The sequence below is a fragment of the Trifolium pratense genome, linkage group LG1 (genome assembly GCF_020283565.1).
Source record: "Trifolium pratense cultivar HEN17-A07 linkage group LG1, ARS_RC_1.1, whole genome shotgun sequence".
Taxonomy (NCBI): Eukaryota; Viridiplantae; Streptophyta; class Magnoliopsida; order Fabales; family Fabaceae; genus Trifolium; species Trifolium pratense.
Window position 1 is genome coordinate 6,305,052 of NC_060059.1, and position 276,333 is coordinate 6,581,384.

General features: G+C 32.7%; 31 protein-coding genes, 2 long non-coding RNA genes and 4 other non-coding genes across 47 annotated transcripts; 18 read left to right on the plus strand and 19 right to left on the minus strand.

The window, feature by feature from the left end:
- Positions 1-8,965: 8,965 nt before the first annotated feature.
- Positions 8,966-12,492, minus strand: LOC123899340 (receptor-like protein EIX2). Of its 2 annotated transcripts, XM_045950461.1 has the most exons (2): positions 10,914-12,455; positions 8,966-10,769 (listed from the first exon to the last, which is right to left on the minus strand). In XM_045950461.1, exons 1-2 carry the CDS (start codon positions 12,430-12,432, stop codon positions 9,115-9,117), a joined length of 3,174 nt encoding a protein of 1,057 aa, XP_045806417.1. In that variant the 5' UTR covers positions 12,433-12,455; the 3' UTR covers positions 8,966-9,114. The 2 variants fall into 2 exon arrangements, with proteins under 2 accessions (XP_045806417.1, XP_045806410.1); XM_045950454.1 differs by having other exon boundaries at positions 8,966-12,492.
- A 4,996-nt stretch (positions 12,493-17,488) lies between these two features.
- On the plus strand, positions 17,489-19,137 carry LOC123903025. 4 transcript variants are annotated; one of them, XM_045952883.1, is made up of 4 exons: positions 17,489-17,731; positions 18,117-18,275; positions 18,509-18,549; positions 18,885-19,137. In XM_045952883.1, the coding sequence occupies exons 1-4, from the start codon at positions 17,621-17,623 to the stop codon at positions 18,892-18,894; spliced, it is 321 nt and encodes a 106-aa protein (XP_045808839.1). In that variant the 5' UTR covers positions 17,489-17,620; the 3' UTR covers positions 18,895-19,137. The 4 variants fall into 4 exon arrangements, with proteins under 4 accessions (XP_045808839.1, XP_045808841.1, XP_045808837.1 ...); XM_045952885.1 differs by having other exon boundaries at positions 18,189-18,275; XM_045952881.1 differs by lacking the exon at positions 18,509-18,549.
- A 4,529-nt stretch (positions 19,138-23,666) lies between these two features.
- Positions 23,667-26,601, minus strand: LOC123902362 (protein phosphatase 1 regulatory subunit INH3). Its single transcript, XM_045952065.1, has 2 exons — positions 26,405-26,601; positions 23,667-24,396 (listed from the first exon to the last, which is right to left on the minus strand). Exon 2 carries the CDS (start codon positions 24,291-24,293, stop codon positions 23,934-23,936), a length of 360 nt encoding a protein of 119 aa, XP_045808021.1. The 5' UTR covers positions 24,294-24,396; positions 26,405-26,601; the 3' UTR covers positions 23,667-23,933.
- Positions 26,602-29,812: 3,211 nt separating this feature from the next.
- On the minus strand, positions 29,813-44,376 carry LOC123911604 (ATP-dependent RNA helicase glh-2-like). The gene is made up of 4 exons (XM_045963063.1): positions 43,775-44,376; positions 43,075-43,173; positions 30,720-30,979; positions 29,813-29,963 (listed from the first exon to the last, which is right to left on the minus strand). Exons 1-4 carry the CDS (start codon positions 44,270-44,272, stop codon positions 29,813-29,815), a joined length of 1,008 nt encoding a protein of 335 aa, XP_045819019.1. The 5' UTR covers positions 44,273-44,376.
- On the minus strand, positions 33,481-40,118 carry LOC123911596 (titin homolog). The gene is made up of 5 exons (XM_045963057.1): positions 37,150-40,118; positions 36,971-37,086; positions 36,652-36,790; positions 34,784-34,867; positions 33,481-33,837 (listed from the first exon to the last, which is right to left on the minus strand). Exons 1-5 carry the CDS (start codon positions 40,010-40,012, stop codon positions 33,815-33,817), a joined length of 3,225 nt encoding a protein of 1,074 aa, XP_045819013.1. The 5' UTR covers positions 40,013-40,118; the 3' UTR covers positions 33,481-33,814.
- Positions 44,377-49,012: 4,636 nt separating the features above from the next.
- LOC123922430 (tubulin beta-1 chain) lies at positions 49,013-51,771 on the plus strand. Its single transcript, XM_045975150.1, has 3 exons — positions 49,013-49,532; positions 50,196-50,465; positions 50,830-51,771. The coding sequence occupies exons 1-3, from the start codon at positions 49,139-49,141 to the stop codon at positions 51,513-51,515; spliced, it is 1,350 nt and encodes a 449-aa protein (XP_045831106.1). The 5' UTR covers positions 49,013-49,138; the 3' UTR covers positions 51,516-51,771.
- Positions 51,772-52,008: 237 nt separating this feature from the next.
- Positions 52,009-53,222, minus strand: LOC123922438. The gene is made up of 2 exons (XM_045975155.1): positions 53,044-53,222; positions 52,009-52,805 (listed from the first exon to the last, which is right to left on the minus strand). The coding sequence occupies exons 1-2, from the start codon at positions 53,117-53,119 to the stop codon at positions 52,291-52,293; spliced, it is 591 nt and encodes a 196-aa protein (XP_045831111.1). The 5' UTR covers positions 53,120-53,222; the 3' UTR covers positions 52,009-52,290.
- A 1,988-nt stretch (positions 53,223-55,210) lies between these two features.
- LOC123902553 (DNA-directed RNA polymerase III subunit RPC3) lies at positions 55,211-62,546 on the plus strand. Its single transcript, XM_045952314.1, has 14 exons — positions 55,211-55,482; positions 55,566-55,707; positions 56,150-56,268; positions 56,351-56,426; positions 56,565-56,707; positions 57,432-57,579; positions 57,694-57,758; positions 59,087-59,198; positions 59,787-59,921; positions 60,100-60,137; positions 60,303-60,395; positions 61,405-61,488; positions 61,569-61,733; positions 62,215-62,546. Exons 1-14 carry the CDS (start codon positions 55,414-55,416, stop codon positions 62,353-62,355), a joined length of 1,530 nt encoding a protein of 509 aa, XP_045808270.1. The 5' UTR covers positions 55,211-55,413; the 3' UTR covers positions 62,356-62,546.
- Positions 62,547-72,260: 9,714 nt separating this feature from the next.
- Positions 72,261-75,744, plus strand: LOC123907393 (cytokinin hydroxylase-like). The gene is made up of 4 exons (XM_045957654.1): positions 72,261-72,584; positions 72,817-73,046; positions 73,802-74,410; positions 75,204-75,744. The coding sequence occupies exons 1-4, from the start codon at positions 72,299-72,301 to the stop codon at positions 75,630-75,632; spliced, it is 1,554 nt and encodes a 517-aa protein (XP_045813610.1). The 5' UTR covers positions 72,261-72,298; the 3' UTR covers positions 75,633-75,744.
- Positions 75,745-75,838: 94 nt separating this feature from the next.
- LOC123907386 (tripeptidyl-peptidase 2-like) lies at positions 75,839-94,036 on the minus strand. 2 transcript variants are annotated; one of them, XM_045957642.1, is made up of 34 exons: positions 93,207-94,036; positions 92,129-92,207; positions 91,962-92,035; positions 90,996-91,105; positions 90,816-90,896; positions 89,968-90,054; positions 88,927-89,069; positions 88,056-88,206; positions 87,857-87,979; positions 87,615-87,698; positions 87,319-87,506; positions 87,027-87,201; positions 86,810-86,931; positions 86,636-86,715; positions 85,737-85,795; positions 84,486-84,640; positions 83,433-83,611; positions 82,688-82,800; positions 82,449-82,619; positions 82,156-82,284; positions 81,950-82,050; positions 81,751-81,868; positions 81,530-81,609; positions 80,918-80,990; positions 80,386-80,471; positions 80,249-80,300; positions 80,031-80,165; positions 79,790-79,861; positions 79,111-79,203; positions 78,803-78,898; positions 78,135-78,233; positions 77,384-77,476; positions 76,530-76,730; positions 75,839-76,344 (listed from the first exon to the last, which is right to left on the minus strand). In XM_045957642.1, exons 1-34 carry the CDS (start codon positions 93,562-93,564, stop codon positions 76,186-76,188), a joined length of 4,119 nt encoding a protein of 1,372 aa, XP_045813598.1. In that variant the 5' UTR covers positions 93,565-94,036; the 3' UTR covers positions 75,839-76,185. The 2 variants fall into 2 exon arrangements, with proteins under 2 accessions (XP_045813598.1, XP_045813587.1); XM_045957631.1 differs by having other exon boundaries at positions 81,950-82,284.
- A 2,303-nt stretch (positions 94,037-96,339) lies between these two features.
- Positions 96,340-100,569, minus strand: LOC123884305 (pectin acetylesterase 9-like). The gene is made up of 13 exons (XM_045933381.1): positions 100,253-100,569; positions 100,031-100,113; positions 99,175-99,304; positions 99,001-99,080; positions 98,828-98,914; positions 98,315-98,439; positions 98,164-98,224; positions 97,536-97,595; positions 97,382-97,459; positions 97,173-97,278; positions 96,929-97,074; positions 96,700-96,810; positions 96,340-96,605 (listed from the first exon to the last, which is right to left on the minus strand). Exons 1-12 carry the CDS (start codon positions 100,392-100,394, stop codon positions 96,706-96,708), a joined length of 1,203 nt encoding a protein of 400 aa, XP_045789337.1. The 5' UTR covers positions 100,395-100,569; the 3' UTR covers positions 96,340-96,605; positions 96,700-96,705.
- Positions 100,570-102,902: 2,333 nt separating this feature from the next.
- Positions 102,903-110,311, minus strand: LOC123922513 (pectin acetylesterase 9-like). Its single transcript, XM_045975227.1, has 13 exons — positions 109,468-110,311; positions 109,083-109,165; positions 107,220-107,349; positions 105,860-105,939; positions 105,264-105,350; positions 105,039-105,163; positions 104,897-104,957; positions 104,487-104,543; positions 104,333-104,410; positions 104,124-104,229; positions 103,773-103,921; positions 103,306-103,420; positions 102,903-103,224 (listed from the first exon to the last, which is right to left on the minus strand). The coding sequence occupies exons 1-13, from the start codon at positions 109,622-109,624 to the stop codon at positions 103,145-103,147; spliced, it is 1,308 nt and encodes a 435-aa protein (XP_045831183.1). The 5' UTR covers positions 109,625-110,311; the 3' UTR covers positions 102,903-103,144.
- Positions 110,312-114,658: 4,347 nt separating this feature from the next.
- Positions 114,659-118,864, plus strand: LOC123923090 (signal peptide peptidase-like 1). Its single transcript, XM_045975736.1, has 4 exons — positions 114,659-114,894; positions 115,378-116,301; positions 117,170-117,370; positions 118,583-118,864. The coding sequence occupies exons 2-4, from the start codon at positions 115,504-115,506 to the stop codon at positions 118,697-118,699; spliced, it is 1,116 nt and encodes a 371-aa protein (XP_045831692.1). The 5' UTR covers positions 114,659-114,894; positions 115,378-115,503; the 3' UTR covers positions 118,700-118,864.
- A 2,061-nt stretch (positions 118,865-120,925) lies between these two features.
- On the plus strand, positions 120,926-121,979 carry LOC123913046 (probable polygalacturonase). Its single transcript, XM_045963649.1, has 4 exons — positions 120,926-120,936; positions 121,112-121,409; positions 121,536-121,656; positions 121,759-121,979. The coding sequence occupies exons 1-4, from the start codon at positions 120,926-120,928 to the stop codon at positions 121,977-121,979; spliced, it is 651 nt and encodes a 216-aa protein (XP_045819605.1).
- Positions 121,980-124,190: 2,211 nt separating this feature from the next.
- Positions 124,191-129,539, plus strand: LOC123911112 (protein NLP6-like). Its single transcript, XM_045962468.1, has 5 exons — positions 124,191-125,398; positions 125,838-126,403; positions 126,585-126,632; positions 126,874-127,771; positions 128,203-129,539. The coding sequence occupies exons 1-5, from the start codon at positions 125,125-125,127 to the stop codon at positions 129,357-129,359; spliced, it is 2,943 nt and encodes a 980-aa protein (XP_045818424.1). The 5' UTR covers positions 124,191-125,124; the 3' UTR covers positions 129,360-129,539.
- Positions 129,540-131,390: 1,851 nt separating this feature from the next.
- Positions 131,391-133,028, minus strand: LOC123903021 (60S ribosomal protein L36-3-like). Its single transcript, XM_045952875.1, has 4 exons — positions 132,923-133,028; positions 132,679-132,787; positions 131,711-131,910; positions 131,391-131,612 (listed from the first exon to the last, which is right to left on the minus strand). Exons 2-4 carry the CDS (start codon positions 132,778-132,780, stop codon positions 131,579-131,581), a joined length of 336 nt encoding a protein of 111 aa, XP_045808831.1. The 5' UTR covers positions 132,781-132,787; positions 132,923-133,028; the 3' UTR covers positions 131,391-131,578.
- Positions 133,029-134,631: 1,603 nt separating this feature from the next.
- Positions 134,632-139,049, plus strand: LOC123922371. The gene is made up of 5 exons (XM_045975095.1): positions 134,632-136,408; positions 137,132-137,190; positions 137,366-137,494; positions 137,707-137,842; positions 138,505-139,049. Exons 1-5 carry the CDS (start codon positions 135,704-135,706, stop codon positions 138,814-138,816), a joined length of 1,341 nt encoding a protein of 446 aa, XP_045831051.1. The 5' UTR covers positions 134,632-135,703; the 3' UTR covers positions 138,817-139,049.
- Positions 139,050-139,422: 373 nt separating this feature from the next.
- Positions 139,423-142,151, plus strand: LOC123922375. The gene is made up of 3 exons (XR_006814233.1): positions 139,423-139,512; positions 140,551-141,675; positions 141,805-142,151. It is a non-coding gene; the product is annotated as an uncharacterized LOC123922375 (long non-coding RNA).
- Positions 142,152-147,961: 5,810 nt separating this feature from the next.
- On the minus strand, positions 147,962-148,773 carry LOC123887367. The gene is made up of 2 exons (XR_006801450.1): positions 148,662-148,773; positions 147,962-148,469 (listed from the first exon to the last, which is right to left on the minus strand). It is a non-coding gene; the product is annotated as an uncharacterized LOC123887367 (long non-coding RNA).
- Positions 148,774-149,594: 821 nt separating this feature from the next.
- LOC123894040 (uncharacterized protein At3g49055) lies at positions 149,595-151,857 on the minus strand. Its single transcript, XM_045943913.1, has 5 exons — positions 151,147-151,857; positions 150,697-150,773; positions 150,472-150,583; positions 150,251-150,367; positions 149,595-150,138 (listed from the first exon to the last, which is right to left on the minus strand). The coding sequence occupies exons 1-5, from the start codon at positions 151,849-151,851 to the stop codon at positions 149,794-149,796; spliced, it is 1,356 nt and encodes a 451-aa protein (XP_045799869.1). The 5' UTR covers positions 151,852-151,857; the 3' UTR covers positions 149,595-149,793.
- A 1,952-nt stretch (positions 151,858-153,809) lies between these two features.
- Positions 153,810-160,652, plus strand: LOC123914055 (U-box domain-containing protein 32-like). Of its 2 annotated transcripts, none has more exons than XM_045965032.1 (8): positions 153,810-154,148; positions 154,886-155,004; positions 155,704-155,825; positions 156,674-156,801; positions 156,950-157,020; positions 157,857-158,387; positions 158,804-159,556; positions 159,999-160,652. In XM_045965032.1, the coding sequence occupies exons 1-8, from the start codon at positions 153,956-153,958 to the stop codon at positions 160,176-160,178; spliced, it is 2,097 nt and encodes a 698-aa protein (XP_045820988.1). In that variant the 5' UTR covers positions 153,810-153,955; the 3' UTR covers positions 160,179-160,652. The 2 variants fall into 2 exon arrangements, with proteins under 2 accessions (XP_045820988.1, XP_045820996.1); XM_045965040.1 differs by having other exon boundaries at positions 155,710-155,825.
- A 1,108-nt stretch (positions 160,653-161,760) lies between these two features.
- Positions 161,761-168,636, plus strand: LOC123914071. Of its 2 annotated transcripts, none has more exons than XM_045965059.1 (10): positions 161,761-161,956; positions 162,448-162,673; positions 162,856-162,992; positions 163,135-163,179; positions 163,264-163,317; positions 163,807-163,911; positions 164,012-164,215; positions 165,469-165,554; positions 166,737-167,749; positions 167,865-168,625. In XM_045965059.1, the coding sequence occupies exons 2-10, from the start codon at positions 162,490-162,492 to the stop codon at positions 168,116-168,118; spliced, it is 2,082 nt and encodes a 693-aa protein (XP_045821015.1). In that variant the 5' UTR covers positions 161,761-161,956; positions 162,448-162,489; the 3' UTR covers positions 168,119-168,625. The 2 variants fall into 2 exon arrangements, with proteins under 2 accessions (XP_045821015.1, XP_045821008.1); XM_045965052.1 differs by having other exon boundaries at positions 161,775-161,952; positions 167,865-168,636.
- Positions 168,637-169,705: 1,069 nt separating this feature from the next.
- Positions 169,706-170,898, plus strand: LOC123914095. Its single transcript, XM_045965092.1, has one exon. The coding sequence runs from the start codon at positions 170,014-170,016 to the stop codon at positions 170,779-170,781; it is 768 nt and encodes a 255-aa protein (XP_045821048.1). The 5' UTR covers positions 169,706-170,013; the 3' UTR covers positions 170,782-170,898.
- Positions 170,899-172,532: 1,634 nt separating this feature from the next.
- LOC123914083 (short-chain dehydrogenase TIC 32, chloroplastic-like) lies at positions 172,533-178,154 on the plus strand. 2 transcript variants are annotated; one of them, XM_045965075.1, is made up of 8 exons: positions 172,533-172,804; positions 173,411-173,642; positions 174,336-174,415; positions 174,616-174,769; positions 176,122-176,200; positions 176,623-176,707; positions 177,377-177,423; positions 177,805-178,154. In XM_045965075.1, exons 1-8 carry the CDS (start codon positions 172,699-172,701, stop codon positions 177,967-177,969), a joined length of 948 nt encoding a protein of 315 aa, XP_045821031.1. In that variant the 5' UTR covers positions 172,533-172,698; the 3' UTR covers positions 177,970-178,154. The 2 variants fall into 2 exon arrangements, with proteins under 2 accessions (XP_045821031.1, XP_045821039.1); XM_045965083.1 differs by having other exon boundaries at positions 172,687-172,812.
- Positions 178,155-179,149: 995 nt separating this feature from the next.
- On the plus strand, positions 179,150-183,174 carry LOC123914101 (short-chain dehydrogenase TIC 32, chloroplastic). Of its 2 annotated transcripts, none has more exons than XM_045965106.1 (8): positions 179,150-179,430; positions 179,815-180,046; positions 180,208-180,287; positions 180,760-180,913; positions 181,025-181,103; positions 181,794-181,878; positions 182,213-182,259; positions 182,827-183,174. In XM_045965106.1, the coding sequence occupies exons 1-8, from the start codon at positions 179,325-179,327 to the stop codon at positions 182,989-182,991; spliced, it is 948 nt and encodes a 315-aa protein (XP_045821062.1). In that variant the 5' UTR covers positions 179,150-179,324; the 3' UTR covers positions 182,992-183,174. The 2 variants fall into 2 exon arrangements, with proteins under 2 accessions (XP_045821062.1, XP_045821070.1); XM_045965114.1 differs by having other exon boundaries at positions 179,198-179,430; positions 181,794-181,882.
- A 754-nt stretch (positions 183,175-183,928) lies between these two features.
- LOC123914116 (mitogen-activated protein kinase kinase kinase YODA-like) lies at positions 183,929-190,619 on the minus strand. Its single transcript, XM_045965126.1, has 12 exons — positions 190,333-190,619; positions 188,552-189,301; positions 187,679-188,416; positions 187,479-187,566; positions 187,287-187,349; positions 186,840-187,000; positions 186,625-186,700; positions 186,031-186,090; positions 185,832-185,939; positions 185,460-185,699; positions 185,220-185,311; positions 183,929-185,100 (listed from the first exon to the last, which is right to left on the minus strand). Exons 2-12 carry the CDS (start codon positions 189,103-189,105, stop codon positions 184,584-184,586), a joined length of 2,697 nt encoding a protein of 898 aa, XP_045821082.1. The 5' UTR covers positions 189,106-189,301; positions 190,333-190,619; the 3' UTR covers positions 183,929-184,583.
- Positions 190,620-196,589: 5,970 nt separating this feature from the next.
- On the plus strand, positions 196,590-199,898 carry LOC123914125 (GPN-loop GTPase QQT2). Its single transcript, XM_045965137.1, has 6 exons — positions 196,590-196,870; positions 197,138-197,249; positions 197,524-197,750; positions 197,949-198,239; positions 199,036-199,241; positions 199,369-199,898. The coding sequence occupies exons 1-6, from the start codon at positions 196,796-196,798 to the stop codon at positions 199,640-199,642; spliced, it is 1,185 nt and encodes a 394-aa protein (XP_045821093.1). The 5' UTR covers positions 196,590-196,795; the 3' UTR covers positions 199,643-199,898.
- A 5,013-nt stretch (positions 199,899-204,911) lies between these two features.
- On the plus strand, positions 204,912-208,944 carry LOC123914133 (sec-independent protein translocase protein TATB, chloroplastic). The gene is made up of 6 exons (XM_045965147.1): positions 204,912-205,348; positions 205,428-205,549; positions 207,178-207,237; positions 207,343-207,502; positions 208,468-208,614; positions 208,697-208,944. The coding sequence occupies exons 1-6, from the start codon at positions 205,087-205,089 to the stop codon at positions 208,765-208,767; spliced, it is 822 nt and encodes a 273-aa protein (XP_045821103.1). The 5' UTR covers positions 204,912-205,086; the 3' UTR covers positions 208,768-208,944.
- Positions 208,945-210,312: 1,368 nt separating this feature from the next.
- On the minus strand, positions 210,313-216,542 carry LOC123914141 (N6-adenosine-methyltransferase non-catalytic subunit MTB-like). Of its 2 annotated transcripts, XM_045965167.1 has the most exons (7): positions 216,436-216,539; positions 213,940-216,290; positions 213,761-213,844; positions 213,515-213,619; positions 213,281-213,389; positions 211,561-211,712; positions 210,313-211,007 (listed from the first exon to the last, which is right to left on the minus strand). In XM_045965167.1, the coding sequence occupies exons 2-7, from the start codon at positions 216,274-216,276 to the stop codon at positions 210,561-210,563; spliced, it is 3,234 nt and encodes a 1,077-aa protein (XP_045821123.1). In that variant the 5' UTR covers positions 216,277-216,290; positions 216,436-216,539; the 3' UTR covers positions 210,313-210,560. The 2 variants fall into 2 exon arrangements, with proteins under 2 accessions (XP_045821123.1, XP_045821115.1); XM_045965159.1 differs by having other exon boundaries at positions 213,940-216,542.
- Positions 216,543-217,265: 723 nt separating this feature from the next.
- Positions 217,266-218,838, minus strand: LOC123914157 (UPF0496 protein At3g49070-like). The gene is made up of 2 exons (XM_045965178.1): positions 218,711-218,838; positions 217,266-218,403 (listed from the first exon to the last, which is right to left on the minus strand). Exons 1-2 carry the CDS (start codon positions 218,769-218,771, stop codon positions 217,418-217,420), a joined length of 1,047 nt encoding a protein of 348 aa, XP_045821134.1. The 5' UTR covers positions 218,772-218,838; the 3' UTR covers positions 217,266-217,417.
- Positions 218,839-230,024: 11,186 nt separating this feature from the next.
- Positions 230,025-230,141, minus strand: LOC123903334. The gene has a single exon (XR_006807916.1). It is a non-coding gene; the product is annotated as a U5 spliceosomal RNA (small nuclear RNA).
- A 1,615-nt stretch (positions 230,142-231,756) lies between these two features.
- LOC123903337 lies at positions 231,757-231,873 on the minus strand. The gene has a single exon (XR_006807919.1). It is a non-coding gene; the product is annotated as a U5 spliceosomal RNA (small nuclear RNA).
- Positions 231,874-235,798: 3,925 nt separating this feature from the next.
- On the minus strand, positions 235,799-235,915 carry LOC123903338. Its single transcript, XR_006807920.1, has one exon. It is a non-coding gene; the product is annotated as a U5 spliceosomal RNA (small nuclear RNA).
- Positions 235,916-237,610: 1,695 nt separating this feature from the next.
- LOC123903333 lies at positions 237,611-237,727 on the minus strand. The gene has a single exon (XR_006807915.1). It is a non-coding gene; the product is annotated as a U5 spliceosomal RNA (small nuclear RNA).
- Positions 237,728-238,716: 989 nt separating this feature from the next.
- On the minus strand, positions 238,717-242,338 carry LOC123914162 (protein DETOXIFICATION 35-like). The gene is made up of 7 exons (XM_045965191.1): positions 241,900-242,338; positions 240,606-241,231; positions 240,300-240,356; positions 239,875-240,113; positions 239,657-239,775; positions 239,308-239,394; positions 238,717-239,173 (listed from the first exon to the last, which is right to left on the minus strand). The coding sequence occupies exons 1-7, from the start codon at positions 242,182-242,184 to the stop codon at positions 239,096-239,098; spliced, it is 1,491 nt and encodes a 496-aa protein (XP_045821147.1). The 5' UTR covers positions 242,185-242,338; the 3' UTR covers positions 238,717-239,095.
- Positions 242,339-256,636: 14,298 nt separating this feature from the next.
- Positions 256,637-259,299, plus strand: LOC123914170 (scarecrow-like protein 8). Its single transcript, XM_045965204.1, has one exon. It carries the CDS (start codon positions 256,968-256,970, stop codon positions 259,059-259,061), a length of 2,094 nt encoding a protein of 697 aa, XP_045821160.1. The 5' UTR covers positions 256,637-256,967; the 3' UTR covers positions 259,062-259,299.
- Positions 259,300-263,891: 4,592 nt separating this feature from the next.
- LOC123914180 (protein PATRONUS 1-like) lies at positions 263,892-266,183 on the plus strand. Its single transcript, XM_045965215.1, has 5 exons — positions 263,892-264,069; positions 264,985-265,076; positions 265,168-265,653; positions 265,747-265,799; positions 265,885-266,183. The coding sequence occupies exons 2-5, from the start codon at positions 265,019-265,021 to the stop codon at positions 266,047-266,049; spliced, it is 762 nt and encodes a 253-aa protein (XP_045821171.1). The 5' UTR covers positions 263,892-264,069; positions 264,985-265,018; the 3' UTR covers positions 266,050-266,183.
- Positions 266,184-276,333: the final 10,150 nt, after the last annotated feature.

Sequence of the window (276,333 nt, forward strand, 5' to 3'; positions counted from 1 at the left end):
AAAAAACAAAATATGGGTTGAGACAAAAGTTGCAACAAATATGAGGCGGAGTCTTCAAAGGGTGGGGGATAGAATCATGTCCCCATCTCCAAACCTCCATTAGGGGGACTTTCTCCCCCATTCCCGCGAGAGAAAAATTCCCGTCTTTGGAACCGCAAATAGAAAAATCTCCACGGGATAAAAACGTGAATAATAAAATTAGAAACACAATTAATAATTGAATATAAAACAAATATATTTTAGAATTGATCTTGAAATTTGACTTCTCTAATGTGAATAATATTAATCATGGTAAACTCACTTTATTTAAGTATATAATTTAGAAGGACAACATCAACATAAAAATATTACACAATAAATAGAAGCAACTAACACAATTTTAAATGCATGACATTTTTAGTGAAGATTTTGTTTTGAAAGTTTGAACCGAATAAAAATAGACCCCCCCGTATAAATTAGCAACGAAAAGGTCATCATATTAATATATATATATATATATTAATGAGTTAGAAATATAAGTCATGTATTAATCTATGAGTAAAAATAATATATGCTCTCATATAAATTACAAACAAAAATGAGTAAAACTATAGCCACCCGTATAATTTTTTAAAAAAAAAGCCTCCAAACAAACAAAAAAGTTAAATTAGTCTTATAATATCTATAGTAAAATAAACATGAAACATAAATAAATTAAAGAAATTTCCCGAATATAGCTTATATTATTTAATTGTACACATAAATACCCTCCAAATAAAATAAAAGTAGATCATCACATAAATTATTAAAAAATTCAATGTATTAATATATGAGTAAAAATAGAGGCCCCGTATAAATTAAAAAAAAATCTATATAAATATTACAGGGGTAAATCAAAACTCGTCCAAATTGCAAGGGGGTAAACACCTATTATCCCTAAAAAAAAACCTCAATTCTAGCAATTTTTTAAGCAAAATTGTTGATCAAGTCTTCATATTATATATTTTTCAAATGATAATCATTGTCAATTGCTATCAATACTAAGTCATTAACTCTTTTTTGTAACATAATAGAGCAGCAGTAAAACTTCATGTTAAAATCTACTACTATTTTTTTTTTTTTTAAATCAATCTCTTTATTTTGTTAGAGACCTATTACCATGTAAATTTTTTTTGAGGCCCCCAAAAATTGGAGGCCCGGCTGCGTAGCTCACCCTGCACTTGTGCAGGGCCGACCTTGATATGACTATAAGTATCGGTCTCATATAAATTACAATAAAATAAAATAAGCCTTGCATTAATATATGACTAAAAAAAATAGGATAAAAAAAAATATAAGTCATCATAGTAATATATGAGTATAAATATATGTTTTGTTTAATTTTTTTAAAAAAAGGGTGTCGTATTAATATGAGTATAAATATAGATCATATATAAATTCATTCATTTTATTTCCTTAATATAATTTATAATAATTTTTTGTTTAAAATAAAAACTTAAACTTGTTTTTTGTTAAAAAAAAAGATATCCTGCAAGTAAAAATAATTTATTCGAGTTTTCAAATTATTTGAATTTGTAATAATAATGATTTGAATTTGAATTATTTCCTTTTTAAATATGCAACTTAAATGAAATATTATATTTGTCTTTTTAGTGAAAGTCATGTGTACATGATCATTAATTGAGACTTAAAATTGTCCTAAAATATATAGCATGTATGTAGCTATAGATTAATATACACAATTTTCTCAAAAAAAGAAAATACTCTCATAAAATCTTAATCAATTGTCCACAAATCCTAGCTCAACTGGCAGAAATGTCGAAATTGCTAGTGTCGGACGTCTGGACCGGGGTTCGAACCCCGGTCACTCCACTTTGTGTGTGTGTGTGTGAGTTTTCAATGACTTTATCATTTCGTCTATCAACCAAAAAAAAAATCTTAATCAATTAAATGTTAATTATTAATGTTTATCTGAAAATCTGATTTTATTAATTATTAATATTATATCTTTCAATTCAATATTCAATCTATTAAAGGAAGCCAAAAAATCTTGACCAAAAAAAAGGAGCCAAAAATTTCTTAAAAATGGAATCAATTTAATGTTATTTATGTATGACAAAAATAAAAACAAAGAAAATCAACAAAAAATATAAAAAAAAATATTTAATCTTTTAATTAAAAACAATGAATCTCATAAAAATTCATTCAATTATAAAAAATAACAAAGAAAATATTTAATCTTTTATATTTTTATAAATAAATTCGTTTATTTATTTAATTTTATTAAAAAAAATTAGTTTGTTACGCACTACACAAAAATTCGAAGAAAATATTTTATAATTTATTTATTTTATAAATTAGTGAGGTACCATTATTTATACTTGAAGTTAAATATATTTATAAACAAATTTGTTTATTTATTTGAATTCATTAAAAAAAATTAACATTGTTACATCCTGTATGAGAATTCATATAAAATATTTTATATGTAACCAAAAAAATATAAAATATTTTATAATTTATTATATATATATATATATATATGGAAAATGCTATTTAGCAAGAATTTTTTGATGCAAGAAAGAGAAGAATTTTATGTGGCAATATTTGATTGGTCAATTTATAATCACTCTCTCTCCCATGTATGGTTAGCCAATTTTTGATTGGTCAAATTCCCTAATTTTGTGGATTCTTCTCTTTCTTGTATAAATATTTCTTACTAAATAGCAATACTATATATATATATATACAACACATTTTCATTGAAAACACCTTTCTATAAATTCGTTATGATATATTATATGTATAAGAAAGATTCTTAAGAAAATCAAAATAAATGGATGAAAGTTAGTATTGAAAAAGTAAATTATATTAAAGCAATAACATAATCTTTCAATCAAAGCAACATCATTTCTTAAGCTGTGAAATAGTATTAACAATATATTACACCTTTTCTATAAAATAAAAAATACACATTACATCTTTAAAATTAATTTACACTCAAAATACTTGTGAGGTAGATTAAACATCACTTAAAACTCATACATTATGATCAAAATGTATCTGGTCCAATTTCTTTAGAGTTCGCATATCATTTATATTCTTCTTTTGAGTTCCACATCTGCAAAAATTGAAATGAATGATGAGTATAGATTAAGATTAAGATGAAAATAAGATAAATTGAAAATAATACAAAGAAAATAACTAAAGAGAAAAGAGATGGAAAATGTGTGATTTGAATGTTCAACCAAAGACCATTTATATAGGAAAAAAAGGGGTATATAAGTAATTTTATCCATAATATGCAATTAAACGGATTAATAACAAATATATTGATTCTTTTTTCAGTCAATGTCATCTTATGACTTTTTGTAGGAAATTTAATATTTAACACACAAACTTTACTAAAATAAACTTTGAAAACTTTATTAACTTTTAAATAATTTCGTGAATTATTATTACTATTATAAAAATAATTTTACAAATATTTTATTTATATAAAATATATAAACTAACTACAATTTTTAGAATTTGTTTTTAATTATTTTCTCTATTATTTAAATTGAAAAAGGAAATAAAAAAAAATTGAAAAAGGAAATGGTAGAAAATAAATTTATAAAAGATAGTATCAAGAATTACGTAAAGAAAAATTTGTGATTGACTAATCATGATTCAAGCATTCTAAAAATGACCTCACAAAAAAAAAGTTTTTAATTCTTTCCTTTTTTAATAAACAAAATAATTGCAAATGCATATATTCTTTTTTCAGTCAATGTCATCTTATGACTTTTTGTAGGAAATTTAATATTTAACACACAAACTTTACTAAAATAAACTTTGAAAACTTTATTAACTTTTAAATAATTTCGTGAATTATTATTACTATTATAAAAATAATTTTACAAATATTTTATTTATATAAAATATATAAACTAACTACAATTTTTAGAATTTGTTTTTAATTATTTTCTCTATTATTTAAATTGAAAAAGGAAATAAAAAAAAATTGAAAAAGGAAATGGTAGAAAATAAATTTATAAAAGATAGTATCAAGAATTACGTAAAGAAAAATTTGTGATTGACTAATCATGATTCAAGCATTCTAAAAATGACCTCACAAAAAAAAAGTTTTTAATTCTTTCCTTTTTTAATAAACAAAATAATTGCAATTGCATATATTCTTTGTGGGAAGTGTCATGTGTACGTGACAATTAAATGAGGACTTATAAAATAAGCCTCAAATGTATAGTATTAAGATTAAGATTAAGATTAAGATTAAGATTAACATTAAGATTAAGATTAAGATTATTTTCTCTATTATTTAAATTGAAAAAGGAAATAAAAAAAAAATGAAAAAGGAAATGGTAGAAAATAAATTTATAAAAGATAGTATCAAGAATTACGTAAAGAAAAATTTGTGATTGACTAATCATGATTCAAGCATTCTAAAATGACCTCACAAAAAAAAAGTTTTTAATTCTTTCCTTTTTTAATAAACAAAATAATTGCAATTGCATATATTCTTTGTGGGAAGTGCCATGTGTACGTGACAATTAAATGAGGACTTATAAAATAAGCCTCAAATGTATAGTATTAAGATTAAGATTAAGATTATAATCAACTATGAAATTACAAAACAAATTAATAATTTTAATTAGAAATACTCCCTCGGGACACTATAAGAAAAAATAACCGTTTACGCGGTGTGAAATTTAGTTAAGTGTAGTTAATTTTTTTTATTTAATGCAAAACATGAATTAAGTTTACTATATTACCCTTTGAAAAGTGATTTATGCCTTGTAAATCACATAAACTTTTGAAAAGTGAAATGATTAAATAAGGATATATTAAGAATAGTAGTATTAATTAGTTTAAAAATATTTGACTTTTGCTTATATTTGTGTCCAAAATTTAAACTGCTTTTTTTCTTCTTATTTTTGTGTCTGGAGAGAATATATTTTAAGAAATGTATTTTGTATTTAAAAAATAATGCATGTTTAGTGAAACGTACATTTTTTTCCCAAAAGATATTTATATGTAGAGATATAGTAGTAGTGAATTACTAGTGACCATAGGATTTTACAACATTCTTCATTTTTCTTTGATTGGTTCTTGATCATGAGTCTCTGTAATGCTTATATAAGTTTATGCATACACACGGTATTACATGAACCACACAATAACAATGCTACCAACAAATTAATAGAATGTGGCTAATAGTTTTAACATTGATGCATGTTCAAGTAATGTATTAAACTCAGAACTTTGATTAAGCTAAATGATAAAATATGTCATTTAACCACCGGTTAGATCAGACTCTTGAAATTATATTATTTAATCTCAACTTTTTAATAATTTAATTTCAACATAATTATGTCTAACTACACTTATCTTAATCTTATTTTAGTATTAATCTCAATAATGTGCACTCGAGAAACACTTGTATAAGAAGTTTCAATCAACAAATGCATTGTTTTCATATTACCTTAAAATATCAACAAATTAAAAACCTTAAATATTCTTTCGTGCAATTTCATAGTAATTGCCTAAACATTTTGAAATACTTCACAATATACAATATTTTTTTGTCTCATTTGATACTTCATTTTCATCTCTTATGCTTGATTTTTTTCTTTGCTAATTCACATATATGCCAATTGTATTCCAAAGATGATGACCGAGTCCTTAATTAAGTTACATACACAAACATTCCCATCATACTACTATACTAGATTAGATCGAACTCCGGAAGTAAATGACAAGTCAAGCTTTAAAATTGAGCGTTTGAATTTTCAACTATCAAATTGTGGACACAAATTTAAGTTGTGCTGTTTTATTGGAAAATTAATTATATTTTTAGTGCCACGAAATATTTTTAAGGTCTTGATAGGTTAAGAAACTCAAAAACTGGAAAATCTTAGAAATGAGTATTAGGCCTAACTCAACCTTACAAAATCGGCTTGTAAGGTGAGGATTGCCTCTAGTATATAAACACTTAGTCAAACCATCTCTCAACCGATGTGTGACTCTTAACACACCCCCTCACGCCCAGCACTATTGGGCTTGGTGCGTGGATATAAACGGTAGGTGGCCCGATAGCGGAAACCTGATAACAGGTGGCCCAACGGATCGTGGAGAGGCTCTGATACCATCTTAGAAATGAGTATTGGGTCTAACTCAACCTTACAAAACCGACTTGTAAGGTGAGGATTGCCTCTAGTATATAAACACTTAGTCAGACCATCTCTTAACAACTTTCATGTTAAATTTATCTTATTTTTAATAGTTATATACACAAAGTGGAGTAATTAGGGTTCGAACTCCGGTCACGATGTCCAACCTAACAATGACATTTCTACCAGTTAAACTAGAATTTATGGAACATAAATACTTATATTCGAAGACTGTGCAAATAGCAAACTAGTAAACGTAAAGTCAAACATTAAAGTTAAAATTCCAACCCCCTACATACATAATATATACTCCCTCCGTCCCAAATTATAAGGAAAAAAAACCTTTTTTTTGTCCCAAATTATAAGGGAGAAAGTCATTTTCAAGAATGTTTTTCCCTTATTCTCATAAAATTAAATGCAAATTGCATTTAATTTTCTCTCTCTACCCTTTTCTCAATAAACAACAACCAATAAAAATTGTTTTTACATCTTTCTATACAACGTATTCTAAGGAAAACACACAAAAACATATTTCAAATTTTCATGTTTTACTTTTTCTTAATAAGTGTGATTTTTTTATTTTCTCTTATAATTCGGGACGGAGAGAGTAATGTTCGAGCTAAATTCACGAGACAACTTATATCCCATTTTAAATACGTGAAATGCACGTAGAGTTGCGTGTTTTTTGGATTTCAAAGTGCCCATATTATTATCATGTGTTGAGTCAAGGTCCCACACACACAAACTTTTCTTTTTCTTTTTTAAATATGTTTGGTTCATTTATTTTTAAAATATTGAAGTTTCAGGCCCGTTTTCAAAATAAAAAAAATATCTCTAAGAATTTCCACTTCTATTACATCAAAAACATGGGTTCGAGTACCCCTTGTACTCCATTATAATATACTTTGCTTATAAAAAAAAAAAACATCAAAAACATGGGTAAGATTAGCTCGAAGCGTCGATTCTTTTATCAGAATTTGCGGCCAAAAAAATGTTCGAAAAATACTCCATACTCAACGTGCATAACCCATCCCGTGAGTTCAACTCATAATGCAGAATTGAATCAAAAATACATAATAATGAATTAAAAGCAATCTCAAACCCTTGATATATGACTCATAGTCTTTCTTGAGATCAACACTATGTTTAAAGTTTAAACTAAACACTCCTCTAGTTCTGATTTTGTGATTTTATACTTGCAACAAAAATTAAATAAATTCCTTTTACTAAATCATAATCTTGGGAAGTGTACAACTCATATTCCGGCTAATAAAGAAAGATATCAGAAACTAGTTGGCAAGTTGATTTACTTATCTCATAATCGTCCAGATATTGCTTATGCAGTGAGCATAGTAAGTCAATTTATGCATTGTCCTAGTGAAGAACACATGGATGCAGTTATCCGGATTCTTCGTTACTTAAAGTCCTCTCCTGGGAAAGGGCTTATATTCTCCAAGAATAATCATTTAAATATTGATGGCTACACTGATGCAGATTGGGCAGGTGATGCTCATGATCGGAGATCCACATCAGGTTACTTTACTTTTGTAGGAGGTAATTTGGTCTCATGGAAGAGCAAGAAGCAAAAAGTAGTGGCATTATCAAGTGCCGAGGCTGAGTTTAGAGGAATGTCTAAGGGTCTTTGTGAACTACTTTGGCTTAGAAGATTACTAACTGAAATTGGCTTCCCTCCTAGTGCTGAAATGAGTTTGTTTTGTGATAATAAGGCTGCTATTGCTATTTCCCAAAACCCAGTGCAACACGATCGTACTAAACATGTGGAGGTGGATAGGCATTTCATCAAAGAAAACCTTGAAGGCAAAATAGTTAAATTTCCTTTTGTCAAGTCTGAAAATCAGTTGGCAGACATGCTTACAAAAGCAGTCTCTAGCAAAGTTTTTCATAGCTCACTTGACAAGTTGTGCATAAGTGATATCTATGCACCAACTTGAGGGGGAGTGTTGGTGTGAGCTGTCAATTATAAAGAAATATCAGATACACTTTATTGTCAATATCTCCCTTTAAATGTCAACCAAAGTCAACCGTGATATTAGCCTTAGAATAAGCATCTAGTCTTACTCTTTGTACATATATATATATATGTAGTGTATCAGCAGTTGTTCTACACACAATAATACAATAATAAAAATCATATTATTCCTTTTTGACATGTTTATCATCCAATATTTAGGGATTAATTGTTTGCATGTAATTTGCTTTAATGTGTTAGCTAATCCTATTGAGCTTTTTTGAAGACTTATAATATGAAAAAGCAACAAGAATACTTGAAACTTAGATTTTATTTTCTCACATGCAAGAAAACAGACTTTGAAGTGCTGAAATGAGATAGCAAATGAGTATACAGATTTTAATTCTCAAATTATATTTTATGTACTTTGAATTAACAATACAATTATAATAAAAGCTTGTATTTAATTGCTACTATTGTTTTTATGCCAGAATCATTGCATTTCAGTATCAACATTCTTCAGATTCACACTTATCATAGCATCCAGTGTATCATGATTGGAAGGAGCTGAGGCCAATCATGCAGAAGAGAATTTTGTTCACACACTGAAATAACCAAGTGCACTTATGTTGAAAAAGGGAGCTGAAGCCGTTATACTTTGATTTCGTGTTCAGGGTAATCCAGCACTTTTACTTAGAAATTAATGGACTTCAGAGATTTATGTCAACTCCAATATAATTTCATCAGCAAGTGTTCAATTTGGTCTATAAAAATTGTAGGACCGTATAAGCACAGTCTCACATACTAACAACATTCTTAAATGATTGATGAAATTGTAAAATGCTATTCGAGTACTTATAAATGTCTGATCTATTATCAAATATATCACAAGAAAGCAAATACAAAGAGTGGTATGAACCTTATTATTCCCATCTAAAATGGAACATTGAGGAAAACATAAATAAACAAACAAGAAACATAAACATATAATCACTAGTGGACATGGTTTCTCATCATTTTCTTCTTTATCTTTGGCACTTTAATTACAAATGCCACATAAATCTTGTCAGCAACATCTTCCACCCATCTGAAGTAAGCATGTCTCCAATTCTTCTTCAACCACAAAGTGCCAATAAATCCCCATAAGCCAGTTGCAAAACCGACTGCTATCACAAAGTAGAACAATACTTTTTCTTTCTCATCTTCATCTCCATCACCTTTGGTTTCAGAACTTCCATGTGAAATACCACCGGGACACATATTTGGGAGTGGAGATCCACAAAGGTATGGATTGTAAGCATAAATAGATGGGTCATCAAGAGTCAAAAACTGATTATCTTTGGGAATTGGTCCTGAAAGGTTATTGTGCGACAAGTTTAAATGACTCAATGAAGTTAAAGCAGACATGGTGTTTGGAATTGTTCCTGAAAGTTGGTTTTGAGACATGTCCAAAGATTCTAGTGATTTCATGTCTCCTATCAATTGAGGAATCTCTCCTTTCAATTGATTTTTTGACAAGTTCATGAAATGTAGTCCTGTGAGCCAAGTAATTTCATTAGGAATAAATCCAATCAAATTGTTTTGTGACAAGTCCATATTGACTACAAGCTTCAATATTTTTGTATACTCGAGTTCCACTCCTTTCACAACTTCTGTGACAACTTGATCAGACCATTCAGATCCAGGAGCCAAAGCAAAAGCTTGTATGGGAGCTGATGATGATATTGATTTTTCCATTGTCATTCCTTTAAGGTTTCCTATGCATTGAGGTATTGAACCTTGTAATTTGTTTCTGGAAAGGTCCAAAATTTTGAGTGATTTAAGTTGGCATAGTTGTGAAGGAATACTACCATTCAACATGTTTTGTCGCAGTCTAAGAATTTGCAGGGAAGGGAAAGTGTTTGCTTCCCATGATAATGGTATACTACCAGAGAGTTGATTCTCACCAAGATCTAAAATCAACAATTGCGTCAAATTTATGAAAGACGCTGGAAACTCTCCTTGAAGGTTATTATCGTTCAAATGCAACCAAACCAACGATGAAAGATTCCCGAATGAGCTTGGAAATGCTCCAGTTAGTTTGTTGGATGACAATTTTATCTCGGACCATTTTTGATTATCCTTCCAACAATTTGGAATTTCACCGGACAAATGGTTGTTTGAAAGGTCAAGGTTGTTCAGTTGACATTGGCACAAAGAGGTTGGTATTGAACCATTTAAGTGGTTATTTTGTAGAAACAAGTTTTCCAAAGACAACATTACATGACCAATGTTTTTTGGAAGTGAATCAGTGATTTGATTATGGGAGAGATTCAAATGCCTCAAATTTAAATGCCAACCATCTTTCATAGACATTATTCCATCCAACTTGTTTGAAGAAATATCCAAATAATTCAAATTGACAAGTTGACCAAGACTTTCAGGAATGGATCCATTAAAAGAGTTGTTTGAAAGATCAAGATAATAAAGATTTTCAAGTTTCCCTAGGATTTTAGGGATTGAACCATGAAATTTATTAGAAGAAAGATCAATGTAAGTTAAATTGACAAGTTGTCCAAGATTTTCAGGAATGAGTCCATTAAAGGAATTATTTGAAAAAATAAGATATTGTAGATTTTCAAGTTTCCCTAAGCTTTGAGGAATAGAACCATCCAATTTATTAGAAGAAAGATCAATGCAAGTTAAATTGACAAGTTGTCCAAGATTTTCAGGAATGAGTCCATTAAAGGAATTATTTGAAAAAATAAGATATTGTAGATTTTCAAGTTTCCCTAAGCTTTGAGGAATAGAACCATCCAATTTATTAGAAGAAAGATCAATGTAAGTTAAATTGACAAGTTGTCCAATATTACTTGAAATGACCCCTTCCAATGCATTATTGAATAGATATATCTCTTGCAACTTTGACAATTTTTCTATAGACAAGGGGATAGGTCCATGGAAAAAGTTTGAACCAAAATTAAGGCGCTTTAGATTTTCAAGTTGTCCCAACCATGTTGGCATGCGATCACTAATATCATTATCCTCTAAATCCAGTACCTCCAAATCATATGTATTGCAACCAGATAATTCAAAGTGTCCCATTAATTCCCCTTGAAGCTTGTTTAATGATAAATCTAATTGTTTTAGGTGGCACATGTTTGTTATGATTGATGATAGAAAACATTCTTTAAGAGTGAGTTGATTCAACTTAAGGTTAAGGTGCACAAGTCTCTTCAACTCAGCAAGCCATGGTGGAATTGAAGTTAAACTATTTGCTAAAAGATAGAGTGATTCGATGGAAGTCATGTTTCGAAACACCTCTGGAATTGGACCATGAAGCCCATTGAAAGAAAGCTCAAGAAGGGTAAGTTTTTCAAAGCCAGTGAACCATGATGGAATAGAAGTGAAATTGTTGTCAGAAAGATAAAGTGATTCCATAGAAGTCATGTTTTGAAAAGACTCGGGAATTGGACCATGAAGCTCATTGAATGAGAGATCAAGATAGAAAAGAGACGTCATGTTTTGTAAAGCATAACGAGGAATGAGTGAATTGTCAATTTCACATTCAAACAAGGAAAGATATAACAAGGAAGGAAGTGTATTGAGTACCTGGAACAAGTTGTGTGTTTCATTGAGGCGAATATAACTCAAGTCAAGGTGTTTGAGTGAATGGAGTTTCGATATCCAACTGATGTCACCATTCATTTGTAATTCTCTCTCTACTAAAATAGCACTCGGAGAGGGAGAGTAATAGTCAAAGTAATTGAAGCTGAGATCAAGAAATTGTAGGTTCTTGAGATTGCCGAGATTGTTGGGAATCCTCCCGCTAAAACTAGCTCCAGAAAGAGAGAGATACTCAAGGCGTCCCATGGAACCGATGAACACGGGAATTGGACTCCCACTGAAATAATTTCCAGTCAAGTCCAAATAAGTCAAGTGTTCCAATTGCAACAAAGATGAGCTCACATTTGAAGCAACTACGTGTTTCCAACTGGAACAGGGCATATCATCTCCCAAATTGTACATGTATTCGTCAGAATGTTCTCGTTGTTGCCTCCAAGAGAATGGGTGGTAACAAGGATTTTTGAGATTAAGCTTGACAACATGTCCAGTAACATTGTCACAACCAATGCCTTCCCATTGACAACAGTGAGTGCCTTTCCATGATGAAAGATTGTTTGGTGAATCATATGAAATAGATGCTTTGAAATCGAGAAGAGCTTGCCTCTCTTGTTCAATGCAAGGGAAGTTTGAATTTGCACACAAACATATTTGTGCAATTTGAATCAACACCAAAAAAAGTACTACAAATTTGTAATATCTTTCCATCTTTTCTGTCTCTGTTTCAATTGGAATTGGATGATGCCTTTCATTTCACTCAAACAACTATTATATAATAGGCTTAGTAAAATGGTCCCTTAAAAGGCATTTTTGGTTTCACGGACATTTTTGGTTCAGTTTGGTCCTATTCGGATTTTTTTTAGGGACCAAACTGATTAATGGAAATGACTTTAAGGGACATATTCGGATCTTTTTTTTTTTAAGGAACCTATTCGAACTTTTTTTTTCTTTAAGGGACCAATTTAAAACCAAAAATGTTTTTAATGGACCATTTTACCAACCTATCATTTTCACTTATAACAAGTATATCAACTTCCTTGAAGCATCAAACTATAAACAAATGTCAATGCTAGCTTTTATTTCTAGTTCATAATGTCAAAGCAGCTTTAAAGCCTTTGAATTTTCAACAACTTATCAGATTGATTATTGGTTTGATTGTGTAATCGTATTTTTGTCAAAATTATGCATCGAAATTTATGCGGTGGGAAAAAATTATAGTACTGTTGAATATAAATTTGGTATTTATCAATTAAAGATAATTGGTGGGTCCAATGTACTTAAAAAGGAATGGAGGTACATCGCATTATATATGCAGGAGTCGGGGATCGAACCCCGGACACTTCACTTATCTATCTTTGAGATGAAATTTCTAGCCATTAGACTACTTCACAAAAAAAAGGAATGGAGGTACTATTAATTAAATAATTAATTAATCTCAACTTTGTAATAAATTAATTACAACAATTTTTTTTACAAGAAATTTAATTACAACATAATTATGTCTAACTACACTTATCTAAATCTTATTTTAGTATTAATCTCAATTATACACTTTTAGAAGTTTCAATCAACATATGCATTATTTTCATATTACCTTAAAATATCAACAAATTAGAAATCTTAAATATCCTTTCGTGCAGTTTCATACTAGTTGTCTAAACAAATTGAAATACTTCACAATATACTATATTTTTTTGTTTCATTTAATACCTCATTTTCATCTCTTTTACTTGATTTTTTTCTTTGCTAATTCACATATACCAATTGTATTCCAAAGATGTTGACCGAGTACATGCATAAACATTACCGTCATACTACTATACTAGAACTATTGAAGTAAAGCTTTAAAATTTGAGCCTTTAAATTTTCAACACTATCAAATTGTGGACACAAATTAAAAAGTTGTGCTGTTTTATTAGAAAATTAATTTTAGTGCCACAATAAACTTTTTTTTTTGGTATAAAATGCCACAATAAACTTTTTAATAGTCACATATAGTGAAGTGACCATATTTATGGATTTTAAATTCAACTTTAAATTTCAGCAAAACTTTTTTTTTTTTCATTTGTAACTGTTGAAAAAAAAAAAGAGTTTAAAGACTACACATCGTCAGTGTAAATTAATTTTACACCGACAATCAATAAGAATGAAACATTATTTCACATCATATTAAGAAAGTGAGATTTAGTGGAATGATGTGGCGAAAAATATGGTTGGTGTTGATTGACAGCGTAAAATTAGTGAATATTCTTTTTTTCTAAACAAGAAACCGATTTCGAATGAAATTTCTACATTAAGCTTTTGTGTTAAATTGTAAGTACGTGAACGCCCATATAATTAAGTATTATTTTATTCTAAAGTGACCATTATTATCAAGTGTTGAGTAAAGGTTCTGCATACACAAATTAGAAGTAGCTCAAAAACATAAGCAACTATTTAAATTAAATTAAATTAAAATAAAATATAAACTAATCATTTGACCAAAGCATTATTGATGTATTTGGTTAAAAATTTGGACTAAATACATTAACTTTATTTGATCAATTTTACCTTATATTTTGAGCCACCTGTTATTTTTTCACTCTTATTAAGAAAAACTAATTGGGTAGTTAACATGTTCATTTTATAAATAGATGTGCATAAAATACACTTTGAATTTGAATATGTATATAGTCAATTTTGACTTTCCAGACATGTAGTTGTATTAATCAGAGGTTTATTTAAAAAGAAATAATAAATATATCTAATAATTTCAAAAGAGACTTATATATCTAAAGATAAACTTTTTAATCAAATAAATACTTATATTTGAAGACAGAAGGAATAGTAGATTAGAAGTATAAGTAAAGTACTCCGTTCAATCTTATATATAATAAACATTTTACTTTTTAGATTTATGGTTAAATTTATGTATTTAGACTATAATATTGTCTAGATATATCAATTCTATAATCAATCTAAAAAGTTAAATATTTCTTATATATAAGACCGAAGGGATAATATTTTAAAGTTTAAATGACTTTGAATTTTCTACACTATCAAATTGTGGACACAAATATAGTTGTTTTTCTAATTCCACATGATGATTATCATAATACTCCTCTAATTTTTATTATAAGAAGGAAAAAAAACTTTTTAGATTTATGAAGTAACTAATATATTTGCACTATATTTTGGACCGAATATATAGTTATCCAATAAAGCTAAAAAATAATTTTATTTTTCTTATATTAAGAAAGAGTAGTCACATACAATGAAAAGTTGAAAAAAAAAAATGGAAATGAAATTTCCACATTAAGCTTTTAGGATTATCTTAATTAGTGTCCACACGACACTAAATTAAGAAAACAAAAGAAATAAAACTTTTATTGAAAATATCACTTTTTGTGATTTTGAGCGTTTTACTACTAGAGTTGGGAATAGGCTAGATTGAGCTAGGCTTTGCTAAGTCTGAGCCTCACTTGTCAAAAAATTGAAGGCTTGAGCCTGGCCTATGGCCTATTATAGGCCTAATTTTTAGGCTTGAGTCTGGTCTTTTGAAAGTCTTATGTGACATGTTGGCCTGTTTAAAAGCCTATTTCATATGAACATATTTAAATAAATAATTATATTTATTTTTAAATATACTTATGAACGAATAAACCAATATTCCTTTTGATATTTAACATGCTATTTTAGAAAATTTGACTATATATGTCATCATATTTCAATTCTAGTTTATAATAATACATTTATATATGTTAAAAACAAATGTAGATTAATAAATTTAAACTACTTAAAAAGTTAATAGATTTATAATTTAACCAAAGTACAAATTTTAATATATAAATTATAATCATAGTAAAAATATTATTCATATTAAGTTAAATAGGTCGGCCTAATAGGTCTCAAAGGCTTTTTTAATGGTCTGCGGCATGGTCTTTTTAACTAAATAGGCTTATAAAAAAGTTTTAACCTGCTTTATTTAAAGAAATAGGTTGGCCTAGGCCTATGTAGACGCTAGGCCTTAAGGCCCGATAGGCCGGTGTTCCCACCTCTATCAACACAAATTTTAAGAAAATTTTCCTACATTTGATTTCTTAATTAATGTCTCAGAAATATTAATTAGCATTTCTCAAACTTTTGGTCCTTTGTTTTTTACATTTCACCACTAGTTTAATTTAGTTCGAGAGTTAGTATTAAGTGGTTTCAGTCCACTCCCGATTATAGTTGTAGTGGATCGAACCGCAGTCATTCCTATCAAATTCAGCATCAATTATCACTGAACCCACTAACAATTAGTTAATTTTAATCCATTTTAAGTACGTGAAATGCACGTCGAGTTGAGTGTTTTTTGGATTTCAAAGTACCCATTATTATCATGTGTTAAGTCATGGGTCCCTCGTACACAAACTTTTCTTCTTAAAAATTAAAGTTTCAGCCTTTCAGCCCCGTTTTAAAAAGTTTGTTTTTTTTTCTCTAGAATTTCCACGTCTATTCCATCAAAGACTTGTGCCTGAATACGGAGTAGCTTGCAGTATCGATCCTTTATCAGAATTTGTGGCCCAAAAAAAGTTTGAAAAATTACTCCATACTCAATGCAGATTTGAATAGCAAAAATACATAAATGAATTACAAGTAATTTAAATCCCTTAATGGCTCAGAACATTTCAGCTATCTTTGTTTTGTAAATTTTAAATATTGGTCGAAAATTGCATTTTAGGAATTATAATCCACTGCAAAATAATAAAACTAACAATGTTATTATTCTTCTAAGAAAATGTTTCAAATGAAAACATTTTGGCATTAGCAATTTGTAGAAGCTACCACTTATACACAGGGACGGATCCAGAAACTTATTGCACGGGAGGCCGGAAACAAGAACAATTATTTTGAGCCTTAAACATATTTTTTGTTAGTCATTTTGATTTTCAAATTTATCTTTTATTTGTTAGTTTTTGGTCCTCAAATATGTTTTATGTTAATCAGTTTATCCAAAAATTACTAATAATAGACATATTTGAGAATATTTTGTAATTTCAATACACTTTATTTGACAATTAATATCTTAATATCTTAATAATATACAAACCCAAACCCATGTTAGGGAAATTTTGCTTATTTGTCCACCTCTAACCACATTCTTGCCAAATCATCATTAAATAATATTATTTCCATTCCATCTTTAGTTTTATTGCCATGTTGGATGCATGAGTTGGATGCAAATTCAAACTTTGAAGAAAATAAAAGAGTGACTTTTGTCGAATAATAAATTTTTACCATGGGCCTTTGACTAAAGATGCAAACATGGGCCTTCCACTTAACATGGAAAGGTCCAAAATTTCAATCAACAAATGCATTGTTTTCATATTACCTTAAAATATCAACAAATTAAAAACCTTAAATATTCTTTCGTGCAATTTCATAGTAATTGCCTAAACATTTTGAAATACTTCACAATATACAATATTTTTTTGTCTCATTTGATACTTCATTTTCATCTCTTATGCTTGATTTTTCTTTGCTAATTCACATATATGCCAATTGTATTCCAAAGATGATGACCGAGTCCTTATCTTCAAACAGTCACAAAGATGAACATTTGAATTCACATGGTTCAAGAAAACTCATTGATTGAAATGCTATATTGTTTTTGATATGTTGAATTAGAATTTTTATAATCTGGTTTTCTTGCTTTGTCCATGTATGAATGAAATTGTCTATGAAAACGATTAGAAATAATACATGGACAAAGCAGATTGTTTCAAATTTTATAATCTTTGTTATTCCCAACAGTAAGCTGAAGTAGGTTATTCATTAGAACTACATTGATGATTTTGGTTTTCAGGTCCTAAAATCTGAAGAAAAGAGGAAAGTATTGCTGGCAGTGGCTGATGCATTGGAGAAAAAACAAAATATGATAAGGCTTGAGAATGGGGCTGATGTTGCTGTGGCAACAAGATATTACAAGTCTGTGATATCACGTTTAAGTTTAACCCTCCGACCTGTTTCAAGACCCATCCCTCAGGTAATTTCAGTTTCGTTCCTTTTTCAAATCCCTAATTTATGATTATACTCCCTCCGGCCTTATTTATAAGCAAAAGTTACTTTTTAGATTCATTGAAAAACCAATGTATCTAGCCTTATTTATAGGCTAGATACATTGATTTTCCAATGAATCTAAAACGCAACTTTTGCTTATAAATAAGGCCGGAGGGAGTATTTGTTTATGATTAAAAATAGGATCCGTTCTGTGTTTTTGTGTTGATTAAAAATTTGTAAGAATAGGACTATCTTATCAGCAAAGCATTCAAATTTTCTATTCATTTATTATTAATGCATCAGTGGAAGCCAATTATTAGGTTCCACTTTTTTGTTTAAGCTTAGATAACTCATTTATCAAATTTGCTTAGATGGTTTATCTTTGCTTAAATGGTTTCCTGCTCTGCATTGATCAAATTATGAGACTTAGATGCAGCATGCAGCCGCCTCAATCCATCGGCACATCCGCCCCACTTAGCCGCATTGTTCATCTTGAAAGGGAGCAACAAGTGTTGCATGTCAAGCCCAAGGTTTGTTCTACTTCTGTCAAATTTATACCATTTACACGGCTTGCAACGATATACTATGTTTGGTTTTATTTGTTTGCTAATACTACAATTAGTTACATACATAGTCTTTTAAACAATTTCTGTGTGGTTTTCCTCCAATGAACGTTTGTATATGTCTTTGGTGATGTATTAATTTGTATGGTATTCTATTATAGTTTATTTAACATTATGTCTTTTGTTTTCATGGTTTGCAGGCTTTTCCTATCTCCAAATCAAATAATTACAATAGTTTTGGGTTAGTTTATCTGAAGGCTGATTTCAATTACTTTTACAGGGGCTCTTAGCAATATGTCTTTTAAACATTAGTTTTGAAACAAAATTGAAAACTATACTTATTTTTCTTCAAACCCATCAATTCAATATTTGATATGATCCACTATAATTGTAACTTTTAAATGGATTTGCTGTTATTATACATATGCCATATCCATTATGGTTTAATTGAAAAATCCATTTTTCTGTGATGTTTACTTAAAATATAAAAACATAAATATGTTTTTCTCACAGCTATTTTCTCATTAGAATGACTCAAGTGTTCAAAATACATGATTCGGTTATCTTTTGTTGTAGCATTCTCTAAATTTCAACTATCTTGCAACGATCTCGACGACTCAAGTATTCAAACTACATGAAGAAAACAAAACAGAATGTCATTGATACAAATGTTGTAACTACATTTCCTACCACAATATTGTGTATTTTTTTTTTTGTTCAATTTGAAATGGGAGAACATTTTAGGCAGAAAACTAATATTTGACTTTTTAATGTGAAGCCTTAATTTTTTTGTTCCATTATAAATGGCAAAATTTCGTTTGCAACACAACAAAATGGAAAATACTATTAATTTACTCATTATTGTTGCTTTCACAATTATTCTTTATTTACTCATTTCTATTAATTTGTTTGGTGGTTTATTAGCTCATATAAAGGAACTTAATGGAGATTATCCATATAAATATATGGGTTTTGTAACATAAACTTATAAAATATTCTCTCAGTTGATTTTAGATTAAGAACTATAAACTTATAATATATATCACCTTATCTTTAAATTCATATACTTTTTCATTAAATTGAGTGAAAAAAACAAACATCAATTTGTTATTTGATCGAATATAGTAATATTGTCAAATGCATAATTTCAGTATTTCAGTTAGTCTTAAGGATAACTAAGAAATATGTCATCAAAATTGAATTAGAATTTTTATAATCTGGTTTCATCATTGCCTAAAATGTTCTCCCATTTCTCCCATATGAATGTTGAAGGGAATGAATTTCAAGTTATCTCAATCTATGAAAACGATTTTGTATAGAAGAAATTGTAGGTTTTAAAAGTGACAGTTTATTGACACAAAACACGGGGAGTGTACCATATGGATGCTGAAGGGAAGGAATTTCAAGTTATCTCAATCTATGAAAATAATTTTATATAGAAGAAATTGTAGGTTTTAAAAGTGAAAATTTATTGACACAAAACACGGGGAGTGTCCTATATGGATGCTGAAGGGAAGAAATTTCAAGTTATCCCAATCTATGGAAACAATTTTGTATAGAAGAAATTGTAGGTTTTAAAAGTGAAAATTTATTGACACGAAACACGGGGAGTCTCTCATATGGATGCTGAAGGGAAGAAATTTAAAGTTATCCTAATCTATGTAAACAATTTGTATAGAAGAAATTGTAGGTTTTAAAAGTAAAAGTTTATTGACACAAAATACGGGGAGTGTCTCATATGGATGCTGAAGGGAATGAATTTCAAGTTATCTCAATCTATGAAAACAATTTTGTATAGAAAAAATTGTAGGTTTTAAAAGTGACAGTTTATTGACACAAAACACGGTGAGTGTCCCATATGGATGCTGAAGGGAAGGAATTTCAAGTTATCTCAATCTATGGAAACAACTTTGTATAAAAGAAATTGTAGGTTTTAAAAGTGGAAATTGTTTGTTGGTTGGTTTATGTTCTAAGTATAACAACAATTATATTATTATGTCTTTTTTATATGGTTGTGTTATATTAACAACCAATTGTCTATCCTGTCAAAAAAAAGAAAAAAAAAACAATTATCTAAGTGATATATTTAATCGTCCTCGCCCGTGCGTTGCACGGGTTCCTAACTAGTTAAGTTACATACACAAACATTCCCATCATACTACTATACTAGATTAGATCGAACTCCGGAAGTAAATGACAAGTCAAGCTTTAAAATTGAGCGTTTGAATTTTCAACTATCAAATTGTGGACACAAATTTAAGTTGTGCTTTTTTATTGGAAAATTAATTATATTTTTAGTGCCACGAAATATTTTTAAGGGTCTTGATAGGTTAAGAAACTCAAAAACTGGAAAACTTGCGTGTTAAATTTATCTTATTTTTAATAGTTATATACACAAAGTGGAGTAATTAGGGTTCGAACTCCAATCACAACGTTCAACCTAACAATAACATTTCTACCAGTTAAACTAAAAATTTATGCATAAATTCTTATATTCGAAAACTGTGCAAATAGTAAACTAGTAAACATAAAGTCAAACATTAAAGTTAAAATTCCAACCCCCTACATACACATATAATGTTCGAGCTAAATTCACAAGACAATTTATATCCCATTTTAAATACGTGAAATGCACGTAGAGTTGCGTGTTTTTTGGATTTCAAAGTGCCCATATTATTATCATGTGTTGAGTCAAGGTCCCCCACACACAAACTTTTCTTTTTTAAATGTGTTTGGTCCATTTATTTTTAAATATTGAAGTTTCAGGCCCGTTTTTAAAAAAAAAAAAAAAACTCTAAGAATTTCCACCTCTGTTCCATCAAAAACATGGCTAAGATTAGCTTGAAGCGTCGATTCTTTATCAGAATTTGTGGCCAAAAAAATGTTCGAAAAATACTCCATACTCAACGTGCATAACCCCTCCTGTGAGTTCAACTCATTAGAGCTGTCAAAATGGGCTAGTCAGAATGGGCCGGCCCGCCAAGCCCGATTTTTTTCTGGGTTCGGGTCTTGAAAATCCTAGCCCGGATTATTTTCGGACTTTTTAGCCCAGCCCGATAAAAGCCCGATTAAAATATGTGCTAGCCCGAATGGGCCGCGGGCGACCCGCAAGTCCGAAAAAATTAAAATTAAAAAAATAAAATATAAATATAAATAATTTGTTTTGGATGATTTGAAATTAGTTTGTAACATAAATTATAAAACACCGTCCGCTACTTAAGTAGCAGATGAGTAAAAATAGGGCACCCAAAAAATCTGTACGTAGTGGATGAGTAAAAATAGGGCGCGCGAGAGAGTCGTAGGTAGCGGATGAGTAAAAATATGACGCGCGAGAAACTCGTACGTAGCGGATAAGTAAAAATAGGGCGCGTGAGAAAGTTGTAGGTAGCGGATGAGTAAAAATATGACGCACGAGAAACTCGTAAGTAGCGAATGCGTAAAAATAGGGCACGAGAAACTCGTAGGTAGTGGATGAGTAAAAATAGGGCGCACAAGAAACTCGTACGTAGTGGATGAATAAAAATAGGGCGTGCGAGAAACTCGTACGTAGTGGATGAATAAAAATAGGGCGTGCGAGAAACTCGTACGTAGCGCATGAGTAAAAATAGGGCGCGCGAGAAAGTTGTATGTAGCGGATGAGTAAAAATATGACGCGTGAGAATTATTAATGCTATTTATATGGTTGAGTTTGAGCAGTGAGCACTAGAAGTAAAAAACAAAGTTTTAAAAAATAAACCGGGCCGGCCTGAAAGCCCGACTACCCGTACCGGGCCGGACTCGAGCACTAATTTTAGTAGCCCGTTTTTTATCCGGGTTTTTTAGCCCAGCCCGAAGCCCGACCTTATTATTCCCATTTTAAATGGGAATAATAAGGTTCATACCACTCTTTGTATTTGCTTTCTTGTGTTATATTTGATAATAGATTAGACAGATATAAGAACTAAAGACCAATGCTACCAACAAATTAATAGAATGTGCCTAATAGTTTTAACGATGCATGTTCAAGTAATGTATTAAACTCAGAAGTTTGATTAAGTTAAAAGATAAAATATGTTATTTAACCACTGGTTAGATCAAACTCTTGAAATTATATTATTTAATCTCAACTTTGTAATAATTTAATTTCAACATAATTGCGGAAATTACATGGAGACCTGAACTGAAGAGGAAAAAAAAAAAAAAATTCAACATAATTATGTCTAACTACACTTATCTTAATCTTATTTTAGTATTAATCTCAATAATGTGCACTCGAGAAACACTTGTATAAGAAGTTTCAATCAACAAATGCATTGTTTTCATATTACCTTAAAATATCAACAAATTAAAAACCTTATATATTCTTTCATGCAATTTCATAGTAATTGCCTAAACATTTTGAAATACTTCACAATATACAATATTATTTTGTCTCATTTGATACTTCATTTTCATCTCTTATGCTTGATTTTTTTCTTTGCTAATTCACATATATGCCAATTGTATTCCAAAGATGATGACCGAGTCCTTAATTAAGTTACATACACAAACATTCCCATCATACTACTATACTAGATTAGATCGAACTCCGGAAGTATATGACAAGTCAAGCTTTAAAATTGAGCGTTTGAATTTTCAACTATCAAATTGTGGACACAAATTTAAGTTGTGCTTTTTTATTGGAAAATTAATTATATTTTTAGTGCCACGAAATATTTTTAAGGGTCTTGATATAGGTTAAGAAACTCGAAAACTGGAAAACTTGCGTGTTAAATTTATCTTATTTTTAATAGTTATATACACAAAGTGGAGTAATTAGGGTTCGAACTCCGATCACGACGTCCAACCTAACAATAACATTTCTACCAGTTAAACTATAATTTATGGGACATAAATTCTTATATTCGAAGACTGTGCAAATAGTAAACTAGTAAACATAAAGTCAAACATTAAAGTTAAAATTCCAACCCCTTACATACATATATAATGTTCGAGTCGAGCTAAATTCACGAGACAATTTATATCCCATTTTAAATACGTGAAATGCACGTAGAGTTGCGTGTTTTTTGGATTTCAAAGTGCCCATATTATTATCATGTGTCGAGTCAAGGTCCCCCACACACAAACTTTTCTTTTTCTTTTTTAAATGTGTTTGGTCCATTTATTTTTAAATATTGAAGTTTCAGGCCCCTTTTTTTTAAAAAAAAAAAAAAAAAAACTCTAAGAATTTCCACCTCTATTCCATCAAAAACATGGCTGGCTAAGATTAGCTTGAAGCGTCGATTCTTTTATCAGAATTTGTGGCCAAAAAAATGTTCGAAAAATACTCCATACTCAACGTGCATAACCCCTCCTGTGAGTTCAACTCATAATGCAGAATTGAATCAAAAATACATAATAATGAATTAAAAGTAATCTCAAACCCTTGATATATGACTCATAGTCTTTCTTGAGATCAACACTATGTTTAAAGTTTAAACTAAACACTCCTCTAGTTCTGATTTTGTGATTTTATACTTGCAACAAAAATTAAATAAATTCCTTTTACTAATCAACTTAAGTTGAATCAATTCTAGAAACATTTACAAAATATAAAGGCTTTTGAGGTTCAGTAATCACCACTCTGATCAATCAGAAGTAAGAACCCTAACTGCTTGGGCCAGCTTCATCGTGATTCTTGCAACAATGATCATGGGGATGTTTATCAGAGTCATGTGGTACATCATCTTCATCGCTATCATCTTCATCAAAGGGCTTCTCTTTATGAAAGATACAACACTTCTTTGAACTCTTTTTCTGCATGAACTCATTGTCCACAGTGCCGTCTTTCCACGATACCTTCTTCTTCTTGCGATTGAGAGGGAGAAAAAGGACTTCAGGTTGCTGTTGTTCCTGCTGAGATGAAGAGGATGATGGAACTGAGCTTTGAATTGTTATGGTGGTGGTCCCAGTAACAGAAGAGGAAGACAATGCTACTGGCCTGGTGGTGCCCCTGCGCCTGTCCATGATTGGCAAAACAGAACTAGGATCTTTTACGGTCCAAGATATTGGAGATCTTAACTGAGTAATTTCCAAGCCTGCTCTGTGTCCTCTTTTACTTCCCTTGAATCTAATTTCAAGAAATAAAAAGAAGCAATATTCTTAATAAACAATGTTTGGTTCGACAAACTTAGATAAAGCTCACTGATGATCAAATTTTCATTCATACTATGTCAACAAAACAACATTCATAAAAATAAATAATAGTGAAGAGAAATATCATGAGTGGATAGAAAGCAGAAGATGCAAAAGCAGCTTGTGAATGTGATCAGAAACCTAATAACATGCAAAACAAATTACAATAATATAAGAACCTAAAAACATAATTGTATCTTATTAAGCTAGAATCTTACTGAACATGGACATACAACAATTACTAAATGAACACAAAACAGGAACACAGGGCTGCAAGGGCATCATTATTCAGATCCACTAACCACAATCAGCAACCCAAGTTTATATCCTTCCAAGGGAGTTCCACGTGCATACCCAACCTAGATCCGCAAATACTATTTGAAATTCATCAAGGGAAATGACAAAGTAGCTATCCAACAAACAGTACCCACTTCAACAACTTAGTTTAAAGGGTAATCATCAATAACTAAAAGAATGATCATCTGCCACACTATACCACATATTTGTGGATCATTCATCAAATACAACCTAAACAAGAATTGGTACTTCCACTATGAAGTTCAATTGAAAAGAAAGAATCTTGTACTAAACACCTGAGACCTTACAAACCAAATGCCCAAAAATAGAACTATTAATAGTAGAAATAAATTCATAAAAACATGTAACTGCTAAGACATAAATGTGACCCACCCCTCACCCCCAAAAAAAATCTTTATACATAACTCAAATTGTCACAAAAACCAAGGCTTTCAATTTGACATTTATATAAAAGACACATAGTTTACTTGCAGTGCTGGTATTTAGCTAAGTTGTTATAGTGGGTCTAACCCATCCTTATAAAACCAGTTAAAGGTGGTAAGATGAGGTGCAACATAAGGACTTCCCAAAGATCACCCATCCTATAGTACTACTCTTGCCCAAACACACTTAACTACGGAGATCTTATGGGATCCGGTGCAATAGCTAATGCAAGAGATAAGTACAGAATTGTGGGATTGTCATACATTGTTACTAATATATAATCAGACTATCTAGCAAAAGCTCGTCATATAAGCTACTCAAAGTTTGATAAAAGAAGTTAAAAATTACTCAAAACAAAATACATTTGTGGTTTGAACTTGGCCCCCAGAAGGCCAAAACTCATAAGTTCCAATACATTTGACCCAAAAGAATACAAGTTCACTCTACCTATCACGGGCTTGTTGAGTCCAAATTCACATCTCAGTCAAATGTATGATAAATCTTCTACAAAAATCCAAAGCATAATAAACTAGCTAATGAATTATTATTGAACCTAAAAACAATGTTCAATAATAAAGGAAAATTAGTTCTAAGAAACTGAGCCTGATCAATTCAGGAAAGTGGCCTTCTATTTTCTATGACAACATATTGCTAAGCAGATGAACAAAATTCTAAATGCCCAAAACAATTAACATAACCAAATTAATCCAACAAAAAATATCAAAACAAAACAAGCAAGCACTGAATCCATTCAGCTACAGAAAACAACAATCCTCTAAATGACTAAATCCGTTCAGCTAAATAAACACAAGAAAGAAGAAGAAAAAATTCAATAAAAATGAACCCATATTTAAACCTAATTTACATTTTCTCCTAACAGATTTCATCAATTTAGTAAATCCACACTTGAAAGAGGAACAAAAAGCATATCAAAACCTAAAACAACAACGAATCCTTCATTTTTTCAACAAACCATACGTTACCCACAGAAACCCTTAATCAAAAATCAATCATCAGACAACATTTCCCATCCTAATATTTCGTCGTCAACAAATTTGAATAAAATATCCACAAACAAAAATTATGCATCTACATGAATCAAACAGAAGAAACCCTATAACAAATTGAATCAATTTTCCGGAACTTGAAAAACTAATTTCGAAAAATTGAATGATGAAAAGAGGTATGAGGCAGGGGAAAACCTTCGATTGTAAAGGCGGAAGAGATTGAGGTGTTGCCTTGCGACGGAGAAGGAGATTAACAATGCGAAGATCGAAACGACAGCGTTTTGAGGTCGATGATCAACGTCGAGAGGAAAGAAGAAGAAATGCACTCTCGCTTTGTGAAACACAAACTTTTATGCAGAGAACAAAAATAAGGGAATGAAATTTTTTTAACTGTTTTTAATTTAGAAAAAATACGAACCTTTTCAAGAATAAAATGAAGTAAGGGTAAAAGATGTAAAATAAAAAATGAAGTAAGGGTAATATTATTTTCATTGTGGACTAATTGTAGCATCTAGGAGCATGAAAAAATAAATTATTAATAAGCATAGGATATACCACAATTATGTGAGTTTATTTTCGGTGTATTTACATTTCATCTAAGATTAAAAATAAATAAATAAATAAATTTTTTTGAAAAATTTATATTATTGATTTTTTATTTTTAAAATTTTATTTAAATTTATATAAATAAATTTCTTTGAAATATATCACCAAAAAAAAAAAAAATCTTTGAAATAATTTATATCATTGCAAAAAATTAAGAATTACAAAAAAAATTAAATAAAAAGCTTATTTTGAATAGATAAATACAAAGCAATATTTGGTATTGCGTTGAATTTGACAAAATTACAATGGCAATATGATTATGTTAATCTCATAGCCGTCTCAAAAGTCATGCAAGTTGAGTTACTGCACAGGCCTCAACAGTGTCGACCCAATAATTTTTAAAAGTAAATGAGGTCTAAAGCAAATTTGACTATACGAGTCATTTATGTTTATTTATGTTTATACTATATATAAAGAAAATAAATGAGTTTTTGTGTGGACTTTTCATAATACCAACAATACCCTTGATTTTTTTTAGTAGCAACAAAAATCTTTTATTAACAAACTCACCATAACATAAGACACTTTTTTTTTCGACATAAGTTAAACACAGGCAGGCGCGGAATGTGCCTGCCTGGACCGCTAGTGTTTAATAAAAAATATATTTTTTTGTTGGAGGTTTAGTAGCCTTGCTCATGGATGGATGTAGATTCACCGTTGTATTGATTAACACGCAGTTTCATATTGTAATTAATCCTAATCATTGATTTGTGATCGGATGGTCAAATTTAAATCTCAACTTTATATAGTAAAAAGGGTAAATAGTGTCATACCCCCCTGCAAAATAGGCGAGTTTTGCGTTACCCCCCTGCAAAATATTTTTTTGAGATTACCCCCCTGCAATGTCAAGATTCCTTGCGTTACCCCCCTGGCTCAACAAGTGGGCATATGACATGGACGAATCTTGACGTGGCATGACACGTGGAAATTAATTTATTTTTTATTTATTTTTAATTGTCAACTCAGTAATTATTTATTTTTTAATTAAAAAAAATGAAAAAAACTTTTTTTTTTAAAGAAATTTTTTTTTACGGTAACTTTTTTTTTAAAGAAATCTTTTTTTTTTTTTAAAGAAACTTTTTTTTAAAGAAACTTTTTTTTTTCGTTCCGTTCATATGCAGCGATTGTTCTTCGTTTTCAATTTCAATTTGGGGGTTAGGGCAAAGCGATTGTTCTTGCGTTACTATGTGATTGCAGTTTTTTTTTTGGGTTACTCTATTATTATTAGTTATTATTATTATTATTATTATTAGTTTTTTGGTTACTATTATTATTATTAGTTTTTTTTTCATCTTCATTTTTTTTTGGTTACTCTATTATTAGTTATTATATATATATATAAGAATTTTTTTATATATATATAATAACAACTTTTAGTAAAAAAAAAAAAACTTTCTTTTAAGTAAGTTCATAAAAATATAACAACTTTTAAGTTTTTTTTTCATTTTTTTAATTAAAAACCCACATTAATTAATGAGTTGGCAATTAAAAATAAATAAAAAATAAATTAATTTCCATGTGTCATGCCACGTCAAGATTCTTCCATGTCATATGCCCACTTGTTGAGCCAGGGGGTAACGCAAATAATCTTGACATTGCAGGGGGGTAATCTCAAAAAAATATTTTGCAGGGGGTAACGCAAAACTCGCCTATTTTGCAGGGGGTATAACACTATTTACCCTAGTAAAAATTATCTCCGCCGTCAATTATAAATCGAACGGTCTAGATCTGTTACAGTGCCTACTGTTACTGCATGCATATAATTTGCTTCCCTCATGAACATGCCCTAGGCTCCAAAATATTGTCATGGTCAACCATGATTAAATAAGGGTCATTTACATACTCTTTGTCAAAGTTCAACTGTGGCTAGATTAAGCCACTCTGTTTAGGGTCTCTAAATATTTAAGATGACATTGATTAAACTTATCGCGAAATCAAACAAGCATAAAAGTGGTTCTTTTTTTCAAGTTATCGGATATTAAAATCAACTTTTTTTAATAATCTATAACAAAGAGATTCTAAAATATTAAAAAGAGTGACAAATAGTAATAGGTGACAGATTTGACTCTAGCGTATCCATAATCTTTGATTTAGAGAGTTCAAACTTTAGAGAGTTCAAACTTTGATTACCGGTCTCTTAATCAAGTGGTGAAAAAAAAATTAGGATTTCAAAATATGTAAAAATATGTAAAATGTGTATATACAAGAACTATATTTTTTTTTTAAGGTTCAAGGTTTTCATTGAACCCTCAAATGGGGCTCTTTCAAGTGAAGGACCTCAAACTCTATTGGAATGGCTTGTAGCAGTGCTCTTTTGACCCTTATTGAACCTCTAGGTGGTCTCCAAAATGGTCCAATTAATGGCCATTGGTAATCTCTGCTGCCACACAGATTCCAATCATCACAACAGTCTATAGTATTCTTTGAACGAAGAAAAATTTCATCAACATCTCCTAATGATCATAGTGATCATCCAATTTGGAAATAGCAGATTTGTTTTATGGAACACTGTCCATAGACATATTTATACGTGCATTAGATTGCAATCCATACCAACAAAATAAGGCACACGTGGTAGATACTTGAATTCTTTAACTATTTGGTTCAGTTGCACGCGAAAAATACTTTGAGCTTCAATCTATTAGCTCACATGTGAAAAAACATAATAAGTTCATGTTTCCATTTATTCACATTAACTTGAACCTTTGATTAATATAAGTTATTCATTATATTTGTGGGAATGAATTGAATTTGCAGCCAAGTACAATTGCACTTTAAGAAGCCAAAATAATGTAATGTATACAATAAATAAAACTATCTAATGTAATCATAAATGCATTGTAGTGTGCTTTTTTTCTCTTCTGGTATTGTATTAAACCATATACCATTGAGACACAGAACAAAAATATCACAGCAAAAAAATAAATAAATTGTTCTGCAAAAAATAAATAATTGGATGACACGTTTTATTTTATTTTTTGAATGAGATGACACATTTTATACTGCACGTGCTTTTATGATATCCAAGCTCATTTCACCAGCATCTGTTGCTTGCAACTCAACTTGAATGCCATCAAGTTCCCTCTTGAATCTGTCCTTGGTGCTAGCATATACCATCTTATGCCTCACCTTTGATACCTCAGGAGACCTAATTAATATGAGAAACAACAAGGTCAAGATTTTAAGTATAATATATGATGATAGCCAGGGCCGGTCCCGACAATTTGGAGGCCCGGCTCCGAATATTAAGAATAGAAGCCTTAATAAAAAAAATGCAAAAATTTTAGAAAGAATAATTTTTATTTAAATTGTAAATAACATTAATGACATAAAAAATTGTCATCTTTATAACTAACATACAAAATATTCATATTTTAATCAATCACAACAATACATTTTAACTACGTAAACGCAACACTTAACTTCTATAGCAGTTTTTTAAGTAAATTCATCGAAACAAATCTTCATATTGTATTTTTTTTTTTTTCACTTTATGTTTTTTCCGGAAGCTTAGCCATTTTAGTTGGACCTTTGAAACTATTTTTTAACAAAGACAGGTTAAAAAAAAATATTGAGTTCTTATTTTATTTTTGTAAATCAATTTTTTTCATATTTTTGCAGAGATCTACTACCATATAAATTTTTGTTGAGACCCCAATAAAATTGAGGCCCGGCTGCGTAGCACACCTGCACATGCTAATAGTCGGCCCTGATGATAGCAAAATAAACAGCTTTTTTCACAACTAAGTTTGGAGCTTACTTAACCAAGACATTAAACTCAAGTGGTTAATGAGCTCCCCTTAAGATGGATCGTTCGGGAGAATCCATTAGATTCAAATTGGTGCATCATAGGAAAGAGAAAATGCATGGAAGAAAGAAGTAAAAGGAATTAATAAAAAATTACCATGCAATGAAGACAATCTTGCTTTTCTGGCAGTTTTCAGCAGTGGTGAAATCAAAATCAAAGACAGCATAACGACACTCATCAGCAGGAAGAGATGCACTAAAGTCTTCATAGGTTTGTTCTGGACCTCCAAGTTTCTCCAATACCACTTCTTGGTTCTCAATCTTAAACACAATATAACGATAGTTTCTCTTTGCCTTTAATTCTAGAAACTTCAATTTACATTCATCATTAACAGCCATTCCAGATGATGCGTTAGCCTAAACACATTTTTCAAAATTAAAATAAAACAACCATGTAATTAAGCATTAGTTGTGACATTAAACAAGACCAAATATTCATGCCCATTTAGATCAAACTCTACAATTGTGCTAAAATTCTATATAAATAAATGAAATCTCAAAACAAGAAAAATATGAAATTAGATCCATCCAATTGTATTATAAACACACAAATAACACCATTTACGCCCGCTATATATAAAGAATTCGATGTTTCTGATTCGAATCAACAATGTTAAATAAAATGGAACTCAAATTTCATGTAATTTTTAATTACTCTATCTCACCTGCCATGTCTAGTGACATTGCAAAACATGATAATTGAAAAATAGTAATAAAACATGGCCTAAGAACACAAATATTCATTTTGTTTTATTCGGTGGAATCTGAATTCCACCGAGTAAAGAATGAAACTGGCATGATTTGTGTTGAAGAATGTCTTCTTAGCATTGTTGAAGATAATAAGGACACGGAGAACTTACCATGTTGTCGGAGATGATAGAGAAAGCCAACAGAAAGATGAGAAAGAAAACAATTGAGAAAGAAACAGAGAAATGAGAGAGACAAAGGAATAGATCCTTATTTTTGGGAGAGGGAATGAGAACTTAGAGACAAAAACGGAGAGCAAGAGAATTTGGAGGAAAGAAACAAAGGTGGAAATCACTTAAAACTTCAATAGGTTCCATATAGATTGCATGTGCATGAGCTAATTAGAAAATAATTTGCATAATTATTTTAGGCACTAATTTGCTTGCTTGTAGGAATCAATTTTATTTTTATTTCACCATGTAATTTATGATTTTTAATTAGCAAATTACATCTGCCCATTGTTTGTAATCCTTATTTTCTCTAGTCATGCTACTTGCTAATAGTACCACGTATACCAAATTATTATGTTTATAACAATAATATTCTTGCATGAATCATCTCTTTATTTGTTTATTCTTTGAGAGACTCGACAGCAAAAAAAACGTACAAGAACCAAGAAACAATAATCTTGAAACCCATAAGCCATAAGATTAAAAAAGCTTACAATTATATGAATATTGGCACCACCCATTGTCTTTGCAAAAAGTGAAAACTATATATTTCAACATTAAACTTTGATGTAAGAATACCAGTTCAGGCATTATAAGTTTATAAATATTTTATGATTCAATTATAGAGATTTTCTAATGATTTTTTAAAAGTTATAGCGATATTTTATTACTCTTCAACTTATAATACTCCCTTGAGTCCTATATATAAAGAACACTTTGAAGAAATAAAAATTGGTTCTTTTTATAAGAAACACTATTTAAATTTATTATTTATTAAATAGATAATCCCTTATATACCCTTATTAAAGGCATAAGTTATGGTGCATAAGCCTTCCTTATGCACACCATGCAAAAATACCCCAGATTGCTTAGTGCCCCCCCAGTTTGCTTAATGCACCCCCCCAGTTTATTTAGCGCACCCCCCAGATTGCTTATCGCCCCCCTTGTTACTCAGCGCGCCCCCAAATTGCTTTGCGCGCCCCCCAAATTGTTTTGCACGCCGCCCCCCCCCCCCCCCCCCCCCCATTGCTAAGCGCGCCCCCCACCCCCAACATAAATAACACACAAAACCATTCCACAAGCAGAATGGTTTTGGATTACAACCCTCTAAAATCATTCGACAGTAAAAATGGTTTTGACATTATAAGTACATCTAATGTGAAATCATTTCACAACAAAAATGGTTTGGGGGGCGCACGAGAAAATTTGGGGGGTGCGAGAGAAAAAATTGGGGGCGCGTGAGAAAATTTAGGGGGTACGCTAAGTATATGGGGGGCGCTAAGCAATTTGGGGGTGTGTTAAGCAATTTTCATTATTTATGCATGGTGCATAAGGAAAAAGCTTATGCACCATAACCACCCCCCTTATTAAATTGTATAAAATGCAACTAATTTCAATGTTATGCATTAATTACACGAACACATTCCCAATGTTAGTTTTGAAATAACACATATATTTTAGAATTTTTAATTAAAAAAATAAGCTTCCTTAGTATATGTGTTTTTCTCAATGTATTCCTTATATATAGTATCATATGGGTAAACATGTGGCTAGTGAACGTGAATACAAGTAATTTATCCAACAAATGTGGTCAATGGTCAATTGGTCATAGAGTAAATCCTCTCCGGTAAACATTTTCTCATGCAAAATCCTGTCTTTTTATTGAGTAAGAAAAAATGTAAAACAATAAAGTGTGAATGGTGGGGATGTTCGCTGCTTTGTCTCCGATGAATGTAACAATTTATAAGGATCTGTCTCCAGTGAATGTAACAATTGAGAGATCTGCTCTCAGAGTTAACCATACATATAGAGGTCCTTATACAAGTATTTTTTCCAACTACGGATACGAAGATAGGTATTTTAGTATCCTTATATATACCCTACCCATTTTCATCCATATACATTCATAATATTGTGAAGAAACATATCTCTCAAAAATCATTACAAACTAATATAACATTTTTAGCATTTAAGTAATCAAAGAAAAGTCCACTAAAGTAGCTCAGTTGGTAGTAATTACTAGAGACATTATTGAAGGGTCGGGGTTTGAATCTCATATTCTCCACAATTATAGTGAATCTAGCTACTAGGCTAATGGACCCAAAAAATTAACCACAAAGAAAAATGCAAAAAAATAAAATAAATAAATAAATAAAACAATTTTATAACAGAAAAAAGTATTTAAAACAAAGTTATGAAATTATTTTTTGTCAAAAAAGTTACTAAGTTATTTAAAACAGACAATTGCATCCCTTCTCAGCACTGGATTTTCATTTCAGCTTCCACCGGCCACCGCTCCTACAAAAATGGAACAAGCAATTGTCAGACATAGTTGTGTTTACCACCCTTCAGATCTACTTGATCCTTACAACGAAATATATATGATCAATTGAAACTAATGGCCACAGGCACTTAATTAAATATGAGAATCACGATTTCATCACTCAGAACTCAGAATTGAAGACCTTAGAGACATTTGTTAGCAACTTGTAATTATTTCATTTGACCAGTTTCTGATATAAAATTTGTAGCCCATTATCTAATAGTAGATTATAGTAGACAAACTAAAACATTACTCAAAAGTCAAAACTTCAACGACTCCCGATGGTGTCTGTCCGAAGTAGAATCTCACTCCACCTTGTCCTAAAAATAAAGGGAACAAATCCAAATATCTCGAAATTTCAACTCAAAATTGTTTCCCTTTGTTTTTCTCGAAGCGACACCGATAAGGTCACCGTCTCAATTCATATGACGGCATCAATCGTTGTTGGTATTCCAAGTAAGTTTTAAACCAGTCCACTTATGTGTGTATCTATTAAGGTGGTCCATGTAGAACCTGCCTCGAACATGTGTCCAGAGTTCAAACATTTAACAATCATGGACTAGGTCCCGAGTTATAATTATAGCTACATCGTACTACACTTCTTTGGTACGGAGTTTAAAACATAGTTACCAAGTATGCAATAATACTCTTTGGAATAGGTATAGGTACAGTACAGGAATGCAGTACAAATACTTGGTTAGATACATAGGAAGTTGGGGATATACTCTGTGGTGAGCTTTAAAATATTAATTGGAATGTTTTTTTTTTATATTATAAGGAGGGCCTAAGCCCAAGGAATGTTTTGAATATAAATTAAACATTTTAATCCTTTTTCCTTCCCATCCCAACTATCAAAGAGACTGCAAACTGCAAAATAATTTGACTGAAGTGGTCTGAAATCCAAATAATAGATTATAATACCTTGGAAATGACCATGTCCTGGGCAGTTAAAGCTGAAGTGCCCATGTAAATTACAGAATAAGCACCTAGCAAGCCTTCCTCCACCTGCAACACAAATGAACAATTTTCAATCGTTAGATAACAGAACTAACTGAAGCCTGTTACCGTTGCAGATTTATGAAGTTTACATTGTAGCAACAAACAAACTTACATATGGTAGAATTGATTTTATAAAAAGAAAAAATCTGAGAATTGATTTAAGCAAGGTACATGAATTGTTTATGAGAAACTGAACAGATTATGTTATGAGTTTTGTGAGTTGGGACTTGGGACAATACAACAGAAGCCCATGACTTGTAACAAACCACAAAAACATTTCATTGTCATAAGGTCCTATCCAATCATAGGCAGAAATGTAAACAAGTAGTACACAAAGTATAGAGATGAATTGATGCTTGTAAACGAAAAGCTTCAACGTAAAGCAGTTATCAATTCAGGATGGTGGTGCATGGCTGCTGTCATAAATAATGCTACAGCACAATAGCAGGATGATTTGCTTCGGAAAAAGAAAAAAAAAAACAATAGCAGGATGACCGCTCTTCTGAAATTTTTTATACATATAATATAAATAATAACACCTAAAATATATATAAATGCAGAAAAATTTTATCTAATACTAAAAATTCATGAAGTATTCATCAAAAACAATAAAAACTCACAGACCGTAAGGAAAACATAGAAAAAAATACCAATTTATGCATCTGAAGCTTGTGATTGGATCTGAAGCTTATCACAGACCTTAAGGAAAAGCGAGGAAAACAAACAAAACTAGTTTATGCATCTGAGGCTTAAAGTAACTATAGCTTAAAATTCATTAGCAGCCGTTGCAGCCACAAACAGCTACAATTTTGGCCGCTATATACAAGCACTTAGCCTCTAGAGAAAACCGTTCCACTAGAGACTTTCAACAGGGGCCACAAACAGCTCTGATATGCTATGGACTATATAGATATAAAGAATCATCAACAATTTAGACATATATGATGACTGGAAACTGGAAAGAAATTTTTCCTACATCAATGAAAGTGTAAAAGTATATCTCGATGTTAGGAGAGAATATGGTAGATTAGTATATTGCAATATTTTCTTTGAAAACAGTGCATTCCAATACGCATGCACACATGCATCTCTTATTCTATATATTGTATATGATTTATTTTTTTGGCGTAAACCGGGTGTCCTCTAGGCACAAGACTAAATTCAATAGAAATTCAGTGCAAGATTATTTGTAGAAAAAATGTAGGAGAATCAGATGAGATCTGTTTTTATTCTCCCTGGTATTATTTCATCTTAATAAGTCCTATTTGATTTGATTTGCATTTATTTCAGACCATTTGTAGTCTTGAATAATGAGACAACACTATTTGTATTTTCTCCTATATAAACAGTCCAATACTGCAGTAATAAAGCATGAAAGAATTTTTTCCCTACAAAAGAACTTGGCAAGATCACCTTCACCTCTTTCATACAAATCAAGAACAGAACAAGTAGATTATGAGTAACATAAAATATTAAAATGTATATTCCCTATCCACAACAAATCCAAAAAAGGCATGGCTAAAAATCTTAGTTAATGGTGCAAAATAAATAAATTTTATTTTTCAGATATGATCTCATCGGTTACTATTACTAACAATATAAAGTAACAATAAATTAAGGCAAGCATACAGACTCATGAGTCATAACTTGGTTGCTGCTATATAAATTAGAATGAAAAATGGTAAAATCAACAATTTTCACGCAACATATGGATTTATATTTTTCTCACATTAAAAAATATATATATTATATGAAACTTGAGAGAAAAAATCATAAAATATTTAGCGCACCTGCTATATATACTGAGCATTTTCCAAGTGAGTGCCCGATTTCCCCGCAAAAGAAGCAAATTTCCTCATCCTTGGAGAGAGATTTAAGCTTTCGGCATTGTTTAATTGAGTGATTGGGCTCTCGGCATGCCCAACATATCTGCAAAAGCCAAATTTCCCCCTTTATGTACTACAACGGGATAATACTAATTTTCTAATTGAATAAACTTCAAACCTGGGTGGGATCATTCTTTGTGAACTGTTTTTTATTATTCTAAGCTATACTAAAGCAACACAAAATACAAATACTTAAACTAAATCCATGAATCGTATAACGTACCCCAGAATTGGTTTTTTCCTCCCCTCTACTTCTGAGTTCATACTTCCTTTTCACTTGCATCTTATCCTTATTTATCTCATCCATGACACTTATCTTCTTCAACCTTTTTCTCTCATCTTTTGCTATCTTATGCATCTTCATTAGCTCCAAGTCCTTCTCTTGCCTTATTTTTCTCTCATCCTTTTGCTCTACTAAGTTTGCAGGTTGATTGTTCAATCGGATTGTTGGGTCCACCGGAGACAATTCCCTATCAACCACAGACATCTGAACCGCAGTTTCAGCCGGTTCAACATTGTCCTCATTGGATTGTGCCCCCTCTTGCACACTCTTTTGCCTCTTCCTCCTATCTATTTCGTTTACTTGCTCCGAATCATGACTGAGTACATTCTCCACAACCACCACCTCACCCATTTTCCCTGTTTCACTTTTTGATTTTCTCCTCCTCTTCTTAGCTGATTGAGTTTTCCCAAATTCTGCATATACTTCACTTTTTCCCCCTTCTTTTTTATTTTCAAACTCTGTAGTAACCGTCGCGTCTAACGAGGGTTTGGGTTCATTTGATTCTTCCCCATTGATCACACTCTTCTTTTTCTTCTTCTTCTTCTTAATCTCACCTGTTTGAGTTTTCACAAATTCTGCATATACTTCACTTTTTCCCCCTTCTTTTTTATTTTCAAACTCTGTAGTAACCGTCGCGTCTAACGAGGGTTTGGGTTCATTTGATTCTTCCCCATTGATCACACTCTTCTTTTTCTTCTTCTTCTTCTTAATCTCACCTGTTTGAGTTTTTACAAATTCTGCATATACTTCACTTTTTTCCACTTCTTTTTTATTTTCAAACTCTGTAGAAACCGTCGCGTCAAACGAGGATTTGGGTTCATTTGATTCTTCCCCATTGATCACACTCTTCTTTTTCTTCTTCTTCTTCTTAATCTCACCTGTTTGAGTTTTCGCAAATTCTGCATATACTTCACTTTTTTCCACTTCTTTTTTATTTTCAAACTCTGTAGAAACCGTCACGTCTAACGAGGATTTGGGTTCATTTGATTCTTCCCCATTGATCGCACTCTTCTTCTTTTTGTTCTTCTTCTTAATATCACCTGTTTGAGTATTCGCAAATTCTGCACATGCTTCTTCATTTGATTTGAATTCTGAGATTGGTGTAACTACTAAAGGTTCAGAGTTTACCTGAGACGCTTCTCTATCGAGTACAGATATCTGAACCGAAGTTTCAGCCGGTTCAACACTGTGCTCATTGTTTGGTTGATTGTTCAATCGCATTGTTGGGTCCACCAAAGAGACTTCTCTATCAACCACAGATATCTGAACCGCGGTTTTAGCCGGTTCAGCATTGTGTTCTTTGGATTGGTCCCCTGTACTTTTGAGTTCATACTTACTTTCCGCTTGCATCTTATTGCTCTCATCGCTAACTCTTTTCTTCGTCAACCTTTTTCTCTCTTCCTTTGCTATCTTACGCATCTTCATTAGCTCCAAGTGCTTCTCTTGCCTTATTTTTCTCTTTTCCTTTGCTATCTTCGTTATCTCTAAGTGCTTCTCTTGCCTTTTTTTCCTCTCATCTTTTGCTATTATACTTTGCATCTTCATTAGCTCCAAGTGCTTCTCTTGCCTTGTTTTTCTCACATCCTTTTGCTCTACTAAATTTGCAGGTTGATTGTTCAATCGGATTGTTGGGTCCACCGAAGACAATTCTCTATCAACCACAGATATCTGAACCGCAATTTCAGCCGGTTCAACATTGTCCTCATTGGATTGTGCCCCATCTTGCACACTCTTTTGCCTCTTCCTCCTATCTATTTCGTTTACTTGTTCCGAATCATGATTGAGTACATTCTCCAAAACCACCACCTCACTCATTTTCCCTGTTTCACTTTTTGATTTTCTCTTCCCCTTCTCACCTGTTTGAGTTTTCGCAAATTCAGCATATACTTCACTTTTTTCCACTTCTTTTTTATTTTCAAACTCTGTAGAACCCATAGACTCTAACGAGGGTTTGGGTTCATTTGATTCTTCCCCATTGATCACACTCTTCTTCTTTTTCTTTTTCTTCTTAATCTCACCTGTTTGAGTTTTCGCAAATTCTGCATATACTTCACTTTTTTCCACTTCTTTTTTAATTTCAAACTCAGTAGAAAGTGTCACGTCTAACGAGGGTTTGGGTTCATTTGATTCTTCCCCATTGATCACACTCTTCTTATTTTTCTTCTTTTTCTTCTTAATCTCACCTGTTTGAGTTCTCGCAAATTCTGCATGTGCTTCTTCGTTTGATTTGAATTCTGAGATTGGTGTAACAACTAAGGATTCAGAGTTTACCTGAGACACTTCTCTATCAACCACAGATACCTGAATCGCAGTTTCAGCCGGTTCAACATTGTGCTCATTGTTTGCTTGATTGTTCAATCGGATTGTTGAATCCACCGAAGACAGTTCTCTATCAACCACAGATATTGGAACAGCAGTTTCAGCAGGTTCAACATTGTGCTCATTGGATTGTCCCCCATCTTGCACACTATTTTGCCTCTTCCTCCTATCTATTTCATTTACTTGTTCCGAATCATGATTGAGTAAATTCTCCACAACCACCACCTCACCCATTTTCCCTGTTTCACTTTTTGATTTTCTCTTCCTCTTCTCACTTGTTTGAGTTTTCGCAAATTCAGCATATACTTCACTTTTTTCCACTTCTTTTTTATTTTCAAACTCTGTAGGACCCAACGCGTCTAACGAGGGTTTGGGATCATTTGATTCTTCCCCGTTAATCACATTTTTCTTTTTCTTCTTCTTCTTCTTAATCTCAGCCGTTTGAGTATTCGCAAATTCTTCACATGCTTTTTCATTTGATTTGAATTCTGAGATTGGTGTAACTACTAAGGGATCAGATGATACCTGAGATTGAGGGTGTTCAATCGATTGTGGCAAAGTTTCATTGTTTTTCTTCTTCTTCTTCTTCTTCTTCTTCTTACTACCGTTTTCGTGATTCTGTTCCGGTGTAGCAAATGCTTCGGGTTTCTCCTCTGTGAGCATTTTGTTATCGGCGATGAATTGAGAAATGCAAAGATGGTGAATTTAACCGATGCGGCGATGGTACAAATTAGGGTTTATCGATTCTTTTCACTACTACTACTATGAAGTGTTTTTTAATTTTTAAATGTTATTTTATATTTTATTATATTATTATTTATTTATTCTTTTTTTTTTCAAGATTTATTTATTCATCTATCAAAATTCGAAAGTAAAAAAAAACTTGTTTTTCGAGAGGTCATTTGGTTGAGAATGTTTTTCTTCAACCCAGAGATACTCGATTTGAGACCCGAAACCAAGAAAGTAAAAAAATGATTGTAATAAAAAATAAAAAATATTGCAATAAGTAAATAAGTTTTTTTTACTAACATAAATAAGCATTTTAAATTTATATTTTATTGTCTTAGATGAAGCACTAATGCCCTGAAATTAAACTCACATATAATTGTGATATCCCAAGTTCAAACCTGAGTCACGACGTCTGGCCTAACAATTTTGACATTTTTGTCGGTTGAGCTAGAACTTATGAAATTTTGAACAAATATAATTGGGGTTGAAATAAATGAAAAAGTTATTTGAATAGGTTTTGCATAATATAAGGATATTTACACTTTATTATATTTTTTGTGAAAGAAATATTTGCGCGAATATTTTAACAAAATTGAGAGTGAGTTTAAATTCAAAAAATTCAGGGAGTGTTGTTCCTAGTTTTTAAATATTTATTCCCCAGAAAGTTGTCCCTGGGAATAATTTTTTATACCATGAAACAAACGCCCGATTTTTTTTTTATAATCTATTAAAACTGGACTCTATTATTTAAGAGAAAAACAAATTTATGCTGATATCATAAACATCTAGATATTATTCTAATCATAAATGTATAAGTGAGATTTTGAAAGTTAAACTATAGTTGTTTATTTATGAAACACAAACCCTTGCCAAATCCAAAGTATTGAAAAATAATGAGACAAAACTCAACCTTATAAATCAAATTAAAGGAGATAGGAAACACTAGTTAAGTAGGCCCAAAATAATAGTTACATTTAGTTTCCTTTTGAAAGTACAGTAAGGATTAATGAAAATCATAAGCAAGGAAAGATAATTTAGTCTGCATGTCAATTCTACAAAATTTCAGGCCACCCAGGACTTGCAGAAAAAATTGCATTTAATTTCAATCTAATTGAGATTCAGCAGATTGCAATGCATGGCAGGGTCCTAGTGTAGGCTTAGAGGTACTAGAAGAACAAAGAAGAAAATGGATAATGGAAAACAATATCCACACACAACACATTAAGAGGTAACTATCTAAGTGTATGTTTGGATTGTAGTGAGTTTGACAAAATCATGGTATGTCACCAAGAATTGGCAAAAGCTACATTATAGAGTTTCAACAAAATCACGATGCCACTGTGATTTATTCAAATTCATCATAAATCCAAACATGCACCTAATAGAAGTTCACGATTTTAGGACCTTTCTTCACTTTTACATTGTCATCTTTGGACTTGTTCTTGTCATCACTTTTTACTTCTTCTGTTGTGAAGTCGTCGTCCATATCATCTCCACTAACAAATTTGGTAACCTGGCCTGCAGGCCTCTCATTGGTTCTAAGTACTGAAAGAAAGAACGGAGTTATCAATCATATTATATATAATACAAGCACCCTTCTACCAGATGACTACTTGGTAATCAAAATATCAAATAGATAAGAAGAAACCACTACTGAATGCAATTAAATTGGCAATATATGGAAAGAGATCAGGCTGAGGCAAGAAAGTCCACGGATAAGTTGCAAGAAGTTACATAAGTACATACTTCACACTAAATATTTGAGTTCATTTTGATTAAAAAAAGAATTCAACTCGTGTTTGGAAAGGGTCCAAACATTTAACAGTCGTTCAAATCACACCCCTATGTTATAACAACATCTGTTTATGGGTGAAATCTCAAACAAGAATTGAGACAAAGATGTTGATCCCTTTGAATAAGAACAATGACCACTGCCCAGTTAAATAAATTCTATATAATAAAGTAAGATCAATTAAATTGAGAAGGATGGATAATCCACGCCCTCGTGATTATCAAGTTTCAAGCATATAATAACAACTGGAAAACATTCCCCCTGCCCTGACAGCATATATTTAAAAGGTAGATAGATTTTAACAATTCTAACATCCAATCACAAACAACCTATCAATATACCACACCACCAACAAACTTGCTAATCTCAAACTTCTATACTATGAAGAACCCTTATTCAGCTAGACTGGCCACTTAATGATATCAAATGACTCATGTCATTGAAACAAAATAAAGGACTTCAGAGGAAAACTATCACTACTTTTGGAGCTGCATGGTTGACAATTTGAGATTCAAATTGCGAATCGAATACCTGTATTCTGAATCATAAATTGAATCTAATTGTGAATCATAAGACACATAACCAATAAAAATATGATATTTTTAAGTAAAACACATGACATAACAAAGGTATAAGCTAATATACCATATAGAAACCTCAAAATAATTGAACATTCAATTCAAGTCATAAACCAAATGACAAAAGATAAGTTATTGATTATACAAAGTTGACGAAAGAAGAGTTGTTGGTTGCATTAAAATGAGTTGGAAATTGGAATTCATCATACAGATACAAGGACTCGTACTGATTGGGTTCAGTTTTATATCAAATTGAGATATGACTCATGTATCTTCGTAAGATACATTACAGATAATACCCATATGGCCATATGTGCAACTTTTCTCAATTATCCTAAGGATGTAGCAAAGGACTAAAAACAGTACACCTCCACTACCAGCGGTTAGACATTATGATCAGATATCAATGACTACGTTTGTAAAGAAGATCTAACCATAGCTTGTCGATAGCACAGCAAAACGGAACTGGTATTAACCATTACTTATTTAGAGAAGCAAACAAATGAAACAGAAACATAGACGCCAAACATATTTAACAAAAATACAGCACTTGACATCAAAACCACAAATATAAAAGTAGAAAATCCATTCAGATTCATCTGAAGAAAAAACTTACAGTTATGAACAGGCCCTTTAGCACGACCACCACCAAATCCATTTTGCCCTTTGTCAGGACAGTCCTTCGCCAAATGTGTCACACCACCACATAGTTTACAACAACCACCCTATCATAAACAACAACTTCTGTCAATTGAACTGAAGTGACATACTTATACCATTGAAATAAAAGGGTGTACTTTCAAGTAAATGATAAGATGACAATTACCAAAATACTTGCCCTTATTGGATCAACATCTTAATTGAATGCTTAACTAGTGCTTATTTTATAAGTGCTTATGTATAAACTATTTTTATAACAAAAGATAAAATTAAATCAAACTGTTTTCATTCAAGTTATAGTCAGTTTCACAAGCTATCCTGATTCCTGGAGAACTTATAGACATGATATAAGCTATTTCCAAAAACTCTCATAAGTACTTAAAATAGTATATTTTCACTCTAGAATTTATTCTAACTTGAAACTAGGATTTACAGCTTTCTGACTCCAAAAACATGAACTTTGCACTCAAATTTCTTGCTTAAGTCAATCCGGTGTGAATGAATTGAAACATATATCACTTTACATCAACTAAATTTTAACTAAAATCAATTGTACAAAATCAATTCATTCAACATCAATTTTTGTCACCGCAGAACCAAACACACACATATGGTATATAATTTGAAATAAACCAATGCAAATATACCGAATGTGATATAATATACCTTTGGATAAATTCCATGAGTATTTTTAGGGCAATTTTTACTCAAATGTCCTTGTTGATTACAAACAAAACATTCAGCAAACATTGTTCCACCTTCTTGAAGAGGAAGAGGACAATTAGCAAGAGAATGATCATTATCACCACAATTATAACAATTCTTAACATCTTTAGAACCATCAGGACAATTCTGAGCTCTATGACCTCGCCGTCTACACCGCAAACATATCTTATTCTTTTCCCATTCAGCTTTTTGAGTACAAAACTTTGCAATATGATCTAATCCCTTGCAAATGAAACAACTGTCACCGGGTTTCATACCGGGAACTCGAAGGGGACGTTTTCCGGAGGGTTTGGTTTTTGAATCGGGTTTTTTGCGTTTGAATTTGTTCTTCTTTTTCTTTGATGGGTCTTTTGGTGGAGTGGGTTCTACTTTGGGGAAGTTTTCAGGGTGTTCTTCTTTGAATCGTTTTCGAGCGAGTCGTTGTTTTTGGCTCACCATTTTTGTGGATTGGTTGCTGAGATTGGTTTCCGAAGGGTTGCTTGTGGCTGCGCGGCGGTGCTGAGACGAAACAAATCGAAAGGGTTTATGTTATGTTATTTTTTTTTTTTGAAGCAAGGTTTATGTTATTATTACAAGTTTTTTTCCTTTTATTTTAGTTTATTTATGTGATAAAAATTTAATCTCTGAACAAAAATTAATCTCTTTTTTTTTTATAATGATCAAAATTTAATCTCTTATAATTTATAAAAAAAAATAAAAAAATCTCTTGTAAAATGGTTGGATTTTGGTTAAAAAATAAGGTTCAAATTGACGAAATTTACATAGGTTCAATTCGATTTTCACTTGTGGGTGAGTTTTTGTTTTTCTTAGTTGTATTGGGTGTGTGTGAGTGTGTATTGTTTGTTTTGGACTTTCAGAGTAAAATAAATATATTGATTGAGTTTATCATCTATTCAGTAAGTGAAATATTCGTGGTTTGAACCTCAACTTTTGCATAATATAGGTAATGTTTCTACCAACTTAATTAAACTTCTAAATAATTTTTGTTTGATGTAGTTTGTCAGTTTCATTGATTTTTTTCTAAATCGACTACACCTCTAAATATCTTCAATTAGGAGTGAAAATAGGTCATGTCAACCGATAAGGTCTACAACCTAGTCTTCGTCAAATCTAAGTTAGGTCATAATTTCTTTTATAAAAAAAGGTTAATATTTTTTATAAAAAAATACATTAGATGACATTTATTTTATTTATTTGTAACACTTTAGTCATTTATCTTTATTTTTTCCAGTTTAAGTCCTTTATCTTTTCTACCGAGCACATACAAGTCTTTTTTTAAAAAATATTGAAAACCTGCAAAATAGGATTATTTTATTTTAAAAAAAAATCATATGTAAATCAAGTCATTGGGCTCAAGCGGTTAACGAGCTTCACCAAAAAGGATGGATTTCGGGAGAACCCGGGTTCGATTCCTGGGTGGAACAATTTCTTGATCAAACTTTACTTACATTGCGGCCGAACTCTAAATTACTAGGGCCCCTTTCCTATAAACAAAAAAAAAATCATATGTTAATCATCATCTTCGTATGTTCACCATCTTCATCCTTAATCCAAAATCAATTTCTTCTCAAATACTTAATTTGGTTAGCTACCACGTGGAGCATATGGCGTGCCCGAAACAACACCATGTGTAAAGGAGTTGTTGCTAAAGTGTCCCTATTAGTAGATCAAATTATTTTTATTTTTTGGTTCTGGTTTATAGGGCGTATAGGAAACACTTCTACTTGTATTTTTTTCTGATTGGTGTAATGATCCATTAGCGTGTATCCATACTATATAATGGAGTCATTTCGAATTAGAGTTGAGTACACCCCGTACTCCTTATAATTCAATCTTTTGTTTATAATTTTTTTTTTTTTCAAACTCAAAAATTAAAAACCCCCCAAATCGCATCGTCATTATCGTTGAAATATAGATTAATTCTTCTAAATATTTTATTTGAAATCTATTTAAGAGATTGACATCTCCCAACATGTATATGTGTGCGTGAGAGACGATCCGTCTTAAATACTCGTTTAGTTCTACGTTGATAACTCGTAAATTTAAATTTGCAATGGTTAAATTAAACTTTATTAATGTTTGGTTTTTATATTTACAATGTTTTGTTTCTACACACACAAAAACTTCTGCCTCACTAAATAATACATTGAAAAGTTTAATCTAAAATACCTAAACAACATCAATTCCTAAAAATCATAATCTCTTCCAAGTCTTTTTTAGCGGATACATAGATATTTGATACATGAGCCAAATCTTTTAAGTCTCACGTTTGTAATATGTTACAAAAAAATCTGATCGGTTACTTTTTTTATTAATTTCTTCCAACATACGTGTCTTTTTTGTTAAAATACCCACCACGATGGAAGTAAACATTACTAGCTAAGAAAGAACGAAGGCTAACTAAAAGAGTATCAGTGCAACAAGTTATAATGTAGAAAACTTATTTATTACCTACAAAATTTAAATTAGATATTTGCCACTTAAAAAACTTAGCTATCTATTATAAATGTGACATTTAAAAATTCCTAAATGCATTTGACATAGATGAATATAATGATAAGTTAATAAGTTATGTCAATTAGTTCTTGATGAGAGAGTGCACCTACATTCACATATTCATTTATCAGTCCTTACTTCACTTTCACATGTAACCTAGCAAGAATAATTATTAAAATATCAATCTTAATACAACAGTGTAGGCTTAATTAAGCAACGATTGTTAGCATAAAGAAAAATCATAAAGCACACCAATTCCTCATATATAATGATTAGTTTTTTAGTTGGGCAATGGATCCATAAAGAAAAAGAGTGAAAGGAGATGATAACTTTGTCATGAAGGGTTTTGTGATCAATACCTCTGCTCTTAATATCGCTATTGGAGTATGACTTCTTTGCTTCTATACTTGTCCAATGAAGAAGGACCATTGTCCTACATGTTTTATGAGTTTCTTACTTAATGGGTTCCACCATCAATCTCTTTAGCTGGAGTGAAAGAAAAGCTTGCACTCCAGGGTGGAATGTTGAGCGTGATGTTTTCTCTCTAGGTCTCCCATGTATTTTTTAGACCTCCAAATATTCCAATTTTGTCCTTGCTAAAAACTTCGGTTCGTAGCAACCGAAATTTTTATTGAAGGACAAAAAAATAAAATTCAGAGTAAGAAAAAAACTATGGAAGCCTAAAGAGAAAACATCGTTGCCTGCACTAACTGCCATTTTGATGGACTATAATCCAAGGAAACAGGGACATTGTTATAAAGTATGTGTCCATTATCCATACATATATGTTTCATTTTAGGGACCGCTCGGCTTAATAGTACTTGCTTGCGTAGCATGTTAATCCAAAATTTAAGCTTGGGGATACCAGAAAACATGAAAATACAATTTGGTCCGACACATCTATACTTTTTATTTATTTTTTAAATCAATATATCAAATTTTCACTAAAATTAATGTCTCAGCATAATTAATAAGATCAATTTGTCCATGAATTCTATCTCAACCGACAAAATGCCGAAATGATTAGGCCGGGCGTCCTGATCCGAATTTTAGACAAAAAAAACCAATTTAAGAAATTGATCTCTTTTTTAAAAAAAAAATGTATATGCACTAGCCAAAGTTGAAAACTAAAATTTTACGTTACTATCTTTTTTTTTAAAAAAAATTTACGTTACTAAACTTATTTTTTTGAAGCATTACGTTACTAAACTTGATATTAGATAAATTGACTTTTTTTTTTTTTGCTTAAGTGCCTTCCTATTAGGTGGAGTTTGAACGTGATAGAAAAAATCCATTACTCCATTACTTTAATACTTTGGTTTGGCAAATAGCAAATATGCAAAGAAATAGTCTTCACTTAATGTGGTTAGTTATTTTTTTTAAAGATAAATATATGGATATTATATTAAGTTTTGGTAAAAAGAAGAAAAATAAATGTGGTGATATTGTTGTAAATTGAAAGTGAAATGCATGAATATTATTATGTGTTAATATTTTTTTTATACTTCTTTTAAAAATATTTAGGAATAATTAGAAAAAAAAAATTTAAAAAATATTATCCATGAATATCTGTTAATATTCGTGGATACCTCAAATTCCGCGGATTACCCGCTTAGTGATACCCACACGGATATGGAGCGGATACATATATCATATTTATCTAATGGAGTGGACATGTATATCATACTATCTGCTCCCATGAATATCCATTGAAATCCCTAGTTTTGGGTTATAAGTAGAGAAGTTAAAAGGCAAATTTTGTTTTGGTGAAATGGTCTGATGTCTTGCTTTTAAAGTGTATTGAGAGTTCACACAAAGCTCAAAACAAACAATACTTTAAAAACGCATCGTTGCGGAATTGAGGTTGAAACATTGACGCCGTATGCGAAGATCAAACTCACGAGCTTCCTTATCCTCAACTAAGGAGCATATGTTCTGATACACCTAAAAAATCTCACATCATTTGAAAATCGAGGCCAAACTTATATACAACATCCACATTCCTCAATTCACCAAGATATTTTTTTCAATGACAAATCCGTGAGATTCACGTAACATCCAAACACATACAATATCTCGACAACACACTGCTATAAACTTGATGTCGAAATATAAACAATAACAAAAGACGATAATTTAATCCATCAATGTTAAAAGTATTGGCTTATTTTTTTCTTTATAAGCATATTTTTGACAATGATCTAACAAGAAATGCTGAATTAAATTGAATTAACTAGAAATGCTGTAAATAGATCCAACCACCACATGAAAGCACAGTCATGCTTTTGCTAGAAGCCTTAATAGAAGAAGTGCAGCTTTGATCACATGAAATGATCCATCCTACAGTCACGTGCAGTTAGCTTTTCACGTGCCGCATGGTCCAAAGGCAAAACAAACCCCACTTGTGTTGGGCCCTAAATCTAACTCCTAAGTCCTAACGCATTAACGGCCGAAACATTACAAAGTCATCATAACCGTCCACGTGTGCACGTAATAATACCAAGAACAACTAGGCAACACCACACAGGATCACAATACCTTATCAAATTCAAAACTTCCATTCACTTTTCAAAATTCCCACTTAAATCTAACGGCACCGCTAACTTAGCCGTTAACTATTGATCCCCACGTAACGCCGTCACACACCCGTTACATCCCGCTATAAAAATCTTTATCTTCTTTCGCATTTCATTTCTCATAGAACTCGCTAGAACATCACTTTCATCTTCACTTTTCTCTCTCTATCTCTAGAACTCGATACAGTTACTTTCTCACTCTAAAACTTGTTTTACAAACTCACTACTCAAGATGCGTGAGATTCTTCACATTCAGGGAGGACAATGCGGGAACCAAATCGGAGCAAAGTTTTGGGAGGTTGTGTGCGCGGAGCACGGGATCGATTCCACCGGAAGGTACCAAGGAAACACTGACATGCAACTCGAGCGAGTTAACGTGTACTACAATGAAGCGAGTTGTGGACGATTCGTACCTAGAGCTGTGCTCATGGATCTGGAGCCAGGGACTATGGACAGTGTCAGATCTGGTCCGTACGGACAGATTTTCCGGCCTGATAATTTCGTTTTTGGACAGTCCGGTGCCGGAAATAACTGGGCGAAAGGTCACTATACTGAAGGAGCTGAGTTGATTGACTCGGTACTTGATGTTGTGAGGAAGGAGGCGGAGAATTGTGATTGTCTTCAAGGTATTCTTTCTTCCAATTTCTGTTTACAACTGCTTTTACGATTTTAGGTTTTTTCTCTTCCGATCTGTCCGTTTCATTTTTCAGCTACTATTTTCATTTCATGTTTTATGTAGCAATTTAGTAATTATTATGCTTTTAATTTTTGTATTGCTAATTATAATTGAGGCTAAATTGTGTAGAAACGAAGCTTGATTGTGCTTATTTTGTAGTGATTATAGTAATAAGTAACTTGCTTGTGCAGATTGCATGAAACTTTGTTGTAGATAATAATAGTATAAATTGATATGATCTGTAATACAGTAGTTGTGATGTGTTTGTTTGAATGAAGCTAAATTTTAGAGAATTGAATCTTGATTTAGAAAATTTTATGTGTTTGTTTGTGCAGATTGCATGCAATGTTGTTATATTTTTCAACTATTTTCAATAACTTGTAATTTAAAGTTATTCAAATTAGTGTGTGAGATTAGGATTGGACTTCCATATGCGTTGCTATAAGTTAGTTTCATGCTGCAGATAATATAAATTTAGATGTGTTATGTAATATAGTAGCTGTGAATGTGATATAACTAGGACCTATAAGGATTTACTTCTAATTTTAAACTGATATTATCCTGTGTTATGTTTATGTGAATTTAGGGTGCTAACTTGTTTTTAGTCTTTCAGGGTTTCAGGTTTGCCACTCCCTTGGTGGTGGAACTGGTTCTGGAATGGGAACACTTTTGATTTCTAAGATCAGGGAAGAATACCCTGACCGAATGATGCTTACGTTCTCCGTGTTCCCATCTCCTAAGGTATCTGACACTGTTGTTGAGCCTTACAATGCTACACTCTCTGTTCACCAACTTGTTGAGAATGCTGATGAATGCATGGTTTTGGATAATGAAGCCCTCTATGACATTTGCTTTCGCACCCTTAAACTCACTACTCCAAGCTGTGAGTTCATGTCATCCTATTTGTTTGCCTGATTTGTTTGTGCTGCACTGCATTGTGTTTTTAATTGAATTGATAAACCATCAATTATAGTCTCTAAACTGTATAAATATAATTTAGTATTCTCTAAAGTATATGAAATTTGTCAATTAGTCCTAGTATATAAAAATCCGTCAATTGAGTCCATAACATCTTAATAGCAGAGATTAAATTGATGGATTTTATATACTACTTATTATATTTATTTAGTTTGTGGACTAAATTGGAGAGTTAGCAAAAGTTATCAAATTGATGGTTTATTCTTATATTTATATCTATATATGTATATTCATTCTCTGAAATAGGGCATTTTGTTGTTTGGTTGCAGTTGGAGATTTGAACCATCTAATTTCAGCCACAATGAGTGGTGTTACATGTTGTCTTCGGTTCCCTGGTCAATTGAACTCAGATCTTCGCAAACTGGCAGTGAATCTCATTCCTTTCCCTCGTTTGCATTTCTTCATGGTGGGTTTTGCCCCACTCACTTCTCGTGGGTCACAGCAGTACAGGGCTCTCACTGTACCTGAGCTGACTCAACAGATGTGGGATTCCAAGAACATGATGTGTGCTGCTGATCCTCGCCATGGTCGTTATTTGACAGCATCTGCCATGTTCCGTGGTAAGATGAGCACCAAAGAGGTTGATGAGCAGATGATCAATGTTCAGAACAAGAATTCATCATACTTTGTTGAGTGGATTCCCAACAATGTAAAATCCACTGTCTGTGATATCCCTCCAACTGGTCTTAAAATGGCTTCTACTTTTATTGGCAACTCAACATCTATTCAGGAGATGTTTAGGAGGGTGAGTGAGCAATTCACAGCTATGTTCCGTAGAAAGGCTTTCTTGCATTGGTACACTGGAGAGGGTATGGATGAGATGGAGTTTACTGAAGCAGAAAGTAACATGAATGACCTTGTCTCGGAGTACCAACAATACCAAGATGCTACTGCTGATGAAGAGGGGTATGACTATGAAGACGAGGAAGATGTTCAGGAGGAGGAAGAAGCTTAAACAGTAGTATTTTGAAACTGATCTTTTATGTGTTTGTCGTGACTTGTGATATACTCTAGTATTGTCTTTTAATCCCCCAACCTGAATACCTTTTTCGGGGTTTTGGTTTGTTGTTTGGCTTGCTTGTGTAGTTTTAGGGTCGTACTTTTATGACTGTTTTCATCGTTGTTAAAACAATGGCTATAACTTTCTGAATTCTGAAAGATCTCAGCCTATATTTCCATATTATTCAAAAGTTAAAAGGTTTGGATCTTAAGTTCCCTGAGTGTTCAAATATTCTGCTAATCAAATTGAATCGTAGTCTTACAACTAACTGAATTAACCAGGAAGGATGAAAACATTGAGAACCAATTTCACAAAGAGGTGAGAGAGAAATGAAGGTTGTTGTGAATTTAGGATGTTGAAAAAAGAATTAAATTATAAGAGAAGTTATATGATTGTAGGGAGAATCTTTAGCTATATATGTACCCAAAAGCAAAATGTGAGAAGAAAATACTTAAGGATATAATTATCCTTCTTACATTTGTATCCAAAAAACTAAAATTATTCCACTTCCAGCTGCTTACATATTACCACCCTATAGTGATATTACTAAGCACTCCTACAGTCCTATGTAGTTGCAAACTTCTTAATTAGTAGTAAAACTAAAAATATTGTAGTAAGCCTAACTCCATTTGCTTAACATATATTTGTTTTACATTAACCATGTAAATTGTCAAATTTGTATGTCGAATTTATGTGTTAAAATATCATCTTTCGTTAATTAAGCAACAATTTAGTACGGTGGATAGTATGGGGCTGCCACCGGTATATCCCCAGAGGTACATGGCTGTGGAGGTGAAGCTATAAACTCCACTGGTGGATACACAGGTCCCGGTGCCACAATCCCAGAGCTTTTCAATTCAGCCATTCCACGACGAGCATTTACACCACCAACCTCACACAACTTAGGAAGAAACACACCTTCACCAGCTGCAAGATTGAAGTAAAGATCAACAATATTTGGACAACTCATGTAGCACTGTGGGGAACACAGTTTCTCTGTAAAGCGAGATTCAAGAAGCGAGTCTGATGAAATTCCAAGTGATTTTCTGTCTAAGTCACAAGCTTTTATGCACTGGTCGCTTTCGATGTGGTCTTTTAGTTTATCAGCTTCTATCTCTGATGTTTTGCATGTGTATGCTTCTTCACCTGTTCTTTTCACATGTTTTTCAAGTACACACCTTTTGCTGCTAGATGAAACAGCAAATGAACATGTTTCCTCGTTTAGATTCTCACATTCTATCCCTCCTGCATTGATCACCATTATCATATTAGTTCATTAGTTAGTTACTTAGTTTATATTTAAGATTTAAAAAGTACATAACTACATATAAACAAAGTAAATATTAGTCTTAAAAATATAACTCAAGTAGTTGAGATGAGACACTGAAGTGTTTGAATAAGAGGTACTAACATACTCTGTTCATCATTTTTTTTAAGCTAGAAAAAAATGTATGCACAATTCATAACTATTTTGGAGACTAACCGAGAGTGCCTGGTAGGGCTAGAGAAAATACAAGGGAAACTATGACCAATCTGCTTAAGGTAACTTTAGAGGCCATGTCTTAAAGCAGAAGAAAGACAAGTGTGCTAGTCACCAAAGTCCAAAGCTGGTTGTGAATTTGGTTGATGATTACAAATTTGTGCTTGGAGGAATGTGTTTATGAAGGTCGTTGGCTAGTGCTTTTATAGTGGCTTTTCTGTGAAAATTTTGAGTAAAGTTTAAGATGTGGACTTTTTCAATGCTGAATATATGAAAGGGATATGAAAAAAACGAGTTACTATTATTATATGTCATATAAGCTTGTCAAATCTTATGTATCTTAAGATTCAATCACTTAAATATCTTTTTTGTGCAGTGTTAATGCGACAAATTAAAATTTGAATTTTTACTTAGAGAGATAAACATATACATTTCTTAAATTATGACATTAATCAAATTTTTATCCTAAATCATTTTTAACAAAATTTCTAAGAAAAATAAAAAAAAATCTTTTAAGTTAAAGAAGTTAGTCTAATCATTAAGAAGTTGACTCATATACTCTACAAAAGAGTGAGTTTAACTCTTATATTACTCTAGTTTGAAAATTTTTGTTGGTGAATAATTTGTAAGTACTATATTGGCGAATGATATCCGCCATAATTCATAATCCTTTCCATTCAACTTACCTAATTTTATTTAATTTGAATTTGAAAACAAACTCCTTTTCATTCATGTTGACATTTAACAAAAAGCATAACTACATAACATGGTGTTTGCGAGATAATGGCGTGAGCTGCGCTAGTGATGGATTGTTAAGTTTTGAACTAAACCAATTGAGTTTGAATCTGAATAACAGTCAACCAATCCCAGTTGCCACTATCAATGCCGGACTATGTGGCTTTACCACCAACATCTCTGCCACTATCCATCTGCCTCGTAGCCATTACATGGGAACTAAGAAAACAATGCATATATTGCTCTTTAATGGTACGTGTAGAAATTTTTTAAAATGTGCACATGGAAATCAAGTGTTTTTTTTTTTCTTTTTTCTTCTCTTCTTCTAGATGCAAAATAATTAAGGTCTTTGAGGGGATATAAGGTTAACTTGATAATTGAAAATACTACTATTTAAATCTAAGCCGCAAAAATAAGGAACAACAATTTTAGATTTTAAGGTCTCATTGAGCTACACGTTTATAGATTTTAAGAAACTGAAACTAGATTTTTAAAAAATTGACTACTCAATTTTTAAGATATTATTACAATATTCTCAATAGCTTTTAAGATTCCAGTTAGCATTTTCTAAGCCTTCTGAGCTTTTTAAGCGTTCCATGAACATCAAATTTTACCTCCCTTGTAGGTTAGGTAGTGATTTTATAAAATATAAGCGTTCTATGAAATTTCAATTTTACCTCCCTTGTAGCTTAGGTAGCGAGTTTGTAAAATATCAAAATCTCGGAAAAGAAAATGTTTGCATTTTAACCAGCGAACTTGTCGGCAGTAAAAAAAAACATCATGAAGTCAAATTGTACTGTGGTCAATTTTGATTAGTCGTGTGTGTGGCTTGACATAGCATCCACCGATCACAAGCCTTGGCGAATTCTATAAAAAAAGGGGACTATTGTGTTAATTTTTTTTCTTTTTTATCACATTCTCACATTCTTTTAGTTTTTATCTTTTGCTATATTTTCATCATTTCATTTATAAACGGATGCATAATCTGTCGTCGATTACTCATATCGTCCCTATCGGTGTTCTTTAATTATTATGGTTGAGAACGTTATGATAATCGACAAATGACTTTTTGTGGCCAAATTAGAAACGTTTTAACTAACTGAAACAGGTTGGGGAAGCTAAGTGCGAGCGTGTTGCGACTTTTTGGAGGGTTTTTAAGAAAGTTTGATATTCTTGAAAACGGTTGAATTGAGGGGGGAGGTGGTGGGACTCGTGTTATATAGGAAATAAGTTCACTTTTTAAAATGCAAACCGGCTGAAGGGAGTTCACTACCTATATTTTAGTCATTTTTGCAAGTGCATGAGAAATAGTGGGGGTGCGGAAAGAAAAACTTAGATAATAGATGTAATTAAGGCCCATATTTATTAATGACATTTTTGTTTTGAAAAAAAAAAAAGATTACTCAATAAAGAATAAAAAATTAAACACACACACGGGAGAATCGAACCCACGAAACCACGATCAATTAAACTGTAGACCAAAACAATAACCGTTTTGCTGCGAATGAAATCATTGCATAATCGATTCTATAGGTTTGATAATATAGCATGAGTAAATTCTGAAAAGCCCTAAATCCCCTTCCCGCGCCTTTCTCTCTTCAATTCTGAATCTCCTTCACCGCCGTCTCTCCCAACAAGATGGTTCAGCAATGGGGAATCAAGTTCGCCGTCCTCCTCATCACCGACCACTTCGGCAAAATCGTCGCTGTATATTTCTCTCTATCTTTTTCTTCTTATCCTTTATCGTTGATTTAATAATTAACACCATCGTTGAATTTTTATGCTTTCAGAATGTCTGCGAAAAACTACTTAAACAAGGACCTCTCACTTTGGACCTCCTTGTTCGCTACACCGAACTTTCAACGGTGCATGTTAAGAATTCATTGCTTGTATTAATTCAACATAATTGCGTTCAGCCATTCCATTTTCAAGGTAATAGTTAGTTATCAATGTTATGCTTAATTAATTATCTATTTGCGATTAACATGTTGGCGAAAATGAAATTGTTATATAGAAAAGAAATTTATTATTGTACTAAATTGTGGATTCGGCTGCGGTATGGTGAATTTTTGAGAATGTGGTTCATGCACTATATTTGTTTCTTAAGTGCAATGCTGCTGTGGAGACCTTAAGGTCCTTTATATTGTGTTGATCATGGTTTTAAATTGCGGTTTCGGTTGTGGTTATGCTGTGAAGCTTTATGTTGCAGTGAAATTTGGTTGATGCATTTAAAATTGGTTGCGGATTGCAATTTAAAACAATTTTGATGCTATGTTGTGGTTTGATGAATTATGTGTATTTGCAACCAAATCATGCTTTAATAGTGGATAATAAAGTGATGTGATGATGATTGTTTGGATAATTATAAATGCAGGTGTTACGATTGATGAATCGAAAGTTAAGACACAATACTTGGTGCTGTTTGATAACATATTACATCGGGCGAGATTTCCAAAATTCATGGAGATAGTGTCAGAGGAACTTGGTGATAAAGTTGGTTTCATCTATACTTTTTCTCAAGCTTTTTTATTTAAAGGGTTAAAAAGCTGAAAGTATTTTTCCACTTGTATTGCAGTGTGCACAGATTTTCAAAGGATTGCTCCACAATGGTAGACTTAATTTGAAACAGATGGTTGACAGAGCAAGTCAAGGTAGTGTTTTTATTTTTAAATGCTTACCCGACTCACATGTTTATGCTAATTAATACTTCTTCAGTTCAACTATATGTCACAAAATAGCGATTCCTTTCCAATTTGTCCATCTCAAAATCACGTGTTTTCACTTTTCAGAAAAGGCAGAGGCTGAAGATACTGTACGAGAGAGCCTTTGTAAACTTCTGATGGCTCGATATGTTGAACGCTGTCCAATCCCTGAGGTTTCGATAGTTGAAGAAGTAGATGATAAAAAGAAACGTGGTTCTAAGGCTGCCAAGGTAATTGCTTACTTTTGTCAATTTCTATAAGTAGTTTGGTTGTCCTTGATCAATGATTTGGGTAAAAATTAGCCATTCGGAATCTATTTTGTATAATGCACAAGGGCCTTTCTAATGGGATTTCGGTCACTAACAGTTATGTTGAGGAATCAAGAAGCTTTGTTGGATTGATTTTCTCCTTTTTCTTTATTGTTTTCTTTTGTCCTTTTGTTTTAGGTGATTCCTTATCCTCATCTCTCTCTAATTTTTGGGATTTATCTTTATTATTAAATGAGTTTATCTTTATTATTTTTCAAGTAAGATGACATGGGTAAAATTGAGAGAAAAAATTATAAGCTATAAGTTCTTGAGAAAAAAATGTTACTAAACGAGTTTTTTTCTTTCTTTTCATGAGGTTATAAGCTATAAGCTCAAAATCTTGCATTGCCAAACAACGTCCTAATCTTTTACTTATTTTTCTTTTGACTTTTGAGCAACAGATTATATCTGCTAATAACACCCAATTTTAAGTCACTTTTCTTTTTTTGTAACATCAATAGACATGTAGTTAGGTTAAGAAAATGCAAGCAATGAGTTCCATATACTAGTTAATTCAGGTATTGTACACAGTTGACGCTTCATTTCTTGCTTCCTGTTACGCCTAAATGTAAACAAGAAATTGAGTGTTCATTCTTGAATGGGAATTTTGTTGATGCGGTTTCATTTAATTGTGCGTGACCTATAGGAATTCAAAGCACCAGTGACAACAGAAGATCGTGTTAGAGAAGCTGCAACGCATGGGGATACGGCCAGATTTTCACTCACTGCAGATACAGGATATAATAGTGACGAAGAAACAAAGCCATCTGATATAAGTGTTGCAGAAAATGTTGGTAAGACTGTCGTCATCTTGTTTTAGTACTGGGAGGACTTGGCACAAATTTACAGTTCACACATTATTTTACATAAGTATGATATTTAAAATGTGGATGCATAATTTGGTGCAGCAAAAGAGGAGTCAACTCTTTGGCGTGCAAATTTTGAGGAGTTCATACGTTATCTTAGGGATAAGGTTCGTTTGACTATAATATTTGAACTACATGCTATTGCTACTTACCCAGTTTTAGTTTTTCTTGTGATTTCTTTTTTCACTTTTTCTTTTAAAGAAACTTATAATGATTCAACAAACCGGGAAATACAAATTAGTTAAATGTTGTGAATGGCAAATACAAATGATTTTTGTGAAGCCATATTCTAGAGTCGGTTATATAAGTGATGGAATTTAAATCCCCTCTTAGCTTATATAAATGCAACAATGTCGTTTGCTAGTAAGGGTGACAATAGGCGTGGCCGAGCGACAGGTCCTATTGTCTAGCCTACGTCCCCAGGCTAAGCCAAACTTTTTTAAAATAAGGCTAAAACTTATTTAAAATAGAAGCCTATTTAGCGAAAGAGGCCAAACTTCAAGCCAAAAAAAATGTCTTTTAGGCCTACCAAGCCGGCTTAATTAAATAAATATGAATAGTATTGTTTAATTTTTATTACTATTGTTATTATTATATTAGGATTTTTACTGTGTTAAAACATTTTCATTAATTTAAGCATATTAGCTTACATTACTTTTGGGCATATTTAAATATTATATAAGATAATTGTAATAGGGTGTCATATAGAGTCATAATCTCTAAAAATAAGTATATGACAGGTAACAAGCTAGACTTGGGTCTTGTCAAGTCAGGCTTAGTCCTTTAAAAGCCTAGCTCAACGTAGTCTATTTCCACCTATATTTACAAGTTGTCAAATGCATACTAGTAAGCAGTAACAATACAATGCCAATCAGAATATAAACAGCAAGAATCACCTAGATAACGTACTGATTGCACATTTGCAACTGTACCCTATCACAGGCCTTGCTCAAGTTTTCAATTACAATGCTTCTGGACATAATTTCAATGCCCAGATTTTAAATAAGTTAGATTCATGTTGCCATTACCGGTATAAAAATTTGCAAACATAAAAGTTCTCACAAAATCAGCTAAGAAATGAGACCTTATGGTTTGGGGCTTTGGGCGCTGGCTGTATTCACATAATTGGTTCATTATGTAATGCTTTGCATATGTAATGCTTTGCATAAAGCAGCTTAGCATTGCCATTTATTACTTTTCCTTGTTGATGATAATTTATTTTTTCTTGCTCAAGTATTAACTGTGGCAACGGGATTTTTTATTTTTATTTTTATGAGTGTTGGTAGGGGTTTTCTTTCTAATATTAGTTGTAAAACATTGTAGTATTTTCATGGATCTCAATGTATAAGGTATTGTATGAGATTGCCTTCTGTTCGCATTCTGTTGGATATTATTATTTGAAGGATACACATGAAACATTATATTCATTTTCTAGGCATTGATTGAGAATGTAAGAACACGAATGGATGATGGAGCTGCTACCGTCTTACGTGCAATATTGGAGGCAACAAGAAATAAGGAGAAACAAGTGAAAATAGAAAAATCAGGTGATCTAGATTCTGCTTCATGAATTCTAGAAGAATCATGGTATTAGTATTCATGTCTATTGGCCTATAAATATTTCGATAGTAATTACTTTTTTAATTTATATAATATATGAAGATTTGATGATTGCCTGAGCTGTGCCTTTGATTGCTCTTAAGTTTTTACCTTTTTTGCATCTCAAAGATTTATGACCAAAAGAAAGTTTGGATGAGTGGCCAATCATATTTTTGGTAGATAATCACTTGAAGTTGGAGAATTATATTACTATAGTGGCTAGATGATACAGTTGTAGTACAACAATTGAAGTTGGTTCAGTTACACTGTTATTTTCTATTAGGCTTAATTACAATTTTGGTCCCTTTACTTTTAAGGAGGATTTGATGGTACAACACTTGATTTGGGATTAAATTTGGTGTTTGCCTTCTATTTGGTGGAAGGCATATGGCTTTTTAGTTTGGTTTCCTTGGTAGATTTGTTTATATTTTTTGCGGTTGTTTTTCTGTTTTATTCTTTTGTTAACAAATAAGTCCTCCACAATTAGTACCTCATTTTACTCTCAGGGGCTTACACTATCTTGTCCTATGTTTCAGTTCCCTTACCACTGGATACAATTTTCACAGAGGTGATGAAGACTGAAAATGGCCGAACTATGACCATGGATCGTGTTAAAGCTTCCCTTGTTCAGTTGGGTTGTTCAAATCAGATGTTATATGAATATATTATTGGTACACCAATATCTCTTTACCTTATGTTAGACTATTTTTTTTTTGTGGCATAATATAAACATCTACCCTTTTATTTAGTTAATTATGCAAAAAAAAAAAAAAAAACTCTAACCTATTTCTGGTTTATGGTTACTTTAATATGTTGTAATTCATAACTTATATTTCTTTTCCTTTCCAGATTTAGAGCACATTATTCATTGGGCTCGTAATGAAGAGGTGTTTATTTTTATTTTTTATTGTTGTTTATAAATACATCTCTTTCTCCCTCCCTCTCATGCACACATTTTTGACCACGTCCTAGTTTTTTTTTTTTTTTTTTTATCACGATACCTACTCATGATTTACTTGTGTAGTTCTATGCTTTTGTGTGCTATGTTGCAGGTTGAGTCAATTGTGTTAAAAAGGTATGGAAGGGATGCCTACCGAATGTTCAGGTATCTGTCAAAGGCAAAACAGTTTTGTCCAACAGATAAGGTGATAAACTCTTGTTACCTGAGCAATTTGAGGTTTCCTGTTTTTATTTCCTGCTTTTACTTCTAATATAAAAGTCACTTTATTCTCATTAGATTTCTTGTTTTTTGTGATTTGTATTGGAAACGGTTAAAACAAAAATGGGTTACTAGTTATAAATTTCTAATAATATTATAAAGAATAAAATTATAAAACAGTTATTCATTAGTTATGGATGCCTAATATTTTGGATGGAATGTGTTTTGGAGAAAACAAATTTATAAAACCCATGTTTATCCTGTTAATATATACTAGTAGGAGATTAAAGGAGTGGGTAACTGCTGACATCATTTAATGACCTTTGATTTTTAGCTATTTTCCACTCATATGTATTTTTTGTTGGGTACACCACCATTTATAACCTCATATTTACGAAAGAAATATTTCAGGGTTACTTGTGTCAAACATGTTTTCAGTCTTAAAACATAAACCCTAGATTATAGTGATAAATTTCCAGTATGATTATTTTGTTATTTCTTTGTTTAGCTAGTCTATTTTCCCCCCCAATTGTTAATGGGAACACTTCGGCAGGGGAGGGGTAAAGCCATAAAGGTAGCCCAGTGGTGGATCAAACCTCTTTCCACAACAAATTCTTAAGACTTGGACCAGCCCAATTGGGTGACAAGTTTATGCATGATATTTTCTCAAAAAATGCAAACCTATTTAAATGACCAATAACCTCATTTGCAAAAACTGTTGGATATCTAATGAATTCCGTGGCCTGTCAATGCGTTAGAAGAAGATAGTTTCAGAGAAATAGGAGAAAGTTTTCATTGATTAGAGTTGTGTGAGTACATAGTGTAATTCTATCTTATATAGAATATAGGAGATAGAATGAGTTAGTTACAGAGTGTAACTAACTCTTCTTAGTACAAAACAGAAAGCTAACTGTATTACAAAATTCCTAATATAGATGCTTCTTAATACAACTTATACTATATACTCTAACACAGTGCTTCTCTTTTCTTTGTAGATTGCAGATGATACTCTTGTTGAGAAAAAGGAAGCTCCAAAGTTACTGTTCAAGTTATGGAAGGAAAACTACTTGCAAATGGAGGTTGACCGATTAGCCTTTTTAATATTTACAATACAATCTCTTTGATATTTAATTTTTCCATAATTTTATCTTCCTTGCAGAAAGTAACTGTCACACTCTCCGCGGGAAATACTGGTAAATTATCAACTATTTATATGTGGCAAGTAAATCAGCCTCTGCTTTGGGAACATGTTCTGGACGAGCTGTACCATGGTGCCTTAAATTTGAAACTAAGAATAGCTTTTGAGCAAGAAACTAATGAAGAGGTTAGTAACACTGAAGTTGTATAATACAACTTCAGTTAAATAAAGGTGTTTTTAAGTTTAGGTTATCATATGAAGTCTGTTGGTTGTTGTGCAAACTTCGATATGCCAAGACTGGGTAGTGGTTCCTCTATCCCTGTGGGGGTTTTAAGGAGTCTATTGATTTGCAACTAATAGCAATGTCATTCTAATTATTTTGATCTAATTGACTGCAAGGTTTGCACCGATTTTTTAATGTTGCTCTTTTATCCAATATTTAAATCCAAAACTCTACAAGTAGAAAAGGAAAGTGTAAAACTAGGTAGTCCTTGCTGCCATACTATTATTGGAGCTTCTGTTTCCATATGGACTTTTGCCATAACAACAGCTGTCATATTATACAACTCGTAGCAATGCTCTGCTTATGTTTCAATGTATTGACCACAGTTTTTGTATTTAAGCTCTTTTATGTTACATAAGTTAATGTTGCTGCTGCTTGTTTCAGATTTTAAATATTCCTAAGAAGAAGATTAACGACTCCGAGCCACTGCGGAAGAAACACAGACGGCTACAAAATGTTATTTTACTCTTGGGATCATCATTGATAAAACTTGATGATACTATTATGCTTTTCAATGACTTCTGAGTATAAATTTTGAGACAGTTACTGCGACTTCTTCATAGAGGAATAACAAACTTGATATTTTATAATTGAACAATACTCCAAATACAATACTTGGAGCATTCACATTGAATTTAGCTAACAATATGGATTTTGATGTAATTGATTGGTAATTAACTTTTAAGTATTAGATATTTAATTTTTTTTTTGTTGGATGTTTTGGTCAAGTTTTTTGCTTATGGTTATCAAAATAGTTGCCTAGTTGCAAATGTTGCATATTTTCATTGTTTGATCTGTAGTCAGAGACACATTCGTTACTTGGAAGTTTTAGGGTGCCATTTGGTATATAAAAAAGATTAAATTTAGGTGAAGGCGGCTAACAAAGGAAGGCAAAGGTTACTTTGAAATAATCATAATTCAGTTAAAAAGGTGTTATGTTATAGGATGTCAATGCCAATTCTCCTACCTCGAATGGTGTTTCAGTCAAGCCATCACCAATGGAAAAGTAATATTCGTGCTCATCCCTTACACTTATTATAAGCTTATTACTCCATTTGTCTCATACTAAGTGTGGTTTAAGGTTAAGTTTCTAAGAAATGAAGATGTTAACAATTGCTCTTACAACATTGCTTAAAGAATAACAAAGTACTGTAAATTTGTATGAGAAAGGACTGCATTTATTACATTGACAAATATTCAAGTTGTATTTTTAAGACACTTTTTTATTGGAGAATTATTTTTGCCACCCTATTGGTTTTCAGGCGCGCCCTACGAAATTATCAAAATACGCCCGTCCGCTAGTAGTGGATCCTACGTAGGAGGGTTTTTTTTTTCCTCAAAAATCTTATTTTTATAACATCTGTTAGTTAAGTAACGGATTTTAAAAATGAGAAATTTTTATGTTATGGGGTTTTTTTTCTCTCAAATTTCACATTTTTGTAACGTTCGTTGCTTAAGTAGAAGATTAATTATGTTCGCTATTTAAGTAGAGAACTGGTAAAAATCTTGGTAAGGTGTTTTTCCTCAAAATTTCTCATTTTTATTACTTCCGCTACTTATGTACCGGAAAGATAAAATGGGAAAAATAATTATCTTTTTATTGACACATTAACCTGTATCTTAGCAAAACTAAAAAAATAAAGGGACTATCTGTTACTTAAACAAACGTACAGGGCCTATCTAATACGTAAAATTTAAAGGATTTATTTGTTACTTAAAAAAATTTAAAAGGCATATTTGACACAAACGTAAAACTTAAATAACATATTTGTAACTTAAAAAACTTAAAGGATCTATACAAATGTAAAACTTAAAAGACCTATGAATGCATTTTCCCTTGTTTATATCATGATTTTGATGGCTTCTTTGTATATATATTTGTTTTTATAGGACACCTTTTTCTTCATTAAACTAAACTAAATTTTATTTAATTATTAATAGCAAAAATTAGTTTTATGTTTCTTTTTTAAATTGGATAAATCTTTCAATTGCACCTATTGCAATTAATTCACCAAATCTTGTGAAACTCAAATGAGCGACAAATTTTTCTAAGCGCTTTTAGGTAGTTATCGTTGATGTTGTTTATGTTGTGTATTTATGCCACTAGGGGTGGGCATAAACTGTTTTCAAAATTCATAATAACCGAACTGAACAATTTGTCTTTTAAACCAAACCGAACAAAACTGTTAAAATGGTTTGGTTTTATGGTTCTGAACCAAACTATAACTAACTTTTGACTAAAAAGAACTGAACCATTAAGAGAACCGAACCGAACCAAACTGATAATCATGAACCGAGCCAAACTGTTTCATTTTAGTTTTAAAACTGTTAGTTATGGTTCTGTTTTTTTTTTATTTGGTTCGGTTTAGTTTGTAGTTCGGTTCAGTTTTTGTTTTTTTTTGCCCACCCCTATCTGCCACCCTCAATAATTTTTTCTGGTTCCATCTCTGGACACGAGTTTTCTCAACAAATAGAGACATTTTATAAATAGAAGGAACACACCAATTTCATACTTGTATGTGGCAAAATTATATCTAAAATATCTGAGTCGTTTATTCTTTTCTCTAGTGCATGAGAATAATTAAAGGAACTTTATTCTGTAAACTATAATTGAAAGATATGTTTGATACGATCATACAATTCATGTCAAGATTTTCAAGTATCATGAAGGAGATTCCTTAGTTATCTCATCTGCATTCGATTTTCATAAACTATTGGCAGATGAATGGAACCTAAAACTTAGTGTGAAACACATGTTTTGAAATTTATTTGTCAAATCATCATCGATCCTAACTAACAAAAACCGTTGTTATTAAACCGAACATATTCACATAAATTTAAAATTGAGATTTTACAATTTTACAGTTGTATATGACTTTCAATAGCGTAATTTTTTATAAGATATTTTATATTTTGTTGGAGTTTACTCCCTCCGTCCCAAATTATAAGGGAAAATTGGTCAAAGAAAGTTGATGTATTTAGTTAATAATTTGGACTAAATACATCAATTTTGATTGACCAATTTTCTCTTATATTTTGGGACGGAGGGAGTATGTTTGTTTTGAATAATCCCTATAAACTATAAGGAATTATTAGCCGGTGGGTTGTTATTTGACCTGATTATGACATTTTAGATAAGCATAAGCATCTATGTGGTTATTTGTTAGAATTGTAAAGCTATTTCTAGTATTTCAATTTAATAATATAAGTACCGTTAAATGAAGGAGTCTGATAATCTAGAACTCGATCACGAAGTAAGTAAAGTCTCGAATTCAAATTTTACCGGACAATTCATCTTTCCGTTTTACTAGAAACAAGTTATTGTTCTGACAATTTATGTCCTTTAATGTACTGTGTAGAAAATCTATAAATACATATACATGGACCTAACCTATTAGGAAACAAAATCAAATAAAACACTAGTACCTGCACGTTTGTAATGTTTATAATAGGACAATGTTCATTCATACTGTAATTAAAAACGTTTTCATCCCACTCTGGCTTGGGTTGGGTCTAGAGAAAAAAGTAAAATTGGCCAACCCCATCATGAATTGAATTTCTGTATAGCTAAAAAGTGTATGCTATGCATTATCAACAATACCAATATTTTTTAACTATATGTCATTAAATGGGTTAGGCACTTGTTAGGCCTCAAGTCGTAACTCTCTTGCATTTCAAAATCAATTATTGTTTCCAAAAATTTCCTTTGCCTTGTAAAAAAAATATTTCCAAAAATAGTATGAGATTAAACTTGAAAAAAGGATGCACAGTCTGTAAACCAAATTTACACATGTATTTAAGGACAAATTGAGAATCTATCGTTCTAACACAGCACCTTATTACTATTAAAATAATTTCAAGTGACAAGATAAAAAGTTTTGTTATTGGATATCGACCTAATTTTCAATCATACTAGTAAATTTCCCTTATTCTCATATATAGTGTTAAATAATATTATGATATATAATTGCTCTAAGCACAATGTAAATAATTTTTCAAACTTCTCTTGTGATCCAACGTTGCACCCCCGACCTTGAATTAGGGTTCAGGCTCCGCCACTATTATGAATGTCTTAAACAATTTAGAGACTCTTTTAGTTGACATATTTAAAGGGTCAATTAAAAATATGAACCACTTCTACGAACAATCCATTGTGGATCAGTATTTAAAAAGTATTTAAATTTTTAACGATGACATATTTTGTTTAAAAGTATGAATTCATGATCATTTTTATTTTTACGATTAAAATAATGACTTAATTGATACTGATTTGATTAAACTGACAACAAATTTAAAAGTAATAAGTCGTATTAAATTGACGTCAATTATATCATTGTTCTAACGTAAAAATTATGAGTTATAATTTCTACTTTTGAAGAATATTATCGACAATTGTTAAAGTTTCATATAATTTTAAACATAATTTTGTGGTAGTCCACCACGCACTAGCTTAAAAATGAGAGGAATAAAAATTTTAAGCATAACGGGTCACCCAGGTCAAAACAGTGCGAATCGGGCCGAAACAGTAATTAACGATTCGTGTAAATATAGTAGTGATACGCAAAATATAAATTACCTATAGTGAGTTGCTGATCGTCCATCACTCTCAAATTTTGGCGATTGGCTTCGCGGATAAAACCACCCTCACCGCCCACTATCAAATTCCCATTTTGTTGGTTGGGGTGGTCGGGGTTGTGGCGGGATATCTTGCAACTATGCAAGTTGCATGGAAAAGGTTGTAACAAATCTCTCTTCTCTGCTGATTATGTAAACCAGCTAACCGTACCTGATTTCTGTAGCTAAATTGCTCCCCTTCTACAATCGGGGGAACAGGCCCGTGTTGCCTAGCCAAACGAAACTAAAAAAAAAAAAACAAAACTCACAGAATAAAAATTCCCAAAATATCATAAGCAACAAATGATCAACCCCAATAGGAGGCTCATCTCTTAAAAAAAAAAAAGAGTTTGTTACATAAGTGCTTATAAAAATAATGTTAACATAAGTGTTTAAATACTATTGTTTAATGTTTTTATTATAAAAAAATATATCTCTATAGTATTTTTTTAATGTGAGTCATGCAGAAGAGACAAATAACAATAATCTTAAATTTAAATGAGTCGGATAACATCGACACACACCAACCCGTAAATACCTCTACATTATGTGTTAATGAAAGTGATGCGTTTCTGTAAAAGTGTTGAAATAAGGTATTAATTTTTTTATTTTTTATTTTTTTTTTATGTTGAAATAAGACCACTCTATAATTTTTTTGAGGTGTGTTATATAAACACAAAAAAATTGGACAAAAATACAACATATCTTTTCTCCACTCACAACACAGATATCGAAGCGTGTAACAAATATTAAAAAAAGCAAAAAGTGTAGTTTGTTATATTTTTGTTAAAAATTTGTGTTTAAATAACATTTTTCCATTTTTTTTTACAAAAAGATCACTCTATAATTAAGTAGGTGTTTACTTTTTTTTTTTTGAGGTTAAGTAGGTGTTTACTTACCGTAAAAAACAAGTGTTTATTTCAATGGTAAGTGGGAATGCTAGCAATGTACAAATAATATAGATTATGGGACCACTATCATAAACAAATAATATAGATTAGGAATAAAGGCCATCTAGGTTATTTTTTTAAAAAATTAAAATCAATATATCGTTCCAACGCGTAATTATATATTAATTGAGTTTACTAGTTTTGTTCAAGTGATTGATTAATTTCAAAATATTTTTTTTACATATGCACTGATTTATCAGAGATCAAACTTCGGACAAGATAATCAAGAGACTTGAGTATATATTTTTTGTGCGTAATTATATAGATTAATCTCTTAATATATTTGAGATTTATACAAAGAAAGGGTTGACATTCCAACAAATATTTTTTCATATTTATTATTAGTCAGAAATCGAAACATATACCAAATACTTAAGAGATTCAAATATATCTACCACTTTGCCGACTAGAGGCAATTTTGACAAATAATAATTAATACCAGGAGATATAGGATGACATTTTGCCAAATAATAATTAATACTAGACAATTTTTCCTATTTTCATGTAATTGGATTTGTCACATGTACAACAAAATGTTGTAAGAGATATGAGCCGTTCAATTTTTAATTGGTGATTGAGATATTTTAACATATAAAACTCAAATTAAAATATAATCTTTTTTTTTTTTACGTTTAATTAAAATATAATCTGTTAGATCTCAAATTAACAACTAAAATTGACAACAACCTAAAATTGCATAAAACTTATGCTTACTTTGCAAGATCAAATCTGAATCTCTCTTTCATTTACTCTCTCTTCCCAACTCCCTATTTATAAACTTTTTTTTTCACTTTTTCTTTGCCCTCAATATAAAACTCTTTGCTTTGTAATATAAAACTCTTTACAAAAACCAACGCATCCCAATAATTTCTTTACAAAAATGCCCCTATTTAATTTACTATTGAAAAACACATATTTGAATTCTTTATGTTTAAAAATCCTAAATTCACCTACATTCACTTGTATTTAGTGTAAAAATACTAAGAGAGAGAATGAAGAAAGATAATATAGTAGGTAATAATGACAAAATTGACCTTAAGAATAAACAAAATTTAGGTGAATGTATGATTTTTGAACGTAAAGAATCTAAATCCGAAAACACACAAATGCATTTTTTATATATCTCTTATGATATAATATTAATAATTTAGATAAATTTATTATTTCAACAAACTTTCTTAATACCCTTGATTATATTTTTGCTAGAAATTCTTAGGGACAATTGAAGTATATAATTTTCTTAATCTATATGAATGTGTATTTTGAGGCGGAGGAAATATATGATAAAAAAGAAATTGAAATTAAAATGACAAAAAGAAAGTTATGTATTCTACGTCACATATAGGTTTTATTTGATAAAAAATAGTAGATAAGGACAAACTAACTTAATATAACTGGTGAACTTATAATAAATAACTTATAAATTAGCTTACAAATGATAAACTAACTAAGTGAATTTATAGTGTTTAATAAAATTAATAGTTTAACGAACTTATAAATATGATATAACATAAAAATAATATGCTTAATCAATATTTAATTTTTAAAAAAAATATAAGACTGACATGAATAAAATTGAAAAAATAAATAATAATCTATCAATTAGTTTATCAAAATAAATTACAAACTTGTGAAAAAATAATCAATTTTACCATATATCCTTTTTAATCGCATGAACTTTGTTATTATTATAACTTATATATAATTAAGCTTGAATTAAAACCAATGTAGAGTAATAATAGTATTTTAGAGGCTCATGTATCATCAGTAGTAGTGTAGAATAAAAAATATATATAAGGTAAAATAAGGCCAACGCACCCCTGTTATGTGCGCGTAGAGGTCGTGTGTTTGTGTTCACAATGCACGAAGTACACATTTTATGCCCAAAGTAGAAGACGGTGACTTTGTTTCTCTACGTATATATACTACAACTACTACTACTACCAAGTATATATGTAATGTAATACTAATACTATACCACGTTGACAATCACTTGTGTGTGCCAAATAATTTATTTCTAAACAATTGTTTCTCAAAAATCAAAACTATATCAATTCCACAAATTTATCTTTTCATAAACTTACTAAATGATTTTTATTAATACAAGTGACACTAATATATTTTTTTTTTACCACAAGTGGTTAGTGGTTGCATTTCCTCCCGATCGCAGTTGTAGGAAATGAAATTGTGGTCTTTTCTACTAAGTCTAATCTCAATGACCATTGAACCAACTATCGATTGATCACTAATATCTATTTTACAACTATATGAATTTGATCAACTCAACCTTTTAAAGTTGAAAAATGCTAACTACTTGAAACTTATGCAATCTACTTTTTAAAAGTACAAAGAATATTTTTTCAATGCAAAACTTCCTTTTTTGGTTATTTAATTATTGTTGCGATCAATGACACTAGTTAGCTTGACCCTTTAAACTTATAAGATTAAACTCTTACTCTTATCACTAATGGTGCATTTGGTTTAAGAGAGACAAATGGATGAGAGAAATAGGGAGGAGAGAAACACAAGAAAAATAAATAGCTATTTTTTCTAATTAGATTTTGAATAGAAGCAAGGAAGGAAGATTAAATATTGGTGGGTCCTAACATCTTTTTGTTTCTTCTCATGTCCGAGAAATTAGGAATTTGGATTCTCTATAATTGATCTCTCTAAATTCAACTATGTTCAAGCAAATATTAACTAAGAAAGAGAAAATATTATATATTTAAGTGCATTTATTTTTGTTGTAAAGGCCAAATGCCCTAAAATTTTATCTAAATGGAGGAAATATAGGAAATTATGACTTTAGGGAATCCAAATATGAAAGGAGTTAAGATTCTCTCAATTTTTAAAATAAAATTAATCAACTAAGAAAATCTAAAAATTAAACAACTAAGAAAATTTATGTAAATCTGCCTTAAACAATATGCTAATTCAAATACAGTCCAATATATAAGATTATGCAATTTATTATTTTGTGCTATTAATACAAATGTTGAGTTTTATTCTCATATATTCATCCTTTTTAGTTTTAGTGATTTTAAATTTATCTTTGCCTCAATGTATTTTATCGATTTGAATTACTGAATATTGTTTATTTAGTAAAAAAACTCAAATATATCAGGCTTGTTAGATGGACAACATAATCCTTCACTTCACAAACTAATTTATGATTTATAGCGAGATGAAATTATCCAACCTTCAAATGAGTTTGTATTTTAGTGGTTTGAGTTTGGAATATAAAAAAATTTCTATGCCGGAGTCCAAAGTTGCATCACCCTACAAACTGAACTATCTTCGGACATATAATAATAATAATAATACAGTAATTAATAACCGTATACCAAATAATAATAATAATAATAATAATAATAACCAATTTAATTGATTTGAATTAAAGTCACTAGATTTGGTTTAGTGATGAATGTTTGAGTAGTACGCTATAAGTCATGTGTGACGCTCACCAAGTGGTTCTAGAAATACCACAACCAAAGTTCGAACAACTATATAATCAAACACACCTCTTATAAACTCAACATTCTTCTCATTCATAGACATTGTGGGACTTAACTACTCACATTTGAAACCCAACAATCTTCTTCCAAGTGTGATCGTCCTCACATACTATAGTTGATTCAATACCATAATCCACTCGCTCCCCCACCAAGCTGAACCACGACTCTGATATCACTTGTTGGGGGAGTTCGGAAAAGCTCGGGAGAATCACCGAGTCAAATGCTCCAGACCACAAGAGAGTAAGACACCAAATCTCAACCAAAAGTTTTAAAACAATAGATTAATAGGTCACTTCTCTTATAAATTCAACATTCTTTCCATTTATAGTCGACGTATAACTTAACTGCCCACACTCGAAACCAATAACTACAAAGACACCCAAACTACAAACCATGAAACCCAACAAAACACCTGAGCATGCATATCCACCGAATGTACTTTCTCTTCCCCCTTGATCACATCTCTTTTCTAGCTCACCGGGTTTCCATTTTTGTCATTGAATAAAATCTTTGAAACGCGTTTTCCTAATTTTTTGCTTGAATAAAAACTTTAAAACGTGTTTTTCGAATTTGAACTAATTTTTTTTTCGAAAAAACACATTTTAAAGCTTTTATTCAAGGTCAAAAACGAAATTTCGGAGAATAGAAAAGAGACGTGGGAGAGAGAAAAATCCCTATCCACCTCAACACCATATGAAAAAAATCCAATCCCAATATAAAAATAGAAATCAACAACTAGAAATCCCGAGACCTCACTTCATACTCCGAAAAACTCCAACGATTCTAGCATAAAATAGAGTGTATCCCCTACTTTTTTGAAAGAAGAAGAAATTGTCAGAACTCCAACTTATATACCATTTCTAAAATAAAAGTTTCATTATATTTAACAGATGAGGTTGCTTCCGAAAATATTGATTTCACAATACTTCCAAATATCGAGTGTCATTACATTTACCAAATATTTCCTGTCACCCTTTAATTTTAAGTTTTAACCGTAGCTACTTATGCCGCCGCTATATCTCTTTGGTCCCACTAAAATTATTTGAAAAATAATTTCCGACCAACAACACATTTGAAACGAAACAAAAGTTGGACCATACAAGAAAGATATTCAATTCAATAAAATGTGAAGGTCAAAGGATTCAACGGAAAACAAAATATATTTTTTCATGGTCAAATGCCACGGATTCCACGTAACCCTCAAATCCATTTTGTTCTATAAATACCAACAACATTTTACACTTTCTTCAAACGTACAAAGCCAAACATTAAAAAGAAGCTTAAAATAGAGAGACAATAACAAAAGAGAGATTTATTTACTCATAAAACAAAAAGAGAGAGATATATAGAAGCTTAATACAATATATTATACAATATATACTTAGAGAAATGGAGTTTATATGGCTATGTGGCATTTTTGTTGCAATGTTTGCAACACTTTGCCTCATATTGTTATTGATACTAACATTTTCTTGGTGGATTTTTCCTATCCAAGTACAAAATAAGCTTAAAAGAAATGGTTTTGGAGGGCCAACTCCAAGTTTTCCACTTGGAAACATTAAAGAGATGAAAAGAAAGAATAGTAATATTCAATCTTTAGTTGCATCTTCAAATCCCACAAATGATATTCACTCACAAGTTTTTCCATACTTCTCTTCTTGGCAAAAATCACATGGTAAGTCTTCTCATACTTCTAAGTCGCAATAGCAGTTACACCGCAAACCTTTATATATTACAACAAAATACAGACAAATATGTGGCCAATGCTGCGGCCACATATTTTGACTGCAATATTGTGAAGATCTCTAAATATATATTAGAACTATGAATCTTCGTAACATATTAATATATATTGTACTAGAAACTGAAAACTTGCTTATGATAGTAATTTTTGTTTGTTTGTTTAGGTAAGGTGTTTGTGTACTGGCTAGGGACAGAACCATTTTTGTACATTGCGGATGCAGAATTCTTGAAGAAAATGTCAACAGAAGTGATGGCAAAGAAATGGGGAAAACCTAGTGTTTTTAGAAATGATAGAGATCCAATGTTTGGAAGTGGTTTGGTGATGGTTGAAGGCAATGATTGGGTACGTCATCGACACATTGTTGCACCAGCATTCAACCCTCTTAATCTCAAGGTATGGAAATATATACACAATATTGAGCATTTTGAATATACAAATTTAAAAGAGAAATTTTGAACCTTGTTGAATATTCAACTTTTTTACTAATTCTTTCACCAACCCATGAAATTACCAAGTAACCACACACACACACTATCTTCTATGGAATTTATACTATATAAATTCCCACCATGCAAATTGATTCATGGCTGCCCATGCAGTTTTTTGTTTTAAGAGAAATCACTTTTTTAAAATAAAATAATCACTTTTAATTTTTTTTTTTATAAATTTATTATTTATTAATGACTTTTCTGAAATAATTGAGAACCTAAAAATTTATGTTAATGGGAAGCTGTTTTGAACATTTTTTTCCTCCTAATTTTTTTTTTCCACATAATAATTTTTTTAAACCAAGACATTTGACTCAAGTGGTTAATGAGTCTCCTTAGGACGGATTTTTTGGGAGAACCTAGTTCAATTCCTGGTAAAAATAATTATTGACAATACTTTACTTACCTCCGCAACCGAACTCTGGATTACCGGGGTCCCTTCCCTTGAGAACCAGAGAGTTAAAAACCAAAAAAATAATTCATTATGATAAACAAACAAAAAATAAATAAATAATTGATTTTTCTTTTAATAATATGTAATAACATACCGGCTCTGAATTGTACTGTTAGTCAAAATTTAGAATTTTCTTTTTCTATCCTTTGGCCACAAGTATATTCTAATTTAGTTTTGCTTTATATCTTGTGTGTAATGTCATATAGGTGATGGCAAGTACGATGATTGAGTCTACAAATCAAATGATAGATAGATGGACTAACCAAATAAACTTTGGCAACCTTGAAGTTGATGTGGAAAAAGAAATTATAACAATAGCTGGAGAGATTATAGCAAAAACAAGTTTTGGTGTGGAAGATGAAAATGCTAAAGAAGTGTTTAACAAATTAAGAGCCTTACAAATGACTCTTTTTAACACTAATAGATATGTAGGGGTTCCCTTTGGCAAGTACTTTAATGTGAAGAAAAATCTAGAGGCTAAAAAACTTGGCAAAGAAATTGATAAGCTCTTATTGACAATTGTAGAAGCTAGGAAAAATTCACTTAAAAAGAATTCTCAAAAGGACTTATTAGGGTTATTGCTACAAGAAAATAATAATGATGGCCGATTGGGAAAGACATTAACATCAAGAGAAGTAGTTGATGAATGCAAGACTTTCTTCTTTGGTGGACATGAAACAACAGCACTTGCTATCACATGGACTTTGATGCTTCTGGCCACACATCAAGATTGGCAAAATCAATTAAGAGAAGAGATCAAACAAGTTGTGGGAAATAATGAGCTTGATATCACTATGCTTGCTGGTTTAAAAAAGGTAATTAAGTTTTTGCTATCATTTTTAAAAAAAAATAAAAAATTATGCCTTTAGTAGAGTTAAATTAAAATATAATCCTTAATTCATTTTTAACCGTTCAAGTAAAAAAATAATGAATTTTCATAACTATATAATTTGTATATTTTAAACATTTCTATTATAATTTGTATATATTTTTTAAAAAGATTGAATTTGCATAACTATATAATTTTTATATTTTAAATATTTCTATTATAATGATTTTTTTTTTTGTCTTGATATAATGAAATTTTTTCATTCCATTATCATTATTATTTTTTCTCATGCAAAACAAAAATATCTTTTCATTTTGTTGGATCATTAGGTTTTATAATGTAAGGACGAGTTTCTGTGGTTGGGAACATACATGATTTGATTACGTCAACATACCACAAAACATTATAGTACTTGGATTTATGTAGAAAATATAAAAATTAAAGATATGAGAACAAAATCTCACTTTTTTCATAATTTACTATTGAATTTTACAACTTCAGCAACAAAGTAATACAATGACGCGGTACCATTTTTAAAACTTAGTACTAGATTGACTTTTTAATTCATTAAGCCTTCATCACTTTCTTGCTTTTCATTAGTTTTGTAACTTAATTAAATGGAGCACATACGTCCCATAAATAATTAAATATATCAATAGGATAGACTTAATATGTACATGATGTCAAAAGTTTTACTACAAAAGATGTTTGTATTTGACTAAGAATAATTGAAAATTTAAGCTTGTTCAATTTTTCTAATACGTATGATATTCATGCAGATGAAGTGGGTGATGAATGAAGTTCTAAGACTATATCCACCAGCACCAAATGTGCAAAGACAAGCCAGAGAAGATATTCGAGTTGACGATGTAACGGTGCCCAACGGAACAAATATGTGGATCGATGTAGTAGCGATGCATCACGACCCTGAATTATGGGGAGAAGATGTGAATGAGTTCAAACCAGAGAGGTTCATGGATGATTTGAATGGTGGATGCAAACACAAGATGGGGTATTTACCTTTTGGATTTGGAGGAAGGATGTGTGTAGGTAGAAACTTGACATTCATGGAGTATAAGATAGTATTAACAAGACTTCTCTCTAACTTCACTTTTAATGTTTCACCAAATTATCATCATTCACCGGCCATTATGCTCTCCCTAAGACCCACTCATGGACTTCAACTCATTGTTCAACCCCTTAATTAGGATATACTTATTTATCTAAACTTTACAAAAAATTACTTAAATAATTATTAGTTCATCCCCTTCAGAATATATATACCAGTCAAATACTGAATCCTAGAGGTATAGTTAACATGAGCTTAGTTTTGGCTATTGAGAAGCCAATTTTTTGAGCAACAATGCCTTTGTTTGCTTTTATAGTACATGTATGCTGGAAATAATATCATTAATAAAATCCACAATTTTTTTCTAATATGCATTCAATGGCTTTGGTAGATCTTTACATATCATTTTTCTATGATACCTTAATTGTTTAATATCTCATTGAACATATGTTTTTCAATGAGATATTAAAATATTGAATATCAAGAACTATTATGAGAAAAAGAAATATTAAATCCAAGTTAATTCTGTGAGTATTACATCAATGTCAAAAGGGGATGGCAATCCCTTGATGCATATATAATGGAATCTCCAACAAAAAAATGATTGGATACCTAAGAAGTCTTAAAACTTAGGCTGATGCAACTGCCAAGGAATGCAATTTCACAACAAATTGTTTCGCAGATGGAAGACCCTAGAAAAGGGGCAAGCTAGGCGGAAAACGCACGATCATCCACTGTCTCTCGTAGGTAGCTAAATGAGTCCATCCGACTTCTTCAAGCAATGAGAGTTTTAGTTCGTACAGTTTCTTCTTGGCAGGCTCAGTATCGTTTTGAATTATGTCAGTTAGTACCTGAATCCAGTTGAAAAACAAGGTTCTGATACAATTAATATCATACTTTATTTAAGGAATGTCCCTTTCCCAATACTCTTCGATCATCAAAATAGAAACACACTTTCAGAAACGAGATAAAATAATAGAGGGAGAAAGGGAACACAATATTCTGTTATATAACAAGACTTTGCAAAAGAAAATACCTTCAATGCTATTCCAAGCCTTTGACTACGCCTCTCGTGTTTCACCAACAGGATCCCATACTTTGTGCACTTAACATCAACCCATTTCTTCAGTTCTTTAAAGTTCTCGTCAAACAAATCTGGATGAATAACATCATCCTTTGATTGCTCGTCGGGTTCTGCACCTTCTGTTGCAACCGAAGCTGGGGAGTTATCTACCTCCTTTGACAATGTACAAGTCAAGCATGTCAACTTTCAATCGATAATAAACAGTAAATGTCACTAATATCATTCTGAAAAGTTTATTGATTCTAACATAGTAAAGCCATCACACCCAAATACACTCTCGTGTGTCACCCAAAATCATGAAAATTGTAGTAAGACATGATCATCATATTAGAGTATAGTATACTGGACTAAGGAAACCTAGCAATTGTGTAACCAACTGTGCTGAGTCAGCACAGTTTCCACAAACTAAAAACTAACTCTGTTAGTTCTAACTTCCTATATTGAGTTGTGGAAGCACTATAACCAATTCAGTTTTCATTTTCTATATTATTCAATATACAGAAGTTCAGAACTACTTCAGTTTCTCTCTGATTCTCAATGAATCTGAAGATGAATTTTTCATCTTCGCATTTCTAATAGATCAAATGTAATTCCAAACTCGACATAAGAGTAGCATTTATTTATGTCTATGGTCTGAGTTCAAGCGAGGGGGAGAAATTGCCTCAGTACAGGGATATTTGCTAAACTTTGGAGCTACTAACGAATAACAAGTTATATTTAACAACCTTATATTTAACAACCTTTTCAAAAAAAAGTTATATTTAACAATAGCATACATTGATTAAAATTAAATATAAAAACTCTACCTTTAAAGACTCAATTTCTGCTAGTGCAAGCCCCTTCTGGTAAAGTGCCTCTGCTAACTGGTCCCGGGTCGATTCCATCTTTTTCTTGGTTTTCTGTAGTGAGATTAAAATATCATTAATTGCCAACAACATCGAAACTAAAAAACCATTGTGTAAGTAGTAAATGTTTAAAGTATTATGTCATCGTTTTCAGACAAACTAGTGCACAAACATATAATTATAAAAAGTCAAGTACAAAAGTCATAGTTAATAATGTGAGATTGCAAAATCTTCTGAACAAATATCACTCAAATGTTGTCAATTTTATGGATTAGGATCTTTTTCAGTTAAAAAATCAACTGCAGATGATCTCAACCAAAATTTTTTGCATTTTACACAATTAAATAAAAAGGAAAAATATGGTTCCACATATTCTAACCATTGGATTTTTTTTTTGAAAACTTGGTATCCGGCCTTAGGACCGACTAATCCAAGGGGACCAATCCCACCGCCCACTTGCGGGGGCCCCATTTAAAGCCAGAGTTTTTTTTTGCTCTGTATGGACTTAGCCCACCGAAATTGGCACCAGTGGGAATCGAACATGAGACCTTGAGATGTCTAACCATTGGATTTTAACTGCATAGGCGTGCAAATTTCATAAGATCTGTTTCCTGACTTTAATTTTTTCTCCCTTTATTTTGAAATAGAGAACTACAGTGATACATAAGTAGGTGACAGGATAACTAAAAGCACATGAAAAGGAGATAAGCACCTCTGCTTCCTCGTCGTCCTGATCAATTTTCAGTGCCAAAATTTTTGCCAACTCTTCTCTATCAATACTGTCGATCACCTCATTTGCTGCATTAATTATCTGTGAGGCATATTCATAATTGTCTCAGAATAATCCTTTTTACATTATTCACACTACAAAATTGAACAATTATTTATCAACACTGAATTGCATCAACCCAATTATAAGATTGACAGTTCTAAAGAGATCAATCTCGTAAATTTCAGAAAACTTAAAAACTTGGTCGGTGATTTATTTCTTACCCATGATATTTACATAATTACATGGCTAGGATGGTAGGAATTCACATTTCATTTAACGTACAATATGCTTTCAAAATATAAATGTTGATTGGTAAATTTTGAATTATTGCGGAAAGGATAATCAGGAGTACAAAAATGCAAGATTTACACTCTTAAGAATTACTAGATCCCCACCCTTTGTGTTCACATGTTTCAAGATCCATTAACAGTAAGTATTATCTCGTATATACACATTAGATAACTTTTAAAGAATAAGCTTTTCATGAAATCCAACAATAGAACGATAGATCAAAAGTTCAGATCATGCTCCCAAAATTTCATATTCATTAGATATTAGACAAGGAGAAGGGGAAATAATATTAAACATTTGATTACTGCAATATGTACCTCTTCATTATGATGAAATTTGTCTTTGATATTACTCCTAGAAACCAAGCCTTCCAAAATCTTTGCAAGCAACAAAGTGTACTTTGGATATTCCAACTACAAGGAAACATAACAGATTTTGCTTTTATTTTGTTTTAATCGAGGATGTACAGAAGAAACAGCTGAATAAAAGCTTCTGATAACATTCAACAAAAATATAAATAAAAAATATCTTAAAAGAAAAGCAAATCAATAAAATTTGTAAGAGTCCTGAAACAAATGAAGGTGAGTCAACCACTAAAACTAGGAGTCTAGATCAAATTTCATACCTTGAGCAAGGCAGCCAACTTGTTCCATTCTAAGACATCTTCATCACTTTCTTGTTTTATGCCTCCAAGCAATTTTATTTTTGCATCTCGCACCTGATAGACAAGCCAAGGCTAACTTCAGTTATCATTAGGACAACATATACAATTTGAAATCTACAGTATATAATCTACATTGTCAGTCACGACCAAGAACTGAAATGAGTGTTTTTGAATACGGAGTGATGGGAAGTAAAACAAAATTATGATCCTATACAAAGACACCAAATAATCTTTTGCGTGTGTGGAAACTGTTTGGACATAAACAGAAATGTAAACATCTTCCCCTCATGACAACCAAGGTTTATCTGTCATTCTTTGAATAAATTACTGATGAATTATTAGTTTTGATAAGATTATTACAGAGAAAAGGGAAGTACAATAACATCTCAAGGCTACAACATATATAAAAATATAAACTAGAATTTGTCCTTTCTGGATTTAAATTATTAACCCATTTTCAATTATATTTGAGTAAAACCAACAAATACAAAACGTTCTAAAATGTTGATATTGGTCATGTACTCATTTTAAACAATTGAAAATACCAAGTAGATAACAATACAAAATGCTTACTCAATTGCCAAAAAATGCAGATAGAAAACAAGGAAGCTCTTGTGCCGAATATGACTAATATACATACCTCTTCTTCTAAACGTTCAGAAACAGTCTTCTTGGACGATAAAGAAGAATTTTTTCCCTTGTCTTCGTCAATCTTCCAACAGAAGGTAACGAGGCAATGTGATTAGAGATTAATATATATAAGTGCAGATTGGTGCTTGTTCAAACCAGCATGTGTGTGTGAGATTGTGGAGATTGGAGCATACTAAAAGAGCTTAAAGCGGATAAGTACAGAAGATAGAGAATAAATGATAACTGATAACCTTATTTGGGGGAACTATATAAGAAATCCGATATGATGCAGGGTGCTTCTGAGGATTTTTATGATCCCCTTGTCGGGAAAATGATAGCTGTCCATATGATATTGATCCGACCAATACAGATCCTTGTAGAGAGTTCTGTGGAAATACTATAAATGTTACATATCAACAAAAAGCGATGGTCCAATGGAAATACCTAAGGTTAAGAAAAGAGAATATACCTTGGGAAGCTTGTCTTTTGCTGGCGGACCAAGATAAAATCCTTCTTTTATACTATCAATAAGCAAACGTCAGCATCACAACAAGGTGACATTTAAATCTTTAGGAGGTAGTTAGGGACTATAACCCAGTTGCATACCCTGGAATTAATGTTGATGACTTAAAGGAACCATTTCCCATTAGTGGGCCATCTGGCTGAGAGAAAAAGCTTAACCGAATGATGTCCTGAAAATAACGACGAACATACATACAAATGATAATTAAATAAATATATAGAAAGGATGTAATAAATTACCTTAGTTTAATGATGTATTTCAGATTTATATCCTCTATAGGTATTGTAAGATGTGTGCGTTAATGGGAGGATCACAAAAAAATAACTGAATTTAAGAATTAAGTAATCAAATCAGATGCCTAATTATAATTTATAATTTTTCCTACTTCAGTTCACCTAGAAATACTTCTATTTGGAAATGTGATAAGTTCAAGGACTCTATTAGTCATAGGAAGTGACCCAATAGGATTCTAATCTTTTGGTTACGTGGGCCAATACCCACATTAGGAGAGGAATTAACACGTACTCAACAAATTAAGGAAAGTAGTTAGAGGTAAGAGAAAACAGATCTTAGATCTGTTTAAAATAGGAAAGATACAAGGATACCATATATTACCTTCTCTTCTAAATTTCGCTCAATGAATAACACCAGATGCTTCATCTTTTCCAAAATCTGCAAGTTTTCATGCCTGAAACAATAAAACATCACAAGTATAAAACAACGTTCAAGCCTAGAAATATCCACTTCTTATTAAAACTCCAACTTTCTTATTGCAGCCTTCAACTACTAACCAAGCAATCAAAGTCCTTAAAACCACAAAACTACTCTTCAGTAACTAATGGCAAAATTTCAAAATTAGTTTTTGAAATGTATAAAAACATACTCCCTCCATCCCAAAATATAAGAGTTACTTTGACTAAATGACACTATTCACTTATCTTGCTTTGACCATATTTTTTTAATAATATATAGATATAAATATTAACATATAAGATCTTGTTTGATTTGTTTTGATGAGTATTTTCAAAATATCAAGTTTTTATAATTTTTACTAATAAACAATTAAAGATATTAATGTTCAAAATTGTGCGTTGGCATACGTGCAGTAGTCAAACTAGTTCTTATATTTTGGGACGGAGGGAGTAGTAACTATGAAGCTAAATGGAAAGCAACACAAGGAACAAACATGCAGTGTGGTTGTCCAGTATATGTGCGAAGGAGTTGTACCTTATATATAGCTGTAAATTGTATTCTCCTTTGGGGAGTTTTGTAGAGCTTGGGTAGGCGTCTCCACTTGAATAAATTCGCTACAATCAGAATGTGTAAATAAGAAAATAAACAAGCAGCTTGCTGTTCGCTTGCCTGAGAAATAGCATCCGAAATGACAAAATAACCACTCCTCCCAACCCTTATCTTAAAATCATAAAGGAATTTAAATAGCAGAATACCTTATTTGAATCGGAAATCATATAAAACTGAGACTCAAATTTAGTATCATATATCCGACCATTTAGAAATGGTATTCGAGGTCTTATTTCAGCTCCATCATCCAATTTGACCTTGTATCTGAAATCATAACCTTGAGAACAGGCCATCTAAAGGTCATAAATATAAATGAAACAGATAATGGAATTTATAACTATTCACGTTAATGTCAGTGCTAGCATCTGCTTTCCAGAGGGGAGTCTGTCACGATCATTTGAAAGTGCACTAATCTTAGCATCTACAGGTCGATATGGGACTCTTATCTGCAAGTTTGACATAAGTTGGGAGACTAGGTCAACCTCATTACTGTCCCGCATCACAAGCATATAGGAATTGGAACAAAAAGAAACTAAATTGTACAAAATAACCTTTTTTAGATTTGCTACAGGTGTAAGTTTCTCAGATGCTAGTAGTGCTTCAGCATCAAGTCTGACAGGTGCTTCACTCCCATCAAGTACAATTTCCTCTTGACTAGCTTTTATACCATGAAATACAATCTGGAATATTATATGAATTAGCAAAATCATATCTTTAGTGAAAAGTGATAAAATCCCTACTTAATTTTTTCACCGGAAGTTGTTAATGATAGAAACTAGAGTGACATACCCAAATATCAGGGAGGGGATGATAAATTCACCACACAAACATGAATCACTTTTACCTTAAGATCCACATTGGTAGTCTCATGACTCCCTATTCCACTTGACCAAAACTGAGCTATGACTAGTTCCAATGTCTGACCACCTACTACCCTAAAGGTGAAATTTTTAGCAGCAGGAGAAGAAAAAGTTACAACACTCCTCCACTTCAAAGGGCTTTGTAATGGACATATCTGACATAAAAAGCATGTCAATAAAGGTCCATACTTAACATTACATAATCTTAGGCTAAACATTTTACCTGAACTGTATCCACAAAAAATCTTCGAGGTGTATCAAAACATGATATGTTCATGGTTGCTTCAACCCAAGATGCACCATGTGGCACTTCTATATATTTCCTTTCTATATGGCCTAATGAAACCAAACAAAAAAAAGACAATAAGCATTGGTTTTTGGACTTACAAATATAATCTAAACCTTAATTGCAAAAGCAAACATGCAAAAAATTTGAATAACATTTTGATATAAGGTAAGAGATAAGCCCCTTAGAATTTTGAGTTGGCTTGGGCCTACTAACTCAAAGCTACAAAATCGGCTTGTAAGGTGATGATTGCCTCTACTTATAAAACCATGTTCAGACCATCTCACATCCGATGTGGGACTCTTCTTAACAGACCCCCTCATTCCCATCACTATTGGGCTTGGTGCGTGAATATAAATGGTGGGTTGTCCAATAGTAGAAACCTGATAACATGTGGCTCAACGTATCTAGGAAGAGGCTCTGATATCATCTTAGAATTGGGAGTTGGGTTTAACTTAACTCTACAAAACCGACTTCCAAGGTGAGGATTGTCCCCCACTTATAAACATATCTTCAGGCCATTTCTCGTCCGATGTGGGACTCTTAACACCACTAGGAAATAGCTTAAACATGAACGTTGGAATGTATAACATAACATGTATATCTAAATTATATCCTTAGAGTGCCACCAGAAAAGAAAGGAAAAAAAAAATACAGATTAACTTGATTGACTAATGCACACCTGGCTTGAATAACATCTCTGAAAACGAAACTTGTGGAGTTCTATTAATTACAGCCACAGGCTTGGTTATAGTAATTGGAATTCTGAAAAGAGGACCACGCCAAGGTGCTTTGCAGTCAATACCGTAGACCTCATAATAATGCAGACCATCACTTAAATTGGAAGGATCCACTAATATGCTGAAAGTAGAAGAAGACAACTTGTAAGTTAAATAAAACAAAACTACAATAAATATAATGTAAAACTAATAACTTGAAAGCTAGCTAATTGAATTTCATTTGTTTGGTTAAATTTGTTTTCCAACGAGCTGATAAATACAAAATACATAAATAGATATGTTTATATATCATCTACTTAATTATATATGTTAAAATGGTTATCACTTACTTTAACTTATTTCAAATTATTTATCATCTCAACAATAGAAATATTAATATTTTTATGTCACTCACATTTGTAAATATCTATTACATTTGTAAATATCTTAAAAGTTGTGTATTGAAAACACCAAAATTTAGACTTTTGTTGTATTGACTACACTATTTTCAAGAAAAACTTTCTACATTTGAATCCTTAACAAGTGCCTTTGGGACACTATGTAGAATTTGCCATCTTTAAAATATCACACAGATGATTTGTGATTGGTTGACCATGTAAAAGAAATTTACATTAACAACGAATGCATATTAATTAATTCCTAAATTAAATGACAAGTTCATGTGGTTTTCTAATATAAATTTTATTTTTTGTTTTGTACACATAAAGTATATTCTCTATTATTGTTTATCTTAAATAAATATCTAGTTGGTGAAATTAGTCCTTAATTATATATTTTATTAATTTCATTAATTTTTAAAACATAAAGATGAACAAGAGAATAATAATAAACTATAAATACAACAAAAGAAAAAACACTATAAAGGATAAACTCTGTTACCAAAGACCTTTACTTTGGTTAAGCAAACTTATAAACAAGTTAAATGAGCTATAAATTACTTGAAAGATCGTGCCAAACAGTGTCTAAGAGAAGATGATGAAGAAAAACCAACTAACTTGAATGTACGACCGTTATGAGTGAGCAGTAGATACTCAGGAGCTTTCACAACTGTGTTATCTGAAGAATGTAACTCAATACACTCCTCAAATACAACTAAATCTTCAAACTTGTCGGCATCTTCATGAAATTTAGGATCAACTTGCACTGTCCACTGTCAATAAGTACTACAAATTATAAAGAAAATTACCAATTGACAGTACAAAGGGATTCCACTAAAATTTACTGTTAATTGGTGATAGGATTAGAATATTCACAGATTTGATAAAACATATAAGTAGAAAACTGACAGCAAATATCAGTACCTAAACCTAAGAAGCACAAATATAACGAGATACGCATACGACACAAGACAAACATGGAAAAATTGCAGATTTTGAAAAATATAGATTATGACATGTTCTAATTCAAATCATAAAATTTGTACAAAAATATGATGTTGTTGGTCGATGGACTTAGAACTAGTTTGATAGTAGTTGAGAGCTGGGATGATAAGAGATATCAGGCATGTTGCCTATAAATAAGAAGCATGAGAAGGATAGTTATCTTGTCATTTGAGAGAGATAGGGCTCTCGGGCCTCGGGTATATGGAGGTGTAGACCCAAAAAATTATGCAATCTATACTTTAAGTAGAATTCTTCTTTAAAAATAAGGATACTGGTTTGTTCCTATCAAATTAATACAAATTAGTCTTAAATCAAAAGAGATAATTAATATTCAAATAGTAAGAATGAGTCATTGTAGATGTAATAAAAAATTATCTATTCAATTATTGTGATTTTACCATCTTAATTGATATATGAATTCAAAAAAAAAATATTGAAAGTTCTTGTAAAGTGCCTGATACAAGTACTTGTCCTACATGAGGACAACACACCGCGACTACTATTTTTAAGTGTCCACATTTTCTTGTTTATTACTTATTACCAGCATAAAAACAGTTGCAAGAGAGTTATCATGCTTCATTAATTTATATATCTCTAACAATTTTTCAATAAAAAAAAAATCGGTGAATACTACTACGGTTCTTTTATTGTCTGCCTAGAAAGCAAGGCAAATTATATGTTTGTCAAATCAATCAACAAATTCTAATCATTCAACCCATGCACGAGAGTTAGATAAAACAATCAATCAGCAGTTTATTGTTTTCCCACAATCCGATCTTTAATCAAATTTAAAAGTTATAGTTTTCAAGGACCTGGCTCAAAATATGCTCTGATAATGCACACCAATTTTAAGAATGATCTCACCTCAGTTGATTGTCGGCAAGCATTAGCCTCTCTGAGGTAGATGCCCCGTGATGAAGGATCTGCCATAAAAATATATATAAAGTGATAATTATTTTTTTCAATTTTGAATGCCTGTTATCACTTCAATAAAAGAATCTACTGCAATCTATATAAATGACTTTCCTTCAATTACATGTAAACAATCTTCATTTTATTTTACTTATTATTTTTCTCATTGCTAAAACATGATCAATGCAGCACTTAGGCAAAAGGTAAAAGAAATATTGTCCTATTTAGAAGTCAGCTAGAAATAATTTTAACTGTGCAACATTTATGAATATGTTTGATTGTACTAGTAACAACATAGCTTTGACGAATAATTTTTTTCTTTGACAGACGCTTTTACTAATTATATTCATTTTTTGCTCATAGATAGTTTTCCTGCGGCAACAAATTATGATATTATATCAATCTCAGGAGGAGAATGGTAAGGTTTGTAGTACTTTAAGCACTCAAAAACTTTCTAACCAATTCTCTTTATTTTTCTCTCTAATCCAGGGTACTTAAGTCAACAATTTATTGGAAATTAATCATCACAATTAGACCGCACCTTGAACTTGTTTTTAACAGTGTATATAGGGAGAATAGAACTCTAAAGAGTCAGAGTAGACACAATTTGAAGCCAGACAAAGTTCATTTTGCATGTGCTACATACAAATTCACATTCTCATTAGGCAAAAACAACACCTCCATAACAAAAAACAGAGTGCAGCAACCATTTATCCTTAAGCAATTTGGTCATCTATAATACAAAACATGCTTAGTAATTGTACAAGCGTGAATAAATGCATATGGGAAGACAAAAATATCAATTTCCTATCTCTTGTTTCTCAAAAGGAGAAGGCAGAATGTGAACTTACTTGTTTTTCCAGATTGCTTGATGTTTATTCGATACCAAACACATGGAATATTTTGAGACTTCTGTATATATTCATAACACCTGTTTTTGATTATTTGATTAAAGTCGATAACAAATCTAACAATATTACCATTTACTAAAATTTCCATAAATAGAGACTGGGAAGATATTGTACTTGTCAACTTGCATAAGCCCTTGCCCAGTAGATAATTTATCCTCCGGTGAATCGCCAATTGGAACAGTTGTATTCTCCAGGGCCTTCCTCACACTATATGGACTCACAGGAATTCCCTCAGCCTGAATGCAAATCATACACATCCGAATATTATGGAAATGTGTGCAAAGTACCACCAACTAAATCATAAAATATAAATAAGAATGCATCCTAGAACCTTCATTGCACTTAAGAGCAACGCAATTCCCCCACAGGCTGATGGAGATGACATTGATGTGCCGTTCATGAGCATGCGCCGTTGAAGGGTCCATGTAGGAACAGGAGCGATAGCACCACCAGGAGCACTTACAGAGACACCAAGATCTCCGTCAGTCGTTGGTCCTCGGCTAGACCTGAAAATAGTTTCCATCAATCATGCAATGATATTGATGCACCCAGCAGAACCAAGTGAAAGACATGTTTAGGAAGTCATCCAAAATTAAAATGTTTCCACAGAAAAGCAAACATACCATGTGTATTCAAGCCCTTCAGATGGAGGTTCAACAACACAATGAGCACCAGCTGCCATAGCAGGAGAAACATAAGCGCCGACTCCTATGATACTTGAAGAGGTACCACCAGGTGCACCAACAGTGCTTAGCGCTGGCCCACTATTACCAGCACTGCTTACAAATATCAGACGGTGCTTGTTTACCACCTAGATACAAATAACCCAAAGCATCTACAACTTAGAGAATGGAAAACAACACAAAGGAAAGATATAACTGGCCCAGTTAAAACTCAAAATGGAAGTCTTGGAGCATACTTCATTCATAAGTTCAACAAAGCGTCCATAGTCTGGCAACAATGTTGGCTCCCCATAACTCATGTTGATAAGGTCACATTTATGCTGCAAAAGAAACAGGAAAAGGCCTTCAATACAATGTGTTATTTATGTCAAATATCACAGAATCCGAAAACAAAATAACAAATATCAAACACGAATCTATTCCAATAGTTGATATGCAGGATATTCATGCAGTGAGGGAAAATAATAATTTTAAGCACCTCTACAGAAGCTATCAGTGCCCGAGTCAAACCAGTTCCAGTTTCCAATGAACCTAAGCGAGAGTCTCCAATTTTACAAGATATTAATTGTGCTCCAGGCGCAACTCCATTCAACAAAGGCTCCTAACAATAATATTGTACATTATAATGAATAATGTTTTTATAGGATGTGCAATACGGATAAAATTATGTTCCTTACCTCTGGGTGGAATGCAGTAGCTATACCAGCAACGTGGGTGCCATGAGGAGAGCAGTCTGTTACAATACTTAAGACATTCCCATCGTTATAGACATTCACTACAAATGTACAAGCATCTAATTTGCTGAAGACACCATATTTCCTCTCAGTCCTGGAGAATTAGCATTCAAACCAGTTAAAATTTTAATACCTGCTACACTGACTAGAACTAAAATGGTAACTGTTCCAATAATCCACATTAATAGTTTAAGCTTTGGTACGGTTAGTTCATAATATAGTATCAAAACCTATATAACCAAGTGATCCATAATTTGATAATTGACGAGCCTATGCATTTTCCATGCTCCAAGCCAAAGGGCTCTTCAGTGAGGGTGTGTGTCAGGAATATAATACAAAAAGCATCCTGCTGTCTCCAAAATGTAAATACTAGGTATTATGCGGTATGTACAATGTATTATGTTGTGCGTGCCTTTGTGTAAAAAAAATTAAATAACACTACCAATAATTACCCCTTTTTTAAAAAATATGGGTAAATATAATGTCTAAAATATAATAATCATAATTGCTTAAATATACACTATTTAAGAAAAAAAACTAAATATATAAAGGTCAACATTTGTTTTTAAAAATAAACTAAGTATAAAATGGTTCAACATTTGTTGAATTTGTTAAAAATTTAGACGAATTTATCTTGATGAACAAGGCAACAGTTGACTAATTGTGGTGGTGTGTATGGCAGATAGGGAATCGAAAGTAGGAAATCCTTTGTCCAAAAATCTGTATCTTACAATTTCAAAAGACGTTTTTGCACAAAAACAACCAATTGAAATTAAAATTTAGACTGACACTAACAATCAAATGTACTTCCTACCTATAATTAGTTAAGGGTACAAAGTTAGCAAGCTTCCCACTATCTGAATCATCCTCAAGACTCTGTGTATCAAGAGCAACCCTCCAAACCTCTCCATCATACCAGACAACAGCATCTATGGCAGGCCCTTTATCATTATAGCCCTAAAAAATAAAACAATGTTGCCTTTTAAGTAAGAAAACTCAATTGACTAAACATTGATCAGGATCTTGAGGCAAGTAAACAAGCACGGTGCACTATAAAAGTACCGTTTTAGTGAGAAGGAAACAGGAATTAAAAAAAAAAATGATTGTTGCTATGTGAAAATATTATCACTTTTGGTGGAAACTCAAAATATTATCATTGCTACTACTTATGAGCATAATTAACAGTAGCATAGCTACTTATCAAAACGAGAACGGTAATTCTGTGGGATATACCATGCATGTCAATTACAGGCCAAGCTCAAATACAATTATGTAAATTACAGCAATTACGCAAACAAGAGGAGTGCTAGCAACACACTCTTTAACAAACACACTCTAACACACTCTCTTCTATTGGTTAAAATTTATATGGGTCCCATAAAAATTATATGGGTCCACATTTTTTTATGGGACCCATGTGAATTTCAACCAATAAAAGAGGGTGTGTTGGAGTGTGTTTGTTAAAGAGTGTGTTGCTAGCATTATTCACGCAAACAATTAGGATGTAAGTTAGCTCCAAGGTAGTCCCTTTATTACTTTGTTCACTTGGTTGTAATCACAACTAAGAAGAGAACCCTACGCAGAACACAACACAGAATATCATTTAAACTTCATTGCAGCTCCCCAATTCCCCTCTATCCTAATTTAGAATCTCCAAGAAAACCATAGGTAAAGGACACTGTAATACATCATTCACCACGACACTTCAACCATTTTATCCACAATATTATATTTCAACATAAAAAATATGTTGGATGATAAAAAAATTGAATATCGTATAATTAATGGATATTAATAAATTAATAGTTTCCTATTTCAAAGAGTAGAAAAGGAAGTAATAACATGTTGAGCCCACCTCAGATTGCTTTTTAAGAAAATCAACTCTATTCTGGAGATCTTCACGAGCCTTTTTGAGTTTAGCATCATCCACCTTGCGGTGTTGCTAGAAAATGCATCACATTTCAAGTTACATGGGAAAGAAGATATCATATATGCAAACAAGAATATTATATCTGCAGGAGCATAAAGTTATTTACAAAATTAGAATAAATAGAAGTAACTAAAATTATAAAGAAATCAAATAAAATATCTGTATATGAACAGAAAAAGGGAAACAATAATCGCACATCTTAGATTAATTTCTATGCACTGACAATGTAAAGCTTTTTTAGGCATGTATCCAATCAAATCATACCATGATGTCACTTTGTTATATTACCTCCTAAAATATTGCCACAAATATCTACATCGTGCAATATTATTGGATGCATGTAAAAAAGTATTACACTCACGGAATATACAAATTAAATCCTTAATTATTATTTTTTTCCTGTTTTTAGTGCTCTTTAGAGTACGAGACAATTTTTCTTTACAGCATTTGCAGAAAGAAACTAACAATCATAAAATGCTAAAATATGGTAGAAAAGGTACAACCGTCACCAAAAAAGGGAAGAAATTCCCCTTCTTTTTCCAAAAAAAAGTATTTTAAATTATGCTTGTAAAAATGAGATGAATAGAAAGAAAATACTCGGACAATAAGAGATACATGTCAAAAGTAATAGTATGACAACACATGCAGTAGCTTGCCTCTATCATATGTGATAACCAGTGCCTACTGGAAAAGTATTAAACAGTTGGGAGTAGAGCATGTGTGAATTAAGGTGGTGGCTAATAGAAGAAGTATAAAGAAATTTTTTAATTTACCTGATCAAAATCATTAAGTTGTTTTAGAGTCTTGGCAATTTCCTCCTGGTTTATCTCATCCCACTTTTTCTTTCTTTCTTTCTGCAGATACAATTTTAGGAAAGGAAAGAGGAAGTTTGACTGATTGGCCATATGAAGTCCAAAGAGCAACTATAAAATTTACGAAAATTATATTTCTACCTTCAAACGAGAGGTCAACGTTTCTGTAAAAAGCTCGTAAACCAATTTATAACCCACATGCCATTCACCAGAAGGGTTCTTCCATGAAGTATTGATAGCCAAAGAAGCACCTGTACAAATTTTGCATGAATGCTTAAAGCACGGACAAGAACTTCCACATTCTTTCATTAGGAAGAAGGAAGAGAGAAAAGTAACAGCAAACAAAACATGAGAGGTTATAGAAAAATCATCAAAATGGTTGAAGTGGGAAAACATAACCTCCTGATTTCTTACATCATTTAGGTACTAGAAATCATGTATTCAAAGCATATAAAACCATGGTAGTAATTTGACTTCAGATTTTCCTACTCAGTGTAACTGCTTTCAAGTTTATTTGAGCCATCCTTTTCCCATTCAAAAAAAAGTGTGAAATGCCAACAACTGTGACTTCATTCATTCATTCAAATAGAATTTGATATTACATTTTTTTAAAACGAGAAATTTAGGGTGTGTTTGGTAACACAAATAAGCTAGCTTATAGCTTATTCTATAAGTTTATAAGCTTGTTTCAAAAAATTAGAGGTGTTTGGTAACAAGCTTTTTTTACTAGCTTATAGCTTTTTTCCAGATGCTATTTCAAGTAGCGTTTGAGCTTATAGCTTATAGCTTTTTACACTTTATTCCATTTTTACCCTTTAATTTAATAACTACCCACTCTAAAAAATAAACTACCCACTATCAATTATATCATTTTATATTTATTAACCACTTCAAAAGCTAATTTTACCAAACACTTTAATTTCAATTAGCTAGCTTTTCAGCTATCAGCTATCAGCTAGCTTATAGCTTATTTTTACCAAACAGACCCTTAATATTCCTAATAAGAAGATACATTCATCACAAGTAGTGCATGTAGTAGAGATCCAAAGTTTTATAGTTCAAATATGTACAATGTTATAGACCAGTTATTTATTCCCTATCACTGACCTGATGCCCCAGAAATACAACCATCAGCATCAGCCTTCACCACTTTCGACGTATCAATATCTCCACTCCCAGTGCTGAAGATTAACAAAAATGTACCACATATTTATTGGTAAACAAATAATGCATATATATCAAATAAAACGTCAAAGTCGAGTTTCTTAATTTACCAATCAAGGATATCAAGAATTTTTGGTTTCCCATCTGAGGTAACCTGTAATCCGGCAGCAGCTGGGTCTACACCAGAATCTGAAGAGTGAAAACATGCAGATCTCAGATTAAATACATTTGCCATATGAACCAGTATGGCAGAAGTGCAGCACCGGTTACTCATTACAGCATCACACTAAACATATCATAATACATGCACAATATCTACAGAACTGTTTGGAAAGAAGCAAATTAGATGACACCAAGCTAGGGACATATGGCAAATATATTTAATCTGAGATCTGCTACACCAATTGAATTATTACAAGTTCATCTTCACCATTTAAAGTGAGTTGCTCACTTTAGACACCTAAATCTGTTTTAAAAGAGTGTGTTAGATAGTGAGTTACTTAGCTAGCATTTCTCTGCATTTTAATCTATCTTCACCTGATAATCAATGATATCATGAAATGTGACTCATCCAAACCAAATGAATATACACTCCCAGCAAGTCAACAAATATAAATTCGACAAACAAGCAACTAAAAGGGTGTAATTAATTCAACATTTAGAGCCAATGTGGGTTGTGACTTATTTGAACTTACTTACAGGCATGAACACCTGTGAGACTGTTTGGAAGAGCTTATGAAAATAGCTTACGACATGTCAATAAGTTGTTTTCAACTTATTTCAATAAGCTTTCCAAGATAACTTATGAAAACAGCGTATAACTTATATAAAAACAGATTGATTTTATTTTATCTTTTATTACAGAAATAGCTTATACATAAGCTTTTATATGATAATTGTTTATGCTATAAGCCCTTAATTAGTCTGATTAGCCTTAAACCACAACTGACTACAGTCCCTAACACAAAAAAATCTTCTAGCAGGTGGCCCAATGAATCATGAAGAGACTCTGATACCATCTTAAAATTTGGTTTGGGCCTAACTCAATTCTACAAAATCGGATTGTAAGATGAGTATTGCCTCCACTTATAAACATATTTTCATGTCATCTGTCATACAATGTAGGACTCTAAACAAAGCCAACAACAATCCAAGTTGAAAATGAACGAAAAATGTAAGAAATGGTACCGAAAATAGCGATGAGAACACCACGTCCATCATAGTGTGGATAAGAATGGAGGAAACGATCGACGCCAATTTCCGTTTTGGGCATAAGAGAAGCTAAAAAGGTAGACTGATTGAGCTTGAAGTTGCGGAAAGAAGCAGTACCATTAGTGGTGTTGTTGTTGTTGTTTCCTCCGTCGTCATCAACACCACCACCACCACCAGAATGAGAAGAAGTGAGGGAAGAGCAAATCATTGGTTTGGGAATGGAGAGAAAGGGCCAATTGGATCTTCCGAAGAGATTTGGCTTAGTGAGGTGATGGTTGATGAGAAATGGAGAGGGAAGTGTGCGCAAACGCATGAATGTGTGTTGATTATGCATATGGTGACGGTGGTGGTGGTGGTGGAGGAGGGTGTTTTGGTAATTTTGAGAGAGAGAGTGGGAAGATGAAGCGGGATGGAATTGGATAGGTGGATTTGATTTGAGTGGTAGTGTTGTTTTATGAAACTCTGCTATAACAGTTAACCAACTCTAATCCTTTGTTTTTTTTTTGTTGTAAACTAGGTACAAACCCGTGCGTACGCATGAAGGCGCGTTAAATATAGTTAGATATAAAATTAAAAATATTATGAAACCATAAATATAGAGGTAATATTGAGATTGAAATAAACTTGATTAGGTGCATGAATTGTTACAAACTTAGATATGACTTCTCTTATGTTATTATGAAACATGACTTGATTCACTTATAATTGATATCAATAAGATTTTATTAGACATTGTATCCTATGTTTGGGATATTTATACAGATTGAGTTGATGTCATTAGATGTTCATAGATGTTGATAAAGTTTGCTTGTTGATTGAGTTGTGATGGTCTACTTGTACTTATCCCCATAAAGTTTGATTGTATGTTACAATAATAAAATTTGAAGTCATGGAAGTGTACCAAGTAATAATGAATGTGAAATATAGAAAATCAAAATATTAGCTTTTATTTAAAAATTAAAAAAAGAATGTATATTTGTAAAAAAACGTTAAAAATAGGAAATTTGGTGAATATTATAAGTTTATTACGTTTAAATAAGAGAAAAAATAAATTTGATATGAATAAAAAATAAAGTGTATATTGGTGTATGATGAGGTAAAGAAAAATTTATCTTCTATTTAGTTGATTGAGTTGCGATGATCTACTTGTACTTATGTCCCCCCATAAAGTTTGATTGTATGTTACAATAATAAAATATGAAGACATGGGAGTGTACCAAGTAATAATGAATGTGAAATATAGAAAATCAAAATATTTATTTAAAAATTAAAAAAAGAATGTATATTTGTAAAAAAATGTTAAAAATAAAAAATTTGGTGAATATTATAGGTTTATTACGTTTAAATGAGAAAAAATAAATTTGATATGAATAAAAAATAAAGTGTATATTGGTATATGATGAGGTAAAGAAAAATTTATCTTCTATTTAAGATTGAAGGGAGTATATTTTATTCATTTATTCATAGAAGGATAAAATTGACAATGCTTTAGTAGTAGTGTGATAAATTTATAGTACTCTAGTAATGGTGTGATAGAGTTGTAGTACTCAAGAATATTTAAAATTGTCATAACATTGGTTAGAGAGTTTTAGGTGATAAGAAGGTAGCTTGTTGAGTTGTACAAAATCAGTGGTAAGTCACTTTTAATATTATATTGTAATATATTAAAATAAGATTTTTGTGTGTTGAAAGTAATTTTAGAAATAATCCAAAAAAAACTTGAATATATAAACTTTAACATTCATTTTTATTCGTTAATTAAAGTAACTCAATGAATAAAAGTGAGAATGATAAAGGTGTTCTTTCCATTTTTTTGTCATGACATTTTTATTTCTATTTTGTCAAATAATTGATTAGAGAATCTGATTTGATAAGAAGGTAGCTTGTTGAATAGAACAAAATGATTTTTAGAACGATATTTCAAATTATATTGAAATAAAAATTAAATGGTGTATGTATCAATGGGCACAAATAGTATGATATCCGTGTCCATTTGATTAGATAAATATGATATTCATCTTAGCTCCATATCCGTTCGGGTATCTACTAAGTGGTAATCCGCGGGTTTTGAGTTATCCACGGATACTAAGAGATATCCATGGATCATTATTTTTTTAAAGTAATATAAATTATATAATAGCACGTAACTGCATAGACTAATCCCTCGAGTCATGTGGGACCCAAATGGGTGGCAAACTCTTCCTAAGAATTTTAACACTGTTGCATGCCCAAACCACCAGGATCGAATCCAGGACCTTGATTAAGCTAAAAAAGACTTGCATCATCTCATCTAAGTACTCTTGGGTACTCTAATCCTTTGTTTGGTTGCGTTGCGAAGAACAAGTAACAAGGATCAAATTAGTCTAATCTCTTTGAATTTGAATAAACTCATGAAAAAGAGTCTAATTAGTCCTTATATCAATGAATCTAAATTAGTTTCTACTCGCTCCGTCCTATTTTAAATGACATTTTTTTTACTTTAATTTGTCCCAATATAAATAACCTATACAACTTTCAAAGCCATTTTTTCTAATTTTACCCTTTAATTATTATTACTAGTAATGAAAAAGGTCAGATGTGCAGCTATGAAAAGTGAATAATAAGGGCATTTTAATAATTGTACAATTCTCTTTCTTTTATTTATGCAATTTTCTTAAAGTGTGTGAAATGGTAAAATAAGTCGTTTAAAATGGGACGAAGGGAGTAATATATTTATGGTTTAACATGTAATTATTTGCCTTTCTTGTCAAAAGAATGACATAAATTCACATCGACAACATCCGACTAAAAACTTAAAAAACGAACTTCATTTTTATAAAATTGATTTACTAATAAACATGGAAGTTAAGCGATCACAAGTTGCTTCATGGTAAAATCACATCTGTACTCTTGTATTATTACTCTCTCCGACCTTAACTATAAGCATTTTTCCACTTTTCAGATACATTGAAATGTATCTTGTCTATTTATAGTGTAACTCAAATTTCCATTTTATTAGCTAATTTTTGTTCGTGAAAGATCATTGAATCACTTTTCTCTTGAATATAGCATAGTCTATTTAAACTCTTTAATGATTGTACTCAAATAATTAATTCTAATGTTACACATATTTTATTCTATAATTCAACATTTATTAAGTAAAAATGTAGTATATATTTAGTAATATGAATGAATGACATAATTGAAAACTATCAGGTGTCGAAAAAATAATTGAAAACTATCATTCAAATTACATATTCTTTCTCATTCCTTTATCAAGAATTTTCTATCTGCCTGGCATTCAGCATTGTGTATACTTGTATTGTATGGTTTTCAATAAAAAAAAATCCCTCTCAAAAGTTGTTGAAAAATTTCCAGTATGATCTTCTAAATAACCTGAAACATTTCAATCTGAGTCAGATCAATAAACCATAAAGTCACCATGATATCCAAGAAAACAACAATATATATTTTTATGAGACATTAATACCTTAGCTTATGGTATCATATTATGGCAAGTTTTGTCACATGGATATGCACAGTCTATTTCCTGAGTTTTGCTTCTACCAAAATACCAATCACCAACTGCTTTTGCAATAGTCTGTAAAGGTAAAGCAATTTAAATTTAACCATGTTGTTGATTAAACCTTTGATATGTCGACAATCAAATACAATAAACATGTTTATTGTTATATGATGTTTGTCAAAGAGATTTGTACCTTATTGTTTATTCTTGGAGAATTGGCTTTAAACCATGTTTCTTGCATTTCACTTTGGCAATGAGCAAAACATGAATTTATGAACATTCCGCTGCTTTTTGAATCTAAGAACGGTTTCAAAACTGTAATCATGCTGAGCCTAAAACCTGTAGTGACGTGCTTTGAATTAATGAAAGTCGGTTCAATGTGTGAAAGCTATTTCAAAAATGTGAAATTTTGATGACAGAAAAATCGAAAGAGGAACCTTGCAATGTATCAATTTCGGCTGGGGTGCATGTCGATAGTTTATGCTTGCACTGGTTCCATTTTCCTTGGGGATCGGATGAAGGTGTCACCAATACATTACTGAACTGTTGACATTTTAAGTTTATTAATTTCATAATTCACAAACTATAGGTTTAATTTAATGTACAAAATAGAAAGTTAGGAACAAAATGCATCAAAAACAATTACTTGGAATACATCATAGGCAGTGTTTAAGATAAAATATGGTGTCGATATATATTTCAACGCATACTGTGGAAAGAAGCACTGCATGAAACACGAAATATGTCAGAATCTTGTACATTTTCCTGAGCTAATGATGCAAGATTATGAGAAAACATACCAAGAATGCATTGGAGGAGAACCCTTTGGTACACTTACTATTTAGATTCTGCTCTACACCCTGTTACACAACTTTGTCAAGTAAGCAAACATGTTTACTGTTACACAATTTGAAAATTCAATATAGGTTGTGACCTTATGAAAAGAGTTCAAAGGATCATGCATAGCAATGTTGTGTACCCTAGGTCTGTAGATATAGTTTTTCGGAGGATTGATTTTGCTATACATAAGGGTTTAACGGTGCAGCTTGTTGCTCGTCTAATTTTCGTTCATTTGTTTTTTTTTTTTTATTTAAAAAAACTCGGTATCTGGCCCAAAGACCGACTAATCCAAGGGAATCAATCTCACCCCCCACTTGTGGGGGCCCTGTTTAAAGTAAGAGTTTTTTTAGCTCTGTATGGACTAGCTCACAGAAATTGGCACCATGGAGAATCGAACCCGAGACATTGAGAGGAGAAAACTCCAAGATCACAATCCAACACCACTAGGCCAACCCAAGTGGATTTACCTTTCGTTCATTTGTAAATTATCTTGAATATATAACGGAAGATTATTTTTCCTTGTTGGTAAAAAAAATACAAATATAGGAAATTCAATGTCCATAACATACTAAATTTATTGAAGGTTACCTGCAATGTAACTACACCTTTGAAGAAGTTCCTCATGGTGTAGTTCAAACTGATATCTTTTCTGAAAAAGGGGGTGTAAAAGGAATATGTTAGTATTTAGAATCAGAATTTGCTGAAATGACTAAAGATAGAGTAAATCAAATTAACATACTCATCAAGAAAAAACCCTGCATCACTCATGCATTTAACACTAGCATTTGCTGGCAAATATTTGGTAAAGTTGTCACAATGGTGAAAAGTGGCTAAACCTCCTGCTGAACAGCCTGAAAGCAAAGCCTACACAATATTCATAGTAATTATTATAAATTTCATTCAAAATTTCAAATCATATAATATAATATAATATAATATAGATTTAAACATGATTTTACTTTCTGCAATTATAAGTTTTTTTGTTTTCGTCCCTGTAAGTTATTTTGTTGGGTTTCATTCTTTGCAAATTCAAAATTTGTTTTTAGTCCTAGTGTTATACGTGGCCCAGTATAATCATGTCATGTGTGACATCACAAGCCCAATAAATTGACAGACAAAAATTGTACAGAGGTAAAACTAAAAAAAAAATTATAATTGCAGAGACTAAAATCATATTTAAATTTATAATATAATCAGTTAATGGTTAACTTAAACTGCAAGCAATATGTATCTTCATAAAGAGTAATAATACCTTCTGTGCCTTTTCTAAACCTTGTGGTAGAAGGTCCTGAATAATGGCTTCCCAAATCTTTTGCCCTTTGAAGTAAAGCTTTGTTGTCTAATGTTCATCTCACAAAGAAGAGTAACAAATAAGTAAAGTTTAATTTAAAACTACATAAGCAAAAGAAGATTATGAAAAATTACCCCATTATTCAACACTTTGTTTCCAGTAAATGAAGCTCCATCACAGTATCTAAGCTTCACCCTATTCCAATTATAAAAATCTAGCCACAAACAAATGCAAATTAATAAGTAACACCATAATTGTGAGATGAAAGAAGAGAAGAGAAAGAAAGAAAATATTGATGATTTATTTACCTGGATTAAGGGTAGCATTGTTGCTTAAAATACCATTGAAGGTCGCCAACTTACTCATATAATGTGATGAACCCCTGCGAGTTTGTGCTCTCTCTAAGCATGATGTTAGGTCATTGCACCATCCACCACCCTGCCAAGTACCATAAATAATTTCACCCTTAAAATTGATAAATGGAGTATCCGGAGTTCAAATTCCGGCTCTTACATATAAAATGTGATCAGTTCCTATAAACTGAGTTAAGCTCATAAGACTATGAACCCATTAAATTTTAACCATTTTTGTTTGACCATATATATAAGAAATTTCTTTTTTGAGGAAAAAAAGATAATCATTTAATTTTTTCTTAAAAAATTGTTTAAGAATTAAAGAAATAGTTGCTATTATTTACAATTAAAATCATGATACTTTTCTATATTTATGATACTTTACAAATAAAAACAAAAAAATTCTATGCAATTTCTATAAAAATAAAATAAAATAAATGTGATAATTAAAAAGAAATAGAGAGACTATTGGTATAAATAAGACTCATATAAAAATATTTTGGACCAAAGCGTTTAAATGAGATGACGTGAAACTATTCTAATTTACTAAAAAAAAATTGACTTATAATTTAACCAAAATTTTGAATCATGAGATAATGATATTTACATTGCCTCAAAAAAAAAAAAAAAAAAAAAGAGATAATGATTTTTAGGAAGGAGCCAAATATAAACAAAAAATAAAATTCATTTTAAGATGTATATTATATTTTTATTTTTTGAAGGAAAAATGTATATTATATCTATTTCTAACAAATTTTAGTAAAATATTATGTATTTTTTGTCTTTAAACCTTTAAAACATATGAGTATACCTCGAATTGTAGAAGCCAATTGTTTTGACCCGCTCCATATCCTCTGTCCAAATGATACCCCGGTAAACTCCCATCCAAACAAACTATAAATTCAAAACACATCAAATTTTAATTAAGACGGCATGTAAAATAAAGACGCCTCTATTTATACACTCATGTTTCGAACTCTATAGCCGGAGCCGGTGATGAAAACTGAAGAAAATAAATTAAAATTTAACTTACGAGCACTAGTTTCACGTGCATTTGTAACGAGCTTTATGTTCACCGTTTTTGAATTAACGCGCCACGGCTCCACTGTGGTTAGATACAATAATGCCACAGCCATGGCCGCGAAGTTCATCCTAAGAGAAAACAATGGAATCATGATTCTTCCACTTTATTTTATTCTCTCGATCACCAGCTACTTTGTTGTTTTGCTATTTCTTTTAACTTGGTTTTCTTTTTTTTGGATGTGTTTTATTCTCTTGACTGGGCTTTATAAAGGTGTAAAAGAATGAAGAAAAAATTAATAAGTGGATTTAATTTGGACAGAATCGAGATTGAAAATGGAGATAATTGAAAACGGTCATTCAACAAATCGATAATTATTACTTAATAATTATACCAGTACTCCAAAAAACACTGTAGAACAAATCATACTTAATAATTACTTAATAGTTACTTGATACAAAAAAATTAATATTAATAATTACTTGATACAAATATTAATTTTGTTCCCCGAGAAGGGAACCGGTAATTTAGAGTTTGATCGCGATGTAAGTAAAGTCTGACAAATAATTATTTTCATCAAAAATCAAACTCGAATTCTTTCAAACGATTTGTCTTATAGAAGGAGGGAACCTTAACCACCGCACAATGTCTTGGTTAGATTAATATTAATATTTTTTTTGTTAATAATGAGCTGAGCATCGAACTCAGGACCTAGAACGAGATTAATATTAATTATAGGATACATGGATTCAATTATTATTTTATTTTTTTGAATTTAGGATTCAATTATTTTTAATTATTGGATACATGAATTCAATAATAAATGTAGAACAAATCATAATAGAAATAACTGTAATCTACAATTTAATTCTTAGAGATAAAGCTCGATCTTATTCATTTTTGTCAAGATACTCTTATATATATATTTTTTGGGTTACAAAATACTCTTATATACGTTAATATAGGATAAAAGATACTAAATTTATTTTTTATATTCTAATGGTACACAATTCTCATAAAAGGAGAGGTGTATTGAGATCAAAATGAATGAGAATAGAATTTTGAGAAGGAAGGGTGGAAGGTATGAGTTTATTTTCTGAGGGAGTGTGTGTGGTGTGGAATGGACCCAACACCATTAAGAGTTAGTTAATCCATGGTTAGAAAAGTTAGTTACTTTGTGAACAAAGTTAATTTTATTTTTTAAAATAGCTAAAATTTATTGATAGTTAATTTTATTTCTTAAAATTGAGAGTTGACTTAATTTAACCTTACAAAGCCGACTTGTAAGGATTGTCTCTATTTTATAAAGGTCTAACAAATCGTGGAGGAGACTCTAATACTATCTTAGAATTGAAAGTTTGATTTAACTCAATTATACAAAATCGGCTTGAAATCATTTCGAAAACTCTCAAGAAGTTAGTTAGTTGCTAGCTAATTTCTATTGAGTGACGGTGTTATAACTAGATTTTGCTATCTAATGTGAGATTGACAAAGAATGTATATAACGTTATGTGATCATATAATACAATATACATCAACAGAGTGTGTGTGAAATATCCATTACTTATGTGATCATATATAATACATCAACTGTTGGTTGGTGTATTCTTTACATGAGTGGTAACACTTGGCAATCAAATGAAGAATTGTGGTTAACAAATAACTTATCAATCTATGATTGAAAAGATTTTGAGATCTTTTTCACCAAGATTTGATCACGTGGTAGTAGCAACTGAAGAATCCAACAATTTGGTAGAGATGAGCATAGAAAAACTTCAAGGTTCACTTGAGTTGAGACACACTTACTAAATACTCAACTTTGTTAGAAATTGTAGGACAAAACACACATTCTGAAAACTAATTTGACATCCCTTGCTAATTCAAAGCTAAAATGGTTGTTTAATCAAAATTTTACTTATTTTGTCTTCTTTTATTTAAAAAGTGTGTCTATTTTATTTTGCTAATAAGAAGATGTGAGATTATTGAAATGAATCATTGTGATAAAGAGACAATGAAATGTTAATTAGGGATGATGTATTTTTTGAAATAAATGAAAAGAAATTGTTTGACATTTTATTTTTTTCATAAAATGCACAAAATTGTTCACTTTAAAAATTTGGCATCTCTTTTTTGGTTAGAAAAACTTGGTATCTCTTTGTTTTTGTTTTTGTTTTTTTTTTTTGAAGGATTGGTATCTCTTTGTTAGCATGTAAAATTAACACAAATTTTAGAAAACAAAATACTATTTTATTTTATTTTGCAAAGGGGCCTAAACTTATGAAGATGTTGCACGTACTGGACTGGAATTGTCATTGTGCCTTCCATGAGTTTCACAGGCAAAAACATTGAGCTATCCATAATTGATGCTTTATGCATTAACATCCTTGGAAAAACTAAACCCTCCAACAGATCAGATAAATTAGATGGACCAGTTCTGCACTAAGTGCACAAAGACCGGTCGAATTATAGTGTGATTAGTGAGCCATTTTAATCTTTACCAACCAAAACTATTCTTCGTGACTTCAACGAAATTACAGTGTCACAATAATTTTGAGAAACTCGTCATTCACTCAAACATACACTAAAAAGTTGAGGTGCTAAGATAGCTTAAAGTTGAGGTGCTACAAGTTAGATTATAAAAGTTGCATAGCTTAAAGTCTAATGCCAGAGGTTGCTTTCAGTTGCTATTTATAGAAGGAACTGCTAAACTGCTTGCTCCATTTGCTTGCTTACAACTAAAACAAGAAAACCACCGATAACAATAACTTTCTCCTATAAATGGCATAATTGAAAGTATCATTCAAATCATATTTTCTCTTCTCATTCTTTTATCAAGAATTTTCTATATGCCTAGCATTCACTATGTGTATATACTTGTATGCTTTTGAATAAAAAAATATTCTTCTAGATCCTTTTTTCAGAGAACTCGGATAGGAGAACCGGAAAGCTTGTTGATAAATTTCCAGTATCCTCTTCCAAATGACCTGAAACATTTCATACTGAGTTAGAACAATGGACCATAAAGTCGCCATGATTACAAGAGAAGATTTTTTATAAGTTATTACCTGAGTTTATATATGGTATCAAATTATGACAAGTTTTATCACATGGATATGCACAGTCTATTGCCTTGCTTCTGTTTCTACTAAAATACCAATCACCAACCGCTTCTGCAATAGTCTGTAAAAGGTAGAGCAGCTTAACACTTTTTTTTTTTCGATACAACATCATTTTTTCAAGTGTAAGCCTCAAATTTTGGTCAAAGGAGCAATGTTACATCAAACAATCCAATACTACGATATTGACATAGTTCAAAGATCTAATAGTGAGTCTTTGCGAGAATTCAAACTTCTTTCCCTATTTTACGCATATTGTAGGTTTAACTGGTTATCAGAATTTTGGTCACAAGAAAAAACTAGTTATCAGAAGTAAGTCAATATGTAGCACAACATAAATGCTAACCCAACAAACTAATTGAAATCTCACATACAATAAACAAGTTTATCATCATCTCTTTGTCAAAGATTGGTACCTTGTCGTTTATTCTTGGAGAATCAGCTCCAAACCATGTTTCTTGCGATTCACTTTGGCAGTGAGCAAAACATGAATTTATGAACATCCCCCCTCTACTTGAATAAAAGTAGAAGGGTTTCAAAGCTGCAGTCATGCTGAGCCTAAACCCTGAGTGAAGTGCATTGAATTAAAGAAAGTCAGTTCTATTCACAAATAGAAGGATGAAATTTGAACATGTGTATGAAGTAAACTACTTATTTCTGACAAAAGATACTAAGGTTTTTATAAACATACAAAAACTTCTTAATAAAAAATCGGTAATATTTTTTATAAAATGTGAAATTGATGGCAGATAAATTGAAAGACGAACCTTGCAATGTATCAATTTGGTCTGGTGTGCATGCCGCTGGGTTCACCTTACAGTGGTTCCAGTGCCCGCGGGGATCAGCTGAAGGTGGCACCAATATATGATGGAACTGTTGACATTTTAAGTTTATCAATTTCGTAATTCGCCCAACCGAGTTTAATATAAAATACAACATAGAAAGTTAGAGATAAAATGCATCAAAAAACTATTACTTGGAATACATCATAGGCTGAGTTCAAGATAAAATATGGTGTTGATATATATTTCAACGCATATTGTGGAAAGAAGCACTGCATGGGAACAAGAAATATGTTAGAATGTGTACAAGCTTCCTGGGCTAATGATGCAAGTTAATGGGAAACATACCAAGTCTGGATAGGACAACGCACTGGTGCAGTTTTTATTAAGATTTTGTTCAATCCCCTGTTGAAAACAAAACTTTGTCAAGTAAGCCTGTTTACTATTACACAATTTTATTTCTGCTATACAATTTAAAAATTCAATATAGGGAATAGCATGTAAATTTTAAGAAAGCAACTTGCCACTAGTAAATTTTAACCTCACAATAGGTTGCTCAATGCTTATACTATCAATAATTGTTAATTGCTACTTATATCATGATGCTATGTACTCGTATATTAATCTCTTTTAGCTTAGAAAAAAAACTCATACAGTGCATAACTTTCATTAAGAACATAAATTTATTGTCAATGATTAAAATGAAATCATTTTCCAAAACACATTATGTATATAAATGGTGATTTGTTCAAGGTTACCTGCAATGTAACTAGACTTTTGACAAAGTATCTCATAGTGTGGTTCAAACTGACATCTCTTCTGCAAAGAGGTGCAATAGGGATTATTAGTATTCAGATTTTTCTTAAATGACTCAGGATAGTGTAAATTTAATTAACATACCCATCAAGGAAAAAACCTGCGTCACTCAAGCATTTAACACTAGCATTAATTGGCAAATACTTGGTGAAGTTGTCACAATGATGAAAGGTGGCTAAACCTCCTGCTGAACAGCCTGAAAGCAAAGCCTAAGCAACATACTAGGTATTATAAATTCATTCAAACCATATCATTAAATTAAATATACTATAATCAATTAACTTAAATTTTCATAAAGAATAACTATACCTTGTGTGCCTTTCCTAAACCTTTGGGTAGAAGGTCGCCAATAATGGCTTCCCAAATCTTTTGCCCTTTAAAGTAAAGCTTTGTTGTCTGATTTTCATCTCACAAACACCAAGAATAATAAATCAGGAAAGTTGAATTTAGAACTATTTAAACTAGACTATGAAAAATGTATAACACTTTAGCCCATGAAGATAATGAACCCAATTCCATCTTGATTCATTTTAATGTAATATTATTTTCTATGAAATTTCTCAGGTACGTGCTTATATATTTAAGGGCAGTCAGTGGTATTAAGGTATATGTTTTGTTTTTATTTTCCAAAACAAATTTTTTTGGTTTCACCGTTTCACATTGGTCTCTGAATGATTAAACGTTTCTCTTTAGTCCCTTAAAGATATTTGTATTTACCACATTGGTCCGTTCTGTTAATATTTTGCAAAAAAACGTTAATTTTGATTTCATATTAAACTAGATAATGGACTAATATGAAACATACTCCATTATTGAGTATTAAACGAAATAAGGAACTTGTATGAAACCTATTAAACTAGATAAGTTACCAATATGAAAATTGGGAAATGTCTTGAAAAAATTACCCCATTATTGAACACTCTGTTTCCAGTAAATGAAGCTCCATCACAGTATCTCAGCTTCACCCTATTCCAATTATAAAAGTCTGGTACAGCAGTCACAGACAAATGCAAAATTTTAATAGTAAAAAAACGTACTCAAATGATAAAAAGCAAACTGACAAAAATTTGAGAAAGTTTGTTCAACAAAAATTGATATATTTTGTCTAGATCAGATAAAAAATCAAATTTTGAGAAAGTAAATCAACTTTGATAGTCAAACCCACACGGTCACATGTCAAATGGACAACGAAAGCACGCAAGATACAAGATTGGAAAGTTTTAAGCAGAACATAGCGTGAACACAGCTATGTGAATATTAAGGTGAAAAAACAAGAGGTAGCAATCTAGGTAACAAGAGCACGTGAAAGGGCAGCACATGAAATGGACAAACGAAACACACAAGATACAACATACAAGATTGGAAGGTTTTATGCAGAACAGAGCGTGAGAAGTGAGAACAGCTACGTGAAAATTAGAAGTAAGGTGAAAAAACAAAAGGTAGCAATCTAGGTAACAACAATAGCACGTGAAAGGGAATCTGGAGATGAAAGCTAGTTATTGTATAGATTCATTGGACTCATTTGGGCTTTACCTATTTGTCAGTGAACCATTGTTTCATTTTAAAATCAAAGAACAGTTGTTACAAGGACCATTGCCACAAGAAAAGTGCAATATGTGAGGATTGAGCTAAGTTGGTGTCGCCCAAATACCTAAACGGATTTTTTTTTTTTTTGAAGAAGCTAAATTAGCCCACCCAAATTGGCGCCAGAGAGAATCGAACCTCAGACCTCAAGAGGAGCACACTCCCAGGTCCCAAGCCAATATCAATGCATCAACCCAAGTGGGTTCCTAATCGGATATCCCTACACAAATGTCCATTATTGTGTGGGAATGTCTAATATAAATCCGATCTAATTTGATTAACATTCATAATTATTATTTTGTAACAAATAAAAAAATATTAATATTATTACATGGGAAAATAATTTGCTAAATTTCAGATGTGAAGAAAATTTATGAAATATGAAAAATTGATGAACTGTACATTAAAAATTTCCCAAAAAGTTGGGGCTTGAAGTCCCTTTACATTAGCCCACAAAAAATAATGACATAATGAAGCTGGGGCCAAAAACATTTCACTCACAGCAAGGGACCTCCTAAAATATCTAGAGGGAACCTTTATTATTTTTAGTAAAATAATTAATTTATAACCACTGTTTAATTTGTAAAATGGTCATTAGTAAAAATTTATCCTTAATTAAATGGGGTTAATTATTAATATTCAAATGAAATAATAAGAAAAGAAAAGCAAATCTTAATTTACCTGGATTAAGGGTGGCATTGTTGCTTAATATACCAGAAAAGACCTCCAATTTGGTCATGTAACGTGTAGAACCCCTGCGAGTTTGTGCTCTTTCCAAGCATGATGGCAAGTCATTGCACCACCCACCTCCCTGTTAAGTACCATAAATATGGTGGTGATCATTAATAATTTATGAATGCAGAACCAAAAGAGTTTCTTCGGTACTTTAGATTTGGGCTCCACCGAACTAACTGAAATAACTAGCTGCTGTTTTCATCCACTTTGTCATTTCAAGATTTCAATTTCAATGTCTTTGCTTGGATTCAAAGTTTTATAAGTGAAATTTTATCCTCAGACATACCTATATATGGCCCAACAATTACATTGCTTCCTATCATATCATATAGTTCATCTTTCACTTCACTCTTTTTCTTTTCTTTTTGTTTGAATAATATTTCGCATCACAGTACTATTAAATGAGAAAATTACACTGGCAAAAACAATTTGATTTTAAAATACACTATTCTTGAATTTTTACGAATTTTTAAATGTCTGTAAATTGTAGAAGATAAAAAAGTGAGACAAACTAAACATTTTTTTTTTTGAAAACAAGACAAACTAAACATATATGACCACATATAGTGTCTTTATTTATATGTTTTTTTGTTTAAATAATAGTATAACTCGTAGGCACAATTTTAATTTTTTATAATAATACACAATTTTAGTAGTATAAATGATTGTACAGTGTCATTAATGTTTTGGATTAAAGTGTTTTGATGTCTCCTATATTTGTCCAATTATTTTAGGCATAAACTACTAGGTTTAATCTAATGATAAAGATTTATAGTATGGTAGAGGTCCTCGAGTCGATATGAGAGTGTAAAAAAATAAAAATGATATGCAATTGGAAGTTCAGAAAGGGGATAATATAATAATTTAAACGAGGGCATTTGATATTATGTAACTGGAAGTTTAGAACTGTTAAATAACATTTTCTTATTCTATTTGCTGTCAAAGAAACATTTTCTTATGATCATTAATTATTTATTTTAAGTTTATAAAGTCAACCCACTCACGAGTCATGTGTAAGGTGGACTGGAGCGTAGTAAATCCAAAAACATGACAGCACCAGCATGTGGGATTTTATTTTATTTTGTATGCTCATGTTATTATTTAAAAAAGTAAAGTTATATATGCCACCTGTTAAATTTTCTGGATTGGAATTTGGCAACTTGCATTAGCTAATTGAATTAGCTAAACAAAATAAACTATAAATTAGTAAAATTAACCTAAAAACTAGTGGAAATGTTTTCATCAAACAGGTCTCAATTTTTTTATCATGTGGACTTGTAAGTTTCTATAAACCATAAATTCAAAATGTAGTGTTAAATGAGAGCGTATCTTTGATATCATGATGTAACATCAAAATCACACTGATTTATTGTGATTGTATAGAAACTACAAAGTACGGTCTTTGAAAAATTATAATAGATCACCGTGATTCTAACATATAATCATTATACGAAAGATAGGCTAAGACCGCGTTAGTAGAAAGATCAAATTCATGTAAAGCAGAGCTCGCGCAATTTTCTAGGCACACAAAAACACTATCGTAAAACATTTGGAAACCAACCAATGACCCTTCAACCCCAGACCCACTTTTTCAAACGCAACAAAACAACACTGACACTTCCGTAACTTTTTCGCACACCATTTTCACTTTTACTTCTTTTAACATCAATAATCAATCTTATACTAACAAGTAATAACTCGTACATAAGCTAAGATCATAAACCATATACTTATTATTCATATCAATATCAATGTGTTCAATTCTAAAATAGTAAATAAATAAATAAAGTGAGAAAAATATGAGTATACCTCAAATTGTAGAAGCCAATTGTTTTGACCCGCTCCATATCCCCTATCCAAATGATAGGCCGGTAAACTTCCATCCAAACAAACTACAAATTCACAACCACTCCAAATTTTAATAAATAATAATAATAACAACCAATGAAGCATTGACACCTACACTTTTCTAAAATTAAACATCTCGGCGTCGGACACTCGTCACCAACACAACACCGGCCAGCCATATAATATTATCGTTAGCCACATTAATATTATCGGTGTCCATGTATCAATCAGTGCCGTGTCTGTGTTGTTTTGGCTCGTCACATCGGGTGCTTCATGGATAACTAATAACTGTTTCAACAAATAAATAACTGAAGAAAATAAATAAATAAACTAAAATTTCACTTACGAGCACCAGTATCACGTGCGTTGGCAACGAGCGTCATGTTCACCAGAAGCCTTTGTTCTGCTGAGTTAACACGCCATGGCTCCACCGTGATTATACACAATAATGCCAAAGCCACAACAAACTTCGTCTTCTTCTTCAGATATATGAACGGAATCATAATTTTTCCACTTGAGATTCAATACAGAAGAAAGTAAGATCTAAATACAACTGTAATCTCACTACTACTCTGTTGTTGGTTTTAATTAAGACGTAAAAGAATGAAGTAATAATGAATTATGAATCACAATGGATTTGGAACTAATCGGAAATAGTAATTGAAATATCGTAACTGAAATCTACGCTTCATTGATTTGTTATGCGAAATAGTTAGTTAGATATGAATCAAGTTTGTTGAAAAAGACAATATCGGCTTAACCATCGCAATAAATCAATAATTAGCACTAGTTAATTAATCAATAATAAAAAAAATTAATAATAATAAGGAAGAATTTATATAACGCACGCACGCACGCACAATGTGAAAAGGAAAAAGTGAAAAGAGAAGCGTGAAAAGAATGAAATGAAATGAAAGAATATCTGTTAATAGGGTTGAGAATCGCGGTTGTGAGAAGCTATATAAGGAAATGAAGGTGCTAGTGCGCAGTGTCGTATTGAGAAGGAAGTGTATTATTAGAATTAGAATTAGAATTAGAATTAGAATTAGAATTAGAATTGAGAAGGAAGGTGTTGAAGGAGTGTAGTGTGTATGGTGTGGAATGGACCCACCACGAAAGAGAATATGAATATGGATCAAGATGCCAACCATAACATAACATAACATAACCAAACCATGTTGAAGTGGTGGGGTTTGCTTTTTTGCTATCTTTGAATTCAAGTTATGGCTAACTATTGATTCTTTTTTGTTTTAGTTAGTTAGAGTAACCACCACTAACCCCAAAAAAAATTTCCTTCTTTTTTTTTTCAAAAATTTATATAAGTTGTTTTAGGCTCTGTTTGATAAAAATAAGCTATAAGCTAGCGATAGCTGAAAAATTAGTAAAATAAAATTAAAGTGTTTGACAAATTTAGCTATTGTAATTATAAAATGACATGAAAGTACATGGTTAGTGGGTATGTTTAGTGGGTAGTCATTATATTTAAAAAAAATAAAGAAATAATGAATAAAAATAATATGGGTAAAAATGGGAAAAATGTAAAAAAAAAAACTATAAGTTATAAGCTCATAAACTACTTGAAATAGCATCTCAAAAAACGTTTTAAGGTAGTTAGAGAAGCTCGTTACCAAACACTTCACATTTTTATCAAACAACCTTATAAGCTAGTCCAATAAGCTATAAGTTAGCTTATTGGACTTACCAAATAATGTCTTAATGATAAATTGGAACAGAAGAGGTCCTGTCAGCATAATTCGTAGGGATGTTGCATTTTATATGCAGGGTCGGATCAGTGGCGGAACCAAGAAAAAATATTGTGGGTGGGCCGAAAAATAGTCAATATATTTTTAAATTGAATTTTTTTGGTCCTCTATTTTCATATGTTACAATTTTGGTACCAACAATTTATACTTTTACTCTAAAAATTGTGATTTTTTGCAATAAAGATGATTTATTGTCTCCAACATTAAATCTAAAGATAAAATATCAAATTTGAGACCAAAATCCATATTTTTTTGGCATTAAAAAAAATAGTTATTTTTAAGGAGAAAAAAAACATTGAGATAGAACTAAAATTGCAATAAATGTGAAAATATGGGACTTAAAAAATTAAATATTAATTAAGCATATTTTTTATGTCATTTCATATTTATATATGGTAGTTTAATTGTTAATTTTATCTAATACTATAAATTCAATTAATTATGAACTAATATTTACACTAATACTTGAACTAATATGAGTTATTTATAATGATCATTAATAAACTCTAAATTAATATTTATACAAATATGTATACTGAATGAATTAAAATCATTAATAATACATTTAAATTAATACTTTACATATAAAAAAAAATAATATTTTGGGGTGGGGTAGGCCGTGGGCCTGTGGCCCACCTCAGCCCACCCTTAGATGCGCTACCGGATCGGATTATCAATTTCAAATCTTTTACTTTAAGAGGTGGATTTGTAGTTATTAGGCTACTAAAAAAAATGGAATAGATTATGCATAACAAACCATAGGAAGCTTTTTTAAATTTCAGATTTTGGAGATTTAGGAATTTTAATTTGTTTAATGTATGAAGGATATGAACAAAAATGAGAGATCCTCTCCGGAGAAGATGAATAATCGGGGGAAAACTAATAGGGTTAAATAAGTAAACTTAATGGTAATCGATTTTAATATATTCGATAAATCTTTTATATTTGGTAAAGCATTTTTATCTTTTATTCCCAAAAATATATAAATATAGTTTGAAATACAAATACCAATAATGAATTGGTCCAAAGTGGGAAGGATCTATGCCCTCAAGTATGTGGTCAGACGTTCGATTCCTAACTCATATTTATGAAGAAAATTCGATTAGAGGAGAGAACTCATCTTATATGCTTCACAGATTCTCCAATCGGTATTAATCATAGACAGATAATTTATGATAACGTATTTAGTCAATGCAAGTTTTGGAACGTAGCATAAATTATGAATGTATGATGTATCTATAGGTGGGGATTTTATTGGGTCATTAGCCGCTTTCTTTCTCTAACAAGACTAATACAGCTGTGTGGTCTTTTTGATGGAGATGGGATGAGGGTGGATATATAAAAAGAAATTAAGCAAGAGGTGTAGACTTTGCTGCCTGAGAACGAACCTAATCGTGGTAGGTCCTTTTTGTTTGCCAACTTGTGTTCACCGTAATTTACTCTCTAAATAAATTGTTGGGTAGAAGAAGAGGGAAGAATTAGGTGTAGACATCAACAATAAAATAATGCTAATTTCATTGAAAATTGATATTAAAAAAATAATAATTTGATTGAAAATAAATTGTATGAGGTTGGTCGTAACATTCAACATACTATTTGCACCCAAAAAATAAAACATTCAACATATACTATCACTCTCACTAAGTCTTAACTCCCTACTTTTAACCACTCAACCATATTTATAGATTTTTACAAAGCAACAATATTAAATTACAAGCTAGCGCACAAATCTCTACCGATAAGTTGTTCTATTTTGAATCTCTGTGGAGATGCACGGAGATAGAACTCCTAATGATGCGCACCCATGTCATGGCGATATCTGCCTCGAAACCCTCGACTTGCTTCATCTCCTAGTGGTGGGAGGTTTCCCGTGGAGCGACCACGAGTTAGGTAGAGTAGCCCTATAGGTAGTTAGTAGACTTCCCCTCAACCTCTCAACTCATACAGAGGGCCTACGCTAGGACAAATCTATACACTTCAATTTCTCAAACATTTATTCAATACATCATTTTTTTCAATATTTTTTTTATCAAATGGCATTACTAATTAACATGTCATATTTATCAAATGGTTCTCTCTATTTCTTTTATTATAGACTAAACTTTTGGACGAACCAAGTTTAATGTCACATTCGATTCAATATGTATGTACTCTGTATAAACAATTTTTCAAAATCTTACAACATATGTCTCACTCTAGCATTTTTCATCCACTTCAAGCTTATAATAACTTAGGCATCAAAATGTTTACAAATACACCGTTCAATCGTTGTCATCTCAAATTTCGACTTCCACCTTCATTTATGAAAAATTTCTTTCACCGATCCACCATTACTGTGGATTCTCCTCCTTTGAATTTTTTTTTTTTCAAAACACTTTCTGTCTCAATGTGTCCTTTTGGATATGAGCCTCATGAATTTTTTATTTTTTTATATTACTGAATTATTAAATAAAAATAAATGGGGTTTGGAAATGGCAAGCAATGTAAACAGCAGTATGTACAATATGCATGACTTCTACTTTCATCTGCACAAGCAGCCAAATATGTCATGTTCTATCGACTATCGCCATCGGTCAGTACTATTTTATATACGCAGCAAACAAAATTGTTTTGTCGGGGTTAACATTATTACATTTTTTGGAGTATAGCAGCTATAAGGACATGTTATCTTTGCTGTATCTTACTGTAAAAATGTACATGTTTTTCACTTTTCGGTCACTATTTTTTTCCTTCAAAATAATGTAAATCTTTCTGTTCGCGACATGCCGACGTATGGCTCTTGAAATCCCTTTGGCTTCCATTGAACTTTGAAGTGGTGAATTGAAGGTGATTGTTGAAGGAGACTGATTTGCAGAGGTGATTGTTGGACTTTGACGGTAGGTGGCTGTCTTAACTGTTGGTCTCATCCAACGATTTCTAGACCATAGAACTCCATATTTTGGTCTTATCCAACGATGGAAGTAAAATTGAGATGAAAAATGTTTCAATTTTTTTACCAACAATGAATTGGTCCAAGTGGTAAGGATCCACCATGTATGCCCCACTGATTTTTGATAGAGATTAGTCATTATTAACGGTGATGAAAAAAAAGTCAAATGTACCAATTTTAAGCTTGTGTGGCTGGGAGAGCTGTTTAAGATGCATTTTGGCGTATGGTGTAGTGATTTTTGTTTGACTTTGGGACTGCCGTTTTGGTTGTGATATTATGAAAATTGTATTAATAGATTTTCTTAAAACCGTAATTTATATTCAGTATAAAACCAAGACAACTAAACCACATTAAATTGGATTGGATTGAATTTTTAAAATGAAACATTAAATATGTTTTTTGGTCCCTATAGTTTTTTAGAATTTTTGTTTTAGATCATGAAGTTTCATCGGTCAATGTTTTTAGTCCATACTTTTCATTCAACTAGTGCGTACCATTTGAAATTTTAATTTTAATTTTTGCGGTCATGATTAGTATATTATATGAATATTTGTTACAAAAATTTAATTTTTTTTAATAAAAGATGAATTAAATATGAATTTTTTAAATTTTTGCACATAAAAATTCATAAATAATTCATCTTATGTTAAAAAATTCTAAATTTTTATCGGAGATGTTCATATAATATTATAAACACGAATACAAAAAATTATTCAAAAATATAAAAGTATACACAAGTTGAATGAAAAATATGGACTAAAAACATTAACTAATAAAAATATTTGTTTCTCTCCACAAATTTTAATTAAAGATAATTCTTATTTTTTTATATTTTATTTTGTTGTGCACCGAATCTGACCCCTTCATCTAATAAAAAAAGAAAGAATCTGACCCCTTCATGATATAACAGAAGAGAAAATCCAAAAAATGGCGAAATTTGGAAAGAAAGTAAAATAGAGGGGTGAAAATGAAAATAGAGATAGAGTAACATTCACTTCACACTCTGATGAAAAAGTGTAGCATCATCGTTTCAGCACAGAGAAATCAAAGAGGTCTCTCAAACCTCTTTCAACAGTCCAAGGTTAGTCTTTTCCCAAAACCCTAATTTCCCAAATTTCAATTTCTTTCCCTTTTCAGATCATGCCTTTAATCTTCCTATTCAATTTTTATCGATTCTTGCAAAATCTTTTACTCACCGATTCAATTTTTTTACTTTTGCGCTTTTGGTACATGTTAGTGCGCGTTGTTTCTTTCTTTAATCGCGAGAAAGAAAATTTATGGTTGATTAGAGTTTCTTAGTACATTATTTGGCTTAATTTCTATGTTGAAAGAAAACATAGATCATCAATTTAGGTTAAATGAAATTGTAATTTCAATTTTTCTCTGTTGGTTTCGTTTGCTTTAGATAGCTCAAAATGTAAAAAAATGTTCAATTTGGTTGTAGTAATGCAAAATAGACCAAAAGGATTCATAAAGGAGTGATTTTTCATTTTAATTAATTTACTTAGTTTTCAATAAATTATGTCCATGTGTTTACAAGCTTCATTTCTATTTCTATATGCAGGTTGCACGGTTTTAACTGTTTAGGTTTTTGCATTCTAAGGTAAAAAACTGTGCAGCTTTGGTTGCAAAGTTATAGTTGCTTGGTTGTGTTTCTATGCATGAAAGTTGGATTTAAAGATAATTGTAGATGGAATCCCTTTCGAGACTTCTGTATTTGCTAGAGCCTGCGCCCTTCACACTAATCGTCACAGCTGTAGCTGTGACATTTGGATCAGCTTTTCGAGCTCTAAATTATGGGAAAGAAATGGAGCGTAATCGGGATATGTCAGAAGCATCGATTACATTGGATAGGTCCCAAGCATTGATGATTCCAGTTATGAGCTCTTTTAGTTTGCTTCTGATGTTCTACTTGTTCAAATCTCTCTCGCAGTTTCTCACAGCATTCACTGCCATTGCTGCTGCATCGTCCCTTTTCTTCTGTCTGTCTCCTTATGCTGCTTATTTGAAGACGCATTTTGGTTTGGCTGATCCTTTTGTTTCACGCTGTTGCTCAAAATCTTTTACACGAATCCAAGGAATACTATTGTTTACATGCTCTTTTATAGTGGTTGCCTGGCTTATTTCTGGCCATTGGATACTGAACAATCTGTTAGGCATATCTATATGCATTGCATTTGTAAGCCATGTTCGTCTTCCAAACATCAAGATTTGTGCAATGCTCCTCCTTTGTCTATTTGTATATGACATTTTCTGGGTTTTCTACTCTGAAAGAATTTTCGGGAAAAATGTCATGGTATCAGTGGCAACAAAGCAAGCAACAAATCCTATGCACACAGTTGCTAGTAGTTTAAGTCTTCCTGGGTTGCAACTAATAACAAAGAAATTGGAGTTACCTGTAAAGATTGTCTTTCCAAGAAATTTGTTGGGCGGTGTTGTTCCAGGACAGAGTGCATCGGACTTCATGATGCTAGGTTTAGGGGACATGGTATCATATTCTCACCCTCTAAGATGTGGAGTATTACTATACGACTCTATGTGTTAACTGTTTCTAAAGTTTAGACTGTCCTTTTATTGTTTAATTCAAATGAAATAGTATGTTTCATTTACTGATTTGCACTTTTCTTTCTTGTTTTGTTTTCTTGCTAAATAATGTTTTGTTAAGTATTATGCTAGGTTTAGGGGACATGGTATTACATTCTTACCCTCTAAGATGTATCACTATACGAATCTATGTGTAACTGTTTTGTTAAGTATTATGCTAGGTTTAGGGGACATGGTATTAATTGCTTAGTTCAAATGAAATAGTATGTTGCATTTAGTGATGTGCACTTTTCTTCCTTGTTTTCTTGCTAAACTATGTTTTGTTAAGTATTATGCGGGTTGTGTGGATTTTCACTTATTATGATTTTTGAATCCCTTCATGGTGTAATATTCTGTCATATATCATGCAAGAGCAGTGATAAAAGAACGTGACATAAAAAAACAGACTGTCAGCGTTCACTATACTGAAGATTTTACTGTAACCTCCTCTCTTTCCCCTTTTCTCCAACTTCTCCCGCATCAAAATGGTTGAATAGGACATATTCTGCCAAATTGGTTTGATTTAAGTGAAATTTCTGCTTTGAGTTATGGAATAATTAAATAGGGCATATTGTGATAAAATTGTTGTGTGTGTTTCGGTGTATCACATGTGTTTGCTTATACACCATCAAATGCTTTGGTTTAAAGCTTTAAACATCATTATAGTTCTGTGTCAAACTTAAGCTAACCTTGATTTCAATAAATTTTGATAGTCTTGCTTCTTCAAAGCTTGTGTGTTTGGTTTTTCATGATTTTTGCTTATCTTTTTGCAGGCTATCCCAGGCATGTTCCTGGCTTTGGTCCTCTGCTTTGATTATCGCAAGAGCAGGGATACAATAAATCTCACTGAGTTACATTCTTCAAAGGGGCAAAAATACATATGGTATGCGCTGCCTGGATATGCCATTGGTCTGATAACTGCTTTGGCAGCTGGTGTCTTGACTCAATCACCTCAACCTGCACTCCTTTATCTGGTAATTCTGTTTGTTTTTTTTTTTTGTCATTGTATAAGTTATATTGTCATCCATACTTTCCAATTCTGATTAATAATTTATTCTATAACTTTTGTTATTACTTTCAATTGTCATATTTTGTTTATACTATGGGATAAGTTGTTTATAGAACAGATTAATGAAAGTAGTCACAGTTATTGCTTATTCTACATAACTTCAATTTTTAACTATTTATTTCTCTTTCCAGTTTATAAGAACACTAGTAACTTGAAGGATTTCTCTTTATATGTTCATACTGAACTGAAATACCGTGTTATAGTTGAGCACATTATTTTGTAGGGATAAATAAGTCAAAATTTTGAATTTTTGTAGTACGATATCTGGATATTCATTCACCCGTCCGTTAATTCTGTCAAGCTATTTCCTCAGTTTCCTCTCCTCTCTTTTATTATTTATTACTTATTACTGCATATATAGCTATGATGTTCATGGGCCATGTGTGTAACTCCTGCTCCTTGTGTAAAAGTGGGTTTTGATATTCTTTCTAGGTTCATATTGATAAAAGATATGGTGGGTATGATTGTGGTTTTAGCCAAGTTTTCGTTGGAGGATTAAATTGAAATTGGTGAACATTCTTTTTCTGATTCATTAGGGGAGAATTTCTTTGATATATACATGGTTTATGTTGAATCTGTACACTGAGGCACTGAGCCATTTGATACATGCAATTTGTTTGTCTAAATCTGTTTACTTGGACCCTTATCAGATGTTGTCAAAAGTCAAAACAACCGTCACCTTTTGTCCGGTGCATAAACTACATATTACATTATATACCTCATATTGATGTATACGGCATACCTGCTTCTAAGTTATTTGTTTGGTTGAGTTTCAAACCATCCAATACACCATCCATGGTCTTGACTCTTGTGTCCTCATGGTCATGATTGTCAATGAAGCTCTGTTCTCAAGAGTCTAGTACATTCTTCATTTACCTGTTCATCTCATGCAATGTAAATATCCATCTCATTTTCCCATCCCATTTTGCATCCTATATTAAGTTGATTTTTTTTGGTAGTTGGGGTGAGGGAGTAGAGTGATAAGAGTTTGATCACTACCCCAAACATAATATTAACAATACTAACATTTGTTGTTTAAAATAGAAGGTGAACTTCTCCATAACCCAACTGTTTGGTTTCACTCGTAACAAAGTTCTTTTTTCTTTTGTTTATGTAGGTGCCTTCTACCTTGGGACCTGTAATTGTGATCTCTTGGATGAAAAATGAGTTACTTGAGTTGTGGGAAGGTAACATTCCAAATTTCAATGATAAGGACCGTGAAGTAGAAGTTTAGTTTGTTAACTGGTGGTTTTATAGCCATAAAGAAAGTTGTAAATTCACTGAGAATCTTTAATCATGCACTCACCAAGAAAATTGGCATTAAATGTTCAAGTTGGTATGCCTTGAATCTTGATGTTTTTATTCATACACCATAAAATAAAAGTAAAGATGAAAATTACATGCCTGTGTTGGAAAAGATAAAATTGAAGTTGTTTATTTTCCAATTAACAAGTTTTTTTCAAACCCTTACTATGCCAAACTACTTAGGGCTAATGAAAACCGAAGATGACCACCGAACACAACCTAAATGATGCATATCATGAGGCAACCAAATAAATTATAGCATGATTTCAGTCTGCATACAATTTATGTGTATTAGGAAATACCAAAGTTGTAAGAGTGCTGCTTTCCCATCTTTGTTATTAATATGTGTTTGGAAGTGCATATATGGACTTCACAAATGATCTGAAAGCATGTATTCAAACATGTAAAATTGGGTGTTTTTTATGCATGCTTTTGAGATGATGTTGGTTGTGGTACACCAAACATCAACCTCAATATCATCATTTGCAAACTCCAATTTTTTCGTTCTTTATCTAGTAACAACTGCAAAACTGATAAATCCAAAACTGCCTGAGTGGTGCCTTATGCAACTTAAGTAACTCCTTTTTTATCCCAGAGATCGCGATTACTCAATGCCTGGTTCCTCAAGTCGAGCTCAAAGTGTAGTGTAGAGTGATTTAAGTATACTTTAGTTGAGTTGTTGCTTTACTATGAGTTAAAATATGAGCAAGGATTACAAGATAAGCTTTAATATCTTTGAGTTTTTGTCCCTTTTCGCATGCTTTATTTTTTATGGTTCTCTTGAATATCCTATCCTGCATGCATTTGTTCTATGACTTATATAGTATGTCAAATGTGTATCAACTAGTTGATAATATAGCATAACATGTAAAGAAATAATTTCAAATTGCTTTGTATGTCAAATATGTAATTCCAAAAAGGTCAAACCACTTGTACTCGTACCAATTATATTATTTTGCCATCAAATATCATCACTTCAATTGGTAATATAAACTAACAAGTTATTAAAAATATAATTGTATTAGGTTCACACTATTCTACAACTAGTTATTAATAATAGGTTTGTACTATGATGCACACGATATGTACTTTTAGTACTCCCTTTGGTCTCTAATTAAGTTAGAACTTAGAAGAGTGTCATATTCAATCCATATATATTTTTTATTTCAAGTATATACACACATTATTCATAAAAAAAAAAATGTATGTTTAGTATAGATACGCGCAACAAATTATTATAACATAATAATAACATAATTTAAATCTGCTACCTGTTATCAATCAATATAAGTCCTTGCCTTAATGAAGCATGCCAGCTAGATAAGCCAAAATTTTATATATGAAAATTCACGTTTGTAGCTGCTTGTGATTGAGACTTAAATTACAGAATAATCAATATTCAATCATTGTGGTTCGATTCAGATACCCACCAAGTTATATATAATTTCCAGCATATATGTGTTTTGGACTTCACTTACATACGATATAGATTTAATTAATTTCATTAGTACAACGCGCACAAAACAATTTACATATATAAATTGATCATTCTGTTCAATTCCTATAACCTCCTAAATCCTAATGCGAATATGGTTAAAAAATAAATAATAGTATAATTAACACTTTTGTCAAAAATAATAATTAACAATTCAATGGTGGAGTAGCTCTATTGTTTTTGCTTCTTTTTAAATGCTTTGGACTTATCATCCATATAATGTAGATTATTTGCTATACTATGGAAGTGAATGTAAAACGAATATAAATCAGATATATTAGTTATTTAATAAATATAAAAAAAATAATTTTTTATTTATAATAGTGATAAAAAAAATAGTAAGTAAATATTTAAACCTACAAATCATAAAATAATCGTAATGTGGCAGCTTAGAAGCAAACATTATATATCCGTCGTCATCAAACATAAACTAAGTGCCATATTGGATGTCACTTAGGATTCAGTTGCACATTTGACCTTCAACCATTGGATTTTACTATTGTCTATTTTCGTATTATCATTATTTTAGTCGATTCTTACTAAGTCTACTTAGGATATTAATTTAATACCGATATTTGATAGCAATCTATAACTCGTATTTGGATTCAAAATATCTACGTAAATAACAATTAATTTATTATTATTAATAATATATGTACTATGTATTATGTGTAACAAGAATGAACATAAATTATTAATTAGGAACTAACAATTTACGGGGCCGTTCTTGAGATGTTGGGTGCGATATTGAATGCCCTATATAAGTTATAATTTTGGGGTCATGTAGTCAAAGATTATATTGTTAACATGAAACTTTTGATAGTTAAAAATAATATGACCCATAAGAATTCCTCTTGTTGTGAGCACACGGATTGCACGCACGCACACGCAAGTGCACGTACGTGCGCACACACTAAGTAAAGAGAAAATCGTGCCCCTAACACAAAATTTTGGCGCTGTTGGTGATGGAAAAACCCTTAACACAAAGGCATTTAACTCTGCAATAACCAAACTTAGCCAATATGCAAATGATGGTGGCGCAACGCTTATTGTTCCGCCAGGTAAATGGTTAACCGGAAGCTTCAATCTCACAAGCCATTTCACTTTTTTTCTCCAAAAGGATGCTGTCATTCTTGCATCTCAGGTATAAATTACAATTTTCTCCGTTTCATTTGCATTGAATTTTTAAAGTATATGATCCTATTTAATTTTGTACTAGCATTTGAATAATTATATAATAATGTACTAAAGGGTCATTTTAATTAAACAGAATGAAGCAGATTGGCCTCAACTTCCTGTTTTACCCTCTTATGGAAGAGGAAGAGATGCACCAGCCGGAAGATATAGTAGTCTCATTTTCGGAACTCATCTCACTGATGTTATAATTACCGGTAATTACTTAGTTGATAATGTAAAGATTAGGCATCATTAAACATTTTGTTTGTTAAGTTTATAGTATTTTTTTTCCTGACCTATTGGAATTTGTTCATAAGGTAATAATTTGACAATTGATGGACAAGGATCTGTTTGGTGGGAGAAGTTCAAAAAGGGTGAAATGAAACTTACTAGACCATACATGATTGAACTCATGTACTCTGATCAAATCCAAATCTCAAATCTCAATTTGATCAATTCCCCTTATTGGTTTGTCCATCCAAATCTCAAATCTCAATTTGATCAATTCCCCTTAATACAACAACTTTGCAACTACTAACTAGGGATTACAACACTTGCTCCAACACAATACACACATCAACAAGGGATTTAAACTACCCCTCAGTTGCTTTAAAGGCCCCAAGCCCTAAACAACATTTCAATGGAAGTTTTCGAAGGATAGTCACAAATGTTGGATTACCTGTCTCTACATATAGAGCAATTGCGACAGCTCCAAAAGGATTAAAAAAATTGGTGAATCCTAATGTTTTGTCATTCACTTCATTGGGCGAAACAAAGACTTTTATTCTCACTGTAGATGGTGCAATGGAGGAAGCATTTAGGTCAACATCTTTGATTTAGGAACAGGGCTATTCCTGAGACGTTTTAATTCTTCAAATGAATTTCACTATCAAGATCATAAAAATCATAAGAGTATAAGTCTATTTTAAAATTTATTTATTTTAACATATGGACGCACGCACGCACGCACACACGAGTGCACGCACGCACATACACGCTAAGTAAAATAAAAATTGGTACCTTTTGCGGTCGCTCCTCTCAAACACCCTCTGGAACCCTCGTGATAACTCATTTATGAATTCATCTGCGAATCCATTTATGAATCATTGAATTAATCGCTAGAAGAAAGAGTGGAGGATGATGAATTGTCCTAGGAAAGGAAAAAAAAAGGAATCTCTTTTCTTTGATAGATAATATACCGAAGATTTTACTAGATTGAAACGTGAAATGGAAGAATCTTATTCCAACAACTTTACTCATACACTTTTTTTAATCAATTTTCACTCATTTACAATCTGGATCCATCTATTTTAAAATTGGAAAATATAGACTTTGTCTTTAAAATTATTTAAGAAATTCTCACTATTTAGTTTTGTTGAGCTTTAATAGAATAGGCCAAAGTAGTTTAAGGATTATGACGAGTCATGTTTTCTAAAAGGATTTAGATAAATCCAAATTAATGACTCTTGATTAGTTTGTTAGGATATCAATGCTATAAATAAAGATATCGGTGAACGTAATAATCAAGTACTAAAAATAAATGAAGAAATTAGTATGTTAGTTTAGTGTAGTTTTTAGTCTCTTTTAACGATACTCTCTTCCATTAGTGAACAACTAACAAGTTTATTATAATTGGTTCTTTCATTGCCATGGATTCCCCTCCCTACCATTGACAACATTCATACCTTGTTGAAACCACAATCCTATCAACAACCTACCCAAATCAACCCTTCCCACATCCATGACAATATTCGATCTAGTCTCTAGCAACTCTTACACTCCTAACGAGAACACCAATTATAATGAATAATTTTTTAGTTGTTCATTAATGGAGAAGAATATTACTAAGGGTCATGTTAACATGTGCATCAAGGGCACATGTTAAGGTATCTAAAAATAGAAATATGCATTAAAAAATTTAATGTTTAAAAAGTATAATGCACAAGTTACAAGAGAATATTACTACATTTGTATTCTTAACATGTGCCCTCAATGCACATGTTAACATTTTCCTATTACTAAAAGAGACTAAAAACTGCACTAAGCTAACAAAACTTACTTCTCCATTTATTTTGCTTAATTAATAGATTCATCAATGTCTTTATCTATAACATTGGTATCCTGACAAACTGATCACGAGTCATTAAATTGGATCTATCTAGATCCTTCTAGAAAGCATGACTCATCATAATCCTTAAACTACTTCGGCCTATTCTATTCTCACGGACCTATATCGATTCATTACAAAATCATCGAGTGATATAACAATGTACAATATATATTTCAGAATTTTATATTTTCTTCATTTTAAGTTTAATATTTTTAAAATAATACTTTAATAACATGAAAAGTAAAATAATGATATTATTTCATATATGTATTGTCACATTTTAAGATTAGGCTACTATTTTTGAATTTAGAAATAGAGTACTAAGTTCATTTAATTTAACCTCAATTTTTGTTCACCACTTTACTCCCCTCAAATCAACCTCAGATTCCTGTGTGATTTTGTGGAATAAAAAACAAAATTCTACAACTAAATATGAAGCATTGTTGAAGGAATATCTCAACCATTGTATTAGGGAAGAAAAATGTACTCTACGAGCATGGCATATTCTTATCATGGGAAGTGGGAACCATTCAATTCAAACCACTCATTTTCTAACCAATAATGGCATTGCATTTTCATGCACACAAGCATAACACAAACAAACAAATAACTACTTCAGTTATATGCTGCTATAACCACATAACACATTTATCATTTTCTTCTCCAAATCTTCATGATTGTATTTGTATCCTTGTCAAATTTTCCTTTCTTTTCTATTTTTGTTCCTTTCTTCTCTCCTAGTGGTTTGAAACTGTTACAGTTAAAATAATCATAGACAAAGTCAAGTGCAATTGCTCTTCCTTTTGTAGTTGGTCCCCCACAATAGCAAAGTCATTTTTAGAGTAAACAATCATACTTTGTCACAATAGTCATCAAAATTATAAAAACAGAGTATTTAAATATGTTTTTGTTTGTAAATTTGGTTTTTGTTCTAGTGAACATAGAAATATTGCATTTTATATATAGAATTGAAGTTTGACTCAAATTTCTCACTTATTCACTTTAATAGATGAATTTCAATGAAATTACTAACAAAATGCATATAAAAGGTGGATGATCCAATCAGTAATTAATAGCAGGCGGTCCAGCAAATCGTGGAGGAGGCTATGATACCATCTTAGAATTGGATATTGGGTCTAACTTATTCTTACAAAATCGGCTTGTAAGGTGAGGATTGACTCTACTTTATAAACACATATTGTCATCTCGCAACCGATGTGAGACTTGTTAACATAGACAAAATGATTATCGAAAAGTTGAGTAGTTCAGTTGATTTGAGTCAAAAATTAATAAACCAAAGTTCAAACCCTAACAAAGAAAAATAATACTAAAATTAAACAACTATATACCGACATTAGATATAAAAAAATTTAAAAAGGCAAAATGATTATTTAATGATAGTTTTTCTCTTTTTCCAAAATATAAAAAAAATATTGAATAATCTTTTGTCCCAACTTGCAAGTGGTAGAACCATTATACTCTGTAAGCAATCTTCAAACTTACCCATTTGCTCTTCACAAAGTTCCAATCTTTATCACTTTTGCATCAAACCCACAAACAGAACCTTCAGAAAATGCCAGAATCTGAGGAAGAAAATCAAGACTTTCCTCCCAAGACAAAAACATCCTTAGAGGAACATGTTTGTGCTATGGATTTTGATCTTGATTTAGAAACTTCATGGCCTTTGGATCACATGTCCTTTATCTCAAATCCCATGTCACCTTTTCTGTTTTCCACTATCTCTGATCAACCTTCATCTCCTTTATGGAATTTTACTGATGGAGAAGATGAAAATCATAACAAGCTTGCAGCTTCAGCTTTCTCTGATTGCCACAAAATCTTCTCTTGTATGTTTTGTTTGCTTCCTTTTAGATTGGTTTTCTGTTGACTTCAGTTTTTTGCTTAATAAATTCCCAGTTGACTGTAACTTGAATTGATGCAACCAGTTTTGCTTTGTTTGATTTGAAAATGTAATATATGAACTTGAATTTATAATGATTTTCCTTAATTTATTAGGAGTTTTCTTTTGCCTAATTTTCTATGAAGCACAGACACTCATTGGATTAGTCGTGTCCAGGTGTAGGACACGTGTACGTGTTTGACACACTGATACATGATTACATTGAATTATGTCATTTTCTCTAGTTATTATCAGTGTCGATGCGTCTATATCGTGTCTGGTGTATGTGTCCGTGCTTCGTAGCTAACTTTGCTTGTGAGTTTGGGTGTATTTTGTAGTTTATGTAGTGAGCTGCATTTCTTCTAACTAAAGCTACTGTATTTCAGGTGATTCAAATTCAATAACTGAGAAGCCGGTGGAGAAAGATGACAACAAAACACTTTTGCCACCCCTTTTGCCACCAATAGAACATTTGGATAGATATTGTGGAATCAAGGAAAAGATGACACAAGCGCTTCGCTACTTCAAAGAATTGACTGAAATGAATGTTCTGGCTCAGGTTTGGGCACCTGTGAGGAATGGTAATCGGTTTGTACTTACAACTTCAGGCCAGCCTTTTATGCTAGATCCGCATAGTAACGGACTCAATCAGTATAGAACGGTCTCCCTGATGTATAAGTTTTCTGTGGATGGAGAGAATGATGGAACTCTTGGACTTCCTGGTCGAGTTTTTCAGCAGAAACTCCCAGAATGGTCTCCTAATGTTTTGTACTATTCTAGTAAAGAGTATCCCCGCCGAGATCATGCTCAACATTACAACGTTCGGGGAACCTTGGCTTTGCCTGTATTTGAACCGTCGTTGCCGTCATGTATCGGTGTGCTAGAGTTGATAATGACTTCGCCAAAGATTAACTATGCTCCCGAGGTTGAAAAAATCTGCAAAGCACTTGAGGTTCAGTTTTTTTCAACTTTGCTATCTATACTAAGTTTTATTGGTTTTTTCGTATATTTGGTGATTACCATGTGACGAACCAGTGTTTGTAAATTTTATACCAAGCTTTCCATGGTAGAAATATTGAATAAGCATAAACATATTTAGATTCCTCAATCACCCGCTGTTGGTTTCCTTGCAGGCAGTAAATTTGAGGAGTTCAGAAATTTTGGATCATCCATTCACTCAGGTATTTTTTTGAGTTTAACTGTCGGTGTAAATTAGTTTTACATTGACATACAATGACAGTTAATCGTATTGGCACATAAACATATTTTGTAGCACATTTTCAAAATAATGCATATCCAATTTTCTCTTTTTATTATCGTGCATGATGCATCCCAATCTGTTAGAACTAGATAGTATTGCTATTGCTCTATAGCTTACCCCTGGATTCCCACAGATATAACTTGGCAATCCTTTTAAACCAGATTTGCAATGAAGGGCGTCAGAATGCATTATCCGAGATCTTGGAGATATTGACAGTGGTGTGTGAAACTCATAATTTACCTCTAGCCCAAACATGGGTTCCATGTAGGCATAGGAGTGTTTTGGCTCATGGTGGTGGTTTCAAGAAAAGTTGTTCGAGTTTTGATGGTAGTTGCATGGGGCAAGTTTGCATGTCAACAACCGAGGTAGCATCCTACATCATAGATGCTCATTTATGGGGTTTCAGGGAGGCCTGTGTCGAGCATCACTTACAACATGGTCAAGGTGTTGCGGGGAGGGCTTTTTTGTCTCAAAACATGAGCTTCTGCTCTAACATTACACAATTCTGCAAAACAGATTACCCTTTGGTTCATTATGCTCTCATGTTTGGGTTAACAGGCTGTTTTGCGATCTGTTTGCGGAGTTTTTATACAGGAGATGATGATTATGTGTTAGAGTTTTTTCTGCCTCCTGGGATCACAGAATTTCATGAACAGAAGACGCTCTTGGGATCCATATTGGCAACATTGAAAGAACATTTTCAGAGTCTTAAGATTGCTGCTGGCGTTGAACTTGAGGAAAATGGTTCAATTGAAATTATTGAAGCAACAGATGAAGGCATTCGTCTTAGAACTGAATCTATTCCAATTGCTCAATCTATTAAATCACCATTTATACCTGATGCCTCACCAAATATGGAGGAGGTACCACAGGATGATCCATCAGGGATTCATGGTGAAGACATAGGTGGAAGCATCAATCCAATGTCCCCATTAGGAAACAAAAACATAAAGAAACCCTCAGAGAGGAAACGTGGAAAAACGGAGAAATCAATTAGTCTTGAAGTTCTACAACGGTATTTCGCCGGGAGTCTTAAAGATGCTGCAAAAAGCCTCGGCGGTACGTTCATACTCTGGCTTTTAGTGTGTGATAAGAATTTTGTTATCCTTATGAGTCTGGTGCTAGCTGGAAACATATATTCATGTAAGACTAGTGTCTGCCTTTGCAAAAAAAAATATCTAAGATTAAAAGAGTTTCAGAGTTAAAAGACCGGAATTCAAACCCTAGCGAAGTAGAAAATACTAACATAATAACTAATACATTGTCTACGAATACAAATGCAGACTATATACATTTTGTGGTAATTTTATCTCTATGAATTCATTGCTATCTGGAAATATACAATAATCAAAGAATGTATTATGCAATCAAAATTCTGAACATACAAATTGTATTCTTGAAAAAAATTAGAAGCAGCTTTTTATCTAAGGAAACATGAAAGAAAGTTGTAGCTCTAACATAAAGATATCGGATATATTCTTGTTATACAGTTTGCCCTACTACAATGAAGCGCATATGCAGGCAGCATGGGATATCCCGTTGGCCATCTCGAAAGATCAACAAGGTTAACCGTTCCCTGTCCAAGCTCAAGCGTGTTATTGAATCTGTCCAAGGTGCTGAAGGAGCGTTTGATTTGAATTCCCTCAGTAATAATCAACTTCCAATTGTTAGTTCTTTTCCTGAGCCTTCTACTCCGAATAAGTCCAACCAGCAAGGCTCATTAAACATCAAGCCATCAGAGCCTCAGATGAAAGAGAATGAGTTTGACGCCTCTAAAGTATCAGAAACAAACATACAAGCTGTAATGGAAGATCAATTACTAGGAGGAAGGAAACATAGTCTTGATAAAGAAGTGATTAATGATAAAGGTGTGTCTATTCGGGAAATTGGGAACGACCGAAAAAGGACTAGAACTAGGAGTGGCTCGAGCGAAGATAGCACAAATCCTGCTTCTCATGGTTCATGCCATGGTAGTCCACCAAATGAAATTTCAACTGTAAAAGATCTATTCAATCCATCCAACAATGAGCAATGTATTGTGTTGAGGGGATCACCAGAGTCGAGAGTGCAGCCAACTAATGCATTCAACTCTCCAACTGCTCACTGTTTGCCTGACAACGTGCTAGCAGAACTTCAAGAGCCATTCGGAGGAATGCTAATAGAGGACGCTGGAAGTTCGAAAGACTTGAGAAATTTGTGTCCTTCGGTAGCTGAGGCCATTTTGGAGGATATGGCTCCAGAAGCTTGTGGAACTAATCTTCCAGGTTCATATATGGCTCCTCCTAAACAATGCATGGATACTATTAATAATAATAATTCAGTGATGCCTTTCGCAGTTAGAAAAGAAATGAAAACCGTGACTATTAAGGCAACATATAGAGAAGATATCATAAGATTTAGGGTCTCTTTGAACTGTGGCATTGTGGAATTGAAAGAAGAAGTTTCCAAAAGATTGAAACTAGAGGTTGGTACATTTGATATCAAGTACATGGATGATGATAATGAATGGGTTTTGATAGCATGTGATGCAGATCTTCAGGAGTGCATGTTTGTTTCAAGATCATCCGGAGGAAGCAACATAATCCGGGTTTTGGTGCATGACATAACGTCGAATCTTGGAAGCTCTTGTGAGAGCTCAGGGGAGTGACTAGTGTTGGTACATACTACATAGGTTCAATTTGTAAACTAGTGTTTTTGTTTAGGTCCTTGTGATCATTAGGCAGATAGGTAAAAACAATTGATTTTGGTTAAGATTTGCTCAAATTGTAAGAAGTTTGAGATTAGATTAAAGAATTTTCACTCTATTAAATATTTTCTATCAGCTCAACATGCTTATTTTTGTCTTACTTTAATGGTCACACAGCTCAACATGCTGCCTTAACAGCCACAAAGAGTCTTGTGACAAGAGTAATGCTAGATAAATGAAACAAATTTGTTTTGGTTCCATTCCATTTCTAGAAGAATATCTGTGTGCCTTATCCACTTATGTGGACTTGTAGAGGAGCAGTTGGTCCCCCAAGATTGTCCTCCACAACTCCTAAGTCCTACTTTCGATTTCATTGTCATTGCCTTCTTCCCTGTCATGAGTCATGACCTTCTTGGCACATGCTTTTCTCGGTTGTAAATAATAATATGTATTGGTTGGTATTTCATTTTTCTCATCACAAAATTTTGAGGTGAGAGAGAGAATAGAAACGTCCATCTGAGGTCTGTCATAATCATGAAAATATAATGAGATCCGCTTTGAGGGGTGGCAATGAGTCGGTGAGTAGCATCTCGGTAGGGTATTACGGTAGGAGTATATCAAAGTATTTAATGTGTATTTAAGTCATGAGGCTCTCTCACCTATTAGACTAATCTTTTGGGTGAGGTTTTCCTCATGTGCTAAAGTCCTAACATTTGCTAAAGTCCTAACATTTGGTGTTTTCATTGAGATATGGGTCACGGAAAGTGCTACCTATAGGCTTGGATATATGTGAGTGAAAAAGCTGCCAAAAAGGAAACGGAAAGGGCTACCATCATGTCACTGCCGATAAAGTAAAAGTCGTCGTAGGGCAATGTTAAAAGTCTCACATCGAGTATATCAAAGTGTTCAACGTGGACTTAAGTCATGAGGCTCTCTCACCTATTGGACTAATATCTTGGTTTTGATTCTTATGCGCTAAAGTTATAACAACTATACCGTATTTGAAATTACTATTGCAAAGATGAATCTCCATGTGAGCTCTCTGTATATAGAGATAAATTATAATAAAAAATATATATTTTTATTTTCAGACTATATATTTAAATATTTAAATAAGAAACCCATCTCCCTCCTTGTCAAACCACCACCTGCAAACTCTTCATGAATGATGTATTCAAGACCCATAGTGTTTTAGTTCATCTTCTTGCTACTCTAGTTCTCCACTTTCACTCTCTCTGTCAACTTTCAATTAGCAACAACCCTATGAACCTTGTAATGATAATCTGAATGTTATAATTTTCTTAATTGTGTATTCATAAATAAATTAAATCTTGAAATTTTAATTCGGTTTCGATTCGCATCGTTCAAGCTCTCCTAGCAATTTCCCAACTCTTTTAGTTTTAATGATTTCCTTTGGTGGCTGTTATTTGGAACAGAATTTATTTTTTTTATTTCATGTTTGATTAGTAATCAACTTATGCTGAAATTTGGGAAATATTAGCTTAAGTGAACATGAAAGGATGATTAACTTTGGGGAAGATAAGTTTGAGTTTGAAAATGAATGGTGCGATGTGAATCTTGAGTTTCATTCTGACGACTACAGAAGTGAAGAGATTAATAACATTATTGAGCAAAATCTCAAATTAATTTTGTTAACATCTGATAATTTAGTACAAAGGAAGTTGAACATGTTTTGCTCTTCACATACAGGCAACAATATTCTCAAAACATAAAACATAACCATAGACGATGTGAAGTCAATACTAAATGGCGTTTTCTCGGAATTTGTGTTGTTTGGGCAAGAATTCTAAAGTTGAAGACAAGGTAAAAAGATACCGTGTGGACATTCTATAGTAGAATCTAAAGACTCACATGATCTAATGATGTAAATGTAACTCGACCATGGTGGGAAAAGATAACACTTCCCCATGCTAAATGCCACCAGTAAGGTTAGCTAAGTAACAGCAACAAACAAACGACCTGGTTGAGGAGTAAGCTTGAAAATTTGAGTTGACATATGTCTAATAAAATAGAAAATGTTTCCTTAAATCAAGTTCTCAGTTAAATAAAGCACATATAACCATAAAAATCATACAAAATTGAAAGAAAGAAAAACTAATATAACTTGTCCAAGAAAACATTGATCAATCATTCAAACCAACAAAGTAATAAAGACTTGTCTATTTCTTTTTGTCTCCTGCACCACCACCAGCCCTGCACATTGAAAACATTGTAATATTAGCAAAATTACTACCAACAAGAATACAACTCAGGAATGCTTTCATAATAAATTAAATAGGGAATGCACAAACCTCATCTTCCTGAGAACATTGGACATCTCCTCTCTCTTCTTCTTGGCGCGCTTGTGTGTTCCAAGCTTTCTCTTTGCGACCTTCAAAGCCCTCTTGTCTTTTCCAACCTTGAGCAACTCAGTGATACGCTTCTCGTAAGGTGCAAAACCAGCAACCTCTCTAATGAGATTCTTCACAAAGATCACTCTTTTGCTAGTTTTCTGATTGAATCAAAACATTTTTTAGTGCCACATACAAGATGACCAGAACAAAAACGGTATAAACAAAGTTGCATGTAATTAAATTACTTTGTTTCTAAGGCGATAAATTTTTATAGTTGGCTACTACAACATTTTCTTTACATTGTAAAATTGTATCTTTCGAAATAGTTGGATATAATACAAACTATTAGTTCAACAACAAAAACAAAGATGATGATTCATGATTCTAACATTCAAAACATTGAGCTTGTTTTCTTCTGTCTACAGGATCTGTCTACATAATTCATAAATTTATGAAACCAGTGTTACAGTTTATGATAAGAGAAAACGAAGGGCAGGCAAAAGAAACTGAACTCATTTTTGTTAACAAAAAGACAGCAAAAACAAATCCTAGTCCTAGATTACACTGCAAACAATGCTTTGTTTTGTGATTTTCATTAATATATATGAATATATATACATGGAAATTATATTACAATGGAGCTTCATCATAATAATAGAATTATGAGGTACTAACTAAACTTAAATCTAAAACAATAATAAAACACAAAATGCAACCAACTTAATCACTTGAAAAGTGGCCAAAAATTCCAAAATTCAGAAATTAGGTTTCAACTAAAAAGACAATTACTACTACAAATACTAAACATAGTCACTATACTTGATTATTGTAATTCTAATCACACAATTTACAATCTAAAGAAGTTGAAATCTAAAACTGTAAAATCAAATCACATAGAAACACAAAAAAAAAAAAAAAAAACTAACCCCTTTGCGATCTGAGGGACGAGGAGCCAATTCCTTCTTGGTAACAATATGACCCTTGTTCAATCCGACGAAAAGACCCGTACTTGGTTGTTTAGGAGCCATTTCCCCCCTATATCAAAACAAACAAACAAACAAACACACTTCAGAATTGGTTTACATAATAAAAAGTTACGAGAAATGATCAATACAAAACAGAAAATTGAGATCAACGAAGAGTTAGATTGAGAAGAATGGTTTTGTTTACCTCTCTTGCCGGCGAGCGATTTTCCAAAACCCTAAGCGGTGGGAGAGAAGCTTAGCTAGGGTTTTTTGAAGAATCTACTTCTGATTTTATAGGAAGTAATTCAGTCGGGTCGTGATTCATAAGGCCCGTTTGGCCCATTAATCTTTTTACAATATTTTTTCATATAAGACCTATTTTAAAATTTCACATATATATAAAATTTAGCATATTGTAAAACGCAAATGATTTTTCTATCTTTTATGATATAAATAAATAATTTTAAAAGTAAATATGTAAAAACAAAAATTATTGAAGAATCTTATAATTTTTAGTGTTTCGAACTAGACCAAGAGTTCTTCCGTATGTATGTTGAGTGGGACGTCTGACCCATGCATAAACAAAACATATTATATGGTGGACACGTCTTGATTACATGTGATTATTGTTCAATACTGACACGTGAACAGTCTGACATGACTGTCCTACCATCAAACAACCACATGTCATAATCACGAGGGACAAAAAGAATATTCTAGTTTTTTGCAACTCTAAATCTTTCATTGTATAAAATATGTCAAATGTTACTTCAAATATGTAATATTTAACCATGTATACCTCCCACTTTACGACGCTTATTGATTTAGTCATCAGAGTGTGTGCAGGTATCACTCTTCCTTTACAACGAGGTTCAACCACAGACAAAAACCAGTTACATCACCAACAAAAGTTTTTACACAACGACTACCACAATTTCATCATTAAGAACTCACGTCGAGGATCATATAGTAAGTAGGAATACTACTCCACCTTTTACAAACAATGAATTAGTTAAATTACTAAGAATATTGGATCCCTTAAGTATGTTATTAGGGGTTTGATCTTCAACTTTTGTGTATGAAAATAACGGTTATTAGGAGATAATCGATCTTGTGTGTCCACAAATTTCACGGTTCGTTGTTAAGCCAACGTTTTTTTTTACATTTCCAATTGCCCATTATACCATTTTTTTTATAAAAAAAAAACTCCTATTTCATTTTTTTTATTTTAATGGAATAACGAGCTCATATATAATGTAAATAACTTTGCAAGATTAATGCGGTTAGGTTTAATAAAATTGATTAGTCTTCAAACACGTCTCATATAAGATTATCTTCGGTAAGACAAAGGCTCTGTTTGGTAAGTCCAATAAGCTAGCTTATAGCTTATTGGACGAGCTTATAAGCTTGTTTGATAAAAATGTGAAGTGTTTGGTAACGAGCTTTTCTCACGAGCTTATAGCTTTTTTTGAGATGCTATTTCAAGTAGCGTTTGAGCTTATAGCTTTTTACAGTTTTTTCCATTTTTAACCTTTAATTTAATTTTATTATTTTTTATAAAATAAAAAACTACCCACTAAAACAAAAACTACCCACTACATATAAATGTCCTTTTATATTTATCAATTATTTAAAAAGTTAATTTTACCAAACACTTTAATTTCAATCAGCTAGCTTTTCAGCTATCAGCTATAAGCTAGCTTTTCAGCTATCAGCTAGCTTATCAGCTATAAGCTAGCTTATAGCTTTATTTTACCAAACAGAGCCAAAATATATAGGAAAAAGAGACCACTTTTTATTCGTAATTTATTTTTAGAGAGATTATAATTTTAAAATAATTACAAAATGTTTGATTTTTCTTTTATAGAAAAAAAATGCTTGATTTTTCTTTTACAAATTTTAAGTGTCAAATTTGGTTAAGCATAAATCATGGATCTATATGGTGCACATTATCTAGCTAGCACACTTCTCTTGACCTCTCTCTCCTTCACGCCTCACATCACATGGATGCACCTTTACAAAATCAGTGTGATCTAGAATAATCAATTATTTACACTAATAATTCATTTCATACAAAATCATCTTCCCCCAATCATGAAAAACCCAAAACCAAATTTGCCTTTTGACTTGCACTTGCACTTGCACCTGTGTGTGTTGTTATACACATAATGTTTACGTTGAAAAATCAATTCTTTATTCTTTATTTCAATTTCTATATCACAACATATTATTATATACAAATTAGTACAACTCAGCACAAACAAGGTGGTAAATCCAAAACTGTCCCTATCATAAGAACCTCCTCCAAGGTTGTTTTCTGTTTTTCTTTTCCTCCAACCAAAGATTCATCTTTTCATGTTTTGGTTTTCTGGGTAATACTTTGACCAACAACACTTCAATTTGGTACAAGTCTTTTTCCTTCTTCCTTGTTTGATTGCTCTTAACTCCAATTTCGTGATTAAGCAAGCTCTTTGTGTTTTTGGGTTTCTCTGTTATCAATTTTGATATTCATAAAGTTTTTGTATTCTTCAGGTTGTATAATTTCTATAGTACCTTCTTGATTGATGTACTTTGTTTGTTTTCAGTGGAATTAAATGATATAGAAGTTAAGATTGTTGTGTATTTCATAGTTTCCTAGCAGATCAACAGTGATCACTATTGAATTCACAATTTTGCATAGTGTAAATGTTGTATTAATTTGTACATCAAATAGAGTAGTACTATTGTGAAATTTTTGTTTGCACTTCAACTTGAACATTTGAAGTTGATATCTATATCTGTAAAAGCAAATCATTACCTTCAGGAATTTGGCATTTGGCGAAAACCAATATTCATATATTGGTTTTCAGAAAGTGCTTAGTATATTGCCGGGGTCCAGCGCAAGTGGTTGGTGTGCAGTGTGTCCGAGTGTTGTAAACCTGGTATATCAAGTTTGATTCCTGCTCGTAGAAAAGAAAGCACTTAGTATTCCTAGGTTGTAGGCACAATGTCATTTATCTGTGGCTTGCCTCTTGTTGAGTGTGTGTATTGTCTAGCTTGCACTCGTTGGGCATGGAAAAGATGTCTCCATTCGGCAGGCCATGACAGTGAAACTTGGGGCTTTTCTACAATAGAAGAATTTGAGCCAGTCCCACGTCTTTGTCGCTATATTTTATCTGTGTATGAAGATGATCTTCGCAACCCTCTTTGGGAACCTCCTGGTGGCTATGGAATCAACCCTGATATGTTATTACTTAGAAAAACATATAAAGATACACTTGGCCGGGCTCCGCCTTATATATTGTATCTTGATCATGATCATGCTGATATAGTTCTTGCTATAAGGGGACTAAATTTAGCAAAGGAGAGTGACTATGCTGTTCTGCTTGATAATAAATTGGGGAAGAGAAAGTTTGATGGAGGTTATGTTCACAATGGGTTGTTAAAGGCGGCTGGTTGGGTTATGGATTCTGAGTGTGAAATTTTGAGGGAATTGGTAGAGAAATATCCAAATTATACTCTTACTTTTGCTGGACATTCCCTTGGATCGGGAGTAGCTGCAATGTTGAGCATGGTGGTTGTGCAGCATCGAGATAGACTTGGAAATATTGAAAGGAAGAGAGTCAGGTGCTATGCTATCGCGCCTGCTAGGTGTATGTCACTTAATTTGGCTGTCAGATATGCGGATGTCATAAACTCCGTTGTGCTTCAGGCAAGTTATCAGAAACTTATTTGTTTATTTGAAGAATCTTCAACATTGCTTTGAATATTTTTCAACAAGTAAAATGTGATGGAGGTGAAATTAGAGCAATTTTTGGCACAGAAGGTAGTCTTCTTTGAATTGCTGTACATAAAGATGCAATTTTTTTTTTCCGACAAAAAGATGCAAATGTTTTAAATAAAGAGAAATACCAAGAACACACACTAACACATTTTTTCGGCGCTCTTATGTTATTGGGTGAAGTTTGTTACTGATTCCTATAGTAGAAATGAGCCTAGATTATTTAGATGGGCTAACATAAGATTTTGCTCAAATTTTAAGAGTGCTAAAATTAGTGTCAAATAGTATGCTAATAGCATTCTTCTGCGAATTAATAATTCCATTGATGTGTTATGAAAGCATGACGGGAAGACAAAGTTCTGTTTGTTGAATAACATCTAACCAACCTTCATTATAACTGCTGAGCTTCTTTTACCTGCAGGGATTGTTAAAGTATCATAACCATAATGTTGTTAAAGCATCATATCCAGACAGAACCAAGTTATTGAGAACTTACAATGAACTAGTGTTTAACACAAAACAAATATTTTCATAAATTTTGTTTTATGTGATAGCAACATAGTGGAAAATGCCTGGTTATTGTTATATTTGTCCTTATACTATATTCATGTCGAATCTAGTACTTTGAAGTTAACCACTCTTTTCCTTGTTCAGGACGACTTCTTACCAAGAACAGCCACTCCGTTGGAAGATATATTCAAGTCTCTTTTCTGGTATGTCATAAGATCCCGTATACGTGTAACACTAGACAAATATTATAGGGTTTTCCAAGTTTATTTTTTGAGGTTATGCTTTCAAATAGTCAAGTGATTAGTTGATGTCAACAGTAAGTGGCCTGTGTAATTTAAAACATTTTCATGGTAACATACTGTTTCTTTGGGTTGGCAGTTTGCCATGCTTATTGTGCTTGAGGTGCATGAGGGATACATGCATACCAGAGGAGAGGATGCTGAAAGATCCAAGGAGACTTTATGCACCTGGTCGCCTTTATCACATTGTTGAGAGAAAGCCTTTCAGGTATGGCTAAGGATTCCACAAAGGGTTTACAAAGACCTGTAACTGTAAATTTGGAAACTATACGCAGTTTAAACAGTGTATCAGTTTGATAGCATATGTTTATCTTGTTTCTTCCATTGAAATGTATACAAATATGGTTACGTTAAAAACAATAATATGCTTTTACAGCTTTTTCTTTTGGCTTTACATTTATTAAGACATTTTCTGTAAAGATGTGGAAGGTTTCCTCCAGTTGTGAGAACAGCAGTGCCCGTAGATGGAAGGTTTGAGCATATAGTTCTTTCTTGCAATGCTACATCAGATCATGCCATTATTTGGATAGAGAAAGAAGCCCAAAGGGCTTTGAATGTAAGTCTAGCAGCCTTGTAATTTTGCTTTCTGTGCCTCCTTTTCCCTGCCTTAAGTTTATACTGTAATGCTTATAGAAATATGAATAATATGAAATTTAGAGATGTAATCATATCAGCTTTTTTCAGCATCACAGTAATAACAATTTCTGTGTCTCTGCTACATCTCCCTTAACCCTTTGTGTTGTAGAATCAAAAAGTTTTTGACAATTTCCTCCCTATGTCCTTCATGTATGCCTATAAATTATCATAAATTCCCCCCCTACTTATGGCTTGTTTGGATTGACTAATTACGAATTATCTACTGACATAAGCACTTGTGAGACTATTTGGGAGAGCTTATGGAAACAACTTATTTACTAGTCCATAAGCTGTTTTCAGCTTATTTCCATAAGCTCTCAAGGATAGCTTATGAAAGCAACATATAGATTATTTGAAAAAATAGTGACATAATTTAATCTTTTGTTATAAAAATAGCTTATACATAAGCACTTATATGATAAACACTTATGCTATAAGAGCTTAATTAAGTTGTTCATCGAAACAATGTCTATATCAATTTGAGCTTCTTGCAGCCTAAGTACGGAATCAATCAAGTTCACTAATTTGGCATTCTATTTAATATTTTGATGACATCTTTGGTTTGATTTCTGACAAATGCAGTTGATGCTTGAGAAAGATAATACCATGGAAGTACCTGCAAAGCAAATCATGGAGCGTCAAGAAACAATGACAAGACACAGCCAAGAATACAGAGCAGCATTACAAAGAGCAAAAACGTTAGACGTTCCACATGCTTATGCACCACCATCAGAATATGGAACTTTTGATGAGGAGGGAGAGGAGAGTTCAAGGTCAGAAGCCGAGTCTTCTGTTAGTTCAACTACAAGGAGTAAGGCGGCCGAAAGCTGGGATGTATTGATCGAGCGCCTTTTTGATAAGGATGAGCATGGTCACATGGTGTTCAAGAGATGATGATCATGTAATTTGTGTGTACTTATGAATTATTTACTGTCATGAAAACTAAAGTTCATTCATTCTTTTGTAATTTTTGGTGTTCAGTTTAGCTAGCTAGAAGAGGGAATAACATGGAGAGCGAAGATTTGTAAGTTTCTTACTTTAGAAATTGTTGGGAATCACTTCTCTTACAATTTCTCTGTTCTGTTTATATTAGTTATGTTGTAGTATTAGTTATGTTGGGAATCAAATTCTATGTCTATCTTAAATAGAAACGCGCCATTATTTAAGCCTTTGAAAAATGTGTTTTAATTTGGTCCTCGATTATGCAAATTATTATCATAAAATTGGCAGTTCCATAGGCAACTTCTAATCAAAAAATACTTTGATAACATTTTCATGTTTAAGATTAAGAGGATAAATCAATGAAAACTGAAAAGTCATGTCTTTTAAGGATTAAGCTAATGACAAAAATATTTAAAATGATGAGACTTTACACTATTGAAGACATTCAGAAAATCTTTTGAAGTTCAAAATGAGTATTCTTGTATACTATATCTTTTTCTCTCTACTCATTCTTAATATCTAGTATTTTATTCACAATATTCAAATCCAAATTCTTATATTTACAGAATAGATGCAGTTGCAAAGATTTGTCATCAAGCATTCAACTCCCATCTTTCTCATAGGATTACTTTGTCATTCACATACAAGGTAATGATTAATCAACATAATTGAGCTTCTTAAAATCTTTAAACACAGACACGCCATTTTGGTGTTGTGTGTTTGTGTGTCCTACACTGCATAGTCTCTCGTGTGACACTCGCGTAACACTCAGACACACTAGTTTGTGTTTTAGCTTCACATTGTGGAGGGTCTATGTTAGGAAGAAAAAAGGGGAAGCTAGCCGAGAATGACGAGGTGGTAGAGAGGAGAATAAGAGCGAGGAAACCTTGTTATATGAGGTAGTATGAGAAGAGAGTGGGGTATGATGAGAATCATCATTGTTAGTCACGGCTAGGGAATTGCATTTTCTCTGTTGGAGCTCAGCTCAGGCTCAGTTCTGTGGACAGTAGGCCTGTACACCCTTCGATTTTTTGCTCTATTTCCACAATACACTCTTTGGTTTGCATATCAATTCATTTATATATGTTATCTCTTACTATTAGTTTTCTGGTTTTTAACAATATCAATTGACAAGCTGATCATTAGAGCAAAAGAAGGGAACTTTGATGATGTAAGAGAGAATTTTTATTTTATTTTATGGTAATTACATTCTAGAATAAGTTTGTTAGTATTTTTGTTATTATTTGACTACCAATTATGTAAGGGAGATCCCTATATAAGCTTGTATTGGCTTATGCAATGATTATGAAATGAGAAAGTAGTCTTTTCTTATGATCTTTTCTTCTTAGGAGGCTTCTCTACCCTCAAAATAGAGTAATCACACTTCCCATTCATTACAGATTCTTAGGTAACTCTGTCTAGAAACCAGCAAGCCATACGAACAGAAATCACTGAGGCAGCTAAGGAATTGAGACCAGAAGCAAGGGCTTTGTGGTGTTTTCTTGTTGTTATTTTAATGTATCTCTGAGTTAGCTTTCAATTCGTTGTGCCTTTAGAATTTTGCCGATGCTAGAATTAGCTTTCTAGAATGGATACAATTTGTCTAGGATTAGATTCAATTCATGAATTTCCATGTATATAACTGTTTGTTTTTTTCCTCTTCCTTCATCTCATCTTTTTAAGCAGCACAGTGGCGGTAAGACTACAAACGAAGTGCCTCAAAATGCTGATTTTCCTCGGCAATATTCAAAAAAGGAGAAGAAGCCTTTTCCGGTTCCCATTGTAGAACTGCGATGGGCAGCTAGGGAGAGGATAAAAAAGATGAAAGATGAGCCAAAGAGAAAACCAATGCCGGCGCCAAAGAATGGATTGCTAGTGAAGAACCTTATACCATATGCATATGATGTGTATAATGCTAGGATCACTTTGATTAATAATTTGAAGAAGCTGCTCAAAGTAGTGCCCATGCATGCTTGTGGGAAATTATATTATTCCTTCGTATCATCTACCATACTATTAACAAATTACACAAATTACACAAAATTCTGCAATCTCGGTGCTATAATTGGCCACAGACCCGACGCTGTCCAGCACTGCCTACTTGGTTGTACACCCGAATGCCAATCATCTTCTACTCCTCCTTCACACAGTTTACATATAGTCGGACACGGGACATAATGTTGACGAAGTCGACATCTTGTTGGAAGGAAGTCACGACATATTCGCCACAGTAAATGTTTAGCCTTTGGCGGTGCTCGAATCTTCCACAAACTCTCCCAACTTCCATCTGCTTCTCACTCGGCTTCCTTTTTCACTTCTGTCTCGCATCAATAACTTGTATCCCGATTTCACGCTATATTCGCCATTTTGTTCCTCTTTGCAGATCACACAGTCCTCATCTACCTCTTCTATTAGGGGCACATCCAGAATTTGTATGCCTATCGAAGTATTGATTTAACTGTATATATAGTGACATATTAGTATGATTGTGTTGTGATACTGTTCTATTAGGAGCACATGAGGATTGGGGACTACAAATTTTTTGGGGTCAGAGTAATGAAATAAGAAGAGAAAGCTTTCGGTAGTGTGGCCTTATTAGGGAATTCACCCATAAAAGCTATCACATCGACACTTATTACCTCCCAAGCGTCTTTGAGGAAAGCGAAAAGGGTTTTTATTCTCATCTGAGTCAATCAAATATTAAGAGAACTTAGTAGAGAGTGGCCTGGAAATTCGTATGAACTCTCTCCAAAAACTGCAACCACTTCTGCGATGAATTTTGTCTAAGACTAGGTATTCCAAAACCTCCAGGTAAATAACTAGTTATTTGATGTTGTTTTTGGTACCTACATTGTCTTTCTAAACAATGACTTAAGAGTAAATTTATATGATATGATTTTATGATGAATTATTACTTTTTTAATATATTTTTCATGACAGGTTTGCTAATGTTGGTGGATACTGCTATGGAAGTGGTTGGGAATATAGCATCACAATTCCGGCGAGAACAGAGATTGTATCAACAAGTTAAGCAGCATAGAGGTTCCAGTTTTGTGTTACTAATAATGTTAAAACTGATGTGGCTAATTCCTCTTCAATTCAGATAGAGGAGAATCTCCAAATAGAGTTTAAGCTGCTTTGTTGAAAAATGTTTTCACTAATGGTTGTGAAACCATCTACTTTTAGTCAAAAGAGGTACTTCACATGCAAGACAAGACAACAAATCACTCTAACACACATTATTAGGTAAAACATATACAAGTACAATAGTATCAAATATGTCCCTGACCGAGAAATTTTTTGAGGTAAAGTAATATTTTGAGGGAATTTAAATGATTTGAGATGAATTCCATTGTTTGGATGAAAATTTGAAGAATTTTCAAAATGGAAATTTATGAAGTATTTTATTCAAGTTAAATTTAGAGAATTTCAAAATGACACATACAACCAAAGAATTTGAAATTCCTTTTTCTCTATAAACTTTTAAAAATTACTAATTGATCGTAAAACCTAAAATTAGCCGAAAAACCTAAAATCGACGATAAACGCTAAATCGGCCGAAAATCCAAAAAATCCGCAGAAAAACATAAAATCGGCCAAAAGCCCAAAAATCGACTATAAACCCTAAAATCGGACGAAAACGCAAAAAATCGGCAAAAAAACCTAAAATCGGCCAAAATATCAAAAAACGACTATAAACCCTAAAATCGGCCGAAAAACCTAAAATCTAACGAAAACCCAAAAAATCGGCCGAAAAACTTAAAATCGATCGAAAACCCAAAAAATAGGCCGAAAAAACTAAAAATATGCCGAAAAACCCAAAGTCGACCCTAAAGCCAAAAAACTCGGCCAAAAACCTAAAATCGGCCAAAATCGCAAAATTTGACTTTAAACCCTAAAATCGGCCGAAAAACCTAAAATCGACCGAAAACTGAAAAAATCGACCGAAAAACTTAAAATCGTCCAAAAACCTAAAATCGACTATAAACCCTAAAATCGATGAAATGCAAAAAAATCGAGCGAAAAATCTAAAATCGTCCCTAAACCCGAAAAACTCGGCCGAAAACCTAAAATCACCCAAAATCCTGAAATCGGTTATAAACCCCAAAATCGGCCGAAAACCCAAAAATCGACTATAAACCCATTTTTCGGCTGATATTAGGGTTTATTGTTGATTTTTGGGTTTTCGGACAATTTTTCGTTTTTCGGTCGATTTTTCGGTTTATAGTCAATTTTTTGGGTTTTGGCTGATTTTAGATTTTCACTCGATTTTTTGGGTTTAGGCTCGATTTTTGGTTTTTCGACTGATTTTTTGGGTTTTTGGCCGATTTTAGAGTTTATAGTCGATTTTAGGTTTTTCAGCCGATTTATGGTTTTTGACCGATTTTGGATTTTTTCCGCCGATTTTGGATTTTTGACCGATTTTGGGTTTTTCGGCTAATTTTTTGGATTTAGGGTCGATTTTATTAAAATAAATAAAATTAAATAAAGGAAATTCGATTACATTACCCAAACAAAGAATTTTACGATTGATGGAATTGCAACACTTTATCCAAACACTAAAATTTGAAAATCAAGGGAATTCAATTGAATCAATTGAATTGTCTAGTATTTAAAATCCCTTGAATTTCTAGAATCCCTCATCCAAACACACTATTAGGCAATTTCTTCAGTTCAGAAAGAGCTTTATCAAATTGTACCATGGTTTTAAAATATGTCTCCGAAAGAATATCCACCAAATCAAATTGGAAATCATCCTTGAATAGCCTTAGCTTTTGCTGCAGAATCCCCTACACCATCATCAAAATCACCAGAAGTTTCCAAATTAACACCAATATCACCAGAATCCAGCTCAGGCTCTCTTTCTACAGCTTCAAAACTAGCTGAAGGAGCTTCCAAACCAATATCATGATGTCCATCTTCTTCTCTTTGCAAACCAGAATCCAGCTCAGGCTCTCTTTCTACAGCTTCAAAACTAGCTTCCAAATTAGGATCATGCTCTCCCTCTCCCTGCACATTATTTGAATGAGGTGAAGTAGCTTCAAAGTCATCACTTGAATTTTCAAAACCATTTGGAGATACCACTCTTAGAGGACACACTTTCAATGGAACATCAGTCGAAACTTCGACAGTCTACTTTGACATGCATTATTTGGGTTTCAGAAACTTCGACCATATTAAGTCATCACCCCATTTGCTCCTTTTATCCTAAATAGGACCGAGGACGAACTACGTGACCAAATTTTTGAAGATTTGATTACCCTTCCGATTGGTCCACCCTCCAACGATCATGGTGCTGCCCCTGGCCTACTGTGGCGTGAGGTTTTGTTTTATACATGACCATCAGGGTATATAATCAAGAGAGTTTCAAGTTTTTAACAGATAGTGTGTAAATGATTTACCGTCTTCGACGCCCCAAATGAAAAATGAACAGACCAATATCTAGTTGATCACCTAATATTGATCAAGAAGTCACATCCTTATATCCTTCAACGAAAAACTTTTTTTTCATTATCATTCACATTCAGTATGACATCATGACAATAGAATTCTCAATACATAATAAAGAAACAATAGATTATAGAATTTAAACAAAATATGATTATTTAGTGACAATTGTTTAAACAATTGTTTAGCAAAATATGATGATTTAATGACTATTTTATTTCCTTTTGATTAGATATATTCAATCATTATAGTGACTATTTGCTTCCATTAGTCCATACGTTTCTTTTCTTATGTAAACATATAATCGGACAGTTTTTTTTTAATATAATTGGGCAGTTTTTTTTTTTTGATATATTAATGCATCATCACACATATAAATACAGGTATATGAAAAGTTGATCAATATGACAATAATGTAAGGAGAAATGATGTGACATTGTAAGTGAATGACATGACTAAATGAAAAAATTTCATTGGTGTAAGTAGATTAGGGTTTAGAGAACTAATAGGATAACTATCTAGGATAATATTCCATTTTGCACCGATGAACAATTTCAACTTTGACCTTTGCACCCGTCACACCCCTCAGAGAATGTTATGAAAAAATATAATCACTACTTAGAATTTAGCACTTTCACTTAATTCTAGTAGAGGCTCAAGCACACGAGTATCGTATCTCAACAAACTTTCTCCTCTACCATTTGAAGGCTAATGAGAAAATTCAAAATTTTATGGGACTTTTTTAAAAAAGTTGTCCCGTCTACTCCACATATCATATTTTGTCTAATGTTCACAAATATATTTGTCGTGTAATATATGAATCACGATTCAATGAAGGGGTTATATGTATATAATTGAAAATCAACATCATCATGCATCGTATCATATAGAAATAGAAACAAAGAAAATCCCAAGTATAAATGGAAGAGAGACGGTGCGGCGGATGTGAAAAACATTGCTTAAGTAATCTTTCGGTGGACAAATATAATGAAATGTCAATTGGTCTGTTGGCTTGCGCGTGTGTGCTAATGTTGTAGAAGATTGTGTAGGTGGTGAGTTTGAATCTTTGTTGTGACAAATTTTTTACTTTTATTTTAAGAGATCAATTCATAAGTTAATCTTAATATCATAATTAGGGGTGAACAACAAGCCGGTTTGGGTCGATTGGGCCCAAAACCTCAAACCGGCCCAATCCACGGGTGAGGAGTAGTGGCCCATATCGAACCAGTTTTGGGTCTCGGGTTAAACGGGTTCGGGTGAGGCGGGTAACGGGTCAGTCGGTTGGTTTGTTGCGGTTTGGGCAAGTTCTGGCCCAACTTTTTTTTTTTTTTTGTTTAATGGGCCTTTTTTTAAAAAAAAAATGGATCACTTTCTTTTATTAAAAATGACTTACTTTATCTTATTTTAATTGACTTTTCATGCTACAAATTGGGTTCTTTTGTTTTTTTTTTTTTACCGTAAATTTAAATGAAAATTGTATTTATTATTATTATTTTTTTATCAAAAATGAGAATTGCACTTAAAAATACAAATTGGACCTTTTTTGTTTTCTTGTACCATTTTAAGTGTGACCCAATTAAATTAAGCAATCCAAAATACAATCGGTAAACATATATAATCAACAAATTATATATTAAACCTATAATCTTTGTACCAAAAAAAACCTATAATCTACAATTCAAACCATAATTTAAATCCAACCAAGGTCCATCCATTAAAACACCCTGTAATTGTTATACTTGACTCTCACAATTAATAAATATTACATCACTATACTGATTAAATTGGAATTTATGTATTTATGTCCCAAAATATGTGAAACTCTTTAATTCTCCCAAATGTGTCTCTTATTGATCTAGATATGCATGATTCCTGCGTGTGGAATTAACATGTTAGCAACATATTGCACATGTGTTAAATATCACATTGAACACATAACTAAGTAAACTAAATGGGTTAGAAAAACATAAGAATAACAAATCAACATTAGAAGCCTTACTTTTCGACTTTCACCACAGATTTGAAAACTGCAAAACCCCTCAATCAAAATATAAGCAATAATATTAGTAAAAGAGTAGATCCAAAACAAAAACGAAAAACTTAGGAACAAAAAACGGCGAAAACAAGAACGGAAGAGATGGAAAAGGATAACACTGTGAAGATGAGAGGATGATGGCGGTGAAAATGGTGTAAACGATGGTAGAGGTGGCTGTGTGAGAGGGGCGGCGGATCTCTCTCGCTGTGCTGCTATGGTTTGGCTTGTTTGTGATGTGAGTTGTAAACTGAAGTGAGTAGGTTGAAAGTAAAACGACATCGTTAGGTAAATATGTGTATAAACATGTATATATATTAATAATAATATAATATTCAATGTCTTTGGGCAGTTCGGGGTGGGTACCCGTGGTTCCATTCTATTGAACCGATTCCGACTGCCATTAGTCAATTAAAACCGTGATTTGTACCTGCCGGCCCGTTTAACCAGTAGAACCCGACCCGGTTCGGTTTTCTTGGCCGATTTTTGGCGGATTAGGCCGGGCTTTCGGTTTTTGTCCACCCCTATCCCTGATAGCCTTAGCTTTTGCTGCAGAATCCCCTACACCATCATCAAAATCACCAGAAGTTTCCAAATTAACACCAATATCACCAGAATCCAGCTCAGACTCTCTTTCTACAGCTTCAAAACTAGCTGAAGGAGCTTCCAAACCAATACCATGATGTCCATCTCCTTCTCTTTGCAAACCAGAATCCAGCTCAGGATCTCTTTCTACAGCTTCAAAACTAGCTTCCAAATTAGGATATGCTCTCCCTCTCCCAGCACATTATTTGAATGATGTGAAGTAGCTTCAAAGCCGTCACTTGAATAGTCGACTATTAATAAGAGACGAAGACAATCTTTAAAGCATGTTGGGATATATCTTCTGTCGCTAGTGTTTTCACATGGTCAGTTGTATGTTGCAATTTCAAAAGTTACTTCTAGAAAATGATTAAAAATATTGATCATTGATGACGACAGTGATGATACGACTAAGACTTTGAATGTGGTCTATAAGGAAGTCTTAGGTAATATAACATAATTTTCTATGTATGAATATTTTTTCAAAATTATTGTTGAAATATCGTTTAATGTTCCTCAACTTTTTTCATATACCTTACATTATTGGAATTATCATATCTTATTTAATCATTATATATCTTACGGCTAATCAGACTCGTGCACCGTACGGGTCGATGTTCTAGTTGGTACCAAATATAATACACAAGGGGCTTTAGTGTTTTACCCTTGTACTACAATAAGGACACTCGTAAAACATCTACTAACAAGGTTGAAGATAAATTAAGTATTTATATGCTAATATTACATTTATATATTATTAAAAAAAATACTATCAAAACAAGTTAAATGAATATTACATTTTTGTCAAATAACATCTTATAATTAGTGACGGAGGTAGTATATAGTTTACTTTCATTCTGTACAATAATTAAACAACAGTAACTAACAACTAACAACTAACAACAAATTCCAAGTTAGGATCTTCAACATGCAGCCAGAAATAAACAAAGAAGCTAAGATAAAGATAATGTATAGTGAAAACTAAAAGAGGAACAAAAACAGGTTCAACATAATAAACAATGAGACCAACACAACTAACATCATAATAATTTCATTTCATTGAATATGGATATAGTCATATAACTAAACTTATTAAATCAGAGGGAAACTCTCCACCAAATTATGGCATAAACATCATTCATTATTCTTCAGCATAGTGTTGATTCTCATTCTGAACACATAACAATCACTAGTATCATTGAAACTCATCAAATTTATAACAGTGTAAAGCTACAACTTGAGAACATTTATTTTGTCACAAATTAATACTACAATGGTAAAAGAAATCACAATCATCTAATATAATATCAAACACCTATCTTGTGTGGTGGTGAAGAATCAATAGAAGAATTTGGTTTCTTGATTGAGCATGATGATTTAAAAGCCTCAATTTGTGACTGACATTTAACATAATCTCCCTTGTTTTCTTCCAAGCACTTTTTTAATGCCTCAACATCACATGCTGAATTTATTTTCTTCACACTGCTAGTATTCTCCTCATTATGACCCATAAGTTCCAATTTAGTTACAATGAATAAAAATTCTGCATTTTAGATCACAAATTGCAATTAGGGTCAATCACAATAATAAAACCACATCAAAATAATAATTAAGAAAAAGAAAATTGAATTTTGGAATTGAAAACATGAATGAATTGCAGTGAAGTTAGAATTTTTTTAGAGTGAAGGGAAAAGGGGTTTAATTTTAAGCTAATTGAATAAGCAAAATTTCGTACCGATGCTGCAATTGGAGATGAAGGTAAAGAGGGACTGTGTAAACCCTAACACCGCTCAAGGGGGAAGACGATGACTAGTTTATAATAAACTCGTTTTTCTATTTTCGTTGGTATTTTTATTACTTTATTCTTTATTGTTTAAAGATCAACAAGTAAACTACAAAATTACTCCGAGTTTGAGTTTGAACTCGGAACACTTCATTTATTTAAGGTGAATTTTTTAGCCATTGGACTAATTGACAAGAAAAACTATAAAATTACTCCGCCTATTATTTTTAAATAGGTATCTCCCTTTTTTAATATTCCAAATTAGTTATTTAGTTATAGTTTGTGTCAAATATTTTTCAAGAGTTTAATTTGTAGGCGGTGTAAGTTTTCTTATAGATATATTCAATGATGTGTTGTTACATTATTTAATGAATGTGACATGTATGTGTTTTTAAATATAATACATGATCTGTTAGTATATTACGGAGTATAATTGTATTATTTCGTTACCACAAAAATAATCTATTAATATATGTTATCCGATCTATTTTGATAAAACTTTGTAAAAAGAAAAGATTGGATTGGAACCCAAGAAGGACAAAAACAAGATAGCTTTTGTGGAAGTTATTTACGATTGAGCTTTATTAATCTGTAGCATAGCACCTGAACTCCTGAACTTGCTTGGGTGGTCGAACCCGCCCAACCCAACTAAGATGAACTAAACCTATAGACACATCTTTTTCCTTTTCGGAGGGTACTCCGAGCAGTGGGTACCTCGTAGGACCTCGACCCGCCTACCGGGGTTGAGAAGAGGGAGACAAGTAATGTAGGCTGTGGTAGCGGTAGCTCGACCAAAGCCGGTCAAAGAATGAAGAGTAGCCATAAGGCCCTTCCTTGTTATAGAAGCCTTTTAATATCAAGTGCGGGCTAGCTGCCTATTCCCATTGGCTTTCAAGCACTTTATTTTAGTACCCTAACGATAAGCTAATTCATTGAATTACAAAATGGCTAGTTGATTATAAGTTAATCAGGTGCGAATGATGTTCAAAATACATCATGTCAACAACTATAAAATATCCCACTTTTAAACAGAAAAAACCTGAGTTTAAGATGATTCAACTGGAAAAATGTTATATTATACATTTTATTGAAGAAAGGATTGCATTTCTGGTAGCATCCTTTTAGCATTTCCAATTCTAGTGTCTGCAATATTGCTAGAACTCAATCTAAAAACTTGCCATGGCCAACATATACGTCTCACTTTACGACTATTACGTTCACGTTTCTCTGCTTCCTCAAGTTGTCTACTTAGCTCTTCAATCCGCCGACGAAGTTCAACTCCTCTACTATCAACTAGCTGCAAAGACTTCTCTGCCGCTTCCTGTGCTGCTATTGCAGTCATTGCTAGTTCTTCTTTAAGTCTTAATTTTCCATTGGATATGTCCAAAGCACCCTTTGTTTTTTGTAGTTCTTGTTTCAATGCAGCAACCTCGCGGAACATTCAAACATTATCAGTAACATATCACTATAAACTATAAACTATAGAGTATATAAAAACAAAGAGTTTAATGGATATGAGCCGATGGTAAAAAAGTCTTTACCATTTTGTCACGCTCTTCAATATCTTTCTTTCCGGCTTTAACTTCTAATTCACAAGCTTCTTTCCATCTAGCTACTTCTGCTTCTGCTTCTTTGCTTTCAATCAAAAACTCCTCTACCTTTTACATTCAGATAAAGAAAAAAATAAAACTACTGAGAATGACAAAATGACAGATTCTGTTAAGAAATGATTGTCACATTTATTGATCAAACTGGTGATTACATTTTGAGCCAAGATTCTTTCTCTATCTTCTAACTCTTTGATGTAGAGTTTATTTTCTTCAATCTCTTTGGTTTGTTTCTCTGTGAGACATTGGAGGCGCTCTGCGTCTGATCTGGCATGAAGTTCATAATAAATAATCCAAAACCAAGCAAGATCATGAACTCGACATACTTTTCAAATATGGTAGCAATGTATGAGTTCAACATAATTATATGGTAAAAGTACCTAGATTCTTCCAAAGATCGTCTCAATTGAGTGATTTCAAGACGCAGATTCTTCATCATCCTTTCCACTGTCGAGGCCTTAGAAAATTACCATAAATTTCAGAACAAACTAATCTTTACATGTGCAAGAATTCAACTACAAGTATCACATATAAGATGTTACAAAATGGCATTCATGCCACAAATCGTTAGTAGGTCTAGTGGTGATTGGCACTGGACTTGTATGGAGGACCATCGATTCGTACTCCCGCAACTGTGATCGAGAGGGAGCCGGAACCACTTGATGCCAATACTGACCTCCGAACCAGAGGCAATACTGGTGGTGAAAAAAAATGGCATTCATGCCTAATCTAGTAGGCAATACTTCTAACAATGCTAATGCTATCAGTGAAGTAATAAAGATGTATGTAAGAACTTCTATAATTTATGTATAGAATTAAGGAGATCTTACCAAACTAACAACTTCAACTTCATAATCACTGCCATCTGATTTGTTACCCTCAGAAGCACTTTCTGTTGATTGCTCATTACTATTTCCACCTCCCATCATGAACCCAAATCCAACTTTCTGCAATCCAAATTCAGCAAACTGCAAAAGGGGCTTTCTTTTATGATCATGTCCTTTAATTCTCTTCTCTAATGCTTCTTTCTCTAACAAAGCTACCCTAAGCAAGTTATTAATATCCCTATTCTCCTCAGTTAAACTTATCAAACTATTCTCCAACTCTCTCTTCTCCTTTTTCACTAACTCCTTATATTTTTCAACCTTTGTTTCTACCTCAAATGCAAGCCTTGAAATCAACCTTGCTTCTTCCAAAAACACCCTTGATTCATCACGTAATTCTGGTTCAACATAAACCATTTCTTTATCGAAAGTTTCATCTTTTTCTCCCTCTAACTCTAACCCTTCTTTTACTCTAGATAATGAATCCTTTATTGAAGTGAAGGACTCAAAAACCTTTAACATCAACTCATTTTTGTGTTCTTTCTCAACTGTTTCTTTGATGTCTTCTACTTGTTTTCCAACCATTACATCTTGTTTTTCTCTCAAAACTGTTTCAAAGTAAGGAACTTTATCAGAATGAAAAACATGGTCAGAATCAAAAACTTCAGTTGAGTAGGGTGAATTTAGATTTTTGAGTTTGGATTTTTCCATGTTGCATGTGGGTGTTTGAGGATTTTTATCAAGAAAAAAGAAACAAAATAAAGTTAAAGGAAGAGAAAAAAAAAAGAGTTAAGAAGTCAAAACTACCAGTCAACTTTGAAGTTTTGGCGGGGCTGATTGTATAGTTGGTTGGAACTAATGGCCAGCTTCGGCCTTAGATACAATAACAGTGATAACTAAATATTGGTGACTCTATGTTAATAGTTACATAAAAAATGGTTCAGTTCAGGGTCATCCAATTTCCCCTGCCCTGTCACTAGACCAGATAAATCACATGTAAAACAGTAGATGGTTAATTTATTTTGGGTTTCACCCCCGGTTTAATCTGGTTCGAGGTCAGTTCTGACATCAAGTAATTTAGAGTAGTGATATTTGTACATCAATTTTTGGGACAACAAATTGGGACAACATTTTTTCCTTCTAGTTTTGTGGCAAAACCAATAAAGAGAAAGAAAGTAGGAGAGAGAGTAAAAAAATAATGAGAGTATGAAAGAGAAAGTTGTTTAAAAGTTGTTCAAAATTTGTTGTACAAATATCATTTCTCGTAATTTAGGTCCGTCCCGATCGAAGTTGCGTGAGATCGAACCATGGTCATCTCTATCAAGTTTAGCGTCAATCACCACTGAACCAACTAACGGTTGATAGTAGATGATTAATTTAAATCGCCATAAACTTGGCCAAAATATTATCCATCACTCCACTAACACACACCAAAAGTAAATGAAAATTTACAAATGTTTTTGTGTTTTCATGTACTAAAAATAAGAAATAATAACTTGTTTCTTAATGAACTCTACCACAAAATTAAGACTAAAAATAAACAAAGAGTGAATCAAATGAACTTTGGCACTTTGCCATCAACATAAGAATTTTATTTTTTATCTGGATAAAAATTATCTACCACCACCGTAGAATCCAATTTAAAAATAAAACATCACTTTTTTTTTGCATGTTAAAGTCATTTGTGATTTGTCTATTTACTTTTAACTCTATATATGTTAATCAACTTAGTAATGTTCTCCCTTATCATTCAACAATAAACAAAATGACTGTTGTAGTTTTAATAAAAACTTTTTATATAACAAACAAATTTTCAAGCACTTTCCTAAGTAAATCCAAATAATTTTTTAAGTTTCATATTTTAATATCTTGTAAGGCAATGTTTGAACAATTCTACGAATATAAAAAAGTATATAGTCAAAATCACAATGTTTTAAAAATATATTAAATTGTGAATTAATTGTTTGGTAATTACAATTAGTAGCAATTTGACAAATTAAATAAAGAAAAATGATAAAATATGCTTAAGGGTCACTTCCGTCAAGATTTATTTTTCAAATTCATCAAATAATTAACACATTTAATCTATATTTTAGAACAAATATATAAATCATCTTATAAATTTAGAAAAAATAATTGCTTATATTTTTTTTGTTAATGCCAAGTTTCGAACTAAGTACCTCTAGGTTGTAAAGTGACTCATCAACCAAGGGATTAACCATTATAAATTCACATACATACATAAGTGAGGAGCCGAAATTCAAATTGGAGGAACTACATGTTAAAGTTTTTTTATTTTCTTTTGGTCAAGTAGCCTAGTGACTAGAAAATCTATCTTAAAGATGAATGTTAGAAATAATATAAAACTATTGATATGACTCGTTTTATATTATTTCTAACAGTGAATAAATGGAGTGTCCCGAATTCAAACCCGAGCTCCCGTGTCCTTGAGTTAAGCTCACATAAATATTTATTTTAAAAGCCTGCATCCAATTTTTAAAAATAAAATATTGTGTTTTATAATATTGAGTTTTGTTTTCACTACCACCTTGTCCAAACCAAAGACCATAATCCAAAATTTCAGAGTCGTTTCGTGGTTCACCAACGCACTAACCCAGTAGGACCCACACAACCGATATAAAAACAAAATTACTACATTGCTGTTGTTTTTTAGCTATAGCTTCCAATTCCATAAAAATCAATTACTTCTTCATCACTCCAAAATTCCACACTCTCCCTCCCTCCCTCCACCGAGTCATCCACTCACTCACTCAGAACGATTCCAAAATCCCACCAGAGCTTTTCATTGGATCTGATGGGTAGCATCCAAGAACCAGTATCGCTTCCAGAAGAGCAACTCGAGGTTGTACAAAACGACACCGTTTACGTTGCGGTGGGAAATAACGCGGAGAAGAACCATAAACTATTGCATTGGGTAATTCAGAATTTCTCAGGGAAGAAAATTTGCCTTCTTCATATTTTGATACCCGACCTTGTCAATTCCTTCAGTGAGTCACTCTCAGACTCTCTTCAATTCTCCCAATTTATTATTATTTCGTTTTTTTTAATCTAATTTTTGTTGTTCCAAGTTTTTATGATCATCAAAACTATAATTTTTAGTGGAAATTTTGTTGGTGTTGTGGTTTAATCGATCAATTCTTTATTATGCTTGTTGGATTGAAATTGAATGGTTTCTAATTTTGGATAAACAGCTTAATTAAGCGCTTATAGCATTAGTGTTTATATATAAGTTATTTCTATAATAAAGGATACAATAAATTTGAATTCATGTTAAAATAAGCTCTCTCAAAAAAGTGTCGATGAACTCAAAGAAGAAAGGAAGATTGAAACTGAATGGACTAAACTTTGACTTGTGATTAGTTTGTCATACTCATGGTTTTAAAGTAGCTTCAATTTGCTAAAGTATGAAGGAGTTGAATTGAGAAAGCACTTGAGACTTAGGTTTCATATCATTTGATCAAAAGATGAAGCTCGAGCTTGACTCATGTACTTAATGAACCGAGTTTAAAGCTTTGATTCGGACTTGCTCAAAAATATGAAGTTTGAGCTCCACTTATGTGCATACTGCATAGCTAATCTATATGCTCTATTTTGGTTCTGGTTCTGCATAGCTTATCTAGCTTGTAATGGTCCTGTTCGTGAAATCTTCGTTATAGGTAGAGTAACTTTGGCCTTATCTGATAGCTTGGGTATTATTTAAAGAAGTACCCTTTTTCGCTTGCAGATACAAATGTCTCTGAATATGAACATAAAGACCATGCAATTAAGGCATTCAAGGAGCATGGTAGTCAAAAGGTGCATGAATTCCTAGACCAGTACATCCTCACTCTGGTCCCAGCAGGGGTATTATCTCTTTCTGATTATTTTACCTCTATTACCAAGCTATTTTCTAAGATGTATTGTTATCTGCTGGAACTGAATCTGTAGTCTAACACTCTAACTGTATTTGTTTTAGGGAAAAATCCAATTTACTCCCTCCAACTTAGGATTAGGATCATGTGCATTTTAGTCCTCAAACATAAAAAATGTGCTATTTTAATCTTCAAACTTCAAAACCATGCACTTTAGTCCTTCCGTCTAATTTCCTTCAAACATAAACAGAAACTGTCATCCTCAAATAACTGTGACCGTTTTTGTGCCAACTTTCTTGATGGAAGAATACCAATATACCTTCTTCAATTTAGGTTCATGTGCATTCTGGTCATTAAACTTAAAAATATGACATTTTATGTTCAATTCTGATATTAAGTTAGTCAGAAAGACTAAAATACGCATCTACAGTCTCAGGATCATGTTGAGCATTTTTGAAGTTTTAGAACAAAAGTGCACATGCCACTAAGTTGGAGGGGGGAAGTTTAGCTTTTTTCTTTGTTTTAAAGACAACTAAATGTATATATAACAATAAAAGTAGTAACTATAACTACTTTCTTCATAGATGTCATGGAAGTGCACATGCCACTGTTCAAATTATTGTCTGCTCTCTTTAGTAACTATTTCTTAAAGAGCTCTAGACTTTGTTTACATTACAGCATGTGTGTGTAGGTACAGGCCTCTAAATTGTTGATCGAGAAGGACAATATTGAGAAAGGGATCAAAGAAGCTATTTTTCAACACAATATTAGATGTCTTGTAATGGGAGCAGCTGCAGACAGACATAAGACAGGGTGCCAATTCCAAACTCATTTTGCTTATTTATTTTTTTTAACTCTCATTGTGGGAAGGAAATAAGAAACTTCCTATTGTGTGGCTTTCCATCTACTAAGCTAGTCTAATTTGAGGAATGTGAGGAGCGAATCACGACCATTGAATGGAAAATTTGAAAGATCACCAACATGCCTATCATTCCATTATTTAAAAATGTCACACAATAAGATTCAGATCTTTTAATTTTTATTATCCCTGAAAGATCCAGTTGTCATATCTATCCCTGGGTGCTAGTGCAATGGCGACTGGATTAGCTTTGTAACTCAAAGGAACAGAATTTGAATCCTCGTTGGGGAATGGATGGCCTAGTGCTTTCCCCTAAATAAATAATTATATCCACATCCCCGTTAAAGCAATGGTCATTATTTATTCTTTATTTTTATAATAGATACAACTTCTACAATTACGTCCATGAGGTGATGGTGAAGGTATTGGGATCAATTAGTATCTTCTGATCAAATTTTAGAGAAATTTGACATTGGTAATGTTTAGGCATTTAGTTTAAATACATATGAAAATATATTAGACTTTAAGATCACTTATATCAATGAAGTTAATGATTATCAGCAATTTGTATTTTATGTTCAATGAGTTGATACGTTAAAAGACAAACCAAATTAGTGCTCTAAGAGAACTGAATATACTGAAACTCCAACTGATTATTTCATTTTCCTTCAGATGCCCTTGTAACAACTTTTGATCTTTCGACTTAGCTTTTCTTACAATATTCTGTAATGTTGGTAATAACTCAATAAGTTGATGATATGTGATGTCTCTTCCACTTTATGAAATGTGAACAATAAAACAGGTTAGATAGTGAAGACACGCCTGGAATAGAGACTACGCCTGTTTTGTTGATGCTCGACTCAAATACAGAAGCCAAACAATCTGAAAAAATTAAATCAGAATTGATTCCTAATGTATTGAAATATTTAGGTATCCTTGCTGAATATTTCTTTTCTTCTCTCTTCCTTTATTGTTAATTTGAAAATGGCTTAGTTTTGTTTTTCAGCTCATGTCACTTGTCATTTTCTACGAGGGATTGTTAGGGGAATGTAATGTAACTTGTGAAATGGTTGTGCAGATTCTAGTGATATGGAAGAGACTGAAAACATTATTGCAAGGACAAAGTTGACAGAATTGGTTATTCATGAGGTGAGAGGTGATTGATCTCCTTCATCCTTGTTTGCACAAGTTTATGCTATTTTCATGCATGCCTTTACATTTTCTGGTTGCTTCCACTATTTTGTGGTAGGATAATTCTTTTGTCTCCGACTTCCCCCTGCTCTTGAAAGGACATTTTTGGTAAAAGTCATGTTTAGCACAATATAAATTTTAGATTGATTTTTTGTAGGCATGTTTAGAATATTATAAAAAGTTCTTCCACAAAAATTTAGAAATTTTTAACATGGGATTAATTAAATATGAATTTTTTAAACACCAAAAGCGCAAGATAAAAGTATTATATGTACCTAGAAATCAAATTTTGAGCTCCTTTTTTGTGGAGTTACCTTTTTATAATGATCTAAACATGCCTTCAAGAAATCATTCAAAACTATATGTTGGCTTGACAGCAGGGACTAAAAAGGCTTGCAGGATTATTTTGTAGAGACTAAAAAGTGTGATATTTAACCATTCTGGTTCATTTTCTATCTTAACCTTAGCAATTTTAAAGCATAAAGATTTTTTGTATAGACATTTTCCTCCAAATTCAGGCTAGGCCGTCAGACACAATGCCTTCAATAGCATCCTTACCAGTACCACCGTGATGTTATGTATATGAAACATTGTTTTAAAACATGAGCCTGAATATTATCAACTGTAAAGGATTGTCAGCTTAATGTCGAAAACGCTTGTGTTTGGATTTGGACATCGATGAACATGCAGTCATGTAGTAATAAATGTGCTCTATGAATCACAAGCTGATTATGGATGAACTAAAGTGATACCATTTTTCTCCTGAAATTTGTTTCAACCTAAATTTTTTACAGGATGATGAAGCATTACAAAACTGGCGTGCTAAGGAGATAAGTAGAAGAAAAGAAGTTGAAAAACAACTGGCAAGGAAAAAGCAAGACGTACTAGAAATGAAGAATCAGCGAGATAAAATAATATATGAATTACAAATGGTCCGAGACCAAAGTTCAGCTCTTAGAAACCAATTGTTTGAGTCCAATTGTACAGCAACTGAGTTGGAAGAGAAGTTTCTATCTGCTGTGGACCTTTTGATAAGTTTCAAGGAAAAACGAGATAAGCTAAGGATAGAACATGCAAATGCAGTTAGGAAAGTCAAAGTGCTGACAAAAATTGGAGAAGCGGATACTACATCCTCTTATGTGGTAGAATTCCCTACATTTTCTTTCATGGAGATCAATGAGGCAACTCATGATTTTGACCAATCTTGGAAAATTGGTGAGGGAAGGTATGGATGTGTTTACAAGGGACTGCTTCGCAACATGCTTGTTGCCATAAAAATGCTACCCTCTTATGGTTGCCAGAGCCAATTGGAGTTCCAGCTTCAGGTAATCTTATATTCTCTGTTGTAGTGTCTACTTGGTTTTCTAAATATTAAAGTCAGTCAATGCTCATTAAAGACCCCAAAAAGATCTCAGAATGGGTTGTGATTTTCACTTGGTCAGTACCTATCATCTTTACTGTTTCCAAAGTACTATTGTACTGTGTAATTCCAACTTATACTACATCTGACCTGATTGATTTTCTGAATATGTTTTGATGTGATGTAATACGAGAGTTAGAAATTACCGGTGCGGTGAATTTATGGCAATATTTATTTTAAAAAGGATCGACTATGATTCTCCTGAGATCTATTTTTACTTCACTTTATATCTGGATCTAATTGTCCGAAAAATCCCGACTTAATGAATCTGTCATAGATTCTTCTTCCATGAGAATCTCAGTTTTATTGGTTGAATTTCAGGTAGAGGTTTTAAGTAGAGTAAGACATCCAAATCTGTTAACGCTAATTGGAAGCTGTGCAGAGTCTAAGTCACTTGTGTATGAATACCTAAACAATGGTAGCCTTGAAAGCCATCTTGCCTGCAAAAACAAGACTCCACTTCCATGGCAAATTCGAATATCTATTGCTACTGACATATGCTCTACTCTTATCTTCCTTCACTCCAGTGAGCCTTGTATTGTCCATGGGAATTTGAAGCCTAGTAAGGTTCTCCTAGATGCTAACTTTGTTGCCAAACTTGGTGACTTGGGGATTCCTTATTTAGTCCAGCATAGTGTGGATTCAGCTGACTCAAGCCCAGTAATATGTAACAACTCTCATGAAAATTTGGCGTATGTGGATCCAGAGTATCTTGACACTGGTAAACTTACACCAGAATCAGATGTGTATTCATTTGGAATCATACTGTTGCAACTTTTAACTGGAAGACCACTTTCGGGGCTAGTTAGAGATATGAGATGTGCATTGGAAAAAGAAAATCTTAAAACTGTGTTGGACTCGTCAGCTGGTGAATGGCCTCTTTATCAAACCACACAACTGGCATATTTAGCATTGAGGTGTTGTGAGAAGACTTGGTTAAACCGGCCAGATCTTGTGTCAGAAGTCTGGAGTGTTCTTAAACCATTCAGAACTATTTGCATAGACAGGAGACAAGAGTTGACTTCTAAGAAGCTTCAACGAGCTCCTTCTCATTTTGTCTGTCCAATTGTCCAGGTGAAGATCATACTTCATAACTTGTTCCAAATTCATTTTTATCAAAAACCTGACTTTATTGTATGCAATATTCTTGCTCTTTATTGTATTGAAAATGCTAGGCAACAGTAATTTTTTTCCGTCTAAACCAGAAACTCGTCTTTTCTCAACAAAAATTGAAACTTAAAGATACAATGAGAGCAGAAATGCAAAGGGCTACGGACACCTTTACAACCTAAATTATCCCTTAGCATACTTGGTGCATGTTTGGATAGCCATTTGTAGCCTTCCAATCTCAGTTTTTACCGAGATTGGAGGCCACACAACAGCTATCCAAATCTTGAAATCAAAGCATTGTGTTTTTCTTTTGTTGGTGGGCGGGATGTAATATAAGAATATGAACATCTAATTCCTTTCCTGTTAATGACAATGATAATCACAGCGGTTGTTTTTGGTTTTACAGGAAGTTATGGAAGATCCATACATAGCTGCAGATGGCTTTACATATGAAGAAGAGGCAATAAGAGGATGGTTGGACAGTGGTCACGACACTTCTCCTATGACAAACCTCACACTTGAACACACAGATTTGGTACCTAATTATGCACTACATAATGCCATTCGGGAGTGGCAACAACAGTGAATATTTTCCATTATAATTGCACATATACTGGTGTAAATTACACTTATCTTGAAAACAGCTCTTCTCAAGTGAGCAAGTAAAAGTGTATACACACTTGAATATAAGCGAGTTAAGATAAATGAAGGGTATATACACTTTTACTTGCTTACCTTACCTTAAGAGATAATTTCACTCTAAGAGTAGCCTTCCACTGTTATCTCAGTAGTAACAAGTGAAGTATGTTCAGGTGGAGAAAGGAGGGGGGTGGGGAATTTTTTAACGAAACCTTCTCCCTGTTTGGGTTGGGATCTTTCTAAAATGAGAGATTATCATGTAATTTTCAAGAATCCTCGTCATTTTTATCAACACTTTAGAGAATGAAGTTCTCCAAATTTAATAGTAATGATTGTGGAGGATTCCAAACATCTAAATGTGTTTTTGGTTATGTGGTGTATAACTTGATTTCAGCATCATCTTTTTATGGTTATATTTTTTCCGAGAGTAAATAAAATAGTGATTGCATTTATCTATCTCAATTTATAGGTTCCAACTGAAAGTCCACTGCTAGAAGTTAACAACTAACTCGATTGAAGTATGTAGTAAAATTATAATTGACAAAAAAATTAAATAAATAAGGCTTTTTTAAAAGTATATATATTGGTTTTTCTTTTAACATCAACATCATATATCTACTAATCTCTCTTTTTATCTCAATTCCAGTAATGCTTCACCATCACATTGGATGTAAAAAGTTTCTGACATTTCTTCACACCTGAGAGTTATTTAGATAGATAATCTTTTTTTATAAATCATGTCTATATCAAATCAAATAAATAGTAAATGGAACAATATAATTAAAATAGGGTTATGCTAAGGCACAAGTTATGGAAACAAGTAATTTTTTTTATTGAAATATTTTCTTTTATATTTTTAAAAGTTTGACAACACAAATTTCATGATAACTTTACATATTTGATTTCTTAACTAATGCTCCAAAGACATTAGTTTAATAGATAGCAAATTCCACTTTTCGAAGCGATCCTCCGTCAGAGAAAGTCATTGCATGCGTTGTATTGGTTCCCTGCACATCCCTAAACTACGAGCTAGCTTTGAAGCACCTACTTTCTCAATGGTTGGTTGGGATATTAAAAGAAGCGCGGACTACAAATTACGTGCTAAGCAAATTAGGTTGAAAGACAACGATTATACGATCATCATCAAATCAAAGGTGGAAAGAGATTATCATTTCTTTTGCGAAAGACTATTCCCTTAAAAGAAAAATAGTTAGGATTTTCTATTAAAAATATGGAAAATGCCCACATGACACTAGTTAAATATACTAATATGTAAATTTTATCTTGAAACGCGGGATCAAAGACAAGTATGTTGACAAAAAAATATTTAAGAAAAATAGTAAAGAGACTAAAAATAACATTAAAAAAATTATGCTCTCTTATGTTGAAAATGCTTCTTTGAAAGTGCAATTGTTTTTACGATGATGAAATATGAAAGTTTATAATTTTGAAGAACCAAATTTAACCCTTAATTTAATAATTTCTTTTTTCTTAAATTTATTTTTATGTTATTGCATTTTTTTTTTCTTGTTAGAAACGTTTTTTCGCCCTACTACTAGAATACAATACAATAGCTGCAGCGTGCAAGAACGAACGATACAGGGTTCGTTCTCTCTTCCACGCCATTTTCTCGATCATTTTCCTTCCTCTCGCTTCCGTTTTCAATTCTTTCCAGATCGTCACTGAATCTCTCCTTCATCCAACCGCTTTCTTCCTCTCTTGTACGTACGTGATCTCTTATCACTATTTAACTTTCCCTTACTCGATCTAGATTAGATCACACTTTACAATTTTCTTCTATTCCATTTTCTTTCATTTTCAATCAATTTACCTTTCACTGTTTCTATTATAGTTTCATGATTTAATAACAAACTTAAACATGTATGTAGCATTCTATTTCTATTTCTATTTCAAAGATCGTGATTAGTTTAATTAATCCAATATTAATCGATAAGGTTATGCTGTTAATGAATAGATTTAACAGGGTTGAGTTTAGTTTCTATATTGATCTATTTCATTTTTGTTTAGTTTGGATACATTTTTATTTTTCTAACCGACTTTAATATTTTGAGAGATTAAAAAAAAATCTGGTTAGTTTGGCATGAGTCCAGCATTTTGTACATAACTGTGTGAAATTGTTGTTGAATGTATGTGTAATCAGCGCGTGATTTTAAATTTGTTTCGATTTTTAGGCTTACTATTTATACTTTGTGCAGTTGAATCCCGTAAAGTTTGTTGGTTAGCTTTGAGCTGAATAGATGCCAGTTGCGAAACTTACTGCTTCAGGTACTCCCAATTTTATGAAAACAGAAGACGGAAATGATTCTTTGGATACATTAATCAGACAAGCAGTTGGAAAAGAACCTTTCCTTTCGTTTCCTAGGGCTGCTGACCGGCCGGCTCAGTGGATTCAATTATTTCATGCTTTAGAACAGCAACAAGGTATTAACAATCATAACAAATTTAGTCAATATTGAATCGTTTAATCGAATGTATTAGTCATGACATATACAACAATAGCAGAATTATATGTAAAATGCATTATGAAAACACTTTTAAGCTGGTTACTGATGTGTCGGAATCTAAACCCAAATTTTCTGATATATATTTGATTCATTTGGCAGAAATTCCAGGGTGGCCTTTGTTCTCTCCTGCAAAGGTTCAGTTATATAAGTGCGACAAGTGTACCAGAGAGTTTTGCTCACCCATTAATTATAGAAGACATAAACGTGTATACCATCGGTTGAAAAAGCTTGATAAGGTTATTTTTATATCTCATTAGTGGAAGCAATGATCTTGCACGTTGTTGTTTGCATTTCATGCTTTTGCTTCCAGTGTATTTTCATGTTTATTTCTTTTTCAAGTCCTCATCAATTTTGCCTAATGCTTCTTATATATTGTAGGACTCTAAGAAAAATAGGGATCTTTTAGGGGCATATTGGGATAAGGTAATCTTTCATTACTGTTAACTTCACATATATGAAGAATACATCTAGTTTTGATGTTCTGATTCTTTTTCAAAATTTGTGTAGCTCTCTATAGAAGAGGCAAAGGAAGCTGTGTCATTTGAGAATGTGACACTAGAGGTAAAACTCTTTTGCTCTTTACTTTGTTAGTTTATTTCTATGTGAAGTTATTTTAACGTGACTTGCCTTGCACACGTAATGGTCATATGTCAAATAGCTATGATTAGAAGAAATGAAAGTAAGGGAGGTCAAGGGACACTGGCCTCTACTTTTTTCTTTCATATACTTCTTCACATACTCACTCTATTCTTTCACACTTTCTTGCATTTGAAAACTATCCTGTGTTTGTTGAAACTTGAAAGGTTGAAAGTGCCTTTTCAACGTGAATATGATTTTTAAACTTGTTCTCCAACATCCTTCTTGTCTGGAAATATTATTAATCATATACATCTACTTTTGAAATTCAGTGTATAACAACGAGTTACAGATACAAAGACTTAGCAGTCTCTTGCTGTTCCCAGATTCAGCTCTCGTTGTTTTCTATTTTTATCTTTTTCTCCTTGATTAATCTTAATATCTTGTATTTCCCCCACTGAAAATGCTTTCCAGGAGGTTCCAGGGTCTTCAATTTTACAAGCTCTCTCAACTCTTAGAACACAACAAGGATTCTATTCTCTTCCACATAATTATCTCAGAGCTGGCTTTTCTCTTTTGGTAAGAAATATCAATGTCATACTTATCAATGTTCTGGTTACTTTTTGCTGGATAAATTCCTTAGGTTTATTAATGCAATATATATCTACATTGTTTGCAGGATATTGTTCAATCCAGGTCGTCTAGTTTCCCCATATCTTCCCAGAAGTTGTTCGATATTCTTGATGATTCCAGTGAAAAAACATTTTTATGTGGAACAGCAGTGTCAATGCAAAGACATGTTTTTGATGGAGAGGCTGGAAAGATTGGTCTCGAACCAAAAAACCTAGTTGCTTGCACAAGTTTCTTGCTAGAGCAGAAATTGGTAATGGTTTTCCCAGCTTCAAAATCATTTCCCTGTTGCAGTTAAAATATTTTTCTTTCCTCTCTCTCTCTCTCTCTCTCTCTCTCTCACACACACACACACACACACACACACACACACACACACACACACACATGTGTTGTGTTCAGTAATTGGTGTTAAAGAAGATTGAATAGATCATCACCAGGATATACCTGAGATGCAGATACATCTTGCATGATAATTAAATTGTTAACCAAATAGTATTGGATGTAGGGTTTGCTATTCTATAGTTTTTGCTGGGTTTTGCTTCTTGTTTGGAGGCCTACACTGATTTTATTGTTCGGGAATCTGTAAGTTAGGTTTATTTGAATTTTTTTTCAAACCTTGGCATGATATTGAATGAGGGGGGTGTTAGTGATAGTAAGACTAAGCCATCCTATAGAATTCACCAAATAACAGGGCCAGTGGTTTGTTTGTACAAATACAGTCATTCAATTATAGCTAACTGATATGAATCATATTTACGATATCTGAAAATGAACAAACAGTTATTCAACCAGATTTCCATTCTATATTAATGGCATAATAGTATAAGATTAGATTTCATTACCACCCTTCCCTTTGGCTTCTTCACGCGAAGCTTGTACCACTAGACCCATATTTTATTGTGTTTTGTTCTTAAAACAATTATCATGAAAAGGATCTAAAATATTAGTTTAGTGTACCCTCAGCAATCAGCTGTTCTTTCCTGATTGAGTGTTTATACATGTAGACAATTTTGCAGATACCATTTTGTTGGAAATTCGGCCTTCATTGCGGTCCGCCCCCATCCGCCTAATTGCGACATTTGGGTTGCCTTCGTTGCAGCCTCCAACACCTTCATTTGGATTTAGTCCCACATTGCTTAGAGATATGGCCTGTGTAGTGTTTATATAGCTTGGGCAACCCTCACTTTACAAGCCGGTTTTGTAAGGTTGAGTTAGGCCCAATATAAAATCTGACACATTTTTCACCATCACACAAATATTTTGGCATCTAAGGCTGCTAAAAAACCTATATGATTCTGATATATGCTCTCAATATAGGAATTATCCGTTAACACACGAGTCCAGCACATAGCATGTCATGTTGTTTGATTTTGAAGAAAAAGGTGCCAGTGGAAATTAAGTTCATAGCAATTTCTCTTTGTACATATTAAAACATCAAACCTGATTCTATTGAAGTAGTTCTCAACTACAGTTGTGATGAAATGTGAATTTACTTTAACACAGGTGAATGCGTGGCTCGCAGACAAAGATGCCGAAGCATTGAGATGCCAGAAGCTGCTGATGGAGGAGGAGGAAGCTGCTCAGAAAAGGTACATTTAATGCTATAACCAGTTTATTGTTAAACTTAATTTATTGTACTTTTCCACAATCTCTCCCTTTTATAGTGCCTTTAATGTTATTGGTTCTTGTTCTTCTGTCCTGTGTGGTTCGTCTTGCTTAGTCTGGGGTGCATGTTTTTTCATCATCCTCCGTCGCATAGCAGTCACCTTGAGTTTTGATCGGAATTTAGGACTTGGAGTGGAGCTTGAATGTAAATTTTTTTTTTTTGGGTAATTTTTAATAGGGAATTCATATAATCATTGAACCAGAGCAACTAAGAAAACAAAACCTAAGACTCCTTTTGGGAATTTGGAGGGGAGGGAATGGAAGGGCATTTGGGGGAGGGGAGGGAAAGAGAGATAAACCCCCATTTTATTTGAGTGTCTTTGTAGAGAATGAGAAGGGAATGCCTATGATTGATATATTGTTACTTTTTTTATAGTATTATAAAAAGATGTAAAGGATTTGAAGAATTTTTCTAAACCCTTCAAAACCTTTCAAAATCCTCCTCCGATACATCATATTAGGAGAATTTTGTATTATGAAGAAAAATAAACCCCCCATTCAAGTTGGAGGATTATCCTTTCCCTTTCCTCTTCCATTTTTCCAAAGCCCTCCCCAGTCCCCTCTACTCTTAAACTCCCAAACGGAGCCTAAAGAAACAAATTTTCAACTGAGAGGAACAAGTTCGCAATTGATAAACAAGAATCAGGCTGTAATAAAGATATATTTTAATCAAACATGCATGTAGTGTATGGTTTTGGTTTTGGCAATTGACCAGCTCGACTGCACAGACAGAACTTCACTAGTATGCACTATGCAACAAATTTCACCAAGTTTACCTGCTGTTTTGCTCACTAGTTTTACGAGCACTTCTAGAGTAGACTTGAAATCGACTCATGATGCTTATGCAACGACTTACATTTTTTATTTTATTTAAATTCATTTGAATTTAAGTAATTTTTTAACTTATTTTTTTAGAGTTAATTATAAACGAATCATACTGCATTTTATAATTACTTGGGTACTTGATAAAATATAATTGTTCTTTAATTTGTTTTTTTAGCAAAGACAAAAGGTACTTTTGATGTTGGTCAAAATGTACTCCTATGTGATAGTTGTCGTGAACTAGTCATGTATGGATAATATTTCATTGTTCCCTTTATTTACAGAAAAGCTGAAATTTTGGAGAGAAAACGCCAGAAAAAGCTTAGGCAGAAGGCGAGGAGCCGACTTGAAAATGACACAGAAATTAAAGGGAGCATCAGCAGCACAGGAGAGGATGTATCACCAGAGGAAGGATCTTTGGCTGCATGTGACTTTGAAGCACATAGAGAAGATGTATTTGCAGATCATGCTTCTTCACCACATGTAACTTATCACTTTCTAGACACCAATGAATGTGTCGATGGGGATACACAGTCAGGATACGACTGTGACACTGATCAGAACATGGAGCCACAAACATCAGAAAGGGATGCACAGTCAGGTTATGATTGTGACACTGATCGGAATTTAGAAAGACAGACATCACACAGACATAACCCTCGGCGCACAATGGCTGCTAGACGGCAAGGGCTTCCTAAGTCACAACGAACTATTGCCAATGGTTTGTATGCAAGCCAGAACTCTCAAAAGTCAAAGTTTGGAGTCATTCCAAAATATGGAAATGGAACAAATCGTGATCAAAGGGCAGCTCCTACAGTTAATGGTGGTAAAGTTTGGAGCCGGAAGCCTAAACCAGAAACAGATGCAGTGGTTTTAAAAACCAGACTGCACAAAGAACCAGCCAAAATTAAGAATAATGAGGTTTTGATAGGATCTGTATCAGTTACACTGGCCAATTGCAGCCGATCAGAGTGTCATCTTGTCACATCTCAAGAGGACAGTTTAGTAGAGAATTTGGCCGACCAAAATGTTGCTCAGGAGAAGCCAATTAAAACTGACTCCTTTCACGGAGGCAACAATCGGTCAAGAGTTAAGCTTTGGAGACCAGTTAGCCAGCACGGAACTAAAAATCCAATGCCACTTGAAAGTGTTGGGACAGAAGTTGATGTAGTCTATGGAAAAGATGATCAAAATTTGTCAGTTCAAAGTAGTTTAAGGTTGTGTAATATAGATGGAGGTGATATTGGTTCTGGGAATAAATCCCATATCCATGCTGCAAAAGCCTTTCTTGCACAAAGTAAGCTTTACCAACTTATACATAATCACTTTTCTTCTAATATTCTGTATTATTAAAAGTATGTTTGGCTTGGTTGTTAATTGCTTTGATTGAATCACAAACAATTCTTATGCAGGATGGAAGGAAGCAATTTCATCAAATCATGTGGAGTTGGTAATTTCACCTGACCCTGAACCTCCCGGGTTCCAGCCAGTCCAGGATTGCGAGATAGCATCACGTCGATCTTCTAATACGGAGAGATATAGCATTCTTGCAAATACAGAGAACTTGTTGCCTGCAACTACCGGAGTTGCTAAATCCAAACCCAGAGTAAAGCCTGATAAGGGAATCAAGATAAAGTACATTCCAAAACTAAAAGCTGCAGCATAAATAGAAGAAACAAAGAAATAGGGGATTTTTTTTAATTACGACAGATATGCTCAATTTGACTTATCGTCAATTAATTTATTAGCAGAGGTTCCCGTTTTACCGATGGTCTTCTGTCAGCAAATTGAAGGTAGGTTTTGCCGGAAAGTTTTTTTTGTGATCCGTCCTTTTCCTTCAAACAGGGATTGTGCATTAGGTTTATTTTTTCTCATGGCATTTTTTACTAAAATTTTGTGTAATAAATTTTTTCCTGTTATTATAAAAGAGCCTCATTTTTTATGGACATAAATGCTCTGTCTTCCTCTTCTTTTGGCATATAATTGTCTAAATTTCTCAGTAGTCTATTCTTGATAATGTTGTGCCCTACTACTTTCTTCTCTACTATGTCTAGCATTTTAAGGTTTTTAGTTTAATGTATTTTATAGTTGGTTAATAATTAGTAACTTGTGAGTGAAGATACCATAAATATTAAGTATCAACATACCAAAGCAAGCGTTAGTTTAAACCAGCAACTATTTTTCAACCTTTATTTATTAGTTTTTTATTTTTATTTAATAGTACTGTGTTTTATAATAGTATTGTGTTCTGATTAAGCAAGCACTAGTTAACATTTGCCAATATTAATAAGGAACTAAGTAAGCAGAGCCCTTTCTTATCGCTGATAACATGAACCCAAGTATGGGATCGTTAGTATAACCAGCTATAGGGAGAAGAGAATGGTACGAAACAAGTTTTTTCTACAAGAAATAACTTAAAACATTTCATTAATCAGAATTTGATCAATACAATCCGATATATCATTCATAATTTAGAAACTAGCTAAAGATTGGTACCAAACAAGTTGTCCCTTAAAGATGATTTCATTTGCTTCCACCACCTCTCTACTTACGAAGCAAGTTTTCCACATTCACGGTTTTAATAATGTAAGTTTTCTACCTTCACGATTTTAATAATGCCTACATTTCGAAATTTCAACAAAATTAGTGTTATCGTAATTTTGTTAAATTCACTGTTTATCCAAACATCAACTTAATCTTATGCAAAACATTTGTGTCGTTTTCAGTTATTATTATTGCTATTGATAATTGTAAGAAAAATGTCAGTAAAATAACCATATCTTTAAAATAAATTTGTTTCTTTGTCAATCCTTTTTTCAATTTTTTTTTGTCAATCCTAACATTTACCTACTTGCATAAAATAAAATTCATATCTGCAGTCCTTGAGCTAAAAACGTCTTACTAAAAAATTAAAGCACACATTATAGAATAAATAATTTCACGGAAATGTCAATTAGATTTCATGTAACATATTGTCTTAATTTTAAATGCATATTATGGTATTTTTATTTTTTTAATGTTCAACTCATCCATAAACTTCGTCATATCAACCCTACACCCAAATCCTTACAACGCATGAAATGACCAATTGTTGCTTTCAATGCCTCCAAAAAATCATCATTTTCCATGGCTGGTTTCATAGTACATCCATGGTTGAAAATAATCAAACCAAAAAAGCACTTCCGTACTCCATTTTTTATAGTATAGTTTATAATTAGTGTGACACCGAACAATAACCACAACCAAACAATAAGCTCCACAATTTAATCACTTAATCACACATGTCTAACAAAAACATCATAAGTAAGCTATTCAAGCCACGAACATTACTCCTTTACATGCCATGTGTCCATCATTTCTACCCCATAATCTAATCTAACCTTATCTTACTACTTCTCCTCCCAAATTTCACTCCCTATGTTTTCTCTCAAAACCCATCTCACAAAATTTCCCATCAACTTTCTCTAGGAAAAAGAGAAAAAAAAACTTAACAATATTTTCATTTGATTTCCATCATTTATCATAACTTGTATCACAAGTTTTCTTGTTATCTACACAAAAATGTCTGGTGGAGTTGGACCAGGTTGTGACATTAGCCTACCAAAAGAACAAGAAGAAATTGTACACAAAGAACAACAAGACCAATCATCATCACTCAAGAACAATAATCTCAACAAATCCACCACCACAACAACATCATCACAAAACAAACCTAGTTTCCTCTCATTCAGACAACTCAATTGTTTAGCTGTTGTTGTTGTCTTATCAGCTAGTGGCATGGTTAGCCTTGAAGATTTTGCATTTGTACTATTCTCAATATTCTACATGTACTTCATCTCAAAAGTTGCTTTTCCATCTCTTCATCCTTCAAATGAAGCACCAATTTTCAATACACAAAACAAAATGCTTAAACTTTATGTCTTCATAGGAGCAATAATTGGACTTTATGCTCCTATAGCATATATTTTACATGGAATATTTGAAGGTGATAAAGAAGGTATAAAAGCAGCTACACCACATGTTTTTCTTTTGGCTAGTCAAGTTTTTATGGAAGGTGTTGCATTTTCTGATGGATTTTCATCTCCAATAAGAGCTTTTGTTCCTGTTTTTTATAATACAAGAAGGGTTTTCTCTATTGTGGATTGGTTAAGAGATGAGATTTACAAAGTTGATGTAGAGCATAGTGGTTCTTATAGAAGGATTTATGCTGGAAGAGCACTTGCTGTGGCTAATATGGCTTTTTGGTGTTTTAATTTGTTTGGATTTTTGGTACCTGTTTATCTTCCTAGAGTTTTTAAGTCGTATTATTCTAGCCAAAAAGTAAATTAAGGAATGATTAGGTAGTTATAGGATGTTGTTTATCTATATTTTGATGATTGTATAAGGTCTTGAACCATGTTTATGTATGATGTTTGCATAGTAATTAAATGTGTTTGGCCGTAGAAATACTCACACTTGTTCAACATAGTAACATATACTTGCAATGATATTGTGCTTATAACATAAGATAAGATAATCATCAAAATAAGGATTAATATGGGGTAGCAGTAGGCAGTAGCACTCATTTTTATGAGTAGGTTTTTAGCTCATAATATGCCAAAGTTTACAACATTTACACAAACCAATTGCGCTATATCTGGTGACAAACAACCATAAAATTAAAATGGGTCTTTGCTACTAGGCACAGTTTTTTTTTTTATCATGATATTGGTGGTACGAAGTTTCCACTATTGTTAGCGACGATTGATCTTCGAACATGTGGAGCACATAAAGTCGGTTCTCCTCTTTCAATCAAATTTTCTCCATACGCTACCGCCGTTAACAATGACTAATCTCCTTCTGAACCTATGGGTATACAAAGTGAGTTCTCTCCTCTCAACTGAATTCTCTTCATATCCATGGGCCTGAAATCGAACATTTGACCACATGTTTAAGGGAATCAAAATTTTTATCACTTGGATCAATTCATTCTTGTTGCTAAGTGCACACTTTAAGAAACCTCAAAGTGAAAAATTTATATTAAAAAATACTCCCTCCGTCCCAAATTATAAAGGAAAATTGGTCAAAGAAAGTTGACTTACTTGGTTAAGAATTTGGACTAAATACATTAATTTTGGTTGACCAATTTTCTCTTATATTTTGAGATGGAGGAGTAATACTTTAACTTTAAGAAAATTAAATGCATGACTTTTAAGAAGATATTTTTATATTAAGTTTTTTTAACATGGGTACATTAGGTGGTGTTTGGTGTTTGTTTTAGTGTTTATTTTTGGCGTTCCGCATATATACGGCGTCCTGTTATGTAGGTATTTTTATACTGGTCTTCTTGTGTAGAGTGTAGAGATTGGTTAATAATATATTTCTTTTTAAAAAGAAAAAAAACATGGGTACATTTTATAGTATTCTTCCATTAAAATCTCACAATGGAACAATAAGGACTTTTTATTTTATTTGTATATTGACACGCTATTTATAATTTATCATTTTCTCTTAAAACATAAATCTCATTTTCTCGTTTCTTTTATCATGTTATAAGTATGAAATTTTTATCACTATTTTAATTGTGATTAATCTCTATTAGAAATTTGGGAGACATATAAAACGGGTTCTCTTTCTTTTTCTCTTTTCTTATTTTCATGAGCAAAAATTGAACTGATCTCAGCCATTGATTTTATATGAGACGGTTTATATCACAAATACAGTGAAATAAATTCTGGCCATTATAATCGGTCGAACGGTTGTTGCTACTGTAACTGCGTTGACGGAAATCTGTTTCCCTGATTTTACATATCTATGATTTATAATATAAAATAAACTAGTATAATAATATAAATTATATTGGTTATTCAATGGATATAAATTAAAATGAAATTTTTGCATTGTAATATACTAAATACCGGTAGAGTTTAATTGATATGCACTGACGGTGTAAAATAATTTTACACGATCGTTCAATAAATAATCATTATTTTGTCATGTCATATGTCAAGAAAGCGAGGTGAAGTAGGGTGATGTGACAGAAAACATGGTTGATATTAATTGACAGTATAAAATTATTTTACCGTCGATGCATATCAATTAAATCCATAATAGTAACAAGTCAACAGCATGAATAATAGTATAAAATATTTAGTTGGATCAAAGCAGAGCATCATCATCAGTTTCAGGCACTCTTGACCTGACTTTACTTTGACGGAGAAAGATATATCATCAATCATCATCATCATCATCATCATCATCATCATCATGTGGCCATTCAACAGGAAAGGGGCTTCTGGGTTTTCAGGAAGTTCAACTGCTGAACAAGTTACCAATGGAATCGATGCTACTGCCCTCACTGCTATTATCACTGGTTCGTTGGTTGGTTTATTCTCTTACCCTTTTTTTGTTTCTTAATTATTTCCCAAAAGGGTATCTTTCTATGCAAACAAAAAAGTTTTTTTGTCATTAAAAAATAAATAAATAAATTCAGGAGGTAGGAGAACTTAGCCATCAATGAATGATTCCAATCTAGGATCACTATGTATGTTTATGTTGTTCTATCCAACCAACAACTTGCATAAAAGAAAGATCATAGTTATTTGTATATGTTAATACAAATTTTCTTCAATAATGAAATTAACCAAGCCTGTTACAAATGTTTTTGACCCTTCACAAAACTACTTCATTAACCAGTTTTTCAAATACTAGTTTTTATTGCTTTTAAATTGCAGAATTATTGGGAATTAATACACTGTATGTATGTAGCTTATCATCAGATATTATACATACTTAGGCTAGATAAGTGATTTACAAGCTTTTTTTATGTTGACTCTATAATTTATATTTGTTTATTTTGTGTTTATATTCTATGTGTTTATGTGTGCTCCATCAAATTCTTGCAACTGGCTATGATAAAAAAAAATTACTGGAATGTGCCAATTTTTTTATTTGGTATATGGATATATGGTGGTAACAGGAGCATCCAGCGGTATTGGTGCCGAGACTACGCGTGTTCTTGCTTTGCGTGGTGTCCATGTGATTATGGCTGTTAGAAATAAGGTTGCTGCTAATGATATCAAAGAAGCAATACTTAAGGAGATTCCCTCAGCTAAAATTGATGTCATGGAGTTAGATCTTAGTTCACTGGAATCTGTCAAGAAATTTGCATCAGAATTTAAGTCCTCTGATCTTCCATTAAACATCTTGATGTAAGAAAAAAGGAAGTGACATTGATCTCAAAATATCAATTTTTTTCAGACAAAACTGCATTAGGAAGTCTTTTATTTTTATTTTTATTTTGTGTTAAATTGGTCATATGTTCATGCCAAGTTAGTTTTTTATGTTTACAACGTCAAAAATGTTGATAAAACTTCATTTTTCATCTATGTTTGTTACCAAAAGTCTTGTCCATTTTAAAAATTAAATTACATTTTCAGTTCATCAAGATAACATCTAAAGTACATCATAATGATTGTTAATTACAATACCTAATCCATCAAAATTAACATGAGATTTTTAAATTTTTATCTAAGATTGTGAGTTTGTGACCTTGTTGTGAACGACGATCTAATTGCGCTGCTAAGTGGTGAAACATTCTTTGTCGTATATCATTCAATAATCATGAACACACTTCTTCGAAAAAATAATCATGAACACAAATTTGTTACAGAAATGAACTAAGAATGAAAGTTGGTTCAACAGTGTAAATAATTTTAAAGATAAAGGACCCTTGATGCCGTTTTGTCTTTTATTTACTATATTTTGACTGCTGGTTTTTTATTAAGGTTGCTAATTACTTGTTCTCGCTCTCCACGTGTGTCTGTGTTCCAATTTTGCTTTCTTGATCATGTTCATACAATGCACTAGTAATGTTTTCTGGTTTGTTTATTTGTAATTGCAAGAAACAATGCAGGAGTCATGGCATGCCCTTTCACGCTTTCCAAAGACAACATTGAATTACAGTTTGCCACAAACCATTTAGGTATGTGGGAAATATGTTTGATTCTTTATTCATTTGATAATTCATTTCATGACTGATAGTGTATAACATGAATTCCATGTCAATTGTGAACTTTCCATCACAATAGTTTATATTTGTGTTATTTTATATTTTACCAATTCGTTTAATGCTTTGACTGAGAAGATATGATCATTCTGTTTTCATGTAATATAATTCCACAGGTCATTTTCTCTTGACAAATCTTTTGTTGGACACTATGAAGAAAACAGCACGTGAAAGTAAGAACGAAGGAAGAATTGTTAATGTCTCTTCAGGTGCTCACCAATTTGCGTATTCTGAAGGAATCCGTTTTGACAAAATTAATGACAAATCAAGGTAATATGTAACCTCATTTCATATCATGACAAGATGTGCTGGAAGTTTATTAAAAATGGAAGAGAAATTTAGTTTGCTTGCGTGTGAATATGTGTGAGTGAGACAGTAGTTATAATGGAAACTTCATATGAAGGTTGTGAAATGTATGTGTTTGGTTTGCTGTGAGTCCTGGAGAAAATGCTAGCTTAAACTTTCGACACAAAAACCCCGCTGGTATGATTTTATTCGCACGGCTATTGTCGTATTCTTGTAGTCCGTAGACTTGCACAACTTAGTTCCAGTTAGAATTGTTGGCGAAAAAACCGTACACAACCGCAAATATTTTATGTAACACACAGAAGCACACTGCAGAGAAAGCAATAGATATCACATAGAGACTTGTGTGATTCGTCACCTGTTGCCTACATCCACGGAAGCACCTTAACAAATATGTTCGTCATTATAAAATTAGAAGAATCTATAACCCAACTCAATATATGTATCACTCTACAATACTCCCACTCAAGAGTTGCAAGGAATGATAATACTCACATCAAATGATCACCCACACCCTCCTCTCTCTTGGACATGGTTGGTGTCGTGGGTGATACATCCACTCTTCACATGATCACTCAAGGTTGGGGATATTTCAACTCTTCACATGATCAACCAAGGTTTGGGATACTTCAACTTTTCACAAGTCCTCCTATTTACAGGACAGGAGTATAATATAGTGGATATTAATTAATTATCTCACATTTCCAATTAGTTTCATTAATCTAAGAATTTACATCTTTTCAACTCTTGATCTGGGCCGGCACAACATCTATAGAGGCCTATAACAACTTTTATAGTGAGGCCTTTTAAATAATTAAAAAACACAAGGCTTGTAAAAAAATAATAAAACTAATGAAGTTTTGCCAAATCCAAGCATGACCTAGAAGGTATGGGGCCTTCATCTTAACCAATTGTGCTAAGCAAGTTTCTGAAAACTTGTAATGTAACTAATGTCATATATTTATAACTAGTTGCATTTTTTTTGGGGCCTTTTTTTAGCCCAAAATTTTGAAGTCTAAAGCCCTTGCTTGGGCTACTTGGCCCTTGGGCCGGCCCTGCTCTTGAAATGTCTCGTAAATTTCCACCGCTTGCATAATATTTATTATTGTTTGGAAATTATAATTGAGTCCCAACAAGACCTAACAATGGAGTAGTGATTCTTGTAGTACTTGTTGAAAGGAGATCTGTTATGCATATTTCATTACTTGTTTACGGTAACAATTGGCTTGCATGAATAATTAAGAGGGCAAAAGTTATTTCTGTAGTATTTGTCAACTGGAGAAATGATATTCCCATTCAATTATATTTGCTTACAGTTACAGCAACTGGCGTGCATATGGACAGTCAAAGCTTGCTAACATTTTACATGCCAATGAACTTGCAAGACAACTCAAAGTATGTTGATTTCTCTTGTACACTAGTGTAATTTACATTTATCGAGCGAAGTAGTTTATTGCTAGTATTTTCTAAACCATAATGCGACATTTTATCTGGCCATTGGAGGACATTATAAGTTAGCATTATCTTTCATTATCTTAACTTCTGGCTGATTAATAAGAAATAGACTCCCTTGCATATTAAATCCTTGGTTCTTTAGATTAAAAAAAAAGCCTTGATTTCCAATGTCACCACTTGTTTATGTGTGGCAAATTATTTTCTTCTATAGTTTGAACATAGTTAATGACGGAATTTGATATAGAATTACTGTTTTGGTGACCTTTTTTTTCTTTGTTTTTGTGTAAAAGTGGCTCTTTGGTTTTGCTTGCCACGTCAATTATCTATGATTTATATAACATTACTTTTTACATCTTGATCAGGATGATGGAGAGAATATCATTGCAAATTCTCTTCATCCAGGAGCCATCGTCACCAATCTTTACCGTTATACCAGTATAATCGACGGTAACTATTATATTATACTATTCATGTTTTGTCTAGAAATTATACTAGTCCTGTGATTTAGCATTCTACACTGTCTTCTGTATAATGTATATTATCTAATATTATGTGGTATAAACTTTCTTGATTGCTTCATTTTTTTGGTTATTTCATCTAACTTCATGTTAATTAAAATGGCCAATGTTAGTAATTAGTTGTTAGGTTAGTACTTTTTTCCTCCTTTGCTCGGGTTTAAACCTGTGTCCTCCAACTTCTATCCCCTTGCTCAAACTATGTCATTTGCTAAAGTAACTTATATTGGAAGACAGTGGCAGTAACTTATAGCACTTCAGTTCAGTGGTACACCAACTAATCTATCTATATGTCAACAACAATAAAACCATCCAAGAAGTTAGACACGTGTCAGTTTATCCACTAACCTTCCCTAACCATTCATACACTATTACTTTATTTGTTATTGATTTGTGTTATGTCACTATTATTTTGAATTGGATTTTTTCCCTTTCTGGTTTGTTTGTTTGCATACTGGCACTTTAGTTTCTATAAATGTAACAATGAAGATACTACTAAGTGAAAAACTAAGTGAAAAACTAGTCTGGTTTTTAAATGTAGATAATGACAGTAGCTGAGTTTTATGGATGTACTACTATTGATGTTTGATTTATGCAACAGGTATAATAAATGTGGTTGGCAAACTTGTGATGAAAAATGTTCAGCAGGTATGTAAAGATCAGTATAAATTATGATTTATAAATGTGAGGGACATGTCAAATAAATATTGGTTGTTAAAACATTTATTATGACATTATCTTCTAATAAATGCTGGACTTATCAGCTAGGTGTAGTGTAGTGTCCAGAAAAGGACCATTAACTGAACATAGATGAGAGGTTTCCTTATAAGTACTACTTCTTCCGGTCACTATTATAAACAAAAAATTACTTTTTAGGTTTATTGAAAAACTGATGTATTTGGTCTATACTATAGGCCAGAAGATACATCAGTTTTTCAATGAACCTAAAAAGCGGTTTTTTGCTTATAATAGTGACCAGAGGAAGTATTATTTTTGTTATCTTAGTAATTAGTTGCATGTTTTCTGCAGGGAGCAGCTACAACATGTTATGTAGCATTGCACACACAAGTGAAGGGAATCGGTGGTGAATATTTTGTTGACAGTAATATAGCCAAAACTAGTTCACAGGGAAGGAACACTGATCTGGCTAAGAAATTATGGGATTTCAGCATGGATTTGATCAAGGACAAATAGTAACCAAGTGTTTGTTAGTATATAATAATGTTGGTCCCACAAGTGTTGTATAATAATATTTACGACGTGTCAGTTCAATGGTAATAACTTGACATTGTAATCTTAAATCTTAAGAACAATAGTAAAATAGTCATTAGTATCATTTTGATTAATACAGTAATAATATTTATTCGGCTCTTCGGTAACAACTAATAAGTGCTTAAGAAGCGAAGTGATAAAAAAGATTGAGGTTTCTATCCCTATCCACATTCCTTCTCCATATTCGATGAGCCATGTTTATTTTTTGTCATATGACCCTTTGTATATATGCTCTCAGTCTCATGTTACTCTTTGACTTCTCACAACAATCTTTTTGGTGTTTCAATTGCTTACATTGAGAAACACAAGACTAATGATTAATAAATACAATAGAGATAATATATTTTTGGAAAATGATGACCAGTGCTCCTAAGATTTTTGAAGTTAATTAAGAAACTAAATATAATAAATAAATTATTTTTTTATGATATGGTATAAGTCTTTAAATTTGTGTATTCTACTTTTTAAAAATATAAAAAATATTTATTTTATTGTGAAAATTATTTCTTTTAATTTTCTTTGTAGTAAGAATTTATCTTTCTACCATGATCTCCTCAAGAATTTGCCTGCAAAATCTATATCCATTAGTGTCCTAGTGTGTGTAAATTGTTCTTGTTTGCACCATCCAAAAAGTTGGGAGTAATATTTTGTCCACAAGTGAGGTTCACCCATGGTCCTTCTTTTTAGGTTACATTGATTCACCCATGGTCCTTTAATTAGGGGTTCCCATTTTCAATTTAATGGATAATAAAGTTCAATAAAATACTGCATTAAATTAAATTATTGCTTATTATAATTTTCTTTATTTTGGTAGATTGTTTATTATATATTTTTTTGAATCAATGGTAGATTGTTTATTATTTAAATATATATTATATGACGGAATCAAATTACACCGGTGTAACATTTGATTAATGTTACACCGCTCAATAACGCTTTAACAGATACAAATGTTACAAAATTCACCGTTGGATTGAAAGTTTATATCGTATAAATCATTTATGTTAAGTTTTATAAAAATCTAAAATCGTTTGATATGCTATTGTGATGAATCAAGATTAACGGTATTCAATAAAAACACATAAACCATTAATCTGATGTTACTGAGCAACTACCAGTATTATTTTGTGCAATTTTGATTTCGTCCGGATATCTAGCAAGCAAGTGTCACACGTCAGTTTGAGCCACTGCCACTGACTGAGTGACTGCATTATCTATTGCTGCTTTTGTGACACGACACACACGGCATATCATTCATTCATCATCATCAACAAACCATGTGGCCATTCACCAAAAAAGGGGTTTCTGGATTTTCATGGAATTCAACTGCTGAACAAGTTACCAATGAAATCGATGCTACTGGTCTCACTGCCATTGTCACTGGTTCTCTTTCCTTCCTTCTCTGTTATTCTCTTTGGTTGGATACACATTTTGATTTCCATATATTGCTGCTGCATAGAAAGAGTTTTTAATTGAATACATATGTGATAAAATAACGATAAGTGGCCCCTAAGGCCTAAACTATATTCATCAATCAAATTAATCCCTAAACTATCATTCTCTGTACTATTTTTAAAGCAACCGGGAGATTAAATTGATTGATTAATAATAGTTCAAGGACTACTCGTTATATATTTTTATAGTCTAGAGACCAAATAGAAAAGAATGTAATAGTTTAGCGATTAAATTTAAGGTTTATGAATTCTTAATAAAGACATCTTGGAATGTGTGACTATTTTAATGTTTATATGTAAATTGTGGTAACAGGAGCATCCAGTGGCATTGGCGCTGAGACTACTCGTGTCCTTGCTTTGCGCGGCGCTCATGTGATTATGGGTGTGAGAAATATGGTTGCTGCTAAAGATGTCAAAGAAACAATACTCAAGGATATTCCCTCAGCTAAAGTTGATGCCATCGAGTTAGATCTCAGTTCATTGGACTCTGTCAAGAAATTTGCATCCGAGTTTAAGTCGTCTGGCCGACCACTAAACATCTTAATGTAAGAAAACAAGTTGTTAGTTACTTGTTCAGTCTCATTATGTGTGTTGTGTTTATGTTCTAATTTCCAATTGTTTATTCTTACTCGTGAATCGTGATCATTCAAATCAATACATTATTAGTACTCATCATTTCTTGTTTTTGTTTGTTTGTAATTGTTAGAAACAATGCAGGAATTATGGCATGCCCTTTCAGTCTGTCCAAAGACAACATTGAACTACAGTTTGCCACCAATCACATAGGTATGTGCTAAATGTTACTGTTTAATTATCAGGAGTAAGATCAGTGTTTTTCCTTTTGTAAATTCATTTTATGACTGATAGTGACATTAATTAAATCTACTAATCTCTTATTCTTCTTATAATATGAATCATTCACAAACTTTCCAGCACTAAAGTGGGGAGGGGATAGAGCATTTTGCCACTCGCAATAGTTTATACGGAGTGCAGCCCATGTGTTTTTATTGAAAATGATAGTTTACGTAGCAACATACACACTCGAAACCTCTCTATCTTGGAGAATTGGTTTGTAATTAATCACTGTAACATGAATTTTAACTGTGCAATTTACACTTATGATCTGTCCCAATCAACCTATATAAAACATCAAGTAATTATTTTACTGTTTCTTTTTTCGTTTGTGTGATAATTTTGCTGTTTCTTTAAATCCATAGACTGAGAAGAAGCAATTCTTCTGATTATTGTAACTACACAGGCCATTTTCTCTTGACAAATCTTTTGTTGGATACTATGAAGAAAACAACACGTGAAAGTAAGAAAGAAGGAAGAATTGTTAATGTCTCCTCTGAAGCTCACAGATTTGCATATTCTGAAGGAATCCGTTTTGACAAAATCAATGACGAATCAAGGTAACGCCATGTGGTTATGTTTGCATTGCATCCTTGATTGCATTTAAAACAAATGGCTCACCATATAGTTGCATGAAGAATTAAACATGTAAATGTGATCCCTTTATACAGTTATAATAACTGGCGTGCATACGGGCAGTCTAAGCTTGCTAACATTTTACATGCCAACCAACTTGCAAAACATCTCAAGGTATGCTTACTAGTGGTTTTATTTACACGTTAATATGTTATATGATTTAATAGTTAACTATTGGTGTGTTTTATCATAATTCAATACTCCTTTCGTTCCTTTCTATTTGTCGTTTTAAGGTTATTTACATACACATACCAAGAAAATCAATAAATTGGTACTTTTGATGGACTTATTTGTCTTTTTTCTATCATGCCCTTAACTATTTAATATCTTATTCCACATATTTCTCTCTTTGCCATAAATAGTTAAGGGTGTTATTGTCAAAAGAATAGTTAACGTTGCATTGAACTTTGAAAACTATACATAAATAGGAACAAAATTCTTCTGGGGAAGTTACAGATAAACAGGAATGGAGTGAGTATAAGGTAGCATTAGTGTGTCTCACTTGTCTTAATGTTTTGGTTGATTAATAAAGAAGTGGATTCCTTAGGATTGTGTTCATTTCATTGTTCCTTTTGCTTTTATCTTGACTAGGAAACTGTTAAACTGATATTTCTGATTGAACAGAATCAGACTATGACATGACCTCTTTAGCTTTAATCCTGTTTGTTACATATAATAACTTGCTTCATCATCTTAGTTATCTATTTATTAAAACTGACCATTTTGTAAGTAAAGATGTCGGTTTGGTTTTTCCGCGTTAATCTTTCTTTGATATATTTATTATTACTTCTGCATCTTGATCAGGAAGATGGGGTGAATATTACTGCAAATTCTCTTCATCCAGGAACAATTGTCACCAATCTTTTCCGATATAACAATGCAGTGAACGGTAAGTACTGCATTGTGTTGTTCATGTAAATTTCACTTTTATCATCCACATTTACTGCTGGATAGTGCCTTGAACAAGATTAGCTTCAGTTGAGGGGACCTCTGAACCTGTGGGGAAAAAATCATTGACATGATGAAGAACAACTTCAATATTTTAAGTATTCTTGTGAAGCTTATTTTTCCATGACTAGTCAGAAATTGGGCCATTGTAATTTATAGCACTGAATTGCTGCATCAACTCACGTGCCTTTAAAATTGGCTAGTTTTTGTTATAATTCTAATATGCAGATAATGATAGTAGCTGAGTTTTATGAATGTGTTTTTATTTTATGCAGGTCTAATAAGTGTGGTTGGGAAACTTGTGATGAAAAATGTCCAGCAGGTAAGTTAAATCATTATGTCCTATGGTTATAAAATGTCAGAGACATGATGATGTCAAATAGTGTTTGGTTGTTAAAAACATTTATTATTATGAAATATGAGTAATGCACAAATAATGTTCTACAGTCCTCAAGCAAGATTGCTTACAATAGGAGAAAATATGTGGATTCACCTACTTAATGTTGTTTAACCAACCATACACTGCTGGTATAAAGATTGTTTACCTTGGCAATCAATCATAATTGTCAAATTATTAAAAACGTTTCACTTTAATCGTAACTACTTTCTAAAGTCATACATATTAGTGATTGTGATTTGTTTACAAAGTCAAACATTTTACGTCCCCGTGAGCTTAGCTCAGTTAGTAGGGACATTGCATTATATATGTAGGAGCTAGGATTTGAACTCCGGACACTCCACCTATTCACCTGAAGGGTGAAATTCTAGCCACTAGACTATCTGATAAAAAAAATCATTTTACACCGAAAGTGTATCAAAATTAAACTCTATTTTATAGTGAACTTTTTTGAGCTTGCATGTTCAGTTTGTTTCTCCAATTTTAATGTAGGGAGCAGCCACAACATGCTATGTAGCATTGCACCCACAAGTGAAGGGAGTTAGTGGTGAGTATTTTTCAGACAGTAATGTGTACAAAACAACTCCGCATGGAAAAGACGTTGATTTGGCTAAGAAACTCTGGGATTTCAGCATCAATTTGGTTAAGCAGAAATAGAATAACCAAGTGTTACTCTTCAGTTCTATACATATACACCATGTATGAAAAATGCATCAATAATATGACTGTCACAGTTTGAATGCATCAATAGAATGACTCAATCTCACATTTATCTATGTATTCTAAGAAAATTATTTGCTAATGAACCGCCGTGGAATTTCATACCTCTATTTTCCGCCATCTATTTCCCCTACATGGGATCTTTTCTAGTTTTCTTGAATGAAATTTTCAGTTCTAGTTGTATTATTTGGACATGCAATTTCCGATATCATATCTCGACACCGTACAACACCGAGGGTGAATGTCATTCTCGAGGAAATAGAACAAGCATTTCTTGAGTCCTACAGAACAAGAATAACAAATATGTCCCTTCTTGCCACCATATGTTGCTCTTTTATCAAGAATAAACGATGTTTTATTTTTATTTTTTCGGTAGATAGACAAAATGACAAGTCATTGAAAACTCACGCACACACAGTGGAGGGACCGAGGTTCGAACCCCGGCCATGGCATCTGACCTAATAATTTCGATATTTCTTTCTGCCAGATGTGGTAAGATTTGTGGACAAATGATATTATTTTTTCCAAAAGTTATCTGAAGCTTAAATTGCTGCTAACTAAATTTCTTTGCATATCAGACTGTAACAGTCAAAACTCCAAACCACGCTGTTGCCAACTGCCAACAGCTGCCTTTAACCATTGTATTTTAGAAAACTAAAATTTTTTATCACCCAAAATATTTTTTTCCTTAAAGAGAATTATCCTGATCAATATATTAAATATTATTTCAACTATAATATTAAAAATGTAATGAAAACTTGCTACGTTAGTTTAAATTGTTGTGGTGTAATAACTAGAAACTCACAAGTTCTAGTTGCAACTTGTAAAGTCACCTACTTTTAGAACAAACAAATACATTAAACCAATGAGAGGGTCACAAGATCAAATTTCTTAAATTTTACATTGAAATGTACAGAAAAGATACAATGACAGTGACATACACTTGAGCTAGCAATTAAACATAAGATGCATGAATTTCTACATATTCTTGACTTGCCATCAATAAAGTTTCCATCTTCTGTACAACAATGTCTTACCTCCCAAAAAATAGTCTACAAGTTAAAAGTTGTGTCAATTCAACTTCTTTTTTTCCTTTTTTGCATTATATGGTGTTCCTAAAAATGCATCGTCATTCATTGCATAAACTGTCATTTCTAGTATCTTAAGCACATGAGAGAAATCTATGCTCCCGGCTTCTCACATGTTGATGTTGCATTTTCAATATGTTGCATACAAAAACAAGTTCCTCTTGTTCTGAGATTAGAAAGTTCATGTTGTGACATTGTTTGGCACTTCATGTGTAAGGATTGAACTCCATAAACCCAAGCCTGAAGCCATGCAAAATGCACTTCTATGCCCAATACTAGACCATGCAATTATATTTACACAGATTCTCTTGTGCTTTGGCTCCTTATTGTATTATTATATCCTTACAAATATAACAATGAACAGATCTGTGTAACTGGAAGGTATGCTGGGAAACTTCAAAAGCTGCTCAGATTAGTAGTGGTCAAGGAAAAATCCTGATGTCATAAACCATTTGTTCGGTGGAGCATCGACGAGCTGGGACTCGGATCAAATGATGGGTTAATCTTAACATGATCTCCCAGAAGCTGCCGGCCAACACGATCAGCTAAGACAGACTGAAAGTCATATGGCTCTGCATGAGGAGACCTTACAAACTGCTTACTGAGAGCATCGTTTTCGCTGGACACAAGTTCTGATTTAATGTGAGACCCGGTTTGCATTCCCCGAAAAATGTCAATATTTGGGTCGTGGTGAGTAGAGCCGTTCATGTAGACACCGTTTGAGGATTTTGGCATGCTTCCGAGACACTCTTGAAAGTAAGCAGCCTGTTTTAAGTGATTAAATGGAATGGCACCACTGCCGCCAGTGAGAGGGGTGGATGCACCAGAAGCAGTCCGAGGACTAGATATAGGAGAAGGTGATAATCTCCCACTCCTCTGATGTGGTGATCTTGACCTCAAAAGCGGGCTTCCAATGGGAGAGACCGGGCAAGATATATTCCTATGAATATGGTTTTCACTGGAAATTAATGAAATAATGTCAGATTACCATTGGCAATATCAGCAGCCTCGCATGCATTTGTGTGTGTGTGTGCGCGCGCGCACGCGCATCTGAGTGGGAGAGAAAGAGAGAGATACCTTTCATGAGGATTACTTTTCAAAACCCTAGAAGAATGAACTAAGAGTTTATCTGAATCCAACGCAGACAGATTTCTTCCTTGTCCAATGCCCTGAGAATTGATCAAAGATTATGCAATTATTAAAAAAAAAACAATGGAATACAGATTGAATAGTACAAAGCTAACTCATTGATGCAAGAAAACTGAACTCCATGTGTAACGAGTTTCAAATAATTTTTGTAGTAAATAGGTTACGCACCAGAGCTTTTGTTCCATGTGTAATTCCAGAAACAGGGTCTGAAGCTTCAGGAACCATAATAGGTCTTTCCAAAGGTGCAGCACCTTTTACAAAAGGGTGGTCCAATAATTCACTTGCTGAAGGGCGATCACGTGGATTACGTTGTAGACATTTTCTAACAAAATCTTTTCCTGCGTCTGAGAGATGATCGGGGATCGTTGGGAGCTCCTTGCTGTTGCCAATTTTGAACATTGCTGCAACCTGTTATAGAAACACGTAAATACATCAAGCAGTAAGAGGAAATAATTTAAAAAGTTGAAATGTTTATAATACAAGAAATATTATTAGATCTTTGTAAATATAAAATCCAATGTATATACATGAATTACTAACCCCTTCATACTGAGACCAAGGCGGTTTAGTTGTAGCCATTTCCAAAACTGTGCAACCGAGACTCCATATATCCACACCAAGACTACATTCCTTAGAGTTCTTTATAACCTGAATCGTCAAAAAGAAAATATAGTGAGTGACAAAGCTAATACTGAATTAAAATCTAAAGAACTTAACAGCAAAAAAATAAAAGTAGAACCTCAGGAGCCATCCAATAAGGACTTCCTTTGAATGACAATGGACAGTATTGTCCTGTTATCTGCAAATCATGAAATGTATAAGTACAACAGACAGGATAAATCATGCAATGTTTTGGACAAATATGGAACGTGATCTACAAGGTAAATCATGCCATCACCTTTTTTCATTACTCGTGGTTTCTCTTTGCATACTTATAAATAGGGTTTGGTTCCATCTTCCCATTTTTTTATAACATTTTTAATTGACTAATTGCTACTAAGAAAGCCAGAAACATCAATATTTCATCAGAATGTACTGATTTTTTTATTAGAAGAATATTAGAGACAGAGGAGGCGAAGCATAACGAGCGGTGGACATGATCTTCAAAAATATGGGGGAAACCGATTATAAGGAACATTTGGGGGGGGAAAGCAATGGTGTACAATCTCATGAAATTGGAAATAACAACTTTCTTGATCTAGTAAATTATTGACTTTTGAACTAAGATTAATGATTTCAATATGCATTAGAATCTAATCTTCATATCTAACTCCATTCAGCTTAAATACAGATGTAATGGATACTGGACGGTTATCATCTCTACTAAGCTTACATGTTTTGCCATGCCAAAGTCTGCAACCTTGACCCGACCATTTGGATCTACCAGTATGTTTGCTCCTTTGATATCCCTATACATGTACATGGAATTACAGAGAAAGATATATCAGAAGTTTTTAAAAATAGAAAGAAAAGAAAACAAACCATTGTGTGGCAGCAGCAAAATTTAAAACATTGAAATTGAAATTAGTAATAGATGCCTTAGTTCACCTGTGTAGGGTATTTTTAGCATGTAAAAAAGCAAGCCCTGACAAAATTTGTTGAGTATAACTTCGAATAGCTAGTTCGCCAAATTGTCCATATTCTTGAAGAAGTTTATGTATGGAGCCTCCAGATACATACTCAAGGTATATGTAAAGCTTGTCATCTACCTGTACAAGGGATGATTAAAAACTTCTATAAGTAAGCTATAAAAATTAAAAACAAATATTGCTAACAAATTTCTACTACTATATTGATCATTAGTAGGTAAACTTCCAGAAACTACAGTCATGTGACTAGAAGGTCATGCATACATTAGAAATGAACGGTCTATAACAGAATCCAAAATAAAAATCGTCATCATTCACCAGCAGATAAGGTGAATTTTAGAATCTGAATGCTAAAATTGTTTCTCAGTATGGGTTTTGTACACAGGAAAGGAAGGAAATAACTTACTGTTTCAGAACCATAATACTGCACAATATTTGGATGCCTTAAACGGCTCAATAAATGAATTTCCTGTCAAAAATCTTGTAGTTAGATTTCGAAAGCTGTGTTAAATTCAAGACTAGAAAATATAATGTTGCTCCTAATGAAAATGAAATATTAACCAGCATGAAATTTTGCTAGATTTAGGTGTCAAGTTACCTGCATTAATTGCTTAGCACTTTCCATAGACTTAGCATCATCTGAAAACATAGTAACCTCCTTCATTGCACACATTTCACCACTTTCACTAGAAGAGACAAACATTTTTAACCAAATAATTATTGTTAAGATGCATATATAGAAAAAAAATTAAAAAAGAACCATAATGAAATTTTGAACATTTTATCGAAAGTTCACACCTATTGAAGCCAATATAGACGTGTCCAAATGTGCCTCTGCCAAGCAGCTTTCCTTTTTTCCAACGTGATCCAGAGCTCATTGGACTATCTGCTCTAGCTGGACTTCTTGGCATAGATGGAGATGTTGCTGCAGAATTAGAATGAGAGAAGGGCGAGGTATTGTTAACTGTTAAAGGAGGGAGTGGCAAACGATGACTCTGTTGTTTTCCATCATCAACCCGTCCTGTCTGTGATTCAGTCGGTGTTCCAGCGGCTCTAGGATGAATAGGTGTGACTGCTCCACTCTGAATTCTTGAGCTTGGACCAGGGCTAGTCATTCTAGGACTAGGTACCGGAGAATACTCAGGGCTACCCCTGCTTGGTTGCCAAAATAATGGTCCCGACATGTCCCCTCCCATTGAATTATGCCCTGAATTGTGACCAGAACCTGGACTAGAGCAGTGTCCAGATCCAATGAAATTGACCTCTGGATATTGCTTTCCGGCCCAAAAAGCGGAGTTCAACACCTGATCTGTACCAAATGCCCTCAATGGACTCCTTGATGGACTTGACAAGGAACTGTCGGGACCACTATAGAAGATACCATGGGGCGGAACCTGAAGATTTGGAACATGGTGACGTAATGGCCTCCGTTTTGGTGAAGTAGAAGGTGTCTGATTACTTAGAATGTTAGCCGATTTTTTGACTTCTCTCGAATTCACTTGTGAAACAGCAGACGGTTGATCCTTGAGCATCAAGCTTCAGAAACAGGGAAACTTTTGAGTAAAGTAGAAAAGATAACATTTTTCTAATGAAATCAATCACAAATAATTAAGGCACACATATGCAATAAGATGTACGATCTGGAAGCATATTATGGTTTGAGGAGGCAACCTGGAAGGACTACCAGCGGCAGTTCTAGTCCCAGTTTCAGAGTCAGTTGCGAGAGGACTACGATTCCGTGAGTCTGCTGGCTCATCACTATCAGCAGAGCAATCACTGAAGACTGAAGCATTGACCATATCTGCATCCAAATCTGCAGGATTTGGCCCGCAACGTATGCATGAAGGTCTCGGAAGAGGAAGAAACAATGATGGCTTGGAGGACTTTTCCAGTCTCGATTTCGCTGATATACTAATTTCAGAATCCACTCGACCTACACTTGAAGGGTGCAGACCAGGAAGTGGAAGTGGTTGAGCGTGAGGTCTTTCTGCAAAACTTTGACACCTTGCTACTTTGGAAGGTGAAGGAGATCTTGTTTCAGATGGAGAATGACCCCCCTTCTCTGAAATTGTGTCATTGCATCGTCTACGAGATCCTCCGGATATACTGCTTAGTTTACCCTCAGATGGAAATTTAAATTTTCGGTGCAATGTATCAATAATACTTTCCTTACCTGCTTTCTTCTTGGTTTCTTTTGACGATGATTTTCCCCACCATGTAGGCATATTTGTATTTTATAAATTGAGATCTCACAAGAAGGTTTCTTGGAAGGATACTGATAATAGTTCGAAAAATCTATCATTTCACATCCGTGGACAGATTCTTAAAAGCCATGATCCAGCCATAGAAGATTCACGAATTCCAAAATTAGTAACATCAGAGTGAAACGGGAATCAGATATTGAAAGTTATTGTAAGAAACCTGCAGCAACGGAAAATGTATACTTTCAATCAGGAAAATATATGTATATATATTGAATCTTACTTGGTAAGTCGGTCACGAGACTGTCTAAAGTGATAAACTGCCGGTTGTTTTTTTCGTGATAGATAAACTGCATATATGTTCTAGTACAAGAAGCTAACAATTCAATCATGCTTAGTTTACATAACTACTAGTCATGCACATTAGTTCTCGGTATGTTACCGGAAACACCATACACCTGATCGGACTTGACAACGGTTAAACTAAGCATTCTAAATTAGATAACTCTACTACATCACTAGAGAGACTTAAACATCAATCTGTTGTATGTAAATTAAATTGTAAAATTCCCAAAACTGGAAATATTTCTAAAGACAGAAGTTCAATTCCCATCGGAGATGGTTATCAGCTACTTGTTGTCAGCTCGAGTAACCTCGCGGATAAGAGTCCGGCCTACTGGTCTTATAACCACAAGGGAGGAAGTTCAAATCCCCTCGGAGACGGTTGTAAAATGGTTGTTAATGTCATTTTAATTATTAATTATTAATAGTAATATTCTCATTTACCCAATTTAGAAGAGAGAAAAAAAAATAGAAATATATTCCTTATTTTCCAACTTCAAAAGTCAAAACCCACTTGATATCCTAACTCCAAAGTCTACCAAAAGAGAGTATGAAAAAATATGAAATTATTTGACCATAAATTTGTACCAAGATCATAACAGCAACGGACACCTACCTCTCAGTAAAAAAATAAAAATCTACTTTTTTGTGTGTTTCAGTAAGAATACTCAAGATTCCAACAAACCCAGAAAAATATTAGAATAAAAATCCAAAATTTGAAATTCACTAACTCAAATTCAACCAAAATTCTTAGGATCCCAAGCTAAAAAAGTACCAACTGATAATAAAAAACACAGATCCACCAACACATGATTATGCAAAGAAAAGAGTTAAATCAACTACCAAGTTGATCATACAGTGAAATCATGCAAAAGGGTAATCAAAAATGTTAAAAAGGAAGAAACTTACTTCAATTAATCAAATCATTGAATCTGAAGTGAAAAACTGAGTGTATGATTTTTGAGCTGAAATCTGAGTGAGAAAAAATGATGAACAGGTTGGGAGCTCCTGGAGAGAGCCCCAAAAGAGACACACAAAACCCAAAATGTGACAAATGGAGAAGGATTTTGTAGTCGTTTTGTGTGAAAATATTCACAATTGAAAGACAGTGAAAGAGATCGCGTAGAGAATGAGAGAGAGAGAGAGAGAGAGAGAGTGAATAAGGGGTCTTTGTCTCAATGAGTGTTATTCTTCTTAATATTAAAAATAAAAATAGTAATTTAATTATTAAAATATTAATTTGTAATTACCACTTGGAACCTTTTCAAATTACTAGTCGACTGCCCGTGCGTTGCACGAGTTCGACGGAATATCATATATATATGCCAATCATGGATGTTGTTAATCATGAATGTTGATATTAAAATACTTATTAACAAAGTTATACTACCAATTATATGAGCAAAGTGGTACATTAATCAAATTTAACACGCGAATGAGTCTCATCATATTCAAAGACCAACAATGAAATGGTGATAAATAAATGAGATGGAAAGTAATACGGGAATGATATAAGTTAATCGTAAATCATAAGTTGGAATGATATAAGTTAATCATAAGTCGGCGGAAATCAAAGTCGACTTGTGTGGTGAGATGAGTCATTGATTTCCAATAATTATCATTTTCCTTTTGTTTTACAAATCTAATCACCTCGTGGAAGAAAATACTATTTAGAGAAGAATGCGAAAAACTTAAATTGTGTAACTAAAAATATGGAAAGATTTAGATAGAGAATTAGAGATAATTTAGTTATCAACCATCCCTAAAAAATAGCATTCATAATTAATCCCTTACAAATAGCATTCATAGGGATACACTTTTTTTTCTAGGGATATTGTCATATTAATTACAAATAATTAGCCAATGAACTTTGGTATTCATTTGTTTGTCGTTAAGTTTCACTAAATCTTAGAAAAACATATATTGTTACAACATGTTCATCACATTTCTTGATAGTGCTCTCAAGTTTAAACAAAATAAACAACATTCATAAGTATTTTAATTTCATTTTCTTCAAAATCAATCTCTTAAACAAAGTGTTTGAATCCTCTACTTTTCCTTATAGTTGCATGATTTTTGCTCTAACTTGATGCACCTTAAATAGATGGATTGCTTGAGCAAACCCTTAAACAAAGTGATTGAATCCTCTATTCTTCCTTATTTTATTTTTGTAAAATTTGTGTGTAAAAATTTGTGTTGATGTTTTCAATCTTGTTTGTGAGAGATAGAGGAATAAAAATAGATAAGTAGTGGTGGTGGTGGTGGTTTTGGGGAAGAATATGAAGATTTAAGGTGATGTTAGTTGTGAAAGAGAAAAAAAAGTTGATGTGATTTAATGTGATGTAGGTTGTGAAAGAGATAGAAAATTGATGTGTGTGACGTGTGTGGGTGAGAGTGGGGGTGGTGGATGAAAGGTTAAGCTAGTGTGTGTATTTGATGTATTGAAAGGAGTTTATATAGAGTGTTTGAAAGTGAAGAGGATATATGAATGCTAAGTGAAGCTTGAAGCTTTAAAAGCCAATGAAATTCTTACAGTTGCAATGCAATGAGGATATGAGAAACATAAAATGGTATTATGCAAAATCATGGATGGATAGTAGAGAAGAAACATAGCAAATGGTATTATGCAAAATCATGGATGGATGGTAGAGAAAGAAGTAGAAGCACTACACTTGTTACTTGATTAGAGTGTCATTTGGCTTGAATAAGATATATGTGGTCAATGCATGCAAGATGGAGGTTTCAAAAGCTTTTTTAGTGATCACCAAAACGCAATTGTCACATGAGCATTGGACTTATTGCATCACACATGACATAAGACACTAAGTGCAAAGATCATGACACACTTGTCATATCACTATTGGACTACACATGATAGGTCCACACATGCTTATAGGTGTCAAGAGATGGTTGGCCATAATGGATTAGGGTTCTTAAAGGAGTTAGGGTTTCCAATGACATCATGTATGATGTCATCCAATTAGGGTTGCAACTTCTATCTTTTATAGTAAGTAAAGATTGCAAGGTCCTTCCAATTTACTAGTTTTTTTTTACTACTTCCAATTTACTGGTTAGTACTCTCTTTTTTTGACAAAATTTACTGATTTTTTTTCCTTGGGGCTTTGCCCCCTTTATGTAACCAATAAATAGTAATTTTAGAATGGAAACAACCATTTGTAAACACCTAAAGAGTTAAATTCACTATTTTTCAATACAATATTTGTTTCTTTAATCAATGTCGAAGTGTAATTCATAAAGGGACTAATATGTATGGTAAAATATTACAAAGATTATTGAAATTCTATATTATTATTTTTCACCATTAGTATTCAGCCCCCTAAATCGTCTAATCTGGTTCGGAAGTTCTGACATCAAGTGTTTTCGGTCTCATCCAGATCGCAGTTGATCAAACCGTGATTCTTCCTACCAAGTTCAACGTCAATCACCACTAAAACCGACTAACGATTAATCTTATTGATATTCTATTCTAATGATTCAAACTTGTAATATTGTCTTGTGGTGTGAGTTTTGACTTGCCATAAATAAAATGTGTTAGTTTTGTATTTTATAAAGGAATCAAATCCAAATTATATTTAGTATTAGTATGGTCTTTAACCAATGAAAAAATATTATAAAATATGGAGCTACATATTCCATGGATTTGGTTTTTGGATTTGATTCCTTCAAACTTCAAACTATGGTGACCAGGTAAATTCGTGATAGTGATGATTGTTGGACTTGGAGAGTGGTTGATAATATTTAAAACAAAAAAGAACAATATATGCTTTAAGATTTGAAACCCAGTTGCTTTCCATCAACATATTATTATTATCCTATAATAAAATCAATCCCATCGATATGTATATACATAAAATTAAAAAGTTTTGTCCTAAAAAGATTTGTCAATATAGGTGGTATGCTAAAAGAATTATGTAAACAAATTATTAGTATTTGTTTGACCAAAAAAAAATATTTTTTTTAATAAGTTGTGCTTGTGTTTTTCTTGTAAAGTTAAATTAACCTGGGTTTATTTTTGAGAATTAACTATAAAATTAAGTGTGTAATTAGTAATTTTATCACTTGATCATGTGCATGTATATATGTGCACTACCTATAGATGGTTAAAGTAGTGGCTGCCTAAAATGAAGTGTGAAGTTACTTTTAAAATATTAGGTGGGTGAGCTAGCTCACCTCAAAGGGTACGTAGAGAGAGGCATATATATGAGATGCGAGTGAACCAATTAATGGTGGATGGGGAAAGGAGAAGGGATCTTAATTAATAAAATTCATGCTTTATTTTCAAATGATGCAGCTGCAAATATTTTGTCTATGCCTCTTTTTCTTTCATACTGTCAAAGAGGATATATAAATTGATATATAAGGAAGGACGGTACTCGGTTAGAGATGGGTATAGCTAGGTTGCTCATGAATGATAAATGGAGGCATGATGCTATTGCTCATATGTCGCGTGCTGCATCAGGGACAGCAACGTGAGTTTCAGTGTGCTCAGACTCAACGTGAGAATGACTCACAAACTTTAGTGAATGCAATTCATTCCAAAAATGTGAGTATCTCGGAATTTAGTTCCCTTATTTCTAATATTAATTAAGAACTGTTTAACTTTATTGTCTAACTTTGAGATAAAATTTATAAGGCGACAAATAAACATGGTTGCTCACTCCCTTGCGTGGGCGGCCATGTCTTGGGCTAGTCACCGTTATGTTGATGTTATTGATGATTACTAGATGCACATATCCCCTTTGCTTTGTGAATTCATGAAAATCATTTTCGCTTGATATAGCATTACTCGGGAATAAAACACAATACAAATGACTTGGAAAAAGAAAAAAACGAAGTTAAAATGAACTTTAAAACCAACAGAAGTTTGAGTCTAGTAGTTCACTCATCGATTCCCATATGTGCTAATTTTACATTTTATTTTTTCTTGTACAATTCCCGCTAAAGTTGCACACCTTATTTTACATTTTTCAGGCTGCTATATATTATTATTATTATTTTGAAAGAAAAAAATAGATATTTTACAAATCGCTCACTCATTCAAACATGGAATGAGGAATAAGAAAACTCTTTCGATGAATGTTAAGGAACTTCTCTAATCATTGCAAAATTTAACTTTCTTTTAGGGTTTGTTTGATTCGAAGTAGATGGAGGGGAGGAGAGGGAATAATCTTGACAAAAAAAAAAATCTTTTTATTAAATAAAATGATTTATTGCTTACAAGTTGTTCTTGACTGAAATTCTCCATTTATTTATTTTAAAAGGTAAAATTTTGATCACTAAACTATTTGACAAAAGATAAAATATAGTACAAATTCTAATCGGGTAGAAGTTAAGCGAATTATTAAACCTTAAAATCAAGGGATCCAAATCGAAAATGGTTAATCTCCTATCCATATATTCAATTATTCTTCTCATGCTTCATTCTAAGGACCGACATCTCATAAAAAAAATATTCACTACGTTCCTTATGTTGAGAATAATGCCTCAATATCTTTCTGAAGATTTTATATCTAAATATAGTTTAGATTTATATTTGAAATAAAATAAGAAAATTGCTTAATATCGCGAAAGTTCATTTCATGAAAAATTGCGAACAACGTGAATTGGTTAACTCCGACGCATTTTTTCTTCACCTCTTCTTGTTTAACAAAAAAAATTAAATAAAAAACAGAGGCAGTCAAATCAATTCACTCTAGTAAGAATCCAAGCCTATAAATGGCATGTATGATCCATGGTTGTAACATATCAATTTTGTAAATCACAATAGTAATGAAGAAACAAACTCTCTCCATCTCTATTTTTTTCTTTTTATTTCAAGATTCTTATATCTCACTGATATCAGCTTTTAATTTTAATTTTTCTGAAACAATGAGAACTTTGTAGTAATGAAGGGGAAGTATAGAGCAGTAGTGTTGAATGAGGATGATGGAAGAAGTTATGAAAAACGACCAATATACACATCAAGTGGGTGTAGCAGATAAGTAGAAAGAGTATTAATCAATAAATTTAATTTGAGTGAAATGAAAAAGCAACATACGCGTGTTTCTGGTATTTTCAATCTTCCGTGTTTATCGTAAAAGTAAGTATCTTGATTGGATACAGGCTCATCGTGAAATTTTCGTGATGCATTTCTTCGCTGGATATAGCATTACTCATAAAATAATATCATGGTTTATTATTTATATTTCTGTTTAGAATATTTAAGATTTGTTTAGAATTTATTATAGGATTAGTTTCTTTTTTTTTAATATATGGTTTGTTTTTTTATGTAACTCTATATATAGGGTCATAAGTACTATGAATAAAACAAGAACTTTAGGGCCCGTTTGGTGTACAAGATAAGAGACAAGATATGATAACTGTATCATATCCTGTCTCATTCCAGTGTTTGGTGACACAACAGGACATGATAAGTTAATCCTGAAGTTTATTTTATCCTGTCTCTCTAGTTAAAATTTTTATCCTGAATTTGAGTTGAGTTACCAACAAGATAGGATAAGAGAAAAAATATTACTGATTTATTCTATAAAATATATTTTAAAATAAAAAATGAAAATTAATAAAATATAAATAATAAAATAATTTGATAGTAAATTAATAATAAAATAATTAATTTTTAATAATAAAAAAAATGTGATTTTCTCACAAGGGCAATTTTGTAATTTATATAATTCAAAGTATTACAAAATAATTTTTAAAAAATTTGATTAATTAATTATATTTTTTATTTATAAAATTCAAAGTATTACAAAATAATTTTTTAAAAATAACAATTCTTTTACAAGGGTAATTTTGTAATTTAAATATGTTATACATGTTATTAAATTATTATGAGGAAGTATGTATTAAAAACATTATATAATAATTATCATGTTTGCTATCCTGTATGCACCAAACACATGATATGATAGGATAACTGAGGATAATTGTTATCCTGCTGATATCACATCCTATCCTTATCCTGTTTTATATCTTATCATGTCACTATCTTATCTTGCGCACCAAACGAGCCCTTAATATTCTTCGTATAATCCTATATTTAAGGAGAATTTTCTCCTAAAATTATATCCCACTAAATTTCGCAATACCAAAATCACAAAAAACCATATCATCTTGTTTGTCCGTTTTGCCCTCGTCAACATGCTCAAACCCTAGTCATCGTTAACACCTCGTTTAAAACCCAACATAAAGACACTTTTATGATTCTCTTCCTCATTTTTTCCGCATAATAATCACTTATTCATTCATTCATTTTACTTTCCCTCTTCTTCCAAACGACCCACTACCGCCGCCGCCCTTTCCCCCACCCTTCCTTCACCGGACATCCACCGTCGGAGTTTCTTAACCTAAAATGGACGTCGATAACGGTTCAAACAAAGTTATCCCCGACAACACGAGCATGGAAACAGAATCCACTGACTCTCAAGTACTTGCTCCAAACTCGCTTCTCTCGTTCAACTTTTTCTCCTTATTCAATTTCACTTTAGAGTAATGAAAATTGAATTAGGTCAAAATTACACTGTTTTTGTTACCGTCTTCACGAGATTATGCTGTACAAGACTCAGAAACCATTATAGGGAAACTGTTGTTATAAAAATGATAAACCCTAATAGCGTTTTTTTTTAATTGTTGTAATTTTTTGAGTTTAAGAGTTTGATATAATGAATTAAGGAATGGTTTTTGTGTTTTGAAGGCGAAAGACAAACAAAAAGAGGAGCTTGCTGAGTCAATGCAGAATTTGGGCATTCAAGGATCACCTAACTTCAAGAAAAAACCTGTCATCATTATAGTTGTAGGAATGGCTGGTGAGGATTGCTTTTACGTATTCGATAGAAGAAAAAAAAAATCTTAGTGCATTTTTGGTTTCGCAGGGAGTTTGGTAGAATCACAGGGTCATTTTGATTTTGGCAAAAGCTACACTTTCGAGCTTCAACCAAAGTCACGGTGTCACCTTGATTTTGCCAAACTCAATGTGATTGATACCAATCATGCACTTAGTTTTGGTTCTTTTTTATATAGATTGTATATGTAGTTTTGCTTTACGAATGAAGACTTGGAATATAACTCGTTTGTATTCAGGGAGTGGGAAAACAACACTTCTTCATAGGTTGGTTGCCCATACCCAGATGTCAAACATCAGGGGTTATGTGATGAATCTTGACCCGGCGGTCTTGACACTCCCCTATGGTGCTAACATTGACATAAGAGACACCGTTAAGTACAAAGAAGTCATGAAGCAGTTCAACCTTGGACCTAATGGTGGAATTTTGACTTCTCTTAACTTGTTTGCTACCAAGTTCGATGAGGTGAAGCTTGCTTATTAATCCCTAAAACTCTTGTTCAATATATATTGCTGATTATGTACTGGTTGCATTTTGAATAAGTTTTACTCCTAAGTTTTATATCACTAATAATTGTAACATGACCCCACTTCATGTTTATGTTTTATGCCGGGGACCTTTCCTCGAGCTTGTTTGATTAATGTTTGTACTCCTCAATTTCAGGTGATTTCTGTTATTGAGAAACGAGCAGATCAACTTGACTATGTTCTTGTGGACACCCCTGGTCAGATCGAGATATTCACCTGGTCTGCTTCTGGTGCTATCATCACAGAAGCTTTTGCCTCGACATTTCCCACTGTAGTCACCTATGTAGTTGATACACCTCGTGCAGAAAATCCCACCACTTTTATGAGTAACATGCTTTATGCTGTCAGTATCCTCTATAAGACAAGGTTACCTCTCATCTTGGCATTCAACAAGGTCGATGTAGCAAAACATGAGTTTGCCTTGGAGGTATTATTGTTTTTTGATGAATTTTCATTAGCTTCAGTTGTATGTGATGTGCTGTTGAGATTAGTTTCTTGTAAGCTAAAAAATGATAGGACGTGTCGTTGAGATTAGTTCCTTGAAAACTAAAAAAATAATAAGACGTGTTTGTCGTCTACCTCACTATCAACACTTGAGGTTAACCTGTAAGATCTATTTGATAGTTTTAGCTTGGAAGTTTTTAAACTAAAACTTTGTTGCCTTTTAAGTACTTTTTGGAACTATTTAGAGTGATAAACAATGACATTTGGGCTGAATCCGTGATGAGGTTTGGCCTCGCACTAAAAACAGCATGCAGTTGTCCTACAAATTAGGAGTTGGACTTAGGCTTGTTTTTATGCCTCCCTCTTATTGCATGTATACGCACAAATTAAAAGGTCTCGTGCTTCATGTATTTTAACATTTCATTCAATTAGTGAAAAATTGAGTTAAAGCAAATAAGAAATTCAACTTCTAAGTTTTAACAGATGGGGTGAACTGGGAAGCAAAATTGGAGTTAGTTATTAGTTTTCTCTTTCATGTTGGAGTTAATATTTTATAGAGAGATTAAGCCATTTTCCTGTAAGTTCAGGGTTTATGGGCTCCTTCCTCTGCATATTTGAGCTGAATCTATTTGTTTCTGCTCTGAAAAGTAAAATGGGTACTCTATTTGGAGTCCAATTGCCTGCAATTATGTTGAACAGAACTTATGTTCCGTCTAGTTTTTACATCTGGCACTGAATTTACCTTTATTTTTTACTTTTTGTTGAACTTGTGTATCTAGTGGATGAAAGATTTTGAGGCATTCCAAGCAGCATCAAGTGCAGATCATTCGTACACCTCAAATTTAACTCAGAGCCTTTCTTTAGCACTGGATGACTTTTACAGTAATTTAAGATCAGCTGGAGTTTCTGCAGTTACTGGTGCAGGAATTGAAGCCTTCTTCAAAGCTGTTGATGCAAGTGCAGAGGAATACATGGAAACCTACAAGTATTATCTGCTCTTCATACTTTTTATTTGTTAGCTTCACCATTATTTCACTTTTGATTTTGCACATGGTTAGACTTTATGTCTTGAATGGCTAAGCAATTAAGTTTTTCTATTGTGCAATGTTTAGGGCTGATCTTGATAAAAGACGTGAAGAGAAACTACGATTGGAGGAGAATCGCAGGAAGGAGAACATGGATAAACTGAGGAGGGAGATGGAGAAATCTGGAGGAGAAACTGTAGTCTTGAGCACTGGTTTGAAAGACAAAGTGGAGAATGGAGATGAAGAGGATGAGGAAATGGATGATGAGGATGATGATATTGATTTGGGGATATATACTGAAGATGAGGATGCTATAGATGAGGATGACGAAGATGAAGAGGTTGATAAGTTTTCCTTCTGATGTGAATTTATGAACATTTGGATTGCATCGGAACTAGCTCTTGTATAGGACCTTGACTTCATTTGGTACATGCATACAACCTTCATAGTTTGACTACCAATTAATTGCCCAGTTTATTTCATACATTCTATCAGGCATTATTCTCTCTATAGGTTCTTTTCCTTGATGATACTAATACTAGTAATTGCCAAGTTAACTATGCTTGATTTTTGTGCAAATTGAGGACTAATGATTGTTATGATGATCTGTGACCTGTATATCTATCTGTTTTGCCTAGAATTGATACTAGTAATTTGTAAGTTTGGGTAGGATACTATAATAGCCGTCTTCATATATACAGTATGCAGTTTAAAAAATTACCTAGACTCGTATTTATGTGGGTAGCAACTTCAATAAATGTACCATCTAGATACCTAAGGTTTTGTTTGCGGGTTTGAGTTTGGAGGGGAAGAGAGGAGAGTTTTGAAAAAAAGAAATGAAGGAATAGAGGAGTTTGGGAGGGGAGGACTTTGGAGGTTTCATTTTTCTTTATCATACAAAATCTTCTTACTTTAGTGGAACTCAAAAATTGTATTGGAGAAGTTTTTTGGAGGGGTTTATATGAACTCTTTCGAATAGTTCCGCCTTTCGTGCGGGTCGTAACTTACCCGACAAGGAATTTCGCTACCTATTTATGTTATTATCATAACATTTTTAAAATTAAAAATATATTGATCGCAAATATTTTATTTATCTTATTATATAAAAACACTCAAAAAATGTGGTTTTTTTCCTTCTTTCTTTTTCGTATTCTCTACTTACTTTCCTTTGAAGTTCTTTCCTTCAAACTTTGCAAACAAAATCTATGTATCTTTACAGGTGATTATGAATGTTTTCCCATCACATTTTGCAAACAATCTTGTTATTTGGACAACTGTTTTTTTTTTACTATAAAACTTGGAAACGATATAAAATCTACAAAGGCAAGGATATAAGTTTCGAGTATTAGTATGCTTCGACTTTATATTTATGACAATTGTCAATACACAACAAATCCTTGATAAAATTATAGTAAACGTATTTTTCTTTCTTTTATAAATTTCTTTTTTTCTCCTTAACTTATACATTTTTTTTCAAACTAACCTCACATCCTAAACTCACACTTAAAATGAAAAAAATTGGAGAATTTAAAATTTGAACCCTCGACTTCTTCACTAATATTCTAGCAATTAACAACTAAATGACATTTTCAGAATAATTTATATTTTTTTAATGTGTGAAAGGTCAAATAATTACTCAGGAGCATTAATTTTGGTGAAAAATGAAAATCCTCATTTTTTAAAATTAATAATAGGGATGATTTTCCTTTAAAAAAAAACCTAGATTTCTCCAAGACTTGTAATGTTTTCTTATGAGACACTGGCATAAGCGATACAACAATAGGTTTTAGCTTCTCAGTAGTTTTGATAATAATCAAAAGCAGAACTCTATACAGAACATTCATACTCAACAAAATTCCAAGATCAACCCACTTTGAGTACATATCTGCATGAAATATCTCTAGTGTAGACAATGTATAAAATAATATAAGCGGTCTTAATGACGCATCCACTGGTGTTTATAGAACTAATTAAAACGCTCTTTTGTCAATAGGAAACCATAATACAACCAAAGCATACATGAAATAAGGCTACCACGTTCGGTAGCGATAGGAAGCTTTTTGTGCTCCTTTTTCTATATATTCTAATAAATGTCGGTCTGCAATATATATATATATATATATATATATATATATATATATATATATATATATATATATATATATATATATATATATATATATATATATATACACACATTTGCAGCAAATTTTTTATTATAATTTTCATATATTAAATTGATAAATTCAAAATATATTGTAATATAATTTAATATATATTATAATTATTAAAATTACTTACATCGAGCCAAGAGTACTCCGAAAGAAATAAAACTCCCTACACAACAAAAGTAATATGTTACTAATAATTAGTAAAAATAAAAATAACCGGTGAAGAGTAAATATAGTTTTAAATTTATCAATCAAATGCTTCGGATTCATTAGTTTTCTTCATTCTTCATCTATAGATATTCACTAGTATTACTTAAACACTTAAATTTAGTAAGGATATTTTAAAATTTAGTTATAATAGTTATTTAATTTATTTATTTTAACAAACGTACGCATGCACACAGTAGTGCACGCACGCACGCACACGGGAGTGCACGCACGCACATACACACACTAAATAAAAATTAAAATTGGTGCCCCTAAAATTTTGGTGCTATGTGCAGTTGCTTCTCTCGAACACCCCCTGGAACCCTCCCAGTGGATGTTAAATGTATTTTTATTTATTAATTAATGGCCCAACAAATTATGAGTTACATATTAGAAATAAAATATAGGGGTAATTTTAAATGCAATGAAAGATGACACATAACACCAACTATAGCTTAGAAAAAAGGAAGAAAAAAAATGAAATAAAAGCTAGACTCTTTGATTATTTGTATTCTAAGTTTATCTAAAAATTATTTGTATTCTAAGTTTGTCACAAATTAATTTGTTTTTAATTACAACGATTAACCTTCACATTGCTTATGGCAATGAACACGAGTTTACTTTTATCGATCTTCTTAGCTATACAATTTGCTATAGCTAAGAAGAATCGTGTCTTGGTACTCGGATGGATTTGTACTTCTGTGTCCATCGTCGTTTTTGCAGCACCTCTCAGCGTTATGGTAAGTTAATTACCTTTACTACTTTACTATTACTATTTTTTTTAATTGTTAATCCGTTGCATGATTCGTTAATAACATGTGTGTAGGTCCAAGTCATTCGAACTATGAGTGTAAGATTCATGCCACTTGCACTTACGGTTTGTGTTATTGTGAGCGCCACAATATGGTTTTCCTATGGCATTTTTGCAGGAGATATGAACATCTACGTAAGTATAAAATAAATTAAACTAATTGCATTATATATATATATATATATATATATATATTGATTAATTTTTTTCTCAGCTCCCCAATGTGATCGGACTCGCACTGGAGGCTATTCAGGTTCTCTTGTATAGCTACTATTCACGGACTGGTAGGGAAACCAACGTTGAGAGAGCTGTATTCCAAGATGATTTGAGAGGAGGCGGGGAGAATTCAGTAAACAGCATCCCGTCATTGAGCTGGTGGAGGTAGCTGGCCGCCTCATAGAGGTAGCATATGAAGGTGGAAGGGAGGTGGCTGAGGGTGGGGAAGAGGGAGGCCGAGGGAGATGGAGGGAAGGTGGCTGAGGCTGGGGAAGTGGAGGAGGTTGAAGGTGGAGCAGACGGAGACAGAGGGCCATTGGTTGTGAGTGGGGAAGAGGGAGAGAGAGAGTCAAGGTGGCAGAGGGTACGAAAGTGGAGGAAGTAATTATATATAATTTAAACTCTACTATTTTACTATTTTTTTTTTGGTACATACTATTTTACTATTACTATTATTAATTCTTTTAATTTTTAATTTGTTGCATGCTTCATTAATAACATGTGTGTAGATACAAGTCATTCCAACAATGGAGTGTACGATCCATGCCACTTGCACCTACTGTTTGTCTTATAGTGAGCGCCACAGTATGACTTTTCTACGACATTTTTACAAGAGATATTAACATTTACTTAAGAATTAAAAAATTAAACTAATTGCATTATATATATTAATTGTTTAAAATTTAGTAAGGATATTTTAAAATTTAGTTATAATAATTATTTAATTTATTTATTTTAGCATACGCACGCACGCACACGGGAATGCACGCACATACACACACTAAGTAAAAAATAAAATTAGTGCCCTTAAATTTTTGATGCCCGGTGCAGTCGCTCCTCTCGAACACCCTCCGGAACCCTCTCGAACACCCTCACTAAGTTAAATGTATTTTTATTTATTAATTAATGGCCCAACAAATTATGAGTTACATATTAGAAATAAAATATAGGGGTAGTTTTAAATGCAATGCGAGTTATATGTGTGTGTTAATGGTATAGTAATATAAAGCTTCAAACTCTCGATGGATTTTTTTTTTTTAGAAAAAAAAAACTTTTATTAACAAACTCGACATTTAAATTCTCCCCAGTATAAATTTCCTCCTGTTTAACCTCCACCACATGTTTTGTACTATTGCAAGATAATCATTTGATTAAAAAATGAATCAATGGCCAAATACAAAATTTACTCCCTCTAGTGAAAATCAAACTGGAGAGAATGCATATGGAAGAAATGACGATTGTGACTTTGCATTTGAACATACAATGGGACCCAAGAAAGTTCAATATTTCAATGATAGTGATATATAGTTACTACTTCTGAATATTGTTGAGGTCATTTCTGTAAGTAGGTCTGGATTAAAATAGTCTCTAACTTCAAAATTGTAAGCATTGATCAAAATAGTCTCCGATTTTTGGGAGCTATCAAGTACATCCATACAACTCTGAGGTATCAATCAAAAAAGTTGTTCTATGTTAACTTTTATTATTAGATATTATTTTGTGACTGAATATACGGACCTTTCACGTTGATCACACGTCAGAGACTAATTTGGCTATATAGTTTCTTTTGTAAAAAAATAAAATAAAATTAGGTTTCTTAGGAACTAAACCATTGGTAATTAATTATTGCATAATTGCAAATATTGTCAATTTCATCCTTAAATACCTAAACTTCATAAGCGAATGTCTCAACAAAGAGTTTACATTGACGTTGGATTAATATGCAATATTTTGACATGTTAAATTAACATATGTCGGTCTCTAATGAAAAAGTTAATGGACAGACTATTTTAAATGATATTTTACAATTTTGAGAATGTACTTGCCACTTCATTGATGAACTATTTTCACCAATATTTAAATTTGTCAGGACAAATGTGACTATTCAATGATTATAAAAAAAAATAGATACCCATATTATTATATGATTAGAAATGTAGATGTCGATGCCGTTGAAATTAAAGAAAAAATAAACACATATTAATATATGAGTAGAAATATAAGTCCGCGTATAAATTATAAGAAAATAAAGAATTATCATGTGGTGAAACTAATTTGGCGTGCAATGACTTCAATTGCCCATAAAATTTGAATGTGTAAATTTTTCAATAATAAGTTTTTTTGTTTGACCGAAATAATAATAATTATGAGGATACAAATCTCTAAGATCTTATTTACATGAAGGATAAAAATGACTTTTCATTTGTATGTTCTTTTAATAGATTTACACATGATAATAATGAGGATTTTATAGACCCAAATAGAATCTGGAAAATGGTTTGGTTTAGCCATTAGATTAGAGATTAGAGATAGGATTCGAAGGCCGAAGCTAAGCAGCAGCAACTACCAAACCAACCATATCATTCGACTGACAGACATTGTTTCATCAAATTCTTCAAAATGATAGCATCACTGTCAATTTCTGCTTCTTCTTCAACTTCAACCATGTTGTTATATCCTAAACTAGGAACAACAACATCATGTGCAATGTCACTGTCCACTACTTACACAACAACAACAACAACAACAACAACAACTTCATATTCAAAATCCCAACATCTATATCTCTATTCATTGCGTCAACGCCTTTTCTCACCTTGGACTGGTTTGAAGAATCTGGGTTTCTTAACTAAACCCAAAAAACCAATCTTTCATATCATAGGTATAATAATAATATTAACATAGAAACTGGGTTTTGTTTTTCATGAATTATACTTTACTTTACTATATTGATTTTGTAGATAGAAAGGGTCGGTGTAAGAGTAAGGTTGTTTATGCTTCTCTTTTTGGGGTTGGAGCTCCTGAAGCTTTGGTAATTGGGGTTGTTGCTTTGTTGGTTTTTGGTCCTAAAGGTCTTGCTGAGGTCAGTTTTTATCTTATAACAATTTTGAATGCTTTTGCCTATGTAATTCAGAATTTCAGATTAGATTGCATAAACTATGTTTATTATGGTAAAATATAAATTGAAGAATCTTTGATGATTTCCTATCATATTAATGCATAGTTTTTTGCTTTGTTAAGGAATTAGTGATTCTAAAAGCTTAATCTTTTGATCACTTTATGATACAAGTGGTTTGGTACCTAGTCAAGGTGCCAATCATCTGTCCCAAGTCGGTGATCTAAGCGACACCAAAAGAGTTTTAAGCAGGTGGTCTAGGGTTTTATCCTTGTAAACTAGCATTATTAGCATAGTCAATGACTTAGTAATATTTACCTATCCAAATAAGAGGATCCCATCATGTAACAGTTTAAATAGCTAGGGGAAGTCCAAGTGTGTTTTAACGATTCAATGGTGCTATACATCCCGAAATATTTTTCGTGAAATTTCAAGAAGCATGTTAAAGAGTTTAAGTGAGATAGGAAAACTGCTTTAAGTTCCGGATTTAGTGGAAAACACCCTGGGTACTGGTGTTAAACAACCAATCACAAGGCTTCGACGTCATGTATTCATGATCACTTCTTTCACTATATTTAGCATTTTTCTTTACGATTTTATCTCAAACACTCTTGATAACTTGTTCTATATACTTTGCAAAGTGAAGGAACAAATGCACATAAGTTTCATGATTTTACATGAAATTGACATTAGAAAGGCTAACAATCCTAGAATGTGTAAAGTTCCAACTGACAAAACATTAACAATTGGTGAACATTTGAAAGAAGTTTCCCTTTGGCTTATCAAATGTCATTTACCTACATTCATTGAACATAGACACGGAGCCTTTATTTTTCTCATAGCTTGTTTGTGTATCAATTTTGCATTTTTATGCTAAACAAATCATAAATTGGTCATGTTTGTTCAGATTTATTATTTGTTCTGAGAAGCCAAATAATACCGAGATGATGACGGATACCTATAATATGTACCAATCTGTTTGAAAATTAACATTTTTCATGTTTTGTGTTTTGATTGGAATTCACCTGCTTCAGACTTTCCCTTCTTACCCTTTGTTGAGAATAGTGATACTATGTGTTCTAGGATGCAGATAGTCTAAAACTTTTTATTTTCTATAATTTTGTTTCAAATGTTGTTCATCAAAGTGAACATGAAGTTCAAAGGGGTTTATTCTATACTTATCAAAATTTAAGAGTATTAATTAATTCTTGATCACTTAAATTCCCTTGAAGTTCAAAAATGAAATGTCATACAGTGAACATGAAGTTATAACTTGACAATCTGTGAGCCATGAGCGATTCCTTTGCTTGTTGAATAAAATGTCAATGATACAGATCAGTTCAAAGGGGTTTACATATGAAGTATGGTTGAGAAGTGTAGAACAATGATTGTCTTACATTCTCCACTGATTACTTTTGAATGGAATTAACATCAAATAGTTGAAATTCACTAGATAGGTCCTCTGAGCTTTATAGGATACATTATTTACAAAACTTTGCAAAATCTTTGTTGTTTTTATTGGTGATGGTGGGAATTTTTTTCCTGCGTAACTTTTTCTCAACCACCATTGTTTTCTACCGAGTCATTGAATGCAGGTTGCTCGAAATCTGGGAAAAACATTGCGTGAATTTCAACCCACCATTAGAGAGATTCAGGTTGGTGCAAATTACTCTATAGTCCAAAGTCTAGATTAAATTTGTTATGCAAATGCCACTCGATAGACCCTTTGATTTAACTACTTGCCATTTTTGCTGCTTTAGGATGTTTCAAGGGAATTTAAGAGCACACTTGAACGGGAGATTGGTATTGATGACATTTCAAAACCATTACAGAACACATACTCTTCCGATGTACGCAACACCACGCCAACTCCATCAGCCACTGAAATTACAAATAATTCTCAGACTGCTGTTGACCCTAGTGAGTTATCCAGTATCTATATTATTTTATTCTTATTTTCTGTGCAGTTTAGAATATGAAATATGATCAGGTTATTTATCCTCATACAATGCAGGATTGCTTACCACATTAAGATTCCATCTTATGCATGTTATTAGTGATTTACTTCGTAACTTACTTCTCATTATTATTAAATTACCAAGTAAACCTCGAAGTTAGTTGTTTGTCTTTTAAACCACCAAATTCAACTTCTATAAATTACCGTGTGATGCCATATTGAGAAAATTAAAAATAAAATTCAAATACATGACATCTGATGATCTATATAGTCAATCCTACCTAGTGGCAAAATGTGTGGTTATCTTTGTGGTATTGTCAGATCATGCTTTTTATTACTATAATCATCTAAATTGACGACCCATAGACACGTGTTGGATGCAACCTTCTCATTTATAGGATCTACAATTAATCAACGATTGTCCTAGAAAGTGAACTATTACTAGTACAACTGACACATTTTCCTTGTTCTGAAATTGTTAGTGTTCACCTTCTTTCAAATCCAATACCTATTTTTTTCCCAAAAAAGGTCCAAGAACCAAATGGAGCATAATCAATAGTTGCACAAACACAAAGAGCCTGAAGACAAAGACAAATGTTATGACAAGTACATTGTGGTTATTAAGCATTTTATCTCGATTGGCCATATCACCGCATGGTTGAAAAATGACAATTATTTTTGCATGTAGTGTAGACAATCTAGTTCTATTCTATCTCTTGCTTGTTTTTATTGGTGTCAAATTGCGAAACAAAGTTCTCTCTAGTGACTGGAGGGTCTAGTTTACTCCTTAGCTATAGAAATATAAAAGGAAGAAATTGTATTAAAAATAAGTATGATAAATGAAATGAGAGAATATTTTCCCATCAAATTGCCAATCTAAATACATTATGTCAAATACATGAATATGGTTATATCTCTGAAAATGCAGACGGGAACGGAGATCCTAGTAGAGCATACAGTTCTGAGGATTATCTAAAGATCACAGAGGAGCAGTTAAAGGCAGCTGCTGCACAACAGCAGGTGCAGACGCCCCCTCCTAAAGAAGCCGAAATTGAGCAAGAAGTCCAGCCTCCTGGTTAGTCTTTTTTGTAGCACGCTTTTTTTTTTCTCCTTCCTTCCATCCTTTCACCTTACTTTAAACATGATTTGGTTTGCAGTTAATGAAACAGCTGCTACTCTGCCACCACCTCAGAAGCCAGAAAGTGAATCGTTTCCTTCGGATTCATAGGAAGTACAAAGACACTTGCCCAATTATCAGTTCATTACACAGAATGTGGGCAACTATTGGCAGAGGTGTAATCAATTTTGTTGGCTTTATGGTCACTTAAATTGTGTAAAAAGTAAAGAAAATTATTACCATCTAGTGTGCTTATATTTATTTTATTGTAGTTAATCACTTGTTAAAGCTGAGTATCCTTCATATCCTCTATAACAATTAACAACAATAAAATAGAAATGTCATTTGAAGACAAAAATATGGGACAACAAAATCGGACAAAATGGTTAACACGGTTCACACGTGGTTAATAGTGTTAGATTTGTTAATAAATATGAAAGTGAAAACTGGTGTTAGCAACAAATATGAAAATGATGACTAGTTCAAGAGAGGTGTAAACTCAAAGTTGGATATGTTGATTGTTGACATGAAGCTTATAAAATACTTTGTATTTGCTTGTCTTGTGATTCAACTTTTGTATATGGTTGTTCATAAGTAGTGTTATTGATTAGAAATTGAAATTAGTGAGTGTAATGTTATTGATTAGTGAATACGATGTATTTTAGCTTTAATGAAAACATATTAGTGTCGTGGTGAGGGATTTGGGTAGTATACGAGAGGTCTTGAGTTCGACCCCCAACTCATTGTAAACAAAAAAAAAAAATATTAGTGTCCATATATTATGACTTTAAAAAACATGGTTATGGAGATGATTGATAAAAGTTCAATGAGATGAGGAAGATGGAGCTGAGAACATGAAGAAGATGAAGATTGATTTAGAATTTTATATTTGGGAGTGATTTTCTCTTTTGGTCAATTTAGTCCTCCAAAATTCATCTAAAATGGTTGTAATAAGTCATTTTAGTACCTCAACGTTCATCTTCCTTTTGTGTATTTTGCCTTCAATATGGTCTCTGTCTACATGACATCAATTTTTAAAGATAAGTGACATTGGTCAGCATAGTCAACAAAACGTCCATGTCAACACAAGCAAACGGTCCTTTGATAAAAGTTAACGTCATGGACTATTCTGATTAACAGAAGTTACATTCAGAGACTTTAAATTTTTTTTTGGATGATTCAGAGATTACTATGACAGCGAGTCCCATTTTCAGGAATTAAAGTGGATGTTTACTCAAGTTTTAAAACTAGAGAGAGTGTCAATATCATTTTAATAGATTTTAGGGGAGGTGAGTGTAATTTTCCCAAATAAAAAAATGTTCATTACATAGAAAAATTTCATAATTTGTCAAGAACCGTATTTTAAATTTTAACCATTGTCTTGCGGTTAATTTTAATATAAGATATAATTTTGTTGATTGCATATCACTTTTAAAACTTGTGGCCATTCTTTCTAGTTTCTACTAAAAAAAGTGTTCCATTTACCATCTTATACCCCAAAACCTTGAATTAAAACTATACAATAAGAAATGGAACCATAATCCGCAACCTGAAATTATATCATATAAAATTTGATAAACAATGTTTATTTGTTTAACGAATTAATCTGTTTGGTTTGTACTTTGTAAAGATCGGTTACTAGCATAATCATTTTTCTTTTCATAATCACGGGAAAGACGTGAATTAAACTTATATTGCTTCAGATCATATGATAAAATAAGACATAAAACGTAACTAATTTTACAGTAATCCAACGCTTTCTCTTATTCCCCTAACAAAATAATGTAATCGCGGCGCTACCAAAAGAATGAACAGACATATTGCGAATAATTTTCTTCCCATTTATATTGGCTGGGAAAAAACATCTACAATACATAATAACGCAACTTTATCTCAAAGTTATGCTACAACGTATTCATTTGTCTGTATGATTCAAAATCTAGATAGCCAGCTGGTGTTGGTGGTCCATTAAACCCATACATATCAAAAACTTTATCATCTGAAGGCAATACAGAGCCTTCACGCCCCTTAAAGCTCTCCATCGGTGAAGAAGCCCATGGAGCTGGTGTAGAAGGGTTTGAGCCAGAGGCTTCTTGGTTGAGACCGAATGCAGTTGGATTCTGCGGTGAATTCCCAGTGGGCCTTCTGTTTGGCCCGTTACCTGACGTCAAAGAAATGGTTACTGATTGCTGCTGCTGCATTTGTTGCTGGTTCTTCATTGGGGACTTTGGCCTAAGAGCCTCTATATCAGGAGTAGTCACCACCAGATGAGGTGCCTCAGGAGGTGGATTTCTTCCACCACCTCCCTGCCAAACCTTTCCATCCTTGTCACCGAAGTTCTTGACATATGCCTGAGTTTATCCAAATCCAATCAATGTGATTAATCAAGCCAGAGAAATAAGATAATCAGCATCAAGTAACAAAGATAATAATGAGCACTAACTCTGCAGGTGCCAATCTAAACAAGATGGGGAAAAAATTCAAGTGGAGGAAATAAAGATAAAAATGCATTATTTCATATTTGTGCTAGAACAAATGAGTGAGATGGGCTTCAGAAACTTCTATTTTAGACCAAGAAACTTTCGCCAGAGAGCCTAGAAGTATGTTTTAGATATAAATTTTAGCTTATTGTACGACATCTACCAATATTTCAAGAAGTTACAGCTACAGCCCAAAATGATCAGTTTAAAAATGGAGAAGTAACTGCTAAGTTATTTTCTATAACTTATATAGTGATGAGAAAACTGTTTTCAGAATATAGTGGGTCATAACATCCTACTGGAACAGATAATATGTTGCAGATTTTACCCAACTTCTAAAGAAATAAAGATTAACTAAAAAAGGGTAGATAGGAAAACCCCACTTCGGATATCCTGTTGGCATATAAGCATTCAAATTTCTTACCTCCTTATTAAAATTTGAAGACGACAGTTCTTTACCAAGAGTCAGCCAGCCGGCTCGGATATTATGGTCTTCACCAAATAGTTCAAGTCTCCTCCTTCCAAGGGCAAAGTGTTCAACTATCCTATACATATCTTCAGGTTTTTGGGTTGAACCTGCAGTATATTAGCATTGAGAAGAAATTAAAGAGGCGATCATTTTATCCTTACATGCAAAAACATTGCAATCATTAAAGCATGTATTAAAAAAAACAAACATTTTATTATAAACAGCATTCACACTATTTTTTTAATTTATTAAGCTAAGTGAGGTGCTTGCACCCTTTCCAAGACAAGGTGGCTGTGGTCTGTCTTAAGGATCAAGGAAAACGTGGTTTATGAAAAATTGCCTAGGAAAGAACATCAAGTTGCAGTTGCTTGAAGTGACCTATCTATCTAATTTCCTAAGTGAAGTGCTTGCCTACTTGCTGAGACTATGTGGTCCTCTGTCAATTGCACCATGAAAAATGCTCGTCTACTTTTTCAATCCACAGGCACTTTTTCATTGATCATGTTGGGTTAGGCCGCCCTATTGATTCTATATGAATTGTAAACTTGCCCCTTACTAATCTCAAGTTGTTGGAATAGGATTGGAATAGGAGAACATTGAATTTGTTATCAATTCTTGCTCTGAGCTACTTATATAGGTTGAATTATGATGGGTATGTAGAGAGATAACACAAAACCACCGATGGTTTATGTTTTTCGAAAAAATAAAGTTGATAAAATAGTGCCCGATAGGCAGTTGTAATTTGTGTTTGAGGCAGTTAATGTTTGTTATTAACAGGTGTTTTTCATAGAAGCCAACAGAAATTGTAGATTGTTGTTTTGTCAATTCCGTGGAAGGAGAAGAGACTTTGTTAGGAGAAAACAAGTCTGCTGATGTTGTACTCAGATTTAGTCTGTAAATAAGATTAAATCAGTAATCCATAACCAGTATCCTGTTTGTTTAATTCTTAAGTCTTCCAAATTGGTTCAACCTGTTAGATGACTTCAATGAGGATGGACTCAATAGCAGAAGGAGGACATGGATGCTAACATGCAAATGGGAGATTCCATACAAGACATTTACAGAGGTTTTACAGAAATGAGAGGAAAGCCTGACATTATGTACGACCAGTCTAAACTTGTTGAAGGAATTGGCTAAGCAACAACATACAGTTAATGGAGGCTTCCATGCAAAAAGTTCCAACCATGATAAAACTAATCAACCACATGATCAAAGATTCAAAGAGCAATTTAATATACATTCATCAAATACGGGTTTCAAATAAGCATAAAGTCCTCTTCAGAAAGTTGAATTGCCCAACTCTGATGGAAGTGATCCTGCTGGGTGGCTAGCTAAGGCCTTGCTGGGTTTTTGAGAACTTTGAGACAATAATGTTTTTACATGTGGAAGTTACTGTTTGGTATTAGTAAGGCGTGTGCTGCATAAGAGCTATAAGAGATTACAAACTGTTTAGTTAGTTTATACTTTAGTGGAATGAAGAGGCTCCATGTTAGGAGGAAACCTCCGCGTTTGATAACTGAACCTAACACAGTTTGTTCTACAATATGTATTTTGTTGCTTTGCAGCTTCTACGTATTTTGAAATAGCATCTAAGGAGTAAAATATAATATAATATTGTCAAACATGGTTTAGTAATATGAGGTGTCAATTTTATAGGCACAATTGATAAACTAACCGTAAGGAGGTTCTTCAGCAATAATTACATCTGTGTCAATATTGGCATGAATAATATGGCCATCAGTACTTCGACGAACTGTTCCTTTTATTCCCATCAAACAGTGTTCCTTCACCACAACAAAACCAAACAGTTTAGATAAGACTATGTTTGACATCAAAACAACGATCTCAAATGTTGAAATGAAGCTGCAGCCTGCCGGTGTACACCTACAAAATATAAATTTTAACTAACCTTTGAATGTTGAAATAAAGTATGTGAATCATGCCGCAGTCCTGGAGTTGCAGTACTTTTATTTGTCTTCACCCAACATATATCTTCACACCTACGGAATCCCCACTGTAGAAACCCAGTCCCAATTAAGAAAAGAAAATATAAAGATAGAAGGTTAGCAATTGAATAAATAGGATATGATATATGAACCATAACCAATGATTTAAGTCAAATGCCATTAACAATTGCAACATCTAGATAGGGTACCTTCTTTAGACATTGACGGCCTTGTTCAAGGCCTACACCATCACCCACCCAAAGGAAGATGAAAGAAGGAGTATCTGCTATAGCCTTAAGAAACGGACAAAACAAATAAGATGTCTAATTCAAAAGATAATAAGAAGACTAACAAAAGAAAGTATTGCAAAAACAAAATAATGGTTTACCTCAATCTTGAGATTCATTATCTCTTCAAATGTCCAGCACTCCGTGTGTTCAGCAACACCAGGCGCTCGGTGCACATACTCCTCCCATGGAGGATCCACGAGAATGACATCAAACTTGGTCCCAAAGAACTCTGGAGCCAGTTCAAATTCTTTCAGATTACACTTGTAATACATGGGAGTGGATGCAGATTTTTCCACAATCTCATCCTTTTTCTGTATAAGCTCCCTAAGCTTAGGATAGTCCTCTACAACATTCGTCAGCTCAAGCTCCCTGATGAAATTCTGAGGCCGCATACCAGTGTCAACAAAATTTTGAGAATAATCATTCTGCTCACCTCTGGAAGGAGCTTTACCCATACTTCCACTACTTTTAGGTGGAGCCCATCCCCCTGGAGTTTTATCAGGTGGTGCTCCTCTACCCATCGGTCCTGTATGATTGAAACCAGGACTAGAAATGCTTGGGGTAATCCCCCTTCCGTGGCCTGATTGGTTAAAATACATTGCAGGATTAGGTGGGTTCCCCATATTAGCAACATTAAATCTTGGACCAGGAGGCACAGGAGACCCTGCGGGTGGAACACCCATTATACTCATGTCGACACCTCGAGGTCCAGGCCAAACAGATGGGTTGAATGGTGACATGAAGACTCCAGGGGACATTGGAGGACCAGGTGACATACCATGGGTAAGAGGCTGCATTGGTCCGGGTGGAGGCATGGCCAGAGGACCATAAGGTGATCCCATCATTGGCAATTGCATTCCAACCTGCTGGTTGTCTCTCCCAGGAGGCCTAATCCTTCCTCCTCTACCAACCCTGTTCCCTTTTATTCCTTGTGGACCACCTCTGTTAAAGGATCCAGAATCCGGGTTTCCATATTGAGACTGTGAGCCACCGGTACCACGGGTATTTGCAACACTTTTTTGACCTCTTCCTCTTCCACCGTAAAAATCATAGTCATCATCAGCATATCTCTCCTTCTGATCTTCACTAGGTGTCCCAGAACCGGATAAATCACTCTTTCTTGCTCTCTCATCTGGATGATGTGTCCATTCTTCATGATTACTGCCAGATTTACTTTCAGTTCTCTTGTTAAGGTTGGATACAGAATCTGATTTTCCATAATCAACGAACTTTGGCTGGATCTCTATCACATCATAATTATCATTTGAAATTCCAAACTTCGTTGTTGTTTTCACAGCTTCCCCCCTAAATCCATCTTTTCTACCACCTAACCGACCGTGAGGCCTTTCGTTGTCCATCCTATCATAACCGTGTCTGGGCAACTCCCACTCTCTGTTCTGATCAAAAGCACCATCCTCCTTCTTTGAATCTCTGTCACTATTACTCTGCTGCCTCCTTTTCCAATTCTCTTTAGAATTTTCCCGATCTTTCCTCCTATCACTCCAAGTTTCATCTTTGCCTTTGGACCTATCATCTTTATAATCATCACTCTCAATTTCCTTTCTTTTAAAACTACCACTTCTTTCATGATCCATCTCCGAATTCTCCAAATCTTGATGGCGCTTTCCACTCTTCTCAGGCGTCCTAGATCTGGTCGAGTTCCCGGTTTCTCTAACATTCTTATCCCTAACCCGAACATTGCTATCCTCATCTGCATTTCCCGGCTTCTCCAAAGTTTCAGCCACATCAAAACCAGTCGGTGTTCTTTGACGCCTAGGTTTCTCAACCCTATCATCCGGCGTTTCAACCTTCCCTTTACTCTTACCTCTCTCAGAATCACTTCTTCTATCATCTTTACCACCAGACTTAACAACCTTATTATCACTAGCAGAAACTTTACTCTCCCCATGTTCATTCTTAGCAGATCCACTCCTCTCCCTAGACTCACTCCTCTTACCATCGGAAACCTTACCACTCTTCAACTCACTTTTCTCAGAAACACTATCCTGCCCTTTCTTCACACTAACAATATCAACTTCATCCCACTTCCTTCTAGAACTAGAACTCTTAACATGTTCAGACGACCCACGGCTCTTATCTCTCGACTCTCTTCCACTTTCACTCTTTTCCGAATACCTAAAATCCTCTTTACCTCTATGAGCATTCCTTCCCATCTTATCCCCACCTTCCAACTCACCATCCTCATAAAAACTACTCAACTTCTCCAATGTATTCCTCGCAGCCTTCGACTTCAAATCATAATCATCACTCTCCCCTTTACCAGAACGCTTCCTTCTTCCACTTCCATCAGAACCTTCACCTACACCTACAACATCACCGTCACCTTCATCGCCGTTTACATACTTCCTTGACCTCTGCTTCCTATTATCAGTAAACTCAAAATCTTCCTCGTCCCTCTTTTCCACCGAATCCATATCGAAAACTAAACCTAAATGTGTTTATTTATTGATGCCGCAAATTAATTAATGGAAACTAGTAACTAAGTAGAATTTGAATATTGATAATTGATATGTGAAGAAATAGGAATTGAAATTATGATAAATTTTGTGAGTGAAATTGAAATTGAGGCTTACCGGAGAAGAAGAACGGAGTTGTTGTGACAGAGAGAGAGAGTGTGTCGCAGGCGCGGAGAGGGAAAGGAAGGAAGAAGATAAAAATGTTTGTCTAAACTTCGCAATCCCAAAATTACAAATGTTTGGGCCTGTAAACAATGTTTGTGACTTCTATTGGGCCTACTGTTGGGCCAGGAATGTTATTTGAACACCCATTTTTTACAACTTTGGGATAAAAACAATAGAGAGGGAGAAAGTTGTCAACATAACATTATAAATTAAATAAGATACTATCATTATACTGCTTTCAGTACCTGTAAAAAAATACTTCTTTTGGTAAAAAAAAAACATTATAGTTCTACATAAATTTTACTTTTTGGAATGACAAATAAATAAATTATGTTTCTAATAGTCATGTTATTAGAGATGACAACGGAACTCATACCTAATAAGTATCCACAAGAAATATTCATAATAGATAATTTGGTGTTTGATGAGAAAGTAAAATATGATAAATTAAGGCAAATCTTAAATAGTGTCCTGGGGCACTCTTTAAGCCCTTAAATAGTAAGTTTTTTATAGAACTTTTATGGAAATGCATAAAGTCAACGCATTGAAAATTGGAGTGTTTAATTTTTGAATAAAAAGTTTCTTTTAATAGAATGCTTAAAGAGTGTCCCGAGGGCACTCGTTAGCAAGACCCATAAATTAATTCTAAAACTTATCATTTTATATCTCTCTATTAAAATTCTTGTTTTAAATATGAGCTAAGTTAGAATAAGATATGAACAAAATTCTCGTTGGGATGTAAATTTTGCACTTATATAGAACGAAAACTTGCAAACCTTATGAACAGATAATTCTATTGTAAGTTAAATTATAGAAGTAGTTGTTTAACTTTAATACAGCTTTTTTTGTTCTAATATAGCTAAGTAGCTAGCTACTACATACATTTAAGTCAACATGATGAATTGAATGTGATAACTTATTAGATGATGGTTAATCAAGCTGAAGCAGTAATCTGGTTCAACACAAGATCTCTAGCCCTATTAATAGTCATAAAACACAAATACAAATGTTCCTCCAACTCATCCAATTGATCATTAAAATTGCATTGATTCTTCTTCAATAGGCGCAACACTTCCCCATCAGCTTGAATTTTATCCTCTTTCCTTTCAAGCCAAAACTTGACCATTTTTCTTATATGTTCCATCTCATCATTTAGCCGAGCCACGAGCCGACTAGTTGTTTCCAAGTCTTTGTTCAATATATATGTTCCTTTGGCGGCTGCGTCGAGTTGAGCCGTCATGTTAGTTAGCTTCCTTTTTGAATGCAAATTCATCAAAGTTAGCCCTGGCATAGCCACGAGCAATGCAAAGCCATGAGACACAACTAACACAACAAGAGAAGTTGTTACTACCACAATAGCACAAGTTGAACAATGTTTAAGTATAGTAACCATTTGAAGCTTGGCTCGCAAGTTATCACGACTCAACTCAAGTTGTTTTTGTAATTCAGAGCATTGACCTAATGAAAGCTCAATTAAATGGGTCGCTATCATTAAAGAAGAAATTTGATTAGATCCTTCTTTAATAGTAGCGACCGATTGAAGAATAGTTTTATGTGATTTATATTTTATACGCACGCCATCAATTTCCTTCAACAATTGGCTACAAAGTAGAGAGGCATTAGCGGTGTGCGAAAAATAGTCCGATAAGAGAGAATTGATTTCGGGTTGAAGTTTGGTTTCGGCCAAGATTCGAGTAACCGTAGGCTGATCAGGATCCAAGAGATGTTCAGCGAATAAACGGTAAGAGGGAAGACGGGTTGATGTGGTGGTTTCTCTTGACAAACGAGAACGGCATTCACCATTGGAATATGCAACCACACGTGTCCAAAACTCTATGTATGACTCCGTACGAAATGCATTAGCATATTCTTCACGAACGTCCACTTGTGTTTGACGATTTGGAGAGCTAGATCTGCAAACTGTTTCATGTCACTCACTAAATCAAATTAAATAGTGTGACAATATTTATGAGTACCATATATTAGATTGAAAAATGTTGTTTATAATCTTTAGTTTTACAATGTGTATTTATGCATATATAATCATGGTGTGTCGTCAACACTTTAAAGTTAAAGCTTTAATAAAATTACTATCCTATCGTAGTTTTGTTAAAACTCACCGTAATTTCATACATACTTGTAAATTGTTTCTTTCTTTTTTAGTAATTACTAGATCGTAAAAGTATTCAACATCACACTTATTAAGAAAAGGAAAAAGCACAATTACCAGAAGATGAAAGCAACTTGTTTATACGCCGAACCAATTTGTTCTTCATCTCTATTTTCATATCTTAAACTCGATAATGCAAATCAACAAATGCAAGAGAAAACTCAGAAGATATATAGTTGAAATTCCTGGCACACAGTGGACAGGTGTTGCTCAAGGTGTAGCAACACTTGTCTGTTGTAGACAGATGTTGTTACTGGTGTGCCAACACTTGTCTATAAACAGAGCAAATAACATAAAACAATACAAACAGTAAAGTAAATAACACACAAGAGTTGTTAACCCAGTTCAGCCTAAAGCCTACTCTGGAGGATACCAATCCAGGAATGAAGTCCACTATCAGCAGTATTACTTCGAAGCTAAACTCACCCGTTTACAACTTCTCACTTAATCACTACCCAATGACCCTTCTACCTAGGAACTCCTAGATATGAGACCCCGTCCCAATTCCCACCTTAGCAACACAGACAGCGCTGCTATTCAATTCAGACGACTACAACGATTGGAGACACACTCCTAAAAACTAGGATTCACTCTTGCTTAAAAGCTTGCGAGTAAACCACACAACACAATAGAACAATCTCCGTACTTCAAAGCTTAGGAGAAGTTCACACTTACAACTCAATAACACTCAGGTCCTAAGCTTGCATCAATGAGACACAAGATAGGCTCACAATTAACACTCTAAAATCCTAAAAACACACGCTTTGTAAAACACGATTTTAGATGCTTGAAACCATATGATTGCCTTCGTATTTATAGCAGTAGAATGACTTGGGCTTCAAGACAAAATTAGGGCTTCTAGAATTGCGGCAGCAGTGGTATATTTTTGAAAATAATAGTTATATTTTTGAAACCGCAAAAATATATTTTCCAAAAATATAATTCCTTTGGAAAATAAAACTAGGGTTTAGCTGCCTCTTGAATCACATTAAACACGTGCGCCTTCTTCTGCAAGATACCTTGAACAAATTCTTCAAACAGATCTTCAAAAGATTGAGTAGAAAATAAAAACATCCAGCTGGCGCGCGTAGGAACAGAGTCAGGTGTTGTTCCAAAGTGTCACAACATTTGTCACAACACTTGGGGTCAGCACACTTGTCTCAACACTTGGCTAAAATATGTTTTTGCAAAATGTAGCCAACTTACAAAAACCCAACAATCTCCCCCTTTGGCAAATTTTGGCTAAAACAATATTAGACCAGTATATAGAGAGATACAGTATTACCTTTCCTTCGAGTCAACATGATCACACAACTAGGAAAGAAAGTAACACATAGTAAAACTACTTCCAAGATAGTCAAGTAGCATCAGAGGCAATGCAACAGCGGAATAAAAGACAACTAGCCTCATGGAACAACACAAGGGAGAAATAAACTCCCAAAGTAGATGCTAAGTAGGAGAGATAAACTCCTAATAGTTTAGCGCGCATCCATTCATCATAAGAACAACAGGGAAAAATAAATTCCCATAAACATCTGAGAAAAATAAATTCTCAGTCATAGTGGATAGTGGACTCAATAGTCAGGTGCCATAACACTTGGCACAACATTTGTCATCAAACGTATTCAGGCGATCAAGAGATAATATCACTCACACTCCCCCTGAATTTATGCATACACACACCAGATAACGAAAGAATAATCACTACTCCCCCTCAGTACTTGCATATTACTCACACTCCCCCTCAATACGAGCATACGAACAATTTCATGCAAACACAGTCACCAGATCCAGATGTGAGAACATCTGACCACACACTTGTCACACACACACACACTACTCCCCCTTTTTAGCCACAATTTAGACAAACATCAGGAATAGGAAATCATAGTGTACCAGAGCTTAGAGAATATCAGTGTGCAGTTATTACAGACCATAGAGCACACACAGGTGCTAGAAATTCAGGGCCTAGCCCATAAAGGAATAACAAAAGAAACACCAAAAATACATCAGAAACAAATATAAGGAAACATCAGAAATCAGAGTGAAGAACTTTCATCAGAGTCCTCCATCACATCCTCAGAACCATCCTCAGACTCACTAGCCTCTTCTCTTTCTTGTTCATTTGGCTCACCCTCAGCCATCTCAGCAGCTTCCTCAGCCTTGAGTGCCTCAATTACACGGTCTATTTTCAGCTTCCTGGCCTCAAGAGCTCTGCTAGTTTCAGTAAGATCAGCAATCATCTGTTTTCTTGAAAGTACACCAGTCTGGACAGATGTGCCAACACCTGCTGCAGCATTTGTCCCATCCAGCAGCCTCTGCTCAATCACCAGCACCCCTTTCCTTTTGCAAGGAACATCAAAACTTCTTAGTATATCTGGGTGTTGCTCAAGAATGATATTGCATAGCAGAGTGGGGAGAGCCACTGGCTTCTCAACAGCATAAGTCAGGGCATGGCTTAAAGTTTCTTGAAAGAAATAAGCTCCATAGTCAAAATTGGCCTTGGTACCCACAGCATAGATGAACCTACCCAATCCTCTTGCCACATCTCCTGAGTGAGTTGTAGGCACCCAATTATGGGCAGCAATCCTATTTAAAACAGCATAAAATGGAGAGAGGGAAGTTGCAGACAACTTAGCCTTGCTTGGCCATGCTTTAATTCTTCCTCCAGTGAGGACCTTGCAGATTTCATTATCTGTGGCTTTCAGAGGAGCCACTTCATCAGAACTTCTTTGGAGATATTGGTTTATCACAATAGGGGAGAATTGAACACACTTTCCACGAACAAACACTTGCCTGTATTCAGGACTTGCTGGGTCATTACAGTTTGCAGCCACATTAATCAAAAATTCCTTGACAAGCCTGTCATAGCACTTGTCCAGACCAACCACAGTTTTCATCAAACCAGCATACTCAAGAGCTTCAACAACACTTGGACATTCAAGAATATCATTCTTCAAATTCCTTTCTAGAGCTAACCTTCTATGATACACAAATTTGCAGATCCATTCTCCAGATGGAATGAGACATTATCTAAAGGAGCATAGGGAACAGTTTGAGGAACCTTCTTCCTTCCTATACTCTTTCTAGATGTGCTGCCAGATGCAGCAACATCTGTCTCAGGTTCAAAATCAGAATCACTAGTTGGAGGAGCCTTTCTTTTCTTGGTCTCTGACCTAGGGACCACTTTACTGACAGGTTTTGGAGGTCCATACACAGGCTTTTTACCAGTACCCTTTCCAGCCTTAGAGGGTTTGGGTGTTTGGACAGGTGTACTAGCAGTCTCTACACCTTTATTAACCCTACTTCTAGTCCTCCTAGCCACACTAGCTTCAGAATGTGCAGGAATAGCCTTATCACTAACAGTAGTTTCATTTTCATTAACAATTATTACCTCAGGAGTTTCATTCACAACTTTATCAGAACCAGCTTCTTTATCAGTATCCTTAGGTGGGGGACTCTCATCAGACTCAGAATAGTCCACAAGGTTCTCTTGTGCCAAAGATGTGGTAACATCTGGCACCACATTTGGCGCAGCGCCATGTGTTGCAACATTCGGCGCAACATGAGTCTCAGGAGCAGTTTTCTTAAAGGACTCATTAGCAACAGGATTATTGGTCTCAGTAGAAGCACCAATATTATCATCATCAGCAACAGGGGAGTTAGGAACACTTTTCCCCAAATTTTCAGACACAGTAGGTTTCTCTAAACCTAGGTTTTCAACAGAATTTGGAGCATCAGAGTTTTGATTAAGTGAGTTCTTACCAGATGTGTCAACATTAACCTCTGCAGCTTTTACGACAGGAGTAGCAACACCACTCGATGGAAGTGGATCAACATGCAGTTCAGACATTGTAAAACTTCTTCTTGATTCAGACTTCGATTTCTTGCTCTTACGCTTTGAAACTTTAATCGAAGCGGAGGGAGATGAAGGATTTGTACTTGTTCGAGATGATTTATCCTTCTTTGCAACAGATTTTCTCCTCATCGTTGGACTTGTGGAAGGTATGGTGGTTAGAGGAACAGCATCGATTACCACCTTTTGTAGTGATGGAGTAGCGTCTGACTTTGTTGGTGAAGATTTGACAGAGTTCGACATGATTTGGAATTGAAGTTTTCTGAGAAAAGACAAGGTTGGAGAAATGTTGATGCGGAAGATGGATAGTTTTTGAGCGTGAGAGAGAGAATGAATGAGGAGTAATGATTGTGGTTGATGGAGGTTGTGGGAAGTTGAATGAGAACTTCCTTGATTTGCGTGTAACTTAAAGTGATGAGAGGTAGTTACACGCATTGCCTGCTGTAACTGCTATTTGTCTTCAAAAAGGCAAATTCCAAGTTTGCCTCTTAAATTTTCAAATTGACTTGCATCCAACGCTTTAGTAAAAATGTCTGCTAATTGTTCTTCCGATGCAATGTGCTTAAGTGTAACAATTTTTTCTTCTACAAGCTCCCTTATAAAATGATGACGTATATCAATGTGCTTAGTCCTACTATGTTGAATAGGATTTTTAGAAATGTTTATAGCACTCAGATTGTCACAGTAAAGTGTCATGACATCTTGCTCCACACTATACTCCTTCAACATTTGTCTCATCCATAACAATTGAGAGCAACTACTCCCAGCTGCTATATATTCTGCCTCAGCTGTTGATAGAGACACACTATTTTGCTTCTTACTAAACCAAGATACTAGATTGTTTCCCAAGAAGAAACAAGCACCAGAGGTGCTCTTTCTATCATCAGCACTTCCAGCCCAATCTGCATCACAATATCCAATTAAGGTAGAATCATTACCATGAGTGTATAGAATACCATAGCCACATGTTCCATTGACATATTTGAAGATCCTCTTTACTTGAGTCAGATGACTCATCTTAGGCTCAGATTGGTATCTAGCACAAACACCAACTGCAAACATGATATCAGGCCTGCTAGCTGTGAGATATAGTAAGCTCCCTATCATACTTCTATAGAGACTTTGATCCACATCAACCCCTTTCTCATCTTTAGTGAGCTTCAAGTGTGTAGGTGCAGGTGTCCTTTTGTGACTACCACCTTCCATACCAAATTTCTTCACAATATTTCTTGCATATTTTTCTTGAGAGATAAATATGGTGTCTTCCATTTGTTTGACCTGAAGACCTAAAAAATAAGTTAGCTCACCTACAAGACTCATTTCAAATTCAGATTGCATTTGATGCACAAAATGTTCCACCATTTGTCGCGACATTCCACCAAATACAATATCATCCACATATATCTGAGCTATCATTAGCTTCCCTTTTTCTTCTCTTACAAACAGGGTTTTATCATTACCACCCTTCTTGTATCCATGGCTGACAAGAAATTCAGTCAATCTTTCATACCATGCTCTAGGGGCTTGTTTCAATCCATAGAGTGCTTTCTTTAGTTTGTAAACATGGTTAGGAAAGCTTGGATCTACAAACCCTTTTGGTTGCTCAACATATACCTCTTCATTTAGATAGCCATTTAGGAATGCACTTTTTACATCCATTTGATATAGCTTGAATTTCAAAATGCATGCCACAGCCAAGAGTAATCTTATGGACTCCAAGCGAGCAACTGGAGCAAAAGTCTCATCAAAATCTACTCCTTCTATCTGGGTGTATCCTTGTGCTACAAGTCTGGCTTTATTTCTAGTAATATCACCATTTTCATCAGTTTTGTTCTTGTACACCCACTTTGTACCAATAACATTTATACCATTTGGTCTAGGTACTAGATCCCATACCTCACTTCTTTTGAACTGAGTTAGTTCCTCCTGCATAGCATTGATCCAGTATTCATCACTCAAAGCTTCTTTAACATTCTTTGGTTCAATCTTTGATATGAAACATGAATTGGAAATTGCTTCTTTTGATCTTCTTGTTGCAATTCCTTGATTTGGATTTCCAATGACAAGTTCCAGAGGATGATTCTTCTGTGTTCTAGTAGATGGTCCCTTGTTTGGTCTAGGAACCTCTGTAGTAGACTCAGAATGTTGATCAGGTTCAGGTTCAGTTTGATCATCATCAGGTGTTGGGACAGGTGTTATGACATCTGTCTCTTCAGCTGGATCTGCACTTGTTGTATCACTGTCATCAACAACAACATTAATTGATTCCATCATGGTTCTTGTTCTGGAGTTAAAAACCCTGTATGCTCTGTTGTTGGTTGAGTAACCTAAAAATATCCCCTCATCACTTTTGGGATCCAATTTTCTCCTAGGTTCTCTATCTGCCAAAATATAACATTTTGACCCAAACACATGGAAGTACTTCACAGTAGGCTTCCTATTCTTCCATAGTTCATACAATGTTGTAGCAGTACCTTTCCTTAATGTTACTCTATTGTGAATGTAACATGCTGTATTCATGGCTTCAGCCCAGAACTTGTAAGGAACATTTTTGGCATGCAACATTACTCTAGCAGATTCCTGTAAGGTTCTATTCTTTCTTTCAACCACACCATTTTGTTGAGGTGTAATTGGTGAAGAAAATTCATGAATTATTCCTTCAGCAGCACAAAAATCAGCAAATTTAGAGTTTTCAAATTCCTTACCATGGTCACTTCTGATTCTTACAATACCACAGTCTTTCTCTTTTTGAAGTTGTACACAAAGATTTTTGAATTCTTCAAAAGTCTCAGATTTTTCCCTAATGAAATTCACCCAAGTATACCTAGAGAAATCATCAACAATAACAAGAACATATTTCTTACCTCCAAGACTCTCAACTTGTATGGGACCCATCAGATCCATATGTAGTAACTCAAGAACTCTAGAGGTGGACAAGTGTTGCAACTTTTGGTGCGACACTTTGGTTTGCTTCCCAATCTGACATTCACCACAGATATTGCCTTCCTGTATCTGTAAGATTGGTAGTCCTCTGACAGCTTCTTCTGATATGACTCTCTTCATGCTCTTCAGGTTAAGGTGTCCTAATTTTTGATGCCACAGCTTAACCTCTTCATTTTTAGTTAAGAGACATGTAGATACATTACCTTCTTCAAGGGGGGTCCACAAGTAGCAATTATCTTTTGATCTAACACCCTTCATAAGGATGTTTCCTTCATTATTGCTGACTAGACATTCATTTTTTGTAAAGTTGACTCTCATGCCTTGATCACATAGTTGGCTTATACTAATTAGATTGGCAGTTAGTCCTTTTACAAGGAGAACATTTTCAAGTTTTGGTAGACCATGGTCAATCAGTCTTCCAATACCTTTGATTTCCCCCTTTGCTCCATCTCCAAATGTCACAAAGCTTGTGGCATAGGATTTTACCTCTTTCAAATACTTTTCAACACCAGTCATGTGTCTGGAACAACCACTATCAAAGTACCAATCTTCTTTTGATGATGCTCTGAGAGATGTATGAGCAATCAAACTTTTCCCACTGCTTTCAGCTGTATACTCCTTGGTATTTGTTGTATCATCTTTTTGCTTCCATTCCATCTTTGTTTTAGTGATGGATTGATCAGATTCTTGTGGAATTTCACTTGGATATCCATATAGTTTGTAGCAGTAAGGCCTTATGTGCCCCTTTCTTCCACAGTGATGACATCTCCATGAATGGTACCTGCTTCTTGGTCTAGGTATAAACCTAGGTCTCTGCCATCTTTGCTGATGTGGTGCCACATGTGGCAACACTTGTCTCTGCTGTCTGGGAGACAGGTGTGGCGACATCCTGTCATGCATTTTTGGAGGTGGTTGTTTACTTATCTCAGGCATATATTTCCCCTCTTTGTTGTAATCCATAATCCTATTAACATTTTTGTATTCATACCCAATACCAGTTTTGGATTTGCTAGGAACAGCCAGAGTTTCCAGGATTTCATCTAGATCACTTCCTTTAAATAGCCTAAGAACATGCTTCTTTAAATTCTCAAGATGAGAGTTTAATTCAGTTACCTCTTCATTTAGATGGGCTATTTCAGTCAGCTGTTTGATCTTGTCAGCTTCTAAGTTGATGATAGTTGCCTTCTGTTCCTCAATGATCTTTAAACTATCTTCCCATTTAGTACTAAATTCAGAGATTCTTGACATATTAGCAGCTCTCTCAGTTTGCAACTTAGTGATTGTCTCTTTTTGCTCTTCAGAGACTCTGCAGACTTCTGCACTCTTCAGACACAGCTTTTTATATGATTCAGCAAGCTCATCAAAGGTCAGTTCTTCTTCACATGATTCAGTGTCAGATGTGCAAACACTTGTCAATACATGTATAGCCTTTGCAGTATCAGTTTCTCCTTCAGAATCTTCATCTGACCAAGTTACAGTTAACCCCTTCTTTTGTTTCTTCAGAAAGGTACCACATTCACTTCTAATGTGACCAAACCCCTCACATTCATGGCATTGAACACCTTTATTTGGAGCTGATTTCTCATCTGTTACAGGTTTTCTGAAATTCCTGTAAGTGTTGCGACCAATGTCAGCTGCACCTGTCTTAGAGCGTTTGTCCATTCTCTTTAGCACCTTATTAAATTGTTTTCCCAGAAGAACCATTGCATCAGAGATGCTTTGTTCAGATTCTGTGTCACTCAGTTGATCTTCTTCCTCAGCATTTGAAACAAAAGCAATACTTTTGTTTTTCTTATCCATCTTTTCATTTGTGGCTACCTCATAGGTTTGTAGTGAACCAACTAGTTCATCTAGCTTCATATCTGTGATATCCTTTGCTTCTTCTATAGCTGTGACTTTCATGTCAAACTTCTTAGGTAGAGACCTAAGCATTTTTCTTACCAGCTTTTCTTCAGGTATCTTTTCACCCAAGGCATCAAATTGATTGTCAAAATCAAGTATGGTCATGTGAAAATCCTGAATGGTTTCATCATCATTCATTCTTAGATTCTCAAACTTAGTTGTTAGGAGTTGAAGTTTTGACATCTTCACTTTAGAGGTACCTTCATGAACAGTCTCAAGAATTGTCCAAGCTTCCTTAGCACAGACACACTTTTTGATGAGTCTGAATATGTGCTTGTCAACACCATTATATAGCGCATATAATGCTTTTGAGTTTGCAAGAGCAAGCTCATCTTCTTCTTTGGACCATTCTTCAGCAGATTTCAACTCAAGAGTTGGTTTACCATCTTTGTCCATCTTCATAGGTGGAGTCCATCCTCTCAGAATTGCCTTCCATGTCTTGCTATCAATTTGTTTTAGGAAGGCCATCATGCGGGACTTCCAATAGTCATAGTTTGAAGCGCCTACCAAGAGAGGTGGTCTGGTAACAAAACCTCCTTCTTTGTCCATCCTTGCCAGAAAAAGTTTCCCTGGAGCTCACCCTAAAATTCAGAACAGGGTGCCTGCTCTGATGCCAATTGAAATTCCTGGCACACAGTGGACAGGTGTTGCTCAAGGTGTAGCAACACTTGTCTGTTGTAGACAGATGTTGTTACTGGTGTGCCAACACTTGTCTATAAACAGAGCAAATAACATAAAACAATACAAACAGTAAAGTAAATAACACACAAGAGTTGTTAACCCAGTTCAGCCTAAAGCCTACTCTGGGGGATACCAATCCAGGAATGAAGTCCACTATCAGCAGTATTACTTCGAAGCTAAACTCACCCGTTTACAACTTCTCACTTAATCACTACCCAATGACCCTTCTACCTAGGAACTCCTAGATATGAGACCCCGTCCCAATTCCCACCTTAGCAACACAGACAGCGCTGCTATTCAATTCAGACGACTACAACGATTGGAGACACACTCCTAAAAACTAGGATTCACTCTTGCTTAAAAGCTTGCGAGTAAACCACACAACACAATAGAACAATCTCCGTACTTCAAAGCTTAGGAGAAGTTCACACTTACAACTCAATAACACTCAGGTCCTAAGCTTGCATCAATGAGACACAAGATAGGCTCACAATTAACACTCTAAAATCCTAAAAACACACGCTTTGTAAAACACGATTTTAGATGCTTGAAACCATATGCTTGCCTTCGTATTTATAGCAGTAGAATGACTTGGGCTTCAAGACAAAATTAGGGCTTCTAGAATTGCGGCAGCAGTGGTATATTTTTGAAAATAATAGTTATATTTTTGAAACCGCAAAAATATATTTTCCAAAAATATAATTCCTTTGGAAAATAAAACTAGGGTTTAGCTGCCTCTTGAATCACATTAAACACGTGCGCCTTCTTCTGCAAGATACCTTGAACAAATTCTTCAAACAGATCTTCAAAAGATTGAGTAGAAAATAAAAACATCCAGCTGGCGCGCGTAGGAACAGAGTCAGGTGTTGTTCCAAAGTGTCACAACATTTGTCACAACACTTGGGGTCAGCACACTTGTCTCAACACTTGGCTAAAATATGTTTTTGTAAAATGTAGCCAACTTACAAAAACCCAACAATAGTGAATTCTGGTAATTGTTAGTAGATTCAAACTTTTTTAATGAATGAAACTTTTGTTCTTGAAAACTTTAGCAGATAAAGGAGTTGTTAAGTAGGTACGTTTCTTTTTGCAAATTGCAAGAGTTTTTTTTTTTTCGATCTTTAATAATGCATAGCCATTTTTTGGGTTCTTGCTTATAAGTAAGACTTTGTGAAGTTAATTATGTAATCTATTGACATCTTGTAGTGTACGTGAAGGAGAGTGATCTTTGTCAGGCGTGTTGGAAGAGAGTTCTAGAACTATCATGATATGTAGGGAAATGGATCATGTGCAGTCGTTTTATAGCTGTCCGATCACAATCGAACGGTTTAGATAAATGCAGTTAATAAATACAATTTTAAATCATGACCGTCTGATCTTGATCGGACGGCTGTAAATCAAGTGACTGCACCAAAAATTTGAATGCATGGAATCCTGATACCCCAATTGAGTCTTATATATAAGTATATAACCAAACTTAAAATATATTTGACTTAAACATGGAACAAGAATATGTTTGGTTTGATTTATTTTTTAACTTATTTAAAACAGTTTATATAAATAGATAAATTTGTATGTATTATTTATAATCTTATTAAGGTAAGTTTATAAAAATAAAAGTGACAACTTATAGAAATACAATTTTAAGTATTAGATGACATTGTGATAGATAATAATTTACTCTCTTCAACAAAAAAAAAAACTCTATTATATATTAATTTAATATTTTATTATGGGCCGTTAAATATCTATAAGGATAGCCTAAAAATTGATAGGATTAGGATTCTTAATCCTAGATTAATTATTGAATTTAAATATACATAATACATAATATAAATTATTTTATACTCCCTTATATATAGAAACAGAATACATACATCCAATAAAATCATATAACAATACATCATAAAATGTATGTGTAGCAATACAAATCAAATTTCAAATAACATAAAATAGAAAATAAGAAAAATAATTGGACTATTATTGCAGAGCCCTCTATGAAGAGGACTCTTCCAAAAACTAGCGTATACCGCAAATTATGACGCTGACACGGTATTCTTTAGTAAAAGGCGAAAGAATAGTTCGCTATGTCATCATCACACGGCTCCGTGATTTTTATGAAAGAGGTCGTTTCATTTTATAGGCAAGCTGCTTAGTTTGGTTGGCGATGTGGGACTTCAGTTAGAACATTGATACACATTATCCACTCACTTGACCCTCTTCCCTTTCCACCCTCCACAATGAACAACATGTTGTCACAATATTTCACTCATTCAACCTTTGATCCATACGCCTTTTTTCTATGTTTAATCTTTTTTCTTCAATTTCATATGTATATTATCATTTTAGATTTCTTCAATGTCTCAAAGCTGGAACAATAAACATTCACTGAAGCAATGTTATTGACTTATTGTATGAGTGAGGTTTCTGTTACTTGAAACAAGCTTCAGCTATTTGAGTAATCATCTTGCTTCTAGGGGAAGAGAGGGGTATGAGAAGCATAGGAACTTTGGTGTTGCTTTCCTAGAGTCCCTCTTCTAGACTTTACCAACAAAACTTTTTGATCATCACGAGTAACTGATAAGTTAATAAGCTTCCAAAAATGGTAACTTAAGTAGGGATTTGAAGCTTTTACTTCAAGAGTGATTTGTTATCTTGAAATATATTTCCAAATATAAATAATTTCCCATTCAACTCAGTTTTAACTAAGATTAATTTATAAAACCAATTTGGCAACAAAAACACACGAGTCTATGTTTGGAACAGCGTTGTGTTGAGCAAAATAACGGCAGGAAACCACTGAATAGTGTCACGTTTAGCAAAATCACTGAAGGAAACCACATTGACGTGGAAGCTCAATTCATTGGGACGCGAGAATGACACTTCCACCACCAAACCGAACAGGCTACAAGTTAGTTTTCTTTTTATGGCAGCCTCTGTTGGGAACATGAGTCGTTTCACTGAAGGATGGTTGTCAAAATGATCCCTCGTATATTTCGTGTCATCTACTCGAACACTTAAAAACATCTATATGGTTTGATCACAAATAAGGGCTGGAATAAACAGACCAATATTAATAGACAATTTAAATTTACTCATAAGTGACTTAGTCAATTTAAGGCTGATTTTTCCAATGAAAGTTTCATCAATTTTCAAGAGAAATATAAGTAGCAATGGCATGTTTTTATTAATTTCAAGTGAGGAAGAGTCCAAGTCACAAGATTTCATTCACCAGCTACCATGCCTTTTTTTTACTCATAAATACCATGGCAAAGTTAAGTATTAACAATGTACAGAAAACTTCACATTTTGCCCTTGATTCTTGAGAGATTCTTTTCATATTTATTTTTCACAAGTATTAGTTAAGAAATTCATCACAAAATGGCTCTTATTCTTCATATTTAGGGTAACAAATCATTATATTCATGGCTTTAATTTAGAAACAAGGTTAAACAGCTCTCTTTGTTGCAACTTGTTAGGCCATTTAGTATTGCACTGTTTTTAACAGAAACACTTGGCATGATTTGTATATTCAAAGTGGAATGCCTTAAGAAAAAAGTATCTGCCTAAGATCTTAGTCTCTTTACAATTGATAAAAACAGAAACTCTGCAAGTTTTTACCAGCTATTATGCAACAAATAATTTTCTCACTAATAATCTATAGCCCTTGCAAGCTTGAATATCACAAGGAGAAAGGAAAACTTTTGAACTAATATAGCAGAGCCCTCAACAAAGAGGACCCTTCCAAAAATTAGCGTATGCCGCAAATTGTTGCGCTGACACAGTATTCTTTAGTAAAAGGCGAAAGAATAGTTCGCTATGTCATCACAACACGGCTCCGTGGTTATACCTCTTAGAAGTCCTTTCTTTTTATATGCGAGCTGCATAATTTGGTTTATGAATTAGGCGATGTGGGACTTCCTTTAGAACATAAATACCCATGATACACTCACTTGACCTCTTTTATTGGTATGTACATACATTTGTGCTTGGTTTACGATATATTATATCCACTATGCTTCAGATATTGCTAATAATTGCTTCCTATACTTTAAGGTACATTAAAAGGCTTCTTCCATCACAAGCTGCAGAAACCTCCCTCTTCCTCATCATGACATGAAATCTTTCATTTCTCTTGAATATTCTCTGATCATTTTTTTCTATATCCAACAGTAGCACAAGCAACTCTTTCTTACACCATGCCTTGAAAGATAACAGAAGTAACACTCACTTTCTATAGGTCATGTGGCCTACACTAGTGTCTAAGCACTAAGATTGTTCTTAATGATCACACTGTAATATACAACTCAAAAGTACAGGTAATATACAACTCATTTCATGCTTGTACTACTCTCGCTCAATCACGGTTAACTGCGAATATTCTAGAGTGTAAAAGATTATTTATTTGGCTAAGAATATTCTAGAGAGCGCGACTATTATTTTTGAAGGATTCTTCGTTACGAGTTTTCCAAATCAAAGAGGAGGGCCATGATCGGTAATCGCAGAGGACTATCTACCTATATTAGAAAAGAATATACATAAGAAATTCCAAGTTTGTCCCTTTTTAATTTGTTGCCACATCATTCAATTAAGGTTATTTTGTGTCTTTATTCCAAAGTTAATAGAATATTAAAATGTTAAAAAAAAATTCAACAAGATTCGAACCCCTAACCTTTAGTTACACTTCTTATTACATTAACCACTAAGCCATATCAATTAATTTGATATATTTTTGTAATCAACATATAATCAATATGAGTTAAATGCCCAATTGCAACCACAAAACCCCACTTTATTTGTCACTTCTCCCACTTTTTTCTTCTTTTTATCTAAAAACTCCCACAATTTTTTTTCTTTTTATCTACAAATCCAATTTTTTATATGTAACCCAAATTCAAATTACCTCACTTTATTTGTTTGTAAATTACCACACTTTATTTGTTATTTCTGCCACTTTTTTTTTCTTTTTATCTACAAATCCATTTTTTTAATTACCTAAAAAAATAAAATATTAATGTTATATTTGTCTACACATTTTTTTTTAATCTTACTTAAAACAAAAATAGTTGTCCTTTTATTTTATGTTTTCGTTTTTTTAGTTTCTGAAAATTTTTATATGGAAATTTTTCATCAATAAGCCAGCAATACTAATTACCTAAAAAAAAAATATTAATGCTATATTTGTCCGTTTATTTTATAATTGTCTACACATATTTTTTTGAATTTTTTTTAATATCAACTTAATTTATGGACTTCAAGCCAATATTCAATTAAGTTGATTTTTAATTCAACTAAATATATTTAAGAACAAAACTTAGAAACAGTTCCAGAGAAACTGTTTTTTTTTTTGTACAACCATATAAACGGTTTTTATTGTGACCAATTAAAACATGACACATGGATTAATTTATTTCATATCACTAATTTCAATTTTAATAAAATTCATGTTGTCAATTCGAATTTCGTCGAGCAAGTGGAAGAGAAGAGTAAAGCGATGGAGATCACCACTACTCTTTCCTTCAATTCATCCCTTCCTTTTTCACCATCCCAACTTATGGCTTAACAACATATGGCTGCAAGATTCTCATATATATATATATATATATATATATATATATATATATATATATATATATATATATATATATATATATATATATATATATATATCTTCATCAAGGGGAGAACTCAAATGATTTCAGTTCGTTGGCCTTTCATCAAAGCCTCTCCATGTTATATGGCTGCAAGATTCTCCTTGGTTGGGGGTTATTGTCATGTTTATATTGTTGTTGTTGTTGTTGTTGTTGATTTCACTTTCATTGATACAATCAATGTTGATAACAATGGCGGAAATTAAAAACCGAGTTTCACTTTCAGATTTTTAGATAACGGTGAACTGACAGAGTTTAATAAATTATTAATGACGAATAAATTAATTCAGGTGTCGCGTTTTAATTGGTGAACAATATCAACAGTACCTATGACACTGTTTCTAAGTTTTGTCCTATATTTAATTAATTTAATATGAGAATATGGTGGGAGAAAAACGGAACTGTTTCTAAGTTTTGTCCTATATTTAATTAATTTAATATGAGAATATGGTGGGAGAAAAATTGAAAAACTCCCGAAAAAATGATGAGACTAAACAATAAGAATTCTCAGTCATCTCGAGGGGATTGGTCTCTACAAGGTTGCGCGGATGATACTTTTAGTTTTAAAAAAAATATAAGAATTAAATACAAAGTTGAAAATAGTTGAAAAATAAATGACATTTTTTTAGAAGATTTTTTTTTGGAAGATATTTTGTGGTTGATATAAAGACTAATTAATTTTTTGAGAAATAAATTCCCTTTTATTTTACCGGAACAAAAAATTCATTTGTCATCAATACATTGGTCATTCTTTTGGAATAGATTGACCATCAATACATTATGCAGAATTTATATTTAGTATCACGGAACTTGTGTTTACTAATATATTATGTTGTCTATTTTTTTAAATAATTTACGGGTTATATTCATATTAATATGGAAACCTAATTTTTGTGGTTATATCTACGCATCTTATATTTTTACTCATATATTAATAAAGTTGTATATATTTTTATTAATTTTACGAGTTATACTCATATATTAATACGGGGACATAATCTTTTGTGTGAATTCTGAGGAACCTATGTTTTTCTTCTTATTAATAAGGTTTTCTGTTCTTTAATAATTTATGTAGGACCTACATTTATAATCATATATTAATACGATAACTTCTTTTTTATTTCTACAAGATTATATTTTTAGTCATATTTTAATAAAGCTGTTTAATTTTTTATAATTTTACGGGTTATAGTAGATCATGTGACCTATGTTTTTTATTAATATATTAATAAGGTTGTCAATTCTTTCATAATTTCTACATGACATATATTTATACTCATATATTAATACAATGATCTAATCTTTTGTGTGATTTCTGTTTGGGCTATATGCTTTTACTCTTATTAATAAAGTTTTCAGTTTTTTAGACCTATATTTATACTCATATGTTAATACAATGACATAATGTTTTGTGTAATTTTTGTGGGACCTATGTTTTTTACTCATATTAATAAGCTTGCATGTTCTTTTATAATATATGCGGAACCTATATATTTATACTCATATATTAACATGGAAACCTATGTTTTATGTTGTCTATTTTTTTTTACAATTTTACGGGTTATACTCATATTTAATATTTAATACGGTGACCTAATTATTTTGATGATTTTTGTGAGACCTATATTTTCACTAAAATATTAATAAGGTTGCCTATTTTCTAATAATTTTTACGGGACTATATTTATATTCATATATTGAATACATGGACATAGGTTTTTGGTGATTTTTACAATACCTGTGTTTTTACTAATATATTAATAAGGTAGCCTATTTTTTCATAATTTCTACATTATCTATATTTATATATTTTTTTTGAATAAAATTTATATTATATTAATACGGATACCTAAGATTTTTTGGTGATGGTTTTTCCATTATTTTTTTTCTATTTTTTTTACCAAATATTATATCCTTTCTGATTTTTATCTTTTGATTTACTTTCCAATAAATTATTATTTCATGCTACCAAGTGAGGAGCGGCGCCGCGACTCCCGTGCGGACACACGGGTATCCTGCTAGTTTTATATAAAATAATATACAAAACAACAATTGTTATGGATAGTATAAAAACAAAAAATGACAAAGAAAAAAATTGAACTAATATTGCAGAGCCCTCAATGAAGAGGACTCTTCCAAAAACTAGCGTATGCCGCAAATGGTGACGCTAACACGGTATTCTTTAGTAAAAGGCGAAAGAATAGTTCGCTATGTCATTATCACACGGCTCCGTGATTATTCGAGGAAGAGGTCGTTTCATTTTATATGCAAGCTGCTTAGTTTGGTTTATGTATTAGGCGATGTGGGACTTTAGTTATAACATAGATACACATTATCCACTCACTTGACCCCTTCCCTTTCCACCCTCCACAATGAACAACGTGTTGTCACAATCTTTCATTCTTAACTCATTCAACCTATGGTCCACACACCTTTTTTCTATGTTTAATCTTTTCTCTTTAATTTCATATGTTTATTATCATTTTAGATTTCTTCAATGTCTCAAAGCTAGAACAATAAACATTCACTGAACTAACTGAAGCAATGTTATTGTATGTGTGAGGTTTCTCTGTTACTTGAAACAAGCTTCAGCTTTTTGAGTAATCATGCTTCTAGGGGAAGAGAGGAGTATGAGAAGCATAGGAACCTTGGTGTTGCTTTCCTAGAGTCTCTCTGCTAGACTTTAGCAACAAAACTTCTTGATCATCACGAGTAACCGATAAGTACGATAGTTTAAAACCGTCCAACCTTAACGGTCATTCTAAGTTAATAAGCTTTCAAAAATGGTAACTTAAGTAGGGATTTGAAGCTTTTACTTCAAGAGTGATTTGTAATCTTGAAATACATTGTTTGTGCACTTTTACGTACATGTATCCAAATATAAATAATTTCACATTCAACTCAGTTTTAACTAAGATTATTTTATAAAAACCAATTTTGCAACAAAAACACACAAGCCTATGTTTGGAACAGGGTTGCATTGAGCAAAATAACGGCAGGAAACCACCAAACAGTGTCGCGTTTAGCAAAATCATGGGAGGAAACCACATTGACGTGGAAGCTCAGTTCATTGGGACGCGATAATGACACTTCCACTTCCACCATCAAACCAAACAAAATATAAGTTGGTTTTCTTTTTATGGCAGCCTCATTTCTCAGAAGGATGGTTCTCAAAATGGCCCCTCGTATATTTCGTGGCATCTACTCGAACACTTGAATAACATCTATATGGTTTGATCACAAACAAGGGCTGGAATGAACAGGCCAATATTAATAGACAATTTAAATTTACTCACACGTGACTTGGTCAATTTAAGGCTGATTTTTTCCAATGAAAGTTTCATCAATTTTCAAGAGAAATGGGTAGCAATGGCATGTTTTTTTTCAATGTTAAGTGAGGAAGAGTCCAAGTCACAAGATTTCATTCACCAGCTATTAATACCATGGCAAAGTTAAGTACTAACAATGTGCAGAAAACTTCACATTTTGCCCTTGAGAGATTCTTTTAATATCTATTTTTCACAAGTAGTTAAGAAATTCATCACAAAATGGCTCTTATTCTCCATATTTAAGGTAACAAATCATTATATTCGTGGCTTTATTTTAGAAACAAGATTAAACAGCTCTCTTTGTTGCAAATTGTTGGGCCATTTAGTATTGAAACTGTTTTTAACAGAAAAACTTGGCATGATTGGTATATTCAAAGTGGCATGTCATAAGATCTTAGTCTCTTTAGAATTGATAAAAACCGCTTGAAATTGCTATAATAATTTTCTAAACTAAGCAAATATTAATGAATAGGGAGCAGCAACACTGCAAGTTTCTACCAGCTACATGCTAGAAATCATTTTCTCACTGATAATCTAGAGGATGCAAGCTTCTTATATCATAGGAGAAACGAAAACTTTTGAACTAATATTGCAGAGCCCTCGATAATGAGGACTCTTCCAAAAACTAGCGTATGCCGCAAATTGTTGCGCTGACACGGTATTCTTTAGTAAAAGGCGAAAGAATAGTTCGCTATGTCATCACAACACGGCTCCGTGGCTATTACTGTCAGAAGTCATTTCATTTTATAGGCGAGCTGATTAATTTGGTTTATGCATTAGGCGATGTGGGACTTTACTCATTATATAGTCACTTGACCCCTTTCCCTTTCTACCCTCCACAATGAACTACCTGTTGTCACAATCTTCCACTCTTCACCCATTTGGAATGTTTAATCTTTTCTCTTCAATTTCATACGTTTAAAATCATGTTAGATTTCTTCAATATTTCAAAGCTATAAGAATAAACATTCAGTGAAGGAAGAGAGGGGTTAAAAACATGATAAACTTATGCAGAAAAGCTGCAGATGAAATACAGTAGATGTTTGATTGTGTTCAATTCTATGTTTCTGTCTTTCTGATATCCTTTTCCTTTTCTCAATTGAAGGGGGTTATGTCATTTGAATTGCTTAATAACTCAGTCTAGTTTAGTACTTTGAAATTCATGATGTGTGAATTGGTTCACTAGTCATCTCATCAGTGCCAATATAACTTCATCAATTAGTGTTCAATATTTTTAAATCTAAAAAACACATCTGAATTGCTATTTCCTCCTCTCGAAATCCTTTTTTGTATTTAAAATCTTTCTTTTTGTTATATACTAGTATCTGTTAAACTTGCAGGGTCTTGTATCTATGAGGTTTCTGTTACTTGAAACAAACTTCAGCTATTTGTGATACTGATGTTCTCAGAGTTACATTATTACATCTTCAGATTCCTTGACTGCCTTAACCTCATAAAAAATGGTGCATCATGCATCATGCCACTATCCTCTATACTCCTCTTATGACTCACATTAAGCATATATAATGAATAGGGAGCAACAACACTGCTGGTTTGTTGCAGATATTTTTAACATTATTTTATGCTATAAATCATTTTCTCACTAGGCTAGTCCTGCATTCACAATATAGAAAAGAGAAAACAAAAGATGGACGTTCAAGTGTAAAAGAAAAATACTCATGATTCCAATGTTCATTAAGATGCTATATAATTAAGGGTTAACAAGTGCACTTGTGGCATTGTTTAAGGAATCTAAAAAAAGAAATTTTATCTTGAAAATACAAGTCAAATGCTTGTCAAAATACTAAATACATAATTTTCTATGCAAAAATCATCACTTTTTATTCCTTGAGCAATGCCTTAAGAGCACTTGTTAGCATTTTCCATTGATAGATGAAAAATATGAATGTTTTTCTGTCTTCACAATTTCAGCAGCAACACATAAGACAGATTATGTCCTGTACCTAATTGAAAGAAATCAACTACTACATTACAATGCAAAATGGTCAAAAAAGTACTTTTGAGACCATTATCCCTAATTAAACTAAGAACAAATCGGAAGTGGGAGATATATGCAACTTTATGCAGAAGCCAATGTCTTGTCAACTTCTATGGCTTGTCCACCCCATTGCTGCACTCGCGCAGTTGTATTATCCACCTACAATTGAGAAGAGATAAGTGATAGAAATCAATAACAATTTGCGAACTCATTCAAGCTAGTTCTATCGAAGGAGAAAAGTTAAGGATAAGAAAAAATCCAACATGAGTCTTAAAATGAGAAGTATTGCCTACCTCTTTATTCCAATTGGTTTTGTAAAGTATCCCCATCAGCAGCAAGGTCTGGAGGAGAATTCCACATATCATACCTCCCCAAAGTCCCTAAACCAGAAAGAAAAAAAATCAGAATCATTAGAAAGAGTTGTCCATTTCTTTATTTTTTTCAGTTTTTACTTTTTATCATCTGCCCGTAAAATGGTCGATGAGTCTTTGGATAGAGAAGTTTATTAAAACAGGAATCAACATTTTTCACTCAACAGCAAACAAGTAAGGACCCATTTCCTTTCTAAACAAGTAACAACATTTACTTTCTAGAGAGAATAAATTTTTGAAAATAGTGAAAACAATGATTTGAATACATTACCTTAACCCCCAATTCTGCAGTGTAACCAAGAAGGTACCCTAGTGGAAGCCCAAACAAGTAATAACAACCTACGTTGATGTAAGCCACCAAGGCCTGCCACCCGCCTCCAACAGCAACACCTTTAAGAATGATTTCAAATTGGTGAATAGGAGATAAACTGAAGTGATGCTATGTTACTCTTCATGAAGTAGACAGTGAAAATGGTAACATATTCATACCTGAAATCACCGGTTGAACGCTGTTTAAAACCATTGTCACCGCAAGGAGGTTTCCTAGGTTTGCAACCGCCACTTGCAAAGTCTTGCTATTGGTAAAAACAATAGCAAAGTAGTCCTTAGTTAGCAAAATAACACCCATGAAGAATATTCCAATGAAAAGAGATTGAAAGACTGTCACATAGACGGAGTATTTGGCAGCTCTTGGATGTCGAAGTCCAAGTTCGTTGGAAACTCTGACACTGAAAACAAGAAAGGTACAAAGGTGAAAAAGAAACAAACATGAGTATAGAATCCAATGCTAATAGACACATACCATGATCAGACACTCATAACAAGGAATTTGGCATCAAGGTACCTTGGAATTTCATCAATCATCAATTGGAATAACTAACAACAGTAAGACAACTCTCGGCTGCATTGCATACCTTATAGCTGCATTTACTCCAATGAAGATCATGCCTTCCCATCCATTGTAATTCATGCTATAAGACGTCATTGAATATATTAGCAAAAAGGTTACAAAACATCCATAATTTCAACATCAAACTAAAAACTACTTGAAAGAAACTTTTGTCTTGGTTTATGTATTTGACATATTCCCTCAACAATTTCAAACTCTTGGTTGCAGAAAATTAAAGAAAAGAGAATTCATTTAGAATTTATCAACTTCAATGAAATCATATTGTATTCACTTACAGCAATGGAAAATGGAACTGGAACCATGATCTTACCATATAGAGATGGAATCAACGGCAATAATTGCATTATCAAGGTGGCCGGCAAGAACTATGAGGCTCATCATATACCAAACTTCAAGGCAAAGCATAACAGCAGACGCAATGGATAGCCTAACAAAGGACCATATATCCTTAAGAGCCAACCACGACAATCCATTCCATCCATCCTTACACCAACCCACCACATAAACAAGTTGAGCCAACGTAATTCCCCAACTCGTGACATCGAATGCAATCGCTGCACCGGTTAAGCCTAAATCTAATACATAAATCAAGAGCCAAAGCAGCCCAATATGCAAAATTAGAGCCACTAACCCAATCCATGCAATGACATTAACCTTACTTTGAGCCTGAAGGAACTTTTGGGTTGGAAAATTGAAGGCAAGTGAGAGAAATTGAGGAATTACTAAAAGTGCGAAACTTCCAGCAAGATCAGCCATATCTTTCTGTTGGCCAAGTAGTTTCAAAATTGGAGCAGCAAAAATATATATTGGCAATAGAAGAATACTTGTCACCAATAAAATTATCCATGACCGTTGCATATAAACACCAAGCATATGAACCTGTCCAGCTCCAAAAGCTTGACCGCAGAGCGTCTCAGTTGCACTCCCCATACCTAGCTACAGTTTTACTAGAGTACCATCAAAACTTGTCCTTAAAAAAACAACATTTAGTTAACAAGTCCAGTTTCTATACAATTTGGTTCCTGTTTTGAATTCAAGTTTTCATGCCATAAAAACATTCAATAAATACACAACACTAATAAAACTTTAAAACTTTAAATGCAACTTTTGACACTGAAAAATCAAATTTTACAGTTAAGATAACATGAATACACTATAAATGCTCTGCATCTTCATAATTAACAAAAGCCAAAAACAAAAAACAAAATCCTTCTTGTATAATACTAAATAAATATAATTATTATTACATGAAGCACCAATACATACACGGACACCAGACATGACAGGTACACTGACACGTTGATACATATAATAAATTGAGAAAATGGCATAATTTGATATGGAAGCATTTCCTACACCAGGACACACCTACTTTTGTCCGTGCTTCATAGATTAACACCATTAAATGCTTAATTTTATAATAAAAAATCCTTCTTGTTCTTTTAAACTCAACAAAAACAAGGAGAAAATAAATAAAATCAAATCCAGCAAAAAAAAAGAAACTAAATTTAAGGTACCATAAAATAGAAATGACAAAAAAACAGTAAAAAAATAGAAATGAGCTTAAAAGGAAGAGACAGAGACAGGGGAAAAAGGAAACATACCATGAAACCAAAAGCGAAAGTGCCAATGACAGAATTAATGAGAGAAACAGCAGAGAGTTCAATGTCACCGAGATGACCAACGAAAATGTTGGTGATAGAATTAACACCGTATTGACACAAAATGTTAAAAACTATCGGCAACGCAATTTTCCATATTCTAACTGTTTCAATCGCGAAAACTTTCTTCGCTTGTTGAAATCCTTTCACTTCCACGTAGTCACCGCCGTGTTCCTCCAATATTAACGATGACGACTCCGCCGTGCCGTAGAGAAGAGGAGTATCCATGTCAATCACCGTACACGTGTATGGCGGTGATTGACAAGTTTTGTTGTTGTTGTTGTTGTTGTTGAATAAGGGGAAGAAATGAGATGAGATTAATGTGATGTTAGTAATAAGAACTTAGTTCTGTAAGATTTATTGCTTCGGTGTTGTGTGGAGTAGTTACTTGTATTTGTATTTTCACAACACTTTATGTATGCGCTTAAATTCATGCACGAGTTATTGTCAAAAAAAAATTCATGCACGGGTTGTTGTCGGTATGCATATTCAGCTGATGACGATGCAATAAGTTCCTTTGGTTTTCGCCACGTTAGTAATGACTAATTTCATGCACGGGTTGTTGTCGTTATTCTTTTTCAACTGAATTTTTCGTATGCATAAGTTAGGAATTGAACTTCCAACCGTATATTTAAGGGGACCAAAATATATTACTACTTGCACCAATTCATTGTTGGTTAAATAAGTTTATCTCTAATCTCCGATTTATAATTTATTGGTTTTATTATTTTGACCATTTTATAGAATTTGTCTCCTATTATAAAATTTTATAGTTTTGATATCTCCAACACATATTTTATGATAAAATATGTTTTAAATTAACTTTTTAAAGGATCTTTCTTATTAATTTCATTAATGTTTGTATTTTCTCATCATTAAATCATATATCACGTTGTTTAAAACATAACACATCTTCAATTTATAGTCAAAATTTATGATATAATGACCAAAACTGTTATATTTAAAAATAAAAGGACCAAATTTCCAAAATAATAAAAATAAAGAACCAAAACTACAATTAAGTCTAATTTATAATATATTATATTTTTCTAGATTTTCCTTAACACCTCAAAGTTAGATACATTTATTTTTATTTTTTAAAATATTCTTATTATTTTTTATCATTTTACACAAATTAAAAAATATAATTAATTTTTATAAAGACAAAAATTATGAGTATTTTATAAAATTATTTTTTATTAATAATATAGGAAAGATGAATTGCATAATCAAAAGAAGAAATAATATTCCTTTCAACCACAATTATAAGCTATTGAAATTCACTTTTATTAAAAAAAAGTTGTTAGAATAAATACGAATTTAAGGATCGACAATTGATTTATGAAGAGCGATGGACACTTCTCATCTTATAGTTTCTACAGCTACTATAGTACTATCTTTTTTAGTTTAATTGTTGTGCACCGTCGGTGTAAATTTTTTTTACACATGCATCCAATAACATGTTGCCACATCATTTAATGAATGTGACACATCATGTGTTTTTAATTACCATACATGATGTGTCGGAATATTATTGGATGCATGTGCAAAATAACTTTACACCGACGGTGCATATAAATTAAATTCTATCTTTTTATGATGAGTTTGTCCAAATATATAAACACAAATTATTAACCGTGCCTCTTGATAAAACTTGGTGCAAATATAAACCCAAAATTTTCACTCAATACTACTCTAGTCCCCACAGCACTGGTTTTAGATTATTTATAGAAGAAAAAAAAGGGACTGTTTGTTTTGTTTCCATTAGCCACGATAATTATGAAATTGTCGTTTGTGAAACAAACCAGAACTGGTCATAAGTGAATGAGAACAAAGCTTTCTTGATTTACAAGAGATCTCATTTATTGTATTTTATCAAATTGGCAATCTAGCAATGTTGCTTCTACCAACAAGTCAACCATTCTCATGGTTCTAATACAACCAAACAAAGGATATGTTTGGTAAAATTAAGTTATACGTTAGCTTATAGCTTATAAGCTAGCTGAAAAACTAGCTAGCTTATAGTTGATAACTGAAAAACTAGCTGATTGAAATTAAAGTGTTTGGTAAAATTAGTTTTTTAAATGATTGATAAATATAAAAAGACATAAAATGACATTTATATGTAGTTGGTAGTTTTTTTTAGTTGATATTTTTTATTTTATAAAAAATAATAAAATTAAATTAAAAGTTATAAGTGGAAAAAACTGTAAAAAAAACTATAAATTATAAGCTCAAACTCTACTTGAAATAGTATCTAAAAAAAACTATAAGCTCGTGAGAAAAACTTTTTACTAAACACTTTTATTTTTTTCATTTTTTTCAAACATGCTTATAAGTTAACACGTCGTAGGTCGTACTAGTACTTATGAAAGTCTAAATGTTTCTTTCACATAATTTTTGATGTCATACCATGGTACTCCCTGTATAATTTAAAATATAAAAAAAAATTGGACAAATAAAATTCATAATTAAATATATCAATTTTATCTAGTAAGCTTATTGTTATATTAAAATTAGAGTGAGAGTAGTATATTAACACTAGATTTTTTTGTACATTATTTTTTTATAATATTAACAATGTTGACATGTATTTGTATCGTGTCATATGTATTAAGATAAAATGTTTTGAGTTTATATTATTATGTATGTTTTGTTTGACAAACTCTCGATGCTTCTTGTTGTTGCATCGTGAGTTTGAGGGTAGGTGTTAAGATAATAAGTTGTTGGACTTTATATTATTGGGCCCATTAGGTTTATAGTCCACTAGGTTTTGCTATATAATCTGTTGTAACTCTATTTTATTAAGTCAATGCAATTCTAATTTTATGTAACCCTAATTGCCTCCTTTGTTATTCTTAGTTTGTATCTTTGATTCTAACATGGTATCTAGAGCAAGGTTCGATCCGCCTTGAACTATTTGTCGCTTCCGCTTTCGAATTCCCAAAAGCTTGGGAATATGTTTGTGTTTCTTTTTGATGATTGGTTATACATGTTCGTTGTTGTGTGTCTCGTAGAATTTTGAATTGAATGATTCGGTGCCCCTAGTCAGATTTGTTTGCCTCCGTATTGTTAAGTATCTGGTTTGTTTTTCTTTTTCTATTGTTCTGTTTTTTGTTCTTGTGTCTATGTTGCGGCCCTTTCTTCATCTGCGGTTGCTGGTTGTTTTGTTCTGTTTTTATCTTGGTGGTCAAAGGTGATACTGCTTTGTGTCTTTTGTCTTGTGCTTGGCTGCTGTTTTGAGGATTTTGGTTTGCGTTGTTGTTGATTGTTACTGCGCTACACACAAGAACGAAACCGTGGAAAAGACACGTGGAATGGGAAGCAAAGGTGGGCTGACAAGTCATAAAGTCCCATCTTGGTAATGAATGGAAGAAGCTTTTTTTGCTGGCTCATCTCACACACAGAGAGTTGTATTTGAAAAGTTTTGGTATATTGATAAAAGTGGATATGGTGGTCTGCTGCTTTGCAATTGAATTGTGAACAAAGGGTAAATGGTATTTTTTTTGGAGTATAGTTATGTTTTGGGAAGACCAGTTTGTTTAAAGAATTGATTAGTGATGTTGTTTTCTTGTTCCAGCGTGGTTATGGTGATTTGTGTCTCATGTTGCTTTTCCTTTGGTTTGGGTTGATGACGTGATGATATTTTTTGGATTTGCTTGTTTAGAGGAATAGACACCGTTTGGTGTTCTCAGTTGGTAAAAAAAAATATAAAAAATCAGTTTGATTTGTTTGTCTTGATTTGGTTTTGTTCGGTTCAGTTTGATCTAGTTTTGTTGGTTTGGTTCCATTAATTTGGAGATTTGTTTGAATGAATCAGTTTGGTGAGGTAATACTCACAATTTGATGGTTTGGTTTTGTTTGCTGAGTGAGTGCTCACAATTTGGTTTCTTATGGTTTCTCTTTTTTGATTGTCTCTCCCCTTTCGATTTCTTCTTTGTTTGATTGGTATTCTCCCTCATTGGCTTCTTCTGTTTAATTGTTTCTCTCTTTATTTGGTTCTTATCTTTGATTGTCTCTCTCTATTGATTCTTCTAGTTGATTGCATTTCTCCCTTATTGTTTCTTCTAATCGATTGCAGTACTTCTCTCTGTCAATTCTTCTGATTGCTTCTCTCTGCTGATTTCTTCTGTCTGATTGTTTCTTTCTAATGATTTCTTCTATTGCTACTCATTGATGATGCTTTTGTCTGACTTCTGTCTGATTGCTTCCCTCTGTTGATTTTCTTATGTCTGATTGCTTCTCCTTGATTGTTTCTCTCTCTCTGATGATTTCTCTTATGTTGGATTGCTCCCCTCTGTCTGTTCTTCTATTTTTGTTCTTCTATTTTGATTGCTTCTCTCTCTGATGACTGATTCTTCTATTTGGTGGTTTGGTAATGTTTGGATTTGTTCGATTGGTTTGGATTTGATTCTCCTCTTTCCCTATGAAGGTTCCTCTTTTGGCTGTTATTTGTGCCTTTTGGTTATGATATTAGTTGATTTAGTTTATTTTTCTGGGTTAATTTTGTAACAAGCTTAAAGCTTAGTAAGTTTTAGCTTGAGGGGTAGTATTAAGATAAAATGTTTTGAGTTTATATTATTATGTATGTTTTGTTTGACAAACTCTCGATGCTTCTTGTTGTTGCATCGTGAGTTTGAGGGTAGATGTTAAGATAATAAGTTGTTGGACTTTATATTATTGGGCCCATTAGGTTTATAGTCCACTAGGTTTTGCTATATAATCTGTTGTAACTCTATTTTATTAAGTCAATGCAATTCTAATTTTATGTAACCCTAATTACCTCCTTTGTTATTCTTAGTTTGTATCTTTGATTCTAACAATATGTTTATATAGAGTTCATGCTTTAAAAACACCCATACTTATTTAAGCTTATTTTATATTGTCAAAGTTTTTATACTATTAGATTAGATGTATAGTATATATATAGTTTGGACACTATCATGATATATGTAATTTTTGTGTTGGGAAAAACTATACTTAGTAGTCTCATTTTTTTTTGGGTAAGGTAGTAGTCTCTTTAATGCATAATGTTCATTTTTTATTATAATAAGAACCTTAATATTTTTCCTACTTCGATCTATGCCAGTTAAATAGACAACATAAAAAAATCAAATCTAAAAATCTTTCTTATGTTTGAGAATAAAAACCACCAGACTTTGATCTAATTAAACATCCTACCGTGAAAAACAATGGTGCACATCTTCAAACCAATAAACAAAACGACATAGATGAACTAAAATAATTTAAAGAGAAAACACGCTAAAACCAATTAAAGGTAATTGTATCAGAAATTTGATTTGGTTAGCTACTACTTGATGTATATGGAAGCGGAGAAATGATGTGATTTTCAATGGAGTTCTTCCTAATGTCTCTCTTCCTTATTAGATAACATTAAAGCTATCTCTTGGATTTGGTTTAGCGGTCGGACAAGTTGTCATTCTTCTTTGTCTTTTTCCAATTGGTGTATTGATCATATTGTTTGTATCCAAGGCATATTATAATTTGCTTTGTATTGTAAGGGATTGAGTACCTCTTATACTCCCTTATAATAGGTCAAAATATGTCAAAATTACTAGCTAAGTGAAAGGAATCACATATTGAATTTGTAACTAAAACCAAATTAACATACCGAATTTTCGCATGGTGTCATTGTCGCTCTTCTTTCTTCATGTCTTTTAGGAATTGTGCTTAGAATTTTTCTCTTCCCACCCCTGTGTTTTATTTTTATCCCTTATTTTTCTATTTTTGCCCTTGTACAAAAACTTCGGAATGCGTTTTTCGAAGTTTTTCTAGTGCAAATTCGGAAATATGGGCCGGGGAGATAAATCTTCTTGTGTTCATAGGTAATTGGGCAGGGTCGGCCCAAATCTATAGGGCTAAAATAATTTTTTATAGCAAGGCCTTTTAAAAAATAAAAAAAATGATTAAATTATGCTAAATTCAATAATTAAACCCATGTCCTACAAAATATATGAAGCATAGAAAATAAGTTGTCATATTATGTACTTATGACTACATTGAATTTGTGTCCAAAAAAAAAACTTCTATAAAAGAAAAAAAACTAAATTGAATTTTTTTAGAATCTATTTTCACCAAAAACTTCCAGATCTGAAACCTTTATTTAAGATACTTTGCCCTTTGTGTTCCAAGTTCCAACTAAGGATTAAAGAACCCCTTTATCTCATACACGCCATTCATGGGCCAAGACACCAGGCCCAATAAACACAACACACACATTTGTTTCTACATTTTTTTTTTGGAAAATTGCTCTTCTGACCCTCCGCATTGCTTCCAGACTCCCAAAAAATCCAATTTTGTCCTTAGAATCTTTCAAAAGATAACTTCCGAATTCGCTTAATTTCGGATCCTACGTTCTGAATGGTACCAATATAGTGCAATTGTGTTTTTTGAGTTTGAAATGTTTCGAAAGATAACTTCCAAAATCGCTAAGTTTCGAATCGTATCTTCCAAAATGCACTCATCTAGGTCAGAACCAAAAACAATGTCCAGTTAATTTTTTTAGATTTAAACTCGAATTAGACTAGTTAGACTTATTCTACCTTTTAAACTCAACCTGAATTTAAGGGCAGAATTGGAAATTTGGGAGGTCTTGAAGAAGATAAGAGCGAACGGTTTTAGACGGTTATCGAAGGTGCAATTACCGGCCGTTACCACTAAAACATGGCACCCAACCAATGTATCGAAGGCGGTTATTCAAATTTTCTTGTTTTTCTATAAATAAGTGAAACTTAGACTGTTTTAAGGAGTTCATTTCCAAAAGAGAAATACATTATCTAAAATTGAAAAATAGCCGCACGCTAACACACATAAACAACACAAGGATACACTTCTTAACACATGCTATAAATTATCGATTGATGGGCTCAATTTACATTTCAACAATTTGTCGTTTATGCAATTTATTTTTAAGTTCAAGTTCATACGCGTCTAGATTATCGTTACTCAAGCACGCCGATCAAATCCTCAATTCAAAACAATCATAAACTTGTTAACTGACAACCCACGAATGATCAAATCAAAGTGCTAGATTGCATGTGGATACATTTTGTTGGAGTGCAAAAAATATCACTTTTTTAGTGTTAATAAAACATTGTTAAGACTAATATCAACCGTTAATGAATAAATCAAAGATAAATATTATAGGTACATGATATCAAATCATGACGTTGTTACAATTATAACCTTTATTTTTTTTCCACTCTACCCTTTATAGGATTAAAATCTATTTACTTCATAGTAAATTACAAACAAAACTGATAATCGAAGTATATGCAAATTTGATAAATTCAGTAAGTATAATAGTGGTGTCTCACACACCTAAAATAGTTGTTTAGTCATTATTGAAGAGACTAGAGAGAGTATGGTTACTTCATGCACGCGCGTGCTCTTGCGTGTATAAGTTTTATGGGACTGGCCATACATGTGATGGATAAGCCTCACAGCAGCAATCTTAATCTTAAGTTAAAAATTTAATGTCTATGCCAAACCCATTGGCCAAATCTGAGTTGGATTGTGGTTTCGTGGGGTACTACCTTAACATTTATTGAACATCAAATCCTTATTCTGGCAAAACAAACTCATCATGGTATTGTTGCCAAGGGATATATGATATATCTTAGTACTTGTATTTAGCATTGCCTTATAGTAGCCACAAATTTAATCAATTAATTTGTTAATAGTGGTTGTTGTGAAATCAAATTAAACCATATTAAAATAAAATTAGATTGTGGCTCTCAATTTGTGCAGAGGCCAAACATGCTAAGTAAGGATATATAACGGAAAATCATCTTAAATTCTACCTACCTTTCTCCTGAAATTTGTAACTATAATATTGACAAAACAAGCATCTTTTCTAAAGACAGGTCCTATTAAATAAATTGTGGAAAATAATTTACTTTTGTAAAGTTTTCTTTAGTGTGTGATTTGGAGACTCTATGATAATTTTAAATACACAACTTGAGATTATAAATCCAAATTGGAATTGGAAGAGCTACTATAGTAGTAGTATTTTGAAATATAAAATAAAAATAAGACGTGTGGATATAACGATGAAAAGTTGGTCGTCAATTATATATTAATAAAATGGACACTAATAGTAGACTACCAAATATTAATTTTATTCATGTACCAAAAAAAATGTTAATTTTATTCTATTTTCCTCACTTTCTATACTATAGTTAAAAAAATAATTTTCTCTCCATTTTTTTTCTTGCAAAATTAACATAATCGTAACAATTTTCGATTGAGCTAAAGGTCCAATCCATCAAAAACAAAAAAAAAGTACAACCTACCCTTTCGGTTAAAAACATAAAAGTACAACTTAGTCGGAACCCCTTCCAAAGGCTCAAGCCTATGGAACTTTGGGAACGGTAACATTCACTTTCCTAATTCATTGTCTTGAGTGGACAAAATAGACTGAAAATGAGAGATTTGGCGCAAGATAAGAGAATATCATTATCATTCTTCCCTAATTATTCATTCGCTATAAATAGATTGACTAGCACCTAGTAAAAGAGTTATACATTTTTTAGTCCAGTGTCTCTTTATTCTCACTCTATCTTATATTGACTTGAGCGTCAACACTCACGCCTCAGAACACTCACAGGCAGTAGCGGAGCTAGGGGTGGCCAGGCTGGGCCTTGGCCTACCCCAAAAAATAGGAAATGACTATAATACCCATAGTGTATTAATAAAATTACAAGTATATTATATGTATATTTGTTTGCGCGTAACTATGTTAATTCAATCAGATAGCCTAGTTGGTTGCAAGGTGCTTGTAGTTGTTGTGTTTAGGCTTGTGGCTTCAACACCTACTACTTCAACCTTTTGCATATTTTTTTTTTGTTTTATTTTTCTTAAAAGAAAGAATCTCAACATTCCATTTACATCTTTTGTTATTTTTTATAATTGCAAATAAATATCTTTAAAAAACATTGTTTTTCATATCTATATACTTTTAAATTACTACATTATAATTTATTTTAAAAAAAATCAAATTCATCTTCTATAGTTTTTAAATTAATAGTTAGTTATTGTAATTTTTTAAATGATATAAATTTATATCTAAGAATACTCATTTACCTGATAATTTAAAAATCTAACGTAAAGATAAATTCAAAAGCTTCTTTTTGTGGGAATAAAACAACTTTTTTATCAACAAAAAAATTCACAATTTCCATTTTTTTATAAAAAATCTCAACTATTTTTTTTTTGGGTGCATAATTACAACTATTTTCAATTAAGAACAATCATTCTTCTTTTAATATACATGTAATATAATAAAACATTTAATTTTTTATTATCAACTTTTTGCAAGTATTATAACTTAAATTTTTTGCATGCAATATAATTTTTAGTGGCCCATCCGATTATTTTTTCCTGGCTCCGCCACTCCTCACAGGTACCGTCACCTCTATCTAATGTGCTTCTTTTATTTCCTTTCTTCTTCTATTGAGTGTTTGGATGGGTTCAAAAGTTAAACTTTAGGGAGTTTAATGAGCAAAATATACAAGATTGTCTATACAATTTTTTCAAGATGAGGGAGTTCAGTTGAACCCTGCCTCTATGGTGATGAAGCACTATTCGACTTGCCCAACAATTTTTGTCAACTTTTTTAGTCCACTCCAAATAAAAAACACGTGTAATTGAATCTGTAGAAATTTTGAACATGGTACAATGAGAGAAGAGACACCTATAGAAAAACTTAAGTCTAGTAAATTCAAGATTGATATGATGAAACTTTGTCATCTAAAAGTAACGGGTTTGGTGCCTATTTATTATGGATTATAATCTTTTAGAAAAAGAAATCTGTATGCTCAATGCTTTAAATATTTGAAAATTATTTTTTTGAGAAACTATTGAAAACAATTTCTCATTTAAAGTAGTTTTTAAAAACTTAGTAACAAACGATAAATTTTTAAAAAGTGATTATTTTATTTTAAAAAAAATCATGAGAAAAATTGTATAAACAACCTTTGGGTACATGCAAAATTTAAATGGTTTTTTCCTTGAAGTAGATGGTGCATAATATATGGATTATTTCCTATAATATTTCATTCTGGCAGAGGATATGTTCCCCTTCTTTTCCAAAAAAATTATTAAACAAAATATCTTTTAATAGAGGATTCAAAATCATCATGTTTGTAATTCAATATTCCAAACACATATCTTTTGTGTAACTTTATTTATCTTACTTGATTAGAATGAGATGACCAGGGTCTAGCATGTTGCATCAAAGTGGTTGATGTTAGGCGTATCTATAAGCATTCTAACGTTCAATTCAATAAGAAATGTAAAGTGTGATGTATAGTTTATAGAATAACACATGAATCTTCCTGGTGAAAAATATATATAGGATATATTGATGCAGAGTAATTGTCATTGATGGGAGTGAGGAGATCACGAGACGCTTGCCAGTGGTAAGGGGGAGTCAAAGTCATTAAAACTTTATGCAAAAAAAAAGAAGAAAAAAAGTCATTAAAACTTTGATTAGCCATTAAGACCTTGATTCCTGACGCAAGCATTGTGAGTGTGTTTTGCTCGTGTCCGTTGTGATTCGTTGGATCACCATAGTCAATCATACTTCATGTGTTTGGGCCGGACATAACGAGAACCATAATTCTTAGTCCGGTCCAAAATACATATTAATTAATTTTTTTTTTATTGAGTTACACGTCTAAAATGTTTTTGAGATACAATTCATAATATTGTGATTCATATTAGAACTAATTTAACAGCACTCTTAAGAAGAAAAATAATATAACAAAATGATTTTATATTCAAGATTAAAATATTAAAGAAATTGCTTTGTCAAAATTTCCATGAAACTGATAAAATAAAAAGTTTACAGCAAAAAATATGCAAAACTAAATATGTTGATATTTTCCTTTAAAAAATGAAATTGCACAACCAGTATCACGAGATAAAGTCTACAACGTTAACTCTGTAATTGTTGAAAAACGGTTGACGGATGATGATTTTTAATTTCTTTTGGATTTTCTTTTGGAGTACTATTATTGTAAGATATTTTGATTGTATAATGTGTAGGTGCTAGGAGCCAATCATTAAAATCTGAAAAGTGAACAAGATTTTGTCAACAAGAAAGAAAAAAAAAATAGAAAGAAAGTTGAATAGGATAATCTAGCTGTAGGACATTAGATTTTCGTTTTTATGGTTGTCAAAAAAAAAATGTTTCCGTTCATAAAGAATTGACCCATACTACCTTAATTCAACCGAAGTATATTAGTCTAAAATTTAGATGAAATTTTCATTAAAAAAATAGATAAAATATATTAATTTTTATTTACTCAATTTCTTTTTTAATATTCTACCAGGACTGGAATCAACTTATGTTATGGGTGTAATTTTGAAGTTTATTTGTTGATTTATGAACTTTGAGTTGTTTTTAGATTCTGATGGGCCGGTTATTTTTTATTCGAGAGTTAGAGTCTAGCTGTATCTCTATGGGTCGGGTTGATGGTCTTCTTTGGTGGTCTGGAGATTGTGGAGTGTTATTCTAAGAATGAGATTAGAAGTGAACATCTAATTGATGGTGTTAGTTTTTGATTTTTCCATTGGTGTTCCGATTTTTACGGCGCTTTTATTTTGTAGTTCCACTTCTCCCGGTCTTTGTTCATCATGTGCAAAGACCGTTTATTAATAATAATAATAATATTTTGTTGTTCAAAAAAAAAACTTAAACTCAACTTGCTTAATTTTTTTAAATTCTACTTGGATTGATCTAGTGGTGTTGCTTTAAAAATTTGGAGTGTGTTTCTCTCAAGATCTTATATTCAATTATCTTCTATACCTATTTTGGTAGGCTAGCCCATAAAAAACAAAAACAAAAAATTGACTTCTTGCAAGTGCGCGGCGAGATTCATCCATTCGAATTAGCCGATTTTTGGTTGGATATCGAGTTAAAAAAAAAAACCACTTAAATTTTTGTACATTAAATGTATGATTAGTTTCACTTTGACTTCTAGAGATTCCAAAATTAATTTTAAAGGTGTAAAATTGATTTTGACTTGTTTATATTTTTAAAAATATACAATTGATTATGTCTCAAAGATCGATTCAATTTGAAGTTAGAAATTATAACTTCTAACTCTAAAATTCAGTTATGATCAGGTTATCTATCATTTATATTCGCGCCACAAACTTAATAGCGTTGAACGTGAGAGATTGTGTTAACAAGTCTCACATCAATTACAAAATAATCTAAATATGTGATTATAAAGGGGATATAATTTGGATCAGTTTCAAGTTTCAACTTGATTTTAATCCGGATCAATCAACTCAAAATTATATTTTTCCACCCCACAACCAAAACATGGACTAAAGAATTATTTATGCATAATTATTTATTCATAATAATGTATTCGCTTCTTTGTCGGAGACAGACAAAGTCACATCACACGGGTGGGCGGTATTAACTGAAACTGGTTGGTGTCGGTAAAGGGTATTTTATTTACCGGTGTATCCGGTCACCGGAATTTGGAATCCAGGTGGGGGAGGTAGAGAGATGTTAAAGATACTCGAAGGTAACAGAGTTCCCCTAACCGCGAGTTATGATTGGTCCACGAATGTAACACGTAGGTTTGTAATAGTTGTATCTCTCTTACCCTTTTTGAATTTGCTTCCTAACTGTCCCTTCATCTCACCTGATCACTCTATTCTGTATAAAGTTCCCATTCATTCATTTTCATTCTCACCAAAGTACATCATTTTTCAACGCATTTCCCACGCGCCTAATCCATAACTGCACACAACAACTCAAACAACATTACGCTATGACAGATGTTTTATCACTTTATTTTATGAATGAATATGAATTTAATTCATATATATTCATCTAAGAAAAATGCTAAACAGTGCCCCGGGACACTAGTTAAGGATATAAATATAAAAGTTTTATTTCGTAAATTGTGCATTCAATGTTTTAATGATATGAAAAATTATTCTCTCTTATCATTAACTTTATCATTTGTTTCTTTTTTTTAGTATGCTTAACTAGTGCCCCAGAGGCACTGTTTAGCATGACCCTTCATCTAAAACACAACGCACAACGTGAGTTTTATCTTCTAAACCGAATTTTTTTCGTACACAAAAGTCACGAACCCTCGACTAATTTGTGGGATACACATAGTAGGTTATCTCCTCCCAATCGAACTCTTTATTTTCATACATATATGATCTACGAATCGAATTCCTAACTACCTGCATAAGAGTCCCAAAACTTATTTCACTTGGACTAATTCATTGTTTATCTTCAAAAACATAGTTTATTACTATTATTTATAGTAAAAATTATAGTTTTTTTTTTTTTTAAACTTGGTAAAAGTTATAGTTAATGAGTTGCGACACATTGTTTATTTTAAAAAGACCAATAGTAATATCATTAATATTTTTTTGGGAGTGAGAATTAGACTCTCGATATTGTTAGCACTCTAATTATTAACTTTTTCACCGTAAGTCCGTAACCACGAAATCGATCTTATATCCTCTTACAACACATTTGTATATAGATTAATGATCCACTTATCGATCGTAATTAACCATATGTTTGACCGATGTTATCATATGAATTAATGTAAAAGATTGTTGGGATATTTTCTATAAAAATAAAAATTATTTTAAGTATGACTTTAATCATACATTGTTACTTTTTTATTTTTTTGTCGAGTAGTGTTACCTTGTTATTATGGTCAATCAATCATAAACATTACTTGTTTAGTCATAAATATAAGATAAAATTTGATCAACAAGTGTTACTGCAATATATCTTATCTAAAATTTCGACCAAATACATCAATTTTTGTTAATTTTTAATATTTAGGATTGGAAGAAATAAATAATTAAAAACATTACCTTTAATGATAACAATTTCTATATTCACACATATAATTGTGATTTTTTGAAATCGCAAAAGCTTTTACAATTGTGATATTACCTTTAATTACAACAATTTCTATATAATTGTTATTTTCTGAAAAATCACAAAAACTTTTTTTTTTTTTAACAATAGCAATAACAATTAAACGTGAGTTTGGATCGACATTTTAAAATCACGACAATTATAAATTTGTATTCCAATGCATGTTCTACGTTAACAAAAAATTTGCCGCGTCTTTTTGCCGCGAATATCACGACAATCATAAAACCGTGTCTCAATGCATATTTTCCGCGAAAATTTTGTAACTATAAATACAAGCTTCTGCGTTGACATGAGAATTTGCCGAAATATTTTGTTGCGAGCATCACAATAGTTGTAAAACACATCCTAGTGCACGCCTGTCGTGAAATTCCTAAAACTATAAATCCGAACCTTCGCGTTGACATGGGAATTTGCCGCGAACAACATCTCAATAGTAAAACCGCGCCCTAGCGTGCATTTGCCGTTAAAATTCTGAAAACTATAAATCTAAACTTGTGCATTGACGTAAAAATTCGCCGCAATTTTTTGCCGCGAACGTGGAAACCAACCGCCGAACCGCGCGCAAGTATACCGGTAACTACTTAGATAACGTTAAAGTTTGACAAGTACTTAATACACACGCTCCTAAGCATTGCGTTGGCTCATCCAAATATGTTATGTTTCTGAATCGAGAAATGAATTTGGTCATAAAAAGATACGTTTTGGCTATTCATCGCTTAATGAGCGTCCGATGTTTGACAAAAATCCTCAAATCCGAAAAATCCAACGGCTGTAATCTCAACAGCATAAAACTCAAACGCGAAAAAGAAACTTTCACGTTATCCGTACCGTTTAAAAAAATCCAAAAGAATAAAAAACTTCTTTACTCGGTTTCTTAATCAAATTTAAAACCTCCGTTAAATTCATTCACCACACTCATTATTTTCAACATTTCAATCTCATAAGTAATGCAACAAGTAACCTATCTTTTTCTCTCTCTTTCTTATTGTCTTATGCGTTTTTCCAAATAACCAACCAAAAACCTTTTTGTTGTTTTTCTCTTCGCCGTAGAATGTCTTCACCGGGATTCCCCGGTAGTGGTGGTTCCTCTGATTTCTACGGCGGAGCTGCTAGTTTTTCTGGTAGATCTATCACACTTCCATCATCCAACATGTCCAACATGAACAACAACAATATCATCAACAATAACAATAACAATTATCTCTCAAACATAGCCACCAACACACATAACCTTCATCAACCTTTCTACCGAACCCAACAACAACAGCTTCCATCGATTTTCATCGATCCTTCTTCCCAAATCCAACAACGTCAAACATCTTCCCTCATAGGGAAACGAACCCTTGCTGAATTTCAAACCCAAAACATCAACAACATCAATAACATCACCAACAACAACAACCTTAACCTTCACAATTTCAATAATAATAATCTGAACCATAATCTGAACCACCACCACAACAACAACAACAACAATACTGTTCTTTCAAACCTTTTACTTCGTTCTGTGAAACCTAGGAATTTCCAACATGGTTCTCCTATGTCTCCTCTTTCTCCAATTGATTTCACAAATTCATCACCTGAATTCATCAACCCTTCTTCTTTTTCTTCACCACGTTTGGGTTTACCGCTTCGCTCAATATCAAACCCTATTGTTCAAAACCCATTACCCATGAACAATTCAATTCTGCAAAACACCAATTATCTTTATCAAAATTCTAATTTTTCGCAGATTCAGAACAGGGTAATTCCAACTAGCCATGACCCACCTAAGAAAATGATGGATCATCGTTTTCTGGAGTTGGAAAAACAGCTTCTTGAAGACAATGATGAAGAAGGAGAACAAGACGCAGTTTCTGGAATTACAAACAGCGAATGGTCTGAAACAATTCAGAATTTGATTAGTTTCGAGAAAAACCCGACCCAGAAACCCGATTCATACTCACCCACTTCTTCAACAACATCACTGAACTCATGTTCTTCATCTGTTGTTTCTCCTGCTTCTGGTTGTTCAAAGCAATTGTTGATGGAAGCTGCAACCGCAATTTCCGAAGGTAAAATGGAATCTGCTTCAGAGATCCTTAATCGTATGGCTCAGAATCCGAACCCGATAATGAATTCTGATCGTCGATTAATGGATTGCATGGTTTCAGCGTTGAAATCACGCGTGAATCATGTTGAAAATCCACCTCCGGTAGTGGAACTGTTTAGCAAAGAACACGCTGAGTCAACTCAGCTTCTCTTTGATCATTCTCTCTGCTTTAAGGTCTCTTTCATGGCTGCAAACATCGCAATCCTCGAAGCAGCATTCGAAGAAACAACAGAGAAAGATAACAACAACAACAACAACAACAACAACGTGATGAAGCTATGCGTGGTGGATTTTGATATTGGTCATGGAAAACAATACATGGCCCTTCTCAATGAACTCCACGCGCGTCTCAATGGTTCACCGGCGACGTTGAAGATCACGGCGGTGGCGGAGAACGACGATGAAGAATGGCTGAAGATTGTGGGAGAAAATTTGGGTCGACAAGCGGAGCGTTTAAGAATTGGGTTTGAATTAAAAGTGGTAACACAAAAACTTGCTGAGTTAACTCGCGAGTCATTAGGTTGTGACTCGGAGGATATTCTTGCTGTGAATTTCGCGTTCAAGCTATTCAGAATGCCAGACGAAAGTGTGTCAACGGAGAATCCACGCGACGCGCTTCTTAGGAGCGTGAAATCACTCGCGCCTCATGTTGTAATTGTTTTGGAGCAAGAAATTAATACCAATACGGCACCGTTTGTTGCACGTGTGGCTGAGTCATGTTCATATTACGGCGCGCTGTTTGATTCACTCGAGTCTACTATGGGGAAGGAGAACTCGGAGCGAGTCAAGATTGAGGAAGGACTGAGTCAGAAACTGTGTAACGCGGTTGGTTGTGAAGGAAGAGATCGCGTGGAGCGTTGTGAAGTGTTTGGGAAGTGGCGTGCACGCATGAGTATGGCTGGGTTTAGGTTAAACCCAGTGAGTCAGAAAGTGGCTGAGTCAATTAAAGAGCGGCTTGCGCCAGGAAGCCGAGTTACTGTTAATGAAGAAAACGGTGGCGTTTGCTTTGGTTGGATGGGAAGAACTCTCACCGTTGCATCTGCTTGGCGTTAATTTCACTCAGTTTTTTTTATTTTTTTTTTATTTTTATTTTAAATTTTATGAATATAAATAATATAGTATCACATTGTTACTGTAATATTTTAATATCTTTTAAGTTGTGTTGGAGATAATGGAAAGGGAAAATAGTGTTGGAAAATTGCATTGAGCAAAATTCACCTTCTTGTTGTTCTCTTCAGTTAGTTTCTCACCAAACAAGCTTAATAAAAAGTGTGTTTGGATTCCAAGAAAATTTATGTGACATGTTGTGTATGCATTTATGGATAGCATCATTCATTTATGTGCTTTTATCATCATCATAACTTCGACGTGAGAAAGAAGTTGGTCTATGTTTGGTAGAGATCATAGTAATATCCTTTCGGTTAAAATAGTACACACATAAGTAAAATGAATGATATATAGTACCAATATTTGATGATTTTGCTGTAAAACATAAATGATCTGGGCTGACAAAAAGGATATCCGAAATGGAGAACAATGTAGTACTAATTTCATAGTGATGAAAGTGAAAGTGAGATGTTACCTGTTAAATATTCCGACGCTCAAGTAAGCCAAGGAGAAATAGAGATATTGAAATTACATTGATTGTGTAATCTTTGCGTTATGATTGCGAGGTATATATAGTGATGGAATGCGAAGAGTAACGTGAGCCATTACAGACGACAACCTTTTGTGAATCTCCTCCAGGTAGCCATTAAGGCCATCAATGAGGGTTGAGATGATACAATCGTATGAAGATTCTTGTTCGAGGTCTTCGAGGAAGTATGTGAAATGGGGTGAGAAATTGCATACGGAACTAACTACTTTACCCCGCTTCTTCCCTTTCTCTTTCTTTTTTTTTCTCACTATTTCCATCAAAGAAAGGCCCTATCCCGACTTTGGTTGCTTGGCTGGGATAGAACCAACACTTAGTAAGTAAGTGGGGGTCGTTAAACTTGATTGAGGGCATGTTTGCTACACCTTTTTTTTATCCCTTCCGGGAAGATTGAGACCTTCGTTCGGGGTAGACGGGTCTACCAACTACAACCATGAAGTTGAGGTCATCATGTTGGAGGGTCTTCTTCTAAGGATGAAGCTTGACTCGGGTAGGGACTGCTAAGTCCGCAACTTTGGTTTGGAAACCTCTAGAGATGCTGAAGAATCATAAGTTTCATAGAAGGAAAAGATAGAATCCAACTTTTGTTTGTTATCGGGAGTGCCATGAGTGAACGAGACACACACATCCTAGATAAGCTTGGATACTTCATGTAAAAGTGATTCCAACCAAATATTTGAGTGTAAATCAATTATGGAGGCAAAATCAATTCTACTTTTGAGAAATCGGACAAGTCAAAACCAATTCTACACCTCTAACTTCAATTTTGGCCCCTCTAAAAGTAGAACCAAACATACACGAAGTTCATTCCATAACAATAAATAAAATATTGTTTTTACTACATTTAATTACCTCGTTTCAATTTACTCTCGGCACCCACTTCCAATGGTGGTTGCAGTGCGCCACCACTCACTCATCTATCCTTCTGTGCCTTATCGTCCCCATTCGAACCACTCTCTGTAAATTTGTTTCCCAACTCCCCATTTAGAAATTGGTCTTTATCGTTGTTTCGTTGGGTTGTTGATATATTTTAATGGGCTTTTATCAGTTTCGCAACTACCTCATTTTTATCGCAGTTTTTTATATCGTTGTTTTGTTGGGTTGTTGATCTTTATCTCCCATATATTAAGTTCTCATAAAGATCCGTTTGATTTTTTTTTTCTATAACAATTTTGTATGAGTCTTGGTAAGAAGTGTTGTTAAGGAATAAAAAAATTGTTTTAAGAAAATCAAAATTTAAACTTTTAATTTGTTGAATACACAATATTCAAAAGAATAGTTGTATATTTTTTGTTGGTCAAGAATATCAATCACTTGATTAGATTTCTTTTCTTGAATTCACCAGAAAAAAATTCTTCTTTTGAAAGGAGACTTGATTAAACTTCTTAAAAAACTGAATGATACTTTTGGTTAAAATAATAGAAGGAATATATATATATATATATATATATATATATATATATATATATATATATATATATATATATATATATATATATATATATATATATATATATATATTTGTACTATTTTGTCGAAATATAAGTTAAAGTTAAATTAAGTTGATAAAAAAAAAGTGTCAATTAAGTTTTTGCACATTTTCTAAAAAAGTAAAAAGCAAGAGAATATTAATTATTTTCATTAATTGACATACCCATTTTTTTTTTAATATGTCTACTTCCTTAAAAAAAAAAACATTGACATGTCTACTTTTTTTTTTGATAAAAAATTTTAGAGTGAAGGGATGATGCGTTCAAGGCAGTGAAAACCTTAGACCATCTCCAATGGTGTAGTACCACCAATTTGAGTACCTATTAGGTATCATTTCTAATATAAGAACTCTCTCTCCTTTGGACCCATCTTATTTTTCATTAAAATATTCTTTTTATGGGATCCACTTTATTTTATATATTCAATTTGAATTAATGAATATTTATAAAAAAACACAATTTTTTTTTTGTACATCACAAAAGCACAATTTTTGAAATTATTTAATGTTATTTTAAATTATTTGTTAATTGTGTAATTCTTAAAATTATGTAATGTTATTTTAAATTATTTTTTAATCGTGTAATTCTTAAAATTTGACAATATTATTTTAAATTAAATTTTGAATTTTAATTATTTTTTCGAATTATAAAAAAAAATATTACATACTAATTTTGTAATTTTATCATTCAATCAATTTATATTATAAAATAGATAATTAAATAATAAGTTATTGTAATGATATGAGGTTATTGATTTTAGAACTTTTTAAGAAGTGCTCCATTGGAGGGGTTGAGTACCTGTTAGGTACTATTATTAAAAAATAATAAATTAATGATGTGACCCATTTAAGTACTCAAAGTTGGAGTGCTCCATTGTGTATGCTCTTAGGACTCAAAAAACACTTACACATATAATTACATTTACCTCACTTCAAAAATACTAGTGGACTCGAATCTAGGATCTCTCAGATTCAAGACCTATTTTTTTTAATATTAGACCAAACATTTGGAGTTCTCGACATGCCGAGTTTTATTAATCCTTACAATAACCAATTGTATAAGACATCTGACTGAGAGAAAAATAAGGGATTGAATATTACAATTTAATTATATTGTTTGGTTTTAAATTTGTGTCTGAGACTCAATAAATTGAGAGTCAATGGATTAAAAATAAAATGAAATTTTGTCCATCAATAAAGTATAAGCATAAGACAATTTTTTGTTTTAAAATGAAATTTTGTCCATCAATAAAGTATAAGCATAAGACAATTTTTTGTTTTAAGCAAGTATGTAAAATAATATTTGGTCAATCAAATGTATTACACGATAAAAAATTCATCCTTAAAATTTGTCCTGTATTAATTTGTCATATGTGATACTGACGAATAATTATCTTTTATAGATTAAATAGATCCTTCGACACATTTTTGTTTTCAAAACTATCAGGTCATATAAGTTTTTGGTTCCTAAAAGTATAACAAATTTTGATGTCTCTAAAAATAAAAGTTGGATGTTTTTGTCTTCTTTTTCTAATATTTTTTGTACGTATTGACCAATTTATGATCATATTAATATCAAAATTATGACCATTTTATGTTCAAAACATGTTAATGTACGTTATGTCCATCACGTTGGATCATGAGGTGCCAGCCAGATGATCATCCATATTGGACTCAGAGTAACTATACTAGTGAGTTGGACACCACACTTTTACACAAAACATTAAGACATTAAGTTTATGGGTCATCTCACTTATAAAGTGTTAAACCTTCACTTGTTTCAAGGAATGCGAGACTTTAATTCACCTCACACTTGCCACACTATTCTTGCCCTCAAGTGTGAGTCATTCAATTTTTTATGCTCCAAGTGGAAGCATTCTTTTCATCCATACACTTGCACCGCTGTTGGCAGCACTCAACGGTACACGCCACCTACCCACCTTTGTTAGGAAGACTTTCGATACATCAAGTCGGTCAAATCCTTTGTCAAACCATCGACTTTGATACAACTGTTGTGTCACGAAGGGACGTGACAACTAGGGAGATCATCCACATCTGGCTCAAAACAACGATTCAAGTTAGTTAGACATTACATCTTACCCAAAAACCTCAACACATTAGGTTTATGAGCCATATGACTTATAAAATGTCCATCCTCCATTTATTTAAATAATGTGGGACTTTATTTCACCTCAAACTTATTACAACACATCCATTATGTCAAACATCGATATGTCCGTATTATGTTCAATAGATATCAAGAACATTAAAATTATGTTGATTACTGATTAGGGACATAAAATGAAACAGAAAATATTAGAAGAAAAAGAAAACACACTATTTTTATTCTTAAGTACTATAATCAAAATTCGCTAAAATTTTAGAGTAATGATATTTGAACAACTTTTTGACAAGTCTCTCATATTTTCATTATATTTTTACTCTCTCCTCTCACTTTATGATTTTTGTTACAAAAGAAGAAGAAAAAATAAAATTGTCCCAAAAAAGTGTTTTTTTTTTGACTTAAAATTGTCCCAAAAAGTTGTTCCAATAACAATATTCAAAATTTTAAAGTGTAAAAATTTATTTAGCCCAAACTAATTAAAACAAAAAAATTAATATTGGTACCACAATAGTTTTATGCCCAAACACATTTTTTGCAACGGTAGGAAACAGATTAGCGAAAGGTCATATATGTAATTGAGATTCTTGAATAGGGACACCAATGTAAAAAGCCAACAAGTTACCGTTGAAATCCATTTCGGAAGCATAAAAAGCGTTGCCTATTCCAAAACACACTTCAAAAAAAATCATCGACGAAACTAAGACGAAAACAAAGTGAGAAACGCTATAATTGAAAGAAATCAACAAATTAACCAAAGAGAAATCACTTTTTTCAGGAACTTTTTGTATTACTTGTAAGTTTTCGTTTATCTTCTAAGTTCTTTTTCAATTCAACTGTTTCTTTGATCTTTGATTGCATGAATTTTTAGTTCTTTTAATGTTACGTTAATGGTAAACAATCCATGGAAAATTTTCTGATAAAAATAATCGATTGTGAACATGAATGAAAGAAATGTGTTGATTTTTGGGTTTGTAATTTGAAGTATATGATTTTTTTGGGAAAATTGAAACCCTAGGTTTTTTTTGGGGGTTTCAAAATTGAGATGAGATTTTGGGTTTCTTAATTTTAAATTCAAGTGTTTCTTTGATAATGTTTGGTAGGATAATCTTGATTGAATGAGTGTTTTCTTCTTTAATTGTTATGTTAATCACAAACATTCCATGGAAACTTGTCAGCGAAAAAAATTATATGAAAATTGATGGTGAACATGAATCCAAGAAATAAATTGAGTGCCATTCTATTAGGTTTTGAAGTTAAAAAAATATATGATTTTTGCGTTTACGTTTAAATTAGATGGAAAATCGTAACCCTATGTTTTCTTTTGGGGTTTAAAGATTGAGATTTTGGGTTACTTTCCGAGGGTGCAAAATTGAAAATGTTGGGTTTCTTTTTATTTTTGGAGGAAAAATAAAGCATTCACATGGTAATTCTTCCTTCCCAAGAATCAGAATGTGAAATTTCTCCTTCTGTGTCAATTATATGGACATTAGTGTGAAATGTTAGGGTGATAAGTTCTAATGCTTTGATTACATTTTCATTTTAAATTTATTCAATGTATTCTATTTTATTTTATTTTTGACAGAATTTATTCAATTTATTAAGATTGAGGAACTAGTGATAAGTTGACAAATGATGATATTATGACTTGATTATATGTGAAAAATTCTAAGATGGCTTGAACCCTTTTACCCTTTTACAATATTTGCAGGGTGTTCATTTGAAATTGACTACTTTAACTCAAAATGGCAGCACGAACTGTTCGCTTGTTTCAAGACCAAAATGTCACTGACCATGTTTATGGTATGATCCGGTTCATTTGGTTTAAGCATCTTTTACTTTCCGTTATTTGTATATGTGTGTTGAATGGTTAGAATTTTTAATGCTGGTGCAGAAACAGGAACTGTGTCTGGAAAGACAGATTTTACTGGACAGAGGAAATCTAAGCTTGGAGGAAGAAAACCACTTGGTGATCTATCCAACTCAGTGAAGCCATTTGATCTAGTAGATGGAAAGAAAACTCTCAATGGTCCATTAAAAACTGTTAAACCCTCTGTCATTCTGAATAAGTCCAAGAACAAGAGCAACTCCACTCTTATTCTGAATAAGGAAGTTGTTTCTGGCAGCAAAGCTTCTAAGAAATCAAATACTGGCAGCAGGAAACCACTTACTGACATTTCAAATTCAGCCTTGGCGAAGCTACACGCTCCTGATATAAAAAATAAGAAAAGCCTGAAGACAAGTTCCTTGACAGGGAAGTATCTCCACCCGGATGCAATAGCTGAAGAGCGAATGTTGCACGATCATGAACAATGTATAAAATCAAAGACTCAAGCATTGGATAGACATCATTTTTTCAAGACTGTTGGACTGGAGGATGGTAATTAGTATTAACTAATTCTAGATTTTCTATTGTGTATGTGTTTTGACTGGTTACTTTGTTTACTGACTATTTTATTCTTTGTTTCATCAGATTCAGATGATGCCATGAAAATTTCCTTTGAACCACTTGCAAGTAAACTGAAGGTTCATTTGTAACTCCTAATGTTTCTGCTTTGCCTTTCTATCCGGTTTCAATTCAATTTCCTAACTATTTGTCCATGTCTTTTAGCCCGAGAGTGCATTATGGAAATTGGAGGAGGTGCATGAAGAGATGCCTGAGTCTCCGAGATCTGCTGAGCATGGCTCCCCAATATACTGCAAGAGTCCAGAATTTTCAAGTCGTACAATGTGGGACGACCTAGCTGTAGATTTCAAATTGATAGATTCACCCTAGGTTTTTATTTTCTTATAGAATCATGTGCCGCTCGTGTGATGACAATTATTGTTGGATACTTGGATCCTTGAATTGATGACCTTAATGTTTGTTTATGCCCAATTATGTCAATGAATAGCACCTATGCTTTTCCATTTTTGGGGTTTTGGCCAATTTTTGGTATTTCGGCCGATTTTTTGGTTTTTTGGCCGATTTAAGGGTTCGTGTTTGACTTATGATCAAATTTTAGGATTTTGTGTCGATTTTAGGGTTTAACATCGATTTTAGATTTTCCTGCCAATATTAGGGTTCAGTCGAGTTTTTAATTATAATTATTACTAGAACTTAGACCCATGCGGTGCACAGGTCTCCGCACGGGTCTAATTAGCTTAATATGTAACAAAAAAAAAGTTGAGTAATATTAAAAATTAATTCAACAATAAATTTAGAAAAATGTTCATACAACATAAATTATGGTAATATTACAAAATTATTCTTTATAGACTACATTGAAAGTCTTATTCGTATATTCATCGTCTTCGTCCATAATCAATATTTTCAATCATTCTCTAATCGCAACACTGGCGACGGAAGATATATCCCAACATGGTTTTGAGATTGTCCATAACTCTCATTAATAGTCATTGCAAAAGAAACGATTAAAGAAAATTGTCTTCGTTAAAATATTGGTGTCACCAATATTACTTCATGAAATAACATTTCCTTCAAGAACACATTTTCTCATTCTTGTAATTAATAATAAATCTTGTTCATTGCATAATCCAAATTTTTGATTCAAATTTCTTAATGGCATAACTAGAACTTCAACTTTAAGTCTCAACTTATGATTTGGAAGCCATGACGTATAAATCGTGTTAAAAAATTCCGGAGTGTGAACATCATCCATTACATGACATCTATATTGTGTGTAGTGAAGTATTATAACTCAAATATGTTTTTTGTTCACCATGAATTAAATCCAACATATAATCATTAATTTATTGTGTCGACTATAAAATTTTTAGGAGTTAATATAACTCTATTTTTGAAATATGTTATATCTTTCATGTTTTGTAAAAGATGTGGATATGTGCTTTCAACGATAGAAGCAAGAGGATCGCCTGAATTTATAATCAGTAAATCTGATGGAATGTCAAGTTTTAAATCACCGTCGTTGCCATCTTCAATTTCTCCATCGCCAACACCTAAAACTCATTCAGAAAACAATCTCTTTTGTTCAACTTTTGTATTCGAAGCACCACTAAGATGCCTCATGTTTTTACGCAATGTTAAAACTTCACAAAAAATCCAAAGAACCGAAGAATTAATAGTAGCATGAACAACTTCTGGCCTTATACCTTTGGGTATTACTGGTAGAATTTTCGGAAATCTCTGCAAAAAATAACAACCTTTCCACCGAAGAGAATGTGTTTATTTTTCATATCAACAAACTTAAGAATATCTTTTATGTTGCTCTGAAGTCATGGTTGACATCAATCAGACATGTTCCTCAGCTAATGGTTGTCTGTTATAATTCAATTCATCATGTATCAAACTATGTTGTATATCTGATAAGTGCCAAACATTAGTGAAATTACATGTTGAATTTAGACACTTATTAACTTGTTTTGAAAGAAATCTTAAGTAAATTCTCCCCTTTTGTGTAAATATTGTTCTTAATCAAAATATATCAAATGCATTCAAACCCCAACTATGTTGATAGATTTTGAAGTTTTGAAGTATTCGCTCAGCGAACACTGGCGAGTATTGGCAAACAAAGACAGTGCAACAAAGGTCCATGATGAGAAGTAGCGAGCAACATTAAGTAACGTTCGCTCAGCGAAAACTGGCGAGGGTTGGCGAACACATGCAGAGTGTTCTGGTATGTCAGCGAGCTTTGGCGAGCAATGGCGAACAAGTGCTGAGTAAGGATGTTAAGAGCCACGTGTCAGAAAACCCTCTTGTGAAGTAATTTGTTCGCTCAGCGAACACTCTATTCGCTCAGCGAACCTATATTTTCTGAAAGTCTATAAATAGCCATCAATTGTAAAAAAGAAGAAGATATCAACCACATTTTAGAGAGCTCATACGAGTTATATTCCTAGATCCAGGGGTGTCTCCGAGTTTTAGGAGGCTCTGTGCAAAATATAAAAGTGGCCCCTTAATAAAAAAAATTAAAAAAATTCTCGATTTAAATTGCATATAATATAAAAAAACATTCTTGTAAACATATAAATTATCAATATTAAATCTTACATTAAATTAAATGGAACAAAAAATATAAAATAATTATCTTTAAATATAACGTCAAAAATGAACATCATAATCTAAGATTAAATTTTATGCAAAGATTCAAATGGACTAGAACTATATTTACGAGTATATATAACTAATATATTGATACTCATGATATTTATGAACATTAACAATATATAACTATTATTTTAGGGCCTAAAAATTAATCTATTAATATACATTTGATATTTTATAGGTATAAATAATATATAAGTAATATTATAGGACCTCAAAATTTTGAGTTGAGGCCCTCAAAATTTTGAGGCCCTATGCCGTCGCACACCTCGCACATGTATGCGAGCCTCCTCTGCCTAGATCTAGGGTTTCAAAGAGGTTTTGAAGGTGGATCCATCCAAACTTGAGAAATGAAGTGCTATGTTCTTTCATCTTTCATTTCTTCACTTTTGTAAGTTAACCATGGCTATGTGTAGCTAAATCTTTCTTTGTTGGGATTAGATGTAGTTAATTTATGATCATGTACTCATTTTAACTTTGCTATATATGTTTTATTTATCAATCAATGTTAGTGATATCCTTGTTTACTTGTTTATTTCAAAGATTTGAATGATATAGACATATGTTGTTTGAATCAAAAGTTTAGGGTAATCACTTATTGAACTTCAAAGTTTAGACATAGATTTTGGGTTTAATATTCACTTAAAGTATCAAAGCTTAATGTTATTATATCGATTAATGATTCGAGAAATCGAAGGTTAATAGGTACGATTTCACGGCGTATTCCGGACACGGATACGTTCGATGAGTGATATGTGATAATATTGATTGGTAAATAAAATATATATATATATATATATATATATATATATATATATATATATATATATATATATATATATATATATATATATATATATATTTCATTAGTTGAGTGATACATGTGAATGAGTTAATAAAGTTTAATCCCGACAATTTCTTCTCTTTGAATTTGTAACAGTTTTATATATCGCGCTTTTATGTTAAAAAACAATCATAACATTTTAAAAACTCACACTTAAAATCATGGTTATTGTGGAACGGCAACTAATATCACACTAGTCCCTGTGTATACGATATATTGAAAATACTTACTTTTGGTACTTCATCAATATCAGGAATTAATGATGTGTCTGCTCGAGACATCAGAGGATAATCTTTTATACTATTCCCACAACTATGTAACATCAGCTCAATATCCGCTAGTACATATTGTTTAAATATATTAGCTTCACCCGATCGGATAAATGATTGAGATTCAAAGGACCTCCCCATATGGTAATTCATTAGAAAGCTCCAATTCTATCTTTATTTACGACCTCATTTTGTATGACATTTGTTTTTGAAAACTTGGTATCCGGTCCAAGGACCGACTAATCCCAGGGGACCAATCCCACCGCCTAGAGCTGGGTATACGGACCAAGGTCCGCGGGCCAACCCGTTTAACCCGCAGCCCGCGCGGTCTTAAGACCATTTTTTTTTTTGCCCGTTTATATTTTTGCCCGTGTGGGTTGGACCGTTAAAACCGCGGGTTATGCGGGTTAAATCCGCGGGTTCGCGGGTTAGCCCGTGACCCGGATTCTTTTTTTATATATGTAATTAATTACAAAATTTACCATTTATAAATAATTTGGTCCATATCCAAATCCAACACTTTTAACAAAAAAAAAAGAAGTTTAAACCTAATTATAAAAAGCAATAACACACTCCTATTTTTACTCACGTGGACAACAACAACACAAAACATCATGATCCAATTTAAGTGTTACAATGGAGGCATCGAGCAGCAGTGACTATTTTCCTTCAGTTTTCAATTAGTTAATTATATACATTACTGTTTTGTTTTTGAATCGGTTGGTGGTATTAGATTTTTGGTTGTACTTTTAATATTGGTTTGGACTATTAAATTTCTTTTTTATATTTTGAACAAGTTAAAGTTCTTATTCAATATCATCTGGGTTTATTTTATGGATTTGAAGTATGTGTGGAGAAATAATTACGATAAAAACGAGTTGAATTTGATTTTAGTTGCATTATTTTCAAAGAGAAGATAAATAAACTCAATGATATGTCACAAACTTTATTTATTTTTATTTGTTAGTTCAAGTTATAACATAAAATTATTAATAATATAGTTTTTTTTAGCTTTTATTATATCAATATTTTACTAATTTTGTTTATTTTTTTGAAAAAAGTTTTTTTTTGTAATAGTCCGCGGGTTAACCGTTTAACCCGCGGGCTTACGCGGACCGAACTCGGACTTAATTTTAAAACTCGTTTATATTTGATGACGGGCTTGTTCGCCCCGTTTAATATGCGGGCTTATGCGGGGCGGGTTAAACGGGGCGGGCTAGCCCGCATACCCAGCTCTACCACCGCCCACTTGCGGGGGCCCCATTTAAAGCCAGAGTTTTTTTGCTTTGCATGGACTTAGCCCACCGAAATTGGCATCAGGGGGAATCGAACTTGAGACCTTGAGAGGAGCATACTCCAAGGACTCAAACCAACACCACTAGACCAACCATTTTGTATGGCATTAAAAAACACTTTAGAATGTTTTATCTTTATACAAAACTTCAATAATTTTTAAATGTTAATAACTCAAACAAAATTATGCTTAAATTACAACTCATCAATTTATTCTATACATTTTATCAATAACTCTTCAATTTAGTTTATAAACTACTAGCGGTCAAACAAGGTGCATTCCCATGATCCATATTTTCTATTATGCAAACTTATGTTGAAGATTATTCTAAATTTTTCATATTATTCTAAATTTTTCCCGACGACCCATCTCTCTCCGGCGGCCGTCTCTCACTCTCTCCGCAAGATGTGCATATTCTCCTATTCCTCTTTCGATTTCTCTGCCAAAAATCCCCTTTTTTATGTGTTTCTATTTCAATAGTTCTAGATCTTAAAAAAAAATAGTTTTGGACAAATCTACTTAAGATGATGATTTTGGCAAAGGATGGAAGATGTACAAAATGATTTCTTCTTCCACGTATTCCTTTCTTCTTTTGTTTTTCTTTCTTTTCTTCAGTTTAAAATTTCTGGATCTAGGAATTCTTTGATTATAATTGATGAGGGCGGTGTAAAATTGATATGAAAGATTATGTGAATGAAAACAAGACGAACGCTGGAGATAGAGCAAGAAAAACGTCCGCCGGAATTGAGAAGAAGAAGGCAGCGGCCGGAAAGCAGTTGCCGGCCGGAAAGGAGAAGGAATGGGAGAGACAATGGGAAGAAGAAGAAGAAGAAACGTGGCTACTAGAAGAAGATGAAAGGGAAAATGAGTATAAAAGAAATAGTAATAGAGTAAGAGAGGCACATAATGAGGTTTTTTAATCTTACCCATCCATTTTTGATCCAATGACTATTATTTCATTCTCATATTCTCATATATCTTTACCATTCTCATAATATACATCCTCTCTCTCTCTCTCTCTATATATATATATATATATATATATATATATATATATATATATATATATATATATATATATATATATATATATATATAATAAATAATTGACTTATGGAAAACAACAAATTAAGTCACATAAAGATCTCGTAAAAAAATAAAAATAAAGTCACATAAAGACGTTAAAACGATTAAGTGAAGATGCGAACATTTTATCAGGCAGACTATTTTGCATTATTAACTGAGATATACACATTAGAATAATAAAAAATGCGGACAAAATATCCCAGTACCTTTTCTGGGGAGGTGTTCTCTATTTTCTTTCTTTCAAATCATCATTCTATTAATTTTTTCTTTTTTACTCACTCTATCTATAACTTACTACCATGGTGGTTTCTTTTGTCATAAACAAACACCTGTTATTGAAATCAAAATAGAACAAAGAAATCAATTTCTTCTTTCACATTGAAAATGCAATACACTCTCGCTCCTCTATGCCATATATAGTCGTATTCTGTATCCAATTTCACAATTCATAGTATTCTGTTAACAGCCAAACAACATGGGTAATTGAAGTTGTAACATCATACTAATTACAATTTCATTTAACCTAAATTGATTGATGATCTATGTTTTCTTTCTACCCACCCAATAACTCTAATCAATTGCAATTACATCGATTAAACAAAGAAACAACGCAAAAATAAAAATTGAATAAAAAGATTTTGCAAGAACAATAAAAAAATTCAAAGGAATTTAAATTGGGGAAAAGAGTCTAACCTTGGAATGTTGAAAGAATTTTTTAGATTATAAATAAGATCCGAAGAATAAAAATCAGATCATAACTTAAGAACTCCTTTGTAGGAGTTAGAAATCCGGCGGGGCTTGGGGCATGCTCCCGGGGCAGGAAACCGTACCCAATCAAGAAGTAGCCCTCGCTCCATGTGGAACTCCTCTCTAATCTGCTCTCTCGCGTGTAGTAGGTTTCAAGCAATATGGAATTCTCGATCCACTCTAACTTTCTTCCTCCTAATAACATTAAACCTCGTTCTGGCCTGATTGATTTGAAGATTGGTGAAGGCTAATCTAGCATGACTGATATTTTGACGATCGGCAAGGGCGTGGGTGAGATCCAAAAACCAGGTTCCTCCGGCGTTAAAGCGATTATGAAGTTCGGCTAAATCTTGCATGCCAATAGAAGAATCGTCGGAATCTACTCGGTCGATTATATTTCTTCCCCTTATTGTATGAAGAACACGTGCTAGTGTTTCACGAGCTATGAGACCATTTGGCTTGCCGATCGAGGTCGATATGAAATTTGTCCGAGTGGAATTGGTTGAGAAATGCATTCAATAGATTTTTCTATATGTGACTTTAAATACTAACTGTGGCCTGTGGGTCTATGTTGCTAATGTCGGTGCAAACTTTTTCATATATCGCTCTATCTGTGTTGTATCATATCAAGTGAGTCGGGGATGTTAATGGTTACATCGTGAACGTTTCAAAGAAAGTTAAGAAGAATCTCTATATTTTATATTTAGGAATCTCTATAGAAAACTTTTAAATAAATCTATATTAAATACATAATTAATAGAGCCACGTGTTATAAGAAATAAAGTTAATTACTCTTAGAACCAGGTTCCGTCGGCGTTAAAGCGATTATGAAGTTCGGCTAAATCTTGCATGACAATAGAAGAATCGCCAGAATCTACTAGGTCGATTATATTTCTTCCCCTTATTGTATGAAGAACACGTGCTAGTGTTTCACGAGCTATGAGACCATTTGGCCTGCCGATCGAGGTCGATATGAAATTCGTCCGGGTGGAATTGGTTGAGAAATGCATTCAATAGATTTTTCTATATGTGACTTTAAATACTAACTGTTGGTCTATGTTGCTAATGTCGGTGCAAACTTTTTCATGTATCGCTCTATCCGTGTTGTATCATATCAAGTGAGTTGGGGATGTTAATGGTTACATCGTGAACGTTTCAAAGAAAGTTAAGAAGAATCTCTATATCTTTATATTTAGGAATCTCTAAAGAACTTTACCAAAAAAAAAATCTCTATAGAAAACTTTTAAATAAATCTATATTAAATACAAAATTAATAGAGCCACGTGTTATAAGAAATAAAGTTAATTACTCTTAGTATTTTTTCTTGAAATATTATTAAATATATTTATATTTCAAAAACATATAAATTTCGAAATTATCAATAGTTACTAAGGGGGGTGTATTGGATTGAGATTTTAAAAAACTATTTTGGCAAAAAAATTTTTGAAGATTTTAAAAGACTTTGTGAGATTATATTGATTTTGTGAGATTTTAAAAGACTTTTTTGAAAGACTTTTTACAATCAAGATTTTAACACAAGAATTTGTGAGATTTTATAACCCTGACTTTTGAGATTTCAAGTTACTTTATAGATTTTTATGACTCAATAAATTCGATACAAATTTCTTCTTAAAAAAATAATGAATCAATCAATGATCAATAAAAATGATTCTTTTCCTTAAAAAAACCAACAAATAAAAACAAAAGTTGCAGAATTATTTTTTTATTTTTTTGTTGCAAAAAGTTGCAAAATTATGTTTAATTTTTTTCAAAGTGGCATATATAAATGATTGAAAAGAAGCACACCGTTTGCATTTTATTTTTTGCGTATATATGTGTGATGAATAATTAGTCATTCAAGAAGAAAATATGTTAATCGATTGAAAAGTACATAATATGTGTGTGTGATCAACGATTTGTTATTCAATAAGAAAATATGTTAATCAATTGAAAAGTACATGATATGTGTGTGTGATGAACGATTTGTCATTCAAGAAGAAAATATGTTAATTGATTGAAAAGTACATGAGTTTGTAATAGAAAGAAAGTGAACCACGGGGAAAAAAGAGTGCATGTTACTATAAAAAAAAAGTTACTAAATAAAAATGAGTGTTTCAATAAAAAAAAATTGTTTCAAAAAAAAAACAACCTTCAATTTAAACCGGCCGGTGAAAAAATCACCGGTTCGCCGGTTTTCCCGATTTCGACCGGTTCAGTCTGGTTCAATAGCATGCCCGGTCCAACTATCAGATCAGACCGGTTGACCTCCGATTCCCGGTTCGATCCGGTTTTTAACACACTGATTGGACCTCGGGCATGAAAATTTTACAAGTAATAATAATGTTTAATATAAATGATATATTAACATAATTTTAATTTTATTTAAAAAAATATCATACAAGTATTTAAATATTATATTTAAAATATTTGACACAGGATTAAACTTATTGCAACTAAAAACATTTGAAAAAATAACCAAGATATTGAGCACAAGTGGTTAATGAGCTTCCTCTATGACGGACCATTTGAGAGAACTTGAGTTCGATTAATGAATTAATATTTTAATAGAAATAACATATTAATATAAAATCTTATACCTTTTTAAAAAAATATAAAATCTTATACACATACCGTAAAAAAACAAATCTTATACACATGAATGAACTTTTTACCAATAAAGGAATGAATGTTTAATATAAATAATATACACAGATGAACATTTCACAATAATTTTTTTTTTTGGTACAAACATTTCACAATATTTATTAATATAGGAAGATGAACATTTTACAAATTAAGAAATAAATGTTTAATATTTATTAAATCTTATATCCGGGGATCAACATTTAATACCAAAAATTTATACAGACTTGCATACTATATATCCTATTAGCGGCCAGACAGGGCGCATTCCGCACCTGTCTGTGTGATCCATATTTTCTATTATGTAAATTTATGTTGAAATTATTCTAAATTTTTGATACATCTATTTTTTATATATATGAATAGTTGGCTTTTGGAAAAACAACAAATTAAGTCACATAAAGAATTAAATGTAAAAAGTCATTAATCTTAGCCCTCCCTCACTATAGACCAAGCTATATATATGGGGATAGACTCCGAGCCATATGCTCCTTCCTTCTCTAAAATTGCTTTCAGATGCAACACAACTTCAATCCTTGGTATTAACACTATCTTAAAACTATGGTAACTATGCAGTGTTTATCAATGCCTATTAATTTCAAAAAAATTAGGAGTTAATTTATATTCTAGATTATGGTAAAATTAAAGTAGAAGTATAGAAAAACAAAATTAAACATAACACCTGAAACAAATAATGATATTATAGTTTACCAGCATTATTAAACTTTTCATAAGGTGTGTATCCTTTATTTAAAAGTACTACAATAATGCAAATTGAAGTATATATTGAAATATAAAATACAAATAAAGAGGAAAATAATGAAAAATAAACCAAACAAAAATTACAATTTCCAATATTCCATTCGACAAAGTGATTATTGATGAAGAAATTAAAGGCTACCATTGTTCATACTTGCCATGGAGGACAAAAAAAATGCAACACCAACATCAACCACAACACGATTATTGATACTCTGACATGGAACACATCACATATACTTACATATTGACATCATCAGTGTCGACGCCGTGTCAGTGTTGGTCAGACATCAGGACACGTCTAATTCGAAAAATGTTCATGTTTCATAAATTTAAATGGATATTTGCACACA

What these genes read in the sequence shown, in the direction of transcription:
- LOC123899340 (XM_045950454.1), bottom strand. Translation starts at nt 12,432, where the DNA reads ATGGAAAGATATTACAAATTTGTAGTACTTTTTTTGGTGTTGATTCAA.
- LOC123903025 (XM_045952881.1), top strand. Translation starts at nt 17,621, where the DNA reads ATGATAAGGCTTGAGAATGGGGCTGATGTTGCTGTGGCAACAAGATAT. An exon ending in TTTCAAGACCCATCCCTCAG is followed by an intron (nt 17,732 to 18,116) that starts GTAATTTCAGTT and finishes AAATTTGCTTAG; the next exon opens with ATGGTTTATCTTTGCTTAAA. An exon ending in TGTTGCATGTCAAGCCCAAG is followed by an intron (nt 18,276 to 18,884) that starts GTTTGTTCTACT and finishes CTTTTGTTGTAG; the next exon opens with CATTCTCTAAATTTCAACTA.
- LOC123902362 (XM_045952065.1), bottom strand. Translation starts at nt 24,293, where the DNA reads ATGGACAGGCGCAGGGGCACCACCAGGCCAGTAGCATTGTCTTCCTCT.
- LOC123911596 (XM_045963057.1), bottom strand. Translation starts at nt 40,012, where the DNA reads ATGCTCACAGAGGAGAAACCCGAAGCATTTGCTACACCGGAACAGAAT. An exon ending in AAACTTAGTAGAGCAAAAGG is followed by an intron (nt 37,087 to 37,149) that starts ATGAGAGAAAAA and finishes AGATAGCAAAAG; the next exon opens with ATGAGAGAAAAAGGTTGAAG. An exon ending in AGGAAAAAACCAATTCTGGG is followed by an intron (nt 36,791 to 36,970) that starts GTACGTTATACG and finishes TGGCTTTTGCAG; the next exon opens with ATATGTTGGGCATGCCGAGA.
- LOC123911604 (XM_045963063.1), bottom strand. Translation starts at nt 44,272, where the DNA reads ATGGTGAGCCAAAAACAACGACTCGCTCGAAAACGATTCAAAGAAGAA. An exon ending in CTCATGGAATTTATCCAAAG is followed by an intron (nt 43,174 to 43,774) that starts GTATATTATATC and finishes TGTTTATGATAG; the next exon opens with GGTGGTTGTTGTAAACTATG. An exon ending in GTGGTCGTGCTAAAGGGCCT is followed by an intron (nt 30,980 to 43,074) that starts GTTCATAACTGT and finishes AAATGTGTTTAG; the next exon opens with GCTAACGCATCATCTGGAAT.
- LOC123922430 (XM_045975150.1), top strand. Translation starts at nt 49,139, where the DNA reads ATGCGTGAGATTCTTCACATTCAGGGAGGACAATGCGGGAACCAAATC. An exon ending in GAATTGTGATTGTCTTCAAG is followed by an intron (nt 49,533 to 50,195) that starts GTATTCTTTCTT and finishes TTAGTCTTTCAG; the next exon opens with GGTTTCAGGTTTGCCACTCC. An exon ending in TAAACTCACTACTCCAAGCT is followed by an intron (nt 50,466 to 50,829) that starts GTGAGTTCATGT and finishes GTTTGGTTGCAG; the next exon opens with TTGGAGATTTGAACCATCTA.
- LOC123922438 (XM_045975155.1), bottom strand. Translation starts at nt 53,119, where the DNA reads ATGGCCTCTAAAGTTACCTTAAGCAGATTGGTCATAGTTTCCCTTGTA. An exon ending in AGCCCTACCAGGCACTCTCG is followed by an intron (nt 52,806 to 53,043) that starts GTTAGTCTCCAA and finishes TGATCAATGCAG; the next exon opens with GAGGGATAGAATGTGAGAAT.
- LOC123902553 (XM_045952314.1), top strand. Translation starts at nt 55,414, where the DNA reads ATGGTTCAGCAATGGGGAATCAAGTTCGCCGTCCTCCTCATCACCGAC. An exon ending in CAGAGGAACTTGGTGATAAA is followed by an intron (nt 56,269 to 56,350) that starts GTTGGTTTCATC and finishes CTTGTATTGCAG; the next exon opens with TGTGCACAGATTTTCAAAGG. An exon ending in ATTGGGCTCGTAATGAAGAG is followed by an intron (nt 60,138 to 60,302) that starts GTGTTTATTTTT and finishes GCTATGTTGCAG; the next exon opens with GTTGAGTCAATTGTGTTAAA.
- LOC123907393 (XM_045957654.1), top strand. Translation starts at nt 72,299, where the DNA reads ATGGAGTTTATATGGCTATGTGGCATTTTTGTTGCAATGTTTGCAACA. An exon ending in TTCTTGGCAAAAATCACATG is followed by an intron (nt 72,585 to 72,816) that starts GTAAGTCTTCTC and finishes TTGTTTGTTTAG; the next exon opens with GTAAGGTGTTTGTGTACTGG. An exon ending in TGCTTGCTGGTTTAAAAAAG is followed by an intron (nt 74,411 to 75,203) that starts GTAATTAAGTTT and finishes ATATTCATGCAG; the next exon opens with ATGAAGTGGGTGATGAATGA.
- LOC123907386 (XM_045957631.1), bottom strand. Translation starts at nt 93,564, where the DNA reads ATGCATAATCAACACACATTCATGCGTTTGCGCACACTTCCCTCTCCA. An exon ending in ATTCTTGATATCCTTGATTG is followed by an intron (nt 92,036 to 92,128) that starts GTAAATTAAGAA and finishes GTTAATCTTCAG; the next exon opens with CACTGGGAGTGGAGATATTG. An exon ending in AGCGAAATTTAGAAGAGAAG is followed by an intron (nt 80,472 to 80,917) that starts GTAATATATGGT and finishes CGTTATTTTCAG; the next exon opens with GACATCATTCGGTTAAGCTT.
- LOC123884305 (XM_045933381.1), bottom strand. Translation starts at nt 100,394, where the DNA reads ATGATTCCATTGTTTTCTCTTAGGATGAACTTCGCGGCCATGGCTGTG. An exon ending in GTTTAGAAAAGGCACAGAAG is followed by an intron (nt 98,440 to 98,827) that starts GTATTATTACTC and finishes AATATTGTGTAG; the next exon opens with GCTTTGCTTTCAGGCTGTTC. An exon ending in AAGGTGTAGTTACATTGCAG is followed by an intron (nt 97,596 to 98,163) that starts GTAACCTTCAAT and finishes GTTGTGTAACAG; the next exon opens with GGTGTAGAGCAGAATCTAAA.
- LOC123922513 (XM_045975227.1), bottom strand. Translation starts at nt 109,624, where the DNA reads ATGATTCCGTTCATATATCTGAAGAAGAAGACGAAGTTTGTTGTGGCT. An exon ending in ACAGAGTGTTCAATAATGGG is followed by an intron (nt 105,351 to 105,859) that starts GTAATTTTTTCA and finishes GATGAAAATCAG; the next exon opens with ACAACAAAGCTTTACTTTAA. An exon ending in CAGCCTATGATGTATTCCAA is followed by an intron (nt 104,230 to 104,332) that starts GTAATAGTTTTT and finishes AAATGTCAACAG; the next exon opens with TTCCATCATATATTGGTGCC.
- LOC123923090 (XM_045975736.1), top strand. Translation starts at nt 115,504, where the DNA reads ATGGAATCCCTTTCGAGACTTCTGTATTTGCTAGAGCCTGCGCCCTTC. An exon ending in TGCTAGGTTTAGGGGACATG is followed by an intron (nt 116,302 to 117,169) that starts GTATCATATTCT and finishes ATCTTTTTGCAG; the next exon opens with GCTATCCCAGGCATGTTCCT. An exon ending in AACCTGCACTCCTTTATCTG is followed by an intron (nt 117,371 to 118,582) that starts GTAATTCTGTTT and finishes TTGTTTATGTAG; the next exon opens with GTGCCTTCTACCTTGGGACC.
- LOC123913046 (XM_045963649.1), top strand. An exon ending in CTGTCATTCTTGCATCTCAG is followed by an intron (nt 121,410 to 121,535) that starts GTATAAATTACA and finishes TTAATTAAACAG; the next exon opens with AATGAAGCAGATTGGCCTCA. An exon ending in CACTGATGTTATAATTACCG is followed by an intron (nt 121,657 to 121,758) that starts GTAATTACTTAG and finishes TTTGTTCATAAG; the next exon opens with GTAATAATTTGACAATTGAT.
- LOC123911112 (XM_045962468.1), top strand. Translation starts at nt 125,125, where the DNA reads ATGCCAGAATCTGAGGAAGAAAATCAAGACTTTCCTCCCAAGACAAAA. An exon ending in TTGCCACAAAATCTTCTCTT is followed by an intron (nt 125,399 to 125,837) that starts GTATGTTTTGTT and finishes ACTGTATTTCAG; the next exon opens with GTGATTCAAATTCAATAACT. An exon ending in AAATCTGCAAAGCACTTGAG is followed by an intron (nt 126,404 to 126,584) that starts GTTCAGTTTTTT and finishes GTTTCCTTGCAG; the next exon opens with GCAGTAAATTTGAGGAGTTC.
- LOC123903021 (XM_045952875.1), bottom strand. Translation starts at nt 132,780, where the DNA reads ATGGCTCCTAAACAACCAAGTACGGGTCTTTTCGTCGGATTGAACAAG. An exon ending in GTCCCTCAGATCGCAAAGGG is followed by an intron (nt 131,911 to 132,678) that starts GTTAGTTTTTTT and finishes TGATTCAATCAG; the next exon opens with AAAACTAGCAAAAGAGTGAT. An exon ending in AATGTTCTCAGGAAGATGAG is followed by an intron (nt 131,613 to 131,710) that starts GTTTGTGCATTC and finishes TTCAATGTGCAG; the next exon opens with GGCTGGTGGTGGTGCAGGAG.
- LOC123922371 (XM_045975095.1), top strand. Translation starts at nt 135,704, where the DNA reads ATGTCATTTATCTGTGGCTTGCCTCTTGTTGAGTGTGTGTATTGTCTA. An exon ending in TAAACTCCGTTGTGCTTCAG is followed by an intron (nt 136,409 to 137,131) that starts GCAAGTTATCAG and finishes TTCCTTGTTCAG; the next exon opens with GACGACTTCTTACCAAGAAC. An exon ending in GTTGAGAGAAAGCCTTTCAG is followed by an intron (nt 137,495 to 137,706) that starts GTATGGCTAAGG and finishes TTTTCTGTAAAG; the next exon opens with ATGTGGAAGGTTTCCTCCAG.
- LOC123894040 (XM_045943913.1), bottom strand. Translation starts at nt 151,851, where the DNA reads ATGGAAAAATCCAAACTCAAAAATCTAAATTCACCCTACTCAACTGAA. An exon ending in CGATCTTTGGAAGAATCTAG is followed by an intron (nt 150,584 to 150,696) that starts GTACTTTTACCA and finishes ACTTCATGCCAG; the next exon opens with ATCAGACGCAGAGCGCCTCC. An exon ending in TTGAAGAGCGTGACAAAATG is followed by an intron (nt 150,139 to 150,250) that starts GTAAAGACTTTT and finishes ATGTTCCGCGAG; the next exon opens with GTTGCTGCATTGAAACAAGA.
- LOC123914055 (XM_045965032.1), top strand. Translation starts at nt 153,956, where the DNA reads ATGGGTAGCATCCAAGAACCAGTATCGCTTCCAGAAGAGCAACTCGAG. An exon ending in TCACTCTGGTCCCAGCAGGG is followed by an intron (nt 155,005 to 155,703) that starts GTATTATCTCTT and finishes ATGTGTGTGTAG; the next exon opens with GTACAGGCCTCTAAATTGTT. An exon ending in AATTGGAGTTCCAGCTTCAG is followed by an intron (nt 158,388 to 158,803) that starts GTAATCTTATAT and finishes GTTGAATTTCAG; the next exon opens with GTAGAGGTTTTAAGTAGAGT.
- LOC123914071 (XM_045965059.1), top strand. Translation starts at nt 162,490, where the DNA reads ATGCCAGTTGCGAAACTTACTGCTTCAGGTACTCCCAATTTTATGAAA. An exon ending in TGCTTTAGAACAGCAACAAG is followed by an intron (nt 162,674 to 162,855) that starts GTATTAACAATC and finishes TTCATTTGGCAG; the next exon opens with AAATTCCAGGGTGGCCTTTG. An exon ending in TCTTGCTAGAGCAGAAATTG is followed by an intron (nt 164,216 to 165,468) that starts GTAATGGTTTTC and finishes ACTTTAACACAG; the next exon opens with GTGAATGCGTGGCTCGCAGA.
- LOC123914095 (XM_045965092.1), top strand. Translation starts at nt 170,014, where the DNA reads ATGTCTGGTGGAGTTGGACCAGGTTGTGACATTAGCCTACCAAAAGAA.
- LOC123914083 (XM_045965075.1), top strand. Translation starts at nt 172,699, where the DNA reads ATGTGGCCATTCAACAGGAAAGGGGCTTCTGGGTTTTCAGGAAGTTCA. An exon ending in AAAATTAATGACAAATCAAG is followed by an intron (nt 174,770 to 176,121) that starts GTAATATGTAAC and finishes ATTTGCTTACAG; the next exon opens with TTACAGCAACTGGCGTGCAT. An exon ending in TGATGAAAAATGTTCAGCAG is followed by an intron (nt 177,424 to 177,804) that starts GTATGTAAAGAT and finishes TGTTTTCTGCAG; the next exon opens with GGAGCAGCTACAACATGTTA.
- LOC123914101 (XM_045965106.1), top strand. Translation starts at nt 179,325, where the DNA reads ATGTGGCCATTCACCAAAAAAGGGGTTTCTGGATTTTCATGGAATTCA. An exon ending in ATATAACAATGCAGTGAACG is followed by an intron (nt 181,879 to 182,212) that starts GTAAGTACTGCA and finishes TATTTTATGCAG; the next exon opens with GTCTAATAAGTGTGGTTGGG. An exon ending in TGATGAAAAATGTCCAGCAG is followed by an intron (nt 182,260 to 182,826) that starts GTAAGTTAAATC and finishes ATTTTAATGTAG; the next exon opens with GGAGCAGCCACAACATGCTA.
- LOC123914116 (XM_045965126.1), bottom strand. Translation starts at nt 189,105, where the DNA reads ATGCCTACATGGTGGGGAAAATCATCGTCAAAAGAAACCAAGAAGAAA. An exon ending in GCTAAAAATACCCTACACAG is followed by an intron (nt 186,701 to 186,839) that starts GTGAACTAAGGC and finishes GTACATGTATAG; the next exon opens with GGATATCAAAGGAGCAAACA. An exon ending in CACATGGAACAAAAGCTCTG is followed by an intron (nt 185,312 to 185,459) that starts GTGCGTAACCTA and finishes ATCAATTCTCAG; the next exon opens with GGCATTGGACAAGGAAGAAA.
- LOC123914125 (XM_045965137.1), top strand. Translation starts at nt 196,796, where the DNA reads ATGGACGTCGATAACGGTTCAAACAAAGTTATCCCCGACAACACGAGC. An exon ending in TTGCTACCAAGTTCGATGAG is followed by an intron (nt 197,751 to 197,948) that starts GTGAAGCTTGCT and finishes CCTCAATTTCAG; the next exon opens with GTGATTTCTGTTATTGAGAA. An exon ending in AACATGAGTTTGCCTTGGAG is followed by an intron (nt 198,240 to 199,035) that starts GTATTATTGTTT and finishes TTGTGTATCTAG; the next exon opens with TGGATGAAAGATTTTGAGGC.
- LOC123914133 (XM_045965147.1), top strand. Translation starts at nt 205,087, where the DNA reads ATGATAGCATCACTGTCAATTTCTGCTTCTTCTTCAACTTCAACCATG. An exon ending in GTCCTAAAGGTCTTGCTGAG is followed by an intron (nt 205,550 to 207,177) that starts GTCAGTTTTTAT and finishes CATTGAATGCAG; the next exon opens with GTTGCTCGAAATCTGGGAAA. An exon ending in GCAAGAAGTCCAGCCTCCTG is followed by an intron (nt 208,615 to 208,696) that starts GTTAGTCTTTTT and finishes TTTGGTTTGCAG; the next exon opens with TTAATGAAACAGCTGCTACT.
- LOC123914141 (XM_045965159.1), bottom strand. Translation starts at nt 216,276, where the DNA reads ATGGATTCGGTGGAAAAGAGGGACGAGGAAGATTTTGAGTTTACTGAT. An exon ending in CTTTATTTCAACATTCAAAG is followed by an intron (nt 213,390 to 213,514) that starts GTTAGTTAAAAT and finishes GTTGTGGTGAAG; the next exon opens with GAACACTGTTTGATGGGAAT. An exon ending in CTTCAAATTTTAATAAGGAG is followed by an intron (nt 211,008 to 211,560) that starts GTAAGAAATTTG and finishes GGATAAACTCAG; the next exon opens with GCATATGTCAAGAACTTCGG.
- LOC123914157 (XM_045965178.1), bottom strand. Translation starts at nt 218,771, where the DNA reads ATGAAAATAGAGATGAAGAACAAATTGGTTCGGCGTATAAACAAGTTG. An exon ending in CAAGTTGCTTTCATCTTCTG is followed by an intron (nt 218,404 to 218,710) that starts GTAATTGTGCTT and finishes GACATGAAACAG; the next exon opens with TTTGCAGATCTAGCTCTCCA.
- LOC123914162 (XM_045965191.1), bottom strand. Translation starts at nt 242,184, where the DNA reads ATGGATACTCCTCTTCTCTACGGCACGGCGGAGTCGTCATCGTTAATA. An exon ending in GGAGTAAATGCAGCTATAAG is followed by an intron (nt 240,114 to 240,299) that starts GTATGCAATGCA and finishes TCTTGTTTTCAG; the next exon opens with TGTCAGAGTTTCCAACGAAC. An exon ending in CTGCAGAATTGGGGGTTAAG is followed by an intron (nt 239,395 to 239,656) that starts GTAATGTATTCA and finishes TTTCTGGTTTAG; the next exon opens with GGACTTTGGGGAGGTATGAT.
- LOC123914170 (XM_045965204.1), top strand. Translation starts at nt 256,968, where the DNA reads ATGTCTTCACCGGGATTCCCCGGTAGTGGTGGTTCCTCTGATTTCTAC.
- LOC123914180 (XM_045965215.1), top strand. Translation starts at nt 265,019, where the DNA reads ATGGCAGCACGAACTGTTCGCTTGTTTCAAGACCAAAATGTCACTGAC. An exon ending in GACTGTTGGACTGGAGGATG is followed by an intron (nt 265,654 to 265,746) that starts GTAATTAGTATT and finishes TTGTTTCATCAG; the next exon opens with ATTCAGATGATGCCATGAAA. An exon ending in CACTTGCAAGTAAACTGAAG is followed by an intron (nt 265,800 to 265,884) that starts GTTCATTTGTAA and finishes CATGTCTTTTAG; the next exon opens with CCCGAGAGTGCATTATGGAA.